This window comes from Canis lupus, chromosome 19 (genome assembly GCF_048164855.1).
Source record: "Canis lupus baileyi chromosome 19, mCanLup2.hap1, whole genome shotgun sequence".
NCBI classification, from domain to species: Eukaryota; Metazoa; Chordata; class Mammalia; order Carnivora; family Canidae; genus Canis; species Canis lupus.
Window position 1 is genome coordinate 47,256,093 of NC_132856.1, and position 235,583 is coordinate 47,491,675.

The 235,583-nt window shown below is 50.9% G+C and overlaps 4 protein-coding genes, 3 long non-coding RNA genes and 2 pseudogenes across 22 annotated transcripts; 4 read left to right on the forward strand and 5 right to left on the reverse strand.

Moving 5' to 3' along the window:
- Positions 1–30,491: 30,491 nt before the first annotated feature.
- Positions 30,492–30,783, reverse strand: LOC140611401 (pancreatic progenitor cell differentiation and proliferation factor-like; annotated as a pseudogene).
- Positions 30,784–31,764: 981 nt separating this feature from the next.
- LOC140611402 (ubiquitin-like FUBI-ribosomal protein eS30 fusion protein) lies at positions 31,765–32,330 on the forward strand (annotated as a pseudogene).
- Positions 32,331–36,896: 4,566 nt separating this feature from the next.
- CPAMD8 (C3 and PZP like alpha-2-macroglobulin domain containing 8) lies at positions 36,897–114,159 on the forward strand. 9 transcript variants are annotated; one of them, XR_012012186.1, is made up of 42 exons: positions 36,898–37,049; positions 41,644–41,795; positions 43,622–43,644; positions 45,514–45,679; positions 45,757–45,809; positions 46,103–46,120; positions 46,535–46,589; positions 48,695–48,808; positions 50,052–50,169; positions 51,822–51,930; positions 53,802–54,029; positions 55,503–55,673; positions 58,223–58,351; positions 62,811–62,994; positions 64,247–64,419; positions 65,035–65,184; positions 65,576–65,737; positions 67,378–67,520; positions 71,147–71,209; positions 73,568–73,799; positions 77,974–78,127; positions 78,494–78,624; positions 80,907–80,958; positions 86,290–86,588; positions 87,202–87,427; positions 89,838–90,014; positions 94,529–94,610; positions 97,865–98,021; positions 98,156–98,230; positions 101,451–101,616; positions 102,536–102,622; positions 102,700–102,836; positions 103,236–103,391; positions 103,488–103,550; positions 104,247–104,431; positions 106,078–106,165; positions 107,015–107,089; positions 107,695–107,800; positions 107,889–107,999; positions 110,108–110,317; positions 110,982–111,100; positions 113,158–114,159. XR_012012186.1 is itself a non-coding variant. In XM_072786846.1 (42 exons), exons 1-42 carry the CDS (start codon positions 36,961–36,963, stop codon positions 113,177–113,179), a joined length of 5,415 nt encoding a protein of 1,804 aa, XP_072642947.1. In that variant the 5' UTR covers positions 36,898–36,960; the 3' UTR covers positions 113,180–114,159. The 9 variants fall into 9 exon arrangements, 7 of the variants coding, with proteins under 7 accessions (XP_072642953.1, XP_072642947.1, XP_072642949.1 ...); XM_072786846.1 differs by having other exon boundaries at positions 110,977–111,100; XM_072786847.1 differs by having other exon boundaries at positions 36,899–37,049; positions 50,085–50,169; positions 110,977–111,100.
- Positions 106,571–107,995, reverse strand: LOC140610602 (uncharacterized). 3 transcript variants are annotated; one of them, XR_012012191.1, is made up of 3 exons: positions 107,842–107,995; positions 106,997–107,185; positions 106,571–106,727 (listed from the first exon to the last, which is right to left on the reverse strand). It is a non-coding gene; the product is annotated as an uncharacterized lncRNA (long non-coding RNA). The 3 variants fall into 3 exon arrangements; XR_012012190.1 differs by having other exon boundaries at positions 106,997–107,195; positions 107,842–107,991; XR_012012192.1 differs by having other exon boundaries at positions 106,997–107,195; positions 107,715–107,854.
- Positions 114,160–115,253: 1,094 nt separating the features above from the next.
- Positions 115,254–117,540, reverse strand: F2RL3 (F2R like thrombin or trypsin receptor 3). Its single transcript, XM_072786853.1, has 2 exons — positions 117,039–117,540; positions 115,254–116,745 (listed from the first exon to the last, which is right to left on the reverse strand). Exons 1-2 carry the CDS (start codon positions 117,292–117,294, stop codon positions 115,676–115,678), a joined length of 1,326 nt encoding a protein of 441 aa, XP_072642954.1. The 5' UTR covers positions 117,295–117,540; the 3' UTR covers positions 115,254–115,675.
- Positions 117,541–121,860: 4,320 nt separating this feature from the next.
- SIN3B (SIN3 transcription regulator family member B) lies at positions 121,861–160,683 on the reverse strand. Of its 2 annotated transcripts, none has more exons than XM_072786860.1 (19): positions 160,627–160,683; positions 159,389–159,495; positions 157,963–158,116; positions 151,459–151,659; positions 148,882–149,025; positions 142,244–142,366; positions 141,006–141,095; positions 140,435–140,553; positions 135,099–135,306; positions 134,188–134,304; positions 132,805–133,043; positions 131,885–132,068; positions 129,367–129,970; positions 128,985–129,154; positions 125,919–126,092; positions 125,568–125,660; positions 124,351–124,445; positions 123,911–124,115; positions 121,861–123,782 (listed from the first exon to the last, which is right to left on the reverse strand). In XM_072786860.1, exons 2-19 carry the CDS (start codon positions 159,409–159,411, stop codon positions 123,552–123,554), a joined length of 3,174 nt encoding a protein of 1,057 aa, XP_072642961.1. In that variant the 5' UTR covers positions 159,412–159,495; positions 160,627–160,683; the 3' UTR covers positions 121,861–123,551. The 2 variants fall into 2 exon arrangements, with proteins under 2 accessions (XP_072642961.1, XP_072642960.1); XM_072786859.1 differs by lacking the exon at positions 160,627–160,683 and adding an exon at positions 159,740–159,868.
- LOC140610606 (uncharacterized) lies at positions 159,785–165,728 on the forward strand. Its single transcript, XR_012012194.1, has 2 exons — positions 159,785–160,237; positions 164,146–165,728. It is a non-coding gene; the product is annotated as an uncharacterized lncRNA (long non-coding RNA).
- Positions 165,729–169,463: 3,735 nt separating this feature from the next.
- NWD1 (NACHT and WD repeat domain containing 1) lies at positions 169,464–235,366 on the reverse strand. 5 transcript variants are annotated; one of them, XM_072786855.1, is made up of 20 exons: positions 234,947–235,361; positions 232,701–232,798; positions 228,904–228,989; positions 227,001–227,117; positions 221,511–221,808; positions 214,041–215,313; positions 207,771–207,974; positions 206,250–206,409; positions 205,534–205,651; positions 204,699–204,857; positions 199,309–199,506; positions 196,171–196,293; positions 189,659–189,867; positions 185,348–185,620; positions 183,827–183,917; positions 179,504–179,658; positions 177,706–177,982; positions 175,630–176,087; positions 172,860–172,965; positions 169,464–171,325 (listed from the first exon to the last, which is right to left on the reverse strand). In XM_072786855.1, the coding sequence occupies exons 3-20, from the start codon at positions 228,985–228,987 to the stop codon at positions 171,024–171,026; spliced, it is 4,605 nt and encodes a 1,534-aa protein (XP_072642956.1). In that variant the 5' UTR covers positions 228,988–228,989; positions 232,701–232,798; positions 234,947–235,361; the 3' UTR covers positions 169,464–171,023. The 5 variants fall into 5 exon arrangements, with proteins under 5 accessions (XP_072642956.1, XP_072642955.1, XP_072642957.1 ...); XM_072786854.1 differs by having other exon boundaries at positions 175,630–176,180; positions 234,947–235,360; XM_072786858.1 differs by lacking the exons at positions 169,464–171,325; positions 172,860–172,965; positions 175,630–176,087 and adding an exon at positions 176,200–177,589 and having other exon boundaries at positions 234,947–235,366.
- Positions 200,026–205,268, forward strand: LOC140610607 (uncharacterized). Its single transcript, XR_012012195.1, has 3 exons — positions 200,026–200,152; positions 200,697–201,161; positions 201,969–205,268. It is a non-coding gene; the product is annotated as an uncharacterized lncRNA (long non-coding RNA).
- Positions 235,367–235,583: the final 217 nt, after the last annotated feature.

Here is a 235,583-nt window from a genome sequence, read left to right on the forward strand (position 1 = left end):
CATTTCCAGTTTCCACATCCATTCAAAGCCCACTTTGGGACTCCCCATGGAGCTCCTGGATCAGGGTTCCAGAAACTTCGCTCCCACCCCCTGACCACTTTTCCCCCACTTGTGTGCAGAAAGCATTGTGTCCATGGGGGGGGGGGACTCCCAGGAACCCCCATCCTGTCAGCAGTTACATGCTTCCTGCCTTGCAGGCCCTGTCTCCCAGTTTTCAACAGTCAGTGTTTCCAATGCCCATTCTGGCTTCCTATCAAGCTGTTTGCCTGCAGAAATCTCACTGCCTGTTGTCGGAGATTATGGGATATCGGTATGTTCCCTGGTCTGAGAGAATGTGACTCAGATCCAAATGGTTGTGGGTTCTGTTCCGGTTCGTTTACAGCACTCTGGCTGCCTTTATGCATCACCAGGTAAACGGAGCCCACTCAGAATCCCAGTCTGTTCCTGTCAGGGCCCATTTTAGCTCCCCAGGGCTGCGGTCCTCAAGACCACTCACCAGCTGTGATCCAGGCCGTCCCACCAGGGAACCTGCCCCGAGCCATCTTCAGGATCTGTCTGTCTTGTGGGCAGACAGAATAGTTCTTGTAGGCACTTTGTGCCTCCATGGGTGTGAGAGGACTATGGCGAGATTCACCACCTTTCTGCATTGCTACAGACCCCCTACGTTCGTCCACTCGTGTTAATGTGCCCAGGAAGCCACCCCTGGATGAAGACCCTGGGCCGATTTCAGTTCCCTTCCAAACCTGGAAGGCATTTCTTCTCATGAGCATTGGTCCGTCTTATTCTAATGCCCCCCCCTCAAATTCCCATTAGTGATTTCCACAGGGCTGTGCCCCACACAGGCATCCCTCTTGTAGGCCAGCTTTCCACTGCCATTTGGCCACTGGCCATGACCTCTGAATCTAGAAACCCGGATGGAGGGACTCTTGGTATGTTCAAGTCTTCCATTACTGCCGAGAAAAGGATGTGCAGTTCAGCCCACCAGACTGGTTCGTTGCTGGCCTTCCAAATTAGGGTGGTTGTCCCTTCACCTTGGCACTGCTGTCTGTAAGCCAGGCAGCTCTTTGTCAGCTGAGAGCTGTTTGTTGGGCACTCTAAGTGACAATCGAATCTGGCAGCTACTCACACAGCTTCAAAGTCAGTCCCAGGGGAAAAGAGGCTCCCTGCTCATGCGTATCTCCTTTCATTCCCCCAGGAGCACAGTTGTGCATTGTATCATTGAAGTCTGGGCATTGCTGTCACAAATGGAGTATTTCTCCGACACCATCAAAAGCATGATGGATGTTGCAGCTTTCGAGAATATTTTATATCCTTTAGTTACAGAGGCAGACTTAATTAGCCAGGAAGCCTGGGAAAAGAATAAGGAGGTCCATTAGTATCTCAAGGGAGGGGACACTACTGGGAAATCTCGGGGAGAGCTTAAGAGCCCGCTCCTCAGGTGATGACAAGCTTTGTGCTTCCCAAATCCACACCTCAGCCACACTCACCCAGGCGAAGCGCTCCCTGCAAACAGAACACGTCCTGTGCCGCTTGTTCAAGGAGGGATTTTCAGTGATAGATACGTGACCTTCAGTAAGCTGGATCCCTTTATCCACTCATAGCCAGTTCTATATGATCATTTTGTTTGATGTTTTAAAAATAAACCTGTTCTGTAATTTAAGTCTTGGTTTTCTGTGAACAGGGACAGCCGAAAGTCGTTACAATATTGTGACTTCTAGGAAGAAATATGCTCAGTCTTCACCTGAGTTTTCTCGCAGAGCTCCTAAAAACCCTTGGGATTTCCTATATGATGAGAAAGATAAAGGTGTATTTTGCTGTTAATGAGGCTTTTAGAAAGATCGTAGGTTACCTAGGAGGGGGAGAACCAACCATGTGGTTAGAGGGTTGGAACTTTGAGGTCCACCCCCCTGCCACCTGATTCTCCCCTTTGCCTTGGAGGGGAGACGGGCTGGTGACTGAGTTCGATTGCCAGTGGCCAGTGTTTTAGTCAGTCATGCCTGTGTAGTGAAACCTCCATAAAAGCCCAGAAGAGTGGATCCAGAGAGCATCCAGGTGGTCAACTCATGGAAGTGCTGAGAGGGTACACATCCAGGGAGGACATGCCTTTCCCCTCTACCTTGCCCTATGTATCTATTCTATTGGGCTGTCCCTGAGTCATATCCTTTTATAGTAAATAGGCAATTTAATGAGTAAACTGTTTTTTTTTTTAGTTCTGTGATTCACTCTAGCAAATTAATGGAACTCGAGGGGGAGGGGGCTATGGGAACCTCTGATTAATAGTCTGTCAGAAGCCTGGGAGACAACCTGGACATGCAATTGGCATCTGAAGTGGAGGGTAGCCTTTTTGGGACAGAAGCCATAGGCAGTGGATGTCATGTTGTCTCCACTTAGATAATGTCCAAATTGAGTTGAATTATAGGACACCCAGCTGGTATCCCAGAATTGCTTGATACTGTAAGGGAGAAACCCACACATTATAATTGGAATCAGAGTAAGGCTTGTGTTGTCTGAATTCTTCTGAACAGCTGGTCCCGAAGCCTTGGGTGTAGGGCTCACTGTGCAACCTCCATATACCATGGGATGTTTGTGTTCAGCAAAGGTTTATATTGGAGGAGGATTAAGAGATAGAGAATGTTTCGTGACTGCATTAACTGAATTCATTCTTTCTTCTTTCCTCTTCAAACACTGGGAGGCTGAGGATAAAGAAAAAAGAGGTTTACTCAAACAGGATGAAAGGTTATAAAACCACATGATTATATCAATTGATGCAGAAAAAGCATTTGGCAAAATGCAATACCCTTTGGTGATTAAAAAACACTCAACAAACTGAGAGAACCAACCTCAATATAATAAAGGCCATCTATGAAGAACTCACAGATCACATCATAATCAACAGTGAAGGACTGAAAATTTTTATTTCTTTTTTTTGAATACGGGGCTTGAACTCATGACCCTGAGATCCAGAGTCAGATGCTTAACTGACTGAACTACTCGGATGTCACTGAAAGCTTTTCTCTGTTTTCTTTTTATTTTTTTTAAGATTTTATTTATTTATTCATGAGAGACACAGAGAGAGAGAGAGAGGCAGAGACACAGGCAGAGGGAGAAGCAGGCTCCATGCAGGGAGCCTGACGCAGGACCCGATCCCGGGACCCTAGGATTGCGCCCTGGGCTGAAGGCAGGTGCCAAACCCCTGAGCCACCGAGGGATCCCTGAAAGCTTTTCTTTTAAGATCAGAAACAAGGATGTCCACTTTCACCATCTTCATTACATGTAGTACTACAGAAGTCTTAGCCAGGGCAAGTGGATAAGAAAAAGAAATAAAAGATACCCTAGCAGGAATTGAGAATTAAAAGTCATGTCTGTTTGCAGATGACATGATGGTATACCTAGAAAATCCTAAAGCTTCCACACAAAAACCTTTAAAACTAGTAAATGAATTCACCAAAGTTGCAGAATACAAAACCAACACTCAGAATTCAGTTGTGTTTTTATACCCTAACAATGAACAATCCAAAAAGGAAATTAAGAAAATGACTCTATTTGCAATAGCATCACAAAGAAATACTTAAGAATGAACTTAAGAAAGCAAAAGATTTACAAAGTGAGAACTATAAAATATTAGTAAAAGGAAGAAGTTACAAATAAGTGAAAAGGCATTCCATGTTCATAAACTGGAAGTCTTAATGTTGTTAAGATGTCAATATTACCCAAAGGGAGCTATAGATTTAATGCAATCCCTATCAGAATCTCAACAGCATTATTTAGAGAAATAGTAAAATCCATCCCCAAATGCATATGGAACCTCAAGGGACCCCAAACAGCCAAAATAATCTTGAAAAATAATGACAAAATTGGAGGTCTCAATTTTCTGATTTCAAAACTTAACTACAAAGCTAAAATAACCAAAACACTACTGTACTGGCATAAAGACAAACATGTAGAACAATGGAATAGCACAGAAACCCCAGAAATAAACCCTCACATGTATAGTAAAAAGTGATTCAATAAGGAGACAAGATCATCCAGTGGATCATCCATCCATCATCATTGTTGTTGGGACAGTCTCTTCAACAAATGGTGCGGGGGGGAAAACTGGATATCCATATGTAAAAGAATGAACTTGAACGCTTAGCACCATATACATATACAAATAGCAACTTAAAACGACCTAAGAGCTAAACGTAAGACCTAAAACGATAAAACTTTTAGGAGAAAATGGAGGGAAAAGCTTCATGACTTTGGGTTTGGCAGGATTTCCCAGATAGGACACCAAAATCGCAGGTAACAAAAGTAAAAATGGACGAATTGCATCAAAATGTAAAACTGTGCATCAAAGGACATGATAATGCAAAGGCAACCTATGAAATGGTAAAAAATAAAAAATGTTCAGTAAAAAAAATATTTGTTGAACATACATCTGATAGGGGACTAATATCCAGAATACACAAAGAACTTCTATAACTCAACAACAAAAACCCCCAAACAATCTAAGAAGTGGACAAAAGACTTGAATTCACAATTCTCTAAAAGTGATACACAAATGGCCAACAAACATATGAAGGTGCTCAACAACACTCATTATCAGGAAAATGCAAACCAAAACCACAATGAGGGGTACCTGGGGGGCTCAGTCGATTAAGCATCTGCTGTTGGCTCAGGTCATGATCCTAAGGTCCTGGGATCAAGCCTCACATCAGGCTCCCTGATCAGCAGAGAGCCTGCCTTCCCCATCTGCCTCTCCCCACCCCCCCCCCACAGCTCTCTCTCTCTCTCTCTCTCTCTCTCTCATGCTTGCTCTATCTCAAATAAATAAAACCTTAAAAAAAAAAAAACAAACCTGGGTAGCTTGGGTAGCTCAGTGGTTTAGCGCCGCCTTTGGCCCAAGGTGTGATCCTGGAGACCCGGGATCGAGTTCCACATCAGGCTCCCTGCGTGGAGCCTGCTTCTCCCTCTGCCTGCGTCTCTGCCTCTCTGTGTGTCTCTCTTGAATAAATAAATAAAATCTTTAAAAAAAAAAAAACAATTGTTGGTGAGGATGTCGAGAAGTTGGAACCCGTGTGCACTATTGGTGGGAATGTAAAATGGTGAAGCGATTGTGGGAAACAGTATGGTGGTTCCTCAAAAATTTAAAAATATAATTACCGTAGAATCAGCAATTTCACTGTTAGATATATATCCAAAGGAGATGAAAGCAGGACCTTGAAGAGATTTTTACACACCCATGTTCACTGCAGCATTATTCACAATAGCCAAGAAGTGGAAGCAACCCATGTGTCCATCGACAGATGAATGGATAAACAAAATGTGGCCTGTCTACACAAAGGAGTATTATTCAGCCTTAAAAAGGAAGGTCATTCTGACCCAGGCTATAGTGTGGATGAACCTTAAGGACATTATGCTAAGTGATATAAACCAGCCACAAAAGGGTAAATACTGCGTGATTGCACTTACATGAGGTCCCTAGAGGAGTCAAATTCAAAGAGACAGAAGTACAATGATGGGCTCCAGGGGTGAGGGGGAGGAGGACTAGGGAGTCCGTGCTTAGTGGGGACACAGTTTCAGCTTTGCAAAATGGTAGTGATAGTCCCATCACAATGTGAAAATACTTAACACCACTGAACTATATGCCTAGAAATGGTTAAGATGCTAAATTTTTTATATTTATTATCACAATAAAAATTTTAAACAATGTGGAGAGAGTAATTATTCACACCCTAAAAGGAAGATGGAAAAAGTAATAGAACAAACTAACAAGATGTGTATGTGGTGAAGAATTAACCTTGCCTAAGAGAGGTCAGGCTTTTGCTCTCAGCTCTTGGGAGGTGACCTTTAGTCCTCTGGAATGTTCTGCATGACAGGAGTTTGTGTTCGTCTGAGAGCTTTGGCCTATTCCGTTTCAGTATCACCTCTGGGAGAGAACAGAGTCTATAGATCAACCATATGGGCCATGTATGACCAAGCCTCCTCAAATTTCTGAGCATCAAGGCTCAGGCAAGATCTCTTGGTTGGCAAGATTGGCGCGTACTGTCACACAGTGTGGTTGGGAGGAGGAATTGCCCCCTGTGACTCCCCTGGGAGAGGGTAACTCGGCAGCGGGGGCGGGAGGCTCCACGTTTGGACCTCCTCTGCACCCTGCCCCATGCATCTCTTTCCTGGGCTGGTTTTAACCTCCACTTCACTGTAATAAACTTTCACTGTAATAAAATATAATAACCATTAGTATAAGCTTCTGGTGAATTCTGTGAGTCCTTCCAGAGAATTATCAAACCTGACAATGGTTTTGGGAATCATTGCAATAGGTGTCAGAAATAGAGACAATGGTGCTTCCTCTATCAAAAGCAGTGTGGCAATTCCTCAAAAAGTTAAACATAGGGGATCCCTGGGTGGCTCAGCAGTTTAGCGCCTGCCTTTGGCCCAGGGCGCGATACTGGAGTCCCAGGATCGAGTCCCACATCGGGCTCCCAGCATGGAGCCTGCTTCTCCCTCCTCCTGTGTCTCTGCCTCTCTCTCTCTCTCTCTCTCTCTCTATGTCTATCATAAATAAATAAATAAATCTTTAAAAAAAAAGTTAAACATAGAATTAGCATGTGACTCAGCCATTCATTCCACCCCTAGGTATGGACCTCAACTGAAAATAGAGACTCAGAGATACTTGAATACCTTGTTCATAACAGGACTATTCACAAATAGCCAAAAGATGGAAACAACCCAAATGCCCATCAGTGGGTGAGTGGATGGATGAACAGAATGGGGTGCATCCAAATAATGGAAGATTAGTCATAAAAAAAAGAATAAGGCATGCTACTACGTGAACGAACCTGGAAAACATGCTGAGTGAAACAAGCATGACACAAAAGGCCACAGATTTGTATGATTCCATTTTAACCTTTCTATGAAATGTCCAGAATAGGTAAATTCATAGAGGCAGTAAGCAGATTAGTGGTCAGGGGCTGGGGGAGCAGGAGGGTGCGTGACTCCTCCTGGGGACTGATTTCCTTTGGGCTGATGAAATATTTTGGAACTAGATAGAGGTGATAGTTGCACAACTATGTAAATATACTAAAAACCACCTGTAGGGGGTCACATTGTGCTCCCCATAAGACATACTCATCTGGACTCATGATGAGACCTAATTTGAAATAAGAGTCTTTGCAGATATAATCATCATAAGGACCTCAAAGTGAGATCTTCTTGGACTGGCAGTGGGCTCTGAATCCCAAAGCAGGTGACTTTATTTTTTTTCAATTTCTATTTATTTATGATAGTCACACACACACAGAGAGAGAGAGAGAGAGAGAGAGACAGAGACATAGGCAGAGAGAGAAGCAGGCTCCATGCAGGGAGCCCGACGTGGGATTCGATCCCGGGTCTCCAGGATCACGCCCTGGGCCAAAGGCAGGCGCCAAAACGCTGCGCCACCCAGGGATCCCAAAGCAGGTGACTTTATACAAAAAACATAAGGGGAAACAGACACAAGACACAGAAGAGAAGGCTGTGAAATGACAGAGGCAGAGACTGGAGAGATGTAGCCAAAGGCTGCCTGTCCGTGGCTGGGAGAAAGACAGGGGACGATTCTCCCTTGGAACTTCCAGAAAGAATCAACCCCACCTACACTTTGATTTTAGTTTTTCAGGCTTCAGAATAGTAAGCTCCAGTTATTTTATTTTATTTATTTTTAGATTTTATTTTTATTTACTCACGAGAGACACGCAGAGGGAGAAGCAGGCTCCATGCAGGGAGCCTAATGTGGGACTCGATTCGGAGACTCCAGGACCACGCTCCAGAACGAAGGCAGGCGCCCAGGCGTCCCAAATTCCAGTTGTTTTAAGTCTCTCATTTGTGTTAATTTGTTATGACGGCTTAGGAAACAATACACCATGAATGATGCAATTTGTAATGGTAAGCACACACACATCGGCGCACACGTGTGCATGCGGGCGTACACACACAACACTGCTCCCCCTGCAGCCTTCCGCATCTCTACCAATGACAATCCAAACTTCTAGCACTCAAAGGAAAGCCCATTGCTGCCCTATCTGCGGGATGTACGAGTCTCATTTTCTGCCATACACATGTTCTTCCCTCCGCTCTTTTTCCTTTCTCTGGCAGCTTTGGATGATTCGTCTTCCCCATATTTCCCTTCATCTTTTGGCCTCCACTTAGAATTGTGAGATTGTGCCTCCCACCGTGCAAAATGGGCAGTGGTGTACTGCATGCTTCAGTTCAGCAAGGGCTCCAGGGCCCTGCAGAATGAACAGATGGTTCACAAAATACACTCTGTTGTGTTGGGAGCTAAACTTTCAAGTATTTAAGGAGCAACTGTGCATTGTGATGATGAATCAGGAGAAAAGATCGCCACGAAAAAAAAAAAAAAAAGATCGCCACGATTTCTTAAATGGAAACATAAAGGTCAAGCCAACGTGGAGGATATGGAACAATTTGTGTTGAAATTTCTAAAAACCCAGAAAGATAAACAAAAATGTGTTGAGAGAAGCTGTCTTCAGGGTTGGGGGCTGTGGCCTCCGAGGGAGGAGGGCGGCTTGCCTATTGTTATTTCTTGTTGCATTTTATGTTCCCTAAACATTTCAGGGCAACATTTTCTCATCTGCATGTATCACATTTCCACAAGGAATCCGGGCAGTGGAACTCGCGCCAGCAGGCTTTTTGATTACAGCCCTTCTAGTGGGGGCCAGGTGGTATCTCACTGTGGGCTTGATTTGCAGTTCCTTAATCACTGGTGATGTTGAGCATCTTTTCAAGTGTGTAAGGACCATTTGTGTATCTTCTTTGGAGAAATGTTGTTTTCGGTCGGGTTGCTATGACAAATATGCTGTAAACGTGTGTGTGTGTGTGTGTGTGTGTGTGTGTGTGTGTGTGCTTAAACAACATTTATTATTTATTTCTCATGGTTCTGGAGGCTGGGGAGGCGGAGACATCCCACCAGTCCGTGGCTGGATTCCTGGTGAAGGCCCTCTTCCTGATTCTTTTTTTTTTTTTTTTTTTAAAGATTTTATTTATTTATTCATGAGAGACACAGAGAGAGAGGCAGAGAGACACAGGCAGAGGGAGAACCAGGCCCCATGCAGGGAGCCTGACATGGCACTTGATCCAGGGCCTCCAGGATCAGGCCCTGGGCTGAAGGGGGTGCTAAACTGCTGAGTCACCTGGGCTGCCCCCTCTTCCAGATTCAAAGATCGTCATCCTCTAGTTATATCCTCATGTGGTGGGAAGAAGAGAGATCACCTGTCTGATGTCTTTTCTTATAAGAAAATCACATTTATGAGGCTCCATCCTTGTGACCTAATCACTTCCTAAAGGCCCTGCCTCTTCCTACTATCACATGGGGTATTTAAATTTCAACCCATGAATTTTGGGAGGACACGAACATGCAGGCCATAGCAAATATCCCTTCAGACTTTTCATCCATGTTTTTAAAGATTCCACATATAAATGTGAGATCGGACGGTATTTGTCTTTCTCTCTCTGTCCTGTGTCACTTAGCATGAAGCCCTCAGGGTCCACCCATAGTGTTACAAATGTCAGGGTTTCCTTTAAAAAAAAAAAGATTTTATTTATTTATTCATGAGAGAGAGAGAGAGAGAGAAAGGCAGAGACACAGGCAGAGGGGAGCAGGCTCCATGCAGGGAGCCCGACGTGGGACTCTATCCCGGGTGGGTCTCCAGGATCAGGCTCTGGGCTGAAGGCGATGCTAAACCGCTGAGCCACCTGGGCTGCCCAGGGTTTCCTTTTTTAATTTTTATTTATTTATTTATTTTATTTTTTATAGCTGAATAACATTCCATATATTTGCACAATACATACAACTACGTATATGGATGTGTGTGTATGCGTATACACCACATATTCTTTATCCATTCATCTGTCACTAAGCAACTTAAGTTGTTTCCATGTCTTGGCTGCTATAAATAATGCTGCAATGAACTCGAAGGAGCAGGTATCTTTTTGAGTTAGTGATTTTGTTTCCCTTGGGTAAATACCCCGAAGTGGAATTTCTGGATCATATGGATGTTCTATTTTGAACTTTTTGAGAAACCTCTATATTCTTTTCTGGCTGTACGCATTTATATTCCCGCTGTCAGAGGTTCAAAATAGCCAACGTGGAGCAAGTGAATCACTGAAGTAGTATTTAGTAAGAATGTATTGTACAATGCACCGAAAAGGCAGTTTGGGAGCCGAGAGCACTCGAACCTGAACGTGGGAAGAGGCTCACGGATATGTTTGCTGTGCAGCAGCATATTTAGTGAGAAAACCAGCGACTGTTGATTCTTCACAGAGACTGGTTACAATATTACAGTTTTCAGTGGTTATCTCATAGCAACCTTGGGAAACAGTTCAAGTTGGCTTACCATTTCCAGAGGCAGAGCAAAATGATCCAGGTCAAGCTAGCCTTGTAAACTAAGCCGAATTAAGCTTTGCCTCCAGGACTAAACTGGGTCTGTCTCTGGGAACCTTCAAGGCCGGTCTCTGTCCTCGATTTTAACACTGCTAGGAGTGCACAGAGGTTCCTTTTTCTCCACATCGTCGCCAACACTTGTTATTTTCTTATCTTTCTGATAACGTGGTTTTGATTTGTGTTTCCCTGATGATGCACAACATTGAGCATCTTTGCATGTCTTTGTCCACGTTTAAATTGCATTGTCCTTTTACTATTTTTTTTAAAGATTTTATTTATTTATCCATGAGAGACACAGAGAGAGAGGCGGAGACCGGCAGAGGGAGAAGCAGGCTCCATGCAGGGAGCCCGACGTGGGACTCGATCCCGGGACTCCAGGATCACACCCTGGGCCAAAGGCAGGCGTCAAACCGCTGAGCCACCCAGGCGTCCCTGTGGATTGTCTTTTGACCCTCTTGCTGGTGTCCTTTGGAGAGCAAAGTTTTTATTTTTATTTATTTATTTATTTTTTATTTATTTATGATAGTCACACAGAGAGAGAGAGAGAGAAAGAGAGGCAGAGACATAGGCAGAGGGAGAAGCAGTCTCCATGCACCGGGAGCCCGACGTGGGATTTGATCCCAGGTCTCCAGGATCGCGCCCTGGGCCAAAGGCAGGCGCCAAACCGCTGCGCCACCCAGGGATCCCGAGCAAAGTTTTTAAATTTGAGGATGTCTGGTTTCCTATAATCTATGTGCTTTATACAACCTATGGCACGCATGATGCATTTCACAATAGAAATAAAGGGATCTAGTGGAGGAGCTATGGAGACTTCATTATATAGGTTGGAATGACACCGGCCTGGAATGCCCACAGGGCAGGGCTGCGTGGCCACCTCTGTCTGTCCCGAGACAGACTCTAAGTGTCCTCCAGCCATCAAAGGGCCACCTTCTCTGAATACGTGGGGGAAAGAAACATTTTAGCTGTCACATCTTCCAGTTCCAGTGTGATGGAGTGGGTGCTGTTCTAGGCTCTGGGTTCTCTCAGGAGTCCCCAGTGAGCTGTCTTCAAGGTATGACCCCTGGAGAAGGCAGAGCAAGTCACACTCAGGTGCGAAAGGTCCCCGGGCACTACTTGGAGTCAATGTGTCTGTTCAGATTTCTCTATCGCCTTCCATTATGAATACAGAGCTCCACCTTGGGCTTCTGACCCAAAGCAAAGGCTGCCTTCCATATACCAGAGGCTGGCTGGTGGTGTTTCTGGGTGTGGTACTGAAGGGGGCAGTACTCTGCTCTGTGCACAGACCCTGTTCGTTTCAGACTGTGGTTCTCACCCAGAGCAGTTCTCTTCTCCAACTCCGAGGGGGTATGGGTGATGTGCAGGAAATTTGGGGTTGTCGCAGCTCTGGGGCAGGGGATGCTACTGGCACACTTAGTGGGATGGCCCAGAGATACCGCCCAACATCCTGTAATGGATGGGCAGGAAGGCCCCCACCCACCACCTGCAAAGAATGATCCTGGCCTCAGATGTCCACAGTAACGAGCTTGGGAACTGCTTCTTTGAGGTGTTTCTGGCTGAGGGGAGCCCAGTAATTGGTGGGTGTCAGGAGGCATGATGAAGGCTGTAATTGGAGCCTCTGGTCAGCACAGAGGGAACTGAAGCAGGTGGAGGAGATGAGACCCAAAGGAAGAAGTCATAGGGATGTAGCCTTCAGATCACTTGTGCCTCATATTGTTCCAGGATCCTGGGCTGGGAGGCCAGATGGAGCCCTCGCTCCCTGCAAAGTCCTTCTCAGTTGGCCAGCAATTGAGGGGTGAACAGGGGGTTCAGTGGGGAGGGGAGCTCAGCACCCCCAAGGGGCCACTGCTGGGCCAAATCTTCATAAAGATGAAATCAGGGCAAGTACAGAGGGGTCTTCCACAGCCTTGCTGTCTGGCTTCGAGGAATCTTCATCATCTGGTTCCATTTTCTGCTGGAGACTCCCCAGGAAGACTCTAGAGGGCAGCAAGTCCCCGGCTCGCCAGTGTCCAGGGTCCTCAGCCCTCTGGCTAGTCCCACCCGCTGCTCAATTCAGATGAAATTGTTAGTGTCTTTGCATGTGCTGGGGGAAAAAAAATCAATGGTTACAGATTATATTAGTGTTTTAGTATTTCTTATCACATAGTGGACTTTTTTGGACAGGCCTATTGTAGATAATCAAGGAGAAAGTTATCAATCATCCAGAATTGTCACCAGTATGATGACCACAATTCACATTTTGGACCATGTAATTCCAATCGAATTCCAGACAAAAGCAGAGTGGAAGTGTACATTTGTAACCTGCCTCTCCTTTGTGTCAAGTATCCTCAAATGACATAACTCTTAAAGGTGTAGTGTGCTTTCTTTCACATTTTGGGGCTGAACCCCATTGTCCAGGGTGAGATGTGAGCCCCAGGCCTCTCCTGGAACCCCCAGCTGAGCATTCTGGATGGTTGCCCGGCCTTGCCCAGCCTGTCCAGCTCTGTAATGTGGAACATTTGAGCATTAGTTATCTGTGGCAGAGGTTTCCATCCCGGGGTTGTTGATCTTCATAGAGAACTCCACATCATGAGGTCAGGTCTGTTTGGAGCACTATCAGGAAGGGAGATAAAAACCCAGATTTGGGGCAGCTCTGGTGGTGCAGCGGTTTGGCGCCGCCTGCAGCCTGGGGTGTGATCCTGGAGACCCGGGATCGAGTCCCATATTGGGCTCCCTGCATGGAGCCTGCTTCTCCCTCTGTCTGTGTGTCTGCCTCTCTCTCTGTGTGTCTATCAATAAATAAATTTTTTAAAAAATCTTAAAAAAAAAAACCAACAGATTTGCCCAAAGAACTGATAAGGCTCAGGGACACACCCAGTCTTCAGGAAGAATGTGCTTGGGGGCCATAGTGGGGTGAATGTCAGCCCCTCCCCAAAGTTACATCCACACCCTGACACCTGGGGCCTGTGACTGGGCTGATTTGGAAAAGCATCTTTGCAGCTATAATTGGGTGAGGGATCTCAAGATGAGATCATCTTGGGTTATCCATGTGGGCCCTAAATCTGGTGTCAGGGGTCCTTAAAGGAGAGACAGATTTGAGACAGAAATCCCTGTGGAGGCAGAGGCAGAGACTGGGGTGATGCAGCCCCAAACCAAGGACACCGGGAGCCCCTGAGCTGGGAGAGGCCAAGGAGAACCCTCCCCTAGAACCTTCAGGTTAGCCCTGCTGACACCTTGCTTTCAGACTTTTTGGATCTAGAATCGTGAAGAGAGTAAGTTTCATTGTTTTGAGTCACTAATCTGTGGTTATTTGTTGCAATAGCCCTAGGAAACTAATACAGGATCCAGTCAGAAACACAGAGGGACTTCTGTGGGGGACAAGGGGGTGTGGTGGCCTTGGCCATGCTTGTCAATCAGCTCCTAAGGACTCTGCAGCCCCCTGGGCTGACCCCTTTCCTGCACAGATTGGGCCGGGGCAGTCCTCTGGCTTAAGATCATTTAGTGACTCTGAACAGAAAGCAGTTTTCTTTTTTTCTTTTCTTTCTTTTTTTTTTTTTTTTAATTTATGATAGGTACAGAGAGAGAGAGAGAGAGAGAGGCAGAGACATAGGCAGAGAGAGAAGCGGGCTCCATGCACCGGGAGCCCGACGTGGGATTCGATCCCGGGTCTCCAGGATCGCGCCCTGGGCCAAAGGCAGGCGCTAAACCGCTGCGCCACCCAGGGATCCCCAGAAAGCAGTTTTCAAACCCGTCCCCAGGCTGCCTCGATTCAAGGACATGAGCTGTGGCCGCCACTGCAGGTGCTGGGATGAACCAGGAGATGTGGGGAAGAAATAGCCTCCGCCTCCGAGAATGCCCTGACCTGACCAGTTAGAGGTGGAGGCAGGCCGTTATCGGAACAGCGTAGAGTGACAGATGTCGTTACTGTCTGGATCTGGACTGTCTCACCTCTCGTAACTCACATTTAGATGCTCCTTTCTGAGCACTTGCCTTGGCCGAGGGGCTGGAATGGGCTCCAGCAGGTGGATAGCAGGCTTCACCTACCTTGAGGCGTGGCAGTGCACACGGGTGGCGGTCAGGGGCCGCGGAGCTGGATGTGCATGCACTTAGGTGCTTGCACCTGTGCTTAGCGTGACTGTGGGATAAATGCCGCCACCCCCTTGGGCCACACATTTGTCCCTGACACACGAGGATGGTGACCACCACTTTCAAGAAAGCTTCTATACACAAGCTTCTGGTTTGTTTTTTGTTTTGTTTTCCTTTAATGAATGCAGTGTGATAGACTTTACAGACAATATTTATCATTTTTACCATTTTTGAAAAGTTTATTTATTCATGAGAGACAGAGAGAGAGGCAGAGACATAGGCAGAGGGAGAAGCAGGGTCCTCATGGGGAGCCCGATGTGGGACTTGATCCTGGGACTCCAGGATCATGACCTGAGCTGAAGGCAGATGCTCAACTGACTAAGCCACCCAAACACTCCCATTTTTACTGTTTTTAAGTGTACAGTTAGGTGGAATTAATGCATTTCCAAGGTTGTATAACCATCACCACTATCTATACCCCCAATTTTTCATTGTCCTCACTGTAAAACCCCTGCTCATTAAACAATAACTCCTCCTACCCCTGCCCCCAACCTTCTGGTAACCTCTCTTCTACCTTCTGACTCTATGGATTTGCCTGTTCTAGGGACCTTGCGTAAGCGGTATCATGCAGTATTTGTCCTTCTCTGGCTTACTGAAACATAGCTTTTTTTTTTTCTTAAAGATTTTATTTATTTATTTATTTGAGAAAAAGAGAGAGAGCATGAGATGGGGGAGGGTCAGAGAAGCAGACTCCCCGCTGAGCAGGGAGCCCAATGCCGGGCTTGATCCCAGGGGCTTGATCATGACCCGAGCTGAAGACAGACACTTAACTGACTGAGCCACCCAGGTGCCCCTGAAACATAGCTTTTGAATGAACAAATTAACTATAACCGGTGGTGCCGCTAAGTCACCCACTGACTTAGCCCCCCACTGACCACAAGGCCTGGGTCACCTCCCTTCCTCCCTCTGCCTGTTTCCAGGGGGGCCGCCCCTGGGCCGGTCCTCATTTCCTATGGAGAAGCCATTCCACCCCTGCGCTGTCTCCAGCTCACATTCCAGCCTTTTTGGCTAATTGGAACTGATTGAGTTCCAGAGAGTTCCGGAAGCCCCCCTCACCGATCGCAGAGACCCCCAGTGTCCTGGGGATTTGCTCAGTGAACTGCCGACCCTAAACAATGAAGAGCATTTGCTGGGAGTGTGAGCAGACGCTGTGGACCAGACCTTGGGCCAGATGCCCTCTCTGTGGACCCAGATTGCATTTGGCTTCGTGAACCTAGCGTCCAGCGCATCCCCCCTCCCAGGGGACCCAGGCCAACAGTCATCTTTTGTCTTTCTTTATATATATATTTTTTCCCTTTTCCCTGTGCTGAATCTTCAAGTTCTGGTTCACAGCTGTTTGCAAGACCCATTTAATTTACTTCTCACGAATTGAACATTTTTAGCAAAATCAGACCTCTTTTTTTTTTTTAATATTTTATTTATTCATGAGAGTCACAGAGAGAGAGAGAGAGGCAGAGGGAGAAGCAGGCTCCGTGCAGGGAGCCCTACGTGGGACTTGATCCCGGGTCTCCAGGATCATGCCCTGGGCCCAAGGCAGGCACTAAACTGCTGAGCCACCCAGGGATTCCCCAAAATCAGACTTCTTAAGAGCACTGTGCTCTCCCACCCCTGGGTCTCCCTTGTAGCCACTGGGTGCGCCCTCCTGATAGGCGTGGGGCTTTTGGGAAACAGTTTGCTCACAGCCGAAGCCTGTTCTGTCTCCTGACTCCAGCAGGTTAGCTCACCTGCCCAGGGGCGGCTGGGAGGTACGGAAGAGGCATCCCCTGCTGCAGGATGAGTCCGTGTGGTGGCCTGGCACACACAGTCCCCAGCTGTCCCCAAAGGCAAGCAGACGCATTTCCACTCTTGCTGCCCTTTGAAAAGGACATGGCCTCTGTGATGGGTTGAATTGTGTCCCTCTCCCCCGACCCTGCCCCCACTCAAACCAAAAATATATGGGGGAATTCTAACCTCCAGTCCTTCACAGTGTGACCTGATTTGGAAAGAGGGTCTTTTGGACTTAACCAGGTTAAAATGAGATCATTAGGGTGGGCCTTAATTCACTATGACTACTGTCCTTATAAAAAGGGAAAATTTGGGGGTCCCTGGGTGGCTCAGTGGTTGAGCATCTGCCTTTGGCTCGGTCATGATCCTGGGATCCTGGGATCGAGTCCCGTATCAGGTTTCCCGCAGGGAGCCTGCTTCTCCCTCTGCCTGTGTCTCTGCTTCTCTCTGTGTGTCTCTCATGAATAAATAAACAAAATCTTTTTTTTGTATTTATTTATTTTATTTATTTGTATTTGTTTATTCGACAGAGAGAGAGCACAGCAGGGGAATAAATTTATTTATTCATGAGAGACACACGGAGAGAGAGAGGCAGAGACACAGGCAGAGGGAGAAGCAGGCTCCACACAGGGAGCCTGACTCAGGACTCGATCCCGGGTCTCCAGGATAAGGCTCTGGGCTGAAGGCGGCCCTAAACCACTGAGCCACCCGGGCTGCCCATAAATAAATAAAATCTTAAGAAAACAAAAACAAAAACAAAAAAACCTGAGCTAAGAACAAGACCCTGACACTCAACTGACTGAGCCACCCAGGCACCCCCAAATCCTGTCTTTAACTAAAATACACATCCCAATTAGAGGTTTTTAAGCTACATACATTTTCTCTTGGTTCTGGGCCCTTATAAAATATTTTGTGCCTTTGGGAAACATCCCTGTATTTTAATTTTTTTAAAAGATTTATTTACTTATGAGAGACACAGAGAGACAGGTAGAGACATAGGCAGAGGGAGAAGTAGGCTCCCTGCGGGGAGCCTGATGTAGGACTCGATCCTGGGATCCAGGATCACAACCTGAGTTGAAGATGGACGCTCAACCACTGAGTCACCCAGGTACCCCCTGCCTTTTAATTTGTATTAGAACAGAGGATATGCTTGTTGCAAAAAATATGTGAGAACAAGAGAGTCTCTTTAGTTTTCTCCAACAGTTTGGTGTACGTATCTCTACACGTATGCACACACACACACACACATACGTTATTAATTCAACCAAAAGGTATTCGTGTGCAGAGAAAGATCCCTGCCTCGTGGGGCTTACCCTGTAGTGAGAGGAGACAGACAATATTCAGTGAACACAGTAAATAAGTGATCCAGTATATGTTAGGTGGTAGTCAGTACCGTGAACAAGGAACAAAGCTGAGAAGGATGGGGGGGGAGTGGAAATCGAGGTGTCAGAGTGACAATTGTACATCTTACTAAGGTGATGAAGAGGTTTGCCGTGAGGGTGTCCAGCTGAAGTGGGTTCCAGGCAGAGGGCACAGCCAGTGCCAAGGCCCTGAGGCAAGAGTACTTGGGTGGGATGAGGCCCTTCTGGGAGATTTGGAGCAGAGGAATGAGTACTCTGCCATCTGTTTGCCAGAACAGGGGCTAGAAGTCCTGTGGAGGCCCGGGTCATCTAGGCAGGTGATGGTGGGGCTCACCTGGGCAGGACAGTGGAGATGAGGAGAAATGAGCACGTTCTGGAAACTCTTTAAAGATAGAAGCAGAATGACTACCTCAGATGCAGCAGGGAGCTGCCATTGCAATGTAATCCTACAGCTTTTGTCCAGTTCAGTTTCCATACAAAAATAGAATTATTGGGCACCTGGGTGGCTCAGTCTGTTAAGCGTTTGCCTTTGACTCGGGCCATTATCTCAGGGTCCTGGGATTGGCCCACGTCAGGCTCCCTGCTCAGTCTGCAAGGAGCCAGCATCTCCCTCTCCCTCTGCCTGTCACTCCCCATGCTGTGCTCTCTCTCTCTGTCGAATAAACAAAATCTTTTAAAAAGAATTAACGGGATCCCTGGGTGGCTCAGTGGTTTAGCGCCTGCCTTGGGCCCAGGACGTGATCCTGGAGTCCAGGGATCGAGTCCTGCATCAGGCTCCCTGCATGGAGCCTGCTTCTCCCTCTGCCTGTGTCTCTGCCTCTCTCTGTCTCTCATGAATAAATAAATAAAATCTTAAAAAAGGAAAAAAGAGATAGAATTATCAACTTCAAATTGTGTGGTGTGACCAGGAGACAGCAGACTACATACAGCCCTCAGGCCAAATCCAACCTGCAGCCTGTTTTTGTAAATAAAGTTTTATTGGCACACAGCTACTCTCATTCATTTATGCACCGTGGCTGCTTCCATCCTCCAATGGCAGTCTTGAGTCGTGAATTTCCTGCGCAGGCGTACCTCACTGTATTGTGCTTTGCTTATGATGCTTTGCAGATACTGTGTTTTGTACAAATTGAAGGTCTGTGGCCATCGTGCACCAAGAAAGTCTGCCAGCACCGTTTTCCCAACAGTATTTGCTCATTTTTTATCTGTCACATTTTGGTAATTCTCACAATATTTCAAACTTTTTCATTGTTGGTTACAGTGATCTGTTATCAGTGATAACGACTCAGTGAAACTCAGATATGATTAGCATTTTTTAGCATAAAGTGTTTTTAAATTTAGATATGTACATTGTTTTTTTCGACATAATGCTGTTGCATGCTTAGTGTAAACATAACTTTTATATCCGCTGGGAAGCCAAAAAGTTCATTTGCAGGTTGGAACTGACCCCACACTATCTCTGAGGTACGCTTGGATTTTTCTGTTCAGAGACCTCAAGTGGCTTCTGTTCTCCCACCTTGATCTCTGGCTGATACACTATGTTATGATACATAACAAAGTTTGATACATTTATAAAACCAGACACAGTTCCAGCCACCCTAAAGGATGAATGTAGTAGGCTGTATAATGTGCCTCCAACCCAAAGATATCCATGTCCTCATCCTTGGAGCTTGCAAATGTTATGTTTATGGAAAAAGGGACTTTGCAGATGGATTACATTAAGGATCTTGAGATGACAGTGAGATTGTCCTGGATTGGCAGGTGGGTCCTGAATGTAACCCCAGGTGTCCTTATGAGAGGGAAGCAGAGGGCAGTCTCAGCGCATAGGAGATGAGGCCATAGAAGCAAGAGGCTGGAATAAGGAGGATGGGGTCATGAGCCAAAAACTCACTCAGGTCACAATGCTTCTACCTCCAGATGCTGAGAAATGCAAGGAGACGAATTCTCCCCTTGAGCCTCCAGAAGGAGCCAGTCCTGCCGACAATCTTGACTGTAGCCTGGTGCCACTGACTGCAGACTTCTGGCCTCTAGACTGTAAGGGAGTAAGTTTGTGTTGTGTAAGCCACCAGGTTGGTGGCATTTTGTTACAGCAGCCATATGAAGAGGATACAGTTGACCCCTGCACAATGAGGGGGTTAGGACTGGGGGCCGCCACCCCTAGCCCACAGTCAAAAGTCCATGCACAACATCTGACTTCCCAAAGACTTAATTGCTGGTAGTCTACTCGTGACCAGAAGTCTTACCGATAGCATACTCGGTCAATTAACACATATTTTTTATGTTATATGCATTATATTCTGTATTTTTTAAAGTTTTATTTGTTTATTCATGAGAGACACAAAAAGAGAGGCAGAGACACAGGCAGAGGGAGAAGCAGGCTCCTCGAGGAGAGCCTGATGTGGGGACTCGACCCTCAATCCCAGGACCTCGGGATCCTGACCTGACCTGAGCCAAAAACAGATGCTCAGCCACTGAGCCACCCAGGTGTCCCCTCTGTATTCTTAAAACACACACACACACACACACACACACACATATTTATTTATTTATTTATTTATTTATTTATTTATTTATTTATTTATTATTTTTTATTTTAGAGAGGGAGGGAGAGAGAGAATGGGGGGGAGTGAGCAGAGGGAGAAGGAGAGAGAGATTCTCAAGCAGACATAGGGCTCGATCTCACAACTCTGAGATCATGACCTGAACCAAAACTAAGAGTCAGAGGCTCAAATGACTAAGCGACCCAGGCACCCCTCTATTCTGTAGTCTTACGATAGAGTGAGCTACAAAAAAGAAAATGTCATTAAGAAAGTCATAAAGAGGGTGCAATACATTTACAGTCCTGGACCGCATGGACGGAACTCCGCATGTGAATGGACCCACCCTCTTGAAATACACATTGTTCAAGGTCAACCGTCCAGATTGTTCTGCAGGTCATTCTTTCATTTAACAATCTGTCCTGGGGGATCCCTGGGTGGCTCAGGGGTGTAGCGCCTGCCTTCGACCCAGGGCGTGATCCTGGAGTCCCGGGATCAAGTCCCACGTCGGGCTCCCTGCATGGAGCCTGCTTCTCCCTCTGCCTGTGTCTCTGCCTCTCTCTCTCACTCTCTCGTGAATAAATAAATGAAATCTCTAAAAAAAACAAACAAAAAAACCAATCTGTCCTGTATCTTTCCGCGTCAGCATATCTGACACCCCCCCCATCCCCCCCCCACACTTTGCTCTTTTTATCAGCTACCTGCTATCTCATCTGCCGGGGGACCTCGTTGGTTTCATCCTTCTCCCCTCCTGATGGACACTTGAAGGTCCCTCCAAGATTTCCTGGTTGTCCCTTCCCGTCGCAGCGTGGTGTGTGAGCATTCATTAAGTGCATTTGGTCTTTTTCCCTCTTTGTGACTGATTAAAAATGACTCATGTGCGTTCCTGATGAAAAGGGCCCTGGGGCTCCTCGGCCCCCCTCCCTACCCCCACCCCTGGCTCTGCGCCCTCCACCACCGGCCTGGGACCAGTTCCCAAACAGCTCACTCAGCAGATGTTTGATGATTTCAGAAAGCCGGAGGGTCGCAGGTCACGTCCGTCAGCTCCTTGCCGAGCCCCCCAGGACCGCCCGCCCCGTTGCCTGGCGAAGCCGAGGCGGGAGCCCTGCCAACATCGTGGCCCGCGAGGTTTCTATCTTTATTGTCTCTCCGATCACTTCCGTAGAGCGTTAGCTCAACTTACAAACCAAACAAATATTTTCCTGTCCGCGCCGCACTTTTCCCGGGAGAGCCCAGAGCTTCTGGCCTGGGGGGCCGGGGTCCCGGGCTGCGGCCAGCGATCCCTGTGCTCAGGGACAGCAGGCCCTGGGGACCAATATCCTAGTCTGTCCTGTCTGCAGACTGGGTGCCGGGGATGAATAGGTCGGGGTGGATATGTGGGTGCCGAGGGGGACCCGAGCAGTGGCCGAGCCAAAGCGCTTTGCAGTTATTCTGCAATTACAAAGCCGAATAAGACATTTCTTATCATCGAGTTTTGACAACATTTTAGACAAAAAGATGTGTGAAATGATAGAGTATCCTTCACGTGAAGAGACTAACCTTTATTCGCTCTCCTTTCTAAATGCCCGGGACCTACAAGGCTGGAGGGAGGACACACGGGGTGGAAGCTTTTTGGGGTGCAGGCTGGCCTCCCTCTCCCCTAGCTCTTCTGCACCCCCGTGAATGTCTTGGCATCTCACGCCTCCTGTGTCTCCTTTGATAACGAGGAGATGTGAGCGCTGGAGCCTGAAGACCCAGTTTCCAAATAAGGTCACATTCCCCCGTTCCAGGGCAGAGATTAGGCCTTGGACATAATTTTTTTTTTTTTTTTTTGGAGGGATACACTTCAACTCATAGCAGAGGCCAAGCTCTTTCTTCCCCAATCTTAACAGCACTCAACTTTTTACGGACAAAACTTTCATAACAGCACATTAAACAATTGTGATATGATGAGACCGATTGGGGATTATTCATGGTAAATAAAATATATTTTTTGTCTTAGTGATTTGATTCTTAGTGGAAGTATTATAGATTTAAATTCAGAACCCAAAGGGCATGCCGGGGTGGCTTTGGAGGAGGAACATGCAACTCTTGATCTCGGGGTTGTGAGTTTGAGCCCCACATTGGGTGTACAGATGACTAAAGAAAAATAAACTTTTTAAAAAATTAAATCAAATTAATTGGGAACCCAGTGATACTCTCCTAGTAGAGTTAACAATCGGTGGGTGACTTAAATTGCTTATGAGAAGCAAAATGTAGTCAGAACACTAATACCAATAGAGGTTTAACATTTTTTTGAGATCCTCAAAGATTAGTGCATTGAAAAGCAGCTTCTTTTTTTTCTTTCTTTCTCTTCCCTTCTTCCTCCTTCCTTCCTCCCTCCTCCAACTCCTCCCCTCCCTCTCTCCCTCCTTTCTTTTTAAAAATATTTTATTTATTTGTTCATGAGAGACTCAGAGAGAGGCAGAGACACAGGCAGAGGGAGAAGCAGGCTCTCTGCAGGGAGCCTGATGCGGGACTTGATCCCAGGATCCCACGATCACGACCTGAGCCAAAGGCAGATGCTCAACCACTGATCCACCTAGGTGCCCCTCTTTCTCTTTTTCTCTTTCTCTTTCTCTTTCTCTTTCTCTTTCCTTTTCTTCTTTCTTTTCTCTTTCTTTCTTTCTTTCTTTCTTTCTTTCTTTCTTTCTTTCTTTCTTTCTTTCTTTCTTTCTTTTCCTTCCTTCCTTCCTTCCTTCCTTCCTTCCTTCCTTCCTTCCTCTCTCTCTTTCTCTTTCTTTCTTTCTTTCTTTCTTTCTTTCTTTCTTTCTTTCTTTCTTTCTTCTTCTTCTTTCTTTCTTTCTTTCTTTCTTTCTTTCTTTCTTTCTTTCTTTCTTTCTTTTCTTCTTTCTCTCTTTCTCTCTTTCTCTGTCTCTCTTTTTCTTTGTTGAGAACATGTACGTCGGGGCCAGGTTCTTTGCCTGGTAGTCCCAAGGCTGCCGTGTTGGGGAACCCCTGCAGGTGCAGGGCAGCTGCCAGCCTCCCGTCCCCCCACTGGGATAGAACCAGCCGTGCAAAGGCTGCTGGAAACAGTATTCCAGGCTGAGGGAACAGGGCCAGGGGACAGAAGGGTGGAGCATGGCGGGAAGCTATGGGTTGGGGGGGCAGGGAGAGGGGGTGAGCAGTGAGATCCCGGCTCTGTCACCAGGCAGCCAGTGTCTCTGGGATGCAACCTCCTTGTCTGAGGACAACAGCTGTCCTTGCTGCAGGTGGTTAGGAGAAAAAGAAATGACACGGTTCATTCCTGGCACATGGTGCTCATACGGTAAAGTCTAGCCGCTATTGTTACGATGGTTTTATTGTTGCTGCTGTCAGTCTGTTTTATGTCAGGGACTGGGGTGGGGGGAGTCGGGATGGGGGGGCTTTCCTGTCCTCAGCAGGTGGCTCTGTCCACCAGCATGCAAAGTGAAGAGGGCCTCAGGACGGAGCCTGAGGGAGGGAAGCCAGTCCCCAAAGCCCACACAGCGTGTGAACCCATTGACACAAAACATCCAGAACAGGCCAATCCATAGAGACAGAAGGCAGGTGCATGGTTGCAGGGGCTGGAGGAGGGGGGTGGTGGTGACTGCTCATGGGGACAGGGTCTCCTTTTACAGTGATGGAAATGTTCTAGAATTCTGTTATGGTGATGGTGGCACACAGCTCTGTAATACACTAAAAAGCATTGAATTGTACATTTTAAATGGATGAAATTTACGGGAAATAAATTCTGTATTGATAAACTATTTTTAAAAAAGGAGAAAGGGGGCACCCCGGGTGGCTCAGCGGTTTAGCACCTCCTTTGGCCCAGGGCCTGATCCTGGAGACCCAGGATCAAGTCCCACGTCGGGCTCCCTGCATGGAGCCTGCTTCTCCCTCTGCCTGGGTCTCTGCCTCTCTCTGTGTCTCTGTGTCTCTCGTGAATAAATAAATAAAAAAGAATATTTTTTAAAAAGGAGGAAAAGAAAAAGTGCCATGATACAGGGGGTGGGGGTGAGGCCTGGAGTCTGTCCCCTAGAGCTGAAGCCCATTGGAGACAAGGCAGGTCGTGAGGGATGGGCAGGGAGGTGGTAATGACACCCCCGGCCTGCAGGGCAGCAGGAGCTGAGTGCCCAGGGTGGGATGAAACATAAGCCTGGAGAGCCAGATGGCAAGGAAGCCCTGGAAGGTTTGCATGGAAACATATCCTCCCGCAACAACCCCACCCCCTCCTGGGAGCTGGTCCCTCCTGCTCCTAGGCTACCCAGCCTCTGTGTCACATCTGGGAGGCCCCCTACCCCCCACTATGGGAAAAGGTGTCCATTAAGGACACTGAATATGTCCTGGGCTTAGAGCTGGCCTTGTATCACCTGTTCTAGCCCCACTGGTGTCCTATTAGCAGAGTTCTGCTGTCAGAATTTCTGGAACCCACCTGTCTAGAACTGATCTTCCTAAATATTGTGACCCCCTGTGGGTTGGGCCAGTCTGGTCCATCTCTGGGCACCTGGCTCACCAGCCTAGTGGGTGGTCCATAGACGCTTGATGAGAGAAGAAGGGGAAGAAGCCATCACTTTACCTGAGGGCTGTCTGCACCTGCCCACCTGACCTGGGGGCCTTGTCCCTGCCTACCTCAACTGGGTCAGACGTGCCATTGGCCAGGTGGCTGTCTTGGGCTCTGTCCCCTGCAGACTCAATCTCTCCCAGGACTGGGTAAGTCAACCACAGGGAGCAGAGGATGCCTGGAGTTGCTGGCAGCCTGGTGCCTCTTCAGTTGCCTCCTGGCCCAGGGTGTGTCCAGAACATTCCTGGCACTGAGCTGGCATCTTCCCCAGGACAGAAGTGGCCGGCGGAGCCGAGACGGGCCAGGGCGTTTACTATGGCGCTTTTATTTCCAGCCTGTTTGCCCAGAAGGCAGAACCAGCCAGGGCACCCATTTTGGGGGTGAATGGTCTGGCCCTCAGTTTTCTCATCTGCCCAACTTCAGAGCTGGCCCAAATGCCTCCTGAGGCTGCTCCCTGCTCTCATCTCACTGGAGCCTCCAAGGATGAATGATTGGGTCCTAGTGACAGCTTAAGGGACAGATAAAGGTGCCTGGAGGCGTCTGACTCCAAGCCAGGCTCTGGTGTTGGTAAGAAGGGCTGTCGATGACACCTATAGCTCTTCCCAGGGCAGACGTGCACATCCCCGTACCATACTCATCCCCTAGATGCACGGGCCCCAGGTAAGCACGTTATAGGGACTCTTGTGGAGGCATAGCCTCCCAGCTGAGGGAGCTCCCTGGGCTTCAAGATGTCAAAGCACCCAGACAGGAACTAAAAGATGAGAATGAGCCATGTGGGTGCAGAGGGCACATCTGTGAGTGGCCTCATGATGGTGGCCTGGGGGAGGGGGATGCCTGGGGTCTGACCTGGGGACTGTGGTGTTTCATCAGGGCCTCAGAACTGACAGGGGAGCTGGGGCCTGAAGAGTATGTAGCTCTTGCCCTTGAGGTGAAACTCTGGAAACTGGGATCTCGGGGAAGTGATTCTGGGGATGTCCGACTAGATGTTTCTGCTGTCAAGACTGGAGTGGTAAGGTTGCTGCATGTTCCCAGAACTGTAGGCAGGGCAGCTGCGCCCCGGGACCACCCTGACACGGCTCCAGGAGCCCACGGCTGACCTGATAGCTGATAGCTTGGCCGTGCCTGGTCCTGGGGGGACCGCCTGCCCACGGCTCCCTTGCCAGGGCCTACATATACTCCCAGCCCCGAGGAGACAGGGTTGGACCCACGGCACAAGGAGAGGAGCCTGCCTTGACCTCTGGGCCCCTCCACCCCAAGAGGGCCCACCACAGCTAGACTCAACCCTCCCGTTTCCCCATGCAACTTGGAGTGGGCACGAGCTCCTTCCTGTCGAGAGGATGCTGTGTGACATTGCTGTGCCCAGAGCAGCATCTGGGAACTGGTTGGCTTCTCCTCAACCAGAGAAGAGAAGTCCAAGAGTGCACTTCATCCCACGCAGCCCACTTGGCGGAGTCCTGAGATACCTTTCCCTCCTTGGGAGGTCCTGGCTCTGTGCCCTGTCTCCTACCATAACTCTTGAATCTAAAAAAAAAAAAAATGTTTCTGTTGTGTTTTTTTAAGCTTTTATTTATTTATTCATGAGAGACACACAGAGAGAGAGAGAGGCAGAGACATAGGCAGAGGGAGAAGCAGGCTCCTTGTGGGGAGCCCGATGCGGGACTTGATCCCAGGACCCCGGGATCATGACCTGAGCCAAAGGCAGATGCTCAACCACTGAGCCACCCAGGTGTCCCTATGTTTCTGTTTTTATAAACAGATTTATTGAGGCACAGCCGGCATACCATAAACCACACATCTGTACAAAGTATCAGATTAGCTAAGTTTTGACATATGTACTTGCCTATGAAACCATCACCACAGTGAATACAACCAACAGCCCCAGAAAATTCCCAGGGACAGAAAAGAAAACTTCTGTTTCCTGTACTCACAACACCTCTGACACCACATGTGGGTTTCCCATACTGGGTAATTCTGACATTACCTGGAGTTAGTACAAACCCCCAACAGGAGAGGGCTGTAGTCCCATGAGATTGCCTCTACTTCCAACATCAGCCACAAGTCCGGGTCTCCAGGACTGCTGACAGACTGGCTACAAATCAGAAATCTCCTGTGACCCCCTCTTTGGATTCCGTAATTTGCTAGAACTGCTCACAGAATTCAGGAAAGTGCTTTATGTGCTGTTACTGATTTGCTATAAGGGATACCACTGAGGAAGGGCCAGATGAAGAGATGCACTGGGCATGGTATGTGGGAAGGGGTGTGGAGCTTCCATGCCCCCTCTAAGTGGCTATCCTCCCAGCACCTCCACTCTTTCACCAAGCTGGAAGCTCTTCAAGCCCTGTACTTTGTGCTACAGAGGCTTCAGGACATAGCTACGATTGATTAAATCATTGGCCATTGGCTATTGAGTATCAATCTCCCGCAGCTCTTCCCTCTTTGGACTCTAATCACGTGGTTGGTTCCCTGACAACCAGCTCCCATACTCAGGTGTGTTCCAAAAGTCACCCCATTAACAGAAAGTCAGATGTGGTTGGAAGCGGTTCGTTATGAATAACAAAAAGATGCTCCTATATCATTTTTTAAAAAAGATTTTATTAATTTATTCATGAGAGACCCAGAGAGAGAGGCAGAGACACAGGCAGAGGGGGAAGCAGGCTCCATGCTGGAAGCCTGAAGTGGGACTCCGTCCCAGGGCCCTGGGATCACAATCTGAGCCAAAGGCAGATGCTCAACCACTTAGTCACCCAGGTGCCTCTATCAAGTGCCTTCCATCTGTCAGACACTGTATCAGTGAATTTAATCTCCAAATTGGTCTGCAAGGAAATGCTGTGATCTCCACTTTGTAGCTGGGGCAATTAAAAGGCTCAGAGAGGCATGCCTGGGTGGCTCAGCGGTTGAGCAGCTGCCTTCAGCCCAGGGCGTGATCCTGGAGTTCCGGGATCGAGTCCTGCATCGGGCTCCTTGCATGGAACCTCTGCCTGTGTCTCTGCCTCTCTCTCTGTGTCTCTCATGAATTTACAAAAAAAAAAAAAAAAAAAAAAAGGCTCAGAGATGTCAAGCAGTCTCTTACATGTCACACAGCTGGTAAATGTTAGAGTCACAATTTGAATTTGCACTTGGCTCCACTGGACCCACACTGCCCCGTGTAGTGGTCCTTCTGAGATTCTGGTCACTCTGGGTGTCCTGGGTTCCTCAGCCGCAAGATGCATTTTCCTTCCTTCTTTTTACTTTTATTGAGGTGATAATGACATACTGCAAAGTTCACCATTTTAAAGGGAACAATTCAGTGGCATTTAGTATATTCAAGATATTGGGCAACTGTTGCCTCCCTCTGGTTATAGAACATTTTTACCACCCCTAAAAGAAATCCCATACCCTTTAGCAGTCGCTCTTCATTCCTCCTTGAATCTAGAAAGTAGCCAGCAATTAGATTTCCAGTATGCTGCCCCAGATCTGTCCCTGTTGTAAAGGCCAAGGGGTGGTGCGCCTGCTTGCCCCTCCCTAGCAGGGGTGCCCTGTGTTGGGGGGGGCAATGGAAGAAGGTGCCCAGGCTCTGTATGTCAGGTCTCAAAACCCCTGCCCCACTCACAACTGGAGCTAGAGAGGAAATCCCAGGTCTCTCCCTAAGATTTCCACTTCCCGGTAATTTCCCCGTGTCTGCAGGGCCACACTGGCCTGGAGCCAGCTCTGCTGCTTGGCACAGAAGACCACTGTCCCCCGTGGCCTGTCCAGGTTCATATGATGCCAAGCATCTCAGAGAGATGTTCCCCAACGAGCCAAGCAGAGCCGGTTCCTCCTGGAACAACACCACTGAGAAATGCTTTTGCCTTCTGGGGGTGGTGGGGGCTGGGAAGGGGTGCACAGAGCAAGGCGCTGGAGGTGTTGGGGGAGCTGCTCCAAGCACAGGGATCTGGGACAGGATGGACTTGCTAGATCCAAATTTCCAAAGCAAGTTCAACAGCTCGCACTTCAAGTTGCTGCCCAAGAGGCACATAGGGCCCCGGGTGTGGCCGGCAGTGCCAGCCACTCCCTGCCAGCCACGTTCCTGCTGAGGAGCATGCCTGGGGCTTCTTTTTTCTTGAGCAGCAGCTTTTTTTTTTTTTTTTTTTTTAAAGATTTGATTTATTTATTCATGAGAGACACAGACAGAGAAAGAGACAGAGACAGGCAGAGGGAGAAGCAGGCTCCATGCTGGGAGCCTGATGTGGGACTCGATCCCGGGACTCCAGGATCACACGCCCTGGGCCGAAGGTGATGCTAAACTGCTGAGCCACCCAGGGATCCCCTTGAGCAACAGCTTTATTGAGATATACTTTACATGTCATACAATTTACCCTCTTGAAGTGTTCAATTCACTAGTTTTTAGTACAGAGTTGTGCAACTGTCACCACGGTCCATCCTAGAGCATTCCCATCACTCCCAAAGGAGACCCCGTCGTGCCATCCATCAGTCACTCCTCTTCCCCCCGCCCCAGCTCCTGGCAACCACTAATCGTTTTGTCACTGTGGATTTGTCTGTTCTTGATATTCCATATAAATGGAATCACCTACTGTTTGTATCTGGCTTCTTTCTCTCAGCATGATGTTTTTGGGATTTATCCATGTTGTAGCATGTATCAGGGCTTCTTTCCTCTTAAGGCTAATCCTCCGTTGCACGGATGGACCACATTTTGTTTATCCATCCATGTGTTGATGGACATTTGTGTTGCTTCTGCCTTTTGGCGATCGTGACTAGTGCTGCTGTGAACATGTGTGTCCAATCTGTTGGAACACCTGCTTTCAATTCTTGGGGTCTAAGCCCAGCGCTGGAATTGCTGGATCCTATGCAAAATCTGAAGGAACTTGAAGGAACCACTTCCTTCTTTTGTGAGGTTACTATAAAGATGATAATGAAGTGTCATCATGTAAAGAATAGGACACCCTGTCAAATATGAATCCTACATAAAAAGTAATACGTTTATGTTTAGTCTAAGTATGTTCCAAATATCGCTGGGATATACTTATACTAAAAAAAAACCCAAACACAACTTTTTATTGGGTCGTTTATCTGAGATTCAAATTTTGAAATATTTTTACTTGCTCTCCCTAATTCACGTCTTTTCTCTGCCGAAAACGTTATTTAGCCCCATGCTTACTTACATGGGGCTTGCTTACTGTTTACAGTCTGTCTTTTGTGTATATGCCCCGAAAATGGAGCTGTTGGATCATATGGTAATTCTATGTTTAGCTTTTCAAGGAACCACCAGACTGTTTTCCTCAGCAGCTGCACCGTTTTAAATTCCCACCAGCAGTGCACACATTTTTCCACATCCTCACCAAAACTTGTTATGGTTTATTTATTTATTTATTTATTTATTTATTTATTTTTAATTAATTAATTTTTTAAACTGGCTGCTTGGAGCCTCTTTCTTTCTTTCTTTCTTTCTTTCTTTTCTTTTCTTTTCTTTTCTTTTCTTTTCTTTTCTTTTCTTTTTGGAGCTTTTTTTCCACTTGGTACAAGGCACATGGTTCCAGGGTGTCAGAAAGGCTTGCCTGTGGCTTGGATAGTAAAGAGTGGTGTTCTCTCAACTTCTTTTTTGGTGTTTTGCTGTTTTAATATAAAAGAGCTCAACTGCTTCTGCTTGCTGCAGTCTGCCTGGTCTAGGGAGAGGGGAGGGGCTCTGATGAGCCTCGCTGCCTTCTGAAGCCTGATGATGGCCACTCAGGATGGGGACTCAGTGTTGGTTTTGCCAGGCTGGCCACCAGGCTGCTTCCTCATGGCTTCCAGAGCCAAGTCACAGGTGATCTTGCCGCTGGAGTTCTGGAGAGATCCCAAGGGTTCTGGGGACTCCAACACTATAGCCATGAACGGGAGAGTGGACCTCCTAAAAAAGAACCTTGCCCACCAGTGACCAAGGTTGGCCTTGAGGAGACCAGGGTGGTGAGGGATGCCTTCCCCAGGATCCTCTGCACTTCCGCAGGAGCTGTTACTGGAAGTGGAGACCAGGTGGCACAGGTAATAGTTATGGGTGGTCACTATTGAGCCGCTGGAGGGGACGGCTGTCATCCTGTCTCTTGTGACCTGGTGGGAACCTCGGTGGTGACCCCTCATGGACCCTGGGGCACGATCACAGGTTGCAAGGACAGGGATGCTAGGCCACGGAGCCCTTTTGCAGAGGAGACCACTAAAGGCTGCTCCACGACGGAAGTGGGCACAGGGTGCGCGGGGGCTAACACCCCTGTTTGGCTATTATGGTCTATTTAAAAAAACAACAAGAAACCATTGTAATAGGTGTGAAGTGATATCTTGTGGGTTTTTTGTTTTTTGTTTTTTTTTAATTTTTATTTATTTATGATAGTTACAGAGAGAGAGAGGCAGAGACACAGGCAGAGGGAGAAGCAGGCTCCATGCACCGGGAGCCCGACGTGGGACTCGATCCCGGGTCTCCAGGATCGCGCCCTGGGCCAAAGGCAGGCACCAAACCGCTGCGCCACCCAGGGATCCCGATATCTTGTGGTTTTAATTTGCATTTCCCTAATAATTAGTGATGTTGAGCATCTTTTCATGTGCTTGTTGGCCATCTGTATGTCTTCCTTAGAGACACATCTATTCAGATCCTTTGCCCATTTTGGAACTGGGTTGTTTGCTTTTTATTGTTGTTGGGCTGCAGACACTCTTAATATATCCTGGGTATTAATCCATTATCAGATATCTGATTCACAAATATTTTCTCCCACTCTTTGGGTTGCCTAAAATCCTATTGTTTAAGCCACCCATTTATGATAATTTGTTATAGCAGCCACAAGAGACTCATACAGTATTGTTCCTCCCATGCCCTTGCCTGGCCTGGAATTCATGTGTGATGTGTGTGTGTGCGCACGTGTACACACACACACACACACACACACACCCTTCCAAACATTTTGGTTGTTCCTGGGAAGAGTGAATGTTCACTCTTCTCCATGGGCAAAGGGAGAGTGCTGGGCAGATCTCGGCCTGGATTTTTCCTGATCTGTGAAGGTGCCTTGGAAGGTGCTTCCCTTGTCCATGGAGATTCCCAGTAGCCCTTGCACCTTGCTTCTGAACAGCTTCTCCCACACGCTCTCCTTGGGTGTCTTTTCTAAACACCTGGGAATCCTGGAGAAGATACTGAGGTTGAGGCACGCAGCAGGTGGTGAGGATGAGCACGCCCTTGACTCCATCTTTGCTATAGTGGCTGCAGTGGCTCTGGTTCAGTTGTCAACACGCAGCTCTTTGTACCTGCCCAGGAGCTACACACCCTCTAAGTGAGTGGCCAGGGGCCGGTCACCCAGATTGAGGTTCTTGTAGCCTCACTGGAGACCATTGCTCCAGGGGATCAAGTGGTACTCCTGGCAGGCATGCCCCTAGAGGCTGAGGCTACCCTGAGTCAGTGTGGAGTGGAGGCTCTGACCACCCTGGAAGTAGCTGGCTGCATGGTTCCCTGGCCCGTGCTGGGAAAGTAAGAGGGCAGACTCCCCAGGTGGCCAAACAGGAGAAAAAGAAGAAGACAGGCCGAGCTAAGTGGTGGATGCGGTACAACCAGCAATGTCGTGCCCACCTTTGGTAAGAAGGGCTCCAATGCCAACTCTTAAGTCCATTGTAATCCTGGCTTTTCCCAAGAAAGCCGCTTAGTGCAGTCAAAAAAGACGCTATTAGAGTTCGCTCCCAGGACCCCCTGGGTTTGGGGAAAATCAAGAAGCCCTCCTGCCCATTTTCTTTGCTGAGATCAGGTGAGGCTGGCTGAAGAGCCCCCCTCATGGCCTACTCTGAACCCCAGGACTTGGGAGTGGGCTCACACTGGCAGTGGGGAGAGACCTCTGATCCTCTGCAGAGCCAGCACTCCTGGTCCCACATCTCTGGGCATAGAGGGCAGGAGGTGCAGGAAATCTCCCTACCTAGTCTGAACCCCCCTACCCCCTAGGCAACAGGAAGTGAAAATGCTCAGCTCTTGTTAAAATGCCTTCCTGTACCCTTTCCCTGGCTGCTGTTTTCCCGCTTGTCCTATGAACGTGGCACCTCCTTCCTTCATCAGTTTATCCCTCATTCCCTGGATGAACACATAGGCGGCTCCTGGTTATTCACTGCTCCTAACAAGGCTGCTGTGAAAGCTCTTGACTGGAGCACCTTGGCATCTGTGTCCTTCCAGTAGGATCAGAGGTTAGATGCAGTTTCGGCCTTGTTAGTATGGCCAGTGGCTCCCCAAGTAATGTCGCTGCCGTGCCCTTCCAGGCAGTGAACAACTTGCCCCATCACTGCTCCTGCACACAGGCATGCCCTGTTCTAGCTCTGGCTTTGGGGTCCCTGCCATGCTGTGCTAAACACCTGTACCTTGCAGGCGATGAGTCTGCACATCTGTCTTCCAGTACCAAGACCAGACTCTGACCCCTCAGAATGTCTAGGAATTGACTGGCTCCATGGAAGAACAAAATGCTTTTCAACAATAGGACCACCTCCCTCATCCGCCCACCCAGACCTGGCCCCCTATGCAACTCATCACTGGCATGCTAAGAGATGTTTAACAATCTCCCAGTGGGGGGCACCTGGGTGGCTCAGTGGTTGAGCAGCTACCTTCAGCTCAGGTCATGATCCCCGGGTCCTGAGACGGAGTCCCATATCGGACTCCCCACAGGGAGCCTGCTTCTCCCTCTGCCTGTGTCTCTGCCTCTCTCTGTCTCTCTCATGGATAAATAAACAAAATCTTAAAACAAAACAAAACAAACTCCTGGTGGGACCAACCCAGCCAGTTCTGCCTTGACGTGACATTCCTAAAAATGACCACACTCTGCAAATTCGCACCAACCACAGGGCTTATGGGAAAACAGGGTCAGGCCACAACTTAAAAACTGTGTCATTGACACATTAAAAAAAAAAAAAAAAAAAGACCAGCACCTACTGAAAGCGGTAGCACTGCTGCACACATGTAAAGTGGCTTAGAATGATGTGAATACTACAGCAAGTACTTGACCTTTAGAAGGGACCTGAGGTTCACAGGTGGACGTGGTGTGGGAAGGCTGTAGCCAGGTTTCCAGATAGGGTCTGTTGTGGTAGCTCCTAACAGCTGAGGGAGTGTGTAGATGTTGAGGGGCGTGTGTGGTGGAGGGTGGGGGGTTGTTGTATATTCCCATGCAACTCGGGTCAGCCGGGTACAGTTTTCTGCATTTCTCCAGCTTTGCCCCTTAAAAAACCCTGCATAAGCACCACCACATTCGATCACATTATGCTCAAATCCGTCTCTGAGGTCTCCATCATGTTGGAACAAATTTGTGCTTTCAAAGCAAATTAGAGCACAATGGATGGGGCTCCCCCCCCCAACTCCTCATCCCCCAGCAGTTTGAGGCTACCAGCAGGAAGTCACTAAATGTGATGTGGGGAGGGATGTGTAGTATTACAGTTTTTTCACCATCAGATACAAGAGTCAGGGGTATCCTCAGGAGCACAGAGAATAGTGAGATGCAGTGAAATGAGGAAGTGATAACTTTCGAGTACTTGCAACTTTTATTTTTAATATCATGGATTTAATTGCAAGTTTGTACAACTCAGCTTTTAGCGATGGCCTTGCGAAACGAGGGCTCACACGTTTCCTGGAAATGGATCACCTGGCTTTTCCCCAGGGCCCCGCTGCAGCTCAGGGGGCCGGTGAGGATGTCGGCACATGTGTACTGAGTGCCCACGTGTCTGGGGCCAGGTGTCCAGCAGCAAATGGGGCTTATATCTCCGGGGAGACAGACAAGAAGCAAGGGCTCCTGGGATAAAACGATCATTGCTCCCATGTTGGGCACCAGAGCATCAAACTGGGTGATGAGGGCATGGTGGTGTCTATTATTCACCCCATTAGTGAAGGAGGGATCCCCTGCATCAAACAATTTAAGATGGCCTAACACACAACACCCAACACCAGTCTGATGAGATGGACAGACAGCAGCTTGTCACATAAACTCACAACCCTGGGTTGGAAGAGGACCCAGCTCGCCATGCAAGACCACATGGAGGTTGCATTTGGGAGGGGAGTGAACCCCCAGAGGCTGTGGGAGGCAGACTTTCCAGTAACAGGAGGGTGAGGGGGTCCTTGGTCCCAGGGGAGGATGTGATTGGCTTGTTTGAAAGACAAGGAGGGGAGACTTGCTAGGCCGGGGACTGGCGGGGTATAACTGGATGGGGTCACAGAGGTGGGAAACAGCCTCTTCTGCCGAGTGGGGGGCATACATAGTGAGAGCAGGGAACTCACAGGCCTTTGGGGACCCATAAGGGCAGCAGGTCCAATCTGAGGCCTTACAACACAGGCAGTCAGGGAAGGAAGGGCAGTGGGGCTCGCCCTGAAGGTAGGGGAGGAGGGGGTGCAGCCTTGTGATTCCACGAGGAAGACCATTCCAGGCAGAGGGGACGGCTGGCATCTCTGCTGGAGGGTGTGGTGGGTGGCAGGTGGCAGTCCGTGGATTCATGGAGGCCAGTGTGGCTGGAGCCCAGTGGAGGAGGGACAAAGGGAGGGGCAGGAGGGGGCAGGAGGCTGGTTTCAAGGCTGGAGAGTGGGACCCATTTACGGAAGAGCAGGAGGAGGCGTTGCGGGCTGGGCAGGACAGACCCACATCAGGAGGGTGAGACCAGATGTCCCTGCCTGGTGCCGGAGAGGACAGAGTTTAGGGGCCTGTGCCTCTTCTTGGTCTCAGCACCCCGGTGGCGCCTGCTGCCCGCCCCCTTCCGCCCAGGCTCCTGCGGGGCCTCTCCAGCATCTGCTAGGGCAAGCCCTGTCTGCCCTGTGTCCCCACTGCCTGCCCAGGGCTTGGCCTAAAGCCAAGAGAGGGCTGGTGCGCAGGCCATCCAGAGGCCCCACAGTGCCTGGGAGCAGGGAGGGTTCAGAGGAAGCTTCTGGGAGGAGCAGAATTGGGTGGAATTGGGTAGCTGAAGGGAAAAGGCCAAAGAGCAGAGTTTGAGGGGTCAACACAAAGCATCTGAGGAACTGGGGTGAGACTGAGCCATCAGGGTGGCCTCGGGGCAGCCTGGAGTTTGGACTTGGTCCCAAAGAACAGGGATCCCCAAAGATTTGGGGCAGGAGGGGAGAGTGGTCAGCAGTAGTTTTAGGAGGACCCCTGTAGCTAGACTGGTCCTCTTAGAGGGGGAAACGGTGCCAGTTGAGGGTGGGGGTGATGCTGGGAGGAGGGGGACAGGACTTGAACATGATAAAGAAGGAGGTGTGCCCCCCCATCCTATGGCAATGGGGCTATTGCTCAGTTGGGGACACTCTGAGGGGCAGGAGAGTAAGGGGTGCTGGCCCTACCCTGCTGTAGGCCAGAGGGGAAAGGAGGCCCACAGAGGGGAGGGCCTGACTCAGAGGACCTGTGGACAGCGGCAGGGGTGGGTGCTGCGAGGGTAGAAGTGAGGGCCAGCAGTCAGGCACCGGGGGACACTTGCGCATCTGGAAGGTTCACCCCGTGGCCAGCCTGTCTCCTCTATGCTCCTGAGGCCGCGTACACCGGACAGGTCGCCGGGCTTTAGCTGGGGTGGGCGCCTCACAGCATCCCCCGGGGAGGCCGGGGCGGGTCGGGTCGGAAGAGGGGGCCATGCGGGGGGTGGGGGCGATCCAGGAGGAGGCAGGGGAGGCGGGTCCCAGGAGGATGAGACCCCAGGAAAGGGGAGCGGGGGCGATGCGGGGGGCAGGAAAGGACCGCTCGGATCCGAGGAAGGAGGACGTGGACCCGGCCTGGGGGTCAGGTCCGGGCAGGGGGCGGGGCAAGTCCGGAGAGCGTCCTGGCAGGGGGAGGAGTCCCGAGGAGGGAGCGGGGGCGGGGCGGGGCGGGGCGGGCGGCCGGGCTGGGGGGAGGGGGGCAGTGCAGGGAGGGGGCGGGGTGAGGGGGAATAGGGGCCCTGTCAGGTCCGAGGGTCTGGGGATGAGCCGCCGAGGGGTCCGGGCAGGGGGCGCGGCGGAGGCGGTGGAGGCGGTGAGTCCCGGGACCGGCGCGGGGAGGGGGGCGGAGCGGGCGGGGCGGGGCGAGCTGGGGGCGGGGCGGGGCGGGGCGGGCCGAGGCGGGTCCGGGGAGGGGGCTGGTCCGGGGCTGCCCCAGCTCGGCCAGCGGCGGAGCGGGGCGCATGGCGCCGTGCGCACGGCGCGGGGGCTGCGAACAAAGGGCCCCCGGCGGCGCAGGGGGCACCGCGGCGCTCGGACCCCGGCCCTGGCCCAGCCCCGGCCCGGCCCCCTCCCTGGGCGCGGCGCCCCCGCGGAGCCGGAAAATGCGGGGCGCCCTGCCCTGCGCGCTGCTGCGCCTCCTGCTCGTGCTGCGGTCGCCGCGGGACGGCGAGTGCGCTGCGCCCCAGGCCCCGTGAGTTGCCGCGGGCGACGGCGGAGGCTGGCTGTCTTCTCGGGGAGGGGCCCCGGGGACCGGGTCAGCGAGGGGCAGCGACCCGTTCGAGGCGACACAGCCTCCGCACCGGGCGGGACCTCGAGTCTGGTGCCCCGACTCCCGGGGTCGGGGGAAGGGGGCGCCCCGAGCCCTCAGACGCGGCCACCCGGAGGGGTTCCCAGAGCTCAGGCTGCGAGGCCGGCGCCCCCTCCCCGCCTCACCCCGGGGTGCGCGGGGGCTGTCGTCGCGGGTGGTGGTTTCAGGCTGTCGGGGGCGCGGAGGGAAGAGGTGCGTGTCTTGGCTGGGACGTGGGAGAGACCTACCGGCCGGTCTCCTTGGGAGGGCGTGGTGGCCCGAGGAAGTGTTTGTTTTGCTTCCACATTTTTCTTGAAGTTTGCCTGCGGAGCTTCTGGTGGGTTGACACAGTGAGGAGGCGAATTAACTAGCTCCTAAGGAGAATTTCCCGTGAGTTGGCTTCATCGGGAATATTTCCAGACCTGCCGAGTTGGGGTGAGCCCTGGAGGCTGTGGGTTCAGGGAGGCCACCTGGAGCTGCCCAAGCTTCAGCTTTTATGAGGTGGTTTGTTCAAGTCGTGCGTGCTTAGGAGTTCCCAGAAAACAGGTCAAGCATGGGGCTTGGTGGGTGGTGTCTCTTCCAGCCACGGCTCCTTTGGAAAAGGAAGACACCATGCTGGGCCATCCTTGAGCCATGGGATTTACCTCTCCTGGGCCCTTGTGAAATTGGAATTCAGCAAATTTTTGTCCCGGGTGTTTCAAAGCAGGCACTCCTTAAAATAGAGGTTTTCAGCCAGCGGGGACCGATTTTTGTTTCCCTGGGGGTCATTCGGCAATTTTAGCGGGGGGCATTTTTGACTCACATCTAGGGGGAGGCAATGCTGCTGGAATCTACCGAGTGGAGGCCAGAGTTGCTGCGAAAGAAACGTTTTGTCATGTGCAGGTCCACCCTCATCACAAAGCTTGACCCGGCCCTAAATTAGAGACCCTGCTTTATAAGGACCAAGTTCAGAGTTGGGTTGAACTGCAACTCTGGGTTGCAGAGTTTCGAAGGGTTTTCAGGAGCATTTGCCTCTGGCTAATAAAGTCATCCTTCTGTCGAGGGACATGGAATCCCTGTGCTGGAAGACACACACTAGGAAGTGAAGTTGCAAAATTACTGACCCAGGTTCTAGATTAGTTAACCTCTAAGCCAGGGCCATGGTCCACCCAGTGGAGGGATCCTGTTTTAGGAATAGCCCTGGATACCCACTTCTGTGACCATGTGATTTTTTAAAAAATATTTTATTTATTTATTTATTTATTTATTTATTTAAACTTATTTTTAAAATATGTTATTTATTTATTTGAAAGAGAGAGAGTGCACACACATGAACAGGGGTGCGGGGGTGGGGGAGAAGGAGAAGCAGACTCCTTTCTAAGCAGGAAACCCATTGCGGGGCTCAGTCCCAGAACCCTGGGATCATGACCTGAGCCAAAGGCAGATGCTTGCTTAATGGGCTGAGCCACCCAGGTTCCCAGACCCATGTGATTTTTGCATGAGGAATCCCTGACCCCACAAAGCAGCATGGATTTGCACATTGTAGTAAGACCAAGACTGTCTGCTTTTTATCAAACACCACCTTTTCCAGGCCGGGACCTGCTGAGACCAAAGGATGAGAAGCAGTGTCAGTCGTGATGCCAAGGGGGTGCATCAGGTCAACAATGCTTAGCCAGCAAGCATCCCAACAGCTGCAACTCATGAACCTCAGGGAGAGTTAATTTGGTTCTGTTGGGTTCTCTAGGTCCTTTGGGTGAAAAATCTAACTCAGATCTGGATGAAGGCTTTAAGGGGAGACTAAGGAAAATGAACATATGGATTTGTCTATTCCCCAAATACTCTTCCCCAGTCTGCATGTGCTGGGGTTCCTCTGGGAGCTAGATGGAAAGGTTATTCCTAGAAGAGGTTGAGGTTCCCCTGCAGCAGGCAGGACACATAGGAAGCTGGAGTCATTGCACCCCCGGGTTGGTGTTGGAATTAGATAATACACAGCATGTCCCTAGGGTGATGATGCTTACCCAGGATCAGCACAGTTACGCACCCAGGGTAACTGCACGCTGTGTGAACTGCTGAGGCCAGACGCTGCCCACAGGAACCTGGTCATTGCGAGTGGTTGTTGGTGCTGGAGTCGGACAGAACGTTGGACTCCCAGGGTCATTACTGGTTCTGGTCATTGCTGGATCTGGGCTGTGTACCTACAAAACTAGGGTCTTGGCACATTCTCATCAGTGCTGGAGATACATAGTAAGTTATCTTATGTCCTGAGGTCCTTGCAGACTCCGGTCTGTCCTGAAGTAGGACAGTCCACGTAGGAACCCAAAGCGCGTGAACTCTGGCCACTGTTCAAGCTGGACAGAGCACGGCAGGCTTCCAGGGTTGGTGCTGCGGCCGGACAGGACTCAACAGGAAGCCACTGTGTCTTTTGAAATGCCCCATTTTTCATGAAGTTTTAATAAAGTCCAGTTTATCAATGATTTCTTTGATGGATCCTGCTTTTGGGATCTTTTGCATGAAATCTTTGCTTTAACCCAAGTTCACAAAGCCTTTCTCCTGTGTCCTTCTGGTGTCTTTTTTTTTTTTTTATAGTTTTACATTTATTTTATTTTATTTTTTTAAATTTATTTGGGGATCCCTGGGTGGCTCAGCGGTTTAGCGCCTGCCTTTGGCCCAGGGCGCGATCCTGGAGTCCCGGGATAGAGTCCCGCATCGGGCTCCCTGCATGGGACCTGCTTCTCCCTTTGCCTGTGTCTCTGCCTCTCTCTCTCTCTCTCTCTGTGTGTGTCTATCATGAATAAATAAATAAATCTTTAAAATAAAAAAAATTATTTATTTGAGAGAGAGAGAGACAGAGATAGCAACAGAGATAGTGAGAGAGAGCACGAGTGAGGAGAGCAGAGGGAGAAGCAGGCTTCCCACCAAGCAGGGAGACTGATGTGGGACTGGATCCCAGGACTCCGGGATCATGACCTGAGCCCAAGGCAGACATGCTTAACCAGCTGAGCCACCCAGGCGCCCCTATAGTTTTACATTTAGATCTCTGACCCAGTTTGAGTTCATCTCAGCATGTGGTGTTCAGTCCGGGATCTAAATTCATCTCCGTGTGTGTGGACGTCCGGTTGTCCCAGAGAGGATTCTGAGAGATGAAAATCTCTCCTAATTTCCTTGCCTGGCCTAGGGTTTTCCCTTTCACCTGTTTCCTTCTGGTGCCTGTAGGTCTGCAGGGTTGGATTTGTGCTACCTTTGCTGTCTGGGCTCTCAGCACTTGCTGTTGCCTTGTGAGCAGTTTTTGTGGGTGAAGATGAAATGAGACTTTCTGATTATCTGTGGAAGGTTGTAGAATACCAGAGGCAGGAGCTCAGGGGGGAGGATCTGTGCCTCAAGTTGGATGCCCTAAGGGTGCCCCAAGGCTCTCTCCTGTCTGATCCACGGCATGTTCCTTCTCCTGGAGTGACAGCTTTCCCATCTGCAAAGGAAGATAATGTTCTCTATGCTCCAGGAGTATCTTCACAGTTCATGAAGCTGAGGATTTTCAGGAAGAGAAACCTGTTTTGGTTCCATTGTTCACAGAGCTTTTTCAGTGTTGGGCCATTTAGTTTATTTTCAGGGTTTTTGTTCTTAAAATTAATGCTGCAGGAAGCTCTTTGTTTCTTTCCACTGGGTTCTGGAGTCCGGTTGCCTGGGTTTGAATCCTGGTCTCTCTTCTTGGCACAAGCACATGACTTGGCTTTCCTTCCTTCCTTCCTTCCTTCCTTCCTTCCTTCCTTCCTTCCTTCCTTCCTTCCTTTTTCTTTCTTTCTTTCTTTCTTTCTTTCTTTCTTTCTTTCTTTCTTTCTTTCTTTCTTTCTTCTTTCTTTTTTCTTAGATTTTATTTATTTATTTGACAGAGAGAGAGGAAGAGAAAGCAAGCACAAATGGGGGAGGGGAGAAGGAGAGGGAGTAGCAGACTCCCCATGGAGCAGGGAGCCCGACTCAGGGCCTGATCCCAGGACCTGGTGATCATGACCTGAGCCAAAGGCAGACGCTCAACTGATTGAGCCACCCAAGTGCCCCATGACTTGGCTTTTCTAGGGCTCTAATTTCTGACTCTGTAAATGGCTTTTAGCACTTGTCACAGGGTGGCTCTGAGGATGAAGTGGGATCCTGCCAGTAACTCAGGAGAGTATTTCACAGTGTTGGTGCAGCACGCACAAAGGTCCTGTGGCAGAATAAGATGACTGAAAAGGCCAGAGGCCACAATGCAGACATTGGAAGGGGGTGTGGTGCCAGCTAGATCCAGTGAGGCCAGGTTCTTACCTCATCAGGAGGCTTCAGAGATCAATAAGCCAACCCATGGTCTCAAGGAGCTCACAGGTCAGTGGGGGACACAGATACATAAAATGACAGTGTCATCATGGTGTGGTCAGGTGTAGGTGGAAGCCAATGCAGGGAGTACTGTGACCCAGCCAGAGCGTCAGGGAGGCCGGCAAGAGCTGGGGGTCAGACAGCCTTCGGCCTTCACTGAGGTTCTCCTCTCTGACAGGCCCTATTTGATTGCCGCACCCTCTGTCTTCCGCTCCGGAGTGGAGGAAGTCATCAGCGTGACCATCTTTAACTCCCCCCGGGAAGTTATGGTCCAGGCTCAGCTGGTGGCCCAGGGCGAGGCGGTGGCATGGAGCCAGGGAGCCATCCTGGGTAGGTCCCTGACCAGGGCTTCCTCTCCCTCTGTAGAGTGGCCTTCGGGGCTCAGGCAGTGTGGGCATTGCTTTGCTTCTTTCCCATCTCACCTCCTATCAGGGCAGGGAGAGCAGACTGCCTTCTCCCCACTTTTCAGATGGGGAAATTGAGACCCAGGAGGGGCAGCCACCTGCCCCGTCTAGGAAATCAGAGTGCATTGTTCCTCTGTAGCCCAGGTTCTATTTTTTTTCTCCTTTTTTTTTAAGATTAAAAGAAATTATTCATGAGAGACACAGAGAGAGGCAGAAACATAGTCAGAGGGAAAAGCAGGCTCCCCATGGGGACCTGCCAGGACCCTGGGATCATGACCTGAGCCAAAAGAAGACACTCAACCACTGAGCCACCCAGGTGCTCCCACAGCCCAGGTTCTCTGGGGGCAGATCTGGATGGAGTCAGGCCTTCTTCTGGCTAGAGGTGGGACCGGGGTCCAGAGGGACTCTCATGACTACTTCAGACCTTTTGTTGAGCTTCTAGGACCCCTGTGGTGTTAGATCCAGCCCCCGACTTCCAGCCAGACTGTCACTGAGTTGGGCTCAGGCCTCTGGCCAGCCTCTGCCCTGCTGTCCTTGGTAAACTGCAGATAACAGCAGTGCGGGCCTCCTGGACAAAGGTGGTGAGAGCAGGGAGCTGCCTCAAGGCCTGGAGTCCAGCAGGGCGGACACCTTATTTCTCACGTACAGTGTGATTTGGCCACAGGAGACACAGAGAGATGATGTCAGGGCTCTAAGGCCAGCAAGGTAGCACCTATCCCTTGGGGAGATGAGGGAGAGGCTGGCCTGGAGTGGAAACCGGGAGAGGGCTAGGGTAGGCAGGAGTGAAGTCCTGACTCTGTGGGCCACCCTGAAACCCAGATCAGGTTGGCTTCAGCAACAGAGTGTTTATGGGCTGTCATAACTAGGAAAGTCCACTGGCATCACTGGCTGTCTCCCAGCCCCACTTCTGGGTGGGTCTGTGTCTCCCCAAAGCCTAGAGTGTGACAGGTACGCGAGACCGCTGAGAAATATCCCAGTGTTCTCTCTGATTGGCCTATCTTGGGTCATGTGCTCAATCAATCAATCAATCCTGACCCAACCCCTCTGACCGGGGTGGGGAGGCCTATGCCGATTGGCCCATTTGGGGTCATGTGCTCAACTCTGAATCAATCACTGTGACTGTGGGAAGAGTCACTGAGCCTCAAGAGAGATGGGCGGAACCGCAGCAAACCTCAACTGAGAGCTGGGCAGGTCGTTCCCCCAAGGAAATTGGGGTTCTGCTAGTAGAAAATGGGAATGGATACTGGAAGGCAAAACAGTAGATGCTAAATTAAGTGCTAGAAAGCCTGGACAGGTGTCAGAGTGGTAAATGATTCAGCTTGAGTAAAGAGAGAGGTGATGGGAAAACACATCTACTGGAGGGAAGTCCACTGGGGACCTCAGTCTCCTCTTCTTTCCCTCTACCCTTCTTCTTGTTCCACTCCCCTGGAGAGTTTTCTCTTTGCTCCCCTTACAGCTTACCTTGGGCAGGGGCCGGAATGACATGAATTAAGTATACAGGCTGGCCAATTTTCCCCTGAATAACTTGGCTTTTGTCCATCCCCTCTGGCCTTCAAGCTCTCGCCCGCCAGCTTGGAGTAAACCTCTCACTTTTCCCAATCCCAGGTCAGATCAGCATGACCCAGTATGTGTATTTGTCCACAGACAATCCCTCTGGGTTTGAGAAGGCTCCTAGTTGTAAGGCTGCAGCTCAGGGAGGCAGGCAAACCCAGCTCCCAATTTAACTGTTTTCATCTAATTTTTATTTTTTAGATAAAGGAACAATCAAACTCAAGGTAAGCTATGAATTTTTAACATCTCAATGAACCCCCACCTTGGAAATAATTGATTTGGAATGGAACAAGAGAAGTTTCATGCATGGTGAGAAAAATCATTAACGGTAATGTCAACAATGAATAATGAAGAAAAAATTGAGAAGAGGAGAAAACTCACCCGTGATCCCATCCCCCGTACTTTTCACTTTTGTGTTTCCCTGTAAATCCTCATCCACTTAGAGACATTTCTTTCATAGCTGCAGTTAAAGGGTAGACCCCCTGGTGCTTCCTGCTGTTTTCTCTTAGCGTTGTATAAACATACTTCCCTGTATTCAAATATCTATAATTGTAATTTGCCTTCTATTGGTAAGAGCATGCAGCACATCTCTTTTATGTATTAATCTACTAACCCTTTCCACCTTGTACATGGTTAGATTTCTTTTTTAAAGACTGCTTTCAGGGTTTTGGTAATGTAATCCAAAAGTTGTAAGCATCTTTGTGCATAAAGATGTATTAGCATTCTTTTATTTTTTAAAAATATTTTATTTATTTATTTGAGAGAGGGCATGCATGCGGGGGGCACAGAGGGAGAGGGAGAAGCAGGCTCCCCAGTGAGCAGGAAGCCTGATGCGGGGCTCGATCCCAGGACCCTGGGATCATGACCTCAGCTGAGAGCAGATGCTTAACTGACTGAGCCACCCAGGTGCCCCAGAGATGTCTTAGCATTCCCAATGCCTGCCTTATTGACAGTGGTAGAACCTTTTCTCTATGACAGCAGTTCCCACCTGGTGGGGATGTTTGCCCTCTCCCCCACCTCCAGCCCCAGGACATTGGGCAGTGTCTGGAGACCTTTTTGGTTGTCACAACTGGGGAGGGCACCTACTGGGTGCTCAGCACCCCTGCAGTGCTCAGGACAGTCTCCATGACCAAGAGAGAGCCAGCCCCAGATGTCAGTAGTTGGGAAGCCCTTGATAAAGTCCCAATAGCTGTCCTTTGGGCAGGTCAGCTTTCTAGTGAATCAGAAGGCAGGGTTGCTCTGGACAAGGGTTAAGATTATGCACGATCGGGAAGCCTGGGTGGCTCAGCGGTTGGGTGGCTGCCTTCGGCTCAGGGCTTGATTCCGGGGTCCTGGGATCGAGTCCCACATCGGGCTCCCTGCGAGGAGCCTGCTTCTTCCTCTGCCTCTGTCTCTGCCTCTCTCTGTGTCTGTCATGAATAAATAAATAAATCTTAAAAAAAGAAAGATTATGCATGATCCCTGGCCACTGCATCTCAGAAGGCACTCTTCACAGGGTCGGTGCTGTGAATTTGTATAAGAGACCAATGAAGGGCTATATAATTCTAGGAGAAGGGGCCAGAGGATCTTCAGACTAACTAGAGACTCCAGGGACACCTGGTGGCTCAGTGGTTGAGCACCTGCCTTTGGCTCTGGTGGTGATCCCTGGGTCCTGGGATCGAGTCCTGCATCGGGCTCCCCATGGGGAGCCTGCTTCTCCCTCTGTGTCTCTGCCTCTCTCTGTATCTCATGAATAAATAAATAAATAAAACCTATTTTAAAAAATGCAGACTAGAGACTCCATAAAAAGCCTGGGGATCCTTAACTCTTAGAATAGCTCCTGATTAGCAATTCTCCACTTGGGAATGTGGTGATTCTGGTCCCTCAGGAAACCCTGGCAGTGGCTGGAGACATTTCTGGATACTGGCCATAGCTGCCATAACTGGTGGTGGGGGTTCCTACTGGCATCTGGTGGGCAGAGGCCAGAGATGCTGCCCAACGCCCTGCAATGACAGAGTGGCCCCCACTGCAAAGAATGATCCAGTCCTAAGTGTCAGTGGTGCCAACGCTGAGACACACTCTGTCGTTCGCAAAGCTCTGCGCTCTGCCTGCAGGTGCCCACGGGCCTCCGGGGCCAGGCCCTCCTGCAGGTGTGGGGCCGCAGCCAGCAGGCAGAGGAGGGCCCCCTCTTCCACAACCAGACCTCCGTGACCGTGGACAGCCGGGGCGCCTCTGTGTTCATCCAGACTGACAAGCCGGTGTACAAGCCCCAACACCGAGGTGGGCAGCTCTTGGGAGTTGGGGGAGGGCTGGCCCCAGCCTGGGCCGCCGCACATGACTGTCTCCTTCCCTTCCAGTGCTCATCAGGATCTTAACGGTCACCCCAGACCTGAGGCCTGTCAGCGAGAAGGTGAGATCAGCTTCTAAAACCCTGTGCCTGGAATACACCTGCCCCTGGGACCCCCTGGCCAGGGGAGCCACCAGCAACTGGTCTTTCTCCATCACTCCTCCGCCCCCCCATCCCAGCCTTCCAGTTTCTACCTCCATTCTCGGTTTTGTCTGGTGGCTCCGAGTCCCCTGGGGAGCCAGGGCGGGGTCCGTGGGACAGAGGGAAGCCAAAGCATGGTGAGAGAGTAGCAGCGTGCTCAGAGGGCTGGGGGCCTGCGGGGCCGTGTGCTCACTGCCTGCCTGTCTGTGTTGCAGCTGGAAGCCTACATTCTGGTGAGTGGCGTGTAACCCCCTCCGCTCTGCCTCGGGGGCCGGTTAGCCTGTTCTCTGCCGACCTGGTCGACTGCCGAGGTAGATCCTGCCTGTCCCAGTGCCTAATAAGGCTGGGACTGGGTCTGTCTTGGGGTCCAGATCCTCCCTGGGATGGGCTACGTGTGTGTCTGTCTGTCTCTGTTGATTTGCACACAGCTCCCTAAATGAGGAGATCGGGCTCCTTTTGTCCCTGTTATCCTCAGACCAGTCTCTTCTGTGCACCAGGGTTTCATTGCTCCCGTGTAAATGGCTAGTCTGGGGACCTGCCCTCCGTGCTTGTCCCACCCTAGACGGGGAGCTCAGAACATACACACATGTGCCGGGCACACATGTGCCAGACTGCCCTCAGTTGACTATGGATGTTTGTCTCCTCAGGACCCCAGGGGCTCGAGGATGACAGAGTGGCGACACCTGGAGCCACTCTGCTGCGGTGAGTCTCTTCCCCCCTTCCCCTTCTTTCCTCTGCAGTTTGGGGACTGCCCCTTTGGGTGACCAATGCAGTAGATCTTCCAGGAAAACAGAATTTGCTCTGAGTATACCCCTTCCCTGCAGCATTGCATCCCCACCCATGTTTCTCTGGTCCCAGCATCCAGCCAGGGCTCCTGCACATAACGTCAGGCCTGTTGGGAACATCAGGATCTTGTTTGTTGGCACCCCCCATCTCCCTCCCACTGTATGTCTTCTACATCATCATCCCTTTGGGGGCTCTAGGTCCCTGGTCTGGCCTGGAGCCCTCTTCCCGATTCTGAGATGCTCGGGGCTGACAAGCAGAGACAGGGTTTGCGTGACTCTCCTTCCTTGAGTTCCGAGCCTGGGGCTGTGTTGGAGCCGAGGGTGGGCCTCTCTGACTCCCTTGGTGACCCATCCCACCTCGCCTGGCACTCAGCCTGCTTTCCTCTATCCACCCTCCCCATCGGGCCCCTTCCCTCCCTCTCACTAACTCTCTATCTTCCTAGTAGTAGATATCTGCTGGGCACTGAAGTAGATGCTGACATTTCTGCCCAGTGGAGGAAACAGACATTAAAACATGTGATAGCATCTGCTACGATGAATGCCATGATGAGTGCAACCTCAGAGAGGGCAGAGACAGGGTTCTTGCCCAGCCGGGGACAGCAGAGACAATCCTAGACGGCTGCCTGGAGGAAAAGCCTTTTCAGCAACAAAATGAAGAAGGAGCAGAGGTTAGCTAGGCAAAGCGAGGGGCCAGGGAACATGTTCCAGACAGGCCCAGCATGAGAGGCCCAGTGGATGGCGGGGAGAGTGAGGCTGGGCATAGGAGAGAGGCCCCAGCTGTCAGGAGTGCTGACAATAAAGCAACAGTGAGACCAGGGGCCTCTTGGGCTGCAGGGCTATGTATGGACTTGATCTGTAGAACAAAGAGGAAGAGAATGACTAGCCTTCCACTTTAAAAAGTCCTTGCAGTATGTGTAGACCTGGGGTTCTCAAGTAGTGCGATTTTGCGCCCATCCTTCGGGGTAGGGTTCCTGGCCATGCTGGCCATGGGCTAATGAAGCCCCGTAGAAAATGCATGTTGGTGACATACACCCCCTAATGTCCTCTGACTGTCAAAGGCTTTGAATATGTAAAGAAAGAGACCTTTTGCTGTAGCATTTTCCAATTCCAAAGTGATGGAGAGAAGCTGTAGGGGCTTTTGTAGTCTCTGAGTTTTCTCCAGGGTCCCACTAAGCTGCTCTCACAGTGTCACTGTTGGGGACAGGCAGAGCAAGTCCCACTCAGGAGTGAAAGACCCCCAGGTGCTGTTTTGAGTCCCTGCGCCCATTCAGATTCCTCCCCTGGAGGCTTGTGGAAAATCCCCACTCTCCTCCCAGCATGAAAACAGCTCCAAGTCAGGGTTCCAAGGAACTGACCCAAAGCAAAAGCTGCCTCCTCTGCCTGAAGCTGGTGGCGTTAATGGGGTCCGTTTGCAGAGAGAGCGGTGTTCTGTCTTGAAGCCTGTTCAGAATCCTTGCTCAGTTTGGGCAGCGGTTAGCATATGGTGGGCAATGGGGTGGATTCTGCTCCCAGGGGACTTAGGTGGGACTATTTGGGGTTGCCATGACTTGGGGCGGAGGAGCTACTGGCATCGAGTGGGTGCAGGCCAGCGATGCTGCTCAGTGTCCTACGATGCACAGGCAGCCCCCAACCACGGAGTATGATCAGGCCCAAATGGCAGCAGTGCTAAGGTTGGGAACGACTCAGGTGGGAAGCACAACGGATGAGCTTGGTGGCCTGTCTCCCTGGCTTGTCAGCTCACTGTCTGCAAGGCCCTATTGCTGCAGGGCTTCCCCAGGAATCTGAAGTGCAGCCTGACCTTCAGCCTGCAGGAGTGCTCATTCTGCACAGCGCCCTCTGCCCTCCTCCACCAGCCTGGGCCTGGTGTCTGGCTTCCCTGAGGTTTTGCTCTGCGCAGGGGGAGGTGCAGGTCCCAGGAGAGCCTCTGCTTCGTCCTTGCCACCCTTGCCACCCTCGCCGGGCCCAGCTGGCTCTCTGCACACACTCTTGCTCCAGGATGACGGGTCATCTCTGTTCACACAGGGGTGGCCAACATGACCTTCCCCCTGTCTGATCAGCCCGTGCTGGGAGAATGGTTCATTTTTGTCGAAATGCAAGGGCACGTCTACAACAAGTCCTTCGAAGTTCAGAAGTATGGTAAGTTGGAGCATCTTAGGATTTTAGGATTTCACGTCTGGGAGAGACCACAGACCTGGTGATGACTGATGATGGGGAGGGTGGCAGCAGCCCCATTCATTGGGGCTCAGTGCAGAGAGCTGAGCACTTTGTCATTTCCTTCTTAAAAGAACTCAAAAGAGGTACAAAAACAAAATGTGCCATCTTCGGTATTTGTACATGTACGCTTGTGTCACATTGAGGACATTCATGTTGTTTGGTAGCCATCACCACCCTCTTTCTCCGGAACTTTTTCATCTCTCCAGACTGCAATTCGGTCCCCATGAAATGCTACCTCCCTGTCCCCTCCCCCAGCCGCCGATGCCCACCAGCCTACTTCCTGTTTCTATGAACCTGACTTGTCTAGGTGCTTCATGGAAGTGGGACTGCACAGTCTTTTGTCCTTTTGGGTCTAGTGTGTTTCACTCAGCATGATGTCATCTGGGTTCATCCATGGCGTGGCCTGGGTCAGAATTCCCTTCCTTTTTAAGTCCATTTCTTTTGGTTCTTTCGTCATCATCCTGATCCTGTGCACAGATGAGGGGACGTGAGATGTTCAGAGCCATTCAGGAAACGGTCCAGGTGACAGGAGCTGTGGACCGAACATAGATCACAGCTGCTTACTCTGCTTCTGTGCCCAAATTCTCCCTTAAACTGTTTCTTCCAGGAGGAAGGCCCTAGAAGGAAAGGCTGTAGAGGGCAGGGCTGTTGGTTGCAAGTGACAGAAGCCCAGTGCAAACTAGAGAAGCAAAAGGAAAGGGATTTATGGCCTTGTGTGACAGGCTCGATGGACCAATTACGTCCAGTTTCCTCCTTGTGGGTTCTGGGTGTCCCTGAGCTTCACAGGGTGACCAGATGGCCAGAGGCTCCCGGGCTGAGTTGTGAGGCAAAGAGATAAAGAGATCCCCTCCAGCTACAAGCACTCCTGGGCCACCCGCACCGGTCTAGGAACCTGGCCACTTGTGCACCTCTTGGCTGGGCTGCACGCAGTGTACGCAGCCTAAAAGTGATGCGATGTGGGCCCCTTGAGAGAAAAAGCGTGTGTGCCCCCCCAAAGTAGGAAATAGATGTGGGTCAGCGAAATCTCCAGAATGCTGCCTGCACTCAGCAAGGGTGGTGTGGATTCCTGTAGCGGTGGCCGCGCAGTGGCCCCAGGCTGCGGCCCTGCGGTTATCCCTGCCACAGCTCCAGGACTTTCTGAAGCCCCCACCCGCCCCGGGGGCAGAAGCTGCCCCTCCCTCCTCTGCTCTCCTTCCAGTGTTGCCGAAATTTGAGCTTCTTATTGACCCGCCCCAGTACATCCGGGACCTGGACACCTGTGAGAAGGGGACTGTGCAGGCCAGGTGAGAAGGAGGCGTCAGCTTGGGCGAGCTCCTCCCCTTGTAGGCGTGCCCCTTCCCGGGACAAGCCCCACAGGCACGCCCTTCCCCGTGAGACACTCCCCCATGGGCACCCCCCCCCACACGCCCCCATGGGCACGCCCCTCCTCCCCAGACACACTCCTCCCAGACACACCCCCATGGGCACGCCCCTCCTCCCTGAGACACTCCCCCCAGACACACCCCCGCGGGCACGCCCCTCCTCCCTGAGACACTCCCCCATGAGCACACCCCCCCAGACACACCCCCACGGGCACGCCCCTCCTCCCTGAGACACTCCCCCATGAGCACACCCCCCCCCGACACACCCCCATGGGCATGCCCCTCCCCCGAGACACTCCCCCCAGACACACCCCCGCGGGCACGTCCCTCCTCCCTGAGACACACCCCCACGGGCACGCCCCTCCTCCCCGAGACACCTCCCTCAGACATGCCCCCCCCTCACGCGCGCCCCTCTTGGGGTTTATCCCCCTCTTCCCACTGTTGTGCTGCTCCCCCCGTGGGAACATCCCTCCTCCTCCCCCTCCCCTTCCAGCGTCCCCCTCTTCCTTACAAACAGCACCCACAGTGAATGGGCGGACCCACAAGGGATTTCTTGAAGGGAGTGTCCGTCTCATGACCAGGCTAATGACCAGGTGCAAAGTGAAGGCTGACCAGAGGGTGTCCAGAGTCACTGTCCCTTTTGGGACCCCTCAGAGAGAGCCCTTCACAGCTCGTGTTCCTGTGCAGCTCTGCCACCTACAAGAGTTGTGGCCGAGGCAGTTCTTCTGCCCTTGTCTCCTCCAGCTCTGTGGGATTTTTTTTGTTTCTTTAAGTAATCTCTACCCCTAACGTGGGGCTCAAACTCCCCACCCTGAGATCAAAAGGCCCACGCTCTACTGACCGAGCCAGCCAGGTGCCCCTGCTGTGTGTTTTAAAATCCAAGAATATTGTCAATTATTCTTGAATAAAATTAAAAAATAAAATAAGATCCAAGGATGCATTGGATATGCACATATTTTTGATCGTCTAGAAAAATCTATCAAAATGCCTGGTGTTATTTTTTTTATTCATTGTGATCTGCCATCTTGCTCCTGTGCCCTGTAGACAGGTGTCCCCTCTGCATAAAGCATGACAAACATATGTTTAAGTTTTACCAACATCAAAAAAAAAAAGTTTTACCAACATCTCTGAGAGGATAGTTTTGTCCCCATTCTCTGGGTGAGGAACCAAGACTGGGAAAAGTCAGATCCCCGGTTTAAAGTTGAATTCACCGGGGCACTTAGGCCCGAGTTTCGCTGGTAGCCACGGTTGTTTGATCCTCTGTACTGTCCTCATCGACAAGTGACGGGCCTAGCGGTTGTCTCACATACTCTCCTGCTCTTGGGTTCAGAGTTCCTCTCTGACCCTTGGTCTCTTTTTCTGTCAAACACCAGTCTTGGTGCAGAGGATTGCAGGCCCCTGACATTATCTACGCTGACTCTGGGCTCTGGGAAGGACTGTAAGCACAGAATGTAGGATGGGGAAGCATCCCTGTATCAGCGGACCACAACACAGGGGCTTGACCTTCCTGAGACTGACCCCACCCCACCCCTGCTGCTCCGTGGGAAGTAACTCACTTTGTCCTTTTGTTCCAGGTATACCTTTGGGAAACCTGTCTCGGGGAACTTAACGATCAATATGACTGTAAATGGCGTGGGGTACTACAGCCAGGAGGTGGGGCGCCCCATCCTCAGAACCACAAAGGTGAGGAGCAGGGACCTCATGCACTAGGAGCTTCCCTTGGACATTCCAGATACATAGAATCGTATATTCTTTTTTTTTTTATTTTTATTTTTTAAAGATTTTATTTATTTGAGAAACAGAGAGAGAGAGGCAGAGACACAGGCAGAGGGAGAAGCAGGTTCCATTCAGGGAGCCCGACATGGGCCTCGATCCCGGGTCTCCAGGATCATGCCCTGGGCTGAAGGTGGCACTAAACTGTTGAGCCACCCGGGCTGCCCAGAATCATATGATCTATGGTCTTTGTGTCCAGCTTCTTTTACTTGGGACGATGTTTTCAGGGTTCCTTTTTACGGCTGAGTAATAGTTCATTTTGGATGGGCCACAGCCACATTTTGTTTTTCCATTTACCTGTTGATGGATATTTGAGTTTTTTCCACTTTTTTGGCTCTTATAGGTAATGCTGCTCTGAACACTCGCGTACAGGTTTGTGTGAGGCTGGACGTGTTCCTTTCTCTTGGATGTGGCCCTCCTGGGTTGTGTGGAATTACATACACTATCCCAGTAAGAATGAGCAAAGGCTATTTATTCAGAGCTTTGCTATAGCAAGGGAGTCAGCCACCATCACTCCTGCTTGGCATACTCGAAGCTTTATTGTGAGCAAGAGGGAAGGCTTCAGGTGTGCCCCAGCTTCAGGCTGTGGGCATAGGGAAGCTGTGAGCACCTAACTAGAAGGAGAGCTTCTTGTGAGATTGGTTAGGGGTGCATATTTGTCTCTCTCAGAAGTAGGGAAAAGGGACACTTGGTTGGCTCAGTAGGTAGAGCGTGAGATTCTTGATCTTGAAATCATGAGTTTGAACCCCACCTTGAGAGTTTACTTTAAAAAAATTTTTTTAAAGGGGTGCCTTGAGGTGCCTGGGTGGCACAGTTGGCTAGGTGTCTGACTCTTGGTTTTGGCTCAGGTTATGATCTCATGGTTATGGGATTGAGCCCTGCATTGGGCTCTGCACTCAGTGGAGAGTCTGCTTGAGTCTGCACATATGTGCTCTCTCTTTCTGAAATAAATAAATAAATCTTTAATAAAATAAAATGGGGTGCCTGGCTGGCTCAGTCAGTAAAGTAAGTGACTCTTAATCTCGGGCTCGTGAGTTTGAGTCCCATGTTGGGTGCAAACATTACTTAAATAAATAAATACACCTTAAAAAAAAAAAAGAAAAAGAAGTAGGGACAAAAATCAGGGAAGTTGTCAGTTATTGATCAATTCCTGGCCATTTGGGGCTGGTTGTTCCGGGATTTTGTCTTCCTGCCAGTTGCTAGACACAGGGGTCAGACTTCCTTCAAGGCTGGTAATGAGTTGGTCATTTTTCTGTATGGTCTGGCCATGGTCTTTTTGTATATTTGGGGGTAACTCTATGTTTAGCCATTTGAGAAACTCAAATGTTTTTAAACTGAGTTAAACTCAGACTGTTTTCCAAAGCGGCTGCATGACTTCACATTCCTGTGTACGTAAAGTCTGAAAACCCGGTTTTTCTTTCTTCTTTCTGGATGTGGCTTATTTGTCAGGACCCCGCCTGGGTCCTGAGATAGGGGTGGAATGGGGGCATTCTGTGCCCCGGGTATGGGAATAGAATAAGTTCTCCAAAGTGGGGGATGACCAAGTTCAAATCCCTGCCCCGATGTCTGCTGGAGGGCAATCATCTTACTACAGGGGACATCTTACAGGGGATATCCAGCAAGGGATCCAGTGACTCACAGCATAGCTTGGGTGTGTCACTGAGTGTCCCCCTGGCCCTCCAAGCAGCCGGAGAGTCCTGCAATTCAGATGTGGTTTTGAGAATCTTTCCTTGACGCCACTCCAGCCCTGAGTGAGCATGTTCTGTGTTTCCTACCTCCAGATCCACGGCTCCCAGGACTTTGACATCTGTGTGAAGGACATGATCCCAGCCGATGTCCCCGAGCACTTCCGGGGCACCGTCAGCATCTGGGCCACGGTAACCAGTGTGGACGGGAGCCAGCAGGTGGCGTTTGATGACTCCACCCCTGTCCAGAGGCAGCTGGTGGACATCCGCTACTCCAAGGACACCAGGAAGCAGTTCAAGCCAGGCCTGTCCTACGTGGGGAAGGTAAGCACTGGGGATCCGAAGGGCTGTCTGAGGACACAAGCTGTGCACTGCCTCCTACCCTAGCTCTGCTTGAAGGTCACCTGGGGGTCCAAATGGGGACTCTACTGAAGATGGTGTCTTTTATTTCTTTTAAATTATTTTAAATAAAAATATTTTTAAAAAATATTTTGTTTCTTTGAGAAAGAGAGAGTGTACGTGCATGTGCATGCATGTACACGAGCATGGGAGGGGCAGAGAGAGAAGTGGGCTCCTCACTGAACAGGGAACCTGATGCGGGGCTTGACCCTAGGACCCTGGGATCATGACCTGAGCTGAAGGCAGATGTTTAACCAACTGAGCCACCTGAACCCCCCACCATCCCTGTCTTCTGAACCCCTTGTTCTGACTGCCTTTTCTGAGTGAGGTCAGCATCACAAGGAACTGCTCATAACACGGTCTGTTCTGTTCATACCCCAGTGTGGCACCAGGTCAATGGCCAGCACATGGTGCTTCCTCCACTGTGATTTGTACATGGAGACCGATGGGATAGAATTCAGGGTGCAGAAATAAATCCACGCACTTGGTAGACACTGAGCCCCTGTATGCTCCCCTAACCAATTGCCGAGGATACCCTGCTCCCAGTTAACCACCTATAGCATCCCCACCCTGGTAGCCTCCAACTGGGACACACCTGAAGCCTTCCCTGTTTCTTGCTATAAGGCTTTCCTGCTTCACCTGTGTTTGAGTCTCTGCCAAACACCAGTGATGGTGGCCATGACTCCCTTGCTACAGCAAGCTTTGAATACATAGCCTTTACTCCTTTTATTTCAGGTGGTCTTTATTTAACTCCATACCATGTGGCCTGGGAAGTCTGGTTCACCGTGTGACACCAGGCTAACAGCCAGCACGTGAGGACTTGTACCTTGTGACTTCTTTGCCAAGTCCAAGGTCATGAAGGTCCTCTTACTCCACCCGCCATCTTCTAAGTGTTTCAGAGTTCTAGCTCTTAACTTTAGGTCTATGATTCATTTTTAACTTTTGTAGATGGTGTGAGGTAGGGGTTCAACTTCATTGTTTTGCATGTGGGTATCCTGCCGTCCTAGCCCCATTTGTTGAGGGAACTGTTCTTTACCCATTGAATGGTCTTGACACTCTTGTTGAAAACCAGTTTGCCACGGATGTGTGGATTTATATCTGGACTCTCGGTTCTATCCCATCGATCACCACGTCTCTCCTATGCCAGTACTACATTGTCTTGATTTCTGTAGCTTCATAGTGAATTTTGAAATTGGGACATGTAAGTTCTCTTTTGTTTCACTTTTTCATGATTGTTTTGGTTATTTGGGGTCTCTTGCAATTCCCTGTGACTTTTAGCTTGTCAATTGCTGTGAAGTAGTTGGCTGGGATTTTGATGGGGGATTGGGTTGAGTCTGTAGATCAGTTTGAGGAGTGGTGCTGCCCTGACTGTTTTGAATCTTTGGTGACCCCTTCCAGGTGGAGCTGTCCTACCCAGATGGCAGCCCAGCCGAGGGGGTGACGGTCCAGATCAGGGCAGAGCTGACACCAAAGGACAACATCTACACCACTGAATCTGTGTCCCAGGGAGGGCTGGTGGTGTTTGAAATCCCCTTCATCCCTATGTCAGCACAACATGTGTGGCTGGAGGTGGGTGAGTCTCACAGCCTTGGTGCCTTCCTCAGTCCATGCTTGGGCACCAGCTTAGTCGACCTGTGGCCTACTGCTCCCCTGAGGGAGTTTACAGTCTTTGATGTGGAGTTTGGGGGATGGAAACCAGCCCATCCCAGGGCAAGATGGGAGGTCAAGGAGAGGTGAGGGCTCCTGGCTCTGTCATGCTGAAGGAGGCTGTCCCAAAGGGACCTCATGATGTGGACTCCTGACCTCGGGGAGGGTCATCCAGGCTGCTTCAGGGAGGGTGAAATAGCATGCAGAGGCCCTTCATCATAGTGTAATTGGGCCCAGCGAGGCTGAGTCCCTCAGGAAGATACAGAGGAAGGAATTGGCAGGGTGCCCCTGACCTCACAGGGGTGTTGGGGGGTTATCCAGAAGGCAGCTTCAGGGGGACAGAGTGGTCTGATTTTTAATATTCAGCGGTTGTTCCAGTAACTATAATGGGAGGGTACCTGGCGGGGGGCACAGTTGGGCAGACAGGAGGTGATGACAGAGAGGCCACTGAGCCTGGAGCTGTGAAGGTAGAATGGGCAGGACATGGGGTCCCATTGTCAGGGGAGGGAGGAGCAGGAATGGTAGAAAAGGGTGTCCAGCCACCCCCCACCCCCTGGCCTCTGTGATGGCCTCATGGATGCTGGATGGCAGGGAAGGGGTGGGGGTGGCCGAGAGTAAATGTGTAGGTGGAAGCTGAGGACACTTGTGGTGACTATGTCCTCAGTCAGGCAACATGTATTTAAAGGGTTTTAACCATCAAAGTTGTAAGCTTGGGGGTGTCCAGCCTACAGCTTTCAAATGGACTACAAATCCATTGCTACAATTACAGCTTTTCTTTTTAATGATTAAAAGGCATTCCTTTATTTCCATTAGCCCCCTAGCAATTAAGTAGCAGCAAAGCCCTGAAATGACCACAAATACCAGAATTAGCTGAACAATTTTCTGTCTCATAGATACATGTCTAAAAATTAGCTTTTTCCTAAAAATATCACATTAATAGAAAGATATTCTGTTTCTGTTACTGAATACTGCTTAAGAAAAGGTCTTTAATTATTCTTTTTTTAAATTTTAAATTATTTATTTATTTATTCATGAGAGATACAGAGAGGCAGACATGCAGAGACACAGGTGGAGGGAGAAGCAGGCCTCATGCAGGAAGCATGATGCGAGACTTGATCCCAGAGTCCTGTGGCCTGTGCCCTGGGCCTAAGGCAGATGCTCTGAGCCACCCAGGTGTCCCTAATTACTTTGTTTTTAAAATTTATTTTTATTTATTTATTTATTTATGATAGACAGAGAGAGAGAGAGAGAGGCAGAGACACAGGCGGAGGGAGAAGCAGGCTCCATGCCGGGAGCCTGATGCGGGACTCGATCCCGGGACTCCAGGATCGTGCCCTGGGCCAAAGGCAGGCGCGAAACCGCTGAGCCACCCAGGGATCCCCCCTAATTATTTTTTTAAAAGCAGAACTAGGGCAGCTCGGGTGGCTCAGGGGTTTAGTGCCGCCTTCAGCCCAGGGTGTGATCCTGGAGACCCAGGATCGAGTCCCACATCAGGCTCCCGGCATGGAGCCTGCTTCTCCCTCTACCTGTGTCTCTGCCTCTCTCTCTGTGTCTCTCATGAATAAATAAATAAAATCTTAAAAAAAAAAAAGCAAAACTAATTGCAGGTGTTAATTATTTTCTATTTATTTTACTTTTTACTTTTATTTTTTAAAATATGTATTTGTTTTAGAGAGAGAGCACGAGCATGTGCATGGGGGAGAAGAGCGGAGGGAGAGGGACAAACCAACTCCACGCTGAGCACAGAGCCCAACATGGGGCTCGATCTCAGGACCCTGAGATCATGACCTGAGCCAAAATCAAGTCGGACACTTAACTGACTGAGCCACCCAGTAGTCCCCGACTTCTTTACTCTTGATCTCCCAGAAGTCTTAGATCTGCACTTCTGGCCTCTCCTTTGTATTGTCTATCCTCTTTCAGCAGCAAGAGAAGGCGACAAGCTCAAACCCCAAAGGAGCAAAAGCAGTATAAGCACCCAGGCAGGACTGGGTGCACACAGAGGGAGGAGCGGGGTGCAGAGCCCCGGGGATGCTGTCCTGCATGGCCACTCCTTCTCCTGACCACCCTCTCTATGGTCACTTCCCAGGCTGTTATCCCCTCTGAGAAGCCACCAGGGCCACTGGCAAAACAGAGAAAGAGAGAGAGAGAGAGAGAGAGAGAGAGAGGGATGGGAAGGGCTTCCTAACATGCCTGTGATAGAACTTTCTTGGTGGCCACATGAGTCACCTGCCTCTGCTGGAGCCACCCCCTGACACCCTGTGACCAGTCTTGGACCTTGTTTCCTGGAGCCGAGGAACACTGCGTTAAGGCACATTGGACCCCATTCTCTGAGAACTGGGGAAAGGGGGTCTCCAAAGGGAAATTAGAGCATAAGAGGGTCTTGACGCAGGCCAGGGCAGTCAGAAGCCTCCCCAAGACCCCCTTCTTCCACCAAGCACCCAGGCCTTAACCAAATATCCTCTTTTCTTCAGACCAAGGTGACAGCACTCCAGGGGAAGCCTGTGGGGGCCCAGTACCTGCCCAGCTATCTCTCTCTCAGCAGCTGGTACTCTCCAAGCCAGTGCTATCTGCAGCTGCAGCCACCTCCCCACCCCCTGCAGGTAAGGCTTTCAGGTGTGCCCTTCCCCTGGCACGAGGTGCCTCAGGAAAACAGCAAGCACGCGCCTCGGGGGACGTGGGCATGCCCCAGCAGGGGCACAGGAATCCCTGTCCCTTCAGCAGTGTGTGCGTGTGTGTGTGTGTGTGTGTATGGGGGATTCTTCTGGATGAATGCCTGGGATTTAATCATGGTAAACCTTTAGGCTGTGGCCTGGGGTTTACCCTGATTAACCTGGCCCTGGGGGTGCCGGTACCATCACTTGCTCCCATGCCTGAGGCGGGACCCCCAACTGTTGGCCCAGGTTCCCACTGTCCGCAGGGTGGCACTTCTTGGGTGCAGGCACCGGATTTCCCCAGCCAACGCTTGCAGACACACCTGAGTATGGAGATGAGACAGTCCTAGGTCTGGGTCCCGTGTTCCTTCCTCCCAGTCTGTTATTCAACAATCCTGATTAAGCAAGATGGATGGAGATGGATGGAGCTGTGAAATTTGAGCAGAAAGTGCAGAGTTCCTTTGCTCCCTCTGTCCCCCGTGTGCGGGTTCTCTGGTGATTAGCAGCTTGTCTTAGGGTGGCACACCTGTTACAGTTGATGAGCTGGTATCGATGTGTTGTTATTAACTAAAATAATAACAGGGTACGTTAGGGCCCTCTCTGTATTGCAGACTCGGTGCATTTGGACAAACGTATAACGACACGCATCCAGCATTATAGTATCGTACAGAATGGTTTCAGCGTTCCACCCAGCTGTTCATTCATCCCTCCCTCCCCACGCGCCCCTGGCAACCACCCATATTTTCACTGTTTAATATTTTTGCCTTTTCCAGAATGTCCTATTGTGTTGGGAGAAGTGAAAACCCCTGGAGTTGTTTTGACTGGGGGCACAGTTTCAATACATACAAAGGAAGTCAAGTCATGAGATTTAGGTACAGATCCCAGAGTGGGGTGAGCGAGCACATAGTGAACCTGGGGGAAAGGACAGTCCTCTGTCCCAGGTCACTTCCTAGGAGACAGACAGTAGGGCAGCAAGCACCTGTTACTCATAAGGTGGTTGAGAAGGAAGTCGCTAACATTTGAGGGGTCGGTGCTAAGGGGTTATTTTTATTTTTAAAAAGATTTTATTTATTTATTCATGAGAGATAGAGAGAAACAGAGACATAGGCAGTGGGAGAGGCAGGCTCCCTGCGGGGAGCCTGATGCAGGATTCAGTCCCAGGACCCCAGATCACGACCTGAAACAAAGGCAGATGCTCAACCATTGAGCCACCCAGGTGCCCCTGACCCTAAGGGGTTATTTTAAAAGGCACGTGGGGAAAAGTGAAGCAGAAAGTTGTGGCCAGAATCCTAAGCTTGGGTCCTCATATAAATGTCCAGACTCTGGCTGTGAGCAGCTTGTCAGGCCATCAATTGCCCAGGCAGAAACAAAATAGCTGTTTCCCCCTCACGTATATACAGCAGTCCACCTCTTATCCATGGGGACACATCCCTACATCCCCAATGGATGCCTGAAAATGCACATAGGACCAAACCCTACGCAAGGACTGTGGAATGCTTACCCCCTCTTGAATGATGTATGTATAACGAAGCACCCTGTTAGCTCCTTTAACTGAGCCTGAGGGCAGAGCCTGGCCGCCAGGAGTGGTGGCAGGCTCCCAGGCATTGCTCCCCGGCCCTACCAGCCCCATAAACTCCCTTTCCGAGAGCTGCTGCCCAGACGGGCCAGGGGCCCCTGGGATGCAGCTCAGAGGAATCCTGGCACCAGGGCCACCCATTTTGGGACCTAGCGGCCCTCTGCAGGGGTTCTGAGAATGAGAAACTCAGAGGAGATTGTGCCCAGCTTGGCTGAACACGCTGTTCTTGTAATGCTATTCAACCAGCGGCGCCTTGTGGGGATGCTGGTGTTGGCTGCCTTCCTGTGGGGGCGGGAAGGAGCCCTGTGTCCCCAGCTGGCCGTGCCACAGTTCCCATTAGATGAGGACTTGGCTGGGTCACTCAGACTTTCCTCTTGGAGGGACATCTCCATCCTGCCTGAGTTGGGTCAGCAGGCTCCTGCTTCCCCCTGCCCCATGACTGTCACCAGGGCGCCCCCTGGGTACGGACGGCCTCAGGGCATGGAGACCAGAGTGACTGAGCTTGGTCCAGCCTGGGCTCTATGTTGGGGTCCTTCTCCTTCCTCCAGATTTGAGGTGCATGCAGGGATGAGCTGCTCTGAGAATGGGGGCTGTCAAGCCTGCCGTTTAGGGTTGCCGTGATGCCATGGGGCTAGTGTGTGAGGAGAGGAGAAAGGTTTTGCTCTTTTCTTTTTTCCAACATTGAAACCCAAGGGGACTTTTGTTTAGATGTCTTTTTATAAGGGGGATATTTACAAACTTAGAAATCGTAGAAAACGGTATAACCATATGCCTTTCACCTAGATTTATGAATTAATATTTTGCCTCTGTCCATCCATCCATCCTCCCACTCATGCATCCACTTGTCCACCTACCCACCCACCCAGCCATCCACCCATCCATCTACCCACACATCTACTCCTCTATCCACCCATGAGCCTATCCATCCATCCACCCATCTACCCAGCCATCCACTCATCCATTCACCCACACATCCACTCAGCCATCCATTTCTTTAGACTTTTCATTTTCTGCAACATTGGAAAATAAATTACATATATCGTGATGCTTCACTCTTAAATAGTTGAGCATAACATGTCCTAAAAATAAGGACATTTTTCAGCATGATCTCAAGGTTCTTATGACATCTAAGAAAATTGTCTTAACTCAAGATATTGTTACATCTACACAGTCTTATGATGCACATACATGTAAGCATGCAACCATATGCATGCGCCTATGTGAACGCGCATGCATGTGTGTGTGTGTGTGTGTGTGTGTGTGTGCGTGCATTTCATTCAGGATCAGTTTACGTGTTGCATTTGGCTCTTCTGTGTCCCTAGTTGCTCTTGATCTGGAATAATCCCCACCTCTGCCTTTTCATAACCATGATTTTTGTGAAGAATTTAGGTCCGTGGTCTTTTAGATGATCCCACGTTATTAATTAGAATCAGGCAAAATTGCCACATATGTGCCGCTCTTGTGTATCCTGTCAAGAAGCACAGATTTAGAAGGCCCCATGTTGCTGGAGCTGATCTTATCCTTGGTTGGAGTCTGATAACTCTCAGCTCTTTTTCCTTATGGGTGAGGCTACTGAATCACCGGGGTGACAATCTGAGGCCCCTGCCACACTGTCCTGATCCCCAGCAACCTTTCATCCTGTGCCTTTAGCATCACTGACAATTCTCATGTGACCTGTTACCACAATAGGGGCATCATGATGGGGGTTCTGAACTCTCTCATTCCTCCTACATTTGTTAGCTGCTGTTCCTCCATAAAAAGAAAGAACTTGGGCAGCCCCGGTGGCTGGCGCAGTGGTTTAGCACCACCTTTAGCCCCGGGGTGTGATCCTGGAGACCCAGGATCGAGTCCCACATCGGGCTCCCTGTGTGGAGCCTGCTTCTCCCTCTGCCTGTGTCTCTGCCTCTCTCTCTCTCTCTCTCTTTCTCTCTGTCTCTCATGAATAAATAAATAAAATATTTAAAAAAAAGAACTTTCCTTCTCTCCTCCCTACTGTTATTTTTGTTGTGTTGTTGTGTAGAGTATGTTACAGACTTGAGGACCTGAAAACAATTGTTCAATATGTTATAATCTGTTATCAATTCCTTTTTTTAAATTTTAAATTTTGGAATAATTTTAGATTTTTCAGAAGAGTTGCTCGGACAGTACAGGGAGATCCTGTATATCCTTCCTTCAGCTTCTCCTGCTGTTTCTAAGTTTTAGAAAATTGTTTGTCTTTTCATTGTCGAGTTGTGAGTTCTTTATGTATGCGGGATACCAGACCCTTAGCAAATATGTGACCCAGGATGCTCAGGGTCTGGGGTTTTGTTATTGGGGGGTCAGTCACATAGCCATGGCTGACCATCTGCATGGCTGACCTCAGTTCCAGGCTCTCCAGAACTCAAATTGATTTGAGTGTGACCCAGGCAGTCCTCATAAATCATATTGTCAGTAGCTGGTGGGGCCTGAGCCCTCAGGTAAACAAAGATACCTAATAGGGAGGACATTTCAGAGGCTTAGAGATGCCCCCTGGGGAGCCGGGGGCCAAAGGCCAGAGCTCTCTTCAGGCCAGGTTCACTCTTTTACTGCACATCACCTCATTGAGAGCTTCCACACTGTTAGTACACTCGATCCGCACCACAGCCCATTGACAGAGCAGCCAGCTGAGGCTGCCCAGGGGCCGTGGCCACTGCCAGGATGCCCAGTTTTCTGCTCTGAGGCTGGCATTCCTGCCTCAGCTGTCCCGGCCTCCCTGTGGCCCCAGAGTGGCCATCTGCCTGGAGTGGGGGCTGTGGCCTTGGTGCCAGGCTATGGGTGCCACATAGGGCTCCTCATGCTGCCTGTCTTCCACAGGTGGGAAGGGAAGCCCATTTCCCCGTGAAGTCCACGTGTCCCTGCAACTTCACCCTGTACTATGAGGTGGCCGCGAGGGGCAACATTGTGCTCTCAGGCCAGCAGCCCGCCCACATCACTCAGCAGAGAAGCAGGCGGGCAGCCGCAGAGACACCGATTCGGTTAATGCACCTTTCTGAGACAGGTGAGCCAGGTCGCAGGCAGGTGTTCCTTGTTCTTTCAGAACCACTGAGACCGGGGTGGGTGCCCCAGAAGGGAGGGGTAAGCAGGACTCACCCTGGAGGGGGAGCTTGTCTCAGGACAGAGGGCTTGTGTCCCAGGCAAGATGTGACTCGGACCAGGAGGTGGGCAGTGAGCAGCTGCTGGAGGTGGAGAGGTCCTCTCCAGGCTGTCCTCACTGCCTGTCTGCAGGGCACAAGGGGCAGGCCAGCCACAGGCTGGACCCCTGTGCTGGCCCACACTGTGCTGTGTTGCCATCAGCCAGTGGCCTCTCTGACTCTGCCCAGGTCACCCTCCCAACCAGGAGTCTTCTTCCTCCTCTCCCTCCTTGACTCCATGTGCTTCTCATGAGACCCACAGCCTCCTCTGGGTCTTCCCCAGCCTCTTCCCCCTTCATAATCCTTCTGCCTAGAGCAGGATCCCCAGACTGGGCGATGGGGACAGCTGAAGGCAGGCCATTTGTGGTGGGGCTGTCCGGCGTGCGGTACGGTGTCAGGGAGCGTCCACAGCCTCCACCCATTCGGTGCCAGTAGCAACCTATTCACACACAATACGATGACTTAAAAAATATCCAGACATTGCTACTGTCCCTAAAAGGAAAAGTCAGCTGTAGGTGAGAATCAGAGATAGATAGATAGATAGACTCATGGATTTATGAGTAGATCTAGATCTATACTTAGATTCACACTTAGATTCATAGACGTATTCATTCATAGTTCATAGACATAGATAGATAATAGATAGATGATAGCTAGATGCATAGGTAGACCGGAACCCAGGGTCCCTCTCATGGAAAGGCAGGGTTTCCCACTCTGGGCACTACTAATGTTTGGGGCTGGATCATTCTCCTGTTGTTGGGGCCATGCTGTGCACAGCAGTGTCGAGCAGCATGCCCGGCCTCCTGCCCCGTAGATGCCAGTGGCACTCCCAAGCCATGACAGCCAAAAATGTCCCCTGGGGGGGCAGCATCTCTCTGGTTGAGAACTGCTGGCCCAGATGGTGCTTTGGGAGTCATATCCCCACATCCTTTTGGGCTTCCCTTCCCTTCCCTTCTAGGTGAAGTAACAGGGAATGTGAGTATCCAGGAGTACTCGGCCCAGGACCAACACCCATCTTGTGCTGGGCCCCAGGTCATCCCCAGGGCAACCTGGGGCATGGCTGGTCCCAGTGTGGGGTGCTGGGTCCTCATGCCTCTCCCCACCTCTAACTTGTCTTAGAGCCTCCTCCAGCTGCGGCAGCCGAGGTCAATGTGTGTGTGACCTCTCTCCGGCTGCCTGTGACCCCTAGCATGGTCCCCCTTGGCCGCCTGCTGGTCTTCTATGTCAGGGAGAATGGAGAAGGGGTTGCGGACAACCTCCAGTTTGCTGTTGAGAACTTCTTTGAAAACCAGGTGGGACATGGGGAGCCGACTGGGGGAGTGGCCCAGCAACAACCATCTAGGGATGCTGGGGGGGAACTCCAGGGTGTCTGTGCCCCGAGTAGGCTGTCCACAGCTGCCACTTGGGTTCCCAGAGGGTATCAAGGTAGGACTGCAAGGGCTGCCCTGTCTTCGGGAATAATTGCAACTAAATTACATCTTTACCGGAGCTCCTCCCAAAGTCACCCAGATGGAGATTGCATTAGGAACACACAGGGAGAGCCGTCAGCTCCTCGCTGTCTCCATTGGGTCCCAGACTTAAGGGACACGATTCATGCCCCTAGCAGCGGGCTCAGCTTTCTGTCCCTTCTCCCTGCATCCTTTGAAACTGGCTGCTACATGCCCTCAGCCAGTGCCTGTCCCCACCCCCCCCTTTCTCCTTGCTCCCCTCCCATCCTCAGCACAGAATGTTCTAGTTACATCAGTCTTGTTCCTGTCACTCTGCCTTCCGCCCTCATCCTCACGTGGGCAGCAAGGCCAGGGTCCCCACTGAGCTGGCTTCTTTGGCAGGTGGAGAGGGATGGGGGTGGGGGGACCAGTTGAGTCTGGCCAAGCTCCTGACTTCTTCCCTGCTGTGTTTGGGTCCAGGTTTCACTGACCTATTCAGCAAATGAAACCCAGCCCGGGGAGGTTGTTGACCTGCGGGTCAGGGCTGCGAGGGGCAGCTGTGTGTGCATCACTGCGGTGGACAAGAGCATTTACCTGCTCAGGTCAGGGTTCCAGCTGACTCCGGCACAGGTGAGTGGGGGCCCTCGGGCGCCAGGGTCCAGCACCTTCATGCTGCAGGGGTAGGGCGCTCTCCCTTTCCAGGAAGTGAAGGGCCCCATGTGAGTCCAGATTCTTTCTGTCACTGGTAAACCCAATCCTTATCATTGCTTTGCTGAGTTGAAAGATGTTGGGGTCAAATTCATCAGACTCTCGCCCTATAACATTGTCCAGATCCTACCTCTCCAGCCCCTCTGCCCCATGTTTCCAATGGGCTAACGACACTCATGCCTAACACCTAAGATGGTCTCCATGTGATATTTGTGCAAGGAGGGTGAGATGGGAGCATGCCAGACCCCTGAGAGCCAGTTTGGGTTGAAAAGCAACCTCCAGTTGACCAGCCTTTCTTCCCCTTTGCCTGTAGATTTTCCAGGAATTGGAAGATTATGATGTTTCTGATGCCTTCGGGGTGTCCCGGGAGGATGGGTCCTTCTGGTGGGCTGGACTGGCAGCCCGACGCCGCCGGCGCTCCTCCGCCTTCCCGTGGCCCTGGGGCATCACCAAGGACTCCGGGTCTGCCTTTGCTGTAAGGACAGGTGGCCTTCGACCCACCGCCCCTTCCAAGCTCCTCTCTTCTTGAAACAAACGATCTCAGGGATATAGAAATGATCAAGGTGGAAGTTCCCAAACTTTCATTGGGGCAGAACTAGTTTTTGATTCTCCCCGATAAGGGCTCATAGTGGACCCTCCTGATTTGCAAGGCAGATGGGGTGTCGACCGATAACTTGAACGTGGCACGGAGCAAAGACATTAAGGGTGCTTTGCTGGAAGGAAAACCTTTACACTGGGGGCAGGCAGCCATGCTCTCTCAGGTGGCAGGTTCACCCCCTCTGACATTCGTAGCTCATATCTGTCCTCCTTCCTGGCTGTGGGGGCCGGGGGTGCCAGGGCATGCAGTAGGCACAAGCATCATTCTAGATCATGCCACATTAGGATGCTGGCAGTCTCCACTTCTCCACTTGAATGCATGGCACATATGTGGGTGCTTTTCATCCCAGTTTTAAAATCATTTAAAACACCCTGTTTTTATTATGGAAAGTTTTCAGACGTACGGAAAAGTTGAACAAGTTAACAAACACCTATATACCCACCACCTAGATCCCATAATTAACATTTGCTGTAGTAGCTACAGAATACATTACACGTCTGTATCTGTCTGTACCCGTATTTGCAGGTGTATCTATATCTGGATTGGAATAGGTGATGTTTCAATTACACATTTGTTGAAGGCCTGGCAGCGTGAACTCCTGGGCCCTGGCAGCTTTTGCAATTAGGAGGTGATGGCTCTGAGTCCAAGCAACTGGGCTCATATTCCTTGTTCCCAAAGTAGAGCTGGCCAGTCCAGAACGGGGCTTCCCTGCAATTGAGTTGCTCCCAGTATTTCCTTTTAAAGATTTTATTTATTTGAGAGAGAAAGAAAGGGTGTACAAGTGAGGGGAGGGACAGAGGGAGAAGCAGGCTCCCTGCCAAGCAGGGAGCCCAACGTGGAGCTCAATCCCAGGACCCCAAGATTATGACCTGAGCTGCAGGCAGACACTTAACTGACAGCATCACCCAGGCGCCCTTCTCCCAGTATTTAGCAGTGATGAAGGTAAGAACAGTCACATTTGCAGTCAGCTGCCTCTGGTTTAGATCAGGCAAGGTGCCAAATTTTTATTTTAATGGTGAAATTCACAATTAGCAGAATTAACAGGAAGATGAACCATTTTAAAGTGGACAATTGGGTGGCATTTAGGACACTGACAGTGTTGTGCAGCCAGCACCTCTGTCTAATTCCAGAACATTTTCATCACCTCAAAAGGAAACCCCATCCCCATGAGCAGTCACTCCCCATACTCCTCCTCTAGCCCCCAGCAACCATGAATCTACCTTCTGTCTCTGTGGATTTGTCTGTTCTGGACATTTCACATAAATGGAATCATACATGTGGCTTTTTGTGCCTGGGCCACAGATGTGCTGGCCTCCCCACTGCTCTACCCTGCGTGGTCACTGGGTCCCACAATCCCTTCAGCCCATGTCACCAAGCTCAGAGCAGAGGATGGGCCCCCTGCCCCTACTGAGCCACAAAGCAGTGGTGATGCTGGGCAGTAGCCTCAAAGTGATGGAACTGTTGGGACCATCACATGCACTTGTCCACCGGGGTTCTGGGCATTGTCTGTTGCTTAGGAAACTGGACTGGTGGTGATGACCAACCTGGTGAGCCTGAACCACCGACAGGATGGTGGCCTGTACACCGATGAGGCTGTCCCTGCCTTCCAGCCCCACACGGGAAGCCTGGTGGCAGCGGGGTCCTCCAGACAACCCCCCAGGTAATGGCTGCCTCCTGCAGGGTTGTCTGAACTCATACTATGGACACTGGGGACTGGATCATTCTCCACGGCGGAGCTGTCCATGCACAGCAGGTGCTGAGCAGCAACACTGGCCTCCACCCACCTGATGCGGATAGTACCCTTTTCCCCCCGTTGCTACAACCATAAATGCCTTCAGATATTGCCTCTGCTAGGGGCAAAGTCCCTGCTGGCCCAGTGGGCTGGGGAACCAAGCACTTAAGCGCCCCACTCGGTGTGTCAGGGTTGGGGGCGCAGAGGGAGCAAGGTACATCAGGAGCAGAGCTCTCTGAGACAGAGGGTTTGGGGTGAGGAGGTTAGCTGGGGTTTGACGCTCCCTCTCTCTACTTAGAAATTTCTTTCTATTACCTCTTTCCTCCACCTGTTCCTTCCTCTTCTTTCTCCTCCTCTCTCTTGGCTTTGTCCTTCGATTCTCTGCCTTTTCAAGTTGAACACCAAGTAATATTCTTCAATCTTTTATTGTAACTCTTCACATTTTAGCCTTTTGAAGGTTATGAATTTCCCTCAGAGTGCTGCTCTGGCAGCACCTGAGTTGTGCTGTGAAGCATTTCCATTATTTTTTAAAAAGATGTGTTTATTTATTCATGAGAGACACAGACTGAGAGAGAGAGGCAGAGACACAGGCAGAGGGAGAAGCAGGCTCCATGCAGGGAGCCCGATGTGGGACTCAATCCCGGATCCTGGGATCACAACCTGAACAAAAGGCAGGCCCCCAACCACTGAGCCACCCAGGCGTCCCAAGTGTTTCCATTATTGCTTGGTTCCAAATAGGTTCTAACTTTGGGGGCTGTGTCTTATCCAGAAGTGGACACGTTTTAAATTTTCAGAGTGGTATTTTAAATTATTATTTTTAAATATGTTTTGTAAATTGTGTCAGACATGCATTGCAGCTGGTGAACCTGTCTATTTGTTATCTGTTGTCTGATTCTTACTTTGGAGGCTTTTTGTGTGGCCAATTCTTTTTGTAAATGCTGGTGTCTTCTTGAAAAGAAGATCCAAGGCCCCATCAATTCTGTACAGGGCTCTCTATGCCTGCTTTAGGTCAAACCTATTGATGGTGAACCATATTCCTACGTACTTCTTGTTTGTCTGCTTGCTCACTTATCAATGGCTGAGAGAGAAGGATTCACATTTCCCCCCTTAGATTTGTGGCTTTGTCCCTGGAGTCCTGGAAAGCTTCGTTTCACAGGAGTTGGTGTTTTCTCCTCTTGCCTGTCTTGTCCTCACCACCCCCACCCCTTCTTTCTCACCCTCTTCTCCTGCTGCCTCTCTTACTACCTTCTCAAGCCCAGGTCTCAGCCAGCTTGCTGGGGAAGGGGAAGTGTTTTAAAGACCTTGTCTCCCCATTCTCTCTGGATTTAGGGGCTGGCAGGCCTTGGCTGTACTCCCTCCTGCCCATTGCTCCCAAAAGGGGCACAGAACTGAGGGGCGGGGGCTAGGGTCAGTGTGGTCAGTATCAGGTATCTCTGGAGATCTTGGGGGTGGATCCCACACTCCTCAGCGCTTATTCTGAGCCAGAAGTGGCCCAGAGGATCCCCTGCCCTGGCAGACCTTGTCCACAAAAGCCCTCTCCATCTTTCATACCCTCTCTATCTAGATTGAGATCCTGGGTACTTTGTTCTCCAAGGTTCTTCCTGCATGGGCTGCATACTTAGAGGGAGTGTAGCAGGCCCACCAGGATCTTAGTTTCCAAACTTCCAAACTCCAAATCATGGCACAGGCAGACCATGAATACTTTGGATGCATACGGAGGCATTTCTAGAATGTGGTTGGATGAGGGAGGTGAAACACTGGCCTCAGGGCCTCCATCCACCAGACACTACCTCAGGGGCCCTGACCGTCTCGTGTGCAGGAACCCCAAGAACTTGGCCTGGAGTGGGTATGAAAGTAATTTTCTGAAATCCCAAACTATGAAGGCGATTGTAAATCCCGGTGTAGAAAGGCATAAGGCATGCCTTCAAAAGGAAGTGTCTGTGCCTTTTTATAATTGGATGACACATCCATGCATCTGTATTCTGAGGACAAGATATTTTTTTTAACCATATGCAATGGTTAAAATTTTTTCAAGCAGTGTGAAAGTTTACATAATTAAATGTAAGTCTCTCTCCTACCTCTAGACTTTCCATTTCCTTGTTTAGAGGCAACTACAGTCAATAATTTCTTAGACATCCTTCTAGAAATTTTCTGTACATATACAAGGATTTTCTTAAGATTTATTTATTTTAGAGAGGGAGAGAGAGGGAGTACACATACACAAGCAGGAGGAGCAGAGAGAGGGAGAGAGAATACCAAGCAGACTCACTGCTGAGCACATTGCTGACCTAGGGCTCGATCTCAGGACCTGAGCTGAAACCAAGAGTTGGACATTTAACTGACTGTGCCACCCAGGCGCCCCACATAAGGATATTTTAAAATAATAATAAATTTAAATAATAATAAAAATTAATAATAATAATAATAATAAATAAAATAATTTTTAAAAGCAATGAGAGAACACTATAGTATGTTCTGGGCTTTCCCTTTTAAAGTCTACAATTAAAATAACTAAATAAATAAAGTCTACAATAAGTCTCGGAGAGACCAATCCATCTCCATATACCGGCACTGAGCTCACTCCGTTAGACTGATGTGTAGCATCCCACTGCATGAATGTACTACCATTTGATTAACCCAACCACACTCTTGATTGATATTTTTGGCTATTTGCTGCCACAAACCAGTCCATTTGTCTGTCCTGGCACATGTATCCATGGGTCTTTCCAGGGTTCATTCCTCAGAGAGGTCCTGCAGGTTAAAAGGATGCGAGCAGTTTTTTAAAAAGATCTTATTTATTTATTCATGAGAGACACACAGAGAGAGGCAGAGAGAGAGGCAGGCTCCATGCAGGGAGCCTGATGCGGGACTCAATCCTGGGACTCCAGGACACGCCCTGGGCCAAAGGCAGGCACTAAACCGCTGAGCCCTGGATATGAGCATTTTTAATTTTGTGAAGTTTTGCAACTTTCAAGTAGGGCTTGTTTGTTGTTATTATTATTTTTATTTTATTTTATTTTATTTTTTATTTTTTTTTGAAGAACAAGATAGTCCCTGAGGAAGGTGGGCTGTGAGGCTCCTGAGGATGAACCCAGAATGAAAGTTCTTTGGGAAGCAGAGAGGGGTTGGGGGTGGTGGTGGTGCATAGCTCAATGTCATGATGCAGAAAAATGTGGCAAGCCCAGCAAGGGAAATTAGCAAAGGGGAGGACATGGAGGGGTCCCTGCGACCCTACTTACCTTCTAAACTCAGGATGTGAAGTGCCACTGTCGATTGAAGGCAAGTCTGTCAAACCTTTGGTGCCTCACTTCTACGAGTCCTCAAGTAGAATGTTAACCCTGCCCGGTAAAATAATTAGCACGTTCCGTCCTAATTGGGTAGAATGTTAACTGGCAGCCAAGAGAATTAACCCGCTACATCCTAACTGAATAGAATGTTAGCCTTTACGGTAGACTTAATGTGTTATGTTCTACTTGGGTAGATGTTTACCTGCCAGGTAACAGAATTAAGATATGCCCCTGACATTTTATCATTTCTTTTAAAATTTTTCATAGAGCAGAGAAGAGGAAAAGGACCTTCTTTCCCGAAACATGGATTTGGCGTTGTCTCAACATCAGGTACAGTGAACTTTTATTTTTTTAATTTTTTTTTTACAATAAGATGACTTTTCTTCGCTGTTTGCGGGCTCAGAGACACTCAGGCAAGTCCAGATTATTCCCAGTGGGTTTGCTTTCAGATCTGACATCAACATCTGAGTAAGACTTTGGGCATCCTTTTCTAACACATAAAACCCAAAGCCATGAAGTCAGCCCCAAATCCCACTGCAGCCCTGGACATCTGCTCAGGAAATACGAAATGCAGGGTCTTCGGTGCCTCTTATGACTCCCACTTGGGGTAACTCTATCTGCTCTGTTTGCAGAACGAGCTCATTAAAACGATTACAGTTCCTTGGAACATGAACTTGACCCCACCCCCCACGCCTCCCTCACTCCTCAGGGGACTCGGGCTCCTGCCCACAAAACAGGATGCTTTTCTCAGCATATTTCCTTTCCCTATTTTCCCCCCTTTCAGTTCTTTTTGAAGAAGTCCTGCTGTGCCAAATTCCTGCCAGATGCTGTTGGCTTTTTTCCTTTCAATGCTCAGTGTCAGAACACCAGTGGTACTAGTAGAAGGTGATGGTGGCCTGCCCTGGGAAACTAGTTAGGCATGAAAGGTCAGATGCCCCCAGGGCCATGGGTGGGTTTACTGCTGAGCTGCCCCGCCCCCTTTCTAGACATGAGATGCCATGGCATGTGGTCATCACAGAAGGGAGCTCACAGCTGGGAGCTGCTCAGGCTGCTTTCACAAGAAATGGGAAAGACTTAACTCCTCGTCAGAACATATCCAGATGATTGCATTTCGTTCTAGGGATCTAAATTTAAAATGGGCTATCTGTCTGTCCTTTGGGTGTACAGCAGTCCTTTTGGGTGTATACCCAGAAGTGGAATTGCTGGCTCATACGGTAATTCTATGTTTAATTGTCAGAGAACTGCCATACTGTTTTCCGGAGTGGCTGTAGCATTTTACGTTCCCACTAACAGTACACAAGGGTTCTTCTTTGGACCCTTCTATATTTGATGGAATTTGGGGCACCTGGGTAACACAGTCAGTTAAGTTTCAATAATTGGTTTCAGCTCAGGTCATGATCTCAGGGCCATGAGATCAAGCTCTGCCTCAGGCTCCATGCTCAGCACAGAGTCTGCTTGGGATTCTCTCTCTCTTTCTCTCTCTCCACTCCCCCTTAAATAAGTAAGTATATCTTCTAAAACTTTTAAGAAAAATGTTTCAGTAGAATTCACCAGTGAAGCCATCAGGTCCAGGATTTTTCCTTGTAAAGAGATTTTTGGCTTAGTGGTTGAGCATCTGCCTTCAGCCTAGGGTGTGATCCTGGAGTCCGGGATCGAGTCCCACATTGGGCTCCCTGCATGGAGCTTGCTTCTCCCTCTGCCTGTGTCTCTGCCTCTCTCTCTGTGTCCCTCATAAATAAATAAAATCTTTAAAAAAAAGAAATATAATGAGTCACATCTGTAATTTCCGATTTCCTAGTGCCAGGTTATAAAGGGCAGAAAGAAAGAAGTGGAGTTCATTTGAATCATATATTTTATTTAACCCAACAGATATCCCCAAGTATTATTCTTTCAACAGGCAATCAATCAAAAAATCATTGATGATACGTTTTATGTTTGTTTTGTACTGTGTGAGTTTCCCATAGCTGCTGTCACAAAGTACCATAGACTGGGTGACTTAAAACAACAGAGATTTATTCTCTCATGGTTTTGGAGGCTAGACATCCAAGATCAAGATATGGGCAGGGTCATGCTCCCCCTGGAAGCTCTGGGGGAGAATCCTTCGGGACCTCTTCCATCCTCTGGGGGCTCTGACGCTCCTCATCCCTCCCATCTCCACCTCTGTCTTTACATGGTTTCCTCCTCTGTGTCAGAGTTTCCTTCTTAGAAGGATGCCCCATCTTTAGATTGGGGCCCACCCTATTCCAGCATGACCTTGTCTTAACGAATTTGATCTGCAAAGACCCTGTTTCCAAATAAGGTCACATTTGCAGGGACTGGGGGTTCAGGCTTGGATGTACCTTTCTGGGAGACACAAGCATGTCCCACATGACAGGTCCTCTCAATTCAGTTCCCCACCACCCCCAAACTGGGCGGGGCAGGCACTGCCAGCGTCATTATGGCTGAATCCTCGTGGTGGGTGATCCTGTGTTCATGGTTGTCCCGAGAGCCATGTGCATTTCTGATGACATGAGTTCGGGCCGAGGGGTGGCTTTCTCCTGTCACACGCTGGGTGGTGCCTCAATGCTGCATTCGCAGCTGCAGGGGATGCCTCCCTGGGCCCCCAGGCCTTAGCACAGCCCCCCATTCCCACCTGGCCACCTGGGCACGGCCCCGGAGAAGGGCCCACAGTTGTCCCTCCTTCTACAGTGACCCGTCCGGCGAGGAGATGCTCAGCGTGCAGGTCCCGGACTCCATCACCAGCTGGGTGGGTGAGGCCGTGGGTCTGTCCGAGGCTTGGGGCCTGGGTGTCGCCGTGCCTGCCCCGCTGAAGACCTTCAAGCCTTTCTTTGTTGACTTCACGCTGCCCCCCCACGTGGTCCGCGGGGAGCAGGCCAAGGTCCCGCTCAGCATCTACAACTACATGGGCACCTGTGCCGAGGTACTAAAGCCACCCTCCTCACCCCTCAGCCTTCCCAGTGCCTGGGGGTGGGGGGTGGGGGTGGCACCTGTGAGGCAGGGATGAGGGCAGGGCAGCCTGAGCTGTCCCCTTGGACGGGGACAGAGCAGCTCCGTGACTGGGGAGAGGGGGCCATGGAAGGGGCAGCCTCTGTGTTAAGGGGGAGGCAGGGGCAGGAAGTCTGGAGGTCAGCAGGGCGGGGGCTCAGCGTCCCCGTGCACATGGGCACGCTCACCCTCCATGGCTGCACTGTTCCCCTGGTCGGTGTTGCGGTTGGCACAGACATCAGGGAGAGAGGCTGTGCTACCCGTGACTACGGGGGAAATGGGTTGGCACGCACGAAGAACGGTGACCACAGAAGGGCCACCGACCTTGCTGATGCTGTGGAAGCTCCAGGGGCCGTTCTCGGGGGACTTTTCGGCCCACCCTAGCCCCCTCTCAAAGTGGAAAAGTCAACTCCCTCGGTTTCTCGCAGCTTCCGTAACAAAGTAGTGCGACCTGGGAGGCTTGAAACAATAGAAACTTGTTCTTTCAGAGTTCTGGAGGCCAGAGTCTAAGGCTCCAGGGTGGTCAGGGTGGGTTCCTCCCAGAGGCTCTAAGGGAGCTCCCCCTCGTGCCTCCAAACTGCAGCCTGTCTTCACGTGGCCTTCCCTTGCGTGTCTTCCCTCTGTCAATGTCTCTGTGTCTGTGGTTCCTCTTCTAAAGATCCCAGTCCTGCTGGAGTACAGCCCACCCCAATAACCTGATCGTGACTTAGCGACCTCCGCAGAGACCCCGTTTCCAAATAAGATCATGTTTACAGGTGACAGGGGTTTAGGACTTCATAATAGCTTTCTGGAAGCCACAACTGAACCCATAACAGCTACCCCAAGGGGGCAGACTTAGGGCTGACCTCGGAGGCTGGGGAGGATTTCAGACCCTGTGGATGAGTAAGGACAGCAGGGGAGGGGGTGCCTGTGAGACCGGGTGGGTACATGATGGGAAATGGGGCTTCGGGGAGTCTGGGTCTGTGTAACAGTACAGCTTGGAGAGGCTAGGACACACTCACCACCTTTGTAATCCTTTGAGCACTGGCAAGGCCTGGAGGTCAGCTGGTGGGAGGAAGGAAGGGAGATGGGGAGGGTTCTCCACAGTTAGGGGTAGCCCTTGGGGTTGAGGTTGAAAGCCAAGGCCGTGGGTGGAGGAGTGAGTGGGGTGCAGGATCAGGGGTCCATCTGGGAGCAGGCCTGCCGTCTGCAGGTCTCAGCCTCACTCCGACAAGCCACACTCTGGGGACATGGCTGATATCCCCCTGGCCCTGCCCGAGTACGTGGGGAGCCCCCAGGGCCATTGGCTCATTCCATACCAAGGGCAAAGGATGTGACCTGCAGCCTCAACCAGACACTGTGGAAACTAAAGATTTCATCCCCAAATCCCAGATTTCCATTTTTTTCCTGAAAAAATGAGAACATTTGGCTAGAGAGAAATTGGATTTTGCAACTTGTGGGGTGCCCAAGGCTGCTGAGGGTTCAGGACATTCACACTTCGCTGCCCCCAGAAGACTGGACTTTCGCTTGGCATTTCTATTTACAGCCTTATTTTGCCTCAGTTTCCCTATCTGTAAACTCAGCGTGAGAGCTCAACCTGGCCCCGGTCACCCCCACTGGCTTCTCTGGGGCAGGAGGGAAAGAGTAGGTGTGAGGGCCCCTCATGAGTGTCCACGGGGATGGCTGTGGTCTGTGATCACTTCTGGGCCTGGCCTGGAGCCGGGGACAGCAAGCATTCTGAGCCGGGCTGAAGGTGACCTTGAGCTTTACCTGAGATGCTTTACTCCTTTTTTGCCCTTTGCAAATGCTATGCGTCCCCTGAATGATTACATCTGCCCAAAAGCATGTTGCACGCGATGGCATGTGACGGCCTGAAGGTTAGTAAAGGGCCTCTCGTGCTGCTGTCTGGCTGGCACAGGATGAGCTCGACGCTGGTGTTTACATTTGACTTTCCTGCTGGTGTTTCTTTGACTTTATAGAAGAGCCACATATTCGTGTACTGTCACCTAGGAGCTTCTTGTCCCTTCAGCCTTTAATTAATGGAAAATTTCAACTGGAAAAAAGATGCAGCCAGTACAGATTCCAAAATAGGAATGAAATATCAAGAGGTCACCAGAAAGGAGCCCCTAGATGTAAAACGCTGGTGATTCGCATTCATTGTCACTCAGAACCAATTGCCCAAGTGCTCAGTGTGTGCTGGGCCTTGTGTAGACCTCAGAGGACCCCAGGGCCCAGGGCATGGGGTCAACCTGTGTGTGACCTCGGGAGCGCTGACACGGCTAACCTCCGTGGCCAGTGCTGGCCTCGGGATTTTGCCTGCATCGATACCAAGCACCTGCGTGGGCCGGGGAGGAAGAGCTGTGAATGGGATCGTTCCCAGAGAGATAGGAAGCTCAGAGATGCATTGTTACATGTCCAAGGTCTCACAGGGAGTTTGGGGCAGAGCTATGCTAGAACTGGGTATTCACAGGGAGCCAGGCAAGCCCTGGGAAGGGGCAGCTCCCTTGACCTTGAGAATCTCCAGGCAACGTTTGAGTCAGGCACCAGGGCCTGGAAGGGCATCCCAGGAAGAGGGAACAGCATACACAAGCAACAGAGGCAGGAGGCAGCTTAGCCTGTCCCGGGAACTGCCCAACACACAATCTGGCTGGGCTTTATGGTCTTCTGGGGAAAGCAGAGGGGAGAAGGTCAGAGCCTCGTGCATTCATTTGGGTGAGAGCTGCTGTGGTGGAAACCAAGGCAGGGGCCAATGTGGAGTAGGTTCAGAGCACGCAGCCCTAGAGCCTGGTGCCTGCATGGTCCATTCTGTGTCATTTTTTAAAAATTTTTATTTATTTATGATAGTCACACAGAGAGAGAGAGAGAGGCAGAGACACAGGCAGAGGGAGAAGCAGGCTCCATGCACCAGGAGCCCGACGTGGGATTCGATCCCGGGTCTTCAGGATCACGCCCTGGGCCAAAGGCAGGCGCCAAACCACGGCGCCACCCAGGGATCCCTCTGTCATATTTTTTAATATAGAGTATAGCCAGGGGAATAGGACCCCAGTCTTAAAAATCTGGAATAAGTGCAGGCTGATCCCTGATCTATAGGATGGTTCCCCCCCACACACACAAGGGGAGGGTCCTCGAAGAATTGGCAGGCAAGACCCTCAGGTGCCCATTTTAGCTCCAACACTGGTGGCTGGTTTGTTGCGCATCCCCAGGGCACCAGGGAATCAGACCCATCTACATCCCCCAACACGGACAGCCGGTCCTTCTACCCAGGACCTTGGCTCTTGAGTTTTTTCTTTCTTCTTTGGGAGAACGCTGACTCAGAGGGATGTGGGGGCTCCTGACGCATCCTGCACCAGCTGTTCACCCTCTGGTCCAGCTGGGCTTGTCCTTTGGTAGGATTCAGACGCTCCATCCCACTTGCTGCTAGATTTTTCTCATCTCCTTTCCTCCCCATCACACATGCATGCGTGTGGGACTTATGCATGTTGATCCCCTGTGGCCTGGGGTCACTCGCGTTCTCTTTGGCTTCATTACTTTAGCTCCTCGTAGGCACCTGCACCCACTAGGTGCTTCATATATGCTGATTGGACAAATGGATGTGGACCAAACAGCCTGTTCTAGATTGGAAGGTATAACTGCACGTGCACGTAGAGACACACATGCACATGCATGCGCTCAAACATTGTGCATGGTTATATGCATGCACATGTGTGTGCATATGCCACACTCACACATACACATAGGTATGCCCACAGAGATGCGTGCATGCATGGCACACACGCGCACACACACAGAACTGTGTTGTGACACCATGGACCTCAGAAGAAGTGCTTTGTAGGGCCTGGAAAGGTGGAGCAGTCCCTCCCATCTGGTGCCGTGGGTGGACGTGGCAGGAGAAGCTGCCCTTGAGTCAGCCTTGGTCCTGAGGGGAAGCTGGCTCTGTGGGGTGTCGGGGGTTGAAGTGAAGAGGGGCCTCCCAGCAAGACAATGGTGAATAGTTGGTTCTGATTGGAAACGGAAAGGGGGCCTTCCGAGACGAGCATGGCTTTTGGAGAGAGCTGATGCTGTGGGCGGTGTGATGTGCTGGGAGGGCGCACACATCCCGGGCACCACGAGCAGCGTCCCACCCTCTGCAGGTGTACGTGAAGATCTCTGTTCCCAAGGGCATCCGGTTTGTCGGGCACCCAGGCAAACGCCATCTGACCAAGAAGATGTGCGTGGCCTCTGGGGAGACGGAGCCTGCCTGGGTGGTTCTCTCCTTCAGTGACCTGGGCATCAGCAATGTCACAGGTGAGGCCCCTGCTGCCTCAGGCATCCCCCCACCCTCTGGGCCACCACCAGGTCCGCGTGCTGAAGCCAGGCACAGGTGCGGGGTGGGCAAGGCAGTAGATGAGGTCAGGAGGGCAGCTGGGGAGGCAGGACATCAGGAGGTAGGGCAGGGTGGTCCCTGGGGGCGAGGCCCAAAGCTTCACCTCGAGGATGCTGAGCTTAGGGGCCACACCAGCATAGCACACATATGCGTGCCCACATGCTTGCACAACACGTGTGGCACACCTGCACACACACCACGTGGGATGAGGGGGAGGGACGGTCCGGCTCCCTGCTGGGTGGGAGCCTGTTCTGACAGCAAGCACCTGAGCTCTCAAATCTCTGCAGCCAAAGCCCTAGCTTACGGAGAAACAAGCTGCTGCAGGGATGGGCAGTCCGTCAAACACGCGGAGGAGAGCTTCGCTGACCGGAGGGTCCCCACTGGGAGGGATCACATCAGGCGCAGTGTGATGGTTGAGGTAAGCCCGTGTCCTCACCAAGGACACTTGGCCGGGGCCCGATTCCATCAACCCTGGGCTTGGGCAGGGAGTAGAGGGGGGAGTGCTGGCTGGAGTATGTGGTCTCTGCCCAGGGCTGGGGCAGCTCCCATGGGTCCTGCTCTCAGTCCTGGGGCAGGTGAGGGGTCTCTGCATTTCCTCACTAGGGGACTGCAGCATCCAGCCCCCCTGTGGTGCAGAGTGACATGTGGTAAAGCAGCCTGGGACTGACAAGGGCTGCAGGGAAGTGTCCTCTGCCCCCCACGCTGACCATCTTGGAGGGCGGTGCGCCTCCACCTCCGACTTCCTATTTGTCACTGGCAGTTGTAGGGATTGGGACCTGGTATTTGGAGGCTTGTCATTAGGATGCCCAGGCAGAGAGGACACAGCGCCTAGACCACAGGGGCCCAGGTGTTGGCGTCTTATTGACACCCCAGCTCCCTGCCCCCCGGCTGGGAATCTAGGATCTGCCACTTAGTGTCTCAGATAGTCCAATGCCGCTCCATACATCAGGGGTGCTCACAGTTGCCTCCATAGTGTGGGAGGGCCAGAGAGAATGTACACGATGCCTTGCAGTCCTGGGCACGCAGTGGCAGTGATGCCCTATCTTTATGGGCGCTGCTCGAACACCTCGGAGCCCAGAGCCCTGCTGAGAAACTCACGCTGCCCCAGTGGCGCCGATGAAACTCCTCACAGCATCCCGAGTGTGCGCCCCTCCCCAGTGGCCCAGCTGCAAACAGCTGCCCTCCGTCCTGGCTGTGGTCCTGGCAGTGCTGAGCACGAATGATTTCCATCAGCGCCCGGAGTCACGCACGCACTGGGCAGTACTCCCAGGGGTGGACGAGTCATTGGCACAGGGTTGTTGATGTGACGTGATAGATTCCTCTGGGACAGGCGTGTCATCTGATGAGGAATGAAGTCTCCGTGAGCTGGCAGGATGGGATGGCCTCAACGGGAAACCCAGAGACCCCTGGCAGCCTCTTGTTCAGCCCGAGCACGCTCCCTGGCCCACTGCCCACCCTCCTGTAGCCAGAGGAGATGGCACGCCGTGCAGAGCATCCAGGCTGACTGGCAGGCCTAGAGCTCTTGCCGCCTCCATCTGCGGAAGGAATTTCTCAATGCACAGAGAAGGATTCTTTTTTTTTTTTTAAGATGTTTTTTAAAAGATTTTATTTATTTATTCATGAGAGAGAGAGAGAGAGAGAGAGGCAGAGGCAGAGACACAGGCAGAGGGAGAAGCAGGCTCCATGCAGGGAGCCCGATGTAGGACTCGATCCCGGGACTCCAGGGTCACACCCTGGGCCAAAGGCAGGTGGTTAACTGCTGAGCCACCCAGGGATCCCCTAAAGATTTTATTTATCTATTCATGAGAGACAAACAGAGGCAGAGACACAGGCAGAGGGAGAAGCAGGCTCCATGCAGGGAGCCTGATGTGGGACTCAATCCCAGGACCCCTGGGATCACGCCCTGGGCCAAAGGCAGACACTCAACTGCTGAGTCACCCAGGTGTCCCACACAGAGAGGAATTCTCAGGGGCCGCTGTTCCTGGGCTGTTCCTCCCATTCCCACTGCTCAGCACTCAGCAGTCTGCTCTGCCTGCAGCATCTGCCAGCACAGCTTCGTGCAAGCTGTCCTGGGGGCAGGAGGTGACATTTAGACAGCAGAGGACCCAAGATGTCAATGGAAAAAAACCTGAAGGGTGAATTGGAAAAAGGGATTTCTCAGACAGGAGGTGGCAGATGTGTGTCTTGATAAAGCGGCAGCACCCTTTTCCTCCTCCACCGCACCAGGGAGCTCTGGGTACATGGTTTGTTTGCTGGATCAGTTATTTGGTGGACATTGCATGCCATCTGCTGGGGAGGAGACTGAAGATGACAGTAACACATTCCCAAGAGGCTTACGGGAAGCGGGTGACAGTTATTTCCCATTGTGTGTGCTCTATGGGATGGAGGGGGAGCCAGTGTCACCCTGCCTGGCTCCCCGGCTACCTCCTACACCAGGAGGACAGAGGTGGGGACTGTGGCAAGCATGACAAGGCTAGGAGCAGTTGGTGAGTGGGTTTGACCAGAGTCTGGAGAAGGGGAATGAACCTCAGTTTCCCCACCTTGGCCTGGGAAGTAGGCAGCCTGGTCCTTCTCTGTGTCCCTGTGATGTTGGCATTGCCCTGCAGGGTCTAGACCCAGAGCCACTGCCATAGAAAGGTGGCCACTGCCCTGTGCTGACCACCCCTGCGACACTCAGTTCTCCCCATCTCTCTGTTGCAGCCGGAAGGAGCCCCCCGTGCGTACACCTACAGTGTTTTCTTCTGTCCCAATGGTGAGTCCCTGCACCTGCCCTGCTGAGGACGTGGGCCCTTACTCCCACACTGTTGTAGCTCTCCCACTGCAAAGTGGATGCCTGCCCTTCCTGGGCTCAGAAGACGCAGCAGCAGAGAATTGAGATGTCTAGGCTGGTGACAATCGTGAGCCAGAATGTGGGCCGGGGGTCTGCCCTGCAGCCCACGAATGTAGACTGGAGACACCAATGAGAAGAGTCTGTGGGTGGGAATAGGGCTGTCCTTGGGGCCCTGGGGTGAGAAGGCCAGGATCCAGGGAAGGGAGCTCTTAGAGTCACATCAGGGAAAGCAAGACTGACCCAGAATCCTGGGCCTATAGAGAAAATAGGAAATTAAAGCGAGTTCCAAAAGGTGTGGGATTTGGGATCTGCCCCAGTCCCCTGAAATTGACATTATACTTGTACATGATCCGTGAAAGGGAAATGAGAACAGAGTGCCCAGTGGACAGAATGGCCGGAGAAGCACCCTTCCATGCCTCTGCCTTGGCGGGGTGAGGGAAATGCTAGGTGGAACATGACCCTGGGCTGCTGGTGGGAGGGTCCACCCTCTCCCTGTCTAGGCCGTGCCAGAGGAGCCATCTGGCTTGGAGCTCAGGCCTAGCCTGGCACTGGGCAGTCTTCCAGCAGGCTTTGGCAGGTGGCAGAGCAAAGGAGTCCCTGGGGGTTGCCACTGCCAAGGCATTCAGCACAACTTGTCCCATGACCCACATGGACCACTCTAGACACAGGTTTCCTCTTGACATGTTTCCCCTTTTTTTGTAATAAATAGCAATACGGTACATATATGCTCAAATGATTTTTGACAGAAGTGCAAAAGCAATTCAATGAAAGAAGGAGAGCCTTTTCCACAAACAGTGCTGGAGTAATTGGACATCTATTGGCAAAAGCATGAATTTTGACCTAAAGATCCCATTTTATACAAGAATTAACTCAAATGGATTGTGAACTTACATGTAAAACTATAAAACTTTTAGAAAAAAATTGGGAGAAAATCTTTGGGATCTAGGCTAAGTGAAGAGTTTTTAGACATGATATTAAAAAGCACGACCCATAAAAGGAAACTGATGAGTGGACCTCATCAAAATTAAAAACTACTTTGCAAGGGGCACCTGGGTGGCTCAGTTGGGTGTCTGACTCTTGATCTCAGCTCAGGTCATGATCTCAGGGTCATGAATTCAAGCCCAAATTGGGCTCCACAGGGCATGGAGTCTACTTAAAAGATAAAAAGCTGCTTTGCAAAAGATGCTGTTAAGAGGAAGAAATACAAGCTCCAGCCTGGGAGAAAATCTTTCCAGACCCAGATCTAACAGAGGACTAGCACCTAGAATATATAAAGAGCTCTCAAAATTCAACAATAAATAAAACAACCCAATTAGAAAGTGGGAGAAAGGAGGGACACCTGACACCTGGTTGGCTCAGTTGGTGGAGCATGCAACTCAATTTCAGGGTTGTGAGTTTGAGCCCCACGTTGGGGGTAGAGATAACTTAAAAAAAAAAGAAAGCAGGAAAAAGAAATAAACAGTTCACCAAAGGAGATGCACATGGCAAATAAGTATATGAAAAGGTGTTCATAATTAACCATTAGCAAAGTGCACAATAAAGCACCATGAGTTATCAATGCACACTTACCAGGAAGACTAAAATTTAAAAAAAAAAAGTTACCACAATAAAAGATGACCAGGATGTGGAATAAAGGGATCACTCATACATTTGCTGGTGGGAATTATAAAATGGTATGGCCACTGCTGGTAGTTTCTTAAAAAGCTACACATGCTCCAAGCTTAGCACCCAGAAATTGCACTACTAGGCATTTATCCCAGAGAAATGAAGATTTATATTCACACAAACGTTCATATGAGCTTTATTTGTAATAGCCCCAAACTGGAAACAGTCTAGGTGTCCTTCAGTGGATGAATGGTTATACAAATCATGGTACATTTGTACCTTGGGATGCTATTCACTGGTAAAAAGGAATAAACTATTGATATTTGCAGCAACTTGGATGAAGGGAATTGAGTGAAAAAAAAAAACTTGATCCCAAAAGGGTCCATAAATGACTCCATTTATGGTATTTTTGAAATGACAAAATTTTAGAAATGAAAATCATATTACTCATTGCTGGGATGGCAAAGAAGGGTGTGGATATGGTGATAAAGGGCAATAAAAGGGATCCTGTCCAAATAAAATTGGGGAAATATGAATAAGTTTAATGGTTTGTATCAATGTCAATATCCCAATTGTGATCCTGTAGTAGAATTTTGCGAGATACCACTGGGGGATATTGAGTCGAGAGGACACAGTTTGGGTGCCTGGGCAGCTCGGTTGGTTAAGCGTCTGCCTTCGCTCGGGTCATGATCCCAGGATCCTGGGATCCAGCCCCGCATCCAGCTCTCTACTCAGCGGGGAGCCTGCTTCTCCCTCTCCCTCTGCTACTCCCTTTGCATGTGCTCTCTGGTGCGCTATCTCTCTCTCTCTGTTAAATAAATAAAATCTTAAAAAAGAGGACACAGATCTTTCCATATTGTTTCTTAACAGTTGTCTGTGAATCTGCAATTATCTCAGTAAATTTTAAAGTAAAATCACTTTTAAAAGTGATACGTGTGTGGGTCTGACTACAGATTTTGGTTCAGGTCATGATCTCAGGGTTGTGAGTTTGAGGCCCACAAAGAGGTGTGTAGCCTGCTTAGGATTCACTCCCTCCCTTTGCCCCTCTCCCCCTAAAAAAAGTGGTACATGTGTACAAATATTGTAAGATTGCAGTCGTATGAGGTACTTAGAGAAGTCAAAATCAGAGACAGGAAGTAGAATGGTGGGAGCCAGGGTCTGTGGGGAGATGTTGGTGACTTGGTGTTTAATGGGGACAGAGTTTCAGTGTTGCAAGGTGAAAAGAGTTCTGGAGGCGGGCAGCGATGATGTTTGCACAATATGACTGTATTTGATACCACTGAACTGTACACTTAAAAATGGTTAAGAAGGCCAATTTTACATTATGTGTATTTTACAACTTTACAAAAATTGGGAAAACAAAAAGCAATACCTAACTATTACAGGGAACTTAGAAAGATAGAAATAGAAAGAAGGAAAAATACCTCCTCTGGTTTGCATCCATAGATGACCTCTTCTGACATTTTGTTTTATTTGGTTTCATAGGATTGATTGTTGTTTGTTTTTATTTTTAATTTTTAAAATTTATTTATTTATTTTTAATTTTTTTATTTTTTGATTGTTGTTTGTTTTAACATAGTTTTAACTCATGAACTATATAAAATTTGCATTCTGCTCTGCTCATTTCACACATCCTGAGCACTTTTCCTTGTTTTTGTAGTCTTTACAAACATTTCAAAACATCTTCAATATGTTCTATCAAATGTCTGCTCCATAATTTGACCATTATGGAATGTTTTGAAGTATTGTTGGACACATAGGTTGCTTCTATTTTTTACAATATAATTTACATTAGGCTGAATATATATTTGTATTCAAGGTAAAGTCGGTAATATCTTTAACATGTTTATGGAGGTATAATTGATATACAAGAAATCAAGCGTATTTTAAGTGTACAGTTTGGTAAGTGTTGGCATATGTGTATATCCATGAAACCATCACAACTAAGATCATGAGGATCTCCATTAACCCCCAAAGTCATGCTCCCTTGTAATCATTCACCCAGTCTACCCTTGTCACTAGGGAACTACTGACCTGCCTTCTGTCGCTGTAGGTTACTTTGCACTTTCTAGACTTCTATATAAATGGAATCATATAAAATGTACTCTTTTTATCTGGTATCTGTCACTCAGCATAAGAATTTTGAGATGCATCCATGTTGTGTGTACCAATAATTCAATCATTTTAAGGCTGAGTGGGACTCCATTGAATGGATGCAATGCACTTTTTTTATTCATTGACCTGTTGATGGATAATTTGAATTATTTCCAGTTTGGGGCTATTTCCAATAAAGCTGCTATGAATATTCATGAACAAGTCTTTGTATGGTGATAAACTTTCCTTTCTCTTGAGTCACTACCTATGAGTGGAATGGCTAAATCATACAGTAGGTATGCATTCAACCTTTTAAGAAATGGTCACACTATTTTCCAAAGTAATAGTACCATTTTGCATTCCCACCAGCACGGGGGTGGGAATCATTTCCTTCTCCTCACCCCACATTTGGGGTTGTCAGTCTGATTAATTTTAGCCCTTCTAATAAGTGTCTGATGGTATCTCATTGTGTTTTTAACGTGCATTTCCATCATTCAAGCATCTTTTCACGTGCCTGTTTACTACTGGTATATTTTTTGGGGGGTGAAGTGGCTGTTCAAATCTTTTAACATTTATTTTAAGTTGAGTTTTGGAAGTTTTTATAAAAGTCTGAATACAAGTCTTTTACCAGATAAATGCTTCACAAAGATATTTCTCCCAGGGTGTGGCTTGTTATTTCTTTCTCTTAATAGTGTCTTTGTAAGAGCAGAAGTTTCTCATGTCAGTGTGGTCCAGTCGATTAATCTTTCCTTTTATGGATTATGCTTTTGTTATATCTAAGAAATCTTTCCCAAATCCTACGTTCTCTCCTCAAAGTTTGTGGTATTAGAAACTTAAAAGTAGCTATGATCCATTTCAAGTTGATATTTGGAGACCATGTAAGATGTGGATCGGAGTTCCCTTTTCTGTTCTGGGTTAACCACTTCTGGAAACGATTTTCGCTATTGAATTGCCTTCACACCTTTGTTGCAAATCAGTTGTTCATACACGTGTGGGTCCATTTCTGGACTCCCTACTCTGTTCTGTTGAGCACTTGATTAAGTCTCGGCATCAGAGGTGTGAGTCCTTTAACTTGGTTCTTTATCAAAGTTGCTTTGGCTCTTCTAGATTCTTGATGTTTCTATATAAATTGTGGAATCAGCTTTGTAATTTCCCCCAAAGACCCTGCTGGGTTTTGATTGAGATTGCAATGAATTTATACATCAGTTTGGGAAATAATTAACGTATGTGTAGTATTGTCTTCTGATCCACGGACACTGTCTATCTTGCCACTGATTTGAGTCTTAATTAGTTTCAACAGCATTTTGCAGTCTCCAGTATACAGATCTTTCCACATCTTTTGTAGGATTTATTCCTGTGAGCATTTCATCTTTTGTGCCCTGTTGGCAAAGCTTCATTAAGCCAGCTCCGTTTGCTATTCCTCATGCAGCTGCATGAGGAACCACAGTGGGACTGGCCCCCCGTGGTCCTGATTCTAAGCTCCAGGCACAGGCAGGGAGAGGCAGGATGCCTCCAGGTACCCCCTCAACACCCTCTCTCCTTCCCTCCATCCAGAGAGAGTCCACATCTCCACACCCAACAAGTATGAGTTCCAGTATGTGCAGCGGCCACTGTGTCTCACCCGTTTTGATGTGGCTGTGAGAGCCCACAATGATGCTCGAGTGGCTTTGTCCGCCGGGCCCCAGGACACGGCAGGCATGATAGAGATTGTCCTGGGGGGCCACCAGAACACCAGGTCCTGGATCTCCACCAGCAAGATGGGCGACCCTGTGGCCAGCACACACACGGCCAAGATCCTCTCCTGGGATGAATTCAGAACATTCTGGATCAGCTGGCATGGCGGGTTCATCCAGGCATGGCTGGGCTGACTGGGGTTGGGCATGGGAACCTCATGCTCCATGGCATTTGCTGCTTCCTGCTCTGTGTCTGGCTCTGACAGGGTCAGGGAGGAGGGAGGATAAACACAGGGCAGCACCTCAGGTTGCTCACAGTCTGCCTGGAGCCACTTACGAAAAAAAATTAAAAAGTGAGAGCTGTGTTGGAGGAAACCCCCAGGGATCTGGGAGCTGAGGGATAGTGGGTAGTCATGGAGAAGGAAAGAGCATATAAGCAGGTGAAATGGGGGCTGGGGTACTTCATGGGCCAGGCAAAGGGGACATAGAGAAGGAGCAGCAAACATAGCTTTCTAGAGGAGGGACATAGCCAAACTGGGTTTTTAAACATGAATAGGAGTTCACCAGGCAACTGGGGGAGTGGAGGATGTTCCAGGCAGAGTGAATAGCATGTGCAAAGGCCCAGAGATTCCAGGGAGTCCGATGACTTTGGAATCTGTAGATGCAACACTTGTGTGTCTAGTGGATGAGGTCACCTTTAGTTTCTGTGTGACGCCCTAGCCAGCGTCACTGCTGCCTGAGTACCACTGTGTGCTTCCTTCCAGCATCCAGCAGCCTTGGCCTCTTTTTTCAGGTTGGCCATGGTCCAGAGCCTTCCAATGAGTCTGTCATCATGGCCTGGACCCTCCCCAGGCCACCAGAGGTCCGATTCATCGGCTTCTCCACTGGCTGGGGCTCCATGGGTGAGTTCCGCATCTGGAAGAAGGTGGAGGTGGACGAGAGCTACAGTGAGGCCTTCACCCTGGGAGTCCCGCACAGCGCCATCCCTGGGTCTGAGCGGGCAGTGGCCTCCGTCATAGGTGCGTCTACCTTGTACCCTGGCCGGGGGAGAAGGGGGGTGAAGACTCAGGCCAAGGGGCAGGGTGTCCACTCCAGGCTTGGTTTCACATTGGCCTCTACAGGGGATCTGTAGCTCTGGGGCTTCCAACCCCATACCCACTCACCCAACAAGCAGCTTCTGGTGCTTTCTCCATGTTGAGGCAGACCCGGAGATGGCCCCAACCGTCTTTGAGGTGTTCTCAGTGTGCCCAAGAAGATGGGTCCAGACCCAGCCTGTCCAAGCCCTGTGTGAGGAAACCCCAAAGGGCAGGTGGTGAATTCCATGAAGGCAGTGAGCGTGGGGTGATGTGCCAGAAGGCTGAATATCTAGGTGAAGTCAGCCAGCTGCAGGGTGGGAGGTGGGGGTCCTGGTGAGAGGGACAGATACCTAGAGCATCTGCTGAGCAGGAGTAAGTGGCTGTGATTGGGGGTCTATAGGGTGTGGGTTGTCTCCTGTATCCTGCCCAGATACAGGAGTGGAAAGTGGGGACCGTGTGCTCGACATGGTGTTGGGTGTTGGAAGTGTAGAGAGAAGGCAAGAGGCCAGGAGGGGCCGACAAACCTGAATGTGGGGGCTCAGGGCTCTCTGACATCAGAGGACAGAAGCCCTGGAGCCCAGACAGGTTGGTGGTTGGGGCCATATCAGAGGATGTGGAAGTTTATTATTTCTGAGGCAGAAGATCAAGTCAGAGATGACTGTACGGGCAAGTGGTCTGTGTAGTAGCACAAGGGAGCAAGCAGATGGGCCGGGATGGAGAGGGGGTAAAGACTGGGACCTGTATGCCAGTACCTTTGGCACAGGGGGATGAAAGGTAAAGAAGAAGCTGAGAAGCTCAGAGGAGGGTGATGAGAAAGTAGGCAGGCCCTGCCATGGATGGCGACTGCAGGAGCAGTGGCAGCCTCAGTGGGGCAGGAGGAAAAGCCAGGGGAGGAAGGGAGGTGTGATCACAGAACAGCAGGAGTTCTGGAGGGCCTGTCAGCCATGTGTGGTGCAGAGAGGCCAAGAAGAGGAAGACAAAGTGCCGAAGAGAGGAAAGCATGGGAGAAATGTAAAAAAAAGAACTTAAAAGTACATCAACAATGTCACAAAATGTACAGAAACTTAAAAAAAGGAATGCCTGGGTGGCTCAGTGGTTGAGCATCTGCCTTTGACTCGGTGTGATCCTGGGGTCCTGGGATCAAGTCCCGCATCAGGCTCCCCATGGGGAGCCTGCTTCTCCCTCTGCCTATGTCTCTGCCTCTCTCTGTGTCTCTCATGAACAAATAAGTAAAATCTTAAAAAGAAAATTAAAAAAAAAATCTAAACACTCATGATTGAAGAGAAAAATCACATTTCCTACTGGAAGTTTGAAAAAAAAAAATTAAAATGGAACTACAATGGCTGGATTGACCTGTCACCATTTGTGGGATGCAACCAAAGTTGTACCTGGAAATGTATAGCTTTAAATGCACTTGATTTAAAAGCCACAAAGAGGGCAGCCCAGGTGGCTCAGTGGTTTAGTGCCACCTTCAGCCCGGGGCCTGATCCTGGAGACCCGGGATCCAGTCCCACATTGGGCTCCCTGCATGGAGACTGCTTCTCCTTCTCCCTCCCTCCCTCCCTCCCTCCCTCCCTCCCTCCCTCCCTCCCTCCCTCCCTCCCTCCCTCTCTCTCTCATAAATAAAAAAAAATCTTTAAAAAAGCCACAAAGAACCTTGTTCAGTGACACCCTGGCTGGCTCAGCGGTTGAGCATCTACCTTTGGCCCTGGGTGTGATCCCGGGGTCCTAGAGTTGAGTCCCACATCGGGCTGCCCACAGGGAGCCTGCTTCCCCTCTGCCTATGTCTCTGTGTCTCTGCCTCTCTCTCTCTCTGTCTCTCATGAATGAATAAATAAATCTTTTTTTTTATTTTATTTTATTTATTATTTATTTATTTAAGTCACAGACAGAGAGAGAGAGAGGCAGAGACACAGGCAGAGAGAGAAGCAGGCTCCATGTACCGGGAGCCCGACGTGGGATTCGATCCCGGGTCTCCAGGATCGCGCCCTGGGCCAAAGGCAGGCGCCAAACCGCTGCGCCACCCAGGGATCCCTGAATAAATAAATCTTAAAAAAAAAAAGAAAATAAATGAACATTCAGCTCATGAGGAGGTAGAGAAAGAACACGGAGTTGAGACTAAAGAACATAGAGGGAGGTGTGTAGGAGAGTTCCAGCAGGTGGCTGCCAAAGCCAGGGCACCCGTTGGGCTAAGTGGGCACGGGTCACAGTCTGGTCCCAAAGGGCAGCGCTGGCAGTCAGAGGGTGGGTGGCCAGTGTTAGGCCATAGGCCACCCTGGGGAAGCTATCCCTAGGACAGCCAGGGCACCAGTGGAGGCCAGCCCACAGCCCAGCTCTCTTTTCCTCCCACCAGGAGACGTCATGGGGCCTACCCTGAACCACCTCAGCAACCTCCTGCGGCTGCCCTTTGGCTGTGGAGAGCAAAACATGATCCACTTTGCACCCAACATCTTTGTCCTGAAGTATCTTCAGAAAACCCGGCAGCTCAGCTCCGAGGTGGAGCAAGAGACCACGGACTACCTGGTACAAGGTACTGGAGTGGGGGGAGACTGCCCAGGTGGAGGGCATGGAGAGGAAAGCAGCTCACATGCCTGGCATAGCAGATGAGGGGGGACCAAAGTGGGTGAAAGAGGCCACACGGGGTGGCCCCATCTGGTCACTGTCAGCAGGAGCCTGGTGTCTGCACCTGTTAGGACAAGGCACTGAATGCTGGGAATCAGCTATGGGGAGAGGAATGGTGTCTTTTAAGTGTAGATTCTCGGGGGGTGCCTCAGTGGCTCAGTCGGTTACACATCTGCCTTCGGCTCAAGTCATGATCTCGGGGTCCTGGGATCAAACCTTGAGGTGGGGTTCTTGCTCAGCAGAGTCCGCTTCTCCGTCTCCCTCTGCCCCTCCCCTGCTTGTGCTCTCTCATTTTCTCTCTCTCAAATAAATAAAATCTTAAAAAAATTTTAATGTAGATTTTTTAAATAAGAAGAGCAATATAATAGCATTATAAAAATATTTAGAAAAGCAAAATAACTCTCTATAGTCTCCCCGTCCACGTTGGCTCCACATTTACACTACCGCTTTCCAGCAGCACAGGTTAGCATTGTCGCCCTTGGTGTCTTGTAACGTGGCATTCTATAGAGTGTCCCAGCCACACGCTGTGTGTGTGATTTGTCCCCCCAGGGCTGTGCAGAGCCGTGGTCCTGTTGGCCCTCACTGCTTCGAGGTGGGACCAGGGGCAGCGTGTCCGATGATGGAAGCTGGAACAGCTTCACGTTAGGGCTTTGAGATACGTGCTGCCCTGAGTCATCTTGTCCGGGTACTTGGTGAATTTCTATGGGCTGGGTGTCCAGAAGTAAAATTGGATGTGGACCTCTGGATGTGCTCATTAATCATTTTCGAGTCTACGCTCTTTGTCCATGACATTTACGGAATACAACATACTAAATAAACTCTTCTCTTGGATGTGCCAGGGGTATTTCCAGTCTTTTCCCCTAAATAACGCAGCATTGAATATCTTCAGAAATAAACAATACAGGGAAGCCTCAGTGGCACTGTGGTTTGATGCCACCTGCAGCCTGGGGTGTGATCCTGGAGACCTGGGATCGAGTCCCACGTCGGGCTCCCTGTGTGGAGCCTGCTTCTCCCTCTCCCTGTGTCTCTGCCGCTCTCTCTCTGTGTCTAGGAATAAATAAATAAAATCTTAAAAAAAAGAAATAATACAGCACTGAACATCTTCAGAAATAAATAAGACAGCACTGAACAGCCTCAGAGATCATGCACCGCTAAATATCTTCTATCACCAGGAATCAGATCCTTAGGATAGGGTACAACCCCATGTGTAGAGAGAATACAGCCCTACCTATAGAGGTAGGACCTCTGAGTAGCCTGACCCGCCCCCTCTGCCTGTCTTGGCCCCACAGGAGGGGCACGGGGGAGGCTGGAGCCTCAGCTCTGTCGTAGGCACCTGCTGTGTGTCCTTAGGTAGGGCCTCAGGAAATGCCTCAGTTTCCTATCTGTGTAGCAGGGGAGTTAAGTCAGCTGATGCCAAGGTCCTGAGGTCTTCTGATGTGTGCTTCTGGCCTTGGGCTGGAGCTGGGGTGAAGGGGAGGAAGGGGAAGGCTTGACCCAGCTGTGAAGCTGGCATTCACCGCAGGCAGGTACGTGCACCTCCCAGCAACCCCCAGATTATAATGGTCCTCATTTCCCACATGAGCAAAGTGAGACTCCCGGAAGCAGCCAGCCTGAGACCATGCAGGGGTGAGTGGTGGGGGATTCCGAGATCCCAGGCTCCCCTGGATTGGATTGGTCAGCCAGGGCACCAGGTCCCAGCCAGAGTGAGAGAAGAACCCACAGGCGCAACCTTGGAAATTTCTGCCTTCAAGAAGGGCTCGCATGTGCCCAGCTGAGGTAATGTCAGATCCCTCTCAGATGGGGGAAACTGAGGCAGGTGAGCACCTTGATTCCTGAGGCCGGCCTGAGGTTCCTGCCTCCTGGCCTGTCAAGGTTCCCACAGTGCCTGTGTTTCTGTACAAGACCTCCAGAGGCAGGCCTGATGATCCAGAGCCATTCCTTCTCAGGAAAAAGGAAAGCTCCAGAGCTCATGGTGAACATGAGACTTTCGGATGGAAAGGGAAGGTCAGGGCTTGCTGGGGGCCGAAAATCTGGCCTGATAAAGGCTGACCAGAGACTGCCGGGAACCCTGAGCCTATTGGGTCTGTGGCCAGGGACTCTCAGGTCGCTGAACACTTTGGGGGGTCGGGCCTTGAATGCCACCCCAAGGCTGATGACCCCTAGTGCTAAATGGCGGCCGGGAGCTCCCCTGAACAGCCAGACCCTGTGACCTTCAGCCAGTAGGCATTTCAGACTCTACAAGCTTCAAATCAAGCCCCCTGCCCCGGTTTTCTGCCAAATTTGCTGGTGTTCGTTTCCTGGGGCCGCTGTCACAGGTGCAGGCATGGCTCCTTAGAGTGCGCTTTGCAGACAGGACGTTTTTTCCAAATTGAAGATCTGTGGCAACCCTGCATTAAGCAAGCCTATCAGCTCCATTTCCCCAACAGCATTTGCTCACCTCATGTTTCTGTGTCACATTTTGGTAACTTCTGCAAAATTTCAAACTCTTAAATGATTATTATGTTCAAATTGCTGCGATCTCATGCTACAACTTGAACGAATGAGGGGTTGCGTCTTATGGAGGAGCAAAGGACATGGTTTCTTTTTTTTTTAAGATTTTATTTATTCATGAGAGACACAGAGAGAGAGAGAGAGAGAGAGAGGCGGAGACACAGGCAGAGGGAGAAGCAGGCTCCATGCAGGGAGCCTGACGTGGGACTCAACCCCGGGACTCCAGGATCACGCCCTGGGCCGAAGGCAGGCGCCAAACCACTGGCCACCCAGGGATCCCAAGGACATGGTTTCTTGAGCTGGAATTTACTCTTGGTGAAGATGCTGTAAAGATTGTTGAAATGACCACCAAGGATTTAGGGTATCACATAAACTGGGTTGATAAAGCAGCAGCAGGGTTTGAGAGGATTGACTCCAATTTTGAAAAAGATCCTACTGTGGGTAAAATGCTATCAAGCAGCGTCGCGTGCTACGGAGAAATTGGGCATGAAAAGAAGAGCCCATCAATGTGGCAAACTTCATCATTGTCTTATTTTAAGGAATGGCCACGGCCACCCCAGGCGTCAGTGGCCACCACCCTGATGTGTCAGCAGCCAGCACGTGGAGGCAGGACCCTCCACCAGCAAAAAGATGACGATTCCCTGAAAGCTCAGATAATGGTTAGCATTTTTTAGCCCTAATATTTTAAAATTAATAAGGTAAGGTGTGTAGGCTGTTATTTAGATATAATAGACTCCAGTATAGCGTAAGCATAACTTTCAATATACTGAAAAACCAAAACATTTGTTTGGCACAATTTATTGGTAAGCTGACCTTGACCCGTACCCAAAGAATGCCTGTACCACAAACCAAGTGACTTAGAACAACAGGACTGGGTTCGCTCACAGCCCTGGAGGCCAGAAGTCCAAAACCAGGGTTCACCAGGCTTGGTTCTGTCTGGAGGCTCTGAGGGACTCTGTCCGTGCCTCCCTCCTGGCCGAATTCTGGGGCCCCAGGCGTTCCTCGGCTTGTAGACGCACTCCCCGTTCCCTGCCTCTGCCTTCATAGGACTTTCTCTTGGGTCTGTGTCTACTTCTGTTTCTCTTTTCTTCCAAGGGCACTGGCCATTGGATTTGGGTCCCACCTTATTCCAGGATGATCTCATCTGGAGGTCTGGAGCATGATTACAACTGCAAAGACCCTTATTTCCCATAAGATCCCATTTTGAGGTTCTAGGTGGACATGAATCTGGGGGGTCACAGCCCACCCAGCGCAGAGCTCCTGCTGCTTTTGCCACCTCCAGGGAGCAGCTTATTCCTTCCAGCGAATAAGCTGCAAACCTTTGGGTCCTCTAGATCTTTCCATTGGACTGGCTCAGCTAAGCAGCTCTGCCACAGAAACCCTCCCCACCTGTCACCACCATCTGCTCCAGGCCCATTGTCGTTGGTTGCCTGGACGGTGCCCACCTCCCGGTCTCCCTGCCTCCTCTCCGGACCCTACAGACCACCCACTGCATATATCCCCTCATAGCCCATGCCCCCTCCTGCCCTCATAGTAAGACCAAACACCCAGTGTGGCCCAAGTGGCCACCTCCCCTCCCTCCCCTGCCCCTCTGCTCTTCTGCTCCGGCTCTTCTGAAGCCTTCTGTTCTCTGAGCAAGCCACTCTCTCATGGAGTAGTCCCCACCCCTGGTGACAGAGGGTGCTGCCTCGAGATGGTGCACATCACTGATCACCTGGGCATGACTGAGGGCCTATGTATGACCGGGAGTGACAGCGGCGATGTCAGGAAATGAGAGGTTTCAGCCAGACCCACAGCGTGGAGCTGTTTCAGGGTCTCCAGATTCAAGGGTGGGGCAGTTTCAGCAACTGCAGCAGGTGGGGGTCCAAGGGATGCTTCCAGGCCGGCTCCCAGCCGTTCATTGGGATGCTGACCCCTCCACTTGCCCCACAGGCTACCAGCGGCAGCTGACCTACAGGCACCGGGATGGCTCCTACAGTGCATTCGGGGAGCGGGATGCGTCGGGGAGCATGTGGTGAGTCCCCACCCTGGGGTGTATGGCCGCGGGGACTCTCCCACCAAAAGCCACAGCCTCACGTGCAGCACGCATGGCTAGGACGCTCGGGGCCAGATGCCCAGGGTGACCAAGGGCCTGGTTGGGAATTGGAGACAGGCTCTGCTGGGCCCTGGGGGCGGCGATGGGAGTGTGGCTGTGAGAGTGACTATTTCTCATAGTTACTCCTTCTGCTCTTGTTGCCACCGTGCTAGCTCTCCAGGCTCTCGGAAGCAGGTCCTGGCTGCTCTGGGCCTCTTCAGAGCCCACTGGACCCAGAAACGGGGGTCACCCTGAGTAGGAGGGGATGGACTGGGAGAGGCCGGACCACCGCCTGGAGGCTGAGGTCAGGGGAGTATGTGGGCAGAGCAGCCTGGGGTCTGGTTTCCCTTGCAAGCGGCTCCCTTTGGCTTTTGGGGCAACCAGGGCAGGGAGGGCCAAAGGTGGGGCTGTGCACCCCTTCGGTCTTATTACCTGGGATACTCAGAGCAGGGCGGTTTGTGTGGCTGTGGATTTGCCATCTCTACTTTTGGGCTAACAGAGACTGTGGGGGCACCCCAACTCCTGTCTCCAGATGGGGTTTCTCTCCCTGAGCTCTATCCCAGCAGCACCTGCAGCAGCTATGGGTATGAAAACTGCTCTCCCTGTCTTAAAGCTGACAGTGTCCACTGCCCAGCAGCAGTGCCAGGCCCGGGGGAGCAGTGACACAGCTGGCTGAGCCCCAAACTGTAGAGTGTTGCTCCCTTGGCTCCAGAGGGCTGACCAGCCCAGAGAGAGGGTGCAAGTCCCACCATGCCCAGCACATGGGCACCGCATCCCATCTTGGCCCTGCGTCCCTGCTGATTGGAACTTGCGGTGTTTGGAACTCCCTTTGCTGCAACGGTGCAGAGCCGGCCTCGGGGCAGGGGCAGGCCTGGGAGATGGGAGCCAGAGCATGGTCTGGCTGATGCAGGTGCCCTAAAGGCAGGAGAAAAGATGGGTTTGGGGGTCAGTGAGGGAGGGTGGCCGGGATGAGTGGACTCCTGGGATAGGTATATGCAGGCTTGAGGTTATGGGCTATTTCACATTTTGACAATTCCCCCTTAAAAAAGCATTGATTTTCTTCCTCTTAACTTTTTTTTTTTATTGTAGTAAAGTACGCAGAACATAAAATTTATCGGGGTGCCTGAGTGGCTCAGTCGGTTGAGCATGTCCCTTGGGCTCAGATCATGACCTGGGATCAAGCCCCGAGTCAGGCTCCCTGCTCAGCGGGGGGCCTGCTTATCCCTCTCCTCCCGCTCATGTTCTCTCTATCCCTCGTCTATCAAATGAGTAGATAAAATCTTAAAAAAAAAAAACCATAAGATATATCATCTTCACCATTTTTAAGCATCTAGTTCAGTGGCATTCAGTACATTCACGCTGTGCAGCGGTCACCACCATCCATCCCCGGAACTCTTTTTAATCTTGTAAATCTGAAATTCTGTATCCGTTACACATGAACTCCTCTCCCCCGCCCCCCCCCCCCCCATCCTAGCTTCTGTCCCTGTGAATTTGGTGACTTCCGGGATCTCTCGTGTGATCGTCGTCTTGTCCTCTTCTTCACGGCTCGCAGTGTCCTCCAGGTCTGCGTGTGCTGCGTGTGTAGCAGGGTCGGAGTTTTTCCCTCTTAAGGCTGAATGACATCCCAGCATGTGGAAGCACCCCATTTTGTTAATCTCTTCATCAGCCTAGACACTGTGTCATCCCATGTGTTAGCTGCCGTGGCAGAGCTGCTGCGAATACAGGTGTACAAATACATCGAGATGCTGCTTCCATTTCCCGCGGGGATAGTCCCCGATGTGGAATCGCTGGAGCCCACGGGAGCTTGGCCCCTGAGTTTTCCAGGAACTGCCCAACTGTGTTTTTATAGCTGCAGCACCAGTTTACATTCTCGGCGACAGTGCACAGGGACACTCCCGTGTCTCCATGTTGTCACCGACACTTGGTTTCTGCCGTTTGGACGGTAGCCGCCTGGGAAGCCCCTAGATTTTGAAGAGGGGGACCTGCTCCTCCATCCTGCGGCTTGTCCCTCTTGGCTTCTTGCTTTCTTTTTTTTTTTTTTTTAAAGATTTTATTTATTTATTCATGAGAGACATAGGCAGAGGGAGAAGCAGGCTCCCTGCAGGGAGCCCGATGTGGGACTCGATCCCAGGACCCCAGGATCACCACCTGAGCCGAAGGCAGATGCTCAGCCGCCTAGCCACCTAGGTGTCCTGGCTCTCTGCTTTCCATCCGTTGGTTCTCCTGCATTGATTTTTCACCCTGTTATTCATCCCTGGGTCCCATCAACTCTCACTCGGATGCACAGTGATGCAGCGGGGAGGGGGGCGGGGTGGACAGGCACAGGCTGCAAAGCCAAGGATGTGACTACCGAGGTGGGCTGTGGGGTGGCCGGTTGGGGGTCCTGGGAGTCCAGAGACGCCCATCCCAGAGTGAGGGGGCCCAAGAGGCTTCCTCTGGGGAGAGACATGTGGGCGGAGCGTGGAGAGACAAGCGGGACCCCGTCCTGTGTACATGGGACAGAAACATGACATGTCCAGCGCCTGGGTGGGGTAACTGAGGCTAGTGGCTTGGTGGAATGTTTTCGGCTGCAAGCAACAGAAATCTGGCCTGAAAGGCAATTCTAAATGTCAGTTCACACCACAGGGCTGGTGTGGGGGCTAGAGGGCTGGCCAGTCTGGTAGCCCACCATGCATCAGGAGCCCCCCGGTTCTCTCCTTTGGTCCCCGTGGGCTCTCTCAGCACAGTGGCTGCTCTCCTCGTGGCGACAGAATTGCAACAGCTGCTCCCAGCATCACTTCATGTGCCTGTTCAAAAGTCATTCCCAGGCCCAGGGACTGAAATGTCCCTAACGGTGGCTGGCCAGGACCACAGAGGGGTCCAGGCATCTAAGACACTTGCAGGTTCCTGAGAGAGATGGGAGATCTCTCTGCAAGGCTGGGGGTCCCCCTTGGGGATTGGCTGTGGAGGGGCATTAGCACCAGTCATGGGCAGAGAGGCTGGTCTCTGTCGTTGGGCCCGGCTGGGTGCTCACCCCCTTCCCTGGAGCACTCACATGGCCCCTCCCATGTCACAGGTGAGGAAGCAGAGACTCTGGGTGGGGGTGGCGCGTGAGGGAGCATGCACAGTTCCTCAGGGGGTGCTCGGGAGGTGACCTTCTCTGCACAACTGCCCCAGCCCACGGTGCCCCCAGCCCCTGCCTCATCCTATTTCAGGCTCACGGCCTTTGTCCTGAAGTCCTTTGCCCAGGCGCGCAGCTTCATCTTCATCGACCCACAGGAGCTGGAGGCTGCCAAGGGCTGGATCGTCCGGCAGCAGCGGGCGGATGGCTCCTTCCCGGCCGTGGGCAGGATTCTGAACAAGGACATCCAGGTGAGTGGCCTCTCGGCCCCCTTCTGGCACCTTAGCCCTGCTCCGCCTACTCCCCAGTGCTGCTGTCTGGGGCCAGTAGGGGGTCGAGGGCTGTCCCCTCTGGCTCGGGGTGACGCTCTAGAGTCCTCTTGCAGGGTGGGATCCACGGCACCGTCCCGCTGACGGCCTATGTGGTGGCTGCGCTCCTGGAGACGGGCATGGCCTCCGAGGTGAGCACAGGGTGGCTGGGGGAGCGGGTGGGCAGCTTTCCCCGCAGGCCAGGCTGGCCATCCTCCGGCAGGCTTTTTTTTTCCCTCGATGCCCTCCTTCCACTCTTTCTCATGCTTTTCGGTGATCCCAGGATGTCCATCTTCCTGGAGTCTGAGCAGAGGATTGAGAGGTCCTGTGATAATTGAGGGGGGAGTGGCGTGAGGGAACTGGATCCTGAGAACCGGACCTCCCAGGACTCCCTGATGCCCCCGGCCCCTGTTTGGGGGGGTCATTTGGGGACAGATCAGTTTCCTGGCTGGTGACCTGTGGGCTCACTTCAAGGAGACCTATACAAAAACTTGTGAAAGTTTTTTTGGGGGAAGGGTCTAGAACCTTCGTTTACAGTTGGTACTGGAGCCAGTGGAGGTGGAGGTGTCCCTGGGGCACCAAGGAGTCATTGTTCTTTCTGTGAAACAGGAGTAGGGGTAGCACGTTCCCTGCTATGAGGGTGTCCATGGTGGATCTCAGCCCTGGGGGCAAGGACCCCACCATTCCTAACATCTGTGTTCAGTTCTACACCCTCTGACGATGAATTGTGAGTTATGGCACTTCTCAGAATTCTTGGCCTCCCAAATCGGATTTAACCTCTGGGTCAAGGGTTTGTGTAGGATCCTAAGATCCTTCATGTCTCGCACACTTTGCCCAGAGGGCCCCTTGCCCTGTGTCAAAGGGCTGAAGTGTGTCTCCCTAAAATTCATATCCTGAAATCCTTAACCCGTCTTAGCTCAGGTCAGCTTCGGCCACTGTCACAAAATACCAGTCTGGGTGGCTGAAACAACGGACATTTACTTCCCATGATTCTAGAAACTGAGACATCCAAGGCCAGGTTCTGTTTGATTCAGTTCTTGGTGAGGACTCTCTTCCCGGCTCATCGGCAGCCACCTTCCTGCTAGGTCCACACGTGGCCTTTCCCTTGTGCGCATGTGTATGTGGGGAGAGAGCAAGGTTAAGGCTCTCTTCTTTGTGGAAAGACCCCTGATCCCATGTGGGGGCTTCACCCCCAAGACCTCACCTACAGCTAATCACAGCCCAAAGGCCCCACCTGGCAATGTCCTCACATTGGGGTTAGGGCTTCAGCATATTGTGGTGGGGGGCACCGACATCTGTTCCAAAGCACCCCAAGACCTCAGAATGTGATTATATATGTAGATAGGGCCTTTACAGAGGTTGTCAAGGGACACCTGGGTGCCTCAGTGGTTGAGCGTCTGCCTTTAGCTCAGGGTGTGATCCCAGGGTCCTACGGGGAGCCTGCTTCTCCCTGTACCTATGTCTCTGCCTTTCTCATGAATAAATAAGTAAAATCTTAAAATAAAATAAAATAAAATAAAATAAAATAAAATAAAATAAATAAAATAAAAAAGAGATAATCAAGTTAAAATGAGGCCATTAGGATGGGTCCTAATTCAGTGTGACTGATGTCCTTAAAAAGGGGGCATTTGGAAACACACACACACAGGGAAGATGCTGTGGAGACACAAGAAGAAGACAGCCAGCTATAGGCCCAGGAGCGAGGCCTGGAACAGACCCTTCCCTCAGGGCCCTGGGAAGGAGCCCATGCCACCCACACCTTGATCTCAGCCTCCGGTGAGACAATACATTTCTACTTTCTAAGCCGCTCACTCTGTGGTATTTTGTTCCACAGCCATGGCAAACGCATCCTCCCTGCCTCCCAGAATATCTGACTGTCCTGGTTGGCCCGGGTCTGAGGGGGGTCCTAGGATGTGGGTCTAGTGGGTGCCTGCATCTCTGAGATTCAGGAGCCCGGGACCCTGAGCCTTCCTGAGGCGAGCCTCGCCCCCATCCTCTGGGCTATCTCAGCTAAATGGACATCCAGGTCGTTCTAACACTATGACGCGTTTAGAGCTGGGCCACGTGTGTCTTCTTCGTTCAGTGAAGCATTGGAAGGTCCCTACATCCTGGGCTAAGTGATGACCCCTGGATTCATGTCCGGGGCTGCCATAACCAGTGCCAGGCGGCTCCTTCTCTCACAGTTCTGGAGGCCAGAAGTCTGAAGTCAAGGTGTCAGCAAGGCTTAGAGCTCTGAAGGCTGGAAGGCAAGATGCTTCCAGGCCAGGCCTCTTCAGCTCCTGGGGGCTCCAGGCATGTCTAGTCTTATGGCTGTCACTCTGGTCTCTACATGGCCTTGTGCCTGCATCTCTGTGTCCGCTCTTCTTCTGAGGACCTTATCCTGACTGCGAGGTGTTGGGCTGGGCTGGTGTGGGCCTGGCCCGGGGTCCAGTGAACCTGCTGTCGGGCCTGGCACCGGTCCCGGGGAGGCACACGGTACCTCTCGACACCACGTGCTACGGGCAGTTTCCATACTTTGTCCTCAGTGGAGGATGGAAAGCTTGGGGAGAACATTCTTTCTGAGACCTTAGCAATTGCTATAGCAGGGTTATCTTTTTTTTTTTTTTAAGATTTATTTATTCATTCAGAGAGAGCTAGAGAGAGGCAGAGACACAGGCAGAGGGAGAAGCAGGCCCCATGCAGGAAGCCCGATGTGGGACTCGATCCTGGGTCTCCAGGATCACACCCCGGGCTGCAGGCGGCGCTAAACCGCTGCGCCACCGGGGCTGCCCTATAGCAGGGTTATCTTAACACCATGGTTCTGTCGGTGCTGACAGGGACACCATTGCTCATTTGCTAAATTCATTAATGCTTCTAATCACTCATTTTTCTCACTTAACCAATATTATTGGGCCACTTCTCTGAAAGAAGCTGTCACTGGACGGTGGACTCCGTTTCTGTCCTCCCAGTGGCTCACATTGGGGTTGGTGGGGGATGTGTGATCAGGGCTGGTGGACTTCCTGGAGGAGGCGACAATAGAGGCGAGGCCTGGAACATGAGGTGGGCCTGGGCAGGGGGTCTCAGAAGCCAGATGGGGTGGGTGGGACAGAGTGGTCAGGGCTCTGCCTACTTCCCCCTAGAACTTGTCTGAGTTGATCTGCTGAGCTCAGACTTCATTTGGAAAGAGTGGATACCAGCCTAAAAAAAGGGGGTGGGGGTTTTGAAAGCCAGGTCTGCAAGCCGTGAGAGCCCCCAGAGGGAGTCTCTCCCGGAGGGAGACAAAATGAGAGTCTGTGAGCCATCCAGTGCTCTCCCTAGGAGAATCTGCGGGTGGGCAGGTGGGGGGGGGACAGAACAGCCTCCCAGGGCTCCACTCCCCACCCCATCCTGCAGGAGGAGAGGAGCGCCATTGCCAGAGCGAGGCACTTCCTGGAGTCCAGTGCGCCCCTGGCCGTGGACCCCTACAGCAGCGCCCTGACCACCTACGCCCTGACCCTGCTCCGCAGCCCGGCAGCCCCCGCAGCGCTGCGGAAGCTCCGCAGCCTGGCCATCACCCAGGGTAGGGGGCCCCCACCTGCCACCCGTGAGGCCACTGTGGGGCCGACCCGCAGTGCACCCCAGTACACAGCTCTTGGACACATGCGTGACGCTAAGAGGCACCCTTTGCTCACTGTTTTGTTATTTGCTATTGTATCTCCTACCGACTCCATTTGATGAAGTGGCTTGAGCCCGAGGGTCATTTTTCTGCCCTGTGAGATAGGGGCTAACAAACCCCACCCCAGGGCCCCCACGCCTTCCATCACTGGGTAAGCCCTGCGAAGCCCTTTCCATCTTCAGTATGTGGGTCTCCCCGTGGACAGAATGACTATCCACTGGGTTTGGGGAGCCCCCGTGGCAGAGACTTCCCCGACTGAGCCCCCTCCCCACCCCACTCCTGGACCTCATCCCACTCCCTGCTCCCCACCTTCCCCAGAAGCTTCTTGGCTTATGATATCACCTGAGGAATGTTTTCATTGCTAAGATGAAGGAAAAACAAACAAACGTTAAGCCAAATTCTAAAACCACTCAATTGGCTACAGGATGTAGGAGTACCTGCTTGAGATCTTGGGCAGGAGCCCCGCTCTCTCTGTGGTCTGAGGGCCTTTTATCCCTCACGTGAGCTCAGAATCCTTGGAGGCTTTGCAATTAGCAAGTGGCTTCCTCGGTCCTGAGTGGGGACAGCTGGAGCCCCATCAAGACCCATCAGGAGGGAGGCCAAGGGTCAGGAGGGACTGGGTCTGTCATGTAGCTGTAGATGGGAAGACAGCCCCAAGGCCCTTCTTGCCCTGGCCCTCTGCCCCTGACACCCTCCTACTTTGGGGTCCACTTCCTCTCCCACAATGTGTCTTCTTGAGACCATAGGCACTGCTACTCAACCACGGGAGGCCAGGCCACACACTTGATTGGCTTGTGGCCCCTGACCTGTCCTGGCCCTACAGATGGGGTCACCCACTGGAGCCTGACGGGTTCCCGGGACGTAGACAAGGATGCATTCCTGAGCTTCAGTGATGGGGTCTCTCAGTCAGGTACTGGCTACCGGCTTTGGGTGCTGGGTGCTGGGTCCCAGCAGTGAAAGAGCCCCAACCAGCCTTGTCCATTGCAGTGGTCTCAGCCGAGGTGGAAATGACGGCCTATGCCCTGCTGACCTACACCCTCCTGGGTGATGTGGCCACAGCCCTGCCCGTGGTGAAGTGGCTGTCCCAGCAGCGGAATGCACTCGGAGGCTTCTCCTCTACTCAGGTGAGTTGAGCAGCGCCAGAGGAAGGGGCTCAGGTCCCAGTGGGGTCACTGAGGCCCAGGCTCAGGGCTCAGAGCTTGCCAGGAAGCCACTGCATGCTTCCCCTCCTGGGGCAGCCCCTTGGCGATATGGGACCCAAGGGAAGCCTGAGGGACAGATGCATCTGGCTCTGGGACAAGGACCCAGCGTCTGCCTCTGTGGAGGTGACTGCTTGTTGCCGGGGCCCCCAATCCATGGATGTCTGTACCAGATTGGCTCTCCATTCCAGCCCCATGGGTCTCTGGCCTTCAGAGAGGGTCCATGGTGCCCTCCCACTGGGGCCAGGCCTCCTAAGATGGGGGCACGGAGACTGGCGGCTGACCCGTCCCTGGGGCTGACAGCACCCCGTCACCTGTCCCCAGGACACGTGCGTGGCTCTGCAGGCCTTGGCAGAGTATGCCATCCTGTCCTATGCTGGCAGCATCAACCTCACTGTCTCCCTGGCTTCCACCAACTTGGACTACCAGGAGACTTTCGAATTGCACAGGGCCAACCAGAAGGTTCTGCAGACAGCGGCGGTGTGTATTCCTGGACCAGGGGCTGGGGGACCCTCCCTGCTGCCCACCCACCCTTGTGCATCTGCAGAGGGCATCATGGTGTCTTCTCTCTCTCAGATCCCCAGCCTCCCCACGGGGCTGTTCGTGAGCGCCAAGGGTGAAGGCTGCTGCCTGATGCAGGTGGGGCTGTAGGGCCGTCAGGAGCTCATTGGGGCTTCTGGAACCTGGGAATGCCCCGAGGGGCAGGCTGGAGGCTCCCAGCTCAGCGGGGGGCCAGGCTGAGAGAGCCCCTGGGGCAGACTCTCTGACCCCATAATGCAGCCCAGCCTGCCCAGGGCACGTGGCTGTGCCTCCTCTCGGGTATGGGCACCCCCCTCCCAAGAAAATGTTTGACCCTCAATCCAGTGGTCTCTGACCAAAAGCAGACGCCCTCGCCCACCCCCGGAGTCAGCCCAGTGCCTCCTGTTTCTTCTCCCTGCTGCTGTCTGGACTCAGCCTGGCCCTCCCTGCAGCCCCTTGGTCACCCAGCCCCGGCTTTAGCCGCACTCAGGGCCGGGGCAGGCTCGTCTTCTGGTCAGAGGGCAAGTCTCTGGAGACCCTGGAAGCCTCAGCTTCCCCAGGTGTAAAACGGGAGCCCAGACAACACGGTGGATCGGTGGGAGTGGCCTGGAGGCAGAGGGGCCTGGGCCTGACCTGCATGCAAAGGGGGTGACAGTCGTACCTACACTCGCTTGGGCGGCTGCAGGGTTGAATAATGTAATGGTAGTCCCCACGTCCGTCGTTGACGTCACTTTTGTCATCGTTCTAGCCGAGCCGCTGCCTCGCCCCTGCCCCAACCCCAGGTTCCTTAAGCCTCGGCCCTCCCACACCCCCCAGATCGATGTCACCTACCATGTGCCAGACCCGGTGGCCAAACCGGCCTTCCAGCTGTCCGTGAGCCTCCAGGAGCCCGAGGCCAAGCAGCGGCGGACCCCGGGTCCCGCCGCCTCCGCTGATGACGATGACCCAGCGGCCGACCAGCATCAGCAGGAGTACCAGGTCACCCTGGAGGTGTGCACCAGGTAAGGCCACCTCCCTGCTGGCCGAGGAGGGCCACATCCAAGGAGGACGGCCTCTCAGGACCAGGACAGGACGTTGGGCAGGTGCTCAGGGATGGTGTTTGGCGCCAGTCTGAGCCTCTGGATTGTGATGCGACCCGGCCGGGATGCCCGGGGCACTCCTGAGACCTCTACTGCACTTCCCGAGGCTGTGGCTGCTCCGGCCCTTGTGCTTCTTGTTATGGTCGCAAGATATCTCGGCAGCAACCGTCAGGGAACTTTGAAGAACAAGGTTCGTGTTACTCACTGGCCCTGGAGGTTACCGGGCATGCCCGGGGCCACACAGCGAGGTCACAGGTAGAAAGTCTGGAGGTGTGTGGGGCTTTGCCTTTTACTGGGCCAGAGGGTGGGGGCCTAGGGTTTCGCCAGTCCATTCTTATTGGCACATTTAAAAAGATAAGAGCAGGAATTAGGGAGCAGGAAGGGAAAAGCAGGTCGGTTATCTTGGTTACCCAGGGTTTCCTAAAAGGGGAACTCCCATGTGTGGGGGCGCCTGGCTCCTTGTCTAGCTGTTTCTCTGTAGCCATGTCACACAGCTGGCAATCTGTTTATCCAAGATGGATATCCTTGAAATGGATGCTTTTGCAATCAGATGCTTGCTGTCAGGCACTTACACTGCAGATGGTTTTTGAAATGAGGAGGGAGATGGAAGCTTCCAGATGGATGCAGCAGAGACCCCAGTGGCTGGTGAGGCAGGTGGCCCAGGTGGTGTGGTCCCTGCCTGATGCACCAGATCCAGGCCTCTTGGTTCTTTGACAGTGACCCTGGGACCAGGCCACAGAGGGTCCCCAGGGGGGCACAGGCAGCTGCCCGCAGAGGATGCTTATTGCCATGGTGATGATTTGGGAGCCCAAAGGTGGATGGTTGTCATGGCCTCCCAAGCCCATTGGAGCTGCCTGGGCCACCCTCCTCTACCGGGACCCTCAACCTGCCATCAACTGGGGTAGGGGCAGCAGGAAGCAGCCTGGCTGGCCCCAACTCTCTGGCCCCATCAGGCCTGCTGGAGACATCTGTTCCGCTTTCAGCTGTGTCAGAAAGAATCAGGATGTGCCATCCAGATATGGGCTTGCTCAGGCCACAGCCCCACCGGAAGCCTCCCCAGGAGCTGTGGCCACCACAGGCCCTCAGGCCCACAGTCTGCAGGCTCCTCTGTGAATGTCAGCCACCCTCCTTTGTCACCAGCACCTGGCACTGGGAGGGCCTGTCATGTAGCAGGCCCCAGAGGCCAGTCATGCCTACCTCATGTCATAGAAGGGGAAACTAGGGCTGGCTAGAGATGCCCAGTCACTTGGGCTCCCGTGGCCCCCATGGAGCTGCTTCCTGTGCTGGGGACATAGCATGGGGTTTGGGGCAAGCACGACCCAGAGTCAGTAGACCTGGGTCAGGCCCAGAACCCTCGGCCAAGCCTTCTCTTTCTGGTCTTAGAGTCTCAGCTGTGAAATAGGCCGACCGATGACCCGGCCAGCTGTGTGTGTACAGAGGGGCCACCCAGCCAGACCCGGGGTGGGCTCCCCCAGGACTTCAGCTGCTGGGACTGTGCATGTCACAGGGGGCCATGAATTCCACCACAGGGCTTGAGCTCGAGGGCCTGTCTCTCCTCTCGTTGAAAGGTGGCTGCATGCAGGGTCCTCCAATATGGCCGTCCTGGAGGTGCCTCTGCTCTCTGGCTTCCGGGTGGACATCGAGAGCCTGGAGCAGGTGAGGTGGCGCCGGCAGGCAGGAGCCAGGTGGGGTCTCCAGCGGACTGCCCTGTCCGGGTTGCAAATTCCCTGCTCTTTATAATTTATTTTTTTTATTCGGCAAAGTTGATGCCTTGGGGCTGGTCACCTGCTGGGGGGCAGGTGGGGGAGGAGGGAGTCAGCAAACATGGATGTGCTTTAGGGACAAGGTGGGGTGCCAGAGGGTACCCTCAGCCCTGGTTCTCCAGAAACTTGTCACTACCCCCAAACTCAAGAGAGACCCGTCCCATGTGGTGGGTGTGGTCTTGCCCAAGGCAGGAGAAGGTCTGCAGTGTGGGGAGAATAAAGCAGGAAAGGCAGGCCAGTCCTGGAGGGTGGAGGTGACCAGGGAGGTGGCGCAGAGCACCAGGGTAAGAAAGACCAGTACAGAGGCCGTGGGTTTATGTTTCCAAAACTATGAAGTCCCAGGCTGATGGCAGTTGAATGTTGCAGGTGAGGTAAAAGCAGGTGGCAGGGCTCAGCTGGGCACCTCGGATGTCACAGGGAGGCCTAGCCTAGGGCTAGGGCCAGATGGAGGGAGGCTACAGGAAGGGAAAGGGAGGGAAGGTGGGAGCTCAGGGTAGCTGTAACCAGCCTCGCATACCCTGTCCCGGGTGCTGGGTGGGCTGGCAGGGCCTGGGTAGCACTGACCCGTGGGGACTTGCTGGAGGGCCACAGCCAAGCCGCCGGCCTCTGGGGCCTTGGCTTCCTTCAGAACCTGGCCCACCTCCCCCTGACCAGTGTCGGCCCCACAGAGACTGGGGAGGAAGCAAGCGCTGGGGACAGAGGTGCTGGGTGGATGGACCCTGACCTCTGGCTTCCTCGCCAGCTGCTCTTTGACAAGCATTTCACGCTGAAGAGGTACGAGGTGGCTGGACGCAGAGTCCTCTTCTACTTTGATGAGGTACTACTGTCACTGGGGTGGGACTGGGCGCAGGGGTGGAGGCTTCTGCAGCAGCCGTGTTGGTGAGGGCGGAGCTGTCATGGCCCAGTGTGGTTCCTGCAACCATCTCATATGGTGAAAAAGAAACAGAGACAATAAATCCAGGCAGAGCCGGTACAGCTGGTAGCTTTGTGCCCCAGCCAGCTCACCTGGGTGGAAAAAATTGGGAGGGGATGGAATAGTATTCAGGTATAAAAAGGAGTGTATGTAGCACTGATGTGTGGGTGAACCTGAACACCAGACACAAAGGCTTCCTAGCGCATAATCCCATGTATATGAAAAGTCCAGAACAGGTGAATCCATAGAGACACACAGAGCAGGCTTGTGGTTGCCAGGGGCTGGGGGAGGGGAGGGTGGGAGTGAGGAGTGAAAGACCAGGTGTTCTAACACGTAGACTGGAAGGACCCACACAACTAAGTGGAATCAAGTTTCTGTTTTTCACGCCTCCTGGGTATCCTGAAAATCAGCCAGTTCTGGGCACATGCTTTGAGGCATAGTAGGGGCTGTCGCTCATCCCTGAACCTAGTGGCCCCAGCCAGGCCTGAGCCCGTCTGCTAACCCCACAGATCCCCAGCCGGTGCCTGACCTGCGTGCGGTTCCGCGCGCTGCGTGAGCATGTTGTGGGCAGGACGTCTGCGCTGCCCGTCTCTGTGTACGACTACTACGAGCCTGGTAGGCCCGCGCCCACCCGCACCCTCAGCTCAGTTCCTCACCTTGTCACCCCATCAGTTGGTCACTCCTCCCCTGCCTCGTCCCGCAGCGTTCGAAGCCACGCGGTTCTATAACGTCAGCTCGCGCAGTCCGCTTGCCCGGGAGCTGTGCGCTGGGCCCGCGTGCAACGAGGTGGAGCGCGCCCCGGCTCAGGGCCCCGGTGAGTGCGCGGGCTGCTGCCTCCCCTACCCCCAGCCACCGCGACCGCCCTTCGGGAGCTCAGGTGCGAGCGGGGGAGCGGGGTCTCCAGGCAGAGGACAGCTGGGTAAAGGAAGGAGGACAAGCTGGCTCATTCTGGGGACAGGGCCGAGGGGCTGTGGGCGGGCACCGAAGGGGGCGGGGCCGAGCGAGAGGGGGCGGGGCCGAGGGTCTGTGGGCGGGCACCGAAGGGGGCGGGGCCGAGGGTCTGTGGGCGGGCACCGAAGGGGGCGGGGCCGAGGGTCTGTGGGCGGGCACCGAAGGGGGCGGGGCCGAGGGTCTGTGGGCGGGCACCGAAGGGGGCGGGGCCGAGGGTCTGTGGGCGGGCACCGAAGGGGGCGGGGCCGAGGGTCTGTGGGCGGGCACCGAAGGGGGCGGGGCCGAGGGTCTGTGGGCGGGTACAGAAGGGGGCGGGGCCGAGGGTCTGTGGGCGGGCACCGAAGGGGGCGGGGCCGAGGGTCTGTGGGCGGGCACCGAAGGGGGCGGGGCCGAGGGTCTGTGGGCGGGTACAGAAGGGGGCGGGGCCGAGGGTCTGTGGGCGGGCACCGAAGGGGGCGGGGCCGAGGGTCTGTGGGCGGGTACAGAAGGGGGCGGGGCCGAGGGTCTGTGGGCGGGCACCGAAGGGGGCGGGGCCGAGGGTCTGTGGGCGGGCACCGAAGGAGCGGGGCGAGGGTCTGTGGGCGGGTACAGAAGGGGGCGGGGCCGAGGGTCTGTGGGCGGGCACCGAAGGGGGCGGGGCCGAGGGTCTGTGGGCGGGCACCGAAGGAGCGGGGCCGAGGGGCTGTGGGCGGGTACAGAAGGGGCGGGGCCGAGCGAGAGGGGCGGGGCCGAGGGGCTGGGGGCGGGCACCGAAGGAGCGGGGCGAGGGTCTGTGGGCGGGTACAGAAGGGGGCGGGGCCGAGGGTCTGTGGGCGGGCACCGAAGGGGGCGGGGCCGAGGGTCTGTGGGCGGGCACCGAAGGAGCGGGGCCGAGGGGCTGTGGGCGGGTACAGAAGGGGCGGGGCCGAGCGAGAGGGGCGGGGCCGAGGGGCTGGGGGCGGGCACCGAAGTGGGGCGGGGCCGAGGGTCTGTGGGCGGGTACAGAAGGGGGCGGGGCCGAGGGTCTGTGGGCGGGCACCGAAGGGGGCGGGGCCGAGGGTCTGTGGGCGGGCACCGAAGGAGCGGGGCGAGGGTCTGTGGGCGGGTACAGAAGGGGGCGGGGCCGAGGGTCTGTGGGCGGGCACCGAAGGGGGCGGGGCCGAGGGTCTGTGGGCGGGCACCGAAGGAGCGGGGCCGAGGGGCTGTGGGCGGGTACAGAAGGGGCGGGGCCGAGCGAGAGGGGCGGGGCCGAGGGGCTGGGGGCGGGCACCGAAGTGGGGCGGGGCCGAGGGTCTGTGGGCGGGTACAGAAGGGGGCGGGGCCGAGGGTCTGTGGGCGGGCACCGAAGGGGGCGGGGCCGAGGGTCTGTGGGCGGGCACCGAAGGAGCGGGGCCGAGGGGCTGTGGGCGGGTACAGAAGGGGCGGGGCCGAGCGAGAGGGGCGGGGCCGAGGGGCTGGGGGCGGGCACCGAAGTGGGGCGGGGCCGAGCGAGAGGGGCGGGGCCGAGGGGCTGGGGGCGGGCTTGTGGGGGCGGGGCCTAGAGGCGTGAAAGTGAGATGGGGAGAGGGCGGGGCCGAGCGGGGTGCGGGCGCCCAGAGCAGAACCCGTGGTGCCCCTTCCTTCGTCCACAAACCAGAGGTGTAGGGACTGCAGGGCCCTGGCCATGAGCTCCGAGGGTGGCCGCAGCAAAGGGCTGGGTGGGGCTGTGGGGATCCTTCAAAACCTTTTTATTTTTCAAACATACTTGAAATAGGTTTAGATTGCTTTGGTTGATAGCTTCAGTTGTTTTTGCAAGTACTGGGCAAATACTTGCATGAAATTCCAGCAGGTCAGGGCTCAGGGACTCCCAGTAACTGTCGAACACCAGTCGCCACCCTGTCGAAGGTAGTAGTCCCGCCCCAGGGACTTTCCTCCACTCCAGGCCTGGTGGGAAGCGCGGGCCAGGTGGGGATTGGGGTTCCGGAGACCCTGCCGACTTCACCTCGCCCCCAGGGTGGTCCCCGGGCGAGCGAGGTCCTGCGGCCGCCCCAGAGGAGGGGGCGAAGATTTTGCGCTGTGGCTGCGCCCGGGACTGTAGCGCCCGCGGGGACCCGGTGTGCGGCTCCAACGGTGTCGTCTACACCAGCGCCTGCCACCTGCAGGAAGCCGCCTGCCTAGGCCGCGCGAGATTGGAGCCTGCACCCCCTGGCCACTGTGCCCTCGGTGAGGACCCAGCTGGGTCTGGGACCCCAGCTCTCCCTGGATACAAATAATGCACCCCTCTCTTTATCACATCCTCCTCCTCTCCATCACCCCCTCCTCCTCCCCATCCCCACCTCCTCTGCCCCATCACCTCCTCCCATCACCTTCATCCTCCACCTCCCACCACCTCCTCCTCCCATCACCTTCTCTTCCCTGTCACCTTCTCCCTCCTGTCTAGTGTCACTCCGTCTCCCCTCCTCTCCTCTCCCCTCCTCTTCCCCCACTCCCTGACTGTCGCAGTCCTCCATTCCCTGTCTCTCCCTGATCCTAACAGAAGTGGCCCCTGCATCTCTCATCTCTGACTCTCTGTCTTTGGACTCAGGACTGTCACGCTCTGTTCCTTAGGCCTTGTGTCCTCTCCATCTCTGGTTCCTTGCATCAGGGTTTCTGCATCTCCTCAGTCTTGCTTGAGTCTCTCCCCATCCCCACCCCAAGTTTGTGCTTTTCTGGGACTACACATCTCTGAGCTCTGTGTCCCCTTCCCCCACCCTTGTAATCTCTCACCTCCTGCCTGTTGCTCTGGGCCATAGATCTCCTCTTTATGGTCTCTCTGGGCTATCTGCCATCCAGATGGTCCCCCTCCAGTGCCCTCCTACCGACTGAGCCCCCCTTCCTTCCAGAGCAGCTGACACCGGCCTCTGCGTCATACAGTTACGACTATGACCCAGTGCCCCCGGACTCTGGGCACCTGGCAGCCAGCCATGGCCATGAGGTGATGGACTTGGAGGGGGAGGCAGAGGACAGGTGAGAGCCAAGCCCCTCAATTCCCTCCCCCTACTGGCCCTGCACCTGACAGGAAGTGGGAGTGACCAATAGATGGGTCAGCCTGCAGGTTTCCAGGAACTAGGTAGGAGAGAGACAAGGTGATGGGGAGGAGGGGGAGGAGGAGGTGGTGATGAAGAGGATAGGGAGATGCACTACCTGTATCCAGGGAGAGCTGGGGTCCCAGAGGTCAGACCCAAGCTGAGTCCTTACCAAGGACACAGTGGCCAGGGGGCTGCAGGCTCCAGTCTCCCAGGGCCTAGGCAGGTGGCCCCCTGCAGGGATCTCTTCTCTCCTGACCCCATCCCCCACTGTCTGTCCAACACACATCAGAGAACAGCCTGTAGGAGCGCAGTGAGGCTGAGCCTTCCCAAGGACGCGACCCCAGGACAGACCTGTCTATGGGCTGCCCTGGGACCCTGTTAAAGAAATTATTCACGATGCTTGTTAAGATGGCAAGGAAGACTTTGTTCAAGGGAAGGGGCACTGGAGACCAATAGCAGGACCATGCGGTGGGGCCTTACAGTGGAGAGGAAGCCAGGACCCAGTTTGAATGGTACAAGAAAGAATGGAGATTTATAGTCAAGGACCAGCGTGGGGTCCATGAACGAAGAATTACTGACCGGAAACATCAGGGATGAAGGGAGAGTTCTGACTGACCCCACCTAACAGCATCCCCCCCCAAAAGGCAGGCCAGGGTGTCAGACAATGCCCCAGGGCTGGTGGGGAGGAGGGAGCTGACTGGATATGGAGGGTGACTAGGTATGGAGTGAGGCATTCCAGCCTAAGCCGACGTAGCAGGGGTCTTGCTGTAATTGGACAGTGCTGAGATGAATGAACCCCAAAGCCCAGAAGTGGAGACCTAGTCGAAAAAGAGGAGCCTGAGTGGCTTTTTTTTAAATTTATTTTTATTTATTTATGATAGACATAGAGAGAGATAGAGAGAGAGGCAGAGACACAGGCAGAGGGAGAGGGAGAAGCAGGCTCCATGCAGGGAGCCCGACGCAGGACTCGATCCCGGGACTCCAGGACCGCGCCCTGGGCCAAAGGCAGGCGCGAAACCACTGAGCCACCCAGGGATCCCCCTGAGTGGCTTTTGATCAGAGAATCTTTGTCACTCCAGGGAAGGGAAGGGGAAGTGGGTGGGAGACCAGAGAGCCCTGTGGGGTGAGGCTGGGAAATGGCTGCCGGGCAGACTTCCTGGAGGAGGCGAACTTTTCTAAGTTACAGCAAACTCAAGAGGTTTAAGCAACGGGTTGAGTTTATCAGCTCAGGTACGTGCCAGCTCCTGGGGCTTGCTGTACTGTCAGGCCTCAGACTGTGTCCCCCTAGGTCCTGCCTGCCTTGGCGGGTCTCCCCGACACATGTCCGTGGCAAAGGCAGGGTTTTGGCACACCCAGTGGGAATGCTTCCACGAGTGCCCACCAAAGTCCCGGAGGCTCAGGGCCACATCCTCCACACCAGGCACTAGGGCTCTTAGTCCGTGTGCGCTTAATATAATTATTGGTAGAGCTGGGCTAATGGCTCTGGTTTCAGTATTTGTTCTGTTTTGTCCTCCGTGGCTCCTTTTGTCTCTATTGAATATTTTTTTTAGGATTCCATTTCGATTCCACTCCGGGGATCACCATATATATCCCTTTTCAGTTGGTTGTTCATTTTTCACCACTGTCACAACTGACTCTGCAGTTCTCCCCTACGGGTGGCTTTGTGCCGTCACCGCCTTGGTCAAGATACAGACCGGCTGTCCCTTTACAGCCACGCCCACCCGGCCCCTCCCCGAGTGTCGTTGGGGAATGCTGTGGAAACGGGAGTCCTTTGGAGACTGGCTTTTCTCACTTGCCTCCCATCCGCGTTGTTGTGTGTACCAGAAGTGAACAACCTGTCCCATCGCCGTGCCTCGGTGGCAGTGGGCAGGGTCCTGAGGGTCCTCTTCAGGGGACATGCACCTGCCCCATGACGTGGAGGCAGCTCCAGCTGAGGGCACGCTGGCCCCCGGAAGGCCTGGCAGCCCACGGTGTCTTTCTCTTTTCTCTCTCCAGTCAGAGTGGCTTCTCTTCCTAATGCTCCAAGCAAGAGGACTTGATCTGGCTGCGTCCTGTCCCTGCCTGCCCCCCCGGAAGGGGGCCACTGAGGGGAGAGCTCCCTTGCCCCTCTGGTGGGCGGGCGGACCCCACTCCAGGTGACTCCAGCCTCCAAATGAACCTGATACACGGAACGCAGAGACCTGCCTCGATGGATGACAGGCCTCCTCCCAGCCTTCCCTCAACCAGGGGGTCGGCCTCGATCCCCCCACCTCCCCACCTGCACCTGGGACTGGCTGCACCCCTCCTCGGGCCAGAGCAGCTCCTGCTCCGGGGGCAGGGGTGGAATTCCTGGGAAGGACCTGCGGCCAAAGGCCTCTGTCAGCAACTTCCAAGTGAAATAGGCTGCCTTTCTCCAAAATGCAAAGGTCTGGCCCCCTTTGGGGCACCTGGCTGCTGAGCCCCTGGACCTAGACCTCAAATTGTCCCATAATGGTCACAGTCCCCACACACACCCCTCCCCATCTCACCGCAGGGGTCCCTGAATGTTTGGTCCTGACAGTGCCAGGCCCTTGGAGAGCCGCGGGCTCTGACAGAGGCGCCTTCAGCTTCCTGCCTCCAGGACTAGGTCGATACCCACCCCAGGGTATCACCCCCTGAGCCCCTGAGCTCCCGGGACCCCACACGGGGAACTGCCCTCTTCCAGCATCCTGGGAGGGAGCCCCAGCTCTGCACCCAGGCCTGCCTTCGTTGGGGGACCCTCCCACATTCCTCTTTGTAACCCTCAGGGGATGCCTGCCTCTCTTTGCTCCCGTGCGGCCTGTCTTCTCCCCTTCACGGTGGTATTTATTGCAGCCGGTGCTGCTCGTCTCTGACCTCCAGCCAGTGGGTCCCCAGTGTGCAGCGCCGGCCACTTTCCCGCGCCGCTCACCCCCACCAGCCTACAAGGGACAGTTCCTGGGCCCTGGGCCCGCTCCCTGCGGAGGCCGCTCCTATAATAAAAGCTCATTTCCAGAGTCACAGCCAGACTTTGGCCTCTGGGGGGGCAGCACTGAGGGCTGGAGCCCCTGCTCCTGTCAGGCCCCCAACACCTCTGTTCCCTGGTCTCCAGCTCAGCCTTTCAGAGCTGGGTGGGGAGGAACGTTTCGAACACCTGCACCCCAACCTAATCGCAGACTCCCATGCATTTGTAAGAAATGCTGCCAGGACAGAGAGGATCCCAGGTACCCCTTACCCAGCCTCCCCTGGAAGTAACCTCTTGGAAAATTCGTACATCATCAACCAGGCTCTTGACATGGGTATGCTTCGCTCTCCTAACACTTCCCCAGGCTCCTCGCGTGTGTCCTGGGGCTGCATGCCCCCTGGTTGGTTTTTCCCTAGACCAGATGCATATGGGCCCCATGGGGAAGCCAGGAACAGCCCCCACCTGCCTCTGCCTTGGGGGAACCTGCTTACTCCCACAGTTGATGCCCCTGTGGCTCCGGACAGAGTGCCCCATGCTGCTCTTCGGTGTGGAGGCAGTGGCTACCCTTCCCCCGGTGGTATCCCCCCAACCCCAATACACACTCCAGAACAGCTCAGAACCTGGTAAACAGCTGGGGTGGGGGTGGCAGGGCTGTAGCCCTCACCCCCAGGCCTTACCCGTCCACCCTCCAGATGCCCACCCACCTGGTCCTGGGGTGGTGGGAGACATTAACATCAAGAAAAGGATTCAGATCTCAGGTTGACGGGAAGAGGTGCCATCCTGCAGCCAGGGTGACAGCAAAAGACAATCCTGTAGATCCCCATGCCAGGCCGCACCAGGTTTTGGGGAGCAGATGAGGGCCTCCTCAGTGACTGTTCAGGAGATGCCCCAAACCCGGGAGCCTGTCCCGGAGCTAGGCCCTGGGCTTTGGGGAAGGAGGACTGCCGTCTAGCCTCCTGGCCACCTGGGCCATGACGGGGTGGGCAGCCGGAGCAGCCTCCCGGGTGGGGGTCCTGCAGCAGCTCTAGAGTGGCCTCGGCAACCCCTCTGCCCCACCTGGGACACGAGGGAGCTGGCCGGACCTGGGAATCTGCATTTAGCCCATATGTTAGTTTCTTGGCACTGCTGTAGCCAAATACCACAGAACAGGTGACTTAAGACAACAGAAATTTATTTCTCTGACAGTTCTGGAGGCCGGAAGCTTGAGATCAAGGCGTGGGCGGGGTTGGCATCTTCCGGGGGCTCTGAGGGAGCGAGGCTTGGGCGGTCGGTTTCTGGCGGCCTCTGGCCGGCGTCGTGTTCTCTGGCTGTGGCTGCGTCACCCCAATGTCCGCCTTCGTGGTCAGATGGCCTCCTTCCCGGTGTGTATGTGCGTCCTCTCCTTATAAGGACACTGGTCACAGCGGATTTAGGCTCTCCCCTCCTCCGGTGTGACCCAATTTCAACAGTACCTGCAAAGCCCCTATTTCACAGCAGCTCACCTTCAGGGCGTCCCTGTAGACAGGAACTGGGAGGGGACCCCGCTCGGCCCGTGCAACCCCCTCTCCGTCTGCCCCGCCTCCCGGGGGCCCGTCACACCAGCGAGGTGGAGCGGGTGCCGGTGCCCTGGGTGGCCCCGTCCCTGGAGGCCGCCGAGGCGCCCGGGGCCCAGCAGAGCAGCCTCTCCCGCACCTTGTCCCTGAACTCCGCGGACACGTAGTAGTAGATGAAGGGATCCACGCAGCTGTTGAGGGTGCTGAGCGCCAGGCTGGGCACGTAGGCCGCGTACAGGTCCCCCCAGGCGTCCGGGCCCGGGTCCGAGTAGTGCAGCAGCAGCAGCGTGTTGCTGGGGACGAAGAAGGCCAGGGCCGAGGCGAGCACCAGCGCCGTGAGCCCCAGCGCGTGGCCGTAGCGCGGGCCGCCGGCCGCCAGCGCGCACAGCGCGGCCGCGTAGCTCAGCAGCACGACGAGCAGCGGCACGAAGCAGCCGAGCACGGCCAGGCACAGGAAGGCGGGTCGCCAGTAGGAGGCCTGGGCGCCCGCGGGCAGCGCGTCGTGGCACAGCACGCGGGGCGGCCGCGCCAGCCGGAAGGTCTGCTGCTGCAGCGCCAGGGGCAGCGCCAGGGCGGCGGCCGCCAGCCAGGCCAGCGCGCAGAGCCCGGCGGCCAGGCGCCAGCCGCGCAGCGTGAGGGCTCGCAGCGGGTGCACCACGCCGAGGTAGCGGTCCAGGCTGATGGCCGCCAGCAGCAGCACCGAGCCGTACATGTGCCCGTAGAGCGCCGCCGTGGTGGCGCGGCAGGCCGCCTCGCCGAAGGGCCAGTGGCGGTCCTGCAGGTGGTAGGCGATGCGCAGCGGCAGCGTCAAGGCCAGCAGCAGGTCGGCGGCCGCCAGGTTCATGAGCAGCGTGGTGGAGGGCAGCCGCGGCACCCGCGTGGCCAGCACCCAGAGCGCCAGGCCGTTGGCCGGCAGCCCCACCAGCAGCGCCAGCCCGTACACGGCGGGCACCAGCCTCGTGGCCACCCAGCCCAGCAGCAGGGCGCGGGAGCTTTCTGGGATCTCCAAGATCTCGCTGTTGTTAGCCCAGGGCTGGCCGGGGAAGCTGCGCAGGTGGGGCGAGTGAGGGGTCCCCTCCTGGGGCCCGCTCAGGGGCCCCACTGTGCCATCTGGGGGAAAGGGGATCGAGGCGTTGAGAGTCCGGTTGTCACCCCCGTTTCCCCCACCACCACCACCCCGCCGGTCCCTCCCACTGCGGGATGCTGCTCCCTGGGGGCTCCGGTCCAGGCTCCAGCTCTCAGGAGCCCCCAGCCTGGTGAGTCAGAGCTGGACAGACACCCCCAGCCCTGGCACCGGGCTGGGTTGGAGGACTGCCCCCTCCCAGCCAGTTCCCTGTCTCCCACTCATCAACTCTAGGCCTCCCTCCAGCCCCCAGACAAGGCCCAAGGGCATGCACCATTACCTCCCCCTGTGCTCCCCATCTCGTCATAGGTGAGGGGGCTCTGGCTGTCGTCCTCCAGGTTGAACCCCATAACCAGAGGCCAGAGCAGCACCAAGGCCCACATGCTGCCAAGGCTGCTCTGGGCTGGGGCCGGCTGACCTAGGGCTTCCTGCCTGGCTGGACCCCCACCCCCAGCTTCCTGAGTGCCAGTGGAGGATTGGACAGGCCCCAGTGAGATAAACCAGTCCCTGCCCCCACAAGCCTGTGACAGGCCCATGGTGTGGCCTGAGGAAGCCTGGTGGCCAGAGTCACTTGGTTTCAAAAACAGGGTCCCAGTGCTGGGCCGGCAAGATGGGGGAGGAAATTCCCCACCCTCAGCCTCTGTCTAGCCCAGAAAGCCTCTCCCGGCTGAGTGGCTGCTTCCTGCTACCCGGTCATGTGTGCAGTCCCCGTTCCCAGGACAGCCCTGCAGGTCACGTCCCCAGGCAAGGGCTCTGCACCCTTCCTGCAGCCCCCCGCCCCCCCCCCCCCCGCCCATCCCTGTCTGTGGCTGGCTGGACCAGAGCCCTGCCTCCAAGTCAGAGGTCAGAGCAGGTGAGTGGTCCTCCCCCCTCCCCAGACACCCGGGTCCTCTGTGGGGGCTGCCCCGCCTTATTGCGACTATCCTGGGGAGCAGAGAGGAGCCCAGCTTCGGCCTCCTTCTGGGTCTTGAGGCCCCTTCTGCTCCCCTCCTGGCTCCATCCGCAGCCTGGGGCTCCCGGGAACGGTCAAGGCCAGAACTCAGCCTGAGAGTGGTGGCCAGGCCAGCCCGGGAGAGAGGGCCCCTGAGCCACCCACCCTCCTCTCGCCCCTCCTTGTCCCTGCACTCAGATGCGGGCCCACCTTGCAGGTGAAAAAATTCAGAGGGGCTCGCGGGGGAGGGGGAGGGTCCTCCTCTCTTCTGCACACAGTCCCCCCTGATGCCCCTCCAGGGAGAGGCCTCCGCCGTGCTCCGCTCCACGCTGGGGGGTCTCGACCTGTGTGGTCAGGCTGCTGCTGCTGCTGGGGTGGGGGGGGTGTCTGAGAGCAGGAGAACCCCGAGGCAGCGGTAGGGGGGCAAGGAAGAAGAAATGAACCAGGGGTGGGAGAAGGGCAGCGATGCGGCCTGTCCTGGTGCTGGGAACCCTAATCTAGCCACACACTCGAGGTCACGGGGACCAGCCAGGAAGTGACCGAGCAGTCCCGGACGGCGTCGGCGCAGCTGAGGGTGAGATGCCAAGGTCCCGGCCCCCAGCCCAGGGTGGGGGACCCAGGCCCAGACAGTTCCGGCGGGGACAGGGTCTTAGCCGGGAGTCTCCCGTTTCCGGACTGTTTCCACCGGCACCGGTGACAAATTCAGCCACGCGTGTGTCTCGGCAGGCACCTCGTGACAGAGGTCCCTCTGAGCTCACAGGGAAACCCAGATGGGGACCCCCTGCTGCCCTCCAGGAGCAGGACGGGGAACCTGTGCAGGGGCGGCTGGGGGGCTGGCGGCTGGGCGACTCTGGGGGAGGCTGGTTGGACTCAGGAGTCGATGTCTGGGGAGGGATGGGGAGGCGGGTGGGGGGGGCACGCGGGCAGGAAGTCACTTGTTGGGGGGGCGGGTATTCTCCGCAGGGCGGAGGCGGGGTTGTGTATCCCCAGCCCCATCACAGAAACAACCCTGTGCCAGCAGGAGGGGGCAGCCCCCCCCCAGGATGTGTGGGGCGCCCTGCCGCGCCAGGGGCTTTCTGGAGGATGCTGAGGGCAGCCGCCTTTGGCGAGAGGGACTTGGGTGCCTACCGTTCGTGTGCTTTTGTGTACTGTTGGGATTTTTCTGTGTCATCTGTCACTATCCGTAAAAACCTCACTTTTTTGTTTATTATTTATTTAGCTCCACGCCCAGCATGGAGCCCAATGCGGGGCTTGAACTTACTACCCTGAGATCAAGACCTGAGCCACCCAGGTGCCCCCCGAAACTCACATTTTAGAAAAGCCCTGGGTAGCTGAGTCGGTTGAGCATCTGCCTTCGGCTCAAGTCATGATCCCAGGGTCCTGGGATCGAGTCCCTCTTCGGGATCCCGGCTCAGCGGGGAGGTTGCTTCTCCCTCTTCCTCTGCCCCTCCTCTCTGCTCGTGCTCTCTCTCAATCTCTTTCTCTCAAATAAATCTTTTTTTAAAAATTAAAAAGGCAGGATAGCAGCTTTAAAAAGGAAAGAAAATCTGGGGCGCCTGGGTGGCTCAGTGGTGGAGCGTCTGCTTTTGGCTCCGGGCGTGATCTGGGGGGTCCTGGGATCGAGTCCGGCGTCGGGCTCCCTGCATGGAGCCTGCTTCTCCCTCTGCCTGTGTCCCTGACTCTCTCTCAATCTCTGTCTCTCATGAATAAATAAATAAAACCTTTAAAAAAGTAAAAAAATAAAAAGGAAGAAGAATCTGATTGAAGCTATTCTACAGCATGGGTGATGCTGAGTGAGATAAGCTGCCAAGAAAGCATCGATACTATGTGACCCCACTAAGATGAGGTCCCTCGACGTGGTCCGATTCTCAGAGCCAGCGAGTAGGCAGTGGGTGCAGGTGCGAGGGGCCGGGGGAGGAGCGGGGGCGTCTGTGTTTTATGGGGACAAGAGTTCCCAGTTTGGGAAGACGGGGAAGTTCTGGAGAGGGACGGTGGGGATGGTTGCATAACCACGTGGATGTACTTACAGCCACTGAACTGGACACTTAAAATGGCTCAATTTTATGTGTATTTTAACTGAATTAAAAAGTTATTTAGGGATCCCTGGGTGGCGCAGCGGTTTAGCGCCTGCCTTTGGCCCAGGGCGCGATCCTGGAGACCCGGGATCGAATCCCACGTCGGGCTTCCGGTGCATGGAGCCTGCTTCTCCCTCTGCCTGTGTCTCTGCCTCTCTCTCTCTCTGTGTGTGACTATCATAAATAAATAAAAATTTAAAAAAAAACTTATTTAAAATGATGGGGGGGAGGGGAAGGGCAATCTGATCTGAGCAGATGGTCCTGGACCTGGATTCCCAAAGCCGGCAGCCCCACCTGGCCCGCCCAGGAGCCCCCGCAGCCCATGCTGGCCCACCTCGAGGTCTCCAGTGGACGATGGAGGTCGGTGCGTCAGTGAGAGATGCCTCACGTCCAACGCAACAGCTCTCGGGGCACCATCTTCGTGGAAAGTGTGATCCCTTTATGCTGTACTTTGAAGGCAGATGGGCACGCACAACCGCGTGTCTGCCTTATTCCCGGGCTGGGCCTCAGCCTGTGGGCAGGGACATTAACCCACCTCCGGCCCAGAGGAGGGTGCCCTGACCACGCCTCACCAGGCTCCAGGGGTTGGGGTCTGGCGCTCTCAGCCCCAGATGCCCCTGGGACCACAGTCCAAGCTGCACCATCATACCATGCCCTGGCGCTTGGGCACACAAGAGCTGCCATTCAGATCTCAAGCCCACACCCCCGGCCCCGGCCCTCGGGCCCTCAGCCTTCTACCCCGAGGTCCTACGCCCCCAGGCCCCACCCCGCCCTCCTGAGACCGCCTTCGGGTCAACTTGCTTTTCAGAACAATCGGCCTCCTCCTCAGCCAGGACATCAGGTGTAAAGCTTATACCTTGTGAAATAGCCATTGAGACAAACCCTTCACAAATAGCAGAAGAGATAAATAGATGCTCATCAGGCCCCCCTGGAAAGCCTCCCCCCCAGGTATCACCCGCCTGCTCCCTCTCCTCTCGGGGAAGGAGGAGGGAAGGGAGGCGCAGGGCGGCGAGGTCGGAGGGCTGCTTTGTTCATCAGCGCTGTTCATCAGGGCGCGATCGCCTGCTGCAGACAGCGCCTGAACAACGGGCCCCGAGGATCTGGTGCCTCCACGAGTCCGGGGAGGGCAGGCTGGTCCCCTGCTCCGCGCCTCACCAGGCTGCAGGCTGTGTCCACAGGGCCAGGTCCTCACCCGCACGGGTCACAACCCCTTCCCAACACGGCCAGCAGGAGACCCTCCCTCCTGTTTCTCCTGCGGACCCTGACCCCAGCCACAGGCCCCGCCAACTCCAGGGACCCTGTGTCCTTCCCGGAAGCTGCTGCAGCAGCTGCCAGGGCCCGCGCCCCAGGACACCCCTCCCAGAGCTTCCAACCGGAAGGCCCGACTGCGGGCACCCAGGGCCCTGGGACCCATCCTCGACGTGGGCTCGAGGCAAGGAGGCATCTGGGGTAGCACTGAGCCTCATTCGCCAAACTCCCGGGAGCCCTGATCCTCTGGAGGGGGAGGCGTGCGGCACCATGTGTGTGTGGGGTGCATGGCGAGGGGGTTGCTGGAAGGCAGCAACGGCCACTTGGGAAGAGGGCCGCATCCAGGAGAGGACAGGCCAGGTGGGCAGCAGTCTCAGCTCTGGGACCTGGCCCGGGAGGGTGAGGCCCAGCAGTGGGCGCCGGGGGTGAGTTAGGGGGGAGGCCAGATAGGAGCCCCAAGGGCTTATCCGCTAAGAGGACCCTAAGAGCTGTGGTCTCCCACTACCCTGGAGGCGGGGCCGGATGGGAGCAGGCCCAGGTGAGCTGGGGTGGGGGGGTACAGAGTGATGACAAAGTCTCTGGAGGTGTGTTGAGAGGAGAGGGGAGCCCGGGGGTGGGAAAGATCCCGTGCTGGGCAGGTAGAGAAAGCTCAGAGCCAACACCATTTTTTTCCCAAGCACAACACTTAAAACACCTCTCCTGAGCTGGGAATGAACATTCCAGAAAACTGGATGGGACGGCATCCTTGGGGAAACAGGACCCTCCTGTGGAGGTGCAGGATGGCCGCGAGGGGGCGCAGGTGCAGACAACCCCTGGGGGCCCCTGTAATGACCAAGAGGACTTCAGAGTTAGGTCAATATTTAGTTTTTAACTTTAATGTGCAAATAAATAGAAAAGGAAAAACTACATTCAAAACAGCTGCAAAGGAAGTACAAGCCCCAGAACAGAAATTCTTCAAAAACAGAAGAGACGCTCCCTAGAAGCATGCAGGGCGGGGCTCAGTGGGGTGTGGCCCGCACCCCAGGGCCGCACCGAGGCACGGAAGGGGCCACGGGCTCCGGAGGATGGCGCTGGGAGGGTCTGGTTCAGGAATTCCGGTAAGTTCCCTTCTTATAAAACAAGGATGTGGACAAAGTGCCTGGTACACTTGAGCAAACATGGGCTAGAAGACCCTGGGCAGGGCACACTGGCCCTGGAATCGCCCAGACCCCGAGTCAAAGGCTTTGCAAACCTTGAGTTCCACAGGTAACTTCTAGAAACACATCTCCAATCCCCAGAACTGCATATTTGGCACAGCTCAGTTTTGGGAGGGTGAGGGCTGCTGCTGGGCAGAAAGGAGGCCGCACGGGGATGGTTCTGGAGCCCCTGTTGGTTGACCCCCTTCTGATGGTGCCAGGAGCCCGGCCAGGACTTTTCATGGTGCAGGAATTCTAGAGAGCTGGTCCCCAGCCCAGACTGCTTGGCATTCTTGGCACAGAAAGCCTCTGTAGGGCAGTCGCCTCAGCCCCTCATGCCTGTCCCCTGTCCAGGTGGTGGCTCTAGGAATGGCAACGTCAAGGGCAGACCTGCAGAGTCCCACGAAGAGGGCTCTCAACTGCCCAAGGAACCGTGGGACTTGGCTGCTGCAGAAGTTACAACCACTAGGAGAGCTTATGAATAAATACTTGTGTGCATATATATATTTCTAGAATGTCCTTCTTAGGTACATGGCCGCACCCCTGGCCCCCCCGCCAGTGTGGGGCCACTCGAGCTCCAAGGGAGTTTCAGGCTGAGCCCCCTCCCCTCGGGAGCTCGGAGTGTGGCTGCCATGTCAACACAGGGTTTGGAGTCCCATTTCTTCCAGGGTGGGGCCTCCCATGCCACATCCTGACACCAAAGCAGAATCTCAACAGTTTGGCCCAAAGGGCTCCTCCTGCTTTCAAAGTGACCAAGGACCCCACGCATTAGCAGGGCCACGCCCATGCCCAAACTATCAGATGCAGGCATGGTCCCAGCTTGGGAAATTTCCAGAAGCTTTTAGAACCATTCAGGAAGGACAAGCTTTTCAAGCAGATCCCCCAGGCCCGACTCCTTCGATGTTGGGGTCTCTTGAATGCCGACCCCCTCCCCCACACATGCCCCCCAACGCGCAGTTCATCACGGACTTTTCCAGACACTGCACAAAAGGACCAGTGGTGCCCTCACCTAGGGATTTGGCACGTGTGATGAAAGCGGCCCAGCAGGTGCATAAAGGCCATCACTTGCTCCTCGGCCAGCGTGTTGATCCTCCCCCTTCCAGCAAGGAGCGAGCCCCGAGTTCAAGTGCAGGAAGGGGTCAGGTTTGGCACGGGATAAACCCAAAGGAAGCAGGGAAGCCGAAAGGGATGGTAGCACAGGGCCACAAGCCGACACAACCCTATCCTCTAGAGCTCGCAGCCTGTAGCAGCAAGGCTGGGGGACACTGTGCTCCCCTCAGGTTGTTCATGAGAAGGCCCCGATGCACATCTGGGCCAGGGAAGTGGCTGCACCAAACCGCGCGTCATGGCGCCCACCGAGGGAGTCAGGGCGAGGCTGGGCGGCGGCTGTACTGCACTCGGTAGCGGGTCACAGGCAGGCCGTGCACGTGTGCCGTCTCACAGAGGGTCTTGCAGGGCACCATGTCCTCGTCCTCCTCGCCCATCAGCCAGTCCTGCACCAGGCCAGCCGCCTCCACTGTCACGTTGTCCTCCAGCCAGCGGCCATGCCACTCCTCAAAGTGCTGGTGGTGGCGCAGCAGGACCAGTGGTTGTACCTGCAGAAGGGGGTGGGGAGGGGAGTCAGGGCAGCCCCAGATAGCCGTGGGCCGGATCCTGGGGGGAAAAAGGGTGCACACCACTCCCAGACAGCCGTGGCTCCCAGGCCCCGGGCAGAGAGGGGCACCTGCTTGGCCCGGCAGAGGGTCCCACGGCGGTACATGTAGTCCTCGGAGTTGACGATGAACATCATCTTGTGGGTGCTGAGCTTGAAGCGACAGTCCACGTTGCAGGCGCTCTCGACCCCGACCAGCCGCTTCCAGGAGCTCTTGGCCTCGCCGCGCAGGGCACGCACCTGCTCACACTGCCACCTGCGGAACTTCTTGAGGTTCCTGGAGGCGAGAGGAGGATCTGCAGACTGGGAAATCCTCACAGCCCGTAAACGCCGGGAAGACGGCTGACTTCCCCGGGGTCAGACAAATGCAGACCGATGTGGTGGAAACCACTACCCTACCCCTTTGGCCAGCAACACGGGGAAAACCAGTCAGGCCCTGGTGCTGGGCCCTGCTGCTGCCGGTGGTGGGAGCGGGTCCCCCGGGAAGGAACCACATCTGGGGGTCCTCTTACCTTTGCAGGAACACGGGCTTCAGGAGAAAGCCCTCGGTGGGCGAGCTGGATGCCCCCTCGGTCCCCACATACTGCTCCACATACCGAGCCAGGTGCTGTGGGGACATGGGGAGACAGGCCCGTGTCATTGGAGGCACCAGCCTCTCACCTGGGACCCTGAGCTCAGGGGCTCCCAGGGATTTCATCCTCAGTTTCCCAAAGCATCGGGAGGGTGGCAGCTACTGAGGAGCCACCAGATGGCAGCAGCTCTGGCTGAAGCACTTGCCCAGAGCCACAAGGTAGACAGCTGTGGCATTTCACACTTGGGTGGATAAGCACACCTGCTATATGACATCCTCTCTGCACCCGTCACGTGACAAGCTCCCCCAGGGAGCGGGGCCTTCACACAGAGGAGCTGGATCCGAGGAGCGGCAGGGACAGGCCAGGCAGGAGTTGGGGATGAGCAGAAGGCAGGGCTTGCAGGGGCTGCTCAGGTCAGGGGTGAGCATGGTCTGCCGTGTCCAAGTGACCCTCCCTCTGTTCACCACCTTCTAAAAGCCACAGGCTCCTCCAGACTCAAGCCTCACAAAACCACATTTGCTGGAAACTTCTGGAAGGAGCAGGGTGTACAGACCCCCACCTACACTTGTCTGGGAAAGCATCTGCTGTTGGGAAGCCCTGAGGCCCACAGGGAAGGATTCCACAAGGGGACCCCCACTGGCTGCAGTAGTGGGGAGGGCCCTACTCTGTGAAGGAGGCTAGGGGCTTAGAGGCACCGGGATACCAAGTGGAATGTGCATCTAGAGTGTGGGCCAGGGGGTTTCTCCTGGTGACCAGGGACTGGGATCCAGGGCTCTGGGCTTCAGGCACGGGGAGTACAGGGCCACACGCCACAGGGTCGGAGTGACCATGCAGGCCATGGGCTCAAGGGGGATGACAGTGTTTGCAGCAGGTGGGAGGAGCCAGGAAGAGGGTTTTGGGGAAGGATGGCCTGGCTCTCACCTGCCTTCCTGCCCTGGACATGCACACTGGCTCCTGATGGGGCATGTGCAGTGGCCATCCCCTCTCAGGCTTCCAAGAAGGTCAGGCTGTGACTGAGGCCTCGCTGGGTGGACAGTTGCAGCCGGTGCCTGGCCAGTGTGTGCACAAGGCTTTTGGGGGGCCCGGGGGGCCCCACGGTGCTGCCCGTGGCTGCCCCTAACCCCCACGATGTGTTCAAGGTGGACTGTGGTTCTCACCTGGACCTCCACAGGGTCCTCTGTCTGCGCCTCTTCGGTGTCTAGAAGCTCGATGGTCATGATCACTTGCCCTTTGCGCTGGAGGAACATCACCTGGGGAGGAAGGGGGATGAACAGGCTGAAGCCCCGAACGAGGCTGCACGGTCATCTAGGACTGCCTTCCCCAGCTGCCAGGGGCCCAGTAAGAGAAGTCTGTGCTATCGGGTAGGCTAGCAGCCAAGTCAAGGCCCAGCGCCAGCCCCAGCCCCAGCCCGCCTCCCGGGCCGGGGCAAAGCAGCCAGTTGTCCCCCGTCGTGGGTGTCCTCCTTGCAGCCCCGGCCCCGCGTGGGGCAGAGCGTGGCCACCCTTTACCTTGAAGCAGTTCTCATCAGCCATGCACCGCTCAGCCTTCCACTGGTAGCTGGTCTCCCTGGCAGCGCGGACGCAGCGGGAGGACAGGTTCCCCCCTGCAGCACCTCGCTTCTTCTCGTTCAGGTAGAGCTCCACCACCTTCAGACAGACGTCGTCACTCACGAGGTGGTGCAGCTGGCAGGGAGGGAGAGCCAGTGGGCGCGTGGCGTCTGTGTGTCCCCAGGGAGTGAGGCACAGCTGCCGCCACCTCCCGTTGGGACCCCCCTCATCCCCAGACGAGGCCAGCAATGTCCACGAGGTGGGCATGAAGGCCAGGGTCCAACGGCTGTGCCAGGCAGCCTCCGCATGCTGGCTGCAGACCACACCGGACAAGATCGAAAACCAACCCAGAGCAAGCCAGCCCAGACCAGCAAGCGCTGCCTCGGTGTGAAAAGCACTAAGGTAGTGAATAAAACGAGCCAAAATGGGGATGGTAATTATCCCAAGGTGGTGCCATGGCAAGTAATTCTTCCCTCAGTGTTCTGCTACGGACACAATGAATTCTTGTGAGCCCTATCAACATACTCAAAACCTCCAGATTTAGGAAGAATAAGGGAAGTAGTGGCCAGTGAGGAGTTGGTGCCCCAGGCACCAGCCGTGGGGGTTCCAGGCCTCGGGGCCTTCCCCACGCGCAGCTTTGTTGGGTAGATATAACACGTGGCCGCGTGTAAATCTCACCCGGTAAGTAAGACCCCAGTAAACACACCGGCTGCTACTACTGACCAGAAGAAAGGCTAATCAAACAGGGGAAAGAGGCAAAGAGCACCAATATGGCCTCAAAGCCTTCTGATGGCCCTGTGAGCATGTGCCCTGCTGGCAGGTGGGAGGTCGGGGCCTGGGGTCCTGTCCTTATGGGGCTTCAGCTAAATATCTCCATTTTTCTTGCTCCTTTTCTTTTCCTTTTTTTTTTAAAAAAACAAAATAAAACAAAAAAACACAAAAAACAAAAAACGAAGAAACAAGTTCTATAGGAGACATTTGGGGACAAGGGAATTAAAAAAAAAACATGTTCATCAGAGTATCCGATCTGGTCCAACCCTCTGGGTGCTATTGATGAGGCTGCTGTCCCCAGAACTGGGCCCCACTGGGGGCAGACTGGATGGCCAGCCCTATAATGGCCTGTTCACAGGGCCCTGTGTGCCTGCTTCCAGAACACTTGTTCACACAGGCCATGACTACAGATGGTGATAGGTAGGGACAGAGAGCTGGCCTGGCACACAGAGGGACATGGGGAGATGGCCAAACACAAAAGGGTTAGGGTCTCAGAGCACACCTGTCAGGGAGGAGGATTCCTAGCAGCCAGAAGATGCAGAGCTTCCCACTCCCCAGTGGGGAAAAGGTGGTGGGCTCCACAGGGGAAGGGCCAACTGGCACAGATGGGCTCTCCACAACCTAGGATGTCCAAACAGCCACAGAGGGATCCAAAGACACCCACCCTATGAGCCGTCAGGGAAACCAACCACAACACAACCCCACCACCAGCCAGACCCATGAGGGAGGAGAGGCCACCAATCCTGAGCCACGGGAGCCCCACCCCAGGCACAGATGGCAACCTCCAGGGATCAAAGAGGGGCTCATTCCCTGCAAGGCTTCCTGGGGGGAGGGATGGGGGCCACAGGGATCTCGGCAGAGGACCCCACACAATCCCACGGTCTGGGTGTGGCCAGGCACGCTATGGGCTTGCAATGGTGCACAGCTCCAAACCGGGGGCTCTCGGTGCCAGAGACCAGGCCGTGGGTGCCTGCATGCAGGGAGGGCTATCTGTGAAGACCCGAGCTGCACGCTTGGGCATGCTTCTGTGTGTGTTTCTGCTTCGATGGGAAGCTTGTAAAGCCTGAAAGGAAATGCCATTTCTAGCAACTGTATCTGGGTGAGAGGGTCAGGACACTACTCTTACCTCAGCTTTTTTGCTTTGTGGGGAATAGCCTTACTGGATAAACGGGAAACCAAGTCAAGCTGAACAATAACTCTGGTGGTAACCGAGCAGGACTTATGTCCCAAGACCGTATCTGTCTCGTCTGAGGTTTTGCTGTTTATATTAACGTGACTGATTTCCTCCTGTTCACACCCAGCTGTGGTGTCTTCTGCTATTCTCAGTGATACTAATAAATGTCCCTGACAGTCTCCCTCCAGAAGGAATGAGCTACACAGTTCCTTATGTGTTGCTACCGTCAAGAAAGGTGTGTCAAGGAGTCAAATGGATCCTTGTATACCCATGTTTGCAATCACCAAAAGGTGGCAACAACCTGGGGGATCCCTGGGTGGCTCAGCAGTTTGGCGCCTGCCTTCGGTCCAGGCATGATCCTGGAGTCCCAGGGTCGAGTCCACATCAGGCTCCCTGCATGGAGCCTGCTTCTCCCTCTGCTTGTGTCTCTGCCTCTGTGTGTTTGTGTGTGCGTCTCATGAATAAATAAATAAAATCTTAAAAAAAAAAAAAAAGGTGACAACAACCCACATGACCATCTACAGGTGAGTGGATGAATGAATGTGGTCCATCCACACGATGGTGTAGGCGTCGGCCACGTTAGGGAAGGAAGCACTGAAACGCACTACAGATGGATGCGTGCATTTTGGTGGATGAGCCCCGCAAGCAACATACTGAGTTTGAGAGGAGCCAGACACAAAAGGCCACAAGCTGTATGAGTCCATTTAAAGGAAACATCTAGATCAGGAAAGTCCATAGAGACAGAAGACAGACAGGTGGCTGCCAGGAGCTTGGGAGAGGACAATGAGTGGGATGACCGCTCATGGGGGTTGGGTCCCCTCTGGAGTGATGGAAATGCTCCGAAACTAGATACAAGTGGTGTCTATACAACATTATAAACGCACTAAATGCCACTGAATCGTTCATTTGAAAATGGTGAATTCTGTGTTATGTGAATTCTACTTCAATTAAAATAACAAAAGAAAAGTGCTGACCACAGGGCCATCCCCACAGCATGAGATGAAGGAAGGGCCGGGGGCAGGCAGGGACCCTCCCAGAGGTGCTTCGTGGCCCGTGGCTCCAGCCCCGCCACCCCTACTCACCTGCCGTGCAATGCTCTGCACCAGCTTGTCCATGGTGAAGCCCACGTAGGCATGGATGGTAAACATCTCACGCAGAGTGTCCTCGTACTGCGTGGGGTCGATGCTGCCCTCCAGCAGGCTCCGCACCATGTCCAGGAAGGCCGGATAGTACTCCTCCAGCTCCACCTCGCCTGTGGAGTGGGGACCACAGTCACCCAGGGCCACACACACGTGTGGGCCTCACCAGGATGAACCTAAGTCTCCACAGGATGCTGCCTCCCGCCACAGGCTTCCTAACATCGGCCTGAGGCTCCAGGACGGGAGCCAGACTGGGCACCCGAGTCCTGGGCCAGCCGGTGGACGTGAGCACCCGTGCACCACCCCCAGGGGCCCAAGGCCTTACTCGGCTGCTTCAGCCGCAGCTCCATGGCAGGGTCGTTGGCCTTCTCCCGGCGGCCCTCACAGAGCAGTTTCTCCCTCTCCTTCTCGGTCCGGTACTCCAGGAGCTGCTTCTGTGCCTGGCGGTAGATCTTCAGCAACCTGGAGCACAGGGTCTGGTGGAGGCGCAAGAAGAAGTACCAGTTGTTGTTGGCGAAGAAGAGGCTGTACACGTCATCCAGGGGCTTGTGCTGCTGTGGCGGCTGCTCGGTGGCCGGCGCCTCGCCCACGGGCCCCTTCTCCTCTGGGGGGCTGCTCTGTGGCCCGGGCGCCGGCTTCTTCCGGTCACCGGGGTCTGCACTCTGCCCTTGGGGGCTCCCCCTGCTCTCATCAGCGGAGTCCTCAGACGCCCCCAGGTCCAGCTGCTGGGAGAAGAAGAGGCTGGGCACGAACTGGTGTACCAGCTGGTGGATGGTGCCCTGGTCCTCCTTCTGGATGGCTGGCTGCCGCTTCACGTAGTAGCTGATGAGGGCGGCCGCGTCCTCCAGGATCTGCCTGTCCTCATACACAAAGATGAGGTGTGGCTCGCTGGATGGGGCGCTGCGGCCTTCCGAGTGTTGCTCCTGGTGCTGGGGGGGACAGGGGGTCATTAGGCAGGAAATGACCAGCTGGGAGAAGTCAAGGTAGGGGAGCCCAGGGCCAGAGTGCTCTAAAGGCATCACACTCTGGTCTGGGGTGCAGCCCAGCACCTCCCAACTGCCCACCAGCCCACTCCACCCACTGATCTGTGTCTAGAGTGATTTGACCTACAGGAGCATGGTCAGCCTTGTTACGGTCTTCTAGGCCTTCTGCACTGCTCACGACAGGATCCCAGTCCCTGGCACATCCTGTAGCCCCCGACACCTGGCCTCATTCAATGCTTCACGAGCGCCGAACTACCTCCTGCTATGTGTTAAGACCTTTGCAACCTACCCCTCTCCTCTTTTGCCCTGGAAAACCACAGCCCTGGTCTCATCCCTCTCCTCAGACTTTATCCAGCTAATGCCTTTTCTTCCTGCGAACCTGTAGATGATCATACTCTCTCCAGACTGCCTTGAGCTGCCTGCTGAGGTCAGCCCTGACAACACGCTCCCCTGGGTGGCATTGATCCCCAGCACCAGGCAACGAGGCTGACACACCCAGGCTCTCAGAAAATGTGAGCGTGGATGCCGTGCCTGCAGGTGGGGAGCTCCCAGGGGCAGGGCCAGGTCTCTCTCACCTCTCGGTGACCGGTCCAGGGCACAGCACTGAGGGGACTCCTTGAACAGCCACAGAATGAGTGACCAACAGAGAACGAGGGCAGGGTCAGGCCTGTCTCTTCCTTCCAGAGGTCATGCTCCCTCGGGGACACTATTCTGTAGCAGCCCGAGATCTCCTTTCCCTGCGCTGGCGGCAGGGGGGCCTGAGAGCTGGTGTGCGGCTGCTCCAGAAGCTGAGCCCGGCTCCTGGCTCTGGCGTAACCTCCTTCTCCTACTGCTCTGTGAGTCCCTATCTCATTTGTGCCACAAACACCCTCAAAAATCTCTTTAAGTCCTTTTCTCAGAGCAAGTTCCGACGTATGGAATTCAGAACTGTGTTCTGCTAACCCACAGTGCAACACGGGGCTGACTTCCCCATGCATGACAGGCTTGCACACGCAGAGCTCACCAGGCTGGTGGGCCAACCTCCAGCCCCAAACAGTGCCCCTCTCCCCTCTGCCCCCCGGGGAAAGGGCGAAGGAACTCCGCGGTGACAGTGCTGGGCCTCACGGGTCAGCTCATCAACTCTCGTTCTGAGGCTGTCCCACGTACTCTGTTGAGGGGGGTGGGAGGGTGCTCTCAGGCCTGGAGGATCCGCTGGAGGATGAAAGTGAGGAGACCCAACTAGCTGCAAGTGGGCCCTGCAGGGCAAGGGGCAGCCCAGAGCAGAGCAGCAGGAGGGAAGGGGCTTCCCACCACAGGCTCTTGCAAGTAACTCCCTCCCTGTATGTGGTATCAATGCCTCAATCCTCATAGCCTGGAGCCAGCCCTGCCTCAGTTCTGCGGCTCTGGCCCCATGAGCCTGACTGTGCCCCAGCTGCCAAGAAGGCGCAGTGTGGTGACTAGAGGCATAGCCCTTGGGCCCGGAGCGTTGTCTCCTGTGACTGGCTTTGGCTAGTGGCCACATCTCAGGTCTCCGTTTTGTCACTCCTAAAACCAGGACAATGCTACTGCATCGTAATGTAAGGGTCAGATGGAACGTTCCTCCTCAGGGTTCAACTGTGCGGGCACACAGCTAGCAGCAGAGAAAGGAAAGGTGAAGTCACCGAGGGAAGGTTGATCAAGGCCCGGGAGTAAGTGGGGCAGGAAGGAGGCGTGGGAGGGGAGGGCCCTTTGCCAGCAACGGGCTATAATCCTCCCCCTGGACGGGTGTTAGGCTGAGTGCCACAGAAACATCCACTCCACCCCTATGAGAGGGATACTGAGGAAACAGAGGCACAGAGAGCTGGCAATCTGCCTGAGACTGGGAGAAGCAGAGGGCCTTACTTCATCATAGACGCTCTCGATCTCGTTGAGTAAGCTCTTGGAGCGAAGGGCCTTGGTGTCGTTCTGTTTGAAGTTTACGGCCTGATGGTCCAGGGACTTGAGATATGCCTTCTCGTACTGTTCCCGCCAGATCTTGTTGAAGCCCTGCTGGGCCTCCCGCCACTCCTCCTCCTTGGCCTTCAGCCTGCAGGGCAGAGGGGCTCAGCATGGAGACAACCCGGGGCACCCACCCGTCGTCCCTGCACAGGCAGCTGTCATCCACCCACAGGCCTAGCCGAGTGCATTTCCAAACCAGGGACAGCCAGCTCCTGGCCTGGGCAGTGGGTTCCGCGCTTGAGAGAAGAGGAAGGGAGAGAACACTGGCTCTGTAGAACTGATGTGGCTGGTGTTACAGCTCTTCAAGTATCGCTGCCCCAGAGCCTTCTCCCTGCCCTACCCCATGGCATTGACCACACTCTGGGTAGTTAGTGGATCAACCACTGGGCTCACATACTTGACTGCCCCAGGCGAAGGGACATGTCAACCTCCCTCAGCTACTCTGCAACCCCAGGGTTGAACACAGCACCTGGTCAAGGGCAGCCACTTACTTCATACCTATTCACTAGCACAAAAAGGTTCCCAAAATGTACTGCTAAGTAACAGGCAAGCTGTGCTATAGGGTGATCCTATTTGTGCTTTAAAATAGTTACCTTTCATGTTTAGATAGGACTATGTGCATGGGGAAAACTCTAGAAGGATGAGACAATTAACAGTTGTGCTTTTCTCTCAGGAGTAGAACATAAGGAGGAGGACAGACTGGAAATCATACTAAGATAGCCTGGGGCCCCGGGGGCCCCCTCCCAATCACTGATGACAAACAGCACTAATGAGCCCCAGGGGGACTGCCTGTGACAGGTGGGGCAGCCAGAATCTGGAGACACCTTTTCAGGACGACAGGGACAGCAGTGACGGGGTTTTTCTTGAGGCTCTCGATGATCTCTGGAGCCTTGTCACCGTAAATACGGTGGATGGCGCGGCGCTGGATCACCTCCGATGTGCCCCCCAGACAGTCATCCAGCCGGAACTTCTCCTGGTCTTCAGGCGCCATCCGTGAGAGCTTCTTCTGCACACTTTCCAACACACGGATTGTGGCCAGGTTGGTCTCCAGGACGACATCTAACTACGGAGAGGAAGGCAGGGGCCAGCTGTTGGGGGGCAGTGGGGCCCTGGGGACAGGCCTGGGTTGGCAGAAGAGATGCTTGGACAGAAATGATTAACTTCTGTGTTTTGGGACGGGGGTGGGGGGGGTGGGGGGGGTGAGGGATGACGGATGCCAGGAAGTGGTAGCCCAGATGCGGGCCCAGAACAAGCACAGTTGGTTATAGGGCTGGGGTCTGACCCCAGCAATGGTGTGAGCCAGGTGTTCATGAAACACGACTCGTGGGTGGCTTACCACCTGCATGAATATCCAGTAGCTAGGACATGGGTGGACCCATCTGAGGAAGGAAAAGGTCTCCATACTGACCCACTTCACAGGCATCAAAGACAATAATAAAGGTGGACTCATGGTCGTCCCTGCCCCTGGGATGACTCTCCAGGCCACGCTGATGGGGAGCCAGTCCCCCAAGGTTACACACTGTGATCCCACTTAGGACAAAGTGACAGGGCTGGAGGACAGGTCAGTGGTTGCCAGGGGTCAGGGACAAGGTCGGGTAGAGAGGGAGGTGGAAAGGGCCATACGGGGCCGCAAGAGGGAACCTGGTGGTGGGGGAGTGGTGGTGGGGAATACGCATGTACACACAACACACACACCACCACACACACGGGAACACATGCACACATACACACACACCATGGAGATGTGAGATCTCAGGTGTGTCAATGTCAACCTCCTAGCTGTGACACTGTGCCAGCGAGTTTACACGCTGGGACTACTAAAAGAAGGGTCCCGGGAATCACCGGTTGCACGTAAACATCCAATGATCTCAGTAAGCATTTCAATGACGAGAATTAAGGTAACCTGAGTTAATTAATTTAATGTAAATAAGTATTATGTTTAAAATGGAAAGAAATAGCACCATTGCCAAGCCGGCCTGAAGGGCAGCAAGGCAGAAAAAGGACACTTTCAGGTGCTGCCCTCTGCTGGAAAGTTCTGGAATCCCTGGTACTTGAAAGGAGACTGAGAAAGATACATCCCAGGATGGAAAGGTAGGATAGGGTAAAGTGGAGAAATGGGGGACAGGCTCAGACCCTAGTCCCCCGCCCCCTATCATAGCCAGGAGTAAGGACTGGCTGGGAGGGCCCCACAATGCCAGCATACACACCTCGAAACGCTCATCCTCACAGCGGTGCAGTTGCTCTTCGTAGGGAGTTTTCTTGGAGCTGACGAAAGTGGAGTCCTCTGACCAGGAGGGGAATGAGACCCAGGTGTCGTTCAGCACCTGGACCAAGAGGAGATGCTATGACCAGTGCGGGAGGCCTCGGTGGCCAGAACTGTTTACCATGATCCGGTGTGAAAGATACGGAGACAAGGGACATAATCCACTTCTTACAGGAAATTACCTTCTCATACAAATAATAACCTTAATTTTAAAGCGTTTTTAAGAGAAAACAGGACTTTGGTCCTGTAAACAAATGATACTATTTCAGGGGTTGGCAAACTTTCTCTGTAAAGGGCCAGATGATGAAAATTTTAGGTTTTGCAGGCCAGCCAGTCTGTAAGAGGACTATTCCACTCTGCTTCTGTCCTGGTAAAGCAGCCACAAGCATTATAATGGCATGTGTATGTGCCAATAAAGCTTTATTTACAAACACAGGCATAGGGCCAGATTTTAGTTTACTGACCCTAGGACTATATACCCTGAAATCCAGCAAGTACTACTGAATTCTGGAAACAGAGTAACAGCCTGTCTACTAACTTTGAAAAAGTATTCAGTGGTCAAGCTAAATGGAGACATACCAGAGGCAGTGACGTGGGACAAAGCAGGCTCCTGGCTGAAACAAACGTAAATCTAAATGCAGGAATATGCCAAAGCCGACACCAGTGCCAGGTGCTCTGCAGTGTGCCAAAGCTACCAGTATGGTAAGAAACCATCATCTCAGCTTAGGCATTTTGGCCACATCCCAGCACTATTATTCAAAATTTAGGGGGTTAACATTTCAGTTCTTTTATGTAAAACATGGGGGTGACGGGTTTTTGTGGTGAAAGCTGACGTGAGCCGCCAGGGAGCACTACCTCCTTGCAGATGGCCGTCCTCCCACTGCACTTGGGCTGCTGGTAGGTTTTGGGGAGTGCTCGGTAGCTGGATCCAATGCGCTTGCAAGATGCGTAGTCAATTTCCCGGCTTATTCCATCCCCGGATCTGTCGCTCATGGGTGGGGCGAATGACAGCTCTTTCACCCCCAGGAAGGACTTGAACTGCGCAAAGAGTTCTGGAAATTTCCTTCAGAAATAAAGACAAACAGTAAGTTGGCTTCTCTGGGGCTTTCTGGGAGGGGCCTAGCGATTTTAGACTGGCTTCCCCTTAGATGCCTAAAGGTTGTCAGAGAGGACGGGCGAGGTGGAACTGAGCATCAGATGTGTATAATGTCCTCAACTGTGTGAGTAAATCTGCCTCTCATCCCTTTGTCACCAGCCAGGTCCCAACACTAACAGGAGAGCCTTGAAACATGCTGGAATTGACAATTTAGACTGGCAGAAGCTGGGGTTAGGGATGTTCTTTAACTGGAAAAGTCTGGGCCTCAGGCTAGGGGTTGGTAAACTATTGCCAAGCTGCACATGCCTGTCCTTGCAAATAAAATTTTATTGGTATACTGTGGTGTCCATTTGCTTAGTATTATCTGTGGCTGCTTTTGCACAACACTGCCAGTGTTCAGTTGTACTGCCCCTTGGCCCTTGACAGATAGAGTCTGCCAATCTTTGCTCCAGAGTCTTCCTTCCTGAGGGAGATCTCTCCTGGGAAAACCTTCCACAGACATGTTTTCACAAGTCATGATGTAATGGCCATGCAATGAGAAGGTTTCAATACAACTGGCCCCCAATATCACCAGGATTTGTGATTAAATGAATATCAAATCCTACCAAGGGCAGTGCCTGGCTAGCTCATGTGGCTCTCAATCTTGCAGTTGTTGAGTTCAAGCCCCCACGCTGAGTGTAAAGATTACTTAAAAAAAAGAAAAAAAAAATCTAAAAAAAAATGCTACAGGGATCCCTGGGTGGTTCAGTGGTTTAGCGCCTGCCTTTGGCCCAGGGCGTGATCCTAGAGTCCCGGGATCAAATCCCACATCAGGCTCCCTGCATGGAGCCTGTTTTTCCCTCTGCCTGTGTCTCTGCCTCTCTCTTTCTCATGAATAAATAAAATCTTAAAAAAAAAAATGCTACGGCAAGAAGGCAGTTACTTTGACAGGTGGCAAGGTGATCCTGCCTCCTGCAACCCCCTTCTTTCATGAACCACACACACACTCCCCTCCTGAGATGGCTGTCCACTGTGCAATGGCTGTAGGGACCCCATACCAACTCCGTTCATGAGGAAAACCCACAAGCAAATGGAAACATAGGGATGGAAGACATCAACAAACACGGTGCGGAGGCCATCTGAAGTGACAACCGTGATAAAGGCAAACCGTGAATGATCTGAAGGGGGACAGGTCACTCCAACACAGTCCGCTCCAGTCCCAACTCCGGCAGCACCGCCACCAGGTGGCAGAGCTCCTGGGCGTGCAAACCCAGACTGACGCTCATACTGTGAGAAAGGCTTTGTCGAAGCGACTGCTAACCCAGCCAGGCATCACAGGAAGGCGAGCAAGCAAAAGCACGCTGTAGCTCTTTGCTGCACACCCCTGAGGTCCTCCCCGACACTGCTCTAGGCACATGGAAATGAGAACAGCTGACCCCAACCCAACACTGCCCACCTGCTCAACACCTCAAATTTGGAGTTCCTGCATTCTTCTCCCTTAACTGATAACTGCGGGAGGGTAGGTTTGGCCATTTTGCAAAACTCTCATTCTGGGGGATCCCTGGGTGGCGCAGCAATTTGGCGCCTGCCTTTGGCCCAGGGCGCGATCCTGGAGACCCGGGATCGAGTCCCATGTCGGGCTCCCGGTGCGTGGAGCCTGCTTCTCCCTCTGCCTGTGTCTCTGCCGCTCTCTCTCTCTGTGTGTGACTATCATAAATAAATAAATAATTAAAAAAAAAAAAAAAAAAAAAACCAACCCTCATTCTGCTGGTAGGAAGCAGGGTCCCCATTTGGACGCAGGGCTGGTGATGCAGCCAACTGGGCAGGCCAAGGCCCACATGCAGCACACCCGCCCCACACAGGCCAGTCAATGGCCAGAGCACTTTGTCTTTCCAACAACAGGACCCACTCCCCAGCCAGGGCCCAGACCCAGAGCACTGGATTCTGAGCTCACAAACACACTTCCACTGGAGAGTTCCACTTCCACTGGAGTGAGCATGCAATCCAAGTCCATATAAAAAGCCAGCCACGGTTTAGCCAAGGGTAACAGGCCATCTTGCTCTGGGCCATTTTTCAGAGTGTTAATAGATCTTTATCAGCCTGGGAAAGTTAACCCAAGTGAAAGGGTCACCCTGACATGTGCACCCTCTCAGGATCACCAAGGAAGCACTGCCTGATGACCCTAATTTGACTTTTGAGTATCCCAACCTATGGAGCATGACCTTAGCACTGACTATAGAAAGAAACTAGAAACAAACATCATTATAGACTCTGCTGAGAAACCCATGATGCATACAAGCAAGGGAATAGTATGCAGTAGCTATAAACGATCATGTAGGCCCACATCTGATACTGAAAGACATCCAAGAAATACTGAATTTAAAAAAAAAAAAAAAAAAAAAAAAGGATGCTGCAGCCCAGCCTGATAGCATCATGTCCAGAAAGCAGAGGATAAGCAAAGGGCCAGTTTCTGGGCTGGACCACCCTAGACCCATCCAACACCACGGCAAAGTTCTCTTTGAAGAGCTATCTCTGAGGGAAGTCAGAAGTATTCACTCTGGGCCTTAGCCTCTTCATCTTTAAAATATATTGAGGATGGGTGACTCAGTTGTTTTTTTTTTTTTTTTTTTAAAGATTTTTATTTACTTATTCATGAGAGAGAGAGAGAGAGAGAGAGAAAGGCAGAGGCACAGAGCAGAGAAAGAAGCAAGCTCCATGCAGGGAGCCCGATGTGGGACTCGATCCCGGGACTCCAGGATCACACCCTGGACCAAAGGCAGGCGCTAAACCGCTGAGCCACCCAGGGATCCCCAAGGCTCAGTGGTTTAGCATGTGCCTTTGGCTCAGGTCATGATCCCAGGATCCTGGGATCGAGTCCTACATCTGGCTCCCCACAGGGAGCCTGCTTCTCCCTCTATGTCTCTGCTTCTCTCTGTGTCTCTCTTATGAATGAATAAAAAATACAATACAGTACAATAAATTGAAACAGGGGTGCCTGTGTGGCACTGTTGGTCAGGCATTTGACTCTTGGTTTTGGCTTGGGTTGTGATCTCAAGGTTGGGGGACTGAACCCTCTGGCAGGCTCCATGCTCAGTGGGGAGTCTGCTTGAGTCTCTCTTCCTCTCTGTTTGCCCCTCCCACTCGTGCTCTAAAATAAATATATTAATCTTTTAAAAAAAATCTATTGAAACACATCAAACATGTCCATGAATCCATAAGATGCTAAAAAATTAAAAACAAAAAAGAATTGATCTTGATAAGATAGGAATGTGACTCATCATCCAGCCACTTATAATAAAAGGGAGAAATCAAGCATCTAACCTGGGCTGCCAAAAGGTGACAAATACTGTTGAGATTCTCTCTTTTGCAACCCCCAGTGAACACATAAATCTATGAACTACAGAAAGAACGTGGACACTACTATGTCCACATGGACATGGGGACATGGAAGATGGGGACTGTAGTCAGCGAAACCCACGCCAGGTGCAGGGGCACCAACACAGAAACAGGAAGGAATAAAGTGGGAGGGAGAGACTCACAAGACATATTCTAAAACAAAACCAAGACAGGAGGGAAGATTGGGCTGCGTGTTTGACAGTATCTGCGCCATCCTTACTGTAGGGAGATGCTGGCCCCAAGTGATACCTGTGAGGGGGGAAGGAGCATGATGGGATGGCATGGGAGGAGGAGGGGTTCCCAGGGGCTGGCAAAGGTCCATTTGTGACTTAGGTGGTGAGCACAAAAGGATTTGCCTAAAAATGATTCATCAAGTCATCCATCATACGGGTTTTTGGATGTGTTTTATTTTACATTAAAAAAAAAAAAAGTTAAAAATCTTAAAATGAAGGCAGCCCGGGTGGCTCAGTGGTTTAGCGCTGCCTTCAGCCGAGGGCCTGATCCTGGAGACCCAGGATCGAGTCACACATCAGGCGCCCTGTATGGAGCCTGCCTCTCTCTCTGCCTATGTCTCTGCCTCTCTCTCTCTGTCTCTCATGAATAAATAAATAAAATTTAAAAAAAAAAATAAAATTAAAAAAAAATTTTTTAAATAAATACTAAAGGGTTCAGGAAGCACGTGTCCCTGGGGATGACTTTAGAGCTAAATAAGGTGCTATGCAGTCATATGCATGAACATACCCCATGTTCTAGACACTACTTTAAAGGTCTTATATGTACAGCCCAATTGGAGTGCTCTGAAACTCTGTATGGTACCTCTAGAAATCCCCATTTCATAACAGGAAAACTAAGATTCAGACTGGTTAAGGAACTCACCCAATGTGACAGAGCTGATGAGCAGGAGGCGATGCTGGGGCTGTCCGACTCCCCTCCTAAAGTGCACTGTGTGTGAACTGTGCATGTGCACTCGCCTCCTAGAAAACCTCTGCCCTCCTAGCAGCTACCCCAGCCCCTGAGGTCAGCCCATGCTCTGCAGTAGCAGGTGCTGGAAACAGGCTACTGACCTCACTATCAGGGCCTCTCTCCGGCCAGCAGGGATGCTGAGTAGACATTTCCTTCTTCCTGGCCATTTCTGATTGGTAGAATTTTAAAAAACTTATCAAGTGAATTTCTAGGGAATTATGTTGGGTGAAGAAAACCCAATCCCCAAAGGTTGTGTACTGTGTAATTCCACTTAGATAACACTTCTGTTATGTAAATTTTGGAGACGAGTGCAGATTAGGGGTTGTCAGAGGTGTGGAGCCAAGACTGGGGCTGGGTGGAGGAGAGACGTGGATGTATTATGGGTCAACACAACCATCTGTGGTTCTGAAGCTACTCAGTATCTTGACTGTTGTGGTGGACACATGAACCTTCAGAGGTGATGGAGTTGTATAAACACACACACACACACACACACACGGAAAACCTGACAAGATGAGTGGATTGTGCAAGTGTCGGCATCCTGGTTGTCACGGGGGTGGGGGATACACGACAGTGTCAAGGACCTGTGTTCTTTCTCACTACCAGGCTCCATCTAGAATTACCTCCACAACCATTGCAATTTACAAACAAAATTAAAGAAAGTATTTATCATTTTCTGAAAGCCATAAGCAACAGAAGGGCGGACAGAGCTTATGGAAACAATTCCGCCTGGGAAGCCCCAGGAAGTGTCACTCACCCGAGGAACGGGCTGACGAGCTGCAGGAGCTCGGAGCCGGACACCAGCTCCTGGTTGAAGAGCGCGATGCAGCGGAGGAAGTTCTCGTAGACCTCCTGGCTCTTCAAAACCCTGCGAACCTGTGGGGAGAGGGAATGAGGGTGCCTTCGAGGGCCAGGCCCCACACGCACTCGTCTCACTTGGTCCAGACGTCACTATGTGAACACGGAGTCATCAGGGCAGATGTGCTCTCAAGTGACCAGCCACGGCTGGCAGGGCAGTGTTCTCCAGGCAGCTAATTCACCCCTCAGACAGTACTGTGCACAGGGCCATCTCGCTGGCTCCTGCCACTGACCCTGCACGGGAGCCCCACGATTGCTCTGGCTTTACAAAAGCCATACAGCTTCAGGGAGGCCAATGTGTGTCTTCAGACTGGTGTGGGTCCCGAGCTCTGCTGCCTCCTATCCATACCACCTCCCACTGTGCAAGCTGGGTGCCAGTCCCTCCTTCCCGGCCTGACCCAGCAGCTGCCCACCCTGCCGCCTCCCTTCCTGCACATCTGAGCTGGGGGAGGCAGGCCGCAACGGCTCACCTTGTCAAAGAACGAAAACTCCTGCAGAGTGCCGTACTTCCCCACGGCAGCGATGGACAGATCTTTGGTACCTCGGAGTTTCATTTTCTTCTGTGGAGAGAAATTCTGTGTCACGAAGGCCCTGTACATCTTTGTCAGAGTTACAGCACTGTTGACACTGAGCTCTCTTGACAGCAACTCTCTTGAGGGGCTGGATGAGGTCTGCCCAGGACCCCTGTGGAAGGAGTCTCAGGACCATCCACCTCAGCCTTCATGGCTTAGTGAAGGGTGACAGTCACAACCGCTCCACCTACTCCCTGGGCTCTAGATTTCAGCACATTAGGGTTTTGATAATAGGGGGGAGCATCACAAAACTGGAATCGCAAGGGAGATGTAACCTTGCATGTAGTATATCAGAAACCTCACCCCCTGCCTGTTTTGTCCTGTGGGCTATGACAGTGGTAGCAAGGGGACAGAAAGAGGACAAGATGATCCCAGAAAAGCCTGGATTTTAGATCTCTATGAAGACTTATGTGTCTAATGGGATTTAGACCAGAACTTGGTTGCATGCTTAAGGCATTGAGGACCCTACAAAACTATCTCCCAATACAGGGGATACATCTGGAGGACACAGAAGCCAGCTTGAAGGGGCCCCACTGTCCCAATCTGAGATAGTTTAGATGCCAAGATAAGCAATAAAAGTCACAGATTATAACCTTGAGTCCCTGTTGATATAGGTAACTGAATAAATGGGGATGAAGAAAAAGCCCTTCCTACAAGTAGAAAGCCAACTAGTAAAAACACAAAAAATGATGGAATTAGAAAATCACCACTGTGGGTGATGAATGCAACAACAGGGGCTGGGTCTCGGCCTCTTTCACCCCTCAATGGGGCACTCCTTATACAGTGACGGACTTGCACAACTGCACATGGCGGCCCTGCCCATGTAAGAGCCACCATGGCAAAAAGAAACAGACCTAGGATTACATTCTGTTTACACCGGAAGAGGTAACACTCCTTGTAGAAATCCTGTGAGCCACAGGTAATAGGTGAACAGCCTATTAGACATCTTAGAGGTAAGTAGACATTCAAAGGTCCCACAGTTGGTGAATTCCAGTGACACCAGAGTCCAGACTCAGCCCATGGCCTGGGTATACTGCTTGGGGCTTCTGCACATTACTCCCTACGTCATCTACAGAGGGGGCTAGGTTGCTCGGTGTCCACATATGTGAATATCTATGTGCGGAGCTGGTGGTTACCTTGGCTGGTGCAGACACTGGACGGAGGAGCGAGGGCCGAGAGCGCTTTTTGCTGTGTTCCAGATTCTTCTCATGCTCACTCTTTTGGACACTGTTCATTTCACATGGCCCATTTCCTGTGAACTAAAAACACAAACATGGGAGGTGATTAGTACTGGAGAAACATAGCTGGGCCCCTCAGTACTGGCTCTTGGTGTGTCTGAATGTATGGAAGCAACCGACCACTTTCGGCTCAACTCATGGCACCAGCGAATGCTGCCTGCCATGGGCCAGGACCCCACCTGCACAAGAGGTGAAGCCATTGCTTAGACACCAGTTCTTGAGATGCTCTCGTTTACTTAGAGAGACCCACATACCCAGATCATCGTAGTTTTGACATCATGAAGGTGGGAGAAGGTACACAGAAGGCCGTGATGGGAGAGGATCCTGATAGGGGAAGGAGGGCACAGTCAAGAGACACCAGAGCTGGGCTTTGGAGTGCGGGGCCTGCCCAACAGACCACTGACAACAGGTCTGGCTGCATGTTCAAGTGCCCCATAGGAAGGGAAAGCATTTCAGGTGGGAGGACTGGATTGCACAAAGCCCTGGTACCAAGAGGAAGCAGCTGATGGCCACCAGGTCACTTGTGGGACCTTCCTGCCAAGTCTGTATTCTTTTCTGTGAATGAAGAAACACGTTTTGAGGAATGTCACCATTCAATGGTGGGCTCATCACTGGTCCTCCCAGGCTCTATGCTGAGTAGCCAGGAATGCTCATCACAAGTGGGGTATTTATAGGGTGTTGGCAATATTTATCAACAGTTCAGGATTGGCATTTATGTGAAGCTGAGCAGACAAGGGGAAGGCAGACAGAACTCAGGTTTTCTGTAAGATGTGTGCTGGGCCAGGGAGGTAGCTCATTGTCACCCCACTACCAGACCAGGGATGTGGAGATGCCACCTGAAGGGAGGACTACTAGCTCAAAGTGTGGGCTGGGTGAGCAGGTGTATCCAAACAAAAGAGCCAGTAACCATCAGATACCAGGGAGCTCTATGTCTGTGTCCTCTGCCCCCCTGCGGCATACCTGATACATCCTTACATGAACAAGGAAAAAACCAGAGGAGCAAAATAAACAGGATACCCTCTACTTTTTCTTTAGGATAGACATTTGTTTGCACGTGTGTAGAAAATTTCTGGGAAAGTATAGAAGATGCTTGTGAGTACAGTAACCAGGAAACTGAGACAAGGAAGGGGAAGTTTACTTTTCATACTTGATATTCTAACTAATGCTTAATTTTCTTATGAACATGCATGATTTTAAGGATAACAATTATAACGATAACTTTAAAGACCTATCATTTAACTATAGGTAAAACCATGCCCTTGGGGGATTCCACTTCTCTAGAAGACAGTTTTCTGAACATTCAAAGCTACTCTAAGAATCTTAAATGGAAACATCTTCAACTGCTATTTCTTATTACAGATGCCATTACAGGCGCAGGCACCAACTCCAAGGGGGCAGCCAGGTGACACTGTGATATGCTGAGCAGGACCAGGGGCCCCCCAGGGAGATGCACTGCTTGCCAGCCAGGCTTCCCCAGCCAGAAGTTAAGTTCAGTATTACCCCGTTTCCTTCACACTTCCGACAGTTCTTACATCTTAACTACGCATCCCCATTTGTGAATGGGTAAGTTAGATGCACCCCCAAAGACCCTCTGGCCAGGAGCTGACATATTTACCACGCTCAGCCCATTTTTGTAAATAAAATTTTATTGGCACATAGCCATGCCCACTGGTTGACATCCCATCCAAGGCTGCAGTCAGGTCTTTGCGACAGAGACCCATCAGACCTAAGATACTTACTATCAGGCCCTTTATAAAAGTTTGTCAACTCCGACTTAGGCTAAGTGGTCATGTTTAATTAGAATAGTACTGAATTTCATCTTTGGCTTCTTTTTCCCGCTGTTTTAATAGAAATCCGAAAATCAATATAAAGGATAGTAAAGATAAAGTTCAAATTATACAACAGATTATATGTGGGTGTTTTTAATAATTTTTAAAAAACTGATTCAATTGCTTAAGAAGTGCAAGATGCTCTAATCAATAAACTCTGCTGAATTGATAACAAATGCTATTTCAATAAACTGTGTGGGCAGGTGTTCTGAGGGAGATGCTTATTTTTTGAGCGGGCTTAGAGGCATCCAGCTTCCTACATGCTAAGTGGTGCCCAGTAGGGGGCGCTGCAACCACAGCAATCAGAGGACAAGAGGCTACACCGCCTCTCAGACACCAAGAGAAAACTCTAGAGGGAAGTAAGGCCACCCTTGCTACAGGCTCCATGGCCCACTTATCAGTTACCTGACTGCATGCGTGCTCTGCCCCCCACAGCTGCAGCAGAAGGGGCTCCGCGCCTGCGTTACGAACCTCCTACAGAGGCATGGCTCCGCTCACAGCCCCTGGCTCACCCAGGCCAAGCACTTTGCCGAGGAACCTTCCAGCCAGCTAAGGGGGAGACATCCTCTTTGGTCACTTCCTGGATGAGGAACGGAGGCTCGGGCAGGTGACCTGCCAGGGCCCCTCACCTGCAGGTGACCTGCAGTACCCCTTTAGGTACTGCACCCCCCACCTCCTGTCCAGGCGGGGCTGCTCTCTTCAGCCTCCATGGTGTGTGTGGAAAGAGGGCCAGAACGGAGAAATCTGCCCCGGGACTCGGCCAGGGCGGGCTGCCCCTGCCTGCTGTGCTGCCCCCAGCGAGGGCAGGGTTCAGGAAAAGAGCTGCCATCAAAGAGGCTGGAACCCAGATGTAAGATGCAGATCCAGGATGACAGGCAGAGAGCCCAGCAAGCGTGCCCTGAGAGGGGGTGAGTCAGAGCTAGCAGGCCTGCAGCAGCGCTCACCTCAAGCTACTGAGGACACGGAGGCCCCAGAGCCCTCAAGTACACCTCAGGTCACACCAACACAAAGGTATGCAGTGGGTGGGAGGCGGTGAGGCTCCTCTGCTCCTCGTCTCTGTGGCTCCTGGACCCAGCTAGGAGGCTCTCTGGCAAGCAGAGAAAGGAATGGGAGTGATGCCAGGACTGCACAGGACATTATTTGGAAAAGGGGAGCTGAGCCCAAGGAGGGATGCTGTGCTTCAAAGAGATACATGGGGCTGAGAATAGATGCGAGGGTGGGGGCACAAGGAGGTGGGGTCTGCTGAGCGCAGCTGTCTGTGGTGGAGATGAGCTCTTTGGCCCTGGGGGAGGGGGCTGGGAATTACACAGGATGGCTGTGCTCTCCTCCCTAGGTACTCCCCAGGGGCCTCCTGCAGGCCAGGCAGCAGGCTGACTGGTTCTGGGGAGGCAGAGCGGGGCCTGGTTGCTTGGTTGGATACTTGTGGGGGCGGTGGGGGAGGAACAAGGACAACATTGGCACTGGAGCCTATGCCTGCTTTTCCTGAACAATCACAGCTGCTCTTTCTAGAGCACTACACATGTGCTGGGCTGAGCACGAAGCACTTAGGGGATGACAGCTCACCAAGTCTGATCAGGAAGGCCTTGGATCCCCTGTGAGACAGAAGGAAATGAGGCCCGGGAGGTGAGTGAGATGGCTGGTTCAAGCCCTCCTGAGTGCCTGCGGAGGCTGAGACTGTGCTCCTGGGTTCTTCCTAGCCCTGTGGCTCCCCTGGGGACACCCAAAGCTCCAGGCAGACTGAAGGACAGCTCCAGGACTTGAGGTCAACACCATGGAGAGAGACACAGAGCTTGAGTCAGGAAGTGTTTCTGGGTGACACCCAAACTTAGAGGGGCACTCATGGGCACAGGAAGGCCAGGTGATTCTTGATGGTATCCAAACCCAGATTCCTGTGCCTCTCCTGCCATGCCCCTCCTCCTTTGAGACTGGGGCCCCCAGCCCTGGCCCCCACTGTATCTTCATTTAGAAGCAAGACCTGGGAGAGGTGGCAGTGATGCACTATGGTGGGGTAAGGGAGAGATCTCTCATGTGTGCAGGCCCCAAGTCAACATCCAAAGCAGAGAGGAACAAAAAGGCGAAATGAAGAGTCAACAAACTAGGAAGAAAAGGGTCTTTCTTCAATCTGGTTAAGGCTGTTAATGAAAAGCCGACAGCTCCCAGCACACTCAAGTGGAAGATGGAAAGCTTTTCCTCTCAGATTGGGAACAAGACAAAGATGCTTGCTCTCACCACTTCCATTCAACTCAGTACTAGAGGCTCCACCACAGCAATTAGGCCAAGAAAAAGAATAAAAGGCATTCAAATTGGAAAAGAAGAAGGGAAACTATCTATTAGCAGATGGCATGGTATCATGTATATAGAAAATCCCAGCAAATATAACAGACTCAGCAACGTCACAGGGCACACAATCAACACAAGTAAAATCAGCAGTATTTGTACACACTCATGATGAACAGTCCAAAAATGAAATTAAGAAAAAAGTATAAGGTATTTGGGAATAAATTTAACTGAGGAGGTGCAAGACATGTATATCAAAACCCACAAAATGCTGCTGAAAGAAATTAAATAAGATTTAAATAAATGGAAAGATGCTTCGTATTCAAGGTTCAGAAAACTTAACATTGTCAAGATGGCAATATTTCCCAAAGCAATCTAAAGATTCAATGCAATCCCTATCAAAATCCCAATGGCTTTTTCCTTTTTTTTTTTTTCTTTTTTGGTTGCAGAAAAGGAAAAACTGATCTTCAAATTCATATGGAATTAGCCAAAATAATCTTGAAAAAGAACCCAATTCAAATAATTTCTTCATTTCAAACTTACAAAGTTACAGTAATCAAGACAGTGTGGTGCTGGCCTAAGGAGAGACATGGGGATCAGTGGATAGAACTGAACAGTCCAGAAATAAATCCATACAACTATAGTCAACTGGTTTTCAACAAGGGTGCCAGGACCATCCCCATTGAAAAATCGCTTCAATAAATGGTGCGGGGAAAACTGGAATCTCCACTCACAAAGGAATGAAGTTGGATCCCTACCTCACACCATATACAAAAAAAAAATTAACTCAAAATCATCAATGACCGAACTATGAAAGCTAAAATTATAAAAACTTTTAGAGGAAAACACAGGGAGAAACCTTCCTGTCCTCAGGATCTGGCATAGGTTCTGAGACACTAAAAGCATGAGCAACAAAAGAAAAAATAGATAATTGGATCTGATTAGAACTAAAAACTAGTGTGCACTAAAGGATACTAATAAGAAAGTGAAAAGACAACCTACAAAAAGGAGAAAAAATTTTAATAAGGACCTAGTATCCAGAATATATATAGAACCCTTACAGCACAATAATAAAGGAACTAAAACATGGGCAAAGGACTTAGACATTTCTCCAAAGAAGGCATACAAATGGCCAACAGGCACATGAGATACTGATGCTCAGTATCATTAGTCATCCGGGAAATGGAAAGCAAAACCACAATGAGATAGAACTTCACAATGACCATGTCATAATTTAAAAACAAAACAAAACACCAAGTGTTGGTGACAACGTGAGATACACTGCTAGTGAGAACAGAAGATGGCGCAGCTGCTGTGAAAAACAATCCGGCAGTTCCTCAAAAAGTTAAACACAGAGTCAGTCACCATATGACTCAGCAACTCCACTCCTAGGTATAGACTCAAAAGAACTGAAAACAGATTCAAACAAATCCTCCTGTATGCATGTTCAGAGCAGCAGCATTCACAATCAGCAAAAAGAAACAGCCCAAATGTCCACTAATGGATGGCTGGAAAAGCAAAACGTGGTCCATCCACACAAAGGAATATTACTTAGCCATAAAAAGGAGCAAGGTACTGATGCACATGCTACGATGTGGATGAACCTCAAAAACGTTATGCTAAGCAAAGCCAGACACTAAAGGCCACATGATGTAGGATCTTATTTATATGAAATGTGCAGAACGGGTCAATCTACAAAGACAGATCCAGATTAGTGGTTGCCAGGGGCTGGGGGAGGGGAAATGACAAATGACCACTCATGGAGACAGAGTGCCCTCTGTGGTGATGAAAATGTTCTGGAACAAGAGAGAAGTACTGGTTGCACAACACTCTGATGTACTAAATGCCACTGAGCTGTATACTTTAAGGTATTCAACGTTATGTGAACTTTATATCAATTTTTAAGAAAGTCTTAACGTTTGTAGAAAATAACATGGAAAGAGGACATGGATAGTGCCACCCAACAGGCCTCAGGCCATGATTGGGGGGGTGTGATGAAGGGCTGATGATGCAGTCTGCACCCCCAACCTCACCACTGCAGGCCCCTCCTCACATTCTCTGTCCTTTGTCGTCACCCCACAGTCATTGACAAGCCTCAGGCCGCCCCCACCTACACCTCCCCATAGGGTACTGGTTACAACCGGGTCTCCACAGCAGGATACTCTCCACCTCCCCACCAGCCCTTACCACCTGGATACCATCTATCAAGAGAAGCCCTCCTCAGGATCTCTCTAGCAACACATGGAGGTAAGCCTGAACTGGGGGGGAGGGGTGTGCTATGGGTGTCTGCACGCTGTGTGGCTTCTGGGGGAATCCAGTGTGTCTTGGCGGACAGAGAAGCCTGGCCTGGTCTTTGAGGCTGCCCCAAGCAGCAGCATCCCGGCTGAGAAGGCAGTGGCCCTCGGGCCACAATGGACACTCAGTACTCACCAGGGACCGCTTGGCTTCTGGTAGGAACTGTCCAAACTCGGACAGCAGGTCCTCCTGGCCCCGGAAGAGGTTGGCCACCTCAGTAAACACCTCCTCTTCAGACATGCCACGGAATGGCCGGCCCTTTGTGCTCAGCTGCTCCTTCTGCCAATTTTTGGGAAAGGGAAAATGAGTCATTAGTCAAGGAACGAGGCACCCCAGGCTGTGACATTCAGGCATCCCACTGTGAAGGAGACGGAGGGACAACTCACGAAACAGGGAACCGGTGGGCAGACCCCATGACCGCCACCACTAGGAGAAAGGAACCCTGTCTACCGCCCTGCTAACAACTTGGGGTGCCCTGTGTGCTTCTGTGCTGGTCCCACCCCCCAACACAGCCTGAGTCTGGGCCACAGATGGGGTTTATGTGAAGGGTAGAGGGGACGTGGGCAGAGGCATAGTCATGGAGTTATCTGGCCTCAGTCCTGTGTGTCCTCAATCAGAGGCTGGGGAAGTACAAGGTCAGTGACAGACCCACCACCCTCACAAGGATGAAGGGGGTGTTTTTTGCTGGACAGGCAGAGGGGAGCATGGAGCTGACACTGGGTCTTGATGGAAATAGGGTAAAGAGGGAAGCAAAGGGACTACCAAGACAAGGCCTGTCCACCCAGAGTCATAAAGACCCCGAGACTTGAAGGAAGGTGGCCTAACCCAGAGCTTAAAGCAAAAAGATGAGGACCCAAGGGGACCCAAGTCAGGAGGGCAGGAAATAGCAAGCAGAACTCAGGATGACCATTAGAAATAAGTCCCTAAAAAAAAAAAAAGAAAAAGAAAAAAAAAGAAATAAGTCCCTATAGGGGCACCTGGGGAGCTTAGTCAGTTAGGCATCTGCCTTTGGCTCAGGTCATGGTCCCAGGGTCCCAAGATCAGGCCCCACATTGGGCTTCCTGCTCAGTGGGGAGCCTGCTTCTCCCTTTCCCTCTGCCTATCACTCCCTGCTTGTGCTCTCTCTCCCTCTGTCAAACAAATAAAATCTTAAAAAAAAAAAAAGATTTTATTTATTCATGAGAGACATAGGCAGAGACATAGGCAGAAGAAGCAGGCTCCCTGCAGTGAGCCCAATGTGGAACTCACCCTGGGATAACACCCTGAGCTGAAGGCAGATGCTCAACCACTGAGATACCCAGGCGTTTCAGAAAGAAGGAAGGAAGGAAGGAAGGAAGGAAGGAAGGAAGGAAGGAAGGAAGGAAGGAAAGGGAAGGAAAGGAAGAAAGAATGAAAGAACGAAAGAACGAAAGAAAGAAAGAAAGAAAGAAAGAAAGAAAGAAAAAGAAAGAAAGAAATCCCGGTCAACCTTACACCAAGACTGTGACAGAGCAAGAGTGGTGGTGCCAGGGCTCCCCCAAAGCGCAAATCCGGAGACTCCCTCCCACTCTATGGCCGTAAAGAGAATGAGACAACCCATCAAGAGCCCTTGATGTCTCCCTCCCCCTCCTCAGGTCCCCTGAAGCTGTCCGCTCTGACCCCTGGGACTTTGCACAAGCTGTTCCCAGCACTAAGTCCATCCTTTGTCTGTACTTACCTGCCTGATAGTTCTGATTTCTCAGGATTCAAGCTGAATCTCCCCTTCCTGACACCCCCTCCCCTGGCCCCTGGTCAGAGTTGGCAACCATCAATCCGACATACTTCTACATGCTTCTCTTCTTTCCCACCCCAACCACCTCTAAGTCTCTTCCACCTCCAGACCGAACTAAGCAGCAGCCACTGATCCCCTTTGCCCCACCACCTGGCACATGGCCCACTTGTAATCAGCATAAACAGAGGGTAGCTGTGTTGTCAAAACATTAACGGAGCTGTCTTATAAAAAGACCACCACCTTCTTAGGTTCTTTTTAAATCCCTGTGCTGTGTGTTTCCTAGTACTTCTTGGATATAGAGGTGCCTCAAAGAGCCAATTAAAATCCTAATGAAACCAACTCCAAGAGGTATCTGTATGCCCGTGTTCACAGCAGCGTTATTCTGGAGAGCCAAAACATGGGAGAAACCCTGGTGTCCATCAATGGGTGAACGGATAAACACAAGTGGTGCATCTGTGCCATGGAATATTCTTTAGCCTTAAAAAGAAATGAAACTCTGACCCAGGCAACGCAATGACAAACCTTGAGGACATCATAGTGAATGAAAGAAGCCAGACACAAAAGGACAAATACCATCTGATCCTGCTTATAGGAGGGCCTCTGAGTTGTCAAATCCCCAGAGACGGGAAGGAGGATGGTGGGAGCCAGGGGCTAGGGGAGTTAGTGTTTAACCGGGACTGAGTCTTGGTTTTATAAGACAAGCAATTCTGGGGATGGACGGTGGGGAAGGTTGCACATCAGTGTACTTCAATGCCACCAAACTGGGCACTTAAGTTCTAGGTTATGTATACTTTATCATGTTAAAAAAAGAAAAAAAAAAAAAAGAAAAAAGAAAACAACAACAAAAAAGCAAATTGGAATTTTACATGCTGTCATGAATTCAGACCAGGAAATGTGGACACTGGAGATGCACACGGACAGTGGGGACAATGGCAGCACCACCATCATGTGAGGCCTCCTACCTGGTAAGTGTGCAGGATCTCCAGGAATGACCTGTAGATCTCTGGGTGGTCTAGAAAACGAGTCTTAATCTTGTTCACGTAGCTAATAGCATTGTTGAACTCCACGGAGTCCGACTCCAAGGGCACCTGGGGCTTGTCCTCCTTATAGAGCATCTGCTGCTTGAAGTTCTCTGCACAGTCACTGTGGTTGTGCGAAGAGTCCTGACAACAGCATGACAGCAAGTTACTGGTGGTCCTGACCCCGCCGTGAACAGATGTGAGAAAAAAGCCCAGGAAGAGCCCCTGCTGGCAGAGCCAAGGCTTGGAATGTGGGGGTCTGGAGGGAGGGAAGCGGTGGCGTGGGGGGCACACACAGAACATGGAGGTGACTCCTCCCTCACCATATCGCATGCCTGTGCCATCCTGAGTGAGTCTCACGAACCCACCTCCATCTGATCAAAGAACATGGAAGTTTGAAGGACCCCCAATACTTTGAAAAATGAGGATTCAGGAGAAATATGTGAAAAGTGGATTATTTCATCCTTTCTGGAGTGAGGTTTGGGGCTATTTATAAAAGAAATCTTCCACACCTCTTGTCAGCAGCGCCGGGAAAGTGGCGACCCTGGAGGTGAGGGCAGCTGCCCACCGCCCAGGTTGTCTAGGACCATAGGACTCTTGGTGCTAAGCTGAGGATAAGTCACTCAAGAGAAGAGACAGACCCTGACCGTGGGTTGCTCCCTATGTCCATGGTGCCTGCCCTCCATTTGTGTGCTTTTCTGTCCATACAAATGAAAACGAAAACAGACACACACATCTGTCTCCTGGGCACCCAGAATCCTGATTTGTGGTGGGCCTGGACCCCACCCCCCTGAAGGAGGGGATGTTCATGTTTCCAAACTGAAATATTATGCATGGGGACTTCCCACAAACCAAACTGGGCTGTCAGGAGCAACCCTCTGGCGTCCTGCAGGTCTGACGCACACAGTGGCTGGCTCTCGAGCTGGTCGGGATCCTTCTAGCTTAGCTCTAGGGATATTAGGGCTCCTTCTCAGAATGTCTTCCAGAATCACCTGGCGCCAAACTAAAACGGCCTGTCTCCCAGCATTTCGAGCCCCTTTCTTGCTCTATTTTTCTCCACAGCGTGTCACCTTCCGACAAACACATATTTTACTTACTTTATTGTCTGCCCACCCCTGACCAGATGGCAAATACCAAGAGGGGAGACATCCCACTCTGTTCACATAACCCCAAGCACCTGGAATGATGCTCAGAGCAGAGTGAGCTCCATCCATTGTTGTGAGTCATCAGATGAACGGAGGAACAAACAGCCTAGTGTTTCCATCCCCCTTGCCACGGGGCACCAACCACTGACCTGAAGACTCCAGCAGGATGGGGAATGGCAGGCAAACAGCTGCAGAGCCATCATCATGACAGACACACTTGCGGGCACGCTCACTGTCACCTGGGTAGGTGTGTTATTCTGCTCGGGTTGCCATAACAAAACGCCACAGACTGGGCAGCTTACACAACAGAAATGTATTTCCTCACAGTTCTGGAGGCTGAAGTCCAAGATCAAGGTTCAGCAGGGGTGGTTATCTCTGGAGGTGTCTTGGCTTGTGGGTGGCCATCTTCTCACTGTGTCCTCACACAGTTGTCTGTGTGTGGGTTGCTCCCTATGTCCAAATTTCCTCTTCTCATAAGGACGCAAGGCAGATGGGATCAGGGGACAACCTAAAGGCCTCATTTTACCTTAATTACCTCTGCAAATGTCTCCAGAAACAGTCACATTCTGATGTACTGGGGCTTAAGATTTCAACATATGAATTGGGGTGGGGGGGTTGGGGAGAGGACACCATTCAGCCCAAACTGTGGTGCAGAGGCAACTCTAGAATAAAGTCTGAGCAGAGACAAGCAGAGACACAAAAACCCACAACAGCCGCAATCCTAAATACCATTTCTCCCCGACAGTGGGATGCATCCTAAGGCCCTCTGGGGATGCTCTTGCTGATTACTGCATTACTTAAAGGTGCGCTGGTCTGGCAGAGGAAGGTGCTAGAAGGAGCCAGGGAGAAGCAGGGGGAGGGAGTAGCCCCGGAGCAGAGATTTGCTTCAGAGGAGGCTGTGTGTCGGAGCTCCCCACCACTCCTAGGGGGGCATTTTCAAGCTCTGTGTACCCCTTCCGATGCCCTGGACTGAGGCACCGGGACAAGATGGAGAGATCTCCTCAAGACCAGGGTTTGGCAAAGAGGGCCAGATAGTAATGGTGCAGCTGCTGTGGCCAACAGGCTGGCGGTTCTTCAAGAAGTTAAACATAGTTACCACGTGACCTGGCGATTCCACCTCTAGGTATCTACCCAAGAATTGAAAACAGGCGTGCGGACAACCCAAATGCCTACCAAAGGGTAATGGATAAACACATGTGGTACATCCATATGATGGAATATTCTTCAACTATAGAAAGGAATGTAGCTCTGACACAGGCTACGATGAGGATGAACCTCGACACCATAACGCTGAGCGAAGAAGCCAGACACAAGAAATTATACAGGATTCCATGGAAATGAAATGTCCAGAATAGGCAAATCTGCGGAGACAAAGTGGATTCATTGTTGCCAGTGGCCAGTGGGAGAGGAGAATCGTGAGATATGGTTTCTTTTCTGGAGTGATAAAAATGTTCTGGAATTAGGGGTGGTGGTTATATCGTTAAATATGTGCAAAGCCGCTGAACTGTATACTCTAAAATAATTACATGCGGTGAATTTATGTTATGTGAATATAATCACAGTTTAAAAACATTTTCAGTGTATCTCTGGAAAATGTAAAAACCACTGTCCATACAAATACAAGCTGCCTTTGGCTCCTGAGCCAACCCCTCCTCTAAACCTTCCAGAACAGTCCAACCTTTTCTCTTCTGTCCCTGCCCTGAGTGACCTAATCCAGTAATCCAGGCACAATAAGGTATTCTCCTAGACACCGAAAAGCAGCCTTACACAGCCCACCCTCTGAGTGGCCATACACAGCCCCAATTTGGTACATGAGACACCTCTTTAAACAGCACATTCCAAACACAGAGCAGCTCCCCTGCAGCCCCTGCTGCTCCCAGGCCTTGCTCACCCCAGCAGGTGATGCCACCTTCACCCAGAAACTCAGGAATCCTGGAATCTCCTCAGACTTCCCATTTTCACGGACTCTCCACCTTGGGCCCACGCCACTGTGCACTCTGCCTAGATCACCCAGGCCCTCCCCGCACCGGGCCCCCAGATCTTCTCTTGCCCCCTCAGTCCACTTCTGGGACCGCATCCAGAGTGGCCTTTCTGGAACTCTCCACTGGTTCCCCATGCCTTGGCTCTCTCCCCTACCTTCTTCCCATTACCCCACAACCCTGCAGGCTCCTTGGCTGTTTCTCAAGCACTCCCACTTATTGCCTCCTCAGGCCTTGGACCCGGCCCAGGAAACCCCCCGCCCCAAGACACAGGCAAGGTTCCTGATCATTCACACAGCATCTGCCCACAGCCCCTCATGCCCTGCCCCTGCCTTCACTCACAGCATTAATCCCCCTCACATGCTCCTCATCTGTCCACCCGGATCTCAGGATACACGCAAGTGCCCCGAGAGCAAGAACTCTGAATAAACCCCAGCACCTGATACAGAGGAGGTGGTGGTCCACACCCGTTCCATGAGTGACTAGGACACAGATATGCAAGGTGACCCACTTGGGACTCACTGAACTTCCAGATGACGCTACCCCAGAGAGAACACAGCAGGCCTGCCTCCAAAGGTAAAGGGTCATTTGTAGTCCAAGCCATATCTAAAGCTTTACCTTTCTTTACCTGTGTTCAAGCTGGCTGTTGCTCTAGCCAACCATAAAAGAGCCGGCTCCCGGGCGGCAGGGCTGGCTCTGAACGGAAGCTGGGAGCTGAGATTCATCACTTTCCCACCGCTGCGCAGTGTCCTGCTCCTCCCAACACGTGCCTGGCACCACCCCGGAACAGGGGTACAGTCGAGAACAAGACGGACAGGATGGCCTGCCTGACCTGGACTCAGTCGGCCACGCAAGGCAGACCAAGATGCGGTGGATTTCTAATTTCAAATCCTGGTTTTGTGATTTTACAATATACAAAATGGGAGTGGTACGAGAATCATCTGGGGGTGGAGTAGAGGGCTCTCTGAGAGGTGTGACAACTGAGGCCTGATGACTAGCTCCAACATGATGCTGACTCAGGAGGCTGGAGCCCCAGCAAGGTGATATTCTTCCCAACATGCTGCCCTGGCCTTCCTGTGGCCACACTCCCCACATCATGGCACACAACTGCCTTTCTCTTAGACTTGCGTTCTCAATGAGGCCAATTCTGTCCCCCAGGGGCCACTTAGCAACGTGTGGAGATACTTCTAGGTCGTCACAGGGTAGACTGTGGAGTCCAGGAATGCTGCTAGGCACCGTACACTGCACAGGACAGCCTGCTCCAGAAAAGAACAATCTGGTCCCAAGAACAATGGGCCAGGGCTGAAAAAGCTGCATCGAGGACTCCCCACAGCCTGGGACTTCCCTTATATCTCTCCCTCAGCACCTAAATACTCCCTCCCTGCCTGGAGTTGATAGGACTCACAAGATGAAAAATAGGAAAAAAAAAAAAAAAAAAAAAAAAAGCTGTACTACAAAACACAGAAGCTAAAAAATGAGTAAAACAAAAAAAATCACCGGAGCGTGGTGTATGGGGAGCCCTGAAAAGTTATCGGGCTACTGTGGCCTTTCAAAGGACTCCAGGACGCCAACAGGCCATCCTGTTTACGCCTGGCATGACGGAGCACTGAAAAGCAGGGCAGGAAACTCAGCAGGTCAACTGATGTAGACAGAAATGGAGTCAGCAACGTTAGAATGGGGCCCTAAAAGTAGTGGCTTTGGGGCTTCAGCAAGATTATAAAACCAGGTTAAGTAGCTACTATTCAGGGGGAGAAAGGACTGGTCAGGTCCAGCTATGTCCATTAACACATGGAGTATGCACAATAGCCCGGGCCGTGACCACCTCCGAATGCGAAGACAGCGCAGTTCGCATTGAGATCCAGGCCACAAGCTGAGTTATTCCTACAGCCAGGGGTTGGGAAAGGCGAACTGTTGGGAGTGTGGCCATCACTTGGGAGTGTGACGGAGGTCTTCAACCTCGGCTCTAAGGGAGTTATGGTCACAACACACCTGTGTTCAGACTTGTCGAAATGCTCCCGTGCACACTGCTGTAAATGAGCCTGCTTTTCTTCTCAGCCGTGATTGTTCCAAAGATGAATCTCGCTAAGGCTTTCATTGTCTGAAGCAACAAGCCCTACATCTGGATCCTGGTGCTCTGTGTGTAAATGTGAAATGGAAGCTCTTTGGAGTTCAGTGGCCACGCACTTCCAAGTTCCTTTTTAAAACTGAGACACACTGCTTGGCTTTAATGAGGCAACATGCTGGTGGCGGAGCTTGCCTTGCATAGAGAGAAGGCAAGATTTACATGCGAGTTCCTCTCAGAGAGGGATGTCACTGTCACATGGCCTCTGGCTGTTCTCCTTCCAAATCTGACTCTTGAATTGATACAAAACTGCAATCTCCTTCATCAGAGGCAGAAACAAGAAAACGCTTCCCGTGGTAGATTTTTTTTTATATCCCTTCTAAAACCCAAAACCCTGGAGCAGAGGCAGAGAGATTGAAAGAGCTGGTTCACGCAGACCAGTGGTTCTCGATGGGGGTGATATGGCTCCCAGGAGTCATCTGGCAATGTCTGGTGACACTTTTGGCTGTCGCCACGGGGTAAGGGCCTAGTGGGTGGAGTCAGGAATCTACAAAACATCTCCAGATGCACTAGACAGCACCCCCTGTAGCACGGCTTTATGGCAACAGGGCCAAGGTGGAGGAAAAGCAATGGCTAATTTATAAGAGTAAAGCTCACAAAGGTTTTTGTTTGCTCAGAGGGTCTGGTGGGCTCAGGCAAGAAGGGACTACAGGGATATAGGAGGCAGCGAGCCACCACCTGAGACAGAAAGAGCCAAAGCCACAAGCCTAAGCTGAGCCACCGACCCTGCTGGCAATTAAATGCAGCACAGCAACAACAAAACGGCTATTCACACACACATCTCAACTACTTTATTTTGCGGCGGGCACCTAGGATGATCAGAGCAACCACATACCGAAGTACAAGTGTGGCCTACCTGGCATGTCACGGGAACGCCTCAGGATAAGAGCCTGGTGACAGGGGGTGGTTATTTTGACAGGACATAAAACTGCTAAGAGAATACCCCCGACACAAACAACCACATCCACTCTTATCTGAATCCTCCAAACGGATCGATTTGGGATAAAGAGGCTGGCTGGATAGGTATTTTGATCTATTTTGACCTGTGCTAGAAGCGAGCAGCGTGTCTAGAAAAAGACTGGATCTTCGCTGGCTTTCCAGCAACACGATGATACACAAGATGGGCTGCCTGACCTGGGTACCTGAGTACCAGGGTGCACCATGTCAGGGCCAACTCACTCAGACCACCATAGCGGCATACCTGGCTGGATAGAGGCGACTGTATGTTTAACTTGCCATTCTTGGGAATGTCTATTCTGTACCCGAGGGGAAGGAAAGCGTTGAATCCAACAATGAGGTCAGGGTGTTCATGGAAGAGCTGTGACACGCGTCGGATGACTCCAGGCGTATCGATGCTAGAACAAAAGAGAACGAGAGTGGGCAGGAGTGTCTTGGGGAGCACACTGAAAGCAAAATCTACTCCCAACTCACTTGACAGGGCCACCTAATAATGAGCTTCTCGAAGGACAACAAAGCACGCTGCAATGTGACCGGTGTGATTCAGCCAATGTGTTATGTGTCATCTACTTCCACAGCAGCCAGCCTCGGGCTCCCTGTACCCTCCTATGGAGAACCACAGGATATCTGCATGGCACAGCTACCCCAAACACTCCAAGCACACGCGTTCTGTTCTGAAAATGTCAGGAGAGCCAAGTGAAAGTCCGGGACTCCAAGAAGTGGCAGGAGGCCAAAGCCCTCTAAGCAATGTGATAAACCATGACACAGGTGTGGATCCCAGCAAGTGATGGCAAAGCATAAATACCAAAGGCCCTGCAAGCATGGGTTGCACAACGCCAGGGGGTCGTCCCCATGGCTGCAGTGGGGCTCCCTCAAAGCTTTAGCTGGTCTCTCCTGGAAGGAAATCAGGCCAGCCCTGCCCGATTTCCTCAGGGAGGGGGAGGCAGCACGGTGGTGATGGGACCGCTGAGAATCTAAGAGTCAGAGTGCCCAAGTTCTAGTCCTGACTGCCCCTAAGGCTAGTCTGGGCAAGCCTCTGGCCCACTCTAAGCCAAAGTAAGCCTCCGGTTAATGGATGGCATGATCTTGAGGTCCCCTATCTAGCTCTAACCCTCCTGTGCGCCTACAGAAATCAGCTTGGTGTGTTTTCAATCCTTTTTCTGTGCCAGACCCCTTACAAAGCATTTTATGCGCATTACTTTCCAACAAGCCTGGGACTGGGGGTTGCCGAGGGTGAGGCACTCACCTTGGAGACAAGATTGAAGGGGGAGAGGGTGCCAAAACATGCAATAACCAAGACCAATAATTTTAACGTAGTGCTTAAAATTTTTTTTTAAATTAATTAAACAAATCCTTGATGGACAAAATTCATTTTAAACATCCTTTTGAGTAAAGACAGGACCCGACTCCTGCTGCGCTTGCGGACTTCTCTCTTGCTGTCTCCTCACCCCATCCCCGCTCTCCTTCCAGGAATCCCCACAACAGCTCCACAGGGGGGTACTCTCCGCTCCCGTCTTTTGGAAGGAACCCAGGCTCTTGAGAGGTTCCACGACCTGCGCAAGGTCACCCGACTGGGGCGGAGAGGGGGCCGGGATGGGGGTTCGCACCCCGCTCGGCCGGATCGCGGCCCAGGGCGGCCCCCCCGGGGTGGGAAGGGGTCCCGCGGGTACCTCTGGCTTTTGAACTCCTTCATAATCTCCAGGAAGCCGTTGTAGGTGGCGGGGTCGCTGCCGAAGCGGATCTTCACCTGGTCCAGGTAGGTGAGGGCGTCCTCCACCTGCGGGGAGGGGAGGGTCCCGGTGGGCGGGGGTCGGCGGAGGAGCGGACGGAGGACCGGGGTCCCTGGCGGGGAGGGGGGCGGGCCGAGCCTCCGGGGAGTCAAGGTTAGGGGTCAGGGGGCTGGGGTCGGGGGCCGTGCGGAGTGGAGGCCGAGGCGGGGCCGGGCGGGGCCCGGGCGAGGGGCATCGGCCCGCGGGGGCCGGGCGACGGGGCTCCCGAGGGACGGCGGGGGCAGCACTCACGTGCACCGGCAGCTTCTCGTGGCCCGCGGAGCCCGAGCGACCCCAGCGGGCGCCGCTCAGCCCCCGGCCCGCGGGGCCGCCGCCGCCGCCGCCGCTGCCGCCGCCGCCAGCGTGCGCCATGTTGGAAGTCGGAGCCGCGGCCCGCCCCGCCCCCGCCCGAGGGCCGGCCGCGCATGCGCAGGCTCCGCCCCGGAGGGGGCGCGGCCTCGATGACGTCGCGGGGGCGTGGCCCCTGGAAGGACTTGCTCCCGGACCTTACTCCCCAAATTGAACTGCTAACCAACGCCTTATATAGTGCGGCTGAGCAAACCCAGCCGTTTGCTTTTTTGTCCGGTTCCAGTTAGCGAACTCATCGTGGTCTTCACATTTCTTAAAGTTGGAAAAATTTCAAAAGAGAAGGCTATTTGGTGACACGTGAAATTTCTGTAAAATAAAATTTACAGGCACACCCACTCGTGTACCTATCATCGGTGGCTACTCTTGCGCTTCCACAGCAAGGTGAGTAGCCGTGATAGACCCTAAGATGTGCAGACCCTGTTATATTTGCTAAAAAATATTTGTAGACCCCTGCTTTGTGAGGTTGATGTGAGGATGGGCCAGGGGCACACAGCACCACAGGGGCCCTGTGAAGTGCATTTTTGCTAACTGGTTCTTGATGGTTCCTGATCCCATCATCTCCCCAGTGGAACAGTTCAGGAGTCTCTTAACCAGTTCTCCTAGCCCTGGTGCTGTAAAGCACTGGATCATTCCACAGCTGCTTCCAAACCTCCAGGGTCTTCTTTGTTTCTTGTGAGATGGACTCTAAGCACCTATGTGCAGGATTGAAGGCCGTAATGATGTGGGAAACAAAGACAAAAGAAAAATTATTAGATGTGTTTAATACTTACAGCCCATCGAGAAGTCCTTGAAACAGGACGAGTGACCTTCCTCTAGGGACTCAACTGCCTCCATGTTGATGTAATACTTTTTCCTAACAGGCAAAAAGCAGTCTTAGCCCAACTCCCAGGATCCTGTAAGTCTACTTGAACATATAAAAATTCTTTTGGAAACTTCCTTTATCTCTGCCTGCACCAAGATATATGTTGGTAATTATCCCCCAAGCATAATACCCAGCAATATATCTCTGAAGGGTCTCATGACTCAGATTTTATGAGACAGGAATAGATTACTCTTCCCAACAATAGCTAGCCCCCTCAAGGTCCTGGAAACCTTGCTTCAAACATTCCATAGAGACTTACGATGTCCCTAACCCCCTCCCAATCTGAAAGTATATAATCAGCCATTCCTCATAACCCTGGGGCAGCTCTTTCTGCCCACAGGTCTGTCTCCATGGTTTAATAAAGTCACCTTTTGGGTATCCCGGGTGGCTCAGCGGTTTAGCGCCACCTTTGGTCTAGGGCGTGATCCTGGAGACCCGAGATAGAGTCCCACGTCCGGCTCCCTGCATGGAGCCTGCCCCTCCCTCTGTCTGTGTCTCAGCCTCTCCCTCTCTCTGTGTCTTTCATGAGTAAATAATTAAAATCTCTAAAAAATAATAATAATAAAGTCACCTTTTTGCACCAAAGATGTCTCAAGAATACTTTCGAAGCTGTTGGCTTCAAACCCTAAAGTCTTTCCTACATTAGTAAGAACCTGGCCCTTACGAACCTCCTTTTGCAGAATTTCCCACCCACCCTCTCTACCTGTGTGGAACCTCTGTCAGTGCCTGCCCGGCCTGGCTGCTTCCTGGCCCCATGCATCAGCACACACCATTTCCCTTGTCAGAAGTCCTGTTCTGTCTCTTCATTACCCAGAAAACACCTATGCATTCTTCAAAACACAACCTAACTGACTTTCTCAGCCTTCCCACCATCCCCCGTACATCACCTTTTTGTGCTTCATCTCTAACACAAATCCCTGACCTAGAGTCACATCAGTGAACATGTATCAAATGAATGAACATTCAACCAATGACCAAATGAGGAAGTGTGGGAAAGCTAAGAATACGCTGCCAGGGAGTCCATCATTTGCTAGGCTACGTGTCAGGATTAGAATGATGAACAAAACAGGAAAGGCTTTTGCCCTCAGAGAGGCTTCAGTGTTTGCAGAAAGATAGGAATCAAATAATCACACACATAAAATGTAGTTTGAACTGGAACAGATACTTCAAAGAAAAGGTACGAGGTTAATACTTACTATGTTCCAGTTACTGTGGCTGAGTACCAAACCATCCCAAGATTTAGAGGATTAAAATGACATTTATTTGCTTTCCAGTCTGCAATTTGGGCAGCTGGGCAGGGAAAGCTCATCGCTGGCCCTTCAGTGTCTACTGGGTGGTTGGAAGGCTGGGGCTGGAATCTTCTGAGGGTTTACTCACTTACATGTCTGGCAGTTGCTACTGGCTGTAGGTTGAAACTCATGCCATGGCTGTGCCCAGAAGCATCTACCTGTGGTCTCTGCACGCAGCCTTGAAGCAGGAGTGTGAGGTTCTTGTCTCACGGCACTGAAGAATGAGTCTCTTGGACAAAGGAAAGTGAGCAAAGCGATGGAGTTTTATTAAGCAAAGATACAGGAAAAGCTTTCAGGAGTGAGAGGGGTCCCAACAGGGTTGCCAGTGAGGGCTTTTCATCTCTGTCTTTTTATTAGGACTTTACCAGGAAACTTGCCAGTGGTTAGGTCAGTGGTCTGGAACTAGACATGATGCTTACACATCATGTGAGAGTCTTTTGTTTCTTGTGACGTCTGTGATCTATAGATATGTTTTGCTAGGTCTGGTTAATCTTTATAGTTAACTTCTCCTTTTAGGCCTGATTATTTTGTGGTTACTTCCTATTTTCTGTGGCTAGAGTGTAGTTATTAGGAAAACATTTTAGAAAAAAAAGAAAAAAACATTTTAGCCCTAGCAGTTGGGACAGGGGTTCTTATTTTTCTTCCTTATCTCTATTTTTGTTCTGTCCTAAAATAGGATACCTGAAATACCCTTAGAGCCTTGTTGGGACCCCTATTTTTTCCCCTACCTAAAGTCCCATCTTTTCCCAATTCACCCTGAGTGTCATGGCAGCTGGGATTTAAGAATGATTGTCCTGAGAGGAGCGAGCAAGCCAGGTGGAAGCCATATCACCTTTTCTGATCCAGCCTCAGAAGTCACACAGAATCATTTCCATTGTAGTCTTTCCACAGTGGCTATTACAAAGTCCCCTCACCCCAAAATTCAGGGCATCTGGGTGGCACAGTCAGTCAGGGGTCCGACTCCTGATTTTAGCTCAGGTGGTGATCTCAGGGTCGTGAGATGGAGCCCCACATTGGGCTCCACACTCAGCATACAGTTTGCTTGAGATTCTCTCTCCCTCTCCCTGCACCTCCTGCTCATGCTTGCTCTCTCTCTCTTAAATCAATCTTAAAAAAAAAAAAAGTCCCTCTCAAATTCAAAAGGGAGGCAAACAGACTCCAGAACTTGGGGAGTGGCTGAGTTCTAGAATAGCATAGGGGACAGGAAATATTGCCACGACCATTTTTGGAAAATACCACCTGCCACCCCAGAGATTTAACCCAGTCTAGCAGGGGATGAGGAAGGCTTCCTGGAGGAGGTGGCATTCTAGATGAGTTCTAAAATGTGTGTAGGCATTCACCATGAAAGTCAGAAGAAACAGCTGTGCAAGGGCCCTGTGATTGGAAGCAATGTGGTGCATTTGAACTTAGAGAGACAGAGACAGAGACACCAGTGTTGCAGGACTGCAGAAGACTCAGGAGGTGGCCGGGGGCGCGGCACGGGGAGGTGCAGGGTAAGTGTGCCGAGGCCAGAAGAGGCAAACCTATCATCCTTATGGGATCAGTTAAAAATTTTGGTCTTGGCATTTAGCACTAATAGAAATCGCGCTTGGGTTTTATGCGAGGAGCTGCTTGAGCAGCTTTGAATTTGGAAGCAAATGCCCTGGCTGCTCTGCAGGGAAGTGATTGGAGGGAAGCCAGGGGGGGAGTGCAGGGAGGCTGTTTCATCATTTAGAAGGATGGTGGTGGCTTAGATCAGGAAGAGAGCAGTGGAGGTAGAGAGAAGGAGATGGAAGCGAGCGGTATTCAGAAGGTGAAGCAGAGAGAATGTGGTGCTGGGTAGATGTAGGGGGTGAGGAGGAAGAAAGCCTCGAGGAGTCATGGCTCCCAGCCCAGAAAGGGATTCAGCTCAGTTTCAGCGAATTCCTATAAGAACATCAGCTGAGGTGACCCGAACCCTCTGAGGCCACCAGATGTCTGGATAGTCATTCTCACACCAACGCCTCCTGGCAATCTATTAGTCACCGTCCAGGAGGACCCACTGCATGTGTGGGCTTTTGACATGCCACAGAGTCCTCACTCAATGCCTCCCAGCCTCCAAGGAGTACGATTCTATTCACATTTCAAGAATCACTTTTAGTTTTCCATTCTTTTTACAGATCTCGTGTGATCCAAGGAAGCCCTCACTCATCTGGAGAACAGGAAACCACAAGCCAGTTCCACCTTGGGTTCTTGGGTGTGTACACACGTGTGTGTGTGTGTGTGTGTATGTGTGTAGGCATGCGTTTGTGGACAATAGTACACAAACATCTTTCATTCTTATTTTCATAAAGCATAAAAAATGCTAAGTTTTTTTTCTTTACTGTTTTCATCACTACAGATTAAATTAAAAACCTTAAAGTTGACAGTTTAGATAGGACAACACACATTTTTCCCACCATTTCACAAACTTAATAGCATTATGGTAAGATTCATAGGTAGGTCTTTCTTTGGACAGTATTTTGGCAAGGTGAAAAAGACAAGATCAGAAGATCCTACTTCAAACTAATCTGAGTCTTTTCAGATGGAAAACTTCATGACCCAAATCTCCAGAGTCCAGAATCACATATTGTGGCAGGATTCTAAAACGGGCCCCAAGATTCTCACCCCTGGTTTGTGTATCCCACCATCCTGGAGTGTGAGCAGGACCTGTTAGCATCATGGATGTCACTTTCGCAACTAGGTTACACCACATGGCAAAGGTGAAGGGATTTTGCAAGTGGGCTTAAGGTCCCCTTGAGCTGATTTTGAGTTCACCAGAAGGGAGATTGTTTGGGGTGGGTCTGACCTAATCAGGGACATCTTTTGAAAGACAATCTGGAGGGCAGTGCCTCAAAACAACAGAGAGGTGCGATCCTGCCTGCCTTAAAAGAGAAACCAGCTATGTCGTGAATGCCTGTGGACAGAGGCAGCCTTTAGGAGCTGAGGTCCACAGTCCTACAGCAAAGATTTGCTCAGTTCTGCCAAAAACCTTAATGAGTGTGGAGGAGGGCTGTGAGCCTTTCACTGAGATCCCAGCCTGGCTCGTGAGACCCTGAACAAAGAACCCAGCCACAGGGAGCCTGGACTCACAACCCACAGAAACTGTGAGATGATTCATGGCTATTATAATGCAGCTACTAAGTTTGTGGTACTTTGTTATGCACCAATATATAACTAATACTTTATGAAGTTGTCTTTCGAAAAATATTTACCTTGTGATTATGATGTGTTAAAAAACAAAATTCAACTGAGTAAATGTAAAGATCAAACTGACTTTATTCAATGATTCATGAATTGGGCCGTATCCCGTCTAGCCAACAGACAAGAGCGCGGAGGAGCTGCTTCCAAAAAAATGGAAGGATTTTTTCTTTTTAAAGATTTTATTTACCCATTCATGAAAGACACACAGAGATACAGGCAAAGGGAGAAGCAGGCTCCATGCAGAGAGCCCGACGTGGGACTCAATCCCCGGTCTCCAGGATCAGGCTCTGGGCCGAAGGCAGCGCCAAACTGCTGAGCCACCTGGGCTGCCCAAAATGGAAGGATTTTAGAGACAGAAGGGGGCAAAAAAAGACAGATTATCTTACCTTTCTTTGGGGGATGGAGGGGATCCTTCAGGTGGATTATCTTACTGGTGCTGACCAGGAAATTCTAGGCCGACTGGTTAAGATTACAGTCCTGGGAAGGGCTGAAAGTACCATTAAATTTGGTATTAAGTGTTGGTTTGCTGAAGTGGAACTTAGCACAAGTGACTCTTTCAGACCTGTTGTTTCTTTTTTATTTTATTATTTTTTTAAATATTATTTATTTGACAGAGAGCGAGAGAGAGCACACAAGCAGAGGGAGCAGCAGGCAGATGGAGAGGGAGAAGCAGGCTCCCCACTGAGTGGGGACCCCAATGTGGGGCTCAATCCCAGGACCCTGGGATCATGACCTGAGCCAAAAGCAGATGCTTCACTGACTGAACCACCCAGGGGCCCCTGTTGTTCCTTTTTTAACAGATGTATCAATGTGTTTTTATCAAGTGTAACTAAGGTACCACTTGATAAAGGGGAGCCTGTACATGTGTTGGGGCATGGGGTATATGGGAAGTCTCTGTACTTTCCACTCAATTTTGCTGTGAAACTAAAACTGCTTTAAAAAGTCTGTTAGGGGGCAGCCCGGGTGGCTCAGTGGTTTAGCACCACCTTCAGCCCAGGGTGTGATCCTGGAGTCCCGGGATCGAGTCCCACATCGGGCTCCCTGCATGGAGCCTACTTCTCCCTCTGCTTGTGTCTCTGCCTCTCCCTCTCTCTCTGTGTCTCATGAATAAATAAATAAAATCTTAAAAGAAAAAAAAGAAGTCCGTTAGGGGAGTGTGGGTGGCTCAGTCAGTTAGGCATCTCACTTTGGCTCAAGTCATGATCTTGGGGTCCTGAGATTGAGCCCCCCACCCCCTTGCTCAGCGAGGAGTCTGCTTATCACTCTCCCTTTGCCCCTCCCCCCACTTGTGCGTGCATGTGCACATTTCTCTCTCTCAAATAGATAAAAATCTTTAAGAAAAAAATCTGTTAATTTTTTTTCCCTTGAATCTAATCAAGGCTTAAGTAAGACCAGGATCAGCATGGGGGCATCTAGGTGGCTCAGTCAGTTAAGCACTTGCATTGAGCTAAGGTCATGATCCTAGGGTCCTGGGATGGGGCTTCCAGCTTCACAGGGAGCCTGCTTCTCCCTCTGCCTCTGCCTGGAGCGCACTCTGCTTGTGCTCTTGCTCTCTCTCTCTGTCAAATAAATAAATAAAATCTCAACAACAACAGCACACTTTGCTGTAAATGGCCAGATTGGCTGTTGGAACCATACATTCTCTGTCACTAATAAAAGCTGCCACAGGTGATATGTAAATGAATGGGCGTGGCCATATTTCAACAAAAATTTATTTACAAAAACAGGTGGCAAGCCTGCAGGCTGTGATTTGCCAACTCCTGCTCTGGAATATAAGATACTAAAGACAAAACAACCACGTGCAACATGTGAACAAATCTTGATTGAGTCCTAGTTTGAAAAAAAAACAACTATAAAAGATGTTCTAGGGATAAATAAGAGCTAATTAGGAAAATTAGGGATGCCTACTAAAAGATATTAAATATTGAATAACAATTGTTAGTTTTCTTTTTTTTTTCAATTGTTAATTTTCATAAGTATTTGGTTATTTACAAGAATGACTTTATTCCTGAAAAGATGTCTCCTGATGTAGTTAGATGGTGAGGTGTCTTGATGTCACCAGAGCCAAAATGAGGGTGAGGCAAGTGAGGCAAGTTCACTCAAGTGCAGGGTCAGATCCCAACTTTAATATGTTGATATTTTGTTCATTGTGTATTTTTTATCCATTTGGATTTTTTAAAATATGGTAATAAAATATTACTTTGATTGCTGAGTTTTTTGGTGCACCCTTAAACCTTGTACCTGAGGGGCACCTGCTTGGCTCAGTCAGTTAAATGTCCAACTCCTGATTTTGGCTCAGGTCATGATCTCAGGCTCAGGGATCAATACCTGTGTCAGGCTCCATTCTCAGAGTGGAGCCTGCCTGGGTTTCTATCTCTCCCACTGCTCCTTCCCCAACCCCTGTGCACATACACACACACACACACACACACACTCTCTCTCTCTCTCTCTCTCTCACTCAAAAGAAAAAAAAATCCTTGTGCCTGAGATGAGTGCCTCAGTATCCTCACCCCAGTCCTGGCCCTCACTTTGAAATGTTTTAGCCCAAGATTGACAGTGATAGGGCAATTGTTCAATCTTGATGGCAGGCAAATGCATATTCCTTGTCCTCATATTGCAAGTTGGCTATAAATTTGAACATTTTCACGTTGGGATAAGTGAATAAATAAAAAGTCTGTAGACTTTTAAAATAAAGTAAAATTCAACAAAAATAAATTTAAAACCCCCCAAAGCTTTTAGATGCAGAAAACAGATTGGTGGTTACCAGAGGCAGGGGATAGGGACAGTGGGAAAATGGGTGAAGGTGGATGAAATTTACAAGATAAATAAGTCTTGGACATGCCGTGTCCAGCATGGTGACTGTGATTAATAATACTGTATGGTTATATTTGAAACTGGAGGGATCCCTGGGTGGCGCAGCGGTTTAGAGCCTGCCTTTGGCCCAGGGTGCAATCCTGGAGACCCGGGATCAAATCCCACGTCGGGCTCCCGGTGCATGGAGCCTGCTTCTCCCTCTGCCTGTGTCTCTGCCTCTCTCTCTGTGTGTGACTATCATAAATAAATAAAAATTTTAAAAAAAGTTTTAAAAAAGAATTCATAAAAAAATATTTGAAACTGGCTAAGAGAATAGATCTCTTTTTTTTTTTTTTTTTTTTTTTTTTTTTTGAGAATAGATCTTAAAAGTTCTCATGACAAGGGGCACCTGCCTGGCTCAGCTGGTGGAGCATGTGACTCTTGATCTTGGGCTCATGAGTTCAAGCCCCACAGCCCCACACTGGATGTAAACATTACTTAAATAAATAAATCTTTTTAAAAAATAGAACCGTTTTTTAAAAAAAAGATTGTATTTTGAGAGAGAGGGAGAGAATGAGCAGTGGAAAGAGGCAGAGGGAGAGAGAGAGAAGCAGATGCCCCGCTGAGCAGGGAGCCCCATGTGAGGCTCAATCTCAGAACCTAGAGATCTTGATCTGAGCCGAGGGCAGATGCTTCACTGCCTGAACCATCCAGCTGCCCTGAAGTAAATAAAATATTTTTTAAAAAGTTCGTATCATGTTGAAAAATAAATAAATAAAAATAAAATAAAAAGTTCATATCACAAGAATGTGTGGTGTTGGATGTTAACTAGATTTATTGTGGTGATCATTTTGCTAAATATGCAAATTTCAAATTATTATATCATATACCAGAAACTATTATATCTCAATTTTTAAAAATCTCTGGAATTTCATAGAAATTAATTCCTGCTGCGACTAGAAAGACGTATATTCCAATCACCTTGGGACATTCCAGTTTTTTTAGCTGTCCAGGAGTAATCTTTTATTTTTTTTATTTTTATTTTTTAAAATATTTTATTTATTCACTCATGAGAGACACAGAGAGGCAGAGACACAGGCAGAGGGAGAAGCAGGCTCCAGGCAGGGCGCCCGACGTGGGACTCGATCCTGGATCTCCAGGATCACACCCTGGACCAAAGATGGCCAAGCTAAACCGCTGAGTCACCCGGGCTGCCCCAGGAGTAATCTTTTAAAGTAATGCCTTTATCTCTCAAAAGTGTCCCAGTTTGGATGCTATGTTATGTGGTCCTGCTTAGCATAAGAGAGCAAGGTGGGAATTGCAGTACCCTTGCTTTCATCCTGGCTCCACCATGGCTGGAGGACCTCTGATAAATCACACTTCCTTAAAGTCCAGTGCTTGTCAAACATTCATAGCAATCAAACTCTTTCTCAAATGAAATTTCACTGCAAAAACCCCAATATAACAACAATTTAGAGTAGCATTTTATTAGTAAAATTTCTCTCCTACATTTAAAGTAGTATTTACATAAAAGCAATGGATTCTCACTGAGGCTGTTGAGATGGACATACACATTTTAAACCCGAAGTTGTAGCTGAAATCATACTCTGTCACAACATCCACTTTATTTCTGCATTGGGTAAAACCTCTGGTTCACATAAGTGGTGGCAAAGAGTAGCTTTCTTCAAGGGCTCCCATTAAAATCTTAGTTAAACAGAGATGGCAGGAGAATCCTAAGTTAGTTACCTTCAACACCTTAAAACCTGCTGCCTAACCCAGCTGAGCATGCACCTTAAAATGACAGTTTAAAATATTTTTTTCAGAATGGAATTTGATGCTAACATCTGCAAAACTGCTGAAGCCCTCCTTGTAACCCTAGTTTGGGAAATGACTGGTGTAAGACAGTCAATAGGGTCACATCTAGCTTAAAAGCCTCTGTTCCTAAGGTTGTTTTTTGGAAACTGCCTGGAATCCAACAGAGGGGAGACGGATTAGCACCTTAAAGTTTGGACTTTTCTATCTTTATAGCAAAAGCCCCAGAAGCAAGTGAGACTTTTGGAAGGCTGCAGGCATAGAAGCAAGATCCATTGCTTATAACAACAGGAAGCTCTGGCACCAGTGAGCTGCTTTCCCCATGGCCATTCTGGGGTAGCATCAGGTTGCCTGTAACCACCCAAAGCAGAGCATGCATCCTTCACATGACCCATCATCTCCATCATTCTCTGCTGCTCACCCAAGTGTGCATGGCAATCATCTAGATTACTCATTGGCCCCCGTGGGCATTTGAGTGTGTCACCTGTGGAACAAATGGTCATGTTTCTGAGACTGAAATTTGGAGGGAGGTGATCCAACAGGATTGGGACAGGGTGTCTCCTGGCTCTTTTTTCCAAGGGCTCTTGCACCTCAGGCTTGTAAGCTTGAGCAAATCACAGCTACCTACCAAGCCTCGGTTTCCTTGTCTGTAAAATGGATGCAGAAACTCTTGCCCTCCCTGAAGTATGGGCTGTGATAAGGATCAGAGAATAGCACCTGATGCTTTATAAATGACAAAGCTCTGTGGTTTGGTCAGTCTCACATTCCTCCATCCTCCCTTTGCCTTACTCCAGCACCCCAGTTCCCCTCCTGAGATTAGCCTCTCCCATTCTCAGCAACATGGGTGGGTGGCATTGACTCCATCTTCAGTCCTGGTGGGCACTGGGTCAGGCTGGACAATCAAAGCATTTGCCCAGAGACAAATGTATGAGCCCACTGGAACCAGGGCCAGCCCTTTGGTTCAGTCTGTTGACAAGGGGGAAAGTCTCTTTTCTACTGAACTTGGCTGTCATGTTGCTAACCTGGGGGTAGCCAGTCTTTGACGGCACCCAACAAGGAGAGAAGACTGGAAAAGTGGTGAGAAACAGGGTCTGAGTCATATAATCTGAGGCTTTGGGGTCCAGAAGCACATCAACACATACACTCTCTTTGCTTCAGCTAGATTGAATGGGGCTAACTCACTGGAGTCCCATGCCCCTACTGGAGGGTTCTACACTAGCAGGCAGACTTGTGAGCGTTTGTTCGATTTACGTTCATTTCCCTGGGCACTTGCCGATCTCGAGTCCTGGAGTGCTCCTGCAGCTGCTGCCAGCTCTTCTCTCTGCCTGGATTTGACCTTCCACACTGCCTTCTTGAAGTTCTTGAGAGGATCTTGCTGTGAGACTCTCGATGAAGGGCACTGGAAACGCTCGCGGATCAGGTAGCCATGTCTAGTGGGGGCAATGAAGCCATTCGAAGTTGGGATGATCCTGTTCACCACAGCATGGACAAACTGGACAGCCAGCAGGGTGCCTTTCAGGGGTGGAAGGCAGGGCACAAATGAGAAAGTGGGAACCACAGGGATCCAATCTCACCCACTTGAGAGTTGGCTGCATGGGGTCAGATTCTTGCTGTGTTCCTTACTAGCTTAGGCACAACATCTAAGGTCTTGGAGTCCCTCTTCTTCATCAGCAGTATGAGAATGATAACTGAACCCAGTTGCGGAGAGGAATTCTAAGATTTGAAGGGGTCACATATGTTAGGTGCTTTAATATCTGTTTCAGCCCAGTGTGAGCTCAGTAAATATTATCAGTGCAGGAGAAAGAGGAAGAGAGGTTGTGAACCTGCTTAGGATGGGCTTTTAAGGCCACCGTCCACAAATCTCAGTTTCTGAGCCATCTGTGACTTTATGTCAGCCGTCTCTGCCACAAAGTATTAGACTACAATATATTTGATTGCATTGGGTTTGATTACAGTGCATTCATATCTATGTGGTCTCCATTCACTCACTTGCTATGTGACCTTAGACAAATCTCTTAACTTCCCTGGACTTCAGCTTCTACATTTTGGCACCTACCCCCTACCAGTGTTATAAGGGTTCCTTTCTCTTTAGTAGACTATATAGGAGGATGACAAAGGTGATGATGGGGACCAGGTGGACCAGCTGCAAACCACTGCCTACCAGTTACTCATTGTGTGACCTTGGGCAAATCACCCCATCCTCAAAGCTTCAATCTGTGCTCTGTAAAATGAGGTGGCTGTCAAGAGAAATAGCTCAATGACAGTACCTGGTACATAAGAAATATTCACTGTCATTAATATGCTTTTAGGGTAGTCCTAAACAGACCAAGAGATGTGGCATGTTCAAAACAGTTGGTCTTGCATTTACAGGGCCTGGGCCAAGAGAAAGAATCAAGGCCCATATCCTATAAGGCAAAATATGTAAATATTGCAAATCTAGCTAATAAATGAAATATGCTATATCCTCCTACACTGATGGATGTACCTTTGGAACCACCCAGAAAGTCCTGTTTGGGTGGAGAATTGTCAGGCTTCTTAGTTCCATTATGGAATGTAATGGGATGGGAGAGCCAGTCCCCAGCTCTTTGCAGCTTGGCCTCCTTCTCTTCCCATACCCAGCTCTATTCTGCACTCCTAAGGACTCATGAATATACATGCAAACATGAGCCTACCCAGCTCATGCAACCAGACTCCATGCTTATCACCCCATGGCCACCCCTTAAGTCTAGAGGAGCTCACACTAGGGGGCACAGTCCACCCATAGAAGGACGGGCTTGGGGAAGAGGCCTGCTCAGGCCCTAAAAGAAGGCACCATCCCAGGTGGGGAGAATGTTTTGGAGTTCCGGGTATCCATAAAATGGGTCTAGAAGAGGAGATGTAGCTCCAGCAGGGAGAGGGGGGGACCCCTTGACCTGCAGACACCTCTCTAAGCAGAGGAACCCAGCAAGGGGGAACCCAAGCAGGGCCCTTTGACACCCAGAGCCTGTCACCAGGCCTTCTTTTCCAGATCTAAGCTCAATATTGCCCTCAAAGCAAAATGACTCACCATCCAGCACACTCCAGACAATGATGGAGCGATCCTTCAAGCCCGCATACACATACTTGTCATCCTTGGAGAAGCAGACACACTGGACTCCTCTACAGTAAGAATTCTGTAGAAAAAGACAAAGTGAGCTGGAGTTCAAACCGAGACACCCAGGAAACCCATAGCAAGACATTTGTTTTGGAAGCCAGGCATGTAAGCCCCCATGGGTACAGCTCCAACAAAACCCTGGAGAAATGGGTATATTCCATCACCAATATTCCCAGGACCAAAATACATTTTCATAGGGATTGGACTTAGAGGTTTGCAGACAGTTTGCATTGGAGTGCAAGAATTATTGGATTTAATTTCTTAAGTGACCTTGATGCTACAAGCATTAGCTATCATGGTCTTTAATTAAAGGCTATATGCTAAATGCAGTATGGCATCCTAGATGGGATCCTGGACCAGGAAAAGGAAATTCATTGTAAAACTATGACCCCAAAGAAGCTGGTAGCTTAGTTAACAATACTGTCCAAGTGGTAATTTCTTAGTCTTGAAAAATGTACTCTAGTTACATAAGATATTAACATCGGGGAAGCTGGATGAGGAAGAGGTAGAGGAGAACCTTTGTACTATCTTCATGACTTCTCTGTAGATCTAAAAATCATTCAAAAATTAAGTTTATTTAAAAATAAAAGTGAGGGGGGTGCCTGGGTGGTTCAGTCAGTTAAGTGTCTGACTCTTGATTTCAGCTCAGGTCTTGATCTCACGGTCTTGAGTTTGAGCCCCACCTGGGGCTCCATGCTGGGTGTGGAGCCTACTTATAAAGAAAGAAAGAAAGAAAGAAAGAAAGAAAGAAAGAAAGAAAGAAACAAAAAGCTAGATGTGTTTAACTGCTATGGTGACATTTCCCATCTCAACATGACAAAAGATTACTAACAGTCCAGCCTTATTATAGTAGCTTCATAAAAGTAAAGGTCAGATGGTACAAAGGCCTTTTAAGGTCAAACCACACATACTCTCTTAATTACAAGATCATCTCCCTATGTTTATGAATAATTTTTACATCTTGCAACCAAAAGTATAGCCTTTGTTCCCCATCTGAAAAACTGGAATAATAACACCAACTTTACAAGGCAGTTATGAGGATTAAACTATAGAATGATGGTTTAATATGCATCTTAATATAATACATAATATGAATATATGAATATATTTATCACAGCCCTTAATTATACTGATACAAAAAACCCGTAACAGCTCCTTATGAGATGGGCAGTGTGGACCGGAGCCACGTTTTATGTTAAGGAGTCCGTTGCCAGTTTCCATCTTCAGAAACTTCACAGCTACTGTTCCTTCTGCCTAGAATTCTCTTCCACCAGACTTATTTGACCTTTTTTTAAAGCTTATTTACTTATAATCTCTACACCCAACATGGAGCTCGAACTCACAACCCTGAGATCAAGAGTTGCATGCTCTTCTGACTCAGCCAGCCGGGCACCCCCAGACTTATTTGACCTTCCTAAATGGCAGCCCTTGCCACTCTACCCCATTTCCCTTGCCCTATCTTTTCTCAAAGCTCTCATTGCTCCACAGCCCATCATATATTTGCTGCTTTGTTTTTAGTTTTTAAATTAAATTTAATTTTTAAAAAGATTTTATTTACTTATTTGAGAGAGAGAGAGAGAGAGTATGAGCAGAGGGGAGGGGCAGAGGGAGAAGCAGACTCCACCACTGAGCAGGGAGCCTGATGTGGGGCTTGATCCCAAGACCCTGAGATCATGACCTAAGCCAAAGGCAGATGCTTAAGGGACTGAGCCACCCAGGTGCCATGCTGTTTCATTTTATTCTACAAATATTTATTGAGCCCTGAGGACATGTCAGGAGCTCTCTTAGGGATGGGGGCCACCTCAGCAAGCAAAACACAGAAAGATCCTGCCCACACAGAGCTCACACTGTGTTCCTTCTGAGAACGTGGCTCTAAGAGGTGGGGCAGCGTGTGCCCTGGCCACAGCTAGAAAGGGGCCTGGCACACACTAGGCAATCAAAACTGTTAGGCACAAGAACAGCCATCAGGATTAGGGTAAGAAGGGTGAGACAGGGGCATACCAATGCAGGATTTGATCCTGTCTTTATTTAAAATGATATTCTGGGGGCACCTGGGTGGCTCAGTTGGTTGGGCATCTGGTCATGATCTCAGGGTCCCGGGATTGAACCTGCTGTTGTTGGACTCCCTGCTCAGCAGGGAGTCTGCTTCTCCTTTTCCCTCTGCCCCTCCTCCCTGCTCACTCTCTCTCCCTCTCTCAAATAAATAAAATCTTTTATAAAAATGATATTTTGTTCTTTGTGGATTTTTTTGCATTTGTTTCAATTTTTGTAAACGTTGCATTAAAATAGCGTCTCCTGGGCACCTGGGTGACTCACTTGATTGGGTGCCTGCCTTCAGCTTGGGTCGTGATCTCGGGATCCCGGGATCGAGCCCACATGGAGCTCCCTGCTCGATGGGGAGCCTGCTTCTCCCTCTCCCTGAGCGCCCCACACACACACTTTGTGCTCATGCTTTCTTTCTAATAAATAAAAGTGTTTTAAAAAAAATAATAAAATAGCATCTCCCTTGATTGCTGAGTTTTTTGGCTGCCCCTTAAACTTTGCTCCCAAGGCAAGTGTCTCTCACTGGCCTCACCCCACTCTCAACCCTGGCAATGGCACATGTTGTGCACTTAACACAGGACATTTGTCATCAGCTTTCTAACGCCAGGACCTGGCATCAGGTGGTATGTGGGCCACGCACCGTGTAGCTCATCTGGAACCTCCACTTGCAGGCCTGCAGGTCCCAGAGACACAGCAGGGCTTCCTCGGACCCGCTGACAGCCAGCTGCTCCTTGTGGCTGACCTGCATGCAGGTGACCTGGCTCCCGTGGGCCTCCAGAGGGAACACTTTGGAATTCGCACACTCGTAAAGAAAGAGGTCACCGTTGGTCATGCCGTAGATCACGCGGTAGTCAGCCAGAACGGCCACACTGGAGATGGCCTCAGGCAGCTGGGTATAGAAGGTGTATGTTGGCCCATCGATAACCGGACAGGGATCCCCGGGACTGATGTCCAGCACAAGGACAATGCTGTCATAGGCGATGGCCAGGCGCTCCTCGCCTTTACTGAGGGCCATGCAGTTGATGGCTTTCCGGGCCTCGGGAGGGGGGATGCACATCACATCCTGTCTGGAATTCAGGGGAAACACCAGGACAACCCCTGAAACGAGGCCGGTGAAAAGGAGATTGGCCTGCTGGGCAACCTCCAGACACCTGACCTCATTGGAGGTGTCCAGGGCATCTTGTTCCTCGCCTGCCACGGAGAGAAGACCACATTAAGAACAGCTCAGAGGAATGCTTGTGCCACAGTTTTCCTAGTTTTAAGGATTTTAAAAACCACTTTCATCATCCATACTCCCCAGCCGGTTCACTGCAAGTTCCCCTGCTTGCACACCTGCCCTCCTATCTTCTCACCTCCCTGCCTCACACCTTCCAATGACTTTCCGCTCCCCATCGACACAAATGGACAGACGCACATGCATGACCTCTCATCCCAGACCTTTCCTTTGCAAACGTCGGTCAAGGGTCAGAGAGTAAATATCTTTGCCTTGCAGGCTGTATACTCCCCGCTGCCAAGCTTTTGCTGCATGGTTGTGCCCCCACCCCCCGTCCCAACCCTGCCACAGACAGTAAACAAATAGGTGTGCCAAATCTGGTCGGCTTTAGTTGGTGGCTTCCATTGGTGGGCTTCTAGCTCATTCCCCTCCATCCCCTGTATCTTTGTGCCTGGCTTTGCCCCCCATCTAGCAGGCAAGCACCTCAAACATTGTAACCTCACCCATCTTGCAGCCGACACTAACCAAACAGCTGCCAAATCCATGAATGCAGGGACTTGACAGTGAATCTCTTTTCTCATATTATTTTATCAGTAACAAGGAATTTCTGTTCCTCCATTTGCCCCACAGAGATTACAGCAAACACAGTTGGAGATGTGCCCAGATCCCCTTTACCGGCCAGGGCGCCCAGCCTCAAGGGTGCCCACTGCCCTCAGGTGAAGGGAACCCCTCATCTCAAAATGCTGGGGCTGTGCCCACCACCCAGAATGGCCTGTAGCCGGTGACCGCCCGATAATGGGAATATAAAAGACTGGCCCTCTCTCTTCAGCATGGAGCTCTGAGGTGCAATCTGTCCCCCGTGGGGCCAGGCTGAGCCCACCTCTTCGCTGCTTCAGTCCCTCTCCTGCCCCTGCCTACTTCCCTCACTCCCTCTTCGGTTTCTGCAGGAGCTCCCCACAACCCACCCCTTGTGCAAATAGCCCCGACACATGCCCTGCTTCCAGGAAACCTGCCCTAAAACAGGGATTAACAACCAGCTGGTCGGTGACCCACATGCTGGAAATTTATAAAATCAAGTCCTGATTTCTATTAGCCAGTTTCAACCTGACCCGAGTTATGGGGGTGTTATGGACTGAATGTGTCCCCCTAAATTCACATGTCAAAATCCTAACTCCCTATCCTGATGGTGTTGGGAGGTGATTGGGTCGTGAGGGCAGAGCCCCCACAATGGGATTAGTGCCCTTATGGAAGTGGCAGGGGAGCTTGCTTCCTTCTCTGTGCTCCTGCGAAGATGTGATGAGCAAGTGACCATCTGCAACCGGGGAGCCGGCTGTCACGAGACACCGGTCTGCTGGTGCCTCGGCCTTGGCCTTCCCAGCCTCCAGAACTGTAAGAAATAAATGCCTATTGTTGAAACCACCCGGCCTACGGTGTTTGGTTATAGCAGCCCATGCAGACCAAGACACGGGCTTTGGCTCTTACACATGCTTCTGTCTTACAGACCTTCTGCAGAGTCCCAAATGGTAACTTTGTTCTTGTCTCCGATTTTGGGGAAGTAAACGTAGCTTCCATTGTGTGACACAGCAGTGAGGCCAGTACGATCCAGAAATGGAGTGCAGGCCCTCGGCTTCTGAATGTAAGTGAGATCCCAGACTTTCAAAGATGAGGACTGCTGAGAAGCAGATGCCACCAGGGCCCCAGCCCAGGCCAGCAGGCTCACGGGGGCTCCGACACCTTCCAGGATGTCCAGCAGGGTCCCCTGCTCCGACAGGCTCCACACCTGAGGATGGACAGAGGGCCGGAGCTGACTTCTTCCTTACACTGTCATAGCTCAGAAATATGCATAGACTATTTGTCCACCTTAGGTGGATTCTCAGGCTGCAGTTTAAGGGCTTTCACCGGCCCCTGAAACTTCCCCACACCTCACCAAGCCACTACCACAGCAATTCTCAAAGTGTGATCCAGGCAACCCCTGGAGGGTATTTTCAGGAAGGCTTGCAAAGGCAAAACTGTTTTCATAATAATTCAAGAAGTTATTTGCCTTTTCTACTCCTTTCCTCTCATGAGTGAGCACTGAGGCTTTCCAGAAGCTACAGGATATGTGATATCACAACAGGTAGGAGAATGCAGAATCGAATATGAGTGAGAAGCCAATTATCTTCTATTAAGCCAGACATGAAAGAGGTTTGTCCAAATGTGCAACAGTGACACTCTTTTCATGAGTTTTTTCTTTGTTTGTCTATATTGGAAACTATAGCTATTTTCATAGAAGTCTGTTATCTGTATTTTTAGATTTCCTCATTTCTAATTTTTAATATGGTAATTACCAATAAAGAGTAACTGCAACATGGGGTCCTAGATTAGATCCTGGAATAAAGAAAAAAAAAGACATTGATGGGACAGCTGGTGAAATGAGAACAGAGTCTGCAGATCAGTTAATAGCATTGTCCTCACATAAATTTTTTAGTTTGGGTAAAGAGTTCTGGTGACATGAGATGTTAGTATTGAGCAAGCTAGGTGAAGAATAGATATATATGCAGGTTCTCTGTGCTTCTTTGGCAACTCTTTTGTAAATCCGAGAACTATTCCAAGATAAATCATTTGTTAAAAATATGTAAATCAAATTGATATAACCGACATAAATGAAAGCTCATTGGGGTCCTCAATAATCTTTAAGAATATACAGAGGTCCTAAGGTCAGAATGCTGGAAAATCGCTACTTTTTTTTTTTTTTTTTTTTGAGAGAGAGTGAAAGAAGAAGAGCAACTGTGCACTTGCATGCAAGTATGAGGTGCTGGGGAGGGGCAAGGGAAGAGAAAGAATCCTCAAGCAGACTCCCTGCTGAATATAGAGCCCCACATGGGGTTTGATCTCAAGACCCCGAGATCATGACCTGAGCTGAAATGAAAAGTCAGATGCTTAACTGACTGAGCCACCCAGGTGCTCTAGGAACCACTATTTTATTTTATTATGTGCTTCTCTCACCAGTGTGAAAACTTTGAGCTCAATGGGAATCTTCCTCCACTTCCCCCTAGCCCTGCCCCACTCTGAAGGCCAAGATCCTCCCAGTTTTTCAGGTACAGTGGGAATGCTACATCCTTTGTTGGACATTTTGATAATTCCCGTCCCTCCCGCTCCCCCACCACATCTGTTGCTGGCTCTCAGGAGATCCCTCCCCCACATCCTCCCAATGACCAGCCTTGTTTTGCTGCACTCATTTTTTGTGAGTCTTTAGATTTCAAAGCCAAAAGCCCCCTAAAGAATCATACTTTCTATTCCAGAGGTGAGAATGACTCCTCACCTGGATGAGTGCATCGCGGGACGCAGTGACAATCAGATTGTTCTCAGGACCAAAACCAGCTATCTCCACGGTGTCCTCATGTTCAAGGTCAGTGGCCATAAATCGATGAAACCCCTGCGAGTCTGCCAAGAATATCCGCACGGATCTGCCAAACCCTGAAATGGAAGGGATGGGATTATCCCTTTCATTCTTGGAGGAGCTTGAGGGTAATTCAGTTTAGTCAACAAAGATTTTTTTGAGCACCTTCTACGTGGAGGTAGAAAGAATACAGTGGCGAACAAGAGAGACATCCTCACCACCCTATAGTTGCAGGGAGGGAGCAACTGACCACAAGTGATTAATAATCTCAAAGAAAACAGCAAAGTTGTTTATTATCACAAGACTATTAGTTTCCAGGGGGGAAATGGGTGGTTGAGCATCTGCCTTCGGCTCAGGGCATGATTCTGGGGTCCTGGGATCGAGTCCTGCATCAGGCTCCTGCTTCTCCCTCTGCTTGTATCTCTGCCTCTCTCTGTGTCTTTTATGAATAAATAAATTAAAAAAATTTTTTAAAGACTTAGTTTCCAGAGGGCTGGACTGCCTGTTTGGGCTGCTCATGGCATCCCAGAACCCATCACAAAGCTGGACATAAGGTAGATATATTTTGAAGATGGAAGGAAGGATAGGAGGGAGGGAGGACGGGAGGGAGGCAGATAGGAAGGAAAAGAAAGCAGTTGCAATCTGTGATAAGGACAATGAAGTCAGAGGACTGGGTGCCAAGAGGAAAAAAGGGATTCTTCTTGGGGTGTCTGTATGGCTTGGTTGATTAAATATCCTACTCTTGATTTCAACTCATGATCTCAGGGTCGTGAGATAGAGCCCTGCATTGGGTTCCATGCTGGGTGTGGAAGCTATTTAAGATTCTCTCTCTTCCTCTCCCTCTGACCCCAGCCCCTGCTGGCTCGTGTGTGCATATGTGTGCCCTCTCTCCCTAAAAAAAAAAAAAAGGATTCTTCCCTAGAGTCTTTAGAGAAAGCATGACCCTGCCCACATCTTGGTTTTGGACTTCTGGCCTCTAGAACTGTGAGAGAAGAGATTTCTATTGTTCTATTGTGTTAGAGCCACCACATTTGTGTGGTTGTTTGTTACAGCAACCACAGGACATTTGAGCAGACATTTGAGAGGAGGGCAGGCCCTGGAGAGTAAGAACAGCATGGGATGACCAGGAGGTAGGAAAAGCCTGTATACATCTCAGGAGCTACACAGAGGACAATGTGGCTGGAGCGGAATGAAGGAGCCAGAGACAAGAGTCGGGAGGGCGGAGGCCTTGATTTAGCAACAAAACAAACAAAACGAAACAAAAAACCCAACAGGACAATTCAATTAAATTTGAATTTCAGATGAACAGGAAAATTGTTATTAGTATAAGTATATCCCAAATATAGCATGGGATATATTTATACTAAAAAGTTGATCTGTTGTTTCTCTGAAATTTAACTGGGCCTTCTGTATTTTCCCTGGCACCCCACCCAAGGCAACTTGCTCATTTGTGTTCCAAATATGGGCTGGGTGAATGCTTTGTTAAGAGGACCCTGGCAGTGCAGGAAAGTGCAGATTATGCAGCTCGTCCTGGGGGTGATGGTGCGGGACTCTGTGCCATGCACCTGCCCTGCACCATCTCAGCTCAGTTTTCTGGAAACCCCTGAATTAAGTCAGTGCAGTAGAAGCTGGGGCTGAGAGTCCATCTTCTTGCCTCTCCAGGCCCTCCTCCATGGAATTATTTTACCGAACCCTCCTTGAGCCTGAGGCTCACATAGAAGGATGTTACAGGCAATGGATCAAGTCCATCAGGATATCTGCATTCCGTTCTTGTGCGCTAAGGGCTTAACTCAGCAGGCCTGAGTTGTCCATGTCCTGCACATGAATGGTTTGGCCCTGGCCTGGCTCCTGAGAGGTGTCCTCTAAGCCCCTGGAATGTCTTGGTTGATCAAAGTGTCCTGGTTTCCTGAGGCCTAGGGCCACATGGGTCGGCCTCTGCTCACATACGATTTAGGGTGGGAGCTTTGGGACCACACTCAGTGTAGGCTTGGCCTCAGGGGGGGTTGGGGACCGAGGTCAGCTGTGCAGGTGGTCAGCTGTGTCCACACAACCAACCCCCAGTAAAAATCCTGGACACCAAGGCTGGGTGAGCTCCCCTGGTTGGCAGATCATTGTCGTCACATGCACTGTTGCTGAGAGAAACGCTGTCCACGTGGCTCCACAGGGAGGGGCCACCTGGAAGCTCATGCCTGGTGTCACCTGGACTCAGCCCCACGCTTCTCTACACCTCACTGATCTTCATCTGTATCCTTTTGCTATGGTAAACTGTGAGCATGTGCCTGAGGTCTCTGAGCCCTGGCAAATCATCAAACCTGATGGCAATCTTGGGGACCCTTGAGACACAATTCCGTTTATGACACTTGAAAGAAATCCCTGCCTGATCTTAGCTAAGTCGGGATGTGGGTCCATCTCCCGAGCAACAGGCGGGTTCCCAAAAATGTGGATGGGGAACCTGTTCAGGCTCCTCCTCACTGGATGCTGGACATAGCCACACCTGAGACCCACTGTGATAAGGTTCTAGGTCACTGAGGTCCTCCGTGCCTTTGGCCTTGGTCCTGATTCTACGTTGTACCCCTACCCTTTGTTTCTCTTTCTTCTCTCATTCCTATTTCCCATGCTACCTTTCACACATACTTCTGCCACCTGAAATTTTTTTGGAAACAGGATGGAAGATGCATTATCGATAAGTCATTAGAAGGTAAGTGTTTATTTATTAGACCTGTGCTCCCCATGTAGGTATGGTCACCATGAGCCACATGTGGCTCTTACTGTTGTTGGGCCAATTTGAAATGAGCGGTTAGTGTAAAACATGTGCCAAATTTCATATCCTCCGCACAAGAATTTTCCAAAATGTGAAGTACACCATTAATAATTTTTATATAGATTTCATGCTGAATTTTTGGATGTATTGGATTAAACAAGATATATTAACACGAATGACACCTGATGTCTTTTTGTCTTTTAAAACAGGGTCATGAGAACGTTTAGTTATAAACATGGCTCACATTTGTGTTTGTGGTTTGCCCTACTGGCCAGCACTTGATCCCTGGAAATGGCTTTATAAAAATCAGGCTGATTTTTAAGGCAGTGAAAATACCCTATCTGAGATTATGGTGGTGGATATATGTCCACCACATCTATCCAAACCCACAGAGTGAACTATAAGGTAAGCTATGGACTCTGGGTGATGACATGTGGATGCAGGTTCATCATTTATAGCAAACGACCACCCTGGTGGGAGGTGTTGATATTGAAGGAGGCTGAGGCTGTGAGTGTAGCGGGGAGGAGGTATATGGGAAATCTCTGTACTTTCTGCTCAATTTGGCTGTGATCTTTAAAAAAAAAAAAATTATTTAAGTAATTTCTACACCCAAGGCGGGGCTCAAACTTACAATCCTGAGATCAAGAGTCACACACTACTCTGATCAAATCAGCCAGGTGCCCTGAAAAATTGATCTTTAAAAAATAGTCTTTAAAAAAAAAAAAAAAAAAAAAACCAAGCTGTGAAGTAACTCTTGGTCACCTCCTAGGAAGCCTTCCCTAACTGCTTCAGAATAAAGAGGAGAACCCTGTCACACCCTTTCATAACCCCTGATTCTTGTCTGGTCATAGCACCAACCACTCTTCCTTGTGGCTACTTTATTGTCTGCTAGCCTAGAAGCCCCTGAAAGCAGGGATTGTGTGGGCTGGCTTGCCCCTGGGTGCACCCCATCCTCTCACATGCACCCCTCAATCCCTGTAACTGTCTGGCAGGGGAAACCACCCTCATCCCCCTCCAATGAACTGGAAGCCCAGAAAGGTTAGGAGATTTGCCCAGAATAGGGGTTGGCAAGCTACAGCCCGTGGGCCGAAACTGGCCCGCCATCTATTTTTGTATGACCAGTGAGCTCAGAAGAGTTTTACCATTTTTAAATAGTTGAAAAAAATAGAAATAAGATTCTTGTTTTGTGACATGTGAACATGATATGAGATCCAAATTCTGGCCTCCATAAACCAAGTGTGATTGGCACACCCACTTGAGGTATCATCTGTGGCAGCTTTCACTTTACAGGGGCAGGCTTGATTTGTGGTGACAGAGATCACTGGGTCTGCAGTCACAGGTGTGCACTGTGTGGCCCTCTGCAGAAAAGGTTTACCAGCCGCTGGTCTAGGACTGCCCTCCCCCTTGCCCCAAGCCCCTCTTCTGCACTTCCAACCAAATCCGGGGTTGCCTCCTCACAGCTCCAAATAAGAGCTAGACGATACCTGCAGCGAGAAGGGACTCATCTTCAGAGACTACCAGGAACCTCACGGCTTCTGGAAGCTTCTCCAGCAGGCTATCTCCTCCGGGGGAAACCTGCGCAAAGTCAAGGATGCCCATCAAGCATTTCCACTGGGTTAAGGGTCCAGGGTCAGGAGCTTGGAGGCAAGACTTTGCCACTTACCAGTTTCTAAGCAAATGCCTTAGCCCTGGGTGCCTTAGTTTCCTCATCTGTTGAATGGGCGATAGGACAGGACCACTGCCCAGGGCCATCGTGGGCTGAGGAGTACCTAGAATGGTCGCCCTTACCCCATACACAATCAGCTCTCTCAATGTGGCAGTTAGTACCATGGCTGTTGATGTTTTTGTCATCAACTCAGGGACCTGCAGAACATTCCAGCACTTGTTTTCTGCCTCCAGAGGGGGGAACTCCGGAGATCTCAGATAAGATCCACACACTGGTTTCTCCCCATTCCCGAGTTGCAGAACTTATTTTGTTCGGACCTAAGAGGATGGTTCATTCCTCATTCCTACAGCTCCAGTTCAGCTACTGATTTTTGAGCATCTGACCTCCACCAGTCTGTGAACCAAAAATTTTATGCTCATAATCTTGGTGAGGGGCACAGATGGGACACATGGGGGGCACCAAGAAAAAAAGAGTCGTTTGCACCAATCCAAGCCATATTTTAAAGAAATATTTGTTTACCTTTATTTAGCAGGGGTGGGACAAAGTGAATTTCCTCATAGGTGTTACTGACTTTTCTTAAAAAAAATAAAAATTAAAAAAACACATTTCTTTGAAAACTTAAAAAAAAAATGGGTGCCTGGGTGGCTCAGTGGTTAAGCCTCTGCCTTTGGCTCAGTTCGGGATCCCAGGGTCCTGATATCGAGTCCTGCAGGGGGCTCCCTGCAGGGAGCCTGCTTCTCCCTCTGCCTGTGTCTCTGTCTCTCTCTGTGTGTCTCTCATGAATAAATAAATAAAATCTTTAAAAAAAACTTAAAAAATTAAACAACAATACTGTATGAGATGGAAAAGAAGAAGAAGAAGCATCCAGAACACACCACAAACATCTCTTCACCTTTCCTGTCATTCTCTGTTTTTCCTAGAAGGGACCATTGTCTGCTTTTCTGAGCATCTGTTTGCATAGACGAGCATTTGCACGACCATCGTTTTTGCACAATCCATCATAGACCCTATTCTGTAAGTTTGCTTTTTTCACTTCATGTGTCTGGGGCAGTGGTTCTCAAGGGGTGGGGAGGGCAGTTTTGTGCCACCCCCGCCAGCCAAGGCCAGTTGGCAATGCCTAGAGACATTTCTGTCAGGACTGAGTGCCAACAATTAGCGAGCCCCCAGGAGATACCAAAAGATGTTTCCTGAACTGCTATGAGTTGCAAATCCCTAAATTAAAAAAACCAAATGTCACTTATTAAAAGAGCAAAGGTGAAGTGGTTTCTCCCAACTTCTAGGACATCTGAGGGCTTCGGAGCCGAGCAGTGCAGGCATCACATTCAGGAGAAGGGCTTACCAAAGAGATGGAGCCTTTGCTGAACCCAGTCACCATCTTTCCTTGCTTCTGGACCGAGACCCCACAGGTAGGTGTTTCTTCTTTGATGCTGGATAAATGGTGCCTCCCCTGCAGTTTCCCTGTGCCTGAGCTCCACAGACTGACCACGCCGCCCTCAGACACGGTCAGCAGCGTGGCCCGGGAAGCCAGCACCGCTGTGCACATCCAGCAGTCGGAGGCATCTCCCAGGATATGGAAAACCAGCTCTGCAGTTTCCAGATTCCAAGCACTGATCTAATGGAATCATAGAAAGGAAGGGAAATGTCAGCAAGAGAACTAGGTTGCAAGTTTTCCCAGAGTCAAATGCAAAACCCATGCTTTTTCTTCTTTCTATCTTTCTTTCTTTCTAAGATTTTATTTATTTATTTACTTGACAGAGAGAGAGAGCAAGAGCACACAACCTGGGGGAGCAGCAGAGGGAGAGGGAGAAGCGGCAGATGCCCTATTGAGCAGGGAGTCTGACTGGGGGCTTGATCCCAGGACCCCAGGATCATGACCTGAGCCGAAGACAGACACTTAACAACTGAGCCACCCAGGCTCCCTACAAAATGCATGCTTTTTCATAGTGCATGCATTTTTATTTTCAACACTGCTAGTTCCCAAAAAAGGCAGAGGGGAGAAATATCCTGGATTAAATCCTAGAACAGCAAAAGGACATTTGTGGAAAAATTGATGAAATCCAAATAAAGTCTGAGTTAGGTTGATAGAAATTTTACCCATATTAATGTCTTAGCTGTGACAGATGTACCCTGGTTATGTAAGATGTCAACACGACAGAGACTGGATAGGAGGGCATATGGGAACTCTTTATAACAGCTTTATAACTTTTCCATGAACCTAAAATTTCTCCAAAATAACAATCTTTTAAAAAAGGGGAAAAAGTCAGCCATATCATATGCATTCACAAATACAAATTACTACAAGTAATTGTTGATTACTACAGGTTTCATATTTAACCTCACCAAAAAACGTACCTTTTAAAAATCAACAGTAACCATTAAATAGTAAATATTTGCCCACTAATTCTACTTTTGGGGTTTACTCTAAAGCAATAAGGAGGGGGTGTCTGGGTGGGTGGCATCCATTTTACTTTTATTTGAAAGTACAAAGAACTGGAAGCAACCTATATGTCCAGTAGGAAGGGATCAGTTTAATAAACTATAGTGGGGTCAATGCGAGGACATCTCCTGAAATCACTAAATCTGCTATTTCTGAGGAATGTTTGAGGTTATGGGCAAATAAAAATAGATTTATAAAACTACATAGATAGCATTATATATGGTTTTATCCCCATTTTGTGTTATACATACACACGCAGGCACTGTACATGCACACCCACACATCACATAAAACAAACTCATGTAAATGTTAAGAGTGGTTGTCTTTGGGATTATTTAGTATTATTTCTTCTTCTTTTTTTTAAGATTTATTTATTTTAGAGAGAGAGGGCTAGTGAGTGGGAGGAGAGGCAGAGGAAGAGAATCTCAAGTAGACTCCCTGCTGAACACAGAGCCTGATGTGCAGTGCTCAGTCTCAAGGCCCCAAGACCATGACCTGAGCCAAAACCAAGAGTTGGATGCTCAACCGACTGAGCCACCCAAATGTCCTTTTTCTTCTCTTTCTTTCTTTCTTTCTTTCTTTCTTTCTTTCTTTCTTTCTTTCTTTCTTTCTTTCTTTCCTTCCTTCCTTCCTTCCTTCTTTCTTTCTCTTTCTTTCTTCTTTCTTTCTTTCTTTCTTTCTTTCTTTCTTTCTTTCTTTCTTTCTTTCTTTCTTTCTTTCGAGACAGAGAGAGGCAGAGACATACACAGAGGGAGACATGGGCTCCCTGTAGGGAGCCCAATGCAGGACTTGATCCCTGGACCTGGGATCATGATGCCCTGAACTGAAGGCAGAGGCCCAACGGCTGAGACACCCAGGTATCTCTTATTTCTTTACTATGTTTTCCAAACTTCTGCTGGAAAAAAAAAAAAAAAAAAAAAAAAGATTTCTTTAACCAGTTTTGAGATCAAGCAATACCTCACTAATATTTAAGCCTGCATAGTCAGTAACACTATAATGCAAGTTGCATGTGATTTTAAATTTTGTATTAGTCACTTTAGATAAAGTAAGAAGAAACAAGTGAAATTGATTTAAATAATGTATTTGGTTTAACCTTATGTCAAATGTCATCATTTCAACATGCAATCAATATAAAATTATTATTGAAACCTTTTACATTATGTCTATGATACTAAGGCTTTGAAATCCAGTGTGTGGGATCCCTGGGTGGCGCAGCAGTTTGGCGCCTGCCTTTGGCGCAGGGCGCGATCCTGGAGACCCGGGATCGAATCCCACGTTGGGCTCCCAGTGCATGGAGCCTGCTTCTCCCTCTGCCTGTGTCTCTGCCTCTCTCTCTCTCTGTGACTATCATAAATAAATAAAAATTAAAAAAAAAAAAAAAGAAATCCAGTGTGTGTTTTGTACTTATGGCACACATCTCAATTCAGAATAGGCACATTTCAAGTGCTCAGTAGCCACATCTGGCTGGTGACTCCCCATATTGGACAGCACAGCTTATAAGCTACCAATATCACTTATGTTAACAGCTGCCAATTTTTAATAAAATATAATCATTAATAGTTATTATTTGGCACTTACTATGCACCAAGCACTATCTCAGGTGTTTTAGTCATTATCTCATCAGGTAGATGAAAAACCGAGGCAGGGAGATAAGGTGACATGATCAAGATCACTCAGCTTGCAAAGAAGTCAATTGGGAGTTAGGTACAAATTTTTCCCCATGCCTTTAGTTACTAAGTTTTCACCCACTGTTCTACTGTGTCCCTATTCAACAATTAGATCAGAGGGTCATCATTGACATAAAGGAATAACACAGCAGAATGCATGTTGTTTTCAGATGTATGTGGAACATCTACTGAGAGAGATAATAAAATGAGTCTCAATGCATTTGAAAGAATTAATCATACAAATGAAATTAAGTTAGGGGGAAAAAAGGTAAGCTATCTGGGACCCTTTCAAATATCTGGAAATGAACAGCACACTTCTAAATAGCCCATGGAGTAAAGAGCAAATCAAAGGGAAAATCTGAAAGTATTTTAAACTGAATGTAAATGGTGATGTGAGGTAGCAAGGTTTGTGGGATTCAAGTAAAGCTGTATTCAGAGGGAAATTAATAGCACTAAAATGACCAAATTAAAAAAGATTAGGGGTGCCTGGGTGACTCAGTCAGTTAAGCCTCCAACTCTTTTTTTTAAGCCTCCAACTCTTGATTTTGGCTCAAGTCATGATCTCTTGGGGTGAGATCCAGCCCCATGTTTGGCTACCCACTGAGTGGGAAGTCTGCTCAAAGATTGTCTCTCTCTTCCTTTCCCCTTTCTCTCAAATAAATAAATAAATCTTTAAATAAAGATGTATATAAAACTTTAAAGATTTATTTCTTTATTCTTTTGAGTGTGAGAGAGAGTGAGTGAGCACGTGTGGGGGGAGGGGCAGAGGGAGAGAGAATCTCAAGCAGTTCCCTTGTTGAGCTTGGAGCCCAACAAGGGGCTTGATGTCACAACCTTGAGATCATGACCTGAGCCGAAATCAAGAGTCAGAGACTCAACCTACTGAACCACCCAAGCACCCCAACAAATAAATCTTTTTAAAAAATTAAAAATAGGGATCCCTGGGTGGTGCAGCGGTTTGGCGCCTGCCTTTGGCCCAGGGCGCGATCCTGGAGACCCGGGATCGAATCCCACATCAGGCTCCCGGTGCATGGAGCCTGCTTCTCCCTCTGCCTGTGTCTCTGCCTCTCTCTCTCTCTCTCTGTGACTATCATAAATAAATAAAAATTAAAAAAAATAAAAAATAAAAAAAATTAAAAATATGAAAGGTCTTAAGTCAGAAAGAACTATCAAGACCATTTAATCCAACTATGAAGTTTGAAACCCCTTTATAGGGGCACCTGGGTGGCTCAGTGGTTAAGGGTCTGCCTTCAGCTCAGGTCGTGATCCTGGGGTCCTTGGATCGAGTCCCACATCAAGCTTCCATCGGGGAGCCTGCTTCTTCCTCTGCCTATATCTCTGCCTCTCTCCCTGTGTCTCTCATGAATAAATAAATAAAATCTTTTGAAAAAGAAAGAAAGAAACCCTTTTATAGCATCACATCAAGTGATTGTGTACCCTTGTTTACACCCACCCCCTATCAGCCCCACCTCATAGAAACACCATATGCTGTCTTGGAATGCTCTGGTCTCAGCTTTCCTTTGCAAATAGGGCAGGTGTTTGTTACCTTTGAGCCAGATGCCAAATACACAACCTTCTTTGCTTCATCCACATGAAGACTCCAGATCTCAGGGTCAGTGGGATCTTTTGAGCCTCCATCCCAAATGGTGAATTTCTGCTGGCCAGAGAGTAAGTTCCACAAACGCAGTGTGTGGTCCTTTGAGGCAGAGAGGACGAGTGTCCCCTTGCCAAACACTTTCACAGACCTCACCTCTCCTGCAGTAGACCAGGGTCAGAGAGAATATATTAGCTGAAAACATTTTGACTTTCCAACTACCAAAATGCCTACTGGTTTGGAAATTCTCTGGTCTACCAAAGAAAAGATGATGGATTCAAACATAACCAAATTACAAATTATGGAATGTTGCAAACCTAAATTAAGAGTGCAACAAATGGCTGTGATTAAATCAACTGCCCCCCCCAAAAAAATAAAAATAAATAAATCAACTGCCCAAATGTGAATATGTAATAAACAGAGATTATAAAGACTTATACAAGTACGGCATCCTCTAGGGGGTGTTTAAAATTAATAAATATGTAAAAACAAACAAGGTAAGGTTATAGAGAAGGTTTTACAATCTGGAAAAGATGTTTTCTAAGCAAAACACAAAATTTGGAAGAATAAAGAGGAAAGATCGACCACTTAGATTACATAAAAATGTAAAATTTCAGGAAGATAAAATGTAATTGAATGTCATATGACAGATTAAGAGAAAATATTTATAATATATAAGAGATAAATGGAGGGACACCTGGGTGGCTCAGTGGTTGAGCGTCTGCCTTCAGTTCAGGGCATGATCCCGGGATCCTGGGATCAGATCCCGCATCGGGCTCCCTATGGGGAGCCTGCTTCTCCCTCTGCCTATGTCTCTGCCTCTCTCTCTGTGTCTCTCATGAATAAGTAAATTTTTTTTAAAAAGGAGACAAATAGACATTTTCCTTAATAAAGAGTTCTTACAAATAAGTAGGAAGATGCAAATAATCTACTCACAAATTGGACAAAGAATATAAACAGGACATTTAAAAAATAGTACAAGTAAAAAAAATAGTGCAAGTAGACAATAAGCGTTAGAAAGTGATGCATAACCTTACTAGTAATCACAAAAATGCAAGATGAAATACCAATATGTCATTATCAGGAAAAATATTGGCAATTTTTTTTAGTGAAAGTGCGCACATGTGCCCATGCAGAAGAGGCAGTGGGGGAAGCAAAGGCAGAGGGAGAGGGAGAATCTTTTTTTTTTTTTTTTGGAGTTCAATTTGCCAACATATAGCATAACACCCAGTGCTCATCCCATCAAATGCCCCTCTCAGTTCCCGTCACCCAGTCACCCCCACCCCCCACCCACCTCCCTTTCCACCACCCCTTTTTCGTTTCCCAGAGTTAGGAGTCTCTCATGTTCTGTCTCCTTCTCTGATATTTCTCACTCATTTTTTTCTGAGAGGGAGAATCTTGAGCAGGCTCCACGCTCAGAGTAAAGCCCTACATGGAGCTTGATCCCATGACCCTGAGATCATGACCTGAGCTGAAATCAAGAGTCAGACATTTAATGTACTGAGACACCCAGGTGCCTCTGGCAAAAATTTTAAAGATTGATCACTGGACTACTGGCAAAGATACAAGAAATAAGTTACTTTCATACTTTGCTGATGGAAGTATAAATTGATATAAATTTGTAAAGGGTATTTTGATAATATTTGTTAAAAGTTAAAATGGGTAGTCTCTTGGTTTTGTTAATATACTATAGTTATGTAAGATGTTGCCATTCTGGGAAAGTGGATAAAGGGTATGAGGGATTTCTCTGCACTATTTTAGCAACTTCTTGTGAGTCTAGAATTATTTCAAAATATAATGCTCAGAAAAAGAGGGAAAAGAACAAATGTGCATGCAACGTGACTCAGAAATCCCACTTCTAGGAATGTGTCTTGCTGAAATAATGGCGTAAGTGTGTAAAGATATAGGATGTTAGTTGCAGTGTTACCTTATAAAAATAAAATTGCAAACAACCTGTGTATGAAAAGGGAGTTGTTAAATAATACGGTGCATCCTTATAAAGGATGTTATGCAGCCATTAAAATTAATAAGAGATCTGCACATAGACACCTAACCATAATAAATTATTACAACTACCAACACTTGCTGAGGGCTTTCTATGTGCCAAGTGTAGTCCTCAGTAGTTTACATAAATTAAACTCCTTTAATCTCATAAAAATTCTATGAGGTACTATTATTATCGTATTGTAGAGATATGGAAACAGAGGCACAGCTGAGTACAGTAATTTATCCAAAACCACATGGTTAATAAGTAGGGGGGCTAGGATCCAGCCCAGAACCCAAGCCTTCAGCCACTGCAAAGTATCGTTATAATATGTTGTAACAAAAACAAGTTACAGCCCAGTGTATAAAATAGCACCATCTGCTTTTGACAAAAACTCAGAGTACTTGAGCCCATACAGAGCTATGTCTGTACAAGCCTGGAAAAAAAATTGCTTATGGATATAACAAACTGTGAGTACTGATCACTTCCACGGAGACTGATGGGTGGGAGAGGGAGTTTTATTTCTTTCTAATTCAAATGACAGCAGGATAGTGGGTAATTTCTTATTTATTGCGATTTGGGTATTTTTCAACCAAAATCTGTATAAATAGTTATGCATTACAAAATATCCCTGTAGGGGATCCCTGGGTGGCTCAGGGGTTTAGTGCCTGCCTGCCTTTGGCTAGGATGCGATCCTGGAGTCCCGGGATCGAGTCCCGTGTCGGGCTCTCGGCATGGAGCCTGCTTCTCCCTCCTCCTGTGTCTCTGCCTCTCTCTCTCTCTATGTCTATCATAAATAAATAAATAAATAAATAAATAAATAAATAAATAAATAAATCTATCTTAAAAAAAAATATCCCTGTATGTGGAACAATATACCACAGTTAAAATGAATTAGAGATGTATACATTACATGGAAAGAGGCAAAATATGTGATGTTAGCTGAAAAACAGTTTATACAAGCAAAAGCTTCTGTGACTATATAAAACCATATATATTTATGTATATCCAAACACCCCCTGGGGGAAGGGACCAGGACAGCATTGTGCTGGTAAATGCTTAACATCTTGCTCTGCAAGGAGGTTGGGGAAAGCCCAGATTTGTGGCATTTGCCAATTTCCTTGGTGTAAATGTTCCTGCCCCTGGTTGATTTCAAGCCACTAACATGTTGTCATTGAACGTGGGGTTGTAAAGAGAAAGGTGTAGCACCCATTTCTACCGTATGGGTATAGTAGCCAAGAGCACAGGGAATTGAGTGTGGTATGATACTTAGAAAGTGCTGAGTTTTGAATATGTATTACCTTGTTTTAATAGAATTGATTTAGCTGCAAGCTTCTATAATTTAATATTTATAATGGCTGCATTTGGGGTGCCAGGGTGGCTCAGTTGCTTGAGCCTCCAATTCCTGATTTTGGCTCAGGTCATGATCTCAGAGTTGTGGGATCAAGCCCTGCATTTGGCTCTGCTCTCAGCACAGAGTCTGCTTGTCCCTCCCTCCCTCCCTCCCTCTCTCTGTCTCTCTGTCTCTCTCTTTCTCAAATAAATAAATAAAATCTTAAAAAAAAAATACTGGCTGTATTTGACAACTGTCTTACCACATTCCCTAAAACTTCACCATCAGCTCTCACAAGCCCGAACAAATGACTTCCAGCTCGCTAGCATGTGATAGGAAACTTTTACTTTCCTTGGTACATATGCTTAAAATAGTCTCTGTTTTGCCAATAAACTGATTACTGAGTTTTCCTAATCACAAAGTTTAATGGCTTTTTAAGAAATGAATCAAGGGGATGCCTGGTGGCTCAGCTGTTGAGCACCCACCTTAGGCTCAGGACTTAGTCCTGAGGTCCAGGATCAAGTCCCACATCCGGTTCCTTGCAGGAAGCCTGCTTCTCGCTCTGCCTATGTCTCTGCCTCTCTCTGTGTGTGTCCCTCATGAATAAATACATACAATGTTTAAAAAAATGAATCAAGGCCCATTGGTAAATAAATGGGTTCAGGTCTTGAACAGATGGCTCACACACACAAAAATACAAGTGTTGAATAGCCCTATACAAAAATAACCATCTTGATGATAATAAAATGAACAGAATTTATTTGACAGACATTCTATTAGTACCCACCTCACTCCTAGTCCTTGGGGAAAAAAAGAGAATAGGTTAAGAACATCTGATGCTGGCAGCTTTGGGGTTGGGGGGGCGGTTATTCTGTTACATACATACAGCCTGTTTGGAAAGCAGTAAGATGCCACTTCTCAAAACCCATTGAAATGCTCACATCCTTAATTCAAGACTCCTACTCACTGAAAATATTCAACAGAAGGAAAAAATGTTGATGAGCGTAAAAAGATTCGTTGCAGTGTTATCCACAACAACAGACAACTAGAAATAGTCTAAAATAGCAAAAATAAGAAAAAAGAAATGGAATAAAATAAATCACAAAAAATCATTTAATACATTCTGGAACATAATCTGTTGAGCAGAAAGAAATATTTTGGCTGTATTTCAACATGATAAATATGACATTTGATGGATCATAGCAGCGTGACTCATCCCAGCCTCAAACTGGAAATCGAGTCAATGTCCTTCAATTGATGTGATCAACTGATTAACACACACTGTCCCTCCCACACAATGGACGGGCTCAGCAATGCAGAGGACAAATTATTGTCACATGCAACAGCAAGGATGAGCCTCACACACATCAGGCGGTGTACAAAAAGGTCACATTGTGTGCGATTCCATTTGCACACAACGTCCAGAAAAGGAGAGTTGATAGACTCTGGAGGCACATTGTTGGTTACCATGGGGCTGAGGGTCAGGGTGGAAATGCACTATGAAGTGGGCAGGTAGTACAAAGAGAATGCCTTGGGATGATAGAATGTTCTAAGTGATGATTATGCAATCCAGTAAATCTGAAAATTGTTGCATCCTACATTTAAAACACGTGGAATGGTATGTCAGTCACACCTCAATAAAGTTGTTTTAAAATGATTCAATGGAAACAAAACAACGCTTATGGAAAATGTTGAGAAAAAAATATGGACAGTGTAAATACTTGGTTCACAATGACACAATATTTTAACACCTTTATTGAGGGGTGCTTTGGTGGCTCTGTCAGTTAAGCATCTGCCTTTGGCTCAGGTCAGGATCCCAGGGTCCTGGGATCGAGGTCCATGTCTGAGCTTCCTGCCTAGTGGAGAGTCTGCTCCTCCCTCTGCCTCCTCCTCTCCCCTCACAGTCTCCCTCTCTTTTTTGCTCTCTCTCTCTCTCTCAAATAAATAAGTAAAATCTTTTAGAAAAAACACCTTTATTGAGATATAATGCACTAGCATAAAATGCACCCTTTCCGTGGACAATGGTACACTTCATCAGTCTTTGTATAGTCATAGAGCTGTGCAACCATCATCACGGTCTAAATTTAGAATATTTTCAAAAGCTGCATTCCCTCCCCTTTCTCTCCTTACCATATAAACCTCTTGGAGGTGTGGAATCAGTGACATAATAATTCACAATGTTGTGCAACCATCACCTCTATCTGATTCTGAAACATTCCCATCGCCCCAAAAGGAAACTCCGTCCCCATGAGCAATCCCTTCCCATCCCTACCTCCCCAACTAGTAACCACTAATCTGCTTTGTGTCTCTCTGGATCTGCCTGTTCTGGACATTTTGTATAAATGAATCATACATGATGTGGGCTTTTGTGACTGGCTTCTTTCATCTGATATAATGTCTCAAGCTCCAGCCTCAAGGCTTCCTTGCTGTTCTGTAAACACGCCAGCCTCCTTGCGCCTGTCAGGGCCTTTGTCCTGGCTGTTTCCTACTCCTGAGATGCACTTCTTCTTCCTACCCCTCTTCCCACCTCTTCGCAACCTTTGTGTCTTGGCTGAATGGTCCCTGCTAGAAGAAATGCCTTACCTAACTGCCCTATGTGGGTCACTTTGGTTACAGTTGCTGATGCCACCACCCTGTTGTCCTCATTACAATCCGTAACTATATTTTGCCTTCCCAAATACTTGAGTCTGACTTGGACTAGGACTAGGGTAAGGCGACTAAGGCACTCATCTCGGGTGCCAAATGTAAGGAGGTGCCAGATTCCCGAGTTTCCCTTTTGCCTCTGGCTCCCATATGGCTTGGCACAGCACTCTCGCTGATCCTCTCTTTAAGACAGCTTGATATTTATTCATGGTGGATTTCCTGCATTAATTTTGATTTTTTTTTAAAACATTGCATTGAAATATCACTTATCTCTTTTTAAAGAATATTTTATTGGAGAGAGAGAGTATGTGCGCGCATGCGTGGGGGGAGGGGCAGAGGGAGCCGGACAAGCAGACTCCTCGCTGAGCAGGGGGCTCCATCCCAGGATCCTGAGATCACGACCTGAACCGAAGTGAGATGCTCAACCGATTGAGTCACCCAGGCGCCCCGTAATATTATTTACCTTGATAACTAGGTTGAGGAGCCCCACTCCCCAAGCCTCACCTGTGTGTCCAGTTAGGATGTGGATCACCTGCTGCTCTTCCATGTCCCACACAGCCATGAGGCCATCCTGGGTGCCAACTACCAGCAGCTTCTCTTCCAGGCTCCAGCCCATGGCAGTGATGCCTGCGGCCACACAGAGACAACAGCAACCACATCAGCTCCCGTGGCTCAGCCATGGGGTCCTCTGATGGGCCTCTACTTCACAGATGGGGAAACTGAGGCACAGATCTGCTCCCTTGTCCAGAGCTCTACACCTGAAAGTGGCAGAGCTAGGATTTTGAAGCCAGCACCGTCGGAGGCCAGATCCAGATCATGGTTATTATGTTTACGTTGCTCTTCGGGACCAAACCACATGGAGATCTTAAGTGTCTGCTAAGTTCGGTGGTTCTCGCTCAGGGGTGATCCTGGTCCTGGGGAATGTCTGGAGCCTGGGGACACTGACACTGGGCAATGTCTGAAGATATTTTTGGTTGTCACAACTGGGACCTGGGGCGCTACTGCCATCTGATGGGTGGAGGCCAGTAGTGCTGCTGACCCCGCCGTGGTCCAGAGGGTGCCTCCCCTCAACCCTGCAGAGGGTGACCCCCTCCCAAATGTCAATAATGCATGGCTGAGAAACCCTGCCCTAGATGGACAAGATGCAGAAATGGAATTATATCGACTGAGAATGAGAACTCTGCTTCTGACTTCTCTTTGAGTTCAATGTGTCTGGAAAAATTAAGGCTGGTGCTCCAGAGAAAAAAATATTTGCCAATAATTTGGGCAGACACAGCCCAGGGCTCTCTGCCGGGTCCTGATTGAAACATCGCTGAGGAGAGAGAGGTACCGAGTTATACGGGAGAGAAACACTGGCCCAAGTTGCTGGAGACCAGACTTCCTGAATGCCCTTGGGTGATCCCTTCCCCTGCTCTGTGCCTCAGTTTCTCCAGATGTAAAATGGTCAGGGGAAAGTGTTGAAATTGGAGCCAGTCCAAGTCAGAGAAGCCCAGATTTTGTTCCTATCTCACTGGGATGGGGAGTGAGGACATGGGATTTGTTTTTCTTTTCTTTCTTTTCTTTCTTTTCTTTCTTTTTCTCACGGCATGACCTTGGAAATGTGAACTCAAACTTCTCATTTAAGAAATGACCAAACTGGGATCCCTGGGTGGCACAGCGGTTTGGCGCCTGCCTTTGGCCCAGGGCGCGATCCTGGAGACCCAGCATCGAATCCCATGTCAGGCTCCCAGTGCATGGAGCCTGCTTCTCCCTCTGCCTGTGTCTCTGCCTCTCTCTCTCTCTCCCTCTGTGACTATCATAAATAAATTTAAAAAATTAAAAAAAAAAAAAAAAAAAGAAATGACCAAACTGAAGCCTAGAATGGGTAAAAACTTTCTCAGCTTCGACATGACTAGGGCTTGTACGAGAGGAACAGTGGGTCTGAAACACAGAACATCTCCCCACCCGAGGGATGGCAAAACCAAAACTTCGCCCTGACTATAACTTCCTAAGCCTAGGCCACAGGACATGCCACTAATGAGCCACTGCACTACCTGTGATTTGTCCCCGGGAGCCATCCTTTTGTAACAAAGGCCACGGCCCACAGGTGTTAGTCCGCACTCATCCAGAGACCAGATTTCCCAGGCTCCCTTGCAGCTGGAGATGGCCAAGTTCTTACCAATGATGCACCCATCACAGAGGTGATAAATTCTGCTTCTAGACCATGCCCCCAAAGGGAAGGGATGGTCCACCTCCCCTTCCCACTTCCCACCAGCTGGAATGCCATGGCATTGGTCAGAGTGGGAACAGCCATTCTGAACCAACAAATGGAAATTTCACATTGAAAATGGCAGCACAACAAGATTGAAAGAGTCTATGTCCCTAATACCTTGGAGACTTGGAGTTTTACCTCTACTTGACCCTGGATGTGAGGGGGAAATGGACTATTTTATTTAAGTCACTGCTATTTTGTCCTTTGTTACAGCATTTGAACCTGTAACCTAATAAATATACAGTCTTACCATTATACTAGATTTGGTCTCAGAACCCTTCTTAACACAACATTCTAGCAGCTGTCCCAAAACCAATGCTGCCATGCATCATACTTAGTCTCTTAGAATTTCTATTTTGGAAGCACTCTGCCTTGGGAATGTAGCTTTCCCTACAAGGCCATGTGGCACAGAAATAGCCCGAGTTGCAATAGCTGACATTTGAACTACAACTTAGTTGTATATTTTGTGGCTTTATAATTAATGCAAGAGATTATGGGTGGGCAGATGAAAGGATGGGTGAGCGGAGGTAGACTGGGGCATGAGTGGAACTAGATGGCTGGCTGGATAAGTGGGTGAGTGGATGGATGGGTGTGAGATAAGTAGATGGATAAATCAACTGATAGATGGGTGGGCGAGTTGATGAATGGCTGGGTGGAGAGATGGGTGAAAGGGTGAGTGGATGGAAGATGTCCAGAAGAGGGAAATGGAAAGATAAGTACTGTGGATAGGGGGGCGGAAAGAATATAACTAATGGAAGCATGGATGACTGATGGACGGATGGATGATGGATAGATGGGTTGATGGATGGGATGGATGATGGGAGGATGGGTTGATGGATGGGATGGATGATGGGAGGATGGGTGGATGGATGGGATGGATGATGGGAGGATGGGCAGAAGGGCAGACAGAAAGAAGGAGAAGAAAGGGGGGAGAAAGGGAGGGAGGGAAGGAGAGAGGAAGGAAAATAAAAAATGGAGAGAACGAAGTCCTCCTGTCTCGCTGATGTTCTAGTGTCCCGGGGGGAATCTACAAGTTCCAGCAGCCTCTCGGGAGCCAGTCAGGCATCAATCCTGAGCTTTTGGACTTACTAGCATGAGCCAGTAAGCCACAGGGACTATCTGCAAGATGGACGCTCGATTCTTAGAGGCAGTCAGCATCCCCTTAGTCTGGGCTCATGGGCAGCAGTAGTTACACTACTAATCTACAATCCCTGGGGGACGGAGACAGACGAGTCAGCATGAGGCAGCAAGGGCATGTCCTCAGGGGACCCTGGGGGCCTCCCTACCCACAGAGGGGAGCCCCAGGGAGCACCCCCAGGAAACACCTCTCCTCCGCCGCCTGCAGGCTCCAGGAGGCCTGGCAGGATTTTTGCCTTGCTGGGGAGACTCACCCTTGTGACAGCCAGTGAGGGTTGCCCGGAGGGGTCCCCCGGGGGGCTGGAGGAACCCCCCGAGAGGTACCAGCACAGGGTGGGGGCACAGCCGGAACCAGCTCTGGGCCTGTTGGCACAGCTGTCCCACCAGCGCTGGATGTGAGGTGGCGAAGAAATGGAGTCTGGCCAGGAGTTCAGTGTAGAGGATGCTCCTCTCTGCAACAAAGGGTCAGGGCTGAGGGTCAGGTTAAGGGGAAGGGCACGGCTGACGGCCAGCCACCATCTACTCTGCCTCCTTTTCAAAAACACTTGCCCCCCAAAACAAAAACAAAAACAAAAACACTTGCCTCTACTTCAAGGGCCAGGCCTTTGGCCAGGCCTATTCCTCTGCCTGGAATACTTCCCCCTCCTCCTCCTCTCCCCCTTTCTCATGCTAACTATCTCCTCAATTTAGCTCCCAGGTTACTTTTTAAAAAAGCCTTCAGCAGCCCAGTCCTCCCATCAACCCTCCCCACCCCCCAGGTTGGGCACATCACGGCTACAACTGACGTTTCTTTGTGTGTTGACTCCCCAGCCTGGCCTCCCCTCACTACCCTAGATCCTGTGTCTCTCCCCCACCCCACCCCCACCCCCCGCCAGAACAAGGATGACGTCTGTCTTGCTCATGGCATTCTTGGCGCCTAGAACATCACAAACACCCAATAAATTTTCAAGGCTGCTTTTAGGCAACAATGGCCTGCAGAGCAAGGCAAAAGGGCCCACAGCCACCCCTGAGCTGAAGACAGGCAGGCCCAGCAGGCGACCCACCTCAAAATACCCAGAAGCCCTAGCTGACCAACGGGCTACTGACAACCAGACACAGGTACTAGAAAAGGAAATTTTCATAAGTCCTTGTACCTCCTTACCTCCCCCTCACTTTTAAAAAGATTTTATTTGAGAGAGAAAGTGAATGAGAGAGCATGAGGGGGTGGGGAGGGGGGCAGAGGGAGAGGGAGAAGCAGGATCCCCACTGAGCAAGGACACCCCCTCCCCATGTGATGTGGGGCTGGATCTCAGGACCCCAGAGGAAGGCAGGCAGTCCTGACAGAGCCACCCAGGCACCCCCACCCACTGCCTCGGGGCGGACACCTGCCCAGAGCAACCTTGCGGTGTATTCAGAAACTTCTATCTCCTTTGTTCTGCTTAGGATGAATTCTTTCACTGCCCCTGGGGCTGGAGCCTCCAGCTTCCACCAGATTATCACTCCGCATTTGCCTCCCCCCCCCATCTGTAGAGGCACCACAGGGCCCCGTGTCCGTCAGATAAACAACAATCACTCCCCCAGCACACCACGGCTGTGCATGAATGTCCCGAGGTAATCTAACAGCCTGTGTAGCTTCAAACAACAGAAATCAATTCTCTCACAGTTCAAAGTCTGAAAGTGCAAAGACTGAAGTCGAGGTGTCAGCAGAACTTTGTCCCCTCCAGAGGCTCGAGGGGAGGATCCTTCCTGGCCTCTTCCAGCTTCTCAGGACCCCAGGCTGCCTTGGCTTGTGGCCCCCATCCTGCCAGTCTCTGCCTTGGTCTTCGCATGGCCTTCTCCGTGCGCCTCTGGGTCTTCTTTTCTCTTTCAAATCTCCCTCTGTTTCTCTTTTATTTGTGTGTGTGTGCGTGTGTGTGTGTGTGTGTGTGTGTGTGTTTTGTTTCTCTTTTATAAGGACACCTAAGATTGCATTTAGAACCCACCTGGACCATCCAGGATAAACTCTCCATCTCAAGTTCCTCCATTTAATCACATCATTTGCCGTGTAAGACAAGAGTCACAAGTCCTAGGGATCAGGAAGTGAATGAATCTTTGGAGGGGGCAGTGTTTTCTGCCTACCACAACAGAGGTATGTATCATCATTATTATGCCAAGGTCATAAAGGGGGAAGTGGAGGCTCAGAGAGGTTAAGCAACTTGTACAAAGTCACATAGCCATAAGAGGCAGGAATCTGACCCCAAGAGTTTTATTCCAACCTTGAGTGAAGACCAGGGATGCTGAAGGCAAGCAGTTCATTTTCTCTGCTGTCTTGTCCTGACTGTGGGGCTTGGGGCATATTGCCCTGTGCCTTGGTTTGCTGGTGGGTAAAATGAGGTAAGCTCAGGACCAGAGGCAAGAGGACCACTCACCATGGATGCAACATTTAAGGTGGCACCACCAAACTCAACCACCCAGATAAATACTATTTTAATGCAACATTTTAAAAAACAGAAATGAATGCCCTCCCCCAACCCATGATGAACAAAATATTGGCTTTTAATATAAAAATAAGGTCAGAAACAGTACCACATCGAATTATCCTGGAGCCCTGAGGCACTAGGAGAAATGAGGTGGGCTTGGAGAAGCAGGCTCAAAGTCCTGGAATGTGCTGGAGCTCAAGGTTGGGCAGCTGTGCCCTCTGGTGGCGACATTCATCCCTACACCTGCTCAGGCCGGGCAAGCCAAAGATTGTCAATCAAGGATTGTTGAGAACATGCTGTGATTCCAGCTCTTAAATCTTCCCTCAAACTGGGCAATTGTTCCCCAGGCTGTTTTCGTAAATCACTCCCTGTGAGGTTTACAACTGTTGAATGTGAATGCACAAGAAAGGTCAGACTGATGGTGGGCACCAGCATCTTCCACTTGGGACATGCTTTAGTTTAATCTTATTTCACAGATGATAGAAGCTGAGGCTCCATGCAGAAGTGACTTGTCCAAGAAAAAATCAAAGGAAGAAGGAAACAAACAAACGACAACAACAAAAGAAATGGGTCCTCCAAGGCCATTCACATCAACAGTATTGATGCTATCATGTAATAGAAACAGGACCCTTGGATGCACCATGGGGGCAGGCTCTGCATGAATTGACTTGTATATCTTTCCTCAAAGCTCTAGGTAGGAAGGTTGACTAGCATCCCCATTTTGCAGATGGAAAGATTGAGGACATCAAGGTAGAGGGTGGGATGGGGAGCATAAGGAACTTGCAAGGTCACACCACCAGTAAGTGGCAAAGCCCAGATTTGAACTGACACTGAGTGGGGCTCAGATCTGTGTTCTTGGCTAGGACTGGTCTATGTGGTAGGGTCGGCAATTTGGTAGGGAGCAAGTGTATGATGCCCCTACCCTCACAGAGCTCAAGTCCCGTGGGGCCCACAGGTGACACAAAAGAAAATTGGCAGAAATAATAATTAAGAGCTAAGACAGATGGAAAAAGGGTACAGGGCTGGAGAATGCAGGGATTGGGCATCCATGGGGTGTCCAGGTTTAGTGGTAGCTGGACAGGCTTCTCCCGAAGAAGCATTTGGTTAAGCTCCAAGGGAGCCCTAGAAGGCATATAGGGACTTAAACATCTTTATAAAACTCCTTATAATTCCCTCAAATGAAAACCAGGTGGGAATTGTATAATAAAAACCAATATGGGGGCACCTGGGTGGCTCAATCGTTTAAGCATCTGCTTTTGGCTCAGTCATGATTTTGGGGTCCTGGGATCAAGCCCCAAGTGGGGGATCCCTACTCAGTGGGAAGTCTGCTTCTCCCTCTCTATCTGCCCCCACCCAGGCTTGTGCTCTCTCTCCCTCTCTCTCTCTCCAATAAATAAAAAACCCATCCTGGCCACCTCATACTCATTAGGATAACTATATACTTTTTTAAAAATCAGAAAATTGGGACGCCTGGGTGGCTCCTTGGTTAAGTGTCGGACTTTTGGTTTCAGCTCAAGTTGTGATCTCATGGTCATGAGATCGAGCCCCGAATGGGGTTCCACACTCAATGTGGAGTCTGCTTGAGATTCTTTCTCTGCTCCTACCCCAGCTCTCTCTCGTTTTCTCTCCCTCAAATAAGCATGATTTACAAAATCTTTTTAAAAATCAGAAAATTAAAAGTATTGGTGAGGTTGTAGAGAAATTGGAACCCTTGTGCTCTGCTTATGGGAATGTGAAATGGTGCAGCCACTGTGGAACACGGTACAGTGATTCCTCAAAAAAATAAATAAATAAATAAACATAGAATTAGCATTTGATCCAGCAATTGCATTTCTGGGTGTGTACGCCAAAGAATCGAAAGCAAGGTCTTGAAAAGATATTTGTGTACTCGTGTTCACAGCAGCATGACTCACAACAGGCAAAAGGTAGAAACAGCCCAAGTGTCCATCAAGGGATGAATGGATAAACAAAATGTGGTCCATCCATACAATGCAACGCTATTTGGCCTTACAAATAAGGGAAATACAACACGGATGAACCTTGAGGACATCATGGTGAGTGAAAGAAGCCAGTCTTTCTGGCTTCTTTCAGAAGGACAGAAGGACAAATACTCTATGATTCCACTTATAGGAGGTCCCTACAGTGGTCAGATTCACAAAGAAAGAGAGTAGGATGGTGGGCACCAGAGCCTAGGGAAGGGGGTGGTGAGCTGGTGTTTCATGGGGACAGTCTTGGTTTGGGAAGATGGAAGAGTTCTGGGAATAGACAGTGGTGATGTTTGCACAACACTGCGCCATGTGCTTCAGGCCACCAAGCTGTACACTTAAAAAAGGTTACAATGGTAAGTTTTATATTCTGTGTACTTTTCCACAATTAAAAAACAAAGATAAGGGCAGCTCGAGTGGCTCAGCGGTTTAGCACCGCCTTCCGTCCACAGTGTGATCCTGGCGACCCGGGATCGGGTCCCACGTCGGGCTCCCTGCATGGAGCCTGCTTCTCCCTCTGCCTGTGTCTCTGCCTCTCCCTCTCTCTCTCATTCTCTCTCTCTCTGAATAAATAAATAAATAAATCTTAAAAAACAAAACAAAACAAAAACAAAGATAAAACGGACCAAAAAACACCATCCTAGGCAGAACATTAGAGATTTTTCACGCTCTAGGACAGAAGGTGGGCCAAACCTAGCCCAATGGCTTACCCCAGGAGCTCAGGATGCTTTTTATAGATCAATATTTGCAATCCATGGGATGGCAGGACACACCGACTTTGAACACCAATGAAGCAAAATGCTTTCCCCCACAGCAAGAAGCCCCCTTTCTTTCTCCTGAGTAGACTTGTGTTACAAAAAGTCACATTCAATTATGGCGATTGTATTTTGAATGTTATCAATAAAACAAATTGTGGGAACGTGTTTTCTCTCTTATTATCTTAAGTACTAACACAATTTCCTCAATTTTTGCCTGAGATTTTTCCTCTCTGGCCCTTTCTGGAAAAAGGTGCCAGGCCAGGGAAGGGGGTGGATACTGCTTTGGTAGTTTTCATTCCAAAGCTCTTCCAGGTTCAATTCAAAATTCTGGAAACCCTACACGTGTAGACAGGAAAGGTGTGCGGCTTAATGAGAATCCAGTTGGGGGTTCAGCGAGGAGAATGGACTTCTAGAAGTCAGTGCAGAGTGAAACCCACCCCCTCCGCCATCCAGGCCAACTCACCCATGCCTCGGAGCTCCAGGGCCGGGCGGCACAGCTGGAGGGCGTCCCGGACCAGGCCGACCTCGGGACAGTCCAGGTGAGGGCCATACAGGTCAAAGTCCTCCAACAGCCCCTCGATGCCCCCAGAGACGCCCCGGCAGGAAATCCAGTTCATGCTGCCTGTGGGGGGAAGAGACATTGTGGGGGCACATGCCTCCCTCTAGTTCATACTGGGAGGCGGGTCCTCACACTTCTCTGTTTCTCTGGGGGTTCTCAGCCTCGGCACTGAGTGTGTTTGGGGCCGTGCACTGTAGGATGCGGAGTGGCACCCCTGACCTCCATCCACCAGATGCCAGTAGCACCTCCCCAGTCATGATCATCAAAAATATGAACATTGCCAAGAGTCCCTTGGGGGAGAGTCACCCCTGGTTGAGAATCACAGAGATGAACAGATGGACAGATAGATAGACGAGTAGAAAGATGGATGGATAAATGGATGGGTACATAGGTGATGACAGATGGTTAGACATAAAGATGAAAGATGATGGAAATGATAGAGAGACAGACAGGGACTCCGTCTAAGACCACATTTCTCACCTCTGCACTATCAACTAGCACTAGATGCCAGTAGCACCCCCTCCCTCAGCTGTGACATCCAAAATGTCCCCAGACATTGCCAAGTGTCCCCTGCTGGTGTGTGGGGGGTGAACACAGAATGATCCCTGGTGAGAACCACTGTCTTAAGAGGAGCCAAGGATTCTGACTTTTGCCCTTTATCCTTCCCAAGCTCCGGAGGCAGGAGCATAGCAGAAGGTTGAGACCACTCATCGTCCCTGGAAATGGGTGCAACCCTTACCCAGAACCTCCTGCTTCAGCTCTTCGAAGCGGCCTGAGTGGACCAGGTGATGGGGCAACTCCTTCAGCTTCCGCAGATTTGCAACTGTGTCTGAGAACCACAGGGGCTGAGGCGCCACCTGCGGAGGAGGAGGAAGGGGCTGGCAGCCAGGCCGCAGTGACACAAGCTCATCCATTCATTCCACAAACATGAGCCGCGCAGCCATGCACAGGTGAGACTGGACGGGACGGGGACACAATTCCAGGCAGAGACACCTCACAACTTACTACAGGCAGGGTGGAGGCGGAGGGAGGAGCTGGGGTCATCGGAGCTGGGTCTCAGAGTTTAGGTAAGAGTCTGTCTGGTGAACCATATCGGAAAACAATGATATTCCGGGCAAGGGAAGAGCATGTGCAAAGGCCCGGGGGTGGGAGATGTCAGGAGTTCAGGAAGGTTCTGGTACGCTCCTGAATGTTGTGATTCTTTCTGTCCCTTCTGGAATGTTGGGGGTGGGGGGGCATATTCCTCATCTGCTGCTCCCTGTCCACCCCCATCATGCTGAGGCTAAGGGAACATTCTGCTTTCAGTGGAAAGAGAAGGGAAGAAAGTCAGGAGGGCATTCTGGGTGGAAAAGAAGGAAGGAGCGGGGGTGGTCCTCTCTGGGCAGCCTTGGCCTTGTCTGCACAGCAGGGTGGAGCCTGTAGGTAGAGGGCAGGGGTCCCAGACAGACACCTCACCTTGCGGTCCAGGTTCAGGGGCTTCCCCACGAGTGGCAGGCTGATGAGTTTCTTTGTGCCCTGGCTCCAGGCCCCTGAGAAGAAGTCAGCCAACACTCCGTGCCTCTTGGCTCTCTCGGGCCCGGACAGGTAGCGCTCTTGGATCACCTCAGTCAGCTGCCTGCAGAGAGGGGACAGGGAGGGCAGCCCCAGTGGCGCAGCAGTTTAGTGCCGCCTGCAGCCTGGGGTGTGATCCTGGAGACCCGGGGTTGAGTCCCATGTCGGGCTCCCTGCATGGAGCCTGCTTCTCCCTCTGCCTGTGTCTCTGCCTCTCTCTCTCTCTCTCTCTCTGAATAAATAAATAAAATCTTTAAAGAAAAATAAGGGGACATCGGCTTGTGGACATTTGTGCTCCCAAATGCAGGTCCCTCCTAAGCCACCTGTCGGATGCTTGCTGGCTTGCTGATCACCTGTCCTACTTGTTACCTAACATTAATCTATAAATTGGCCCATCTTTCTTTTTTCCCCTTAAATATGTTTACTTTCAAAAGGAACATTTGGGTTCTTCAATAAGTTAAATTTAAAATAAGGTACTGGGATCCCTGGGTGGCGCAGCGGTTTGGCGCCTGCCTTTGGCCCGGGGCGCGGTCCTGGAGACCCCGGGATCGAATCCCACGTCGGGCTCCCGGTGCGTGGAGCCTGCTTCTCCCTCTGCCTGTGTGTCTGCCTCTCTCTCTCTCTGTGTGACTATCATAAATAAATAAATAAAAATTTAAAATAAAATAAAATAAAATAAGGTACTGTAGGACCTGGCAACTCCACTCCTGGGTAAGATCCAAAAGAATTTTAAAAAACCAAACAGAACAAAAACAGGTGTTCAAACAAACACTTGGGCTCCCGTGTTCATGGCACCACTGACCACAATCTTGAGAAAGGACCCAAGCGTCCGTCAATGGTTAAAAAGATGAACAAAATGTGGTCCATCCATGCCATGGGGTATTACTCAGCCATGAAAAGGAACAAAGCCCTGATTCATGCTGCAACACAGATGACACTTGCAACTTTATGCTGAGAAAAGCAGCCAGATGCGAAAGGCCACATGTTGTGTGGTTCTATGTATGTGAAACTTCCAGAAGAGGCAAATCCACAGAGACAGAGAGTGCATTAGTAGGTGCCAGGGGCTGGGGGCAGAGAGGTGGGGGGATGTGGAGTGACTGCTGATAGGGACCAGGTGCCCCATTGGGGGATGGAATTGCTCTGGAATGATTTAGAGGTGATGATCACACAATATTGTGCATGCACAAATGTTACTGAATTGGACCCTTTAAATTGATGAGTTTTATGTCATGTGAATTTATCCTCATTTTGAAAAACAAGTTCGTTGTGTCAGAGTCAGTGGTGTGGAAGCCCCTGAATGCCGTGCTAAGTGTACTTGTTCCTCTGGGAACGGGGATAAAGGAAGGATCTGGAACAAGGAGGAGCCTGATGGGTGAGCCCTCGCTCTCGGACACCCAGACAGCATTACCACCCTGCTGGACCCACCTGTGGGTGATGGCCAGGAGCGTGAAGCCGTCCACCGGCCGCCGGGCCAAGCAGTGGCCGAGATCCCGACGGAGCCTCACCCACAGCAACGGGGGGAAGCGCAACAGCTCCTTGCTGGGCGGGGTCCAGTCCTGGTACACCGCCTCCAGGACCTCGTCGTCCAAGGACAGGACGTCCTTCAGCTCTGCCTCTGAGAGCCCATGCCTGCGGGGAGGAGAGACGGACACTGGAACATACTGTGACTCCTGCGGTCGGGGGTGCAGACACCCAGGGAGGGAGAGACATGGCCAGCTGCACAGCATCCCGCCCGTCACCGAGGTGTCCACCCGAGGGTCGGCATTTGGACGGTACCCAGCAGGTGCCCATGCCCCATTACAGCCGTGCCCATCCTGTAGAACCTTCCTGATCTTTCCTTCTGCACACACACCCACAGAGCCATGAACCAGCCTCTCCCCAGCCTCACAAGAGTCAGGCAGCATGGGAAGGGAGACAGGAGGTAATTTAGAAAAATAATGCAGAAACCAACTGTGCCCACCCTGGCCTCACTCATGGTTTCCAGGCCCCAGAAAGGACAGAGCGAGAGAACCAAAGTGGCTGTAAAGCAGATGAGCGATGAAGTTTCATTGCTGGACCGCAGTGGACTTCCTAATACCTGAGAGCATCAGACTGGAAAAATCAATTTTGCCTGCACATTTCAGCTGGGATGGACGGCAGCCAGAGCCCCCTTCAGAGCAACGGGAAGAGGGAGGCTGCCTTCTGTGTGTGACCTGCGTGTGTGTGTGTGTGTGTGTGTGTGTGTGTTTAACTCCCCAAGTGGATCGAAAGCTTCATTTTGATCAGAACAACTCCATATATAGAGAACACCTTCTCACTTAGTGTACAACACAGTGGGTGTCCTCTGGGGCCTCTTCTGTGAGATCGATCACCTTGGACCATCCCTGCTGTAATATCATCGGGGCTCATCTTCCACACTTGTCCTAGTGGGGTAGCCCCGCCATCTCCCCAACCTGATTTTCTCCTTTAGACAATTTTCTCCAAGCCAGGATTCCTGGGAGCCCCACCTTGGGGGTCCACTTGTCAGCATCCCTGTGTGGCCCTGTGCCTCCTCAGAAACCCCCTCCTTCAGGATAGAAGCTTCTTTCTCACTCTTTGATGCACCCTCAGTGCAAATCAAGCTTGGATCCTCTCCTTTCAGACTCAGGTTTGATGGCTCATCCCACCTGATCAGGACAGAACAACTGGGCAGGCTCAAAGAGTGGTTATCGAGGAAGCTGCAGCCCCATAATTCCCTGGCATCGTGTATTTATACAGGGCCCTCTCGGAGAGGGGGCAGGCCAGTCAGTCCATCCATTCTCAGAGAAGCAGACACCACGTCCTGGGCAGTCAATGGCTCATCAATAAGCTATGAGCACGTTTGTTAACCATTATTCATAGAGTGTTGTCTCTGTGCAAGGCACCTTGCTGACTCCTACGGGGCAGAGAGCTAGGGGGAAGCTTGTCTTCTCATGCACAGAGCCGGGAGGAAATAACAGAAAAAGAGAAGAAAGAAATTGGATAACACCAATTACCAGGGAGAAGATAACCCATGTCATGTGATAAAGAGTGACAAGGTTGGAGGGGGCAGGAGAGGTGGGTTAGAGCAGGTGGGTCCCTCTGAGAAGATGCCACCAGATCTGGGATTGGGTGGGAGGGAAGGGGTCTGCACGAGATTGAGGGCCAGGGTGCTCCAGGCATGGGGTGGAAGGCAGCCAGGACCAGTCAGCCTTGGTAAGGAGGCTGGATCCGATTCTCAAAGTGATGGGAAGTCACTGGAAGGGTTAATCAGGGCAGGACCTGAATCTGATTCATAATTTTAAAATCTTACTCCAGGGACACCTGGGTGGCTCAGTGGTTGAGCATTTGCCTTCGGCTCAGATCATGATCCTGGGGTTCTGGGATCGAGTCCTGCATTGGGCTCCCCGTGGGGAACCTGCTTCTCCCTCTGCCTATGTCTCTGCCTCTTTCTGTGTCTCTCATGAATAAATAAATAAAATCTTAAAAAAAAATAAAATCTTACCCCAGACAGGCTATTCAAACCACAACTTGTACACGCACGTTCAGAGCAGCATTATTCGCAGTAACCGGAAGTGAGAACCGTCCAAATGTCCAGGTATGGACGAGCGGATAAACAAACTGTGGTTGCTATTGTCTGAGTATGTGTCTCCCCCTAATCCATACGTTGACATCCTAATCCCCAAGGTGATGGTATTCGGAGGTGGGCCTTTGGGAGGCAGTTAGGTCATGAAGGTGGAGCCCCATGAGTGGGGTTAGTACCGCAGAGAACTCCCTTACCCCTTCTGTCACAGCAAAAAGATGGCCATTTAGGAACAAGGGAGAGAGCTCTTACCAGACACTGCATCTGCTAGGACCTTCACCTTGAACTCCCCAGCCTTCCAGAACGTAAGAAATAAATTGTTTATAAGCTACCCACTCTATGGTGTTTTTGTTATAGCAGCTCAAATGGACTAAGGCAGTGGTGTGTCTATACAATGGAATATTCTTCGGCCATATGAAGAAACAAAGTACTGACGCACTCTACACAGATACAGGAAACAGTACGCTAAGTGAAGGAAATGCGTCACAGAAGACCACGTATTGCATGATTCCATGTGCTTGGAATGTTCTGAGCAGGATCCAGAAAGCCACAAGGTAGATTAATGGTTGCCTGGTGTTCACTGTGCTTCCCTGCAGAAGCCGGGAAGGCGTAAGGAGTAAGGAGTGCTCCTCCCAGCATGACTCAGCCTCACACTGCTGACATGTGGAGTCGGATCGCTCTTTGTAGTGGGGACTGTTCTGTGCATTGGAGGACTTTTAGCAGCACCCTCTATAAACCACCTACCCACCCTGGGACGGCCGGCCCTATACCCTGGTCTCCACTCACTAGACGCCAGCAGCCCTACCCCCAAGCTGTGACAACCAAAAATGACATGACTAAGTGTTCCCTGGGGGCAGGATCTCCCTAGGAAAGAACCACTGGCCTAGAAGGACCCATATCTGCTCTGGGAGCCGGGCTCTCACCTTCACAGCACACTGTGGGTGTGGAAGCATGATGTGCTTTTGTAGAACAAGAGGTACTGAAATCACCAGCCCTGCAGGCACCCTCTATAAACCACCTACCCCACCAGGCCCTGGGACGGCCGGCCCTACACCCAGTGAGGCTTTCAGCTTTACTAATTGGACCAGAAGTGGGGCCAAGCAGGCCAATTATTTTTGTCTCCCTAGATTTTGGAATCAGGACCCGAGAAAGAGCCAGTAGGATGGTGCCAGTTCTCTGAAATGGGAGTTAATGATGCCAGTAGAAGCTCGAGGCAAGTAGATGTTCCCGGGGGGACAAAGGAAGAGTCCAGGACAGAAGCCAATGGGCAGAGAGGACCCAGAGGGCGAGGGGATGAGAAACTGTTCTGATTCTCATGGCTTTCTGGTTCCCATGACAACCCCACCTCCTCCGTGTAGGCTGCATCAGGTTGGCCTCATGGCTCACCGCTTTACCCTAGAACATTCCTGTCTGTCTTCGTCCTCTTATAGAACCCAGGCCCAGTCCCCACTCTGGGGGGCATCTATCACAAAACCTGGGGGATGACATGAGATCTGGGGTATGCCCCCTTGGAGTCGGCAATTGGGTGGGTGGCCCTGGATCCCTTGAGCTCTTCCCATGGCCTTGTCATAAAGCCCTTACTTCTTACACACTAGCGTGAGTGGGATTCTGTGCCTGGCAAACAAGCAGACAAACGAACAGTTACGCTCACTGGTCTGATCATTGCTATCTTGATTGGTTTGCGACAAAGGACAAAGGAAGAAAAGCCTGCCTGTTATATTGAAAAGAGGCAAAATCACCTTGTCCAATAATTTCTGATGGCGGGCTTGAGTGTTTTCTAATGGCTATTTGCGTCGTGGCAGAGCTTTGGGGACGCCTGGGTGGCTCAGTGGTTGAGCATCTGTCTTTGGCTCAGGTCATCATCCTGGGGTCCTGAGATCAAGTCCTGCATCAGGCTCCCTGATGCCCATGTCTCTGCATCTCTCTCTGTGTCTCTCATGAATAAATAAAAAGTAAAGTCTTTTTAAAAAGAAAAAAGACAGAGCTTTGCTGGCATGTGTCTGCTAACTGGCCTCCACCCTACCCTCTTGGGGGCCAGAATCTGGGTGTGTGATGGACACATTCCTCTCTCCTGCTCCTTATTTCCGACTCACCTCTGTCCCTACCCGGCATCCCTGAGCTCCTGACCATCATGAGGTCACAGTGTGCAGCCCTGAGACTTTCTCTGGGCTGAGCAGCTGGATGTAAGCATTCAGTCCTTCAAGCTCTAGAAACACATTGAAATTGGATTTTCCTATTTCCTTTTTCGCTGATTCCCACTCAACAAGCTTGGGATGCAGTGTAGATGCATGCTGGTGGTCAATCCTTCACAGCTCTTGTTTGTTTGTTTGTTTGTTTGTTTGTTTTTAGCACTTGGTTTTTTTTTTTTTTTTTAGCACTTGGTTTTAAAAAGGTTTTTCTGAAATCTCCCCATAATATTGCCTATTAAATAGAGGGGAACTTGCAAATTTACAAAGGGAAAAAAATCCGCGTCTAAGAAGGGCTGAGCATCACTCAAGTTCAACTTGAATGTGATCACGAGGAAACCTCAGACCAACCCAGATGCAGGGACACTCTGCAAACTACACCCCCAGCCCAGATGCGGTCCCCAGACCAGCAGCATCAGCATCAGGCAGTGAGAAACACGGGATTCCTTGTCCCACCCCAGACCTGCTGAATCAGATTCTTTATTCAAAAACAAGACCTGAGATGCTATCTGCATTGAGGGTCGAGAAGCACTGATCTACAAAATCACTGGCCTGGACTCTTCAAAAGAACAAAAACAGATGGTGGAATGTTCCAAATTAAAGGAGACCAAAGAAACTTGACAACTAAATGTGACATGTGATCCCGGTTTGGATAGTGGTTTGGAGGCAAAGAGGGGGGAGGCTATAAAGAACGTTTTTGAGATAAGTGGCAAACTTTCACTGTAAACTGTGTCTTAGATAGTATTATTGGATCTGTGATGTATTTCCTGAATTTTTTAATTGTTCTGTGGTGACATGGGGGTTCTGATTGACCTTGTTCTTAGGAAATATGTGAAGCATTTAAGGGTAAAGGGGAATAATGCCTGTAATGAATCCAAGAAAGAAAGAAAGAAAGAAAGAAAGAAAGAAAGAAAGAAAGAAAGAGAAAGAAAGAAAGAAAGAAAGAAAGAAAGAAAGAAAGAAAGAAAGAAAGAAAGAAAGAAAGAAAGAAAGAAAGAAAACGAGGGGGTTAGGGAGAGAAAGCTAATGCGGCACATCAGTGATCCCAGAAGAAGGGCATAGAGCCGTAGTTCTTGACTAGGGCCTCTTGGTGATATTCTGAGACATTTTTGGTTGCCACCACTCAGGGTACTACCAGTAGCCAGGGTCGAGGCCAGGAATGCTGCTCAACATCCTATAGTGCATAGGACAGCCCCCACATACTGATGATGCAGCCCCCAATATCAGTAGGGCTGAGAAACTGTGATGTATGGGCCATTCTTTGCACTAGTCTAATACTATGGGAATTCCTCCACTAGTCTATAATTTCAAAGTATTTCAAAGTAAAAACTACAAAAGAAATACCACCAGCAGGTCCATAGATGCAGGAAGCAGGTTGGGGCCGCTCGGGGCTGGGGGTGGGGAGTGGCCACTAATGGGGATGGGGTTTCCCTTTGCAGTAATGGGAATGTTCTGGAAATGGATAGTGATCGTACAACACTGTGAGCGTCCTAAATGCCACTGGGTCATCGCGGGCTTTCAAAGAGGGCACTTTATGACACATGAATTGTGTTGAGTTGAACAGGATCCCCAACGTGCGTGCCCACCGGAAGCCCGCGAAGACCGTCTCTAGAGAAGCAGTCCGCGTACGTGGAGGTCACACTAGATCAGAGCGGCCCTGAGCCCGTGAGCGGCCTTACAAGAAGGGGGAAATTCAGACAGGAAGGCGCACAGGGAGGAGGCTGTGAGATGGCAGTCTACAGGCCAAAGGTTGCTGGCCACACTAGAAATGAAGAGAAAAGCCTAGAACAGATTCTCCCCTGGTGCCTTCGGAGGGAGCACGGCCCTGTCGATGCCTGGACTTCAGACTGCGGCCTCCAGAACAGTGAGAGAATAACTATCCGTTCAGAGCCATGAGGGGTGAACGCATCATTCTCATTTACGAAGAGGGTGTAAACGACAGACACTTACCGGGAGGACACGATGTAGCCCAGCACGTGGGCCACCAGGAGCTGCCCGTGTGTCTGCTCCAGGCGGGCACACAGCTGATGGATCGCTTCCTTAGCAGTGGAGGCCAGAGGGGCAGGTATGGTGAAGGAGGCCCACTTCCGGGCCTCCTCAAAGGCCAGCCTCAGCCGTCCTGGGTGCCCACACTCTGGGAGGCTGGCCCAGAGCAGCTCCCTCTGCCCTGGGCTCAGCGTCCTCCGCGAGGCGGCCAGCAGGAGCTGGATCATCTCCTGCCCTTGGTTTCCGGAGAGGGGTTTCACCTCCCAGTAGGCCTCTGGGTCCGTCAGCGTCTGTCTCATGATGTCTAGAATCCCCGGCTTCCCCGAGCAGGCTGAGAGGATAAGGTGGATCCTCGGGGGGCACCGGGGAGGCAGCCAGGGGACCCTCCGGGCGCGGCAGATGGAATCCACATCATCCATGGAGTCCAACAGGATCACAAGTGACTCGAAGTTTCGGCAGGAGACAGTGTGGAGGAGGGTGTGGAAAAACTGGACCACCCTGGCATGGGCCTCCAGGACCTGGGCAGGGGGCAGGGGCAGCCCGTAGGCCAGGCACACCTGGAAGCAGATGCTCTGGAGCAGGCCTCGGGCGTCGGAGCTCATCTGTGACATCCCCAGAAGCCGCAGGACGGTCACTGTCTTGCGGCCAAGCAGTCCCGGCATTTGTTCTGCCAACTTGCACATCAGCGCTGTCTTTCCGATGCCTGGAGGTCCAAAAAGCACCAGGGGTGAGTGCGGATGGCCATCGCTCTGCCGGAGCCGCTGCCCCAGCTGGGCCAGGAGCTCCTGGCGGCCACAAAAGGTCCAGGTGGCCTCGGTGCTCAGCCCCAGGTGGTGGCGGATCTCCTGGTAGAGCCACGCCAACTCCTGCCTGCCTGCCTCCTGCTCTCGGAGGTGCTCAAGGACCTGGTGGTTAGCCCTGGCCACAAACTGCTCCCCCAGCTCTTTCAGGTACCGAGCATGAGCCTTGTTTTTGGGGTTCACCAGGTCTCGGCTCCATGGCAGGTGGTGGGCCTTGAGGACTCCAGGTTGTGTGTCGGCAATGCGTCCCTTGAGGCCACTGAGAAGGTTCTGGGCATCTGTGTCCAGGCAGCCATCTGCGAGCCGGTCCACCATCTTGAGGGCGCAGTCTTCCAGGATGTGTTTGTTGAGGTCTTGGATCTCTCTCAAGAAGACAGTTGCCCCCTGGTCTCCGTCTGTCAAGCTCAGCAGGCCCCGGTCTATCTCCCACTCAATGACTAAAAAAGTGGGGAAAATGGGAACAGAGTGTGGTCATCATTGTGTGATCAGTTGGCCCAAGTAGTGACACTTGAGAGACATATTTGGGAGGTAAAGACTTCGGTTCTCACACTTAATGTGTGCTGGAGTCACCTGGCATTACCATAGACAATGTGCAAACTGATGCACTCAAGTGTGTTCCAATAAAACTTTATTTACAAAAAAAAAGCAGTGGGCCCAATTTGGCCAGAGGACTATGGTTTGCCAGAGTCACTTGGGGGCTCAAAAAGCCTGTATTGGGGATCCCTGGGTGGCTCAGCGATTTCGCACCTGCCTTTGGCCCAGAGTATGATCTGGAGTCCCAAGATCGAGTCCCACGTCTGGCTCCCAGCATGGAGCCTGCTTCTCCTTCTGCCTGTGTCTCTGCCTCTCTCTCTCTCTCTCTCTAGGGCTATCATAAATAAATAAAAATAAAAATAAATCTTAAAAAAAAAAAAAAACCATATGGCTGGGCTCTGCCGCTAGGAGTTCTGATTCATCAGGTCTGGGTGGGGCCCATGGGTTTGCATTTCCAAAAAGCTCCCAGGTGATGCGGAGACTGCTGGTCCAGGAGCCAAGCCAAGAAGAGCACTAATTCGGTCATTATTAATCAAAGAAGCCTTGGTGTAGGCAGCACAGAGGTTGTATATGAGAAGTAGCCCCATTATAAGAAAATACCATCAAACGCAGAAAGTTAAATATGGAATTTCTATAGGAATTCCACTTCGAGGTATGGACCCCAAAGAGCTGAAAACATAGACCAACAGATACCTGTGACCCAAGTTCCCAGCAGTATTATCCACAGTAGCCAAAAGGTGGAAACAGCCCAAGGGTCCATCAAGTGATGAATGGATAAACACAATGTAATCCATCCATACGATCGAATATTCTTCAGCCATAAAAACGGATGAAGCTCTGCTTCATGCTACGGCACGGATGAACCTTGAAAATACTGGGCCAAGTGAAAGAAGCCAGTCACAAAAGGCCACACACCGTCTGATTCCATGTACACAAAATGTTTAGAACAGGCAAATCCATAGAGGCAGAAAGCCAATTGGTAGTTGCCAGGGGCTGGGGGAAGGGGATGGGGAGTGATTGTTAATGAGTATGGAGTTTCTTTGGGGGTGATGGAAATGTTCTGGAACTAGATAGAAGTCGTGATTGCACAACATTGCGAATGCACTAACTGTCACCGAATTCTTCACTTTAAAGCAGTTAATTAAAAAAAAATTAAAAATAAAAATAAATTTAAAAAAATAAAGCAGTTAATTTCATGCTATGCGAATGTCACTTCAATGGGAAAAAAATCCATTGTTGTCAGTTTTGGGTGCCTCCGTCGTGACACATTAATTCAACAAACATTTGTTGATCTCCCACTTGGGCCAGCCTCTGCTCTCCACACTGTGGCGTCTAGCAGAGAGAAAAACGTACAAAGGTCCCTGTTGCCTTTGTGGAGTGGTTATTGCAGTCTTAGTGAAGAAATGGACACAGACATGAACAGACAGGTAGATGAGGACATCTGTCTATCCTGGGCAGAGAAGGACAGACAGGGCATTTGAATCCACAGAAAACTGCTGCAAAGGCATGGTGGCTGGGGAGAAAAGTTTTTAATGAGCCTAGAGGCTGAGAGCATGGGTCAGCATGCTTTTCTGTAAAGGGTCAGATAGGAAATATTTTAGGCTTCACAGGTCAAATGGTCTCTTTACAACTATTTAACTCTGGGGATGCCTGGGTGGCTCAGTGGTGGCGTGTCTGCCTTCGGCTCAGGTGTGATCATGGGGTCCTGGGATCGAGTCCCAGCAGGGAGCCTGCCTCTCCCTCGGCCTGTGTCTCTGCCTCTCTCTCTCTCTCTCTCTCTCTCTGTGTCTGTCATGAATAAATAAATTTTAAAAATCTTTTAAAAAAGACCCCACCGACTATTCAAGTCTGCTGTCATAGAGTGAAAGCAGCCCCAGACAACATGCAAACCAATATGTTGAGTGTGTGCTAATAAAACTTTATTTACAGAAACAAGCAGTGGGCTGAATTTTGCCTTTGGGCCATAGTTGGCTGACCCCTGTCCCAGAGCATACAGCAGCTGCCCCGAGGACCCATATTTTCCAGAGCCAAGAGCAGACACTGATTTCCCCTCCAAGGCCATTGTTTTGAAATAGCAGTCAGACTGGAGGGGTTATTTTTTAAGCCACCCTGGGCTCAGCAGAGGCTCCCGGGGCTCTGGAGCTGAGTGAGTCAGGCCCTTGGAGACAGAACTGAGTCTCGGAGCCAGGACAAGAGCCACTCAGATGCCCTCCTCGGAGTGTCACCACTCCCCTCTTAGCCCCAAGAATGGAAGTCAGGGATAAAGGCAACTGACAATCCTCAAATGGGATCCTTCTGGGACACATTTCAGCACGAATCAATCCAAGGCCATCTGCTCTGCCACCTGCGGGCTTCGTGACCTTGGTCAAATCACTGTGTCTCTCTGAGTCTGTTTCCTCTCCCGGAACATGGGTGGACTAGTTTAACCTCAGTGGGGCTGCTGGCAGGATCTTCTATGAAACAACATTTGTGAAAAGCTGAGCTCATTATGCTGAAGGAGCAGAGCACGTCTCACAATGTCGTAGACTGTATGATCCCATTCATTGTTGAAATAACCAATTATAGGAATGGATTACTGGGGCAGCCCGGGTGGCTCAGCAGTTTAGTGCTGCCTTCGGCCCAGGGCATGATCCTGGAGACCCGGGATGGAGTCCCACATCGGGCTCCCTGCATGGAGCCTGCTTCTCCCTCTGCCTGTGTCTCTGCTCTCCCTCTCTCCCTCTCATGCTCTGTGTCTCTCATGAATAAAAAAAAAAAAAAAAAAAAAAAGGAATGGATTACTGGTTGCTGGGGGCTGAGGCCTGGGTGACTCTAAAATGGTAGTGGGAGGGACCTCTGCAGTGAGGAAATAGTCCCTCATATGGACTGTGGCAGTTATTCGGAGCTACACGGGTGTTAAAATTTCCTAGCATGAAATATCTGTGCGCACGTGTACCGTACACATGCACACACACGTCTGTGAAAGTGATGCTTTGTCTGGTGGTCACAACGTCAACTTCTTGGTTGTAATACTGTACTTTAGTTTTGCAAGATGCTACCTTTGGGGGAAACTGAGTGGACATGGGACGACTTCTACTTTTTTTTTTTTTTTTTTTTTTTTTACTTCCTGTGACTCTCCATTTCAAAATAAAAAGGCTGAAAAGAAGACAACTGAGCAAGGGCTCTGGAAATGTGCTCTGAAGACACTGTCGCTAGCATGCGTTTATACTTTCTGCTACTTTCCAGGAGTTTCTGTTTGTTCTTTCAAGTGGGAAATCTTTTTTTTTTTTAATTGTTTACTTAGTTAACAGAGAGAGCAGGGGGAGGGGCAGAGGGGGAGGGAGAGAGAATCTCAAGCAGACTCCCTGCTGAGAGTGGAGCTGATGCAGGGTTTGATCTCACGACCCTGAGTTCATGACCTGAGCCAAAATCACAAGTCAGACGCTTAACCGACTGTGCCACCCAGGCACTCTTTTGAGTGGGAATTCTTAGTGGGTTGGATTTGATCAAAAGAGATCACGGTTGGGAAGAGACTATGGGGCAAGATCCCCACAGTGACTTTAACTAATTCAATTTTATAGATGAGGAAACTGGGGCTCTCAACCTGCCAGGGGTCAGTACGGCTGAGAAAGGGCAAGGCTGCAAGTCCAGGCCCATCCCAAAGCTCAGACCCCGGAGGCTGATTATAGTCCCAGTGGCAGTTAATCTCTATGAAAGCAATTAGCACATTTGGATTCGTGTCATAGAGCGAGCAATAGCAACGTGGTAAGCGCTTAATAAACAGTAGCCATTAACATTGTTATTCACATAGGCGCTGAATTAAAAAATGGTACCTCATTCCTAATCTTAACCAAAGTATCGAGTTAGCTTCACCTGTGATGACAGGTATGCATCAGGTACCCCTGATATGATGAGAAAGGGAAGGAACTTCACCTCTGTGGTCTTCCTCTCAGAAACCTATAACCCCCATCCAACCATGAGAAAACACCAGACAAGCCCAGATTGAGGGACATTCCACAAAAGACGTGCGTGGCCAGTGCTCCTCAAAATGGTCAAAGTCATGAAAAATAGGGAAAGGTTGAGACAGGTCCAGGGGGACCTGAGATGTGACAACTAAATGCAATGTGGGAACCTGGACAGGATCATGGAACAGAAAAACATTAATGGGAAAACCGATGAACTCTAAATAGTCTGGAGTCTACTTAATTGTCACGTACTGATGTTATTACTTCCAGCAAATGTACAGTGGTCACATAGAGGTTAATTTCTCTGTGTGAATAACACACAGAGACTCCGTATATCTTTTTTTTTTTAGATTTTATTTATTTATTCATGAGACACACACACACACACACACACACACACACACACACACACAGAGAGAGGCAGAGACACAGGCATAAGGAGAAGCAGGCTCCATTCAGGGAGCCCGACGTGGGACGCGATCCCAGGTCTCCAGGATCACGTCCTGAGCCGACAGCGGCACTAAACCGCTGAGTCATCCGGGTTGCCCCAGACTCTGTATATCTTTGTAGCTTTATAACATTGTCATTTTTCTGCAAATCTAAAGTTATCCCCAAATAGGGGCGCCTGGGTGGCTCAGTTTGTTAAGCGTCTGCCTTTGGCTCAGGTCATGATCTCAGGGTCTTGCGATCGAGTCCCACGTCCGGCTCCCTGCTCAGCGAGGAGTCTGCTTCTCCCTCACCCTCTGTCCTTCCCCTTGCTCATGCTCTCTTTCAAATAAATAAATAAAATATAAAATAACAAATAAAAATAAGCAAAATTATCTTCAAATAAAAAGCTTATTTTAAAAAATTGATATGTCATTACTAGAATTTATATAATAGACGGTGATATATTTTAGTACAATGAAAATGCTATTGACATAAATTGCTATTCAAAAATCTTTAACTCAATGTACTTAATATGTTCATAATATAAATCCATATATTTAATATGTGGATAGAATGAGTTCATGTTTTTAATATTTTTAGTAAGAGAAATTCATATACTTAATAGTTTGGGTGATATAAATGGCCATATCTGACATATTACTAAACCCATGAACAATGATAAAAATCTGTTTCTTGCTGGCAGCAAGCAGTGGGGAAATGGCTTGGCAACACTCCCATTTTTTAAAAAAGATTTATTTATTTATTTTAGAGAGAAAGGTAATGAGAGCAGGGGGAAAGGCAGAGGGAGAGAGAGAATCCCAAGCAGGTCCCATGCTCAGTGCAGAGCCAGACATGGGGCTCGATCTCATGACCCTGAAATCGTGACCCCAGCCTAAACCAAGAGTCAGAAGCTTAACTGACTGAGCCCATCCAGGTGCCGCAACAACACTGCATTTTTAGAGAAATCTTTCTGGTAGCCAGTGTGGAGGATGGAAGAGCCAGAGGTTGAGGCTAGAGGTGGAAGGTCAGGGGCCGGCTGGGAGTGGGTGATGGACTCTGGTCAAACCTCTATTCCTCACCTTAGGTGATGGAGAGGTACCTCCATCTGTACCTCAGTTTCCACCCCTGAGGCAGGTGCAGGGAGGCTGGAGGACTCAGTCTCCCCAGCAGGGGCTGGCTCTCCGGCTAACATCAGGTGACCCACTGTTCCGGTTTTTCCAGGACTCTCTGGGTGCAGCCCTAAAAGTCCTAGACAAACCAGGATAGTGATCATCTTAGAAGCCTTCCCCCAGGGCAGCCCGGTGGCTCAGCTGTTTAGTGCTGCCTTCAGCCCAGGGCGTGATCCTGGAGACCCAGGATCGAGTCCCATGTCAGGCTCCCTCTGCCTGTGTCTCTGCCTCTCTCTCTGTGTCTCTCATGAATAAATAAATAAATCTTAAAAAAAAAAAAAAAAAAAGAAGCCTTCCCCGAGCCAGGAGCTTCCCTGGGAGATGGGGAGAGGAAGTTGGAGGGGGAGAGGAAAGGAGGGTCCTAAGAGACAGAGAATTGGACGTGGCTGAACTCTTGGATCAGTAAAATAACCTTACGCAGAACCAGGGATCCAAGAGCTAGGCTGATCTGGCCTTTACAGACACGCAGGCTGTGGCATTTGGACAATATTCGATGCGTGTATTTGAACGTGGGGCATTTCCTGTGGACCCTGAGGGGGTGGGTCTTGGCAGCCTCACCTGACCAGTGGTAGCGGTGCCACTGCTCCTGGGTGATGAGGCCCAGCCTCCGGGCCTCCTGGGCTCCGGAGCGCAGCACAGAGGTCAGGGTGGCCTCTTCGGGCCCCTGGGTCTCCGCAGTGCCTAGGGCCTGAAGCAGGTAGGTGGGGGGCACGGCGTTCTCATCCCTCCGGAAGCGTCGAGCCACCAGCTCCAGGTCACGTGGCTTGGAGGCCAGCTGGGATCTCAGGGCCTCCCACTCCTTCTCCTCGATCAGTGTAGGGACTGGACAGGGGCCGTACTGGTCACCTAAGAGGGCCTGGCAGAAAGAGGGTCATGGGTTCAAATCGGCTTGGGGTGGGATGCCTGGTGGCTCAGTGATTGAGGATCTGCCTTGGGCCCAGAACGTGATCCTGGAGACCCGGGATTGAGTCCCTCATCGGGCTCTTCACGGAGCCTGCTTCTCCCTCTGCCTCTCTCTGTGTCTCTCATGAATAAATAAATAAAATCTTTAAAAAAATTGGCTTGGGTGCTTAGTTCTGTGACCCTGGGTGAGACACACTGAACTCCCCAAAATGGGCCTGGCTGTGGTGCCAGGGTGGTAATTACACTAAGAAGTGCAGGCTAGAGGGATCCCTGGGTGGCGCAGCGGTTTGGCGCCTGCCTTTGGCTCAGGGCGCGATCCTGGAGACCCGGGATCGAATCCCACGTCGGGCTCCCGGTGCATGGAGCCTGCTTCTCCCTCTGCCTGTGTCTCTGCCTCTCTCTCTCTCTCTCTCTCTGTGACTACCATAAATAAAAAAAAAATAAAAAAAATTTAAAAAAAAAAAAAAAAAAAAAAAAAAAAAGAAGTGCAGGCTAGAGCCTTAGAGCACCTGCATGTGAAGGTATCTAAGAGTACAGGACATCACACACGTAAGTTTTTAATCTGATCAGGTTCCAAACATTAAGGGATCTTTCACTGGGAAAACCCTTTGTGGAAGGTGAATAATGGCCCCCAAAGAGAGCCAACCCTAATCCCTGGACCCTGTAAACATACCTTACATGGGAAAGGGTTGTGATGGTTATTTTTAGATGTCAGTTTGACTGGGCTAAGGGATGCCCAGATAGTGGGTGGGATATGATTTCTTTTTTTTTTTTTTAATTTAAAAAAATTTTAATTTATTTACTCAGGAGAAACAGAGGCAGAGGGACATAGGCAGAGGGAGAAGCAGGCTCCCCATGGGGAGTCTGATGCAGGACTTGATCCCCGGACTCCAGGATCACGAATTGAGCCAAAAGCAGACTCTCAACCACTGAGCCACCCAGGTGCCCCTGGAATATGATTTCTGAGTATGCCTATGACAGTGTCTCTGGAAGGGATCGATCTGGTAAACTGAGTGAAGCAGACAGCCCTCCCTAATGCTGGTAGGCATCGTCCAATCCACCAGGGGCCCAGATAGGACCAGAAAACCTCAACACCAAAGAAATTAGGAAAAAACAAAACCAAACACTAGGAGAGGTAAACTGTCTTTCTCTGCTTGAGCTGAGCCACCCTTTTCCTGCCCTTGGACATCGGTGTTCCTGGTTCTCAGGCTTTGGGACTCAGATCAGGACTTGCATCTTCAGTCTCCTGATTTTCAGGCCTCAGGCCTACAGCTGAATTACACCACCCACTTTCCTGGTTCTCTGGTGTATAGACAGCAGATGGGGGACTTCTTGGCCTCCATCACAGTGTAAGCTAATTCCTGTAATAAATCTCCTCTTATGTATCTCTCTCTCTATCCATTGGTTCTATTTCTCTGGAGAACCATGACTAGCACAAAGGTGTTTGCAGATGTGATTAAGTGAAGGATTTTGAGCTGGGGGGATTATCCTGGATTACCTCGGCCCTAAATGCAATCCCAAGAGTTCTTAATAAGAGACAGGCAGAGGGAGAGAAGACTACAGCTTCTTATATGCAGGTATCAGCTTATTCCAGACATGGAGCTGTGGCAAGAGATAAGGACTCCATTGGCCCTTACCAAATTTCATGCTATGACATGGTCCTGGGGGCAGGTTAGTATCAAAGGTATGGGGTGGACTCTGTCTTTATTTAGATCGAGCTAAAGAATAAGACATGAGAAGGGGTGTGCTGGGCAAAGGGCATTGCAAACCATGGGGACAGCATGTGCAAAGGCCCTGTGGCAGGCAATGGCTCCAAAGAGCCAGAGCAGGAAAGCTGAGGTTGGGAGGTGGTTGAAATACCAATGAGGAGGGGGCAGTGGTGACACATAAGGCCATCCCTGTGCTCACTTCAGCAACACATATACTAAAATTGGAATGAAACAGAAGGCTATCCCCATGGGTAAGATTTTGCGGCAGAGCGGTGAGGCCCTAAGACCTTGGTCTTAATGCCAAGAATCCTAGTTCACCCTCTCTCTGCCCCAAGAGAAGGTGCAAACCAGAATGCTAGAGAATTAGGCTAGAGGAGGTCCAGGACACGGAGGCTGAAGTCTTGAGTTTCCGCATCATGAAATGGAAGCAGTCCACCCACCCCTCTTCATTGGGTTGTACCAGAATATTCCAGGGGTGTGCACCCAGGGACCCAGAGAAGTGGAGCCTGTGATGATGGGAGGTTGAACAGGACCCCACTCTCTGGGGGCCTTTCCCACAGCGTCAGTCTCGGAGCAGTGAGAGGAGCTGGAGAATCCAGCCAACCACGAACCACAGATCTCAGCAAGGAGACGGAAGGTGGAAAATGCTCCTGCCTGAGGGACCAGAGCAACAACAGGAAGAGCTTGAAAGAAAAAGGTCAGGAGCCACCAGGAGCAACTCTCTGGGGACGCTGGAGCTGCCGGTGGCCCAGGAGAGCCAGAGCCTCTAAAGAAGTACCGTGGGGAGCTGTCCCCTGCTACTCGCGCTGCCTAATGACTTATTTACCAGAGAGACGCCTCTCCAAGGGCCACCAGCACAGCTCCCAGCTCCATGGGAAGACCCCCATTCAGAGCCACTGAAGGAGAAGGATGCCGTGACTCTCGGGTGACAGAGGACAGATGCCTGGTTTGAGAGGAAAGCGGGAAGTGGGTAGAGATCAGCTGGCCGCCCAAGGAGCCCTTCTGGAAGGACAAGCAAGGCCCCCCGGGCCAGTTGGGCCTGGGGGAAGCCCAGAGATCATCATCCTGTCCCCCATGCCACCTGGAAGCGGTGTTGTGCTTTTCACTGCCTGCAATTTGGGTTGCAAAATCGAATCCCTCCTGGAGTTCCTTTTCTCTCCATTGCCTGCTTTTCTTTAGAAAATTCCTTTTTTTTTTTTTTTTGAAACTCCACAAAATGATCAATTGTCAGGCTCATTTGGAAACCTAAATTGGAAGATTGGGGTGGGGGTGGGGGGAATGTATGAGAGAGATTTGCAAGCAGAAGGGTAGAGCCCTCCAAACCCTAGGATGCATTTTAAAGCAATAATAATTGACCTAGAGGGGTTCAAAGGGCACAAAATCCTTGTTATAAAATAAACAAATATAGGGATGTGATGCACAACACGAGGACCCTAGTTGACACTGCTGCACATGTATTTGAAAATTGCTGAGGGAGTAGATCCTGAGAGTTCTCATCGCAAGGAAAAAGACCACATTTTTCCTTTCTCTTTTTTTGTACCTATATGAGATAATCTCTCCGCGGTCATCATTTCATGAAACATGTAAGTCAAATCCTTAACGTTGCACATCTGAAGCTTACACAATGCTGGATGGCAAAAACATCTCCGTAAAACCGGGAGAAGAAAAAAAAAAACCAGTGCCAACGAAGAAAAATACAGAGCAAAAGATTGAAAACACAAGCCTGACTATATAGATACAACTTAATACGTAATAAAGAAAGCTCCCCACACATGTTGGCCAGGTCTTAGTTTCTTTCAGGGAGATCTAATCTCTAGGGTAGCTCTAGAACCTTCTGCAGTGCTGAAAGTGCGCTCATCTGTGTTGTCCAAGTAGCCACATGTGGTGCCTGGCCACAGCATTGGACAACACAGATGAGCACACTTTCAGCACTGCAGAAGGTTCTAGGGCTGCCCCAGAGATTAGATCTCCCTGAAAGAAACTAAGACCTGGCCAACATGTGTGGGAAGCTTTCTTTATTACGTATTAGTGGCTGCTAAGCCATTGCAATGTGGCTGGTGGGACCGAGGAACTGAAATTTTAATCCTACTCTATTTTATTTACCTTTAAGTTTGCCACATGTGCTTTGTGGCTACTGCACTAGACAGTGTGGTTCTAAAGCCGAGCAGCGCAGCCCTCAAATATTTGTCTTTGTTTGCCCAGAAAACAGCTTTTATAATGGTGACCACCCTCTTCTACATTCTACTTAATCTCCAGGAGACGTTCCAGGAGATTTTTCTTTTTATCTGGAACCACTCAAAGCTTCTTTGTGACTAAGGTGTCTCGGGCAAAGATACTTTCTTGACTTTTCCCCTCTTTACATTTTGGACAGAGATCAGCAAACTTTTCCTGTAGAGGGTCAGATAGCCAATCTTTTCAGCTTTGCAGGCCGGGTGGTCTCTGTCACAACCATTCAGCTCTGTGGATGTAGCTGAAAAACAACCACGGAGGATATGTGGTTGAGTGCCAATAAAGCTTTATTTTTTTTAAGATTTTATTTATTTATTCAAGAGGCACAGAGACAGAGAGAGACAGAGACACAGGCAGAGGGAGAAGCAGGCTCCATGCAGGGAGCCCGACGTGGGACTCGATCCCGGGACTCCAGGATCACGCCCTGAGCTGAAGGCAGGCGCTAAACTGCTGAGCAACCCGGGCTGCCCTCAATAAAGCTTTGTATACAAAAGCAGGCAATGGGCCAGATTTGCCCCATAGGCTATAGTTTGCTGATCGTTGCTCTAGGATTTATGAGCTAAAATGTCATAGTTTTTGGTTGTATCTGAAACTTGGTGTTGTAGTAAATCAGGAATGTGGAATTACACTTGCCGATTGTAGGCCAAAATTGTGAGCTTGGGGTTATTTTGGGGACCGAGAGGGTGCTTCGGGGGTGGGAGGAAAGAATACCCAGGAACATGGAAAAACTGGTTCCACCTAGCATCAGAGGAAGTTTGCCCCAAGGCAGGCTCTAGACTGTGCCACAGAGGCTGCTCCCAACACCATGAGGCACACTAGAGGAAAAAAAATCCTCAGCATCTTGTGGGCTTCTATCCTCTCTATGCTTTTTCAGGGTCTCCAAATTCCACCCTTTTGAAGTAGATGAGGTGGAGAAGCTAGGGGAAGGTCCAGAGCAAACTTTAAGGTTCCCTTGGGCTTCTATGCTCTGTTCCCCAGCTCACCTGCTACTCTCATTTGGCTACTAAGGTCTGGATCTCAGCTAGCTCAGTAGAAAATGAGCACTGTGATCGATTAGCAATGTCTGCCATGGGCAGACAATGGAGAGTAGATACTAGCAGCAATGCCTCCCACATCCCTCCACTGATGGGTTTGGCTAGTGAGTAGGAGCCATATATGGGGCTGGAATGAGAAGTAAACACCAACCCATCCCTCTCAAGAGACTCACAACAAAAGCCGGCCCTATGGATGTTTTCCGACACCGGTCGAGCTCCTCCAAGCAGAGTTCTGTGGTCATGTGGTCAGTGGCCTCAGTGTTCCGAATACCCCACCTCAGGTCAACAACCTGGAGATTACAAGCGTGGATTTGTAAGGGAGGTGGCACAATGGGTGTGTTTTTTTTTTTTCAATTCCCTTTGACAAAGGCATAAAGTTTCTTTCAGTAATTTTTGACAGTCTCTTCCCAAAGGGGGGAATGTGCAAATTGAAAGAACTTGAATGAAGCCCATATCCCCAGGATAGTCATGAGAAAAATATCAGACAGACCCAGGTCAGGGTCATCCTGCACGATGGCCACTCAGTCCTCTCCAAGACTGCTAAGGTCATGAGCAATAAGGAAAGACTGACTGTCTCAGACCAGAGGGGCCCCACCGGGTCACCTGGATAGGGTCCTCGACCAGAGAGAGGACACATATGGGAGAACTGGTGACATCTGAATGACACCAGGAGGCTGGTTCATAGCATTGTACCAATGTCCATTTCTTAGTTATGACAAATGTGTCCCGATGATGTAAGATGTTCATAATTGGGGGAAAGTGGGTGCAGGCGTATGGGAACTCTGGACTGTAGGCCACTTCCACGTAAACCTAAATCCGAAATAAAAAGTTAACTTAAAAACAACATATCAAAAAAAAAATTTTTTTAAACTTGGCCATTTTCAAACTGCTTCTTTCTAAGTGAGGACATGTCCACACTTGTTCTCAGAGCTTTCTTTTGCAAAGGAGGGTGTTTAGTTTGGCCAAAATCACACTTGGCAGTCTCCTTGGCAACCGCACGCTTGCGGTCCACTTTTGCCTGCTAGCCTGAGGGGGGCCAGCAGAATGGCTCGATTCAGGTAGCAAAGCTGACCGGGCAAAAGGCTGGGAAAAGGAGGCAGGCAGGGGAGCCTCGGATGGGACTCAGAATGTCCCTCCCTCCCTCAATTCTTTTGCTCAGAGGGAAAGACACAGAAATTCCTAATGAGGTGGAACATGGGGATAAAAGCACCCTACTACTGAGTGTGGCTGAATGGAGAGGGAGAACGGGTCAGCCACTGGGCTCAGGCAAGAGCTTTGGCTCTGCGGGCCGCTGCCTCCGATCTGCGGATGGAGGATGTTGGCGGTGTTTGCCGCATTGCACCTGTGTGGACATTAAAAGCACAAGCATCACTTCTCAGCACGTATGTTTTCCTTTTTAGCACCTCTGCCACTGAGCCGTGTCTCGTGATCAATGGCAGGCAGAGTCGAATTCCCAGAACTGCTTCTTTCTTAGTAATATAGAAACCATTGTGCGTCTTAGCATCAAGGGAGCCTTTGATGGGGCGGATCGCTGTCATAAATGTCAGGGAGTCAGGGTCAGTTGAAGCCAACAGTCCAAAGATGCTTTGTTGGTTTCCGCATCAGAACATGCAGGGAGCAACACCCTACCCCACTCTCGATTCATAGGGGACTCTGACTGGGGACTGCAGTGACTGTGCCCGGCAGGTACACCATTAGTGCTCCCGAAAAAGGCACATCTCCCTTCATATACACCCCAAACACCCCCATAGTCCTCCTAGACTCCCCCTGAAGCTGCCCCTGTGCAGGGAGGGCCTGGTGGGCAGGACAAACCAACAACACAAGGCAGGAAAGTGACATGCCCAAGCAGCAGGGTCCCCAGGCAGCCACCTATAGCACTGTCACACCTCCTGGGCTAACAGCGGTGGCCATGGTCATCATCCCTCCCCCTGTCTTTTGAGAGGACTTTCATCTCCACCAGCACATCACCAGTGTGGAGCCTCTTGGAGCAAAGGGTCCTATGTGACAGCGGGGGTGGCACACCCTTGGTCCCTAATTTCAGGGCAATGGACAATGAGCCAGGGAGGAAGCTATTACCTCGAACATCAGGCCGTTCTTTTGGCAGAAGGTCTGCACTTCGGGGAAGGCAGTGCTCTGCAGAGCTTCTCTCTCTACATCCATATCTGCAAGGATGAGCACAAAGGATGTTAGCTAGAAGAACCTAGAACTCTTTCTTGCCCCCTCCCGCCCCCCAGCTCTGCTTTTAGCCTCTTTTGTCCTCACTAAGGCTGGGGCCTTGCAGGGGCAAATGAAAAGATCCAAAAAACATGAAGTAAACTAGAGAGGGACTTTCCTGTTGTTAGTGCTGAAACTCCCACATCCCAGGAAATCCCTCAGTCCAAGCTAACCAGCATGGTTGGTCACCCTAGCTTAGGGTTGCCACATAAAGTGCAGGATGCCCAGCTGAATTTGCACTTCAGAGAAGCAATGAAAAACTTGATAGCATAAGTGTGTCCTGTCCCATGCACCATTTGGACACATGCGCACATCTGATCAGCCCAGCTGGATCGCATTTCAGATAAACAACAAATAATCTGTTAGGGTGAGTATATCCCATGTCAGGTACTATTTGGGAAATACCTATACTAAAGGATTATTCATTGTTTATCTGAAATGCAAATTTAACTGGTGTCCTGGTTTTGCTGTTCCAGTTTTTTGCTTTTGCTAAATCTGGCAGCCCGACCCAGGGCTCTAAGACCTTCTGTAGCACTGACTTCACTGCGTGGCCTAGTGCCAAGTGCCAAGCTATCTTTGGTTTCCCCCTCTGTAAAATGGGGGTGATACTTCTACTTTGCAGGGCTGCAAGCACCCCAAAGTCAATTGCTTCTGCTTGCCTTGGTCATGGCTAATTTCTTAGCCCTCAACACAAATGCTCAATATGCATTGGTTGAGCCACTGAATCTTACAAGTAAAAGCACCTAGGGTGAGACAGATGTAGAAGAAACGTTTGTCTTCTCCACCTGGTGAGGGGGAGGTCATCAGAATGTTCGGGGAGCATGAAGAAGCCGCCCCAGCCCTGGGATGGGAGCTGACCTGGGTGCCAAACTTGGATCTGCCTTCTATCCCATGCCCTTCCCATCCCTGTCTAATGCATTCCAAGGGTTATTTACATCCGCCTATAAAGTATTTATTAGAAAGTTGCTTTATGCTCAGAACCTTGCTAACCATCGGGGGCACAGAGGCCAACAAGACATAATGTAGATGACACAGTGTGCTGGAGCTGGCCCCTACTGGCTTGGGATAGCCGAGCTCCCAATCGTCAGGAATTTTGTGAGCCAGTTGTTAACATAGCCATGATGAACAATGAAATGATCTGAACCTACAATGGAAAAGGCAAAGATGGCAAATACTCAGAACGCATCACTTCCTAATTATTTTATGGCATTTGACTGTGAGCTCTGTTCTGCAGTTCGGTCCTGGCTGCTGATTTTGTATCAGGGAAATACTAGAGACAGTTGAATTACCATACATCTCTGCCTGCCTCCGAAGTCAGAAAAGTCAGATCGGCAGCTCGAAATTGACCCTGGCGGAGGGATTTACACCACAGAAATTGGCAGGTGGTACAGATCAGGTGTTTGGGTTTTTTTTGTTTTGTTTTGTTTCATTTGGATTTGGGGGGAGTGAGCTGTTAAACATTTGCCAGTACTCTACTGTATACATGGTCCTTGCCCCCACAGGGCTTGCAGCCTGCTCAGAAGAACCAGACATTGAGTAAATATATAAACGCCTACTGTTTATGGGGCCTGGGGTTTCAAGGGTCCCACGACCTGCTGGAGCCCAGTGTGACTACAACATGGGAGTGAGGGGAGGACCTTATGAGATCAAGACGCAAGGTGAAGAGAGTCAGGTCATGCAAGGGCTGGCAGCTGGGTGGGGGGAGCAAGGGGGGAAATGGTTCTCATACTTTTTAAGCCTGTAGTGTAGTGCATTCATCATAAATGTTAGTTGCTATATGATTTGCCACTCACGGCTTTCAGACTGGCTTATGGAGGAGGAAACAGAGGGTCTGGGAGGCTCCCTTTCACCAGTTCCCACTGGCCAGGCTGCATTCTTATCCAGGTCTCCTAGGGGACCCTATGAGCCATACCTTGGCCACCTCACCCCTCCCCACGAGTACCTGCTTGCCTCTGGCCTCCCAGCCCTACCCTGCCCCTTACCCGAGACCGTGGAGCTGATGAAGATGGCCACACTTCTGGACAGAGGCGCTGGGAGGGGGTCTGCCTGACCCTGGAGAAGTCGCTGGCGGGTGCCCGGGCTGAGGGGGCCCACACTCATGCTGCCTGTCCCCCAGATGACCCTTCCCCGGGATGGGGCCTGGGACTCAGAGACCTCAGGCCAGAGGCCAGGTGGCCTTCCTGGGAGGGCAGCGAGGCAGAGCCTTCCGGAGTGGGGTGTCCATCTCACCCCCGCAGTGCCCTGCAGTCTCCGCCTCCTCCAGCGCCCCTGGGGAGCGCTGCTCTGCGTGGTCTGCAAGCACTAATGGGAGGACGTTGGACAGCAGCCTCCCAGCCAAGGCCCCTGGATGTTGGTTCTTCCAGGCACTGGAGCCTTTGCCCCTCAACCAGCCAGCTCCTCACCCCAAGAGCTCAGCAGTCACCACGGCAACTATGGTTTCCTGGAGCCCAGCTTTGGGGCCTGGGGACCAGCCAGCCTCTGGAACACCTAGGTCCCCTGGGGATCCGTGAAAGCCGAGCTGGGGCCCAGGTGTGCGGAGGGAAGCTGTCAGATGCTGGGAGTTGTGCCAGTCCTGGCAGGGCAGGCCAGAAACACTTAGTGGAATCCCCCCTCGTGCTGTGCTCACTGCCCCCTCCAAAGAGGTCCAGGCACTGGATGCACAGTACGAACCAGCAGCTCTCAACTGGGGGAATATTCTGTTTCCCAGGGGACCCTTGCAACGTCTGGAGACATTTTGGTTGTCACGACTGAGGGAGGGAGAGCTGCTGGCATCTAGTGGGTACAGCTCAGGGATGCTGCTCAACACCCTACAATGCACAGGACAGCCCAGCCAGAGAGAATTATCCGTCCCCAAATGTCAGCAGTGCTGAGAAACTGAGAAACCAGCTTTAAATCCACTCTAGTCAGATCTCCTTGCCTGCAGGAGGCATGGAGCCTGAGGCCAGCTCCCTGGATAAGAGGGGAGATTAGCAAATCTCCAGGGGCAGTTCAGGACCTACCCATATCAAACTGAGCTGTGCTTTTTGAAATAATCAAAAAATACCACTTGCAACAACATGAAAAGACCTGGAGGGCATTATGCTAGGTGAAATAATCCAGGTGGAGAAAGACAAATACTGTAAGATCTTATTTATACGTGGAAGCTAAAAAAAGCCAAACTCACAGAAACAGAAAGTAGAGTGATGGTTACTGGGAAATGGGGGTCGGGAGCTGGGGAGATGTTAGTCAGAGGTTACAAGCTTCCAGTTAAAAGATGAATGAGACCGGCATAGGGATTTAATGCACAGCCTGGGGATCAGAGTTAATAATACTGTATTATATATTTGAAAGTTGCTAGCAGTACGGATCTTAAAGGTTCTCTCACCACGAAAAAGAAATAGTGATTATACGCGTGTTGGAGGTGTTAGCTAATGCCACCGCAGTAACCACCGTGCAAGATAGAAATGCATCAAATCGACGTGTTGGGTACCTTAAACACACAACGTTGTACGCTGATTATCCGTCAGTAGGGTGAGGGGAGAAAAATTAACCCAAAACACGGCCTCTATGACCAAGGAAGACCTTCTCATTATTTGACTTTACTGAACATGCCCTGGTGATCTGGGTCCTGCCCACCCACCTCGCAGTAGTAACAAACCGCAGACAGAAGGAAAGCATACCTGGGTGTCCATGGGCCTGGTTGGAGCGCTGGCTTGTCCATCGCTGTCCTGAAGGAGTTAAGCAAGTGGCCTCTCTCCTGGGACATTAGTCACATCATCTGTGAGATACGCGAGTAAGAACCACTCACTCAAGGGTGGGCTAGGACCCGGAGAGAAAGGCACATCCCTCAGGATCAGCACATAAGGAAGCACGATGTGCCCCAAAACCAGAATGGATGCCAAACATACCCACAGTGAACCCAGTGTGAGCAAGCCATTTGGGAGCTGGTGTGTCAAGTCCCCACTTTATATACAGGCACTTGAGAAATGGTGATATCAGTTCAATCAAAGAGCCGGAGCTTTTCTTACACCTTTTCCTTCTCTGCCTTGTCCACCTAGGAAAAGTCTGCCTTGTAGGGTCCTCAAGATCACCCCCAGGTCACAGAATTCGGAAAAGCTATTTTCATGGTTATAGTTCATTACAGTGAAAGGACGTGGATGAAGGTCAGCCAAGGAGAGCAACGTGCAGAGCAGTGTCCAGGAGACACGAGGCTTAGGCTGCCGATTGTCCCTTCCCAGTGGAGTCGTGCGAGCAGCCCTGAATTTTCACAGCAACAATGTGTGACAACCTGCTTGGAGGATTGCCAACCGGGGAAGCTCACTCGAGCCTTGGCATCCAAGTATTTCCTGGGCATTGGTCACACAGACATACGTGGCTGACTTCAGAGTCCAGCCTCTCTAGAGTTGATACCACATGGCCCAAGGTCCCCACCAGAAATCACATTGTTAGCATAGACTCTTGGGGTATTTTCCAAGACCCCTAGGTATACACACTCTTATCAGACAAGACATTTCAAGACCTTAGAGGGCACATCCTAGGAGCCAGTCAAGGGCCAAACCTTTCATGTGCAGGGTGGGGACAACCTAGGCCTGCTAAATTAACCTTTCCTGCACAGACCTGAAAAATATTGTAACAGAATTGACTGTCACCATTTTACAGATGAGGAAAACTGAGGATCAGAGTGAGAACTTTTTCATTCGCCTTGAAGGGTAGGGTTGTGGAGTGAGTGCTGGTCTGGCCCCTTCTCCCACAGGGGACATCCCCTCCCCTCGAGCCAGCTTCCTCATCCAACCACCTGCCCATGATTCACCCAGACCCTCTGATTTAGCTGCACCTTGTAACCTCACCCAGGCCCCAGCTCTGGACTCCACAGTCAGTCTAGGCCTATCACCTCTTCACCAATCTCATGACCTTGAATTTGTCTCCCCTCAAATCTCTGTTTCTTTCTCCATTTATCTCAGTTCCAAACAGGTCTGTAGGACTCTACCCGACTCTGGCACATGGTCATGTTCCCTTGCTTACCACCTCTTGAGTTCGTGGGAGGATGGGAAGACTTTGACCTTGATGCTCACACTAAGCTTTCTTTCTATTTCTGTAGCCCAGACTTTTCCAATATCAGCACTACTGGCATCTGGGGCCAGGTCATTCTTTGCAGTGGGGGCCATCTTGTGCATTGTAGGATGTTGAGGAGCATCTGGGCTTGACTCATTGGATGCCAGTAGCAGGGCTCCCCACCTCCGCCAAAGCTGTGACGATTAAAAATATCTCCAAGGGGTGTCTGGGTGGCTTAGTCAGTTAAGCGTCTGCCTTCAGCTCAGGCCATGATCCTGGGGTCCTGGAATCAAGCCCTGCATCGGGCTCCCTGCTCAGCAGAGAGCCTGCTTCTCCCTCTCCCACTCCCCTTGCTTGTGCTCTCTCTCTGTATGTCAAAGAAATAAATAAAGTCTTTAAAAAAAAATCTCTGGACATTGCCAGTGTCTAGTAGGGGCACAATCACGCTTGGTTGAGAACCCTGGCCTAAGACAACTAGCCAATTACAGCTTCAGGGCCTCATGTTGCACCTGAATTCCCCATCCTGAATCCATTCATGTCATCCACACCTCAGTTTATTTTTTTTTATTTTTTTAATGATTTATTTATTTATTCATGATAGACGTAGAGAGAGAGAGAGAGAGAGGCAGAGACACAGGAGGAGGGAGAAGCAGGCTCCATGCCGGGAGCCCGACGTGGGACCCGATCCCGGGACTCCAGGACCGCGCCCTGGGCCAAAGGCAGGTGCCAAACCGCTGAGCCACCCAGGGATCCCCTACACCTCAGTTAAATGCCACTTCCTCAGAGGCTCTCTGACCACCCCATTGCTCAGTGACCACTCCCCCAGTCCCTCCCAATGCCATCACCCTATTTTAATTCTCTGCATGGTACTCACCACCAGCTGGTATGTTTCTTCTTGCTTCTTTACTGCTTGTCTCGCCACAAGAACATGAGTTCCGTGAGTGCAAGGACTCTGTCCGCCAAGGTCAGCATGCTTGGCACATAGTAGGTGCTCACTAAATAATTGTCACATCAGTGGGCTCAACCACAACTGTCCATCTTCCTTGACTCCTATTTATCACTACAGGCAACTGAAGAAGACTGGATTTCCCCAGGAAGGACAGAAGTCCCTTGCAGTGCTTGCCTTCTGGTTTTCCTTGGGAGCTCTGGCCTCAATCTCACTCCTGCTGGTGGTGGAAAAGCCAACTTAAAACCCTCTGGGGAAGTAGGCTGGAGAAGAAAGTTTTCTGGCCGTAGCACTGCCCGGAAGCCAGGCCCCCGGCAATCCTAGTAACTTTTGTCTTAGGTACTTCCCAGGTCTCTCCCTGCCAATTCACCCAGCAACTGGGATAATGAAAGAAATTGTGTGGCTCTCAGGCCCTGGCTTATTAGCTGGGCACTTAGCCAGACTTGATGGTTAACCGTTGTGTGTCGGGCTAATATGCTCATCACAGAAGAGGCCATTTGTTAAGGGCCCATGAGGTGCCAGCTGGTTGGCATTCCACATGGGCAGTGTGCCCAAGAGGCGGGTA

Excerpts from the sequence above, each read along its gene's own strand:
- NWD1 (XM_072786854.1), bottom strand. The coding sequence starts at position 228,987 with ATGGATGTAGAGAGAGAAGCTCTGCAGAGCACTGCCTTCCCCGAAGTG. Across the intron at positions 196,294-199,308 it reads CCTCACTGGCTGTCACAAGG|GCATCACTGCCATGGGCTGG; the intron begins GTGAGTCTCCCC and ends GTGTGGCCGCAG. Across the intron at positions 172,966-175,629 it reads GGTTCCAGATGAGCTACACG|AATTCTTACTGTAGAGGAGT; the intron begins GTGCGTGGCCCA and ends CTTTTTCTACAG.
- CPAMD8 (XM_072786846.1), top strand. The coding sequence starts at position 36,961 with ATGCGGGGCGCCCTGCCCTGCGCGCTGCTGCGCCTCCTGCTCGTGCTG. Across the intron at positions 64,420-65,034 it reads AGAACTTCTTTGAAAACCAG|GTTTCACTGACCTATTCAGC; the intron begins GTGGGACATGGG and ends GTTTGGGTCCAG. Across the intron at positions 78,625-80,906 it reads GGCGCAGTGTGATGGTTGAG|CCGGAAGGAGCCCCCCGTGC; the intron begins GTAAGCCCGTGT and ends TCTCTGTTGCAG.
- F2RL3 (XM_072786853.1), bottom strand. The coding sequence starts at position 117,294 with ATGGGCCTGTCACAGGCTTGTGGGGGCAGGGACTGGTTTATCTCACTG. Across the intron at positions 116,746-117,038 it reads GATGGGGAGCACAGGGGGAG|ATGGCACAGTGGGGCCCCTG; the intron begins GTAATGGTGCAT and ends CCTTTCCCCCAG.
- SIN3B (XM_072786859.1), bottom strand. The coding sequence starts at position 159,859 with ATGGCGCACGCTGGCGGCGGCGGCAGCGGCGGCGGCGGCGGCGGCCCC. Across the intron at positions 126,093-128,984 it reads TGCAGAGCATTGCACGGCAG|CTGCACCACCTCGTGAGTGA; the intron begins GTGAGTAGGGGT and ends CCTCCCTGCCAG. Across the intron at positions 124,446-125,567 it reads AGGACCCTGTGGAGGTCCAG|CACCTGGCTCGGTATGTGGA; the intron begins GTGAGAACCACA and ends ATGTCCCCACAG.